This window comes from Ascaphus truei, chromosome 1, assembly GCF_040206685.1.
Source record: "Ascaphus truei isolate aAscTru1 chromosome 1, aAscTru1.hap1, whole genome shotgun sequence".
NCBI classification, from domain to species: domain Eukaryota; kingdom Metazoa; phylum Chordata; class Amphibia; order Anura; family Ascaphidae; genus Ascaphus; species Ascaphus truei.
Window position 1 is genome coordinate 250,201,489 of NC_134483.1, and position 288,358 is coordinate 250,489,846.

A 288,358-nucleotide genomic window follows, 5' to 3' on the forward strand; every position below is an offset into this window, starting at 1 on the left:
ATGACTGTAACTCCCCAGTGTGACCTCTGCCTTTGGCCTTTTTCTTTGCTTTAGTTACATGCTCCCCTCCCTCCCCTTTTGGCCACTGTTCCCCTCCTGCTGCTGCTGGCCCCTGCTCCCCGCCTGCTGCTGCTGGCCCCTGCTCCCCGCCCGCCGCTACTGGCCCCTGCTCCCCGCCCGCCGCTACTGGCCCCTGCTCCCCGCCCGCTGCTACTGGCCCCTGCTCCCCTCCTGCCTCCATTCTTGCTGGCTCCTGCTCCTCCTCCTGCTCCTGCTCCTGCTCAAAGGATAACTCCATGGCACCAAACTCATTTATCTGGGTCTCCTCTACTAGGGCTGTCTCAGTGTCCTGGGGAGCATTATTATGCGCCGCCTCAGGACACTCCCTAAAAGAGTAACCCTGTCTCCCACACAAATTACACAGCACAGTATTAGGACATACAGATCGGTTATGCCCCAGAACCCCACACTGGCTGCACCTGATCTTATCACAGCTTGCACTCAAATGCCTGTTGGACCCACATTTGAAGCAAAGCCTGGGCTGGCCACTGTAAAAACAGACCCCTCTGTCTCCCCCAATGAAGAGGGAATTTGGGAGGTGGTGAGACACACCATGTCTTTCCCACAGCTTAACCTTACACCTCCAACCCACACCCACGCTCCTTCCCAGATCTCCTCCTCTATTTTCTCCAGATCAGACAGCATAGTACATTGTCTCTTCAACCAATAAAGAATGTCTTGTTTAGCAACAGCCTCGTTGCGAAATATTACAGTCACCAGTTTGGTTGTAGGACGACTTACAGGGATGGCAACAAAGTCTTTCCACAGAAGTGTGAATTTCAAGTCCTCAAACCTGTGCCAGAAAGCTTCTAGCAAATCCCCCCTTTTGAAGCTTATGTCATATTCCCTGTTACCTGGGGTGTGTATGAAAGCAAAAATGTCTGAGGCCTGAAACCCCATAGATTCCTTCAAAAGGACTTTATCAATAAAGCATTTATCAGGAATATCCCAATACCTTTGTATCGCAGTCTCACCACATTTATCCGCTTGGCAGTGGGGCTTGGAAACTGGGGGTAACTGCTGGACCCTGGACCGGCACCTCTCCATGCGGACCCTTCTGCTCTCTGGTCTTTCTCCAGGGATGCTCCGCTGTGCTGCACCGTCTGTGGCTGCTGGTGGCCTCTGTGCTGCACCGTCTGTGGCTGCTGGTGGCCTCTGTGCTGCACCGGCTGCTGGTTGCCTCAGTGCTGCATCGTCTGTGGCTGCTGGTGGCCTCTGTGCTGCACCGTCTGTGGCTGCTGGTGGTCTCTGTGCTGCACCATCTGTGGCTAGTGGTTCCTCTGTAATGTTTTTTCCTGAGGCTGCACAGGTAACAGCTGCAGCTCCTCTCTGCATTCCTCCCTCCTCTGCACTGTGCACAGGTTCTGCTTTCTTGAGGCTAATTGGTAGCCCTTGTGCAGGTTCAGTGATTTCATGGCACCCCTCTGATGATGCAACTTCTGCAGTGTTTGCAACACTCTGGCTGCCCTCTGGTAGTGCCAGCTCTGCAGTGTTTTCTGCATTCTGGCTGCTCTGTGATATGACCACTTCTGCATTGTTTGTATCACCCAGATTGCTTTCTGACAGTGAGGTCTCACTAATCACATAGTTTGTGCCTGGGACACCATGCTCAGGGGTGTGAGCTGCTGTTTCTTGCATCTCTGCACTGCTGGTCTCAGGTGGCTGTGTTTGCGAGACCCACCCTTTGCTGCTCCAGGTGCTCACTGGGGAGTAGTATTGGATCTTCCGGACACTAAAGAGGTTAACTGCTGCATCATCTTTCCTCCCCTCACTCAGGTACAGCTTTTGGCTTCTATCCAAACTGCTACTCCGCCCCTGTGTTTGGGAATTGGAACTCTCAGGGGCCCACCTGAAGACAAACTACTCATAGTCTCTTCCATTTTTGCAGCTCTGCTCTCTTTTTCCTTAGTTTCTTCATTCTTTTTCCTTAGTTTCTTCATTTTGCTTAACTCTGTTTTCACTTTCATCTCTGCCTTTTCCGACAAACATTTCTTTCCTTTTGCAGAACTTCTCAGCTGCCTTAATCTTCTCACTCCATCAGAGTCTGCCTCCATGATGGGTCTCAGACCCCCTTCTCCCCCACACACCTCTCACTGCACCTCCATACTTGTGACCACTCTCAGCCTGGATAGCAGCGTTCTCTGATTTTATTTGTTGAAAAACATGCAACATATACAATACAGAAACAGAATGTCAAAACATTACATATTTACATCGGGAGGGAAAAAAATACAAATAAAACAACAGAACACAAATTCAGTGCAATTATTTCAAATATTTACATTTCTCCACAGTTTTTCCCACTGTTTCTGTTCTATTCTGGAAACAGTCAAAACATTACATATTTATCTCGGGAGGGAAAAAGAACACAAATAAAAACAATAGAACACAAATTCAGTGCAATTATTTCAAATATTGACATTTTTTTTACAGTATCTGCTATTCCCTCCTCCCACTCACTTTCGAGGGCTTCTGTTCCACCTTCCTCCATTGCATCCATAGTATCCCCCCAAGACAATGCATCATAGGTATTTGAGGTGGGTATCCCTGATGACTGTAACTCCCCAGTGTGACCCTGCTCCCCGCCTGCCGCTGCTGGCCCCTGCTCCCCGCCTGCCACTGCTGGCCCCTGCTCCCCGCCTGCTGCTACTGGCCCCTGCTGCCCGTCTGCTGCTACTGGCCTCTGCTCCCCTCCTGCCTCTCTTCTTGCTGGCTCCTGCTTCTGCTCCTGCTCAAAGGATAACTCCATGGCACCAAAGTCATTTATCTGGGTCTCCTCTACTAGGGCTATCTCAGTGTCCTGGGGAGCATTATTATGCGCCGCCTCAGGACACTCCCTAAAAGAGTGACCCTGTCCCCCACACAAGTTACACAGTACAGTATTATGACATACAGATTGGTTATGCCCAAGAACCCCACACTGGCTGCACCTGATCTTATCACAGCTTGCACTCAAATGCCTGTTGGACCCACATTTGAAGCAAAGCCTGGGCTGGCCACTGTAAAAACAGACCCCTTTGTCTCCCCCAATGAAGAGGGAATTTGGGAGGTGGTGAAACACATAATGTCTTTCCCACAGCTTAACCTTACACCTCCAACCCCCAGTCCACACCCACGCTCCTTCCCAGATCTCCTCCTCTATTTTCTCCAGATCAGACATCATAGTACATTGTGTCTTCAACCAATAAAGAATGTCTTGTTTGGCAAAGACCTCGTTGCGAAATATTACAGTCACCAGTTTGGTTGTAGGATGACATACAGGGATGGCAACAAAGTCTTTCCACAGAAGTGTGAATTTCAAGTCCTCAAATCTGTGCCATAAAGCTTCTAGAAAATCCCCCCTTTTGAAGCTTATGTCATATTCCCTGTTACCTGGGGTGTGTATGAAAGCAAAAATGTCTGAGGCCTGAAACCCCATAGATTCCTTCAAAAGGACTTTACCAATAAAGCATTTATCAGGAATATCCCAAATACCTTTGTATCGCACTCTCACCACATTTATCCGCTTTTCAGTGGGGCTTGGAAACTGGGGGTAACTGCTGGACCCTGGACCGGCACCTCTCCATGCGGACCCTTCTGCTCTCTCTGGTCTCTCTCCAGCTTCTCCAGGGATGCTCTGCTGTGCTGCACCGTCCGTGGCTGCTGGTGGCCTCAGTGCTGCACCATCTGTGGCTGCTGGTGGCCTCTGTGCTGCACCGTCTGTGGCTGCTGGTGGCCTCTGTGCTGCACCGTCTGTGGCTGCTGGCGGCCTCTGTGCTGCACCGTCTGTGGCTGATGGTGGCCTCTGTGCTGCACCGTCTGTGGCTGCTGGTGGCCTCTGTGCTGCACCGGCTGTTGGTGGCCTCCATGCTGCACCGTCTGTGGCTGCTGGTGGTCTCTGTGCTGCACCGTCTGTGGCTGCTGGTGGCCTCTGTGCTGCACCGGCTGCTGGTGGCCTCTGTGCTGCACCGTCTGTGGCTGCTGGTGTCTCTGTGCTGCACCGTCTGTGGCTACTGGTGGCCTCTGTGCTGCACCATCCGCGGCTGCTGGTGGCCTCTGTGCTGCACCGTCTGTGGCTGCTGGTGGCCTCTGTGCTGCACTGTCTGTGGCTGCTGGTGGCCTCTGTGCTGCACCGTCTGTGGCTGCTGGTGGCCTCTGTGCTGCACCGTCTGTGGCTACTGGTGGCCTCTGTGCTGCACCGTCTGTGGCTGCTGGTGGTCTCTGTGCTGCACCATCTGTGGCTAGTGGTTCCTCTGTAATGTTTTTTCCTGAGGCTGCACAGGTAACAGCTGCAGCTCCTCTCTGCATTCCTCCCTCCCCTGCACTGTGCACAGGTTCTGCTTTCTTGAGGCTAATTGGTAGCCCTTGTGCAGGTTCAGTGATTTCATGGCACCCCTCTGATGATGCAACTTCTGCAGTGTTTGCAACACTCTGGCTGCCCTCTGGTAGTGCCAGCTCTGCAGTGTTTTCTGCACTCTGGCTGCTCTGTGATATGACCACTTCTGCATTGTTTGTATCACCCAGATTGCTTTCTGACAGTGAGGTCTCACTAATCACATAGTTTGTGCCTGGGACACCATGCGCAGGGGTGTGAGCTGCTGTTTCTTGCATCTCTGCACTGCTGGTCTCAGGTGGCTGTGTTTGCGAGACCCACACTTTGCTGCTCCAGGTGCTCACTGGGGAGTAGTATTGGATCTTCCGGACACTAAAGAGGTTAACTGCTGCATCATCTTTCCTCCCCTCACTCAGGTACAGCTTTTGGCTTCCCTCCAAACTGCTACTCCGCCCCTGTGTTTGGGAATTGGAACTCTCAGGGGCCTCATCTGAGGATAAACTACTCATAGTATTTTCTATTTTTGCAGCTCTGCTCTCTGCTTTCTTTTTCCTTAGTTTCTTCATTTTGCTTAACTCTGTTTTCACTTTCATCTCTGCCTTTTCAGACAAACATTTCTTTGCTTTTGCTGAACTTCTCAGCTGCCTTAATGCTCTCACTCCATCAGAGTCTGCCTCCATGATGGGTCTCAGACCCCCTTCTCCCCCACACACCTCTCACTGCACCTCCATACTTGTGACCACTCTCCGCCTGGATAGCAGAGTTCTCTGGTCTAAGGCAGCCAGCTACTGCCAGTAACAACATCCTTTTATACCTTGCTGGTTAGCAGGTGTCAGCTTACCTCCTGATTACCTAGCTTCCTCCTGAGTTAACCTTCTGAGTGCTGGATGAAGAACTCAGACATATGTTTCCCAGGCATAACTGATAGGGGTTAACTTCACCCTGTCACAGGCGACTTACAAATGAAATGGAGATATATTGGGGGAATCCTTGATGGAGAAGGATTTAGGAGTGCTTGTAGACAGCAGGCTTAGCAATAGTGCCCAAAGTCATGCAGTAGCTGCAAAGGCAAACAAGATCTTATCTTGCTTCAAACGGGCAATGGATGGAAGGGAAGTAAACATAATTATGCCCCTGTATAAAGCATTAGTAAGACCAGACCTTGAATATGGAGTACAATTTTGGGCACCAATCCTAAGAAAATACATTATGGAACTAGAGAGAGTGCAGAGAAGAGCCACCAAATTAATAAAGGGGGTGGACAATCTAACTTATGAGGAGAGTCTAGCTAAATTAGATTTATTTACATTAGAAAAGAGGCGTCTAAGAGGGGATATGATAACTATTCAATGAAAGTTCAGTCCGCGCTCTTGCTTCCTAGTGTTGCAGAAATGAATTCTTCTCCCTCCTCTTGCTGCTCATATGGCTTGAAGTGTATCCCCTCACTCCAAAAAATGAACTCAGGTTGAAGACCCTGCCGGCGAACAGAATGACCAAGAAAAGAAGCACAGGAGCGCACCAAGGTAAGGAAAAATTGTAAATGTAATAAACAATAAGGCAATAAAATAACTTACATGCAAGTACTGCTGCGACACACTTTATTCGAGCAAATACCCAGTATGTACCTGGCAGATACCTGGAATGTGCCGCTCCTCACCTCTGACAAGCCCCGTTGCATTTGCCTTCCCAGCCTGGGTTCATGCCTGGCTGATGGGCGGCTGATCTATTAAATGATAATGATTAGGATTTAATAGGCTGCAATGCTTCGCGTGTCTACCAGATGGCATAAATTCATGAATTGTAATGCAGTATATATATATATATACTGTGCAGTATTGCAGCCAGCGGGAATAAAATGCTTCAATCCCTGCCTGGAAAATACCTCAATGCACTCGGGCAGAAAACAGTCACAAACCTCAATACACCCGGGTATACCCGAATTCGTGGTACTAGCCGAGCTCGAATAAAGTGTGTCGCCAGTGTAAGAATAAATGAGTATCCAGGTCAGCGAAATGTTCAACAGATCGGCATCATCATCAGTCACACAGGGGGGCAATTTCAGTTCCGTTTATGTGGAGATCCCGCGCGCTGGAACTCACTCTATGGCACTTGCTGCAGGAATCACCTCCGCATGTATGCAGGTAGTAGTGGTATACAAAGCTAATGCACATGTGTGGAAGGAAAGCCCCCTGTAGGCGTCTGTGGATGCCGGTTACGATGGAAAATCGTGACCGGAAGGGTACACAACGGTGTAAACTGGCCCCCAAAGATGGAATAGGGAAGCTAGTTGCACAGATCACGCGACAGTACAAGGAGCTTTCAAAAGAACTGTTCATCTCACGGGCAGTACAAAGGACTCGGGCCATCCCTTAAGGTTGGAGGAAAGGAGATTTCAACAGCAGCAAAGGAAAGGGTTCTTTACAGTAAGGGCAGTTAAAATGTGGAATTCATTACTGTAACGGGATTTATCCCTGTTCAGGAAATGTGCCTCTAATCCAGTAGTGTGGTGGTTAACTGCTGGTAGTCAATTAACCAACACCACCTGGCTGATTAGGTTTGTTAGAAAAGCCTGCCTTTGAGACAGCAAGGGAGATTTTTCCTGAGTCACAAATTGTGGGACTGACCATAGGAACAGACGTCTTGAGCCTGCCAGAGATTGCACGCTGCCAGCAAGACACAGGGGATAGGACTTCTAAAACCTGGAGAACAAAGAAGCCTTCCCCTACAAGAAACAGATAAGACTTTCCTTTCTAAGACTTTTTGTATATCTGTACATATCAAGATATATGTTTGGGGCTGGGAGACATGCTAATCTAAAGGGAGTTGTTGACTGCATAGGTTTAACTAGAAATACTCCCAAGTGGAACAGAAGCTTTATTTGACCCCTTATTTGCATACGTTTGGATGATTTTCTTGTGTTAAAGAAACGGGCGCAATAAAAGCCTTATTTAATTTCACCTTAAAACAGTCTCCATTGCATACCTCTGCACATGTCCTCTTACATATGGTCATCAGAAGTGGGATGAGAGGTGGCCCTTGAAGTTAAAAGGGGCCCCAGAGATTGCCTGTGAATTTTGTTTTGTGCTTTTTGCCTACAAACAGCCTGAGCAACATAAACAAAGAATCACATGCAGCAGAGACCAGAATTAAAGGGATACACAGCCAGGCAGGAAATCTACACTGCACAGATGGACTCTTTTCCCCAATCCCAAGAGGAGAGAGAGAGAGAGACTGCTGAAGCAGGTAAACCTTACTTGCCTACTGCACCGACACACTTTATTCGAGCAAATACCCAGTATGTACCTGGCAGATACCTGGAATGCGCCGCTCCTCACCTCTGACAAGCCCCGTTGTGTTTGCCTTCCCAGCCTGGGTTCATGCCTGGCTGACGGGTGGCTGATCTGTTAAATGATAATGATTAGGTTTTAATAGGCTGCAATGCTTCGCGTGTCTACCAGATGGCATAAATTCATGAATTGTAATGCAGTATATATATATATATACTGTGCAGTATTGCAGCCAGCGGGAATAAAATGCTTCAATCCCTGCCTGGAAAATAACCCAATGCACTCGGGCAGAAAACAGTCACAAACCTCAATACACCCGGGTATACCCGAATTCGTGGGACTAGCCGAGCTCGAATAAAGTGTGTCGCCAGTGTATCACAATAAAGTGTAATATGGTCATTGAAATAGGGGTTTTGCCTTCCAGTCGTAGTCAGGGTTCAAGAAGTAAATTAGCCCTTAAAAGGGATAGACGTTTGTTGTTTTCAAATGTTTCGCTGAAGCAGTGAATACAGATGGTGACCCACGAGCGGTACTGATTCTGCAAGTAAAGGCTGCCACACCGCATAGGACTACCAGCTGTGAATGGAGTATATGCAGAAAAGTGTGAAAATTGATGCAAGACTGTGCTAAAGCAGGGGAATTTTCAGTAAACAAGTGCTGGGGGTAAAATTGCCCTACCGGGGAAAAAGGAATTGCTGAGCTGTGTAAAAGGTATCCCAAAGCCAATTGCTGAGTGTTGAGTCGCCCTGCCGGGAGTGAAAGAAATATTCCACTGCAAAGAATATATATATTTTTTTTCTGCAAGTAAAGTATATCAATGTATCTTGGGAGTAAAACAGGCACCCAAAGTGTGAAGAGTGAATGCCATAATACCCAAAGTTGAGACTGAAAATTATTGAACTCAAGCAGAAAACCACATTATTGCTGAAGCGGAGGGATTGCACCTAGCAAGTAAATGGTGTAAAGCAAATAGAAGTTTTTACCTAGCAACTGCACATCCAGTATACCTAATGAGAGAGAATGCGTGCACAGTACTGCTGATATTGTAAAACTTACCCAAGGAAAGAAAAAGAAAAAGTCTATAGAGATGCCTGTGAGACCTACGACCTCCAGAAGCAAAATATGCCCACCTGTAGGACTACCACAATTGGGGGTTCTAGCAAATACAGTGGCAACAGCTGCAATAGCGCCTCCTGAGGTCAGGAAGAAAATTACACAAAATGGAGGACAAGATGCAGCGTTCCTGTAATGAACCCTACCCCACAGAAGAGTGGCCCTTCCAGTCCTATAAAGAGGAAGACATCTCTTACGAGGAACCCAAACCGAGTCACACCCACAAAACACCCCAAGAATGGTGGGGATGCCTGAACTCGGTACAAACCGAAAAGACCGCTCTCTATGATGACGAATATGATCGGCAGGAGAAAGAGCGGGAGCAGCAGATCACCAAATATTTCTGTCAGCTAATGCAAATGCAAGAAAAGTCTGGCGTATACAATGAAGCCGCTGAAGTATCAAATAAAGAAGGAGACCACAGTATTCCTGATGGGACGGAGTCATCCAAAACAAAAAGGCGGAAAAAGAAAAGCGGTTCTTCACTTACCGTGGAAGGAACAGATATGTCCGCAGATCCTGTGGAGGAAAAGGGGGACTGAGTTGCCCTGCAGCCTAGAGAAAATGAGAATTCGTCCAGCGGATAACCAAATATCCAGTGGGCCCAAGGCAGAAGTCGTGTACCCCAAAGAAGTGTCTGTCCGGTGCCAACAGTGAGTAACCCTCAACCAACCATCCCAGGGAAGCAGAGCCAGAACCAGTGAGTGTCGATCCCTTGACCAGCCCTGAAGATGCCCTGAAAAATGCCAGGCATGACTGTGATATGCTCCGTGAACAATTGAAACAAAAGAAAGATGATTACACAGAGCTACAGAAAAATAACGTGAAGCTACAGAAAGATGTGCTCACAATTTACTCTTTGGCCAGGACAGAATTGGACGATCTCAAGACTGAGTTTGATACTGCAAGCACTACAAAAGCCACGATGGTGGAAAAGCAGAGCCAATCCGATAAAATGATGGCTAAGCTGAAGCGGAAGTATGAGGAGGCACTGAAGAAGATTACAGTCTTTCAGCAAGAGGTTCACGGTCTTCGCCTAGAATTGAATGACTCACAACAAGAGGTCAACAGTGTCCGGACAGAGGTGGACGTATCCCAGAGGGAGGTTCATACAATCCACACAGCACTGGATGCCTCACACCACGAGATCGGGACCTGCCGCACAAAACTGGAAGTCTCTAAAAAGGAACTTCACAGTCTCACTGAGGAGCTGGACATCTCTCAAAAAACTAACCTCAGTCTTAATATGAATCTCAAAATCTCTCTGAAGGAGCTTCAGACCCTCAACCTAGATATGGAAGTCTCCCGCCAGGAGACTATCATTCTCAAAGCAGATGTGCGTAAATGAAGGAGGGATACATGGAGGCCCTGAAAATTACAGAGACTGCAAAAAGAGAAAACTTAAAACTGAAAGAAGAAAATTCTCATTTGACAGACCTCGTCAAGGAAAAGAATGAAAATCTGCACGAGCTTAAAGAAATAAATAAACTTTTGGAAGATGAGAAGTTTGAAGCAGAGCACCGACTGCAGAACCAACTGCAAGGTCTGCGTACGCACCTCAAGAAGGCCGAGGAGAAGCAGCAAACTCTGCAGGAAGACAATCTGCAGGCTGCTAAAGAAGTACAAGTGCTGCAAGAACGTCTGATTACCCAGTATGTCCCCGCAAAGCAGCATGAGAAGCTGAAAGCTACCCTGAGCATCACCAAAGCATCGCTAGAGGCCAAGCTTAGAGCCCAGGTGACAAGAGGGAGCACAAAAAGGTCCAGAAACTGAGACAAGTAACTGTGGCCCGAGCAAAGAAATTCACAGTGCTTCACAATACAATGAAAATGTGGACGCAAGCTCAGAGAAAGCAGTGTGCAGATAAATTCCCTGAGAAGAGATTTGCAAGAAAAAAACAGGGATCTCTCGTGGATGAGATTACAGTTCTACAAGGACAAGTATTAACCCTGACCAAGCGTCAGTATTCCACAGCCACAAATACCCATGAAGACAAGGGTACAGTGAGAGCTGGGAATACCGCTCGTCTGAAAAACAATTTTGCAAAATTTGAACCACCTAAACAAGCACTAGCAAAACCTTCAGCCACCCAACAGGCAACAAAAAAAGGTAAACGTGCTGAATCAAAACCAGAAGAATCCTTAGCTGATGAAGCTGAAAAGATGGGACATTCTCTGGAAGTGGAAGTGGATGTGGAATTGCAACTCAACTCAATCCCAAAGAAGCTGAACTAGCAACTCCATTGAGTGGAAAAAGTGCAGAGAGACAGCTTCAAGAGCGGAAAACTCAAAGGGCTGTTTTTAAACACTCTGCAACTGTTGCCATACAGTCTGCTTACAATAAGAGGAGCACCCAACGCAAGGGAAATCTCCTGACCGCGCATGCAGTAAAAAGACTATACTTGGAAAAAGTCCTCCTCGAGCGACTGAGGAATGCTGATCTCAAGCACCTTCGGGAGGAGACATGAATAAACTGGTGAAAGGACTCAATCCCAGTGGGACTGAGGGTTCTCTTCCTCCATCCACTCTTATTCAAGTCGCAGAGCTATCTCGAATGAGAGTGGAAGGATGGGCTTTGGCCGTGGCAAGCCCGAGCTTCCCACAAACAGGGGAGATATGTAACAGGTGATTTATCCCTGTTCAGGAGATGTGCCTCTAATCCAGTAGTGTGGTGGTTAACTGCTGGTAGTAAATTAACCAACACCACCTGGCTGATTAGGTTTGTTAGAAAAGCCTGCCTTTGAGACAGGAAGTGAGATTTTTCCTGAGTCTCATAATTTTGTGGGACTGACCATAGGAACAGACGTCTTGAGCCTGCCAGAGATTGCACGCTGCCAGCAAGACACAGGGGATAGGACTTCTAAAACCCGGAGAACAAAGAAGCCTTCCCCTACAAGAAACAGATAAAACTTTCCTTTCTAAGACTTTTTGTATATCTGCACATATCAAGATATATGTTTGGGGCTGGGAGACATGCTAATCTAAAGGGAGTTGTTGACTGCATAGGTTTAACTAGAAATACTCCCAAGTGGAACAGAAGCTTTGTTTGACCCCTTATTTGCATACGTTTGGATGATTTTCTTGTGTTAAAGAAACGGGCGCAATAAAAGCCTTATTTAATTTCACCTTAAAACAGTCTCCATTGCATACCTCTGCACATGTCCTCTTTCAATTACCCATGGAGACTGTGATGGCAGATACAATCGATTTATTCAAAAAAAGGTTGGACATCTTTTTAGATGGGAAAGTATACAGGGATATACCAAATAAGTATACATGGGAAGGATGTTGATCCAGGGATTAATCCGATTGCCAAATCTTGGAGTCAGGAAGGAATTTATTTTCCCCCTTATGAGATATCATTGGATGATATGTCATTGGGGGGGTTTGTTTGCCTTCCTCTGGATCAATGAGTAAGTATAGATATAGGATAAAGTATCTGTTGTCTAAATTTAGCATATGTTGAACTTGATGGACGTTACTATGTAACTATGTAACTTTGTAAAGTTACACAATTCAAGATTAACACACTTACTGGGGATGGGGCTAACAAATAAAAACATTTCCGGAATTAAATTCCTTAAGATCACCTTTTTGAGGACTTTCCAATGTCCGGTAGTTACTCACAAAAGTCCTGGAACTGTTTTCGGTATGCAATGCCTGCTGCGACGCTACATTGGTAAAAGCTGGACTTAGAAACTTTTCTGCTTTTAAAATCCTTGAAGCTGGCTCGCGTCTATTCAGTTCTGAGCATCTAACTAACTGCATTGCCCCTCCTGTTCTAACACCTTGGTATCCCTGAGCCTTTTAAGTGCGGACTCTGGACAGACACAGAGGCACCAAGCTTGGTCACCAGCTGGGTTTTCCAGAATCCATGACTTAGAAAGCCCTCAGTTCATATTCAAGTTATCAATATCTAAACACATTAAACTATACCCATCTAATAAAATATATGGTGTCTTCAAGAGGAACAGGGGGCCTGGGTGTCCCAGATATTTCAAAATACTATTTAGCTGCCCAACTGAGGCAAGTCGCAGTGTGGAACGCAGATCCGGGCCAATACTGCTGGTTAGATATCGAATCCCACTACGTAAAAACGCCTTCTCTGCAGGCCTGTCTTTGGAGTATTGACAGAGGAGATAGATCTCTCCACAGATTTGAGCTCGGTGCGATGAGACACACCTGGGAAGTTTGGTTGAAATGTGAAACTAAGTTTAAACTGTCATCCCCAGGTTCACTGCTTACCCCGATCCACAATAACCCCAGAGTTCCCCCAGGGTGCGAACCCAAACAATTTGATCATTTCAGACTGAAGGGGATCAGGGTGATCGCCGACCTGTTGAGCGATGGAAGGCTGCTGAACTTTCAAGAACTACGCGCAAAGCACGAGGCCCCAGAATTGGGCCCATTCAAATATCTCCAAATTCGTCACTTTCTCCAAAAAATGTCCCCAAAATTTGAGTTTCCTCCTCTCACAAACTTTGAGATGCTGTGCCAGACGGGCACCCATCAAAAAGCCTTGATCTCTAAAATATACGCAGGCATGGAGATAGCAGCGGGCCCCTCCACTGATGACTATATGTCTAAGTGGGCGGTGGAATTGAAAATAGATATAGATAGAGAGGACTGGGAGGATATATCTGACTCGGCTTCAGGAACTTCCATTTGTACCACAACAAAAGAAAATATTTACAAAATCATGTTCCACTGGTATCTTATCCCAGTTAGATTGAAGCAAATCTACCCCCTGGCCTCAGATCTATGCTGGAGAGGCTGTGGGCAGAGAGGTGACATGGCCCACATTTGGTGGTCATGCCCAAAAATTCAGAACTTTTGGCTTACAATCCAAACTCTAATCCAGGAGGTAACTGGCCTCACAATACCACCTGACCCACTGACCTACCTACTAGGCAGGCCAATAGAGGAAATTGACCGCCCAGTTAGGAAATTAATCTCTTTCATCCTTACTGCGGCTAGGTGTGCTGTGGCGTTCTCCTGGAAAAAGATTTCACCCCTCTCCAATCAGGCGGTTAAGAGAAGAGCAGACGAAGTGATGCTAATGGAGAGGTTGACAGCTTTCCTTAAGCGTAAGACTGAGAATCACTATAAAGTCTGGGAACCTTGGATGGACCATTGACTCCCAAAGGGTCCGTATACCGGATCTGCGGACAGTAAGACCAATGTATGGATTAAAGGCGGGTCAGTCGCAGTTGGGGAGGGAACCCCCCCTACCTCCCCCTTGGTCCCCTTTCTTTTTCAGACCTCTCTCTCCCCAGGTCACTATGGGATCCAGAGGTCACACCTCTCTTGGCGGCACTCTCCCCTATCCTTAGAGATGGAAATAAAGGAAAACCAATGTGTATTAGGATGATGCGATGTGTTATATGCCTGTAATCTTGCTTATTTCCTAATAAAAATGTTTTTAAAAAAAAAGATATGGTGTCCTGTTTCTGTGTGCTAAAAGTTATGGGTTCCTATTCTGGTGTCATGAATGGAGTGAGTGTATATATTTCCTATAATCACGAGCCTCATTTCTGGCACACATGAGAAAATAACTTTCAAAACTTTTAGACAATTTCAAAACCTGCTCAGTTTTATAACCTAGCTGGAGCAACCCCTGAACCCCTAAACTAGGTTCAGTATACCTGGCCATGTATCTGGGTATCTTTGCTATATTGTGGAACCCATACTACACTAGGGATTCTGTAAATAGCTGCAGATATAGTTTAACCCCTTGTCTGGATGATGCTGAAGCAGGGATCCTGGCAGTGAGTCGAAAGAACGCTTTCAGAGTCAGAGTTTGGCGGAGTAATGTGCTTGGCTGTATCCGAGAATCTCACTCAATCCCCGGATATAACTTTTGGGGTATCCCATACCTTTGGAACCCCGATATATAGCCACATTCTGTAAAGACTTTCTCTGACAAACCCACCCTGAAATTTACAGCTTAGAAATCTCCCGATCCCAGCACCCCAGTAAAGACAAAAATCACATAATTCTTTACTGTCGCAAAATTAGTATACAGTTGCAGTAATAAATTTTCGACAACTGAGTCCCAGAGCTGACCACACGGGTCAGGGTTAACCAAGTGGGATTGACCTTTATTATAAAGCCTGGTTAACCCCATTCACCGTCACAGTAACCCTTTAGGAGGGAGGCTACAAGTAAGATATATGTTTAAAGCACAAAGACTTGGAAGATATCATTATTTTTTTTAAACTGGTGAAAGGTACAGAAATGCGCCAGGGGCAGAACAATATATATCCCATTGCAAATGTGTATTTGTGAGCCTCAGGGAGCCATGCTGCCGTCAGCGTGCTCCCCACTCACCTCCTCCGGCAGCCGGTGTCCCCTCGAGGCCCGTTCCTGCCTCCAGCGGCCATCTTGCCACAGGCATGCGCGCACCTGCTCCAGCCTTTTGTGGCCTTCTCCTCACTCCAACGTGGGGCACGCGCAACGCTCGCAAGGACACGCACGCAGCACACACCTCTCACCGAACTCACCTGAGCCTTGCTGATTATTCCTCCTATCGCAGCCGTCGCTCCACACTTACCTCCATGCTGCAGCTTTCTCATTGGACGCTCTCACCTACATATGCTCAGCTGTGCCACTGGCACTTTGGCTGAGCATAGTACCAGTTGCTTTGTGTTTACCTATCCTTGCCTCCACAGTCTTGCCTTGCTGACCCTTGCTCTATGTACCGACGCAGCTTTCCTCGACCACCGTTCTTCTCCAACCCTGACCTCAGCAACCAGACCACGACGACTCTCCTCTCTCCAAACCGACCTCGGCTAAATACCCGCAACGATACGTATCTCTCCTGCACGACCCCTGGCACGTATACCAACTCTCCGTACCACTTCAATCCCGACCCGGCTACCTTGATGAAACCTACAATACAGACGCGCCTTCGTGGCTGTGGGTGGCATTATATCCATTTCCTACCTCAGCACCGCAGGTCTGCCTTGTTTGTGGTGAACACACCGTGACAGTATTATGTCATGTGACTCCAGATAATGATTTCCCAAACCACTCACTTATGCAGGAAGGACAAGTCTTAACACAGATCTTAAAACACTGATGCTGAGATGTGTTTTCAAAAACGAAGGTGACAAGAAGAACCAAAATCTCATACGCATTACAATATCCATTATTTCACATTGCAGAACTTATTTATCAACTCTGATGAATTGCTGAGTACACTGTTTGCTCTCACCCACAACAATGAAAGCCCTACATTTGAATTGTACATTGTGCATGGGCTGTGGGAATCTGCTAGCTAATCCAAGTAGCACAATGGAAAACTCTACAAGCACTGTGAATGTAAAGCCATCTACTGTTGTAACAAAGAATAGTGTGTGGTATGAGTTATTCCTGCACGAGAGCTAGAGTCCAGTAATATGCTAAAAGCTCTCCTCAGGTTACACATGATAATGCATGAAAATCTTTACTTGCAAGGTTTCCCTTGGGTGCATTCTATGGCTGCATTTTTATGCTGCATTTTAGGTTTGATAAAATGCAGCAAAAAAATCTACTGTTTAATATTAATTATAGAAATGGAAAAAAAAACAGACACTATTTAAAGCAATCCTGTCAGTTTGCTATACAATTTTTATTTAAGTTCCTGGGTACAGATGTGAACCAATGCATTGTTTGCTATCAGGCATGTTCCTAACCTTTTCCCATTTTGCCCATGAAACCGAATTATTATTTGCCTGGCTTTTCTTTCATGAAGATAACTGTCTTGCGTCTGTTCTAGAATAGTATGCTGTCTTACCCATCTCTCCCATATCGCACACACATTACAGCATGGAGCAAAGTACATCAATAAACAAGAGATCAGTTGCTACTTTTCAAAACCTAGTTAATTTATTATAAATAACTATTTTGGCATTTACCCAGGGGCGTAGCTACTGCACCGACACACTTTATTCAAGCAAATACCCAGTATGTACCTGGCAGATACCTGGAATGCGCCGCTCCTCACCTCTGACAAGCCCCGTTGCGTTTGCCTTCCCAGCCTGGGTTCATGCCTGGCTGACGGGCGGCTGATCTGTTAAATGATAATGATTAGGATTTAATAGGCTGCAATGCTTCGCGTGTCTACCAGATGGCATAAATTCATGAATTGTAATGCATTATATATATATATACTGTGCAGTTTTGCAGCCAGCGGGAATAAAATGCTTCAATCCCTGCTTGGAAAATACCTCAATGCACTCGGGCAGAAAACAGTCACAAACCTCAATACACCCGAGTATACCCGAATTCGTGGGACTAGCCGAGCTCGAATAAAGTGTGTCGCCAGTGTATAGCCCGGGCAAAGCCTGGGGGCCCGCGCTCTTGGGGCCGCTCTCTCCCCCCCCCCCCCTTTGTCAGCGGCCCATCAGTCTCTTCAGATAGAGACAGGCTTGGGTGTGTAGGAGGAGAGTGGAGGATGGCGGCTGCGGAGTGTGGAGCTGATCACTGAACAGCTGGAGGGAGGAGGGGAGTAGGGCTTTCTTCCTGCTTAACCACTTCCCGGTAGCAGGTGGCGCTGCAGAGCACTCCATAGCTGCTCCTCTCTGCAACTCCAGGTTCCGTGTTCTTTTGGTAAGTGTGTGTGTGTGTGTCTCTTTTGGTAAGTGTGTGTGTCTGTGTTGGTAAGTATGTGTATGTCTGTGTTGGTGTGTGTCTGTGTAGGTAAGTGTGTGTGTGTGTGTGTGTGTGTGTGTGTCTGTTGGTAAGTGTGTGTGTCTCTGTTGGTAATTGTGTGTGTGTCTTTGTTGGTAAGTGTGTGTATGTTTGTGTTGGTAAGTGTGTGTGTGCCTGTGTTGGTAAGTGTGTGTTGGTGTGTGTATTTGTATTTGTAATGCCTATGTGTGTGTTTCATGCATTATGTACATGTATATGTTATATATTTAGTGTTTTTTTATATGTTGAATATAAATGTGTATATGTGTATATGGTGTAGTGCAGGCCTGCACAACTCGTAAAGTGAGAAGGGCCGAACTGCTCCAAGGAAAAAAGATTTGGGCCGCACGGGTAAAATCACCATCATCATCATCATCATCATCATCATCATCATCATCATCATCATCATCATCATCATCATCATCATCATCATCATCATCATCATCATCATCATCATCATCATCATCATCATCCTCATATATCTCATCATCATCCTCATATATCTCATCATCATCCTCATATATCTCATCATCATCCTCATATATCTCATCATCATCCTCATATATCTCATCATCATCCTCATATATCTCATCATCATACTCATATCTCCCCCAAAACCCATCATCATCATCATCATCATCCTCATATCTCCCCCAAAACCCATCATCATCATCATCATCATCATCCTCATATCTCCCCCAAAACCCATCATCATCATCATCATCATCATCATCATCCTCATATCTCCCCCAAAACCCATCATCATCATCCTCATATCTCCCCCAAAACCCATCATCAACCTTTGCGAGACTCCCCTTCAATCTCTCATACCCCTATCTCTCCCCCTCACCCATACACATAATACTCCCCCTCCACATCAAACACACAATACCCCCTGCACACCACACACATCCCAACCCCCTGTACCTCACATCACTCTCCCCCCTGCACCTCACATCACTCTCCCCCCTGCACCTCACATAACTCCCCCCTGCACCTCAAATCACTCTGCCCCCCCTGCACATCACATCACTCCCCCCTGCACCTCACATCACTCTCCCCTCCTTCAGCTCACATCACTCCCCCCCTGCACCTCACATCACTCTCCCCTCCTTCACCTCACATCACTCTCCCCCCCTGCACCTCACATCACTCTCCCCCCTGCACCTCAAATCACTCTCCCCATCACCTCAAATCACTCTGCCCCCCCTGCACCTCACATCACTCCCTCCCTGCACCTCACATCACTCTCCCCTCCTTCACCTCACATCACTCTCCCCCCCTGTACCTCACATCACTCTCCCCCTGCACCTCACATCACTCTCCCCCTGCACCTCACATCACTCTCCCCCCTGCACCTCAAATCACTCCCCCCATCACCTCAAATCACTCTGCCCCCCCTGCACCTCACATCACTCCCCCCTGCACCTCACATCACTCTTCTCCCCTGCACCTCAAATCACTCTTCCCTCCTTCACCTCACATCACTCTCCCCCCCTGCACCTCACATCACTCTCCCCCCTGCACCTCACATCACTCTCCCCCCTGCACCTCACATCACTCTCCCCCCTGCACCTCACATCACTCTCCTCTCCCTGCACCTCAAATCACTCTGCCCCCTGCACCTCAAATCACTCTGCCCCCCTGCACCTCACATCACTCTCCCTCCGCACCTCACACCACTCCCCCCTGCACCTCACATCACTCTCCCCCCTGCAACTCCCCCCACTCTCCCCCCGTAAACCTCACACCACTCTCCCCCCTAAACCTCACACCATTCTCCCCCCTGCACCTCACACCACTCTCCCCCCCTGCACCTCAAATCACTCCCCCTTCACCTCACAAACTCCCCCCTGCACCTCACATCACTCTCCCCCCTGTACGTCACATCACTCTCCCCTAATGCACCTCACATCACTCTCCCCTAATGCACCTCACATCACTCTCCCCCCTGCACCTTACATCACTCTCCCCCCTGCACCGCACATCACTCTCCCCCTGCACCTCACATCACTCTCCCCCCCTGCACCTCACATCACTCTACCCCTGCACCTCACATCACTCTCCCCCTGCAACTCCCACCACTCTCCCCTCTAAACCTCACACCACTCCACCCCCCCTGCACCTCACACCACTCTTGCCACTTGCACCTCACATCACTCTCCCCCCCTGCACCTCACACCACTCTCCCCCCTCACAAGGAAAACAGAGTCAGGCCCCACAGCCCATATCAGCAGCCCCCCAGCCTATTTCAGCAGCCCCCCACAATGTCAGCAGCCCCTCCCATATGTCAGCAGCCCCACCCCCATATGTCAGCAGCCCCCCACATATGTCAGCAGCCCCCCCCATGTCAGCATCCCCCCCATTCCATTTCAGCAGCCCCCCATGTCAGCAGCCCCCCCATTCCATTTCAGCAGCCCCCCCATTCCATTTCAGCAGCCCCCCATATGTCAGCAGCCCCCCATTCCATTTCAGCAGCCCCCCATATGTCAGCAGCCCCCCATATGTCAACAGCCTCCCCCCCATTCCATTTCAGCAGTCCCCCCATGTCAGCAACACCCCCCATTCCATTTCAGCTGCCCCCCCATATGTCAGCAGCCCCCCCATTTCATTTCAGCAGCAACCCCCAATCCATTTCAGCAGCCCCCCATATGTCAGCAGCCCCCCCCCATGCCATTTCAGCAGCCCCCCCAATGTCAGCAGCCCCCCCCATTACATTTCAGCAGCCCTCCCAATATGTCAGCAGCCCCCCCATTCCATTTCAGCAGCCCCCCCATTCCATTTCAGCAGTCCCCCCATATGTCAGCAGCCCCCCAGCCCATTCCAGCAGCCCCCCCCCCATGCTTACCTGATGGTGGTGGTGGTGGCGGCAACAGAGGTGGCGGTGGCGGCACCAGAGATGGCGGCAGGCAGAAGCGCAAGGGAAGCGTGCTCTAGCAGCAGACCCGGAAGTTCCGGGTTGCGCTACACCGCTAGAGCGCATCACCCTGCTGGAGCAGGCTGAGGGGGGAGGAGGGGAGAGGAGGGTTAGGAGGGGGGAGGAGGGTTAGCAGGGGAGAGCGCGCAGTCACACAGACACTGCTGGAGCACGCTCCTACTTAGTGCTAGAGCGCGCTCCTTCTGTCCTTACCAGGGAAGGGGGGTGAAGTGGGGGTTGAAGGGGGTCCATCGCAGGCCGCACGGGGTGCCCAGGTGGGCCGCATGTGGCCCGCGGGCCGTATGTTGTGCAGGCCTGGTGTAGTGTTTGTATATATATGGAGTGTGGGGAGAAGGGAGTAGAGAAGATGAGGGAGGGAGAAATGAGCAGGAATAGGGGGGTGAGGAGATGATGATGATGAGGAGGAGGGAAGAGATGAGGAGGGGGAGAGATGATGAGGTATAATGACGAGAAGGGGAAGAGATGATGAGTGATGGTGACGAGGAGGGATGGGGAGAGATGAGAGATGATGAGATAGAGCGGGAGCGCAATATTTTTCTCCTGTGCCCCCTTCCTGCTATCCCCCTCTCCGCGTGCACCCCCCCCTTACCTTGGTTCTGGGCATCATGATGTCACATTGCCATGGCGACGCGTCTCCAGAAGCCGTCTGAACCAAGGTAAGTGAAGTTTACAGAGGCCTTCACCGCTTCCCTGGTATTTTATTTAAGTGCCTTCGGGAAGCATGTGGGGCCTCTGTAAACCCCCCACCCCCCGCAGATAATCTCTCGCGCCCCCTAGTTTGCGCACCCCTGAGATGGAGGATCGGGGAGAGGATGGGAGGGAGAAAAAATTCTAGTTCGTGTTAATATTTATGAGGAAACAAAAACACTGGATGGCGCTCAAACACTTATCTAGTGAGGTGAATAATTTAAGTGAAAACAAATGTGAATACAAAATCTAATATAAAAGGTGAAAAACACAGTGAATAGAAACAAAAATCTTGCTACTACCCTTGAAAGCTTGTTCCCTAAGCTTGACAGAACATTTTCTCAAATAGTAGGGGAGCCAGACAAGTGCCATGAAATAAAGAAAAATAACATAGTGCAAATATGACAAGTAAAAGTGATAAAGTTATGTGATTTGTAGGTATTCTACTCACAAGTGGAGCAGATTAATATGCAAGATCCCACACAGTGGTAAGTTGTTCCGGTGGTAGTGAACAGGAACCTTCAGGAGCTCAAACAGAAGAAAAGAACCAATAGTGCAAACTATAAACAAACTTTATCGGCACAGAAATAAAGTGGAGGCTTACATCACGTCAGCATAAATCGGACATTAAGACAAACAGTCCATCTCAGTCTGTAGTGGTCGCGACCTCACTGCAGCTTCTCCCTGCGTCCGCGGCCTCGATCGACGTCACTTCCCCTTCTCCTGGGTTAGACGTCCACGCTGACAAGCACGCACGTTTATAGTCTGCACTATTGGTTCTTTTCTTCTGCTTGAGCTCCTGAAGGTTCCTGTTCACTACCAACGGAAGAACTTACCACAGTGTGGGATCTTGCATATTAATCTGCTCCACTTGTGAGTAGAATACCTACAAATCACATAACTTTATCACTTTTACTTGTCAGATTTGCACTGTTATTTTTCTTTATTTCATGGCACTTGTCTGGCTCCCCTACTATTTGAGAAAATTAATATTAATGAGGCCTTGAAATATTTTTTTTGCCCGGGGGCCTGTGAATGTCTAGCTACGCCACTGTATTTACCATTAGAAATGTTCTGTGTTTAAACTTAAGTTCATCCATACATCCTCATTTTCGATATTGTGCCTATTTAAAAGGGCCACCTACTTGGCAGGTGAAGAGCTTACATTATCAGTGCTATTGAACCTTAAAAACATTATTCTCATTTTGACAAATGATGGCTTCACAATTATGATAGAAACATAGACAAAACAAAATCTACAATTCACATCCAGTTTTGAGGACTAATTACCAAACAACATTTTAAAAAAATGGTAAAAAAACAAAAAAACACTTTCGTCTACTATGGAAAGTTAAAGGCCGAAAAATATTTTTATAAATATATATATTTTAAATGTTTTGATAAACTGCATGTAACCTACTGTATGATCATAAACTTTGTTTATGTACGTAGTGCTTGCCTCAAGCATCCTGCTGCCCTGCTGTTGTTCTGTGCATTCTGTCTTGCTCTCTTGTACCTTTTGACCTCAGCTTGTACCCGGACCTTTGCCTTCTCTGACCCCTGGATCCCGGCTACGCACAACGACCATCCGTCTTCTCCAATCCTAGACCAGCAGCTCAGCCTCCCTGCTCTATGGCACCATGGCCATCAGCAATCTTGAAATGAAGGCCTCTGGCTCCAATTCCAACAGGCCTCTTATTCTTAGATTATTCTGCTGCTCGCTGTTCTCGCTATCTTCTTATTGGTTGGTCAGGTCATCCACTTGGTTTCTGAGTTCTTCAGTCCCTTTGACCCAGTCTTGCTGGTTCCTGATCGTTTCATCCAGCTTCCTCTCAACCGTTTAATAGCACATTTAAGTCCCTGTTGGAGCGGCCACCATCACCTCCAGGACCCGCGCATGCGCCTCTATTAGTTTATTTTACAGGGGACTTATCCCTGTTCAAAAATGTGCCTCTAATCCAGCAGTGTGGTGGTTAACTGCTGGTAGACAATTAACCAACACCACCTGGCTGATTACAGGTGTCAGAAAAAGCCTGCATCTGAGACAGGAAGGGAATATTCTTCCTTAGCTCACACGTGTACTGAGCTGACCCAGGAAGCAGAAAGAGCAGAATTCCTTAGTCTCACAATTGGGGGGGCTGAACCAAGGAAGGACAGATGTCGTGAGCTGCAAGCTGACAACAAGACAAAGAGGACAAGATTGTAAACCTGGATCCTGACATTGCCTTAGCACACAAGGGTGCGGACCCAAGAGAGCAGAGAAACCTCCCCTACAGCTACAAGAGACAGAGAAGACTTTTCTTATAAGACTGCTATCTATCTATCTATCTATCTATCTATCTATCTATCTATCTATCTATCTATCTATCTATCTATCTATCTATCTATCTATATATATATATATATATATATATATTAACCCTGGCTGTGCTCAAAGCTGTGACCATGCAGCAAGCTTAAGCCTATAGGGAACCATGTTAAAAATGGTTATTGAGGCAAAAAGTGACACTGTGTGCTCATTTGCATGTCATTTCCCAGAATCCCTTGCTGCAGTGGAAGTGCTGTATGCTGGGTGATGATGGGGAAAGGCGGGGTTGCAGACCTGCCTAAGACATGCAGATGAGCATACAGTTATATTTGCATATTTGCTTTCCTGTGGAGGGTTTTTGTCACTTTTGTTACTCACCATAACTTAACTCAGTATTATGGTTTAGCCTATCCCATAGCCTCTCTTGCATTCCCAGTAAAATCAACCCCACACTGATGAGACCCATCAAGGTCGAAACGGCTGTCTGTGGGTGGTTTTCTGGGTATGCACCTTAACCCTGGCTGTGCTCAAAGCTGTGACCATGCAGCAAGCTTAAGCCTATAGGGAACCATGTTAAAAATGGTTATTGAGGCAAAAAGTGACACTGTGTGCTCATTTGCATGTCATTTCCCAGAATCCCTTGCTGCAGTGGAAGTGCTGTATGCTGGGTGATGATGGGGAAAGGCGGGGTTGCAGACCTGCCTAAGACATGCAGATGAGCATACAGTTATATTTGCATATATATATATATATATATATATATATATATATATATATATATATATATATATATATATATATATATATATATATATATATATATATATATATATGTCTCCATGATTTGGGCTGGTGAATCAATGGGCTAACCATGCAGTTAAAGAGGGCTGGACTACAAGTGTAAATATACTCTAAAGTGGAGCAGATTTTGTTTGCGGATTTTCACATGTTTGCTGTGTTTAAAGCGACAGGCGCAATAAAGCCTTATTTTACTTTCACCTTAAAACAGTATCCATTGCGTACCTCTGCACATGTCCTCTTACATATGGTGTAAGAAGTGGGATGAGAGGTGGCCCTTGAAGTTAAAAGGGGCCCAGGAGATTTCCTGTGAATTTTTTAGTGCTTTTTCCCCGCATGCAGTCTTGCAAACAGCCTGAGCAATAAAAACAAAGATTCATCTGCAACAGAGACCAGAATTAAAGGGCTACACTGCACTGAACAAAGCCACAAAACCACAGATGGACTCTTTCCCACGATCCCAAGAGGAGAGAGAGAGAGACTGTGCTGAAGCAGGTAAACCTTACTTGTCTATCACAATAATGTGTAATATGGTTGTTGAAAAACGGGCTTTGCCTTCCAGCCGTAGTCAGGGTTCAAGAAGTGAGTTAGCACTCCAGAGGAGCTAGGCTTTGTTTATTGTTTTCTTTAAAAAGAAAAAAAAGGTGTGATGCTAATGCCTCTGCTGAAGCAAGGAAATGGGCAGCTAGCAAGCATTGTATATAAAGAAATAGTGCCCCAATAAGTCAAGGTGAAGAATACACCTGTGTGGAAAAACAAACAAAAAAAAACCTGTTAATTTAAAATGGCTGCCCAGCTGAAGTCAAATACAGACTCTGCAAAAATGGGGAAGAAAATGTGTTCCTGGTGTAAAGAACCCCACCACACAGAGCAGTGTGCCTTCAGGCCGTATTCAGATGATGAGAGTGAATGCATGCACAGTACTGCTAATATTGTAAAACTTACCAAAGGAAAGAAAAAGTCTACAGAGATGCCTGTGAGAGCTGCGACCTCTACAAGCAAAATATGCCCACCTGTAGGACTACCACAATTTGGGGTTCTAGAAAAAACAGTGGCAACAGCTGCAATAGCACCTCCTGAGGTCAGGAAGAAAAATACACCTGGTAGCCCCAAAATGGAGGACAAGATGCAGCGTTCCTGTAATGAACCCTACCCCATGGAAGAGTGGCCCTTCCAGTCCAATAAGGAGGAAGACATCTCTTATGGGGAACCCGAACCGAGTCACACCCAGAAAACACTGCAAGAATGGTGAGGGTGCCTGAACTCGGTACGGACCGAAAAGACCGCTCTCTATGATGACGAATGCGATCGGCAAGAGTGGGAGCAGCAGAGCATTGAATATCTACGCTAGCTAACGCAGCTGCAAGGAAAACATGGCAGATACAGTGAAGCTGCTGAAGTATTAAATAAAGACGGAGACCCCTGTATTCCCGATGGGATGGAGTCATCCAAAACAAAAATGCGGAAAAAGAAAAGCGGGCTTTCCCGCAGAGAAAAAGGGGGACCAAGATGTCCCTGCAGCCTATAGAAAATGGAGGATTCGTCATGCGGATGACAGAATATCCAGAGAACCCAAGGCAGAAGTCGGGTAACCCAAAGAAGTGTCTGTACGGTGCCAACAGTGAGGAACCCTCAACCAACCATCCCAGGGAAGTGAAGCTGGAACCAGTGAGTGACGATCCCTTGACCAGCCCTGAAGATGCACTGCCAGGCATAATTGTGATCTGCTCCATGAAGAATTGGAAAGGGAGAGAGAAAATAATGCTGAGCTACAGAAGACTGCGGCCAAGACCGAATTGGAGGATCTCAAGACTGAGGTAGCCACTGCAAACACTTCTAATGCCACCATATTGGAAAAGCAGAGCCAATCCGATAAAATAATGGCTAAGCTGAAGCAGAAGTATGAGGAGGCACTGAAGGAGATGACAGTCTTTCAGCAAGAGGTTCACAGTCTTCGCCAGAATTGAATGCCTGTCCGGACGGAGGTGGACGTATCCCAGAAGGAGGTACATACACTCCGCACTGCACTGGATGCCTCACACCACGAGATCGGCAGCTGCCGCACAAAACTGGAAGTCTCCAAAAAGGAACTTCACAGTCTCGTTGAGGAGCTGGACAATTCTAAAAAAAACTATTGTCAATCTTAATATAGATCTCAAAGTCTCTCAGAAGGAGCTTCAGACCCTCAACCTAGAGAAGGAAATCTCACGCCAGGAGACAGTCAGTCTCCAAGTAGAGGTGCGAAAATGGAAGGCGGACTACAAGGAGGCCCTGAATATTACAGAGACTGGAAAAAGAGAAAATGTAACACTAGAAAAAGAAAATTCTGAGTTGACAGACCACGTCAATGGAAAGAATGAAAAGCTCCATGAGCTGGAAAAAAATAAAGAAACTACTGGAAGGTGAAAAGGTTGAAGCAGAGCACCGACTGCAGAACTAACTACAAGGTCTGCATACACACCTCCAGAATGCTGAGGAGAAGCAGCGAACTCTGCAGGAAGAAAATCTGCAGGCTGCTAAAGAGGTACTAGCTCTGCAGTGTGTTCCCACAGAGCAGTATGAGGAGCTAAAGGCCACGCTGCATGTCACCAGAGCATCGTTGGAGGCGGAGCTTCGATACCAGGTGACCCTGTATGAGAGGGAGTGGGAGAAGGCCCAGAAACTGGAGCAAGAGCGGAGAGACAGAGAGTCTGTTCCATCCCCTTGAGTCAGTACACAAAGGAGAAAAAAGACGCAGCGGCAACCTTGACGACAAAAATTACAGAGCTCCAGAATATGAAGGAGACACTGATACAAACTCAGAGAAAGCAAAGTGCGCAGATAAATTCCATGAGAAGAGACTTGCAAGACGCACTCAAAAACCAGGGATCTCTTGCTGGTGAGATTACAGTATGACAAGGACAAGTATTCATCCTGACCAAGCGTCAGTATCCCACAGCCACAAAAATCCAAAGAAAAAAGGGTACAGTGAGAGCTGGGAACACCGCTCATCTAAAAAACAAGGTTGCAAAGTCTAAACCACCTAAGCAAGCACTAGCTAAACCTTCAGCGACCCAGCAGGCAACACAAAAAGGTATATGTGCTGAATCAAAACCAGAAAAATCCTTAGCTAGTGAAGCTGAGAAGATAGGACATTCTCTGGAAAGGGAGGTGGAAGTGCAACTCAATCCAAAAGAAGCTGAACTGGCAACTCTGTTGAGTGGAGGAGTGCAGAAAGAAAGCTTCAAGGGCGGAAAACTCAAAGGGCTAGTCCTAACTGCTCTACAACTATCGCCACACAGTTTATCTACAAAAAGAGGAGCGCCCGATGCAAGGGAAATCTCATGACCACGCACTCAGAAAGAAGACGATACTTGGGACAAGTCCTCCTCGAGCGACTGAGGAGTGCTGAGCTCAAGCACCTTGGGGAGGAGACACAAATAAACTGGAGAAAGGGCTCCAAACCCAGCGGGACTGAGGGTTCTCTTACTCCATCCACTCTCATTTAAGTCACAGAAAGATCTCGAATGAGAGTGGAAGGATGGGCTTTGGCCGTGACAAGCCCGAGCTTCTCACAAACAGGGGAGGTATGTAACAGGGGACTTATCCCTGTTCAAAAATGTGCCTCTAATCCAGCAGTGTGGTGGTTAACTGCTGGTAGACAATTAACCAACACCACCTGGCTGATTACAGGTATCAGAAAAAGCCTGCATCTGAGACAGGAAGGGAAGATTCTTCCTGAGCTCACACGTGAGCTGAGCTTACCCAGGAAGCAGAAAGAGCAGAATTCCTTAGTCTCACAATTGGGGGGCTGAACCAAGGAAGGACAGATGTCTTGAGCTGCAAGCTGAGAGCAAGACAAAGGGGACAAGATTGTAAACCTGGATCCTGACATTGCCTTAGCACACAAGGGTGCAGACCCAAGAGAGCAGAGAAACCTCCCCTACAGCTACAAGAGACAGATAAGACTTTTCTTATAAGACTGCTATCTATATCTATATCTATATATATATATATATATATATATATATATATATATATATATATATATCTATCTATCTATCTATCTATATATATATATATATATATATATATATATATATATATATATGTCTCTATGATTTGGGCTGGTGAATCAGTGGGCTAACGACGCAGTTAAAGAGGGCTGCACTACAAGTGTAAATATACTCCAAAGTGGAGCAGATTTTGTTTGCAGATTTTCACATGTTTGCTGTGTTTAAAGTGACAGGCGCAATAAAGCCTTATTTTACTTTCACCTTAAAACAGTCTCAATTGCATACCTCTGCACATGTCCTCTTACAATGCTGATTAGGCAATTAATCAATACATTGTGTTTCTTCGGCAAAGGGTTTATAGAAAGCATGTTACTAAGCTTCGGTATACATTTTCACTTCAAAGCACTCTCCAACGGGGTGAAGAATGCTTCACAGTATATTGAAAAAGGGTTTAGCCTTAGAGTTGCCAACAATTAATTTCTAAGTAATATTACGCACACCGTTCCAGTATTAAAGTATATAAGGAATAAGAACATTTACTTTTTAAATGTACTATTTAGTCTTTTAGGTAAGACAGCATTTGTTTTCTTCCATTTGATCCGCCACCCAATTTATTCTGTACTGTATAGTAAATAAATGGTTATATTACACTGGGTCAGTTCTTTAGGAGCTGCCCGGAGGCACACAGTCAGTCCTCAGTTTCAAAATGATTACCCTAATTTATACACATGAGGCAGAGAACGTTTTCCATTGTCTGGCTTTGACCAACATTTCCCTTAATTTGGCTTGCTGCATTTATTATTAGCACTGTCATTAGATAGAACTCTTTCTTTTAGTCAGTAAAGTTTTTTTTTTCTTTATCAGAAACAAATGACAAAGTTGTAATGATCAGGTAAATCAGGGACAGTTCCTTTGATGAAGCACAAAGCTTGAGAGATGTGGTTCTTCGTTCTTGTGTCCTAAGGCTTCAGTCACATGTGGTGACTGGTTTATATCAAAAGGAGACAAATGCCACAGTCTCCGAGGACCAAATCAGCATATTTTAAATTGTTTTCTTATATGCTTTGATGTGCCTTTGTGTTTTACTGCCAGCAGAAGGCATGACACAAATTAGTTATGAGGGTAAAGTAAAAAATTAAATGTATTTTTTTAATATCTCAACTAGAAAACTATGCTCAAAGATAAGTATATCAAACATTTATTTAATATCTACATTATATACACATATCTTACATTTAGAGACAATGTGCTTTTAAAGTTTTGCTTCATGCAACCCTCTCTGGGTAGATTCCTCACGGTAGAATTCAGATAACTTCCAAAGAAGAAAGAGTGGAGAAAGGAATAATGATATTGTTATACCCCAATTATACTCAGGAAAGCTGGACACACAGATTTTCCCAAGATCACATATGAATTGTAAGTACAAGTTAAGTTTTCAAAACCAACCTGTTAAAAAGCTTACCTTAGCAGCTTAGTCTGTTCCTGAATCCTATTTCTACTTTTCTATGGATACACCATTATGAATACTTCTTTGCTGTATATGCGGTGATATGACATTTACAGATTACCCTTTGTCCTGCTAAAAGTCATATGTTTGTTTTTGTTGTTGCAAAAACATATTTTTTTAACTTACTGCATCATCCTGGAAATATCAATAAAGAGAAGTTAAATCAAATATCCTTTTTAAGTATGAGTATATGTTTGTGTGTAATCAAATGTCACTGTTGTATATACAAAATTGTCACTGTACAAATAGTTATAATGTGAAGATTGGCCATATACTTGCTGAGCAGAAGTGCATTTTTTCTGCATTTTTCTTTGTGTTCTATTGTCTGTGCTCTACTCATTCATTGAAACCAGTTTCCCAGGAAGTATTTTCTCACACGAGATCCAAGGGGAAGCCTTAAATCCACTTAGTTACAGGACAAGTAAGATAGTATTAGCACACACACAGTCATTATAACCAGGGTTACTTTTATTGAATTTAAATGGACATGTACTTGGCACCTCCCTTGTCACATGCATCACAGCCCTTTGTGTTTTCGCCCCTCATATACAAAGCCACAGTGTATATGTGTGCCATCTGAATGGGAGATGTAAAGAGCTGTCCTTCTTCCAAAGTTCTTTGGCACTTGTCTATGGGGAGGTGTGGTCACCAGGAGGCAGCTGTCCATGTCTCTGCTGTCAGAGAGCATTAACACCCACAGTGTCTTTGGGTGGAGAGCCACAGCTAGTCACTGCTGACGAGTAACTGAGTTCAAACTCAGCAAGCAAAGGAGCCAAGAAAATGCAGCCTTTCCTATTCCTGCTACCCTTGTGTGTGTGTGTGCTGCAGATCCCAGGAGTCGGTACTGCTGCTGCTGCAACTTCTGCATGTGATCCTTGCAATAAAGATACCTGCCGCCCTGTCACCTGTGCAGCCCCTGAGCTGCTGACCAAGGATGAGTGTGACTGCTGTGAGCGATGCCTCAGCTTGGAAGCGGAGGAGTGCGGTGGTCAGGGTGAGAGGCGGGCTCGCTGTGCCCCAGGCATGGTCTGCGTGAGCCGGTCCAGCTCAGGGAGCGGCTCATCCTCCTCGGATGGGACAGGGTTCTGCCTGTGTGAAGAGGACGGTGCTGTGTGCGGCTCCGATGGGAGGTCCCACTCCAGTGTGTGTGCCCTGCGTTTGCACAGCTGGATGTCGCTGCACCAAGGCAAGGACAACATCCACAAGGTGCATGATGGGGAGTGCAAGTTTGGTGAGTGCTATGGACTTATTTTTTTAAGTGACAGCAAGACATATATAATGATCAATACTTTTATATCTCGCATTCTTTAAAAGTTTATGAACAGTATACATCAGAGAATAGTGATTAATACATAACCCAAAGTGTGCTACTATATACCAGGATTCTGATATTTGTGCTTTTACACTGTGTAGTCACTTTCTCTCTTGTCAACTGTAAGGAAGATGTTAATGGTGTTTTTTTTTCTACAGCGGAAGCAGCTGTTATCAATGCAAAAATAAAGAAAAAACTTTTTTTTTTGTCAAACTAATTTGCTGCGATCATGCTGTTTCTTTTCACAACGTTTGAATTTTGGCAAATTCTTTACATTTTGAAAAAAATGACACTCGTTTATTTATTTTAATAGTCGTAAATGTGTCAAACTAAATTTAAACCACGACGAGAATATTCTATAATAACCAAAACGTTGCAAATTCGCAAAGATAAAAAAAAATTAACGATAGTACGCAACAAACCTTGTGAATTGAATTTGAACAAATGCACCAATCTCGAAAAGAGAGGAGCTTTATTAATAAAGCTGCAATAGGGACCATCGCAGCGAGATTGCAGGAGAAGTCATAAAACAATATGTTATCAATATGCTATCGCACTGATATCAGCACTATCACAGTTTAATGAATAAGGCCGCCACATTCATAACTTGAAACTTTTAACGCCTTCTTTGCAGCATAGCAGCCTATTTTTGACACATCCCTCCAAAATAAGACTATGTAACAGCAACAAACTTTTAAAAACTAATTAAAAAAGAAAATTGTGATATCTTTTGTTCTTTCAAACAGTACACATGATGACAACTCACATAGTGTATCACATCTGAATATTGTCTGTCTGTCTATTATATCTTTAAAATATCTTGAAACAGACGCAATGCAGGATTAAGGTTTAAATATTTAATAGTGAGCAAACTTTGTATATCATCTTTAACCCCTCCACTGCATGAAGAGCCTGTCACATATGGTAAAACTGTTCACGAAGAGTTATATCAGCCATGGTATAAGTGACATCTTAATGCATCAAACGCCTCGGAAATGCATTTACAGGGGTTGAAATCATGATGCAGCCTTATTCCATAAAATTATTCAAGGTGACGGAATGATTAATATTGTCCTTTTATTTGAATATATGGTTCCAATGGAAATCCCTCTTGGCCATGTTATCCCATCCCGGAGACCGTTTTCCTCAAAGATTTGTATCTCAGGAAAGAAAATTGACACGGAAATAAAGAAAAGTGTGATCGAAAGGAATAGTTTAAAGCAGCATGGATTGCATCTTTTAAATATGTGCCACTTATCTACTGTGAAATAGTACTATGTACTAAGTTAATTTTTAAAATGTTTGCACGTCAAAACGTCAGTGCTAAAATATGATACAATGTTAAAAAAAAATGTGTCCCATATATGAAGAGTTCATACATACAGTAGGACACTTAATTTGTTATTTGAAATTATTTTTGACACATCCCTCATTGATACAATTTAAATGAATATAGAATTATGTGTATTTTTTTATTAGTTATTCATAAATGCCAATTATTAGTATAATGTTACTTATGATAGCCATACAATGAAAATAATCACTAATCACTATCCTACTGTATACTGTACAATGAAACATTCGTGCTCTCAGATACATTTTTGGGTTGATACAGAGTAACTTAATTCTGTGCTAACACTATTACGAGTCTTTAACATTTACGCCATGTTGAACATGGCTGACAATTTTTTATTTTATTTTTAAACTTAATTTTTATAAAAATTTTTTAGGGAGAGGGGAGGAATGAAGAAAATAAAAAATGGGGGGTGGGGGGGGGGAGGGAAGGGTACAGAAAATAGAGATGGGAGAAAGTTCACATTCATTTACAATTTTACCTAACAAGATTTCATCAAATATTCTATCACGCAGTTAATATAAATATCCTTTTTTTTTCCCCCCCCTTTTTTTTTGTGACAACAAAATTAAGTGGGTATTAATTTCTTGTTGATTTTCACTCAGAATCCAAGGTAACCACACCTTCTGAAAATCTGTGTTGGTGTCGTTATTAAGACTAACCATTTTTTCCATGTAGCAAATCTGCCAGACTTTATTTTTAACTTTGGAAATTGAGGGAATAATTGTTTGTTTCCATACTGTCGCTAATTCGCGTCTTGCGGCTGAAGATATATGGCACAGTAATTTATTTTCAGAAATGGCTGACAATTTTGATGTACTTTCAGTTACTTTTGTGGCTTACAGAAATAGAACTTTGTACGCCAAGCACAGTCCATTTCTATGCACCAAACCAAATAAAACAAATCATTTTTTACACAGCTAGAGCAAGTGGAGAAATGTGAGCTATTAAGCTACATTGGGTACACACACACGCTCAATACAAAATAAGTTTGGCATGTGCCATTTTGCTTCGAAAAAGCCATTTGCCATGCTTAGTACATGGACCCCATTTTCTCCCAAAATGTACAGATGCAGCAGCCGTTATTCGAATACTTCATGCGTTTTATACCTCGGAATACCCATGTCATGGCGCGTGATTTCTTCATACCTTCCCGCCCCTTCCCGCCTTAAGACGTGAGTGCAGGAAATGGCATTTTGGTGTTAAACAGTGTTAAACACTGAAATTGACACAGTAGCACAGTATTGTACACATTACAATTCATTCATTTTTGCCACGGATACGAAACAGAATCCATGAAATTCAAACAAAGCAACTACGATAAACATGAGTGCCTGGGGTGATTGGCCACGTAAATGCTGCATGGAGTACAGCAGCGCACACGAAAACGGCTCCATGCTTTATTCGAATAATGGCCGCTGCATCTGTAGGAAGTCTGATGGTGATTTTCACGCCCTGTCATCTCATGGTAGATAATAGTCTGAATACCAATCCAACAAAGGGCCATATTTACAAAAAAAAGTGCTTAGTATTAATATATTTTACATCCCATTATTCTGAAAGGGTCATAAGGTGTCCTACAGCTTAGGATCCTTTAGTACACAAAGGCCAAAGTATTCCTAAGAAAGGGGACTGAAAGTAAATGTTGAAACTTGCTTGATCTTGAATAATTTGCATATTTTTCAGCCACAAAAATCTGGCACCTTACAATTATCTTTCTTCCTCTTCCAGAAGAAGAGAGAAGGAGAAAAAGATGATAGTGTTTGTGTTTGTATCTCTTCATTAAACACATGTTCTGTAACACGAAATAGAGGCAAGGAGGTTCTAATTTATTATAATTTAAAGCTGCAGTTCAGTCAATATCCTGCATGTGTGTTTCTTTTTAATAAATCAGTTCTGTAGTAAGAAAAAATACTTTTAGCATTTTCTGTTTAAAAAACAACAACTTTGAAAGACTAATTTTCTTGTATTCTATTTTAACAACCATTTACTAAGGCACTGCCCCTTCATGTCCTGTCACAAGCCCTGGCACACCCCTTTGTGAGCCCTGCCCTCCCTTTTGAACATGTCAGTGCAGGAGTGCTCATGAATATTCATGAGCTTCCACTCAGTGACAGAAACAGAGGAAATACATTCCCCATATTTAAAGATGTCGCCAAACTTTGCTGATCAATAAACGGAGAACGAATTGACCAGCAGCTATGCAGTTCTTTAGGTAAGTAGAAATTGCCCACATGAAACTATAATTTTTTTTTAAAAAAAAGCCTCAACTGCAGCTTTAATGAGTGTAGTAATTTCAGCAGCTCCCATGGGGGAGATATAGTAAATACACAGTGTGCATGGGGTTATCCAGTATGCCATATGCTACCCTATTAGGACTTGCAATAGCAATGACCTCCTCACCTGCGACTCCCATGTCGATCTGATTTATGATTAATAAGTGTCTTCAAAACCTTGGTGAAGGTTTGTCTTTAATTGTCTGGTTTTGTTCCTATTCAGGTCTGTACTCGTTATTTTGTGAATAAACGTAACGTCTGTTATAGTGAACTAAATACTGAGCAGTGTTTCTTTTTTCCCCATTGATTGATTCTCATAGATTTTCTAGTAGGCAATAAAGCAGAATAAAAAAATGCATCATAGCAGACCTGCAGGTACATTATTGCACCAGAAATGAAACGGTTTGCTTTTAATGAAATGTATAATAAATAATTTTACTCTTTACACTGACTTTACAGCCAGTGAAATATTGTCATTACAATTTTAAAAGAAATTATTTGGTTGAATATGGATGAAAAGGACTGACAAATCTATTTGCTTACCCATTAGTGAAATAATAATTAATCTTATTCACATGTGGTCTGATACACTCAAGTTACACACCTTGTCCTTATATTCAATACAAGTCTGAGTCAAGTCAATACAGGTCAAGAAGAGAAGCCATTGAGCATCAGCGAGATGTCTCCTTACCTAAGCAGGTATCTCAGGAAGCAGGAAGTCGTAATTATTAGGGAAGTTTTTTTGGGTGGGTATTGGATATCTTTAGAAAGAAAGCAGCATGGGTATTATGCTGGTAATATGAAATCGGTGAGTAAGCATAGAGGAATAGTGGAGGAAAAAGTAATAAAGAAAGTTTATTTTGGAAGGATGGCGGGGCCGTTAGATGATACTTGTAGCTCCTTTAATAATTTGAGAGTTTCCCCTTTGGGCTTTGTGCCTAAGAAGGAGCAGGGAAAATGTAGGCTTGATGATGATATTGAAAAAAGAGAATTACAAAGTATCCTACTGTATACATCTTTTGTTCAGGATCTAGTGTTGATAAGAGAGGCAGACCAAGATGCACTATTGGCTAACACAGACATTGAGTCAGTTTCTCGATTGCTGCCTGTCCACCTTTTATGCCCTCATATGTAAGGTTGTCAGTTGATAGGATTTTCTATCTCCATGTTATTATTTCAAAATGTTCAGCACTTTTTAGAATGGCTAGCGAAGCAGGTTATGAATGAATTCTACATTATTTGGATGATTTCTTATTTGTTCGTTCATCATATAGTGAGTTATGTTTTTACCTGCTTTGTACTTTTGAGGCTATAACTAAGCATTTTGGGGTTCCATCAGTGAAAGTAAAGACAGAAGCTCTGACCAAGGTTTTGTCATTCTTGGGTATTGAGACTGATACAGATTAAATGTTTTTCAGATTACCTCAAGAGAACTTGCAATGGTTGATGAAGTTGGTGGATGAATTGAGAAAAGATAGAAAGGTAGCATTAAAACTAGAGATGGGCCGCCCAAATCCGTTTTCCAGATTTTCTCGCATTTTCCCCCAAAATCCATTTTTCGGTGTAAAATTCGCGACTGGATTTGGTCGGTTTTTATCCGTGTGGATTCTTCAAAACCCGCCACTGGATACAATCCGTTGACCGATTTGCAGAATCCAATCCAAGGTATTCAGTAATCCGTTGGTAGATTCTTAAAAATCCACCAACGGATTGCTGAATCCGCAGATTGGATTCCACAAATCTGTGCACGGGTTGCAAAACCATGGACTGTATTAACAATAATAATAAAAATCCGCAAAAACGAGAATCGTTCTTTGTGAGATTGAACCGTGGAAATCCATGCGGACCAAAGGAACGAGCTGATCCGATGCAGATCCAAATCCGCCCCCAAAATTTGCCCATCTCTAATTACAACAAATTCAGTCTTATGGTTGGTGATTTGGCTTTTGCCAGTCATGCCTATGTAGGGTCATGCCTATGGGTCATATTTTTTGTAGGAGGTTGGCTATGGCAACCAAAGGCATTGTGTGTCAGCATAATTTTGTAAGGATTACTAGGCCAATGAAGGATGATTTGTATGTTAGGCAAACATTCCTATCTGGTTACAACACGCAATTCTGCTGGCAGCAGGAGTCAAGAATTAACTGTTCTCACATGTAGCAGGTTCAGTTGGTTTTGGGGATTTCATGGCAGGGAGTGCTGTGCAGGGCATTGGCCTGTTTGGTGGGGGGGGTGGAAGGATTAACAATGAATTTGGTGTTGTTGGAATTGTTCCCAATTGTGGTGGCAGTCGAGATATGGGAGGAAAGGTTGAAGAACAAAAGGTTAATTTTCTGGTCAGACAACTTGGGTGTAGTTCAGGTGATAAATGAGCAGTCAGCAGATCTGGAAGGAGATAACAGGGACCTGTTAAGACGAGATGGTGTACATCCAATGGATATTGCTTTGGATATTCTTAATTTAGGGATGCAGAATGGGATTAAGAGGGTGCTGGCTTTGGGTGGATGTCAGTCCATTTGAGTTTTAAAATGGCCTCTATCATGGCGGGGTTCCTTGCCAGCTGGATCACAATTTATTTGCAGTGGGGGTTCTGAACTAAGGTTTGGTGACTAATGGTGGGCGTGTCCACTTGTCATTGGTGTCAATGGCTAGCATAAAATGTAAATATGGTTAAAATGTTGTTGGCTGACAAGAATTTAAGTTATTTTACTTGTTAACAAAGCTGTTACCGTTTACATCCAAAGTCATAGTCTGTCGTTATTGGGTTTTGGGGAACAGCTACAGGTTTTTGGATAATGAAGGAATACGATATTCAATATTAGTAGAATTCATACATATGTCGCTGTTGCAAATTGTGTTTTGGAGCATAGTGCACAGTTTTCATGCATACTCCCCATTCTGTTTATTATGTATTACTATGTTCCTTTCAAATAGGAGATTCAATCGGGAAATCTAACTTTCTCATACAGTGGTCGAAGTGTGATGATTCGGGGGAGGTGGCTTGAGGAGGGTTCTGATGACCACTAATTTTTAATTTACTGACCTATAATACTATTTTTTAATTACAGACCACTTTACAGTACCACTACATTTGTTATTTACAAAGCAGACTGGTGCCACTATTTTTGATTGATTTACATACCCACAATACCATATTTTTTTTATATTACACTTACTGTACCATGCCTCTTTTTATTGAAATAATAATACATTTATTTTAGGAAGTCTTTCTTGCTGATTTCAAAGCACAAATACTGTAAAAAAATGTTGTAACTATATCATCCAAATTGATTTTCTTCCAATGTTTAATAAAGTCAGATTTTTTTTTAAATCTGACACACTACTATTACTTTTTAAGCCCTTTTTCTTTTCAGATATGCCTTTAACGCAAGGCAGCATAGGGATTAAGCCAATTGAATCACTGAACCCAAATAACAGATTTAACAGAATTGGGAGTAAGTTTTCCACATTATGTGTATTCTTTCAACAATATGTAACTGTTGGGCTCTTCTGTATGTTCTGTCTTTACACTACTTCTTTGAACGAAACCATGGTATTATTAAGTTATGCACACATGGAATTGAACTTTTTCGGAATATATCTACTGGGAGGAGGAATGTTGGTGATCTGTAGTGTTATTAGACAGAGAAGACCCATTCCCATTGTCTGACTCATTTTTAACACATATGTCCTTCCAACCGTACCAGTATTTTTCAAACCTGTTTTATCCATAAAGCTGACTCAGATCATGAGAGGATTAAGATGAGCTTTGACCAGTCTGTGCTACTGTGCAAACATCTAGTTCTATTATTCGGAGACGATCCCCTTTTGAATGGCAAGCGTCTGTGTCTTTGATATGCAATTGACCATAATAGTGCTGGGCTCTGCTATTTTGCAAACACATCCTAGTTTCTCTTTGTACCTGGTCTTGTCTTACTTGTCCTCATTGTCACTGCTATCTCCAGTGGAAATATGTGCATTCATTTTCTCATAGAGCCTCACAAATTATTGAGTAGGCATAATATAATTAATTGCAAACTGGTGCTAAAATGCAAGATCTCAGGACCAAACACATGTCCAAATTATTTTCTGGATAGGAGTTCAAGTAAAACCTTTTTACTCACCAATGGGTTGTAGGCCACTCTCTGACAAAAAAGGCTGAAGGAAAATTTGGCGTCACTGGGGAGTATGGAAACTATAAAAAATCAAAAAAGTATAGCTATCAACACCAAATTCAAATGTATCCATTTTTTTTTTAAATCAATCTTTTTTTATTGGTAGCAAACATATTTAGACATGGGTACAGAAAAAAAAAGTCATGAGCACATGACAACATAACAAGATTCGACAAGGTATTGACCAATGGGTTTTTCGTTTATAAGAAGCAGAGAGAAAGAAGGGGAAAAAAAGGGGGGGAGGGGGGTAGACGAACAGACCAGGGGGGATAGGAAGGGCGTGGGAGGGGGGTCCTGGAGGTGTCTGGTCCCTCCCCCCCACCGGTGCACGCGCAGCCTAAGCCTGGTACAATCCCAGGTTTTGCTAGTCTAACCAGGGTTCTCAAGTCTTCCAAAACCGCAGCATTTTTTTGTGTAGCATAGCTGTGAGTTTTTCCATGGACATTACCGTGTCTATCCTTCTGGTTACCGTGCTTCTCGACGGGGCGTTAGTCTGTTTCCAGGCCGCCGCGACTGAGCATCTAGCTGCAGTCAGAATGGAGGAGACCAATCTGGATAGTGGGGGGGGGGGGGGTTATCAATGGGTTTGCTCAGCACAAAGGTCATGGGGTCCAGGGGGAGTAGGAGGCCCGAGATCTCTTGAAGGAGCATCGGGATCATAGTCCAGAACCTCTGGATCGCTGGACATGATCACCAAATATGGGACATATCCACCTTTTGACCACATCCTCTCCAGCACAGGTCAGGCGTGCCGGGGAAGATCTGGCTCAGCCTAGTCGGGGTTAGGTACCACTGGAATAGAATTTTGTAGATGTTCTCTTTTGTTATTGTACAAATTGATGTTTTAGCGGCAGACTCCCAGATATCCTCCCAGTCTTCCGTATCTATTGTTAGATTAAGATCCTCTGACCATTTTTGCATGTAGCGGTGGGTCGGGGGTTAGATGCCGACTCCATCCCCCTATAGATCTCCAAATTAGGACCCTCTGGTTGGCGCCTTTGATGCACAAGGACTCAAATCTAGTTGGTGTGGGAAATTTGGCATTTTGGGAGAGTGATAGTAGGAAATGTTTAATTTGCAGGAACTTAAACAGATGGAGGTCTTGAGACTGATATTTGTCTCGGAGTTCCTGGAAGGACAGGATCTCTCCTTTCTTCAGCAGATCGGCAACCAGCCTAATATTTAGACCTTGAAACTGGTCAAATTGTCTATGAGAACACCCAGGCGGGAAGTTTGGCTTTCCAAAGATAGGGGTGAGTTGAGAGGGGGACGCTACCAGGCCATACTTTCCTTTGCTTTTGAGCCAGATGTCCCACGTGCATCCCATTGCACCCAGGCTGAACCTTCGCGGTCCTCCCTTCTTGCCTCCCGAGGACCATAGGGACACCCGGAGGGGGAGGGAGCCGCGTAATGTGACTCTATTTCGAGCCAGCATGCAGAGGCCAGGTCATAATTCCAAACTACAGCCTGCTTTAGTTGCGCCCACATGAGGGACCCCCAGCCCTCCCCCCCCTCATTTTTGGGGATAGCATACTGATCTTGGGACCCTCGTCTCCTATCATTCCAGATAAATTGGAACATGAGGAACTGGATATGTTTCAGAGCCGATAGTGGGACAGTTATGGGGAGGGTTTGGAAGTTATAGAGTAGTCTCGGAAGAACTTTCATTTTGATTGAGACTATTCTTCCGAACCAGGGGATTTGGAGCTTTTTCCAAGAGTCCAGGTCTTTTTTGATCTGGTCGAATAAAGGGGAGTAATTATGCTGGTATAGGGATCTGTATGAGTTTGAGATTTTCACTCCAAGGTATTTGATATGGGTGGAACTCCACTTATATTTATAATTAGATTGTAGGAGTTTCCACGTCGGGTCTGGGAGGGATATATTGAGGGCTTCTGACTTATCCATGTTAACTTTATAATCAGATACCACACCAAATTGGTCCAGTAATCTTTGAAGGTTAGGAAGGGAGACATGGGGGTCAGCGAGGGTCAAGATCACATCATCGGCGAACAGAGAGATTTTATATTCTTTTTTGGCAATCCGAATCCCCTTAATACTGTTTTCTTCTCTAATTTTGTCCGTTAGGGGCTCAATTATTAGAGCGAGTAGCAACGGGGAGAGTGGGCAGCCCTGTCTTGTCCCGTTTCTAATAGTGATTGGGTCTGAGAAACCGCCCGAGAGTTTGACATACGCTGTAGGGTTTTGGTAGAGAGCCCTGACACCCTGCAGGAAGGGACCACAGAAGCCAAACCTCAGCATCGTTTGGTCTAAAAAGGACTATTTGATTCTGTCGAATGCTTTTTCTGTGTCGAGACTCAGAATCAATGCTTTAAATCCAGTGAGATGCAGGTGGTCGATGATATCCACAATTTTGCGGGTATTGTCAGAGGCCTGTCTGCCTGACACAAATCCTACCTGATCCACATGAATGAGTTGGGGGAGAATTGGGTTAAGCCTGTTTGCCATAATCTTGCTGTAGATTTTAAGATCTGTGTTTAGTAGGGGGATTGGCCTATAATTACCACACAGAAGTGGGTCTCTACCTTCCTTGTGTATAATAGCTAAATTTGCGGCGGTGATTGTGGAGGGGATCGGTTCACCCTGCAGGAAGGAGTTGAACATATCGAGCAAATAGGGGGACAGAGTCGGCATGAATGTTTGGTAATAGGCGTTGGAAAATCCATCAGGGCCGGTGTTTTGGCTAACTTTAAAGAGCTAACAGCTCTGGACAATTCTTCCTGGGAATTTTTTTTGTTTAAGTTTTCTATTTCCTCGGTGGAGAGGGATGGGAGATTACACTGCGCCAGGTATTGTGAAATTGTTTCGGTGTTTACTGGCTCTTGGTCCGGGGGGTGGATTTTGTACAGCTCAGAGTAGAAATTCGTGAATTCCTGTGCTATCTCTTTCTCTATGTATGAGATTTGCCCATTTTTAGTACGAATTCTGGTAATCTGAGATTTAACTCGTATGCCTCTGAGTTTTGCGGCCAGGAGTCTGTCTGCCTTATTGCCCCTGTCGTAAAACTTTTGTTTGGTCCACCTCAGTGCTCTCTCTACTTCCTTGAGCTGTGTTTGTTTTATGTCTGTTCTAACTTGGGTTAGTAGTTTTAGTGTTTTTTTGGACGAATTGCTTTTGTGCTGGTGTTCCAGCTGCGAGATTTTGTCTGTAAGATCTTTTTGCAATTTAAGTTTAAGTTTTTTTGTTATAAGAGGCGATTGAAATGAAATCTCCTCTGATCGAGGCCTTGTGGGCCTCCCACAACATTGCTGGAGATGAAACGGAACCCGCATTGCTTTGAAAAAAGGTTGAGAGTTTTCGTCTGATTGCGATCTCTGTTTCTGGGCAGTTAAGCAGAGACAAAAAATGAACCAATTGGTCCCCAAAGGGATCAACAGAAAAGACCCTCTAATAACATGCACTCTATGATAATATATGGTTAATAATGGTGAATATTAGGAGTAAATATGGCTCCCTCAAAATAGATAGGGTCTTAATAAAAACAAAAATAATAAAATTTTATTACATCCAAATTTCATGTATGTGACACTTTGAAAAAATATCTATAACACTAAAACTTTGTTAAAATCCCCGTAGAGGAGTAGCAGTAAAGGTGGGTAAGTACTTTTCACCTAATGGGTTATTTTCTAATACTGCTGCGACATCAGCATAAAGATTAAATTCTGTTGGAATCTAGGATATCCATAGTTGTAATGCATAGAAGAAAAAAGCTGCATGGTGCTCAAACAAAGATCAGTAGCTTATATAAGCATATACTGGATGCACTGAATCTTCACTGTGCAGATCCTTGGAGTATCACATATAAATGTATAGACCTATGGTCAAGTAATGACTACACCACTATCCACCGTTAGTCGAATAGCTGGATGGAGTTCCACTTCTGAATTAGTAACAACTCCCACTGGCTTGTGTCCAGACATATATGCATCGATGTGGACAAATAAAAGGGTGTACAAGAGTAATGTTACTCACATCTGTATGGTCTTCTGTGTGATATTCCTCCACAGGTGTGTGCTTCTGTTTTTCCACGAAATCCAAACAGGCAGGCAAAGGAAAGTTGGAGCACCACTATGAACAGTGAAAAGAAAAAACTGCAAGAGAGTGTGTCCCACAAAATAAAAATATTTAATGAATCATAGCATCAGCTACAAAAAACGAGCCCACAGGCCCCCACCAACGCGTTTCAAGCGATACGCTCTTTATCAAGGTGCATACTGATCCTACCTTACCAGGTATCTGATATACTTGCATTTTCCCGCCATCTGTCCCCCTCCGTCCGCTGCCTGAGCATGTCACCAATGATGCGTCATGCACGACACGGAGTGGTGACGTCAGCGCGTCAATGCGTGTGTTCAGACAAGCAAAAACTTTATTGACAAAAAAAGAAAAAATATATAATGCCTACACAAAAACCTTACCTAACACAAAGACCTGGCAATATGAATGCCTTTATCTCAACAGCAATAAAAACAAAACAATACATAAACCCAACATATACAATAAATGAAAAAATGTATAAGGAAAAAAGATAAAATCATACAAATGAATTATAAATTGAGAAGCATCTTGTAATGAACAATTGGACCCCAATCTTCTCAACATGAAAAACAGACATAAACATATATTTATTTTTCTATTATGTGTTCAACTATATGTATATATGTATGTTATAATCATAAATGATAATAGAGAATATGGGGTCAAAAACTGTTCAGATCATATCTAAGTAGCTGATGCCTAAGAGAAATCGAGAATGAAACACCGGATATAATCATAAAAAAATTATAATTAAATAACTTCATAACCATATAGTTATATAAATATTTTATCCATACCATTCATATAAGTCTATATAGAAAATATTAATAACATGAATGGCATTAAAAATCCATGTTACTTAACATTGAAAGAGAATTAAACCAACAAGAACTACATATATTTTTATACTACTTAGTATTCAGAACAGTAGATACATAGCCTTTATTAACTTATCTGATATACAGTCAGTTTAGTGTAAAAATGGGCTCAGATCCCAATCCGAGTTTAAACCATTTGGTATTCTGGTATTTAGAGTGAATATCCAATAAAGTTCCCTTTTGTCTAATGATTCCATTCTATTGTCTCCTCTAATAGGTTTTGGGACATGTTCTATGCCTGTATACTTATGTTTATTAACATTTCCAAATTTGCAGTTAGTAAAATGTTGGGCAACCGGGTGAGTAAGATCTCCCAATTTAATTAGTCTGATGTGTTCCCTCATTTTAGCCTTTAAGGCTCGAGTGGTGCGTCCCACGTATTGCCTACCACATCCACAGTCCAAAAGATAGACTGTGAATGTGGTATTGCAGTTAATAAATGATGTAATAGGAAATTGTTGTCCTGTATTGAATGATACAAAACTAGAAAATGACTCCATATGAGCACATGAAACACAATTCAAGCACTTGAAACATCCTTTAGGGAGATTCCTGTGCAGGTCTGGAAGAAGAGAAAAGACTCATAGAAACATGATTAGCTATGGTCTTAGCTTTTTTTAAAACAAATCAGCGTAACAGTATATATAATTACATCGAGACACACCTCCCCATCTGAAGAAGCGAGTAGATCTCACGAAACGTGCGTCGATTGAGTAGAGCGCCACGAACTGTGACGTCATCGGAGTGCGACACAGCAACGGGGAATACGGCCTGTATACCTGCATTGTTTGTATCTGACCTGCCGTGGCAGACTGGTTACCCTTATACACATATATGGGCTAAATCGCAACTAGCTACTATATACTATATAATTTGTTTAGACCTGGAAACGCCACTTAGTAATGAGTTGTAGACATACCATCTTATGTGTCTCGATGTAATTATATATACTGTTATGCTGATAAAAATGGTGCAACCAGAAACTATATAGATATACAAGGCATGCTTTGTATTGGATACTTAAAAAGCAACACTATATTGCTTATGAGTATGTGTATATATATATATATATATATATATATATATATATATATATATATATATATATAACTACTATAGTAGTATCTATTTGTTCCATACAGCCAAATGGCTACAACTTAACAATAGAATTATACTGCTATTGTAGTTTTACAATCGTATTTCAGTACATATACAGTGCCAAGACATTTATGTATTACAACTAAGCATACTCCTTGATTCCAACAGAATTTAATCTTTTTGCTGATGTCGCAGCAGTAATAGAAAATAACCCATTAGGTGAAAAGTACTTACCCACCTTTACTGCTACTCCTCTTCGGGGATTTTAACAAAGTTTTAGTGTTATAGATATTTTTTCACAGTGTCACATACATGAAATTTGGATGTAATAAAATTTAATTATTTTTGTTTTTATTAAGACCTTATCTATTTTGAGGGAGCCATATTTACTCCTAATATTCACCATTATTAACCATATATTATCATAGAGTGCATGTTATTAGAGGGTCTTTTCTGTTGATCCCTTTGGGGACCAATTGGTTATTTTTTTGCATTTGTAATTTCCTCTTTTGCACCTTGATTTGTATCCTACTTATGTAATAGGGGAGCAGAATAGTATATATTTTATGTTGTCAGTTAAGCAGAGAGTCGTTCAACTTCCATTTGTATGGGTTATTTTTCACGAAGGGCAGAGAGAGAGAGAGTGAGCTCGACATGGGCATGGTCAGACCAGATAATTGGTCCTATTTTTGAGTGGGGGGGATGACCAGAAGATTTTCTGGTACCTAGAAAATAATCGATCCTCGAGTAGGACTGATGAGGGGTAGAGAAAAATGTATAGTCTCTTTGACCTTGGTGCTGAGCCCTCCATATATCTGTGAGGGAAAATTCTCCTAAGATATCCCTGAATTTTTTGGCCTTTTTTTGGGATTGTATGGAGTGGGGAGGTTGTTGAGCAAGATGGCGGACGTAGATTTGTCTTGCTCATGGGAAGCAACCATGTTGAAGTCCCCTCCCATGATCAAGGAGGTGAGAGATTGCTGCTCTAGAGATTCAAGTAGCTTTCTCAGAAACGGGATTTGGTTTTCGTTGGGAGCGTATACGTTGACAAGCGTAACAGGGGTACCCGAGAGGGCATTTTTTTTTTCATTTTTAACATTGAAGAACACACATTTTTAAAAAAAATGAAAACACTGGAAAAACAACATCCCTATGTATAATTTAGTTTTTTGTGCATTTTTTGCTCATAGTTTATTAATCCAAAGTTAACTGATTACTTTAAGTTCTTCAGGTATCTTCAATGCATTGCTGACAAGGCAGATTTAGTAAGAATCTGCAGTTTTTAGATCTAAGCAGCATACTTCAATATACTGTATAATGAGGAGGATTTGTGAAAATATAATAATGGCAGTGCAAAAGTGGAGGAAATTCTTTGTAGGATTATTCGTTGTAATGTTAAAAATAATCACCATTTTGCTGTTGATGACTTGGGAATATACGAAAACATTAATATTTTGAATATGATAAAGAAGCACCAGAGTAATATCTTACATTTATGGAATTTTTTAAAATGTTATTTCCACTTTTGATGATAAATGGCCAAAATGATCTAGCGTAATATATATATTTTCTGTCACATAAAATGCATAATCATCTAATTCATAAAATATTATGCAATAATGTGTGCATACAGATTTTTCAGAACCTCTTATTTGGGTGATACAGTATGTGTTCTTGTTGCTGTTTCCTCCATTAGCGAAGGGGGTAATGTATTTATTTTATTAAACCACCATAGTCATTGTTTAATGGATCAGGTGTCCTGAACTTCTAATAATGTTGGGCTGTAATCAATGCAGCTCGAATAAAAGCTAACAATTCCAGTCAAAAGTTATTTAAATATGATTTGGGGAGTTAAAGATATGCAACAAATCCACAGCGGTATGTTCTAAATGTAGTTGTAACATTTGGCCACTTGAAAAGGTCTTGTTTCCAAGAATAGCAATACTGTATGCATGAAACCTTAAGCATTTCATAGTGTATAACTGGAAATCATTGCTCACAAATATTGGCAGCTACGTGCTATAGTTTCCATTAACAAAAAAAAACTGCTTCTGGTTTTACAATTAGCAACTTACTACATGCAGGGCATAATCTGAGCAGCACAATGAAATGTTAGTGGAAAGATAACTTATGTCAATCAATCTCTCAGTGGAAAGGTCTACACCTTTCCACTTATCACGAGGATTGAGAGAGCAATCCTACACTGGGTTACAGCGGCATTCGTCAAATGTGTTTGTATGAGTATCATTATTACTTTTAAACAAGTTTAAACCTCACTGTTGTTTAATCCTTTCACGCAAGATTTTATACACATTGGTATATATAGAGCGCCACTATTTATACGTTTTTTTCCCAATCAATCTCTCAGTGCATGGCTCAAGGACCATTTTCCATGAGTAATTGAACGAAGTGTTGACTGACGTTAAAAGGATAAAAATATAAAGAGCCCTCTTCATCCGAGTGTCACATCTTCCATGCAGGGGCATATCTAGTACAAAAAAAACTACACTAGATTTATCAAAGAAAAAACTCCAATTGCTTCAACAAGACATCCTTTCTTTGGTAAATCTACTACTAACAGGTCTCGCTGCCCTAACCAAATGCTGCAGCAAGAATCATTTCCCTTTCTCAAAGAACATTGTCAGCTTATCCCCTATTTGGACCCCCCTTCTCTCCTCCCATTACATTTTATATCACCTACAAAGTTCTTCTCATCATCCCCCTATAGGCTAGATTCACTAAAGGTCGATATTGGAATAGTTGACCATATCAGTGAGTATGGATTTTTTGATTAACTACCTATATACTAATTCCATATCACCAGAGTAAAGCAGTGATGCTGGGCTTTTTACCCAAGTCTGCAATATTTTTAGCACATTGTATGCAAATGAGTATATAATGCCTAATTATGTATTCACATGCTATTCACTAAAGTTTGATACTTGAGAATATTGGACTACCACCAAAAACTAACAGATTTGTATCACCTGCCCCAGGCTGGCATCAGGCCTATCTTGCCTATGTACATAAAGGTCACTTTATACATAGGCAAGTTGACAAAGGCCGACTAAGAAAAGGTTATAAAAAATACATGAATAAATATTTAACAACTTTTTGATCCATTAATACCCTAGACTCTCAAGTGGCTAGCTGGTCATGGGAAATTAAGTGTAGCCAGGTCTCCCCAGCCTGTCAGCACCCCCCTCACCTGGTTGCCGATCGCGGGGGCCGCCGAGTCCAATGGCGGCTCCACCCGGCGATCGCAGAGGTGAGGGCGGTCAGGTCCCGGCTCAGGGTTTGCCAGGGACGCGTGCGGCCGGTTGCCAAGGCCGCACGCGTGTCACATGTATCCTGGTGCTCCCGGAGCCGGGCTGCGAGGGCGCCGCCATTGCCCCTTAGTTCGCGCAATGCGCAGTGATCGCGCATGCGCAGGAAGGACCCCAGAGCCAAGGAAAAGTCGCGCGAGCGTGAGACAAGCCAGGGAGACAGTGAGGCAGCCCCAGATAGATCGCGCATGCGCAGAAGAGAGCCAGAAAAGCCCGCGAAGCCCTAGCCTATTAGGGAAGGATCTGAGCAGGGACTACAGATCCCAGGAGCTACTGTGCGCCCCACGTGATGCCAGGGAGCCAATAGGGCTTAGGAGCTTCCTAAAGGCAAGTGGATACAATTCGCGCGCTGAGCCCACGTTGATGAGTCAGAGCCAGGAGCAGCCCAGGGAGGGAGGTAGGGTACAGGAGTCAGGGACTCCCTGTACTAGGCCATCACCCTCAGGGCCCGAGATAGCTTTGAGTACCCCATTACAGTGAGTGTTGCCAGGGATAGCCCTATGTTAGGGACCCTGTCACTTACGTTAGGCAGTTGGAGTCAGGGAGCTGTGAGGGAAGGAAGGGTGCGGGGAGCGAGTGCAGCTCCTGCACCCATATAGGTACCCACACCCCAGGTAGGCCCCAACTCCCCACTAGGTTAGTGGGTAAGTGCTGAGGGAGGCCCAAGATAGGGACGCTGCCCTTACTGCGAGAGTGTGCTGTCTTGTCAGGATCACGGCTGACAGTGCTGTGAGGCCTGACAAGAAGGCATAGGGTTAGCGTGCAGCTAAGTTGCTGTACACCACCAGTAGATTTCAACGCGTTACTGCTAGTGCTGCGAGTGCTAGTGATTAGTTATTCAGTACTGCGAAGGTTAGTTGTAGGGGTAGAGTAGAACCGGGAAGAGTAAGGGGAAAGGAGTAGGTTATTAACCCCTTAGGCCCCAGATAGTTTCTCACCCCCAGTTTGTAGTGATACAGGGACAGGCCCTATGTTAGGGATCCTGTCACAGTAGGGTAGATTAGATAGGGACACAGCGGACGCTGTGGTTCCTGCTAAGAGGTTCGGACCCAAGTTGGGGTCCACAGAGACTATTTCCAGGGTGGGACCGCCCCTGGCAGTCCTCGTGCAAGGAGTCTGGTTGGGGATCAGATGGAGTCATCCTACGACTGATCCTTTGCGAAGTGTTGCTGATCCGAGCATCGGAGTGCTCGGCAGGTACTATACGGTCATAAGTGCACCAACGGGCCCTTAGTGTAATAGTGACTGCACAGTCACCCATTGCCTCTCTCTGCAAGAGTGCGGGACATTGGGTGGGATTCTTTGGACACTGGGTGAGATCACCTGGTGTTGGGGAAGCCTCCTGCGCGACGTTGTAGTAAGTGTCCCCTCGATAAAGGGACACCTGTCATGATATGTTGCATGGTATTGTGTTATATGCTGTTTCCAGTAAATGGTATTAGTTATTATATATATCACTGTGTGTGAGTATTGGTTATTTGTATGAGTCCTGCGAGGAACCACTCCCCATATGGTGGGAGCCATCGCAGGTGGAGGCGCTGTATCGAGTAAGTGGTTACCCCTAGTATATATTGCCCCAGGTTCCCCGTGGCGGAAGCTCAGCCCTCCTGTGAGCCAACAGGTAACGCACCACACCCATGGTAACACTATATGTTTCTCCGCACCCACAGTATAATCTGCGATTTGGGGGGGGGGGGGGAAACCTGTTACATAAGCCACTAATGTTTACTAATGTCTAATGTCTACTAAAGGCTTAATATATTTCTAAACACTATATTACCTATTCCCCCCTCCCCCCCTCTGTATTCCAAAGAAGCTTGTAAAGCATCGCTTGGTAATAGCTTACCAGCCCCCGTGGCAAACAAGGGAATAACCTGTAAAATTGTCCTATACTCCAACTCAGCATGGACCTTCCCCTTCACTCGGATAGACCCTCTTGAGAGGCCATTAACCCTCTAAAGTGCTGAATCAGGAAAAGAACGAGCGCTCAGAGGATTAAGTAAACAGGCCAGAATACAAGCTCTTTACTTTCTCCCGTTTATTTCATGTATACAGACAGATTATATAGTCAAGCAAGCAAAACAAGCTGACGTGCAGAACTTGCTTCTGGCATTATCTCCTTGTCTACAGAATTCAGAGAAACTGAAAGGCTAAAATACTGAGACAGGATAATGAGAAATAACGTATGTGTTCAGACTTTCTGTTCAAACTTTCTGTTCAGACTTCAAGGACTGTCATCTGACCACATTCCAGGCCCTTAGCCAACATAGATAGGGCATATGTGGGGCAAAGCTGACCAGCAGAATAGCTATGTGACTATTACAATATAACTTGACTTTATTAATCAATATGGAGTACCCCCTATAAAATACACATTATCATAACCCCACCTTCATTCCTCTGGTGGGACTACTCACCTTCCCCAGGCATCCACCCCTACTACTCCCACCCCTACACACCTAACAACCATCCATCTATATGAATGACATATAGCCCTAATAGCCAACCCTGACTAATATAACTCTAGGCCAGGGGTGCACAAACCTACGCTGTGCCCCCCACCTGCTCTCCTTATCGGTCGCACCCCCCTTACCTATAATGAAGCATCAAATGATGCTGCGGGGTCATGTGATGTCACGTCACGTGACCTGCGGCGTCATTTGACATCATGTCTCCTTGGTAACAGGCGTCATTTGATGCCACGTTTCCATGGAGATGTGTGGAATGAAGCCAGCAAGTAAATTTACAGAGGCCTCGCGCTCTCAGCTTATGTCCTCTGTAGCCGCGGTGCACCCCCAATAAAGTCTCGTGCCCACTGTTTGCTCACCGCTGGTCTAGGCCATATAAACAAAACTAAAACATTGAATTAAAATTATGAAAATATAAATTACAATATACTTTAAATCAGGCCTGCACAACTCCAGTCCTCGAGGGCCGCAAACAGGCAAGATTTTCAGGATATCCCTTCTTCAGCACAGCTGGCTCAATTAGTGGCTCAGTCATTCTGAGCCACTTATTGAGGCAGCTGTGCTGAAGTAGGGATATCCTAAAAACCTGGCCTGTTTGCGGCCCTCGAGGACTGGAGTTGTGCAGGCCTGCTTTAAATGGTCATTAAACCCTTGAGTGCCTCTGAGGCTACTTACATCCTCTCCTGAAAACCTAGCAGCCTCATTGGAACTAAAGGGGTTAATGAAAAAAGACCATTTACCCATCCACGTTATGGTTCTCCACAGTCTTCAGAGTTGAAGATCCCATGAAACTACCTACATTTTGTAATCCAATTAATACAAATAATTAAAATGATCCATTAATGTATAACCAGAATTCCTTGTTAAAACAGCAAACAAATGTGCAGCAATAATGTTGCCAGAGTTTTATGTAACCCATATCCCACCCCCCCAATCGCAGATAGGGTGTATATGAGGGGATCTATATGCATTACCCAGTGTGGTGGTTTACCTGTTAGGCTCACAGGAGGCCTAAGCCTCCGCCACGGAGAGCCTGGGGCACGTATGACACAATATGAATAACCTCGTACTTGGTGCAGCGCCTCCACCTGCGATGGCTCCCACCAGAGGGGGAGTGGTTCCTCGCAGGACACTATATGTATCAGTCCACACACAGTATGTAAAACAACCAATGACTTTACTTGTGAGCATAGGGAACGTACTTTTGCATATAGAGGAGACACTAACTACTGCGTCTCGCAGGACGCTACCTCCACCTCCACCGGATGATCCCACCCAGTGTCCAGTAACCCCACACAGTATTACCCCACCCTCAAGTGAGAGAGATATGTGTGACTGCGCAGCCACTATGTCCCTTGTGAATGTGATATGACTCGTTGGTGCACTTGTAGATTACCTGCCGGGCCCTCTGGTGCCTGGGCCCACCAAGGAACTTCACAAAGGATCCTGATGTCGACTTTACACAGGAACTACCGTCCGGGGCGATCCCACCCGGATGGCTGATGCAGCAACAGCGAAGGTCTGAGCCCAAACCTCTGGACGGGCGCGCAGCGTCTGCTGGGCCCCTAACTGACTCTAGATAATAAGTGGCAGGGTCCCTAACCTGGGGGCTGTCCCTGACACAACTCACACAACTGGGTGACTCAGGGCTAGCTGGGGCCTTGGGGGCTGCTGGCCTAGTGCAGGGAGTCACTGACTCCTGCACCCTACCTCCTTCCCCTAGCTTCTCCTGACGCCAACTCTCCATGAGCTCCAAGCCCGCTAAATGTATCTATCGCGTCTCCAGGGCAATCCTTCAGCCCTATTGGCTCCCTGGTGTCACATGGGGCACTGCTGAGGCTCATGGGACTTGTAGTCCCTTCCAAGAGCCTTCCCTGGTAGGCTAGCATTCGCACGCTTATCCCTGCGCATGCGTGACTACTCAGGGCCGCCGGCAACTCCACTGCGCATGCGCAACCCCCCAATGGCCGCCGCAACTCCCTGGCCTCTTCTGCGCATTCGCGACCCCGGCGCATGCGCGCGCAACTGCAATGGCGGCCCCCGCTTGCTGGGTGCACTGCCGAGCCTCCTATGGCTCCAACCGCTCCCTGCTCCGGCCCCAACCTTTGGAAGCAGCCGGCGGGTCCGTCGCTGGCTCCGGCGGCACCCGTCACCACGCTGCTCCAAAGGAGGGGGGTCTCTAAGAGCCGCCGGGGACCGGGGCTACACTTATAATGCAGAAATCATCATCATCCTGTCGACAACGGACCATCCTCATCATTGATTAAAGCCTTGGTGTGCTTAGTTGTTGGAAGACTCATATTCTTTCTTAATTTCTTTGAAATATGAATCTTTTGTTCTTTTCTTCTTAACAGAAGCCATTCTCATATGTCCTCTCACCTCTGACGACTTAGATAGTATGTCAGGCATGGCCTGCCGCTGTCGCATACCATGTGTTTTTGCATCACCTCGTAAAGCGTCCAATGTTATCGCTTCCTTTACTACATGTTTCCTGCCCATAAGAATTACATCAGACGTCTTGGGAGATGAAAAGTTCCCTTGAAAGTTCCTTCTTTTGATCTTAAATGTATTTGTAAATAGTAATCATCATTAATCATAGTAATTTGGATATTTTTTTTTCTAGAGTCAAACCTTCCATGCTTACATTTCTCTGTACTTTCATGTACTTCCATGATGTCTGTTTTATGGTGAGATGCCAAAACTGTATTCCATATTCAAGGTTGTGGTCTGTGACGGAGCAACCTTGTCGGTATGGTCAGAGAAGAGCCTACACACCACTTTCTTGAAATGAAAAGTGTTTTATTTCCCTTACCAGGGAAGCAGGTTGTAGTTGCACAGAGAATAAAACAATGAAAGTAAATGGCATAAGTCTGCAACCAAAACAATAGTCCTTAGTTCCAGACACAACAGGAAGTTCAGGCTCTCCCCTCAGCCAGGCTCTCTGCAACCTGTTCCCTCACAGGTTGAGAGGCAAAATGACAGCCTGGAAGAAATCTGCTGTCTTCCTTTTAAACCTCCCCTTTCCAATCAGATAGCAAACCTGCCAGCTAGGGTGTAGTTCTTTTGGTCTGCTAAAGTGAGAGAGTTTAACCTCTTGTATACCCCCTCAAATACCTCCCCCCTCAGAATGTTGCTCCTTGCACACTTGCTTGTTTAAACAATCCCCCCCCCTGCCTTCCTGGGACAAAAAATTCTGCATTAGCGTGTAACTTCCCAGTCCTATGTTGAACCCGTTAGGAGAAGGGTTGATGGGAGAGGTACTAGCGCATGACTTTGGGGTTTGTGTCCTTCATTGTATGTAGCCATTTTAGGGGAGCATGGTCTGTGACCAGAGTGAATGTGGTACCCAGAAGATAATACCTGAGTGCTAATACTGCCCTCTTCACAGCTAAACACTCTCTCTATTACAGAGTAGTGAAAAAACAGGGAAAATCCCCACGTGGAAGCTACAAATATGGCAAGTGCTGTGAAAACCGGTATAAAAATATATAAATGCAGAGAGTGTCCCAAACAAATGTCCGATGTTATGTGTGGGTCTATGTGACTCCCACCTCACCTGTAGGACCTCTGGATATCCTCCGATCAGGTCAATGGCACCAGTCCCCCGTGCAGATGGAAATGTGACCCTCCTCACTCTGACAAGCGGTTCTGGCTCCCCGGTATAACAGGACTGGCTGTTGGTAGTAGAGATCTGCAAGCAGAATCTCCCGCCGCCTTACCGGGTGCCTGATGATATGCCGCGATGTTTCAGCCAGACGGGATCTGGGGGGCGCTGGTAAGCGTGGGTGGACCGGCGCGCAATCCAAAGCTGCAGCCGCTTGTCCCCGCAAGCCGTGATCCTACCCGGAACAGGTGAGGCGCTGGGCGTGTAGACTGCACACTTGTCCAAAGATCCGGATCCACTCTGCAGCTCCTGGAGGAAATCCCCCGATGATAACAGCTGCTCTGCAACGATGAAACCGGAGCGTGCTGCTACACTGATGAGACAAAAATAGAAAAGAAAGAAAAAAGCGGAGCACTGCTTTGATAAAGCGCCTCCACGACGGGAAACGCGTCAGAGTTTTTTTATCACCTTGTGTGTTTGTTTTTTTGGCCATTATGCCCAATAAATAATCTTTATTTCAATTTTTGCCCCAGCCTTTTTTCAATTCCTGACAGTGCTCCGCTTTTTTCTTTCTTTTCTATTACAGAGTAGGCCTGTTCTCTTTTTAAGAGCTTCCTACTCAGGTATAGGACAGGACACTCTTCCCCGTCTACCTCCTGAGACAAGACAGCACCTTAACCTACTTCTGAGGCATCTGTCTGAAGAACGAAGGGCTTCTCAAAGTCTGGACTCTGTAAAACTGGCTCTGAACAGAGTATCCTTTTCACTCAATGAAACGCCTCCTCACATTGTACTGTCCACTAGACTTTATTGGGTGCCACGTTTCTTATTAGATTGGTGAAGGGGTAAGGACTGTGGAAGAATTTGGTACAAATTTCCTATAATACCCTGCTAAGCCCAGGAAAGCTCTCACCTGCTTTTTTTTCGTTGGTACTGGACAATCCATCAATGCCTGCACCTTGCTGCAGACAGGCTTTATTTGTCCATTACCAAGTATGTAGCCTAAGTACTTTGTTTCACTTCTCCCTATTGAGCATTTTGCTGCCTGCCTTTCTAAGGGACCTTAGTACTGCCGACATTTTAGCCAAATGTGTTTCCCAATCTGTGGAATAAATTACTACATCATCAAGGTAGGCTGCTGCATATTTGTTATAGGGTAACAATATTTGATCTATTAACCTCTGGAAGGTAGCGGGAGCCCCATGCAATCCAAATGGCATGGGCCAAAAGGGAAACAGACCACAGGGAGTGGCAAGAACAGTCATTTCCTGTGACTTTTCTGTTAAAGGGATCTGCCAATATCCCTTAGTCAGATCTAACGTCGTAATATACTTGGCTTTCCCCAGCCACTCTAACAATTCATCAACTCTGGGCATGGGGTATGCATCGAATTTAGAAACCGCATTTACTTTTCTAAAATCTATATAGAACTGTGTAGACCCATCCGGCTTAGGGACTACACGATGGGGCTACACCACTCACTCCGTGTCCTTTCTATCACCCCCAATTTAAGCATGTTTTCTAGTTCTGTTTCTACTACTCCCCTTAATTTTTCAGGAATTCAGTAAGGTCTCTATTTCACTTTCTTACCTGGTTTCGTTTCGACATGGTGTGCAATCAGATGTGTTTTCCCTGGCAATGGACAAAACACATCAAAAAAAATTGTTCCACAATCTTTCGTGCCTGTACTTTCTGTTTCAAGGGCAGATTTTCCCCCAATTGGACACTCTCCTTTTCCCTGCCAGGGTCTACTTGTGGTCCCAAGTCTAACTCCTTCTCTCCTATTGAGACAAACAAACTCTCTTGCGCTTTCCAGGGCTTCAAAAGATTTATATGATAAATTTGTTTTTCTTTTCCCCGTCTGCAATATTTCATAGTCTACGGGTCCTACTTTTCGTGCTACCTCAAAAGGTCCTTGCCATTTTGCCAACAACTTTGTAGTCGTGTCATGGGAATGTCTCGGGTGCTCACCACAAACCGGACTGAACCGCGAGGCCGAGGTGGGGATACGGGTAAACCACCACCCTACAGCCGCATGGGCGGGTCCGGTAAGCAGAGTAGTAGTGGATAGCCTGGGTCGGGGCAGGAGAGTATAGAATCGTAGAGGTACTTGCCGGAATCAGGGTCGGAGAGGTCAAGAGTAGTCGACATCCAATGCCAGGGTCGAGGAGAAGGTAGAAGTCCGATGAGCGAGCCAGGGTCAAGGGTGCCAGAAGTCGGGGGTCCGGAAACAAGCGAGGGTCTGTAACAGAAGGACAAGAGCAGACTGCGAGGTAGCTTGTAGCAAGCACAAAGAGAGACTGACGATGCTCAGCAATCAGCTCTGGGCTGGTAGCACTATATACTGAGAGGAGCCAATGGGAACTACCAGCAGTGACGTCAGACGTAGGTAGAGAGCTGACAGGCTGAGGCTGGATGCAGGGCAGGTGTGGAAGAAACAAGATCCTTGGCAACACCCACGGAGGAAGGGGGAGTGGAGGTACGCCGCAAAGACAGCCGGAAGACGTCGACACGCGTGGGGGTCTGCTCCGGCGGCGCGCACTTCCGGCAGCAGATAGAGGAATGGAGAAGGCGACGCGGGGCCGGATGCTGTGCGCCCCGGCTGCAGAGGGGGCGAGCGCCGGAACCGAGGAGTGGGGCGCCGCGGGAGGTAGGAAAGGCGCGACGTCCTTACAAGTCGGAAACAGAAGCAAAACCCTATCCTCTGGCTGAAATTCTCTTGCGCGAGCTCCTCTATTATAATTCCTTTCTTGTGTTATTTGTGCCTCTCGCAAATTTTCCTGTGCAAACACCCCTAGACTTTCTAACCTTTCTCTTAGTTTTAATACATACTGTACTACATTATTTACCCTTGGTATTTGTTCTTCCCATATTTCTTTTACCAAATCCAGGATTCCTCTTGGTTGTCTTCCATAAAGTAACTCAAAAGGTGAAAACCCTGTGGAAGACTGGGGAACTTCCCGAATGGCAAAGAAAAGAGGTGGAAGCAGTTCATCCCAATGCCGTGTCTCAGTGGATATACATTTCCTTAACATATTTTTAAGCCGTTCGACTAGTCCATCTGTTTGTAGGGATGATAAGCCGAGGTCCGTACCGACTTCAATTTTAACAGACCACAGACCTCCTTCATGAGCCTGGTGTAAGGGTTGGAGAGCCGTGCCGCTCGCGGCGCGCTCTCCGCACAGTTCAAGGGGCCGCGCCTCCCTCACAGCCATCCCTTACCAACCAGAGCTCCCGCGCTGGTTCCCAGCCGCCGGCGGGATCGGATAGACGCCGCTCCACTGGGCAAATGCACGCACCCTAAAATGGACTCCCACACGCAGACGCCCATGCATGCATTCATGCACGCCCCTGCATGCAGACAATCCTACTGCTCTAGGACGGCCCTTCGCTTGCTGAGCACTTCCTACACCTGCAGCCTGCCCTCCGGTGGGTCCCACATGCACACACCTTCATCTCCCTGCATGTTCATTGGATCCTGTTCCCTATTTTACCCTGTTGTCTCACTTGCTATTCGGCTGAGCATAGAACCAGTTGCTGTTCTTATCACTCTCTGCCTCCCTACTCCTGTCTTGTCTTGCAGTTCTTCCTCTGTGTACCAACCCAGCTTCCTCCTCGACTACTCCGAACTCTTGGCTTCAGACCTCGGCTACGGCAAATGACCATCCTGCTCTCTCCGCACCGGACCTTGACTAATGGCAAACGATCACCCCGCTCTCTCCGCACCTGACCCTGGCTTACGGTAATACGACTACGTTCCCCTCTCCAACCATGGACTCGGCTAACAGTACCCTTAACTATCCGTACCTCTCCAATCCCAACCCAGCTATCCAGACCAACCTACACTCAAGACGTGCCCTCGTGGCTGCAGATGGCGTCATATCTATTCCCACCTCAGCACCGTGGTCCTGCCTAGTTTGTGGTGAGCGCCGCGTGACATTATGCTCAGCCCAACAAACATGGACCCCGCTGAGGTGGAGCGAACCTTGACCTCCCATACCAACATGTTCGCTAGGCTAGAGACTTAACTTGAGCAAAATGACAGGCGGATGGATTTGCTTCAGAAGAGCCTTCACACCATTACTGTCCAGGCCCGGGCTTCTATGCTGGAACCCCCGCCACCAGTCCCTGCCGCTTCGGCGACTGTCTTCGCACCCTCTCTGTCTATGGTCGAACCCCGTCTCCCGACTCCCAATCACTTTTCCGGGGATCCCCTAGGGTGTAGGGGCTTCCTTAATCAGTGCTTTATTCAATTCGAACTCTCTCCTTCTTGGTTTGTCTCCTCGAGGTCCAGGGTCGCCTACATCATTTCCCTCCTCACTGACGAAGCGCTGGCATGGGCCTTCCCCATTTGGTAACAAAGATCTGACCTCACGCAGGACATCAATTTGTTCTCCCGTTAGTTTCGTAGGGTCTTTGATATGCCCGGACGTCAGATGACGACAGCCTCTTCCCTCTTCTACATCTCCCTGGGAGATCGTCCAGTCTTCAGGTACGACTTGGAGTTCCGCACCATCGAGGCTGAAGCAAGATGGAATAACGAGGCATTGTCCTCTGCATTTTGGCAGGGTCTGTCTGAGTCCCTAAAGGATGAGCTTGTGGCGCAAGAACATCCTACAGACTTAGAGGAACTGATTGCCCTGTGCATCCGGGTGGACCAACGCCTACAGGAGCGGAGGGTACAGCATTCTTGCCACCGTCAACGGGTCTCAAGGTTCCCTATTCCACCATTCGTTATTCTGTCTTCCCCTTCCTCGGATGCTCCTGAACCTATGCAGTTGGGAGGAAATAGCTGTCTTGCGCAGAGAAGCAATGCTGGCGCAGCGCGGGTCTCTGCCTGTATTGCAGCAATTCCGGTGCTCCAGTGTCCCCACGCCAGGAAATGCCAAATCCCAATGAGATCCCGGGAAGTCTCATTGGGAACACTGCTCCTCTTCCCCATCACCAAGGATGCCCTTCCCACTAGGATTCTGCTGCCATTGATGCTTACTAGAGAGGGGTTTCACACCGAAGCACTGGCATTTGTGGAATCCGGCGGCAACTTTATTGACCAGGCAGAACGGAGTAAGATTCCACTTACCCGCAAGAGGATCCCGGTCAGTCTGGAAACCATTGATGGTAGACCATTACAACCGGCCTTCATATCACTGCAGACCATCCCGCTCCAACTGCAGATCGGCGGGGACCATAAGGAGAGGATTAGCCTTGACATGATTCACACTCGCTCTGTGGAGCTGATCCTGGGTCTTCCCTGGCTCCCCACATCGACTGGACCAACCGGGAACCTGTCCAGTGGAGTGCCCAATGTGCCGAGACCTGTATCATCCCGGTCCAGAAGGTGGGAGGTTAGCGCACGATGCCCGAGGAGGCAAACTCTCTGCCCGAAGTGTATCAGGAATACCGCAATGTATTCGACAAGGTACATTCGGAGTGTTGCAGAGTACATGCAACCACACATGCGGGTTCTCTTGATAAGGCTTATTTATTGAGCCTTAAAAACATACAGTACACAAAAACAAAATAGCTTCTCTTCAGCATACAAAAACAAAATAGCTTCTCTTCAGCAGGCAAAAACAAAATAGCTTCTCTTCAGCATAGAAAACAAGGCAGCTTCTCTTCAGCATGCAGGACACAGACAGTTCAACACGTATACTTTGAAAACAGACCTTAGTGTTTACTATAAATGACAATGTCATCTAGGTAGGATGCGGCATAAGCCCTATGGGGTCTCAGCACTTTATCCATGAGTCTCTGAAATGTGGCTGGGGCTCCATGCAGTCCAAATGGCACTGTCACAAACTGGTATAAACCCATGGGAGTGGCAAAGGCTGTTTTGCACTTGGACTTTTCCTCTAAAGGTATTTGCCAGTATCCTTTTGTTAAGTCAAGCGTGGATATATATTCCGCGTTACCAAGGGCGTCAATTAACTCTTCCACCCTTGGCATCGGATATGCGTCAAACTTGGATACCGTATTGACCTTTTGGAGGTCCACACAAAATCTTACCTTCCGATCGGGTTTAGGGACCATAACTAGTGGACTACACCACTCACTGCATGATTCCTCAATCACTCCTAAGTGTAAAATTTCTTGTACCTCCTTCTCTACCAGGGCCCTACAACTTTCAGGCAACCTATAAGGACGGGAACGCACTTTTATCCCAGGTGCTGTCTCGATCACATATGAAATTAAATTAGTTTGCCCAGGCAAATCAGAAAAAACATAATGGAATTGTGTAATTATGTCTACCCATTGGGATTTTATCGTCACCCACGATGTTCTCCCGTGGGGGCTGAGGACCCAAGTCCGTTTCCTCCTCCACCGGGTGGATGAATAGAGACCGCTGCATCTTCCAGGGTTTCAGCAAGTTCACATGGTAAATTTGTTTACCCTTCCTTTTCCCTGGTTGAGCGATCTCGTAATCCACATCACCCGTGCGGCGGAGTACTTCGAATGGGCCCTGCCATTTGGCTAGGAGTTTGCTCTCACAACTGGGTAACAACAACATCACCAGATCTCCTGGGTGAAACACTCTCATATGAGCATTTTGATTGTAATGTCTCTCCTGACTGTCCTGGGCTGATCTAAGATTCTCCCTAGCAAAATGCCCGACCACATCTAGGCGCTTCCTAAGGTCCAATACATATTGCAGGGTATTCTTAGAAGGGGACCGCTGTTCCTCCCAGGACTCCTTTAGGAGGTCTAGGATACCCCGGGGTTGGCGGCCATACAGCAGTTTAAATGGAGAGAATCCCGTGGAGGCCTGGGGAACTTCCCGCACTGCAAACAGCAGAAAAGGGAGAAGTTCATCCCAGGCTCTCTTCTCTGAATCTACAAATTTCCTCAGCATCCCTTTTAGAGTAAATCTTTCCACCAATCCGTCAGTCTGTGGATGGTAGCCCGATGTCCAAACAGACTTGACCTCTAGTAATTTTAAGACATCCTGCATCAGTTTAGCCATAACATTTATACCTGGGTCTGTCAACATGACCTGGGGAATTCCAACCCGTGAGAACAGCTCCAACAACTTGTTGGCTACTTGCTTGGCCGTTGCTGTTCTCAGGGGGAACGCCTCAGGATATCTTGTTGCATAGTCAACTATTACAAGAATAAATCTGTGTCCTTTTGCAGAAGGTTCTAGAGGTCCTACCAAGTCTACCCCAATCCTCTCAAAGGGAACTGACACCAAGGGTAGAGGAACCAAAGGGGCTGGTTTTTGTCCCTTCGGACTAGTTAGCTGGCACTCCAGACATGCCGCACATAACTTAGCAATATCACTATGCATCCCTGGCCAATAGAATCGGGATGAAATACGGTCCAATGTTATATCCCTACCAAGGTGACCACCCCAAGGGACAGTATGGGCTAAAGTGAACACAGATTAAACAAACGCCTTGGGAACCAATATTTGTCTGGTGACCTCCCCTGTTTGTGTCTGCCTATTCACCCTATACAGGATATCATTTGATAATTCAAAATGGGGGAATACTATCACCCCCTGTGCATTCAATATCTGCTCATCAATTTTTACCACTTTATCATACTGTCTAGCAAGGACTGGGTCTTCCCTTTGCCTCTGGCGAAAATCAGGGAGGTATAGGTCTGGTAAATCTCCAGGGCCCATATCCCCCTCCCTCTGGCCATCCCCAGCCATCACTTGTTACTTCTGGCTACTAGAATGGTCACCTTGAGACCCAGATTTCTGCAACCAGTCCTGTTTGTCAGAGCGTCTTTGCTTCCGAGTCTTTTGAACCCGGTGTCTACTGGGAAAAAGGTCTGCCGAGAAGGGGAACAGTTTGCCAGGGTTCTCCTGAGCCATAGAATAAGGCTCCTCGTGAGAGACTGGAGCCATTAGGTCCGAAAAGAAAGACCAGTCCCGGCCGAGCACAACGGGGCAGGGAGCCAAGGAGCGACTCCTACTTCGAGGTAGGCCTCCTGAACTTTTACCTGTAGCCGTATTTTGGCCGTCGGATACCGTTTTACAGAGCTGTGTATACATTCTATACTCCATGGAGAGTCAAAAGAACACACGTTAGGCGGTAACAGTTCCTGGAAAACTAGAGTTTTTCCAGAGCCCAAATCTACAAGGGCCTGGACGTTTTTTCCCCCAACCTGGGCTGGAAGTAGCCAGGGCTTGTAATTTTCTCCAGTGAAGGCTGAGGCGATGGTCCTGCTGAAGGAACAATCCATCTGAGGACAGTCCACATGCCTGTGGCCTTGTTCTCCGCAGGTGGAACATGGAAAGGGTTCCCTCGCAGGAGGGTGCCGCGGATAGCACTCCGCTGGGCCAGATACTGGAGATCAGGCATCTGGTGGGTCCTGTGGGCGACGTCCTCGTAAGTTCCTGTCATTTGGCAACAAGCCAACCTCAGGAAGGGGATGAGGGTCTCGGTGGTGCCCGGCGTTTTGACTTCTTCCTTGTTGGAAGGACTGCTCCTTTCGTGGCACATGGCGGTTGCGTGTGGAGGGGCCGTAGTTTCCCCGTTGGTCCGGTCTCCCTTTTTAGGTGTCCGCAAGTGCCGGTAAAGCTGGATCCGTCGGGTCCAAGACACTCGCCTGGTCCTCGGCCCCAAGGAAGTACTCAACGAGTCGGACCGCCAAAACTAGGGTATCAGCAGCATGGCGTTTTATCCAAGAATGTGCGGAAGGGGTTATTACTTGTAGGAATTGTTCCAACACAACTTGTTCAAGAACAGTTTCCTTAGTGTGTTGCTCAGGTTGTATCCAGCAGTTACACAAGTCCAATAACCGCTGAGCTAGGACCCGGGGTCTCATCTTAGAGGTGTACTTCAGGTTCCGGAACTGCTGCCGGTAGGTCTCTGGGGTCAGACCTAAGCGATCCAATATAGTGGCTTTTACTTGTTTGTAATCTATTGCCTGGTCCGGTGGGAGGCCCTGATATGAGGCCTGGGCTTCTCCTATGAGGAGCGGGGTCAAAGCGATTGCCCAGCGGTCTGCAGACCAGCCCTGGGCTTCGGCAACCCTTTCAAACATCAGTAGAAAAACCTCTGGATCCTCGTTCAGAGCCATTTTCCTCAGGAGGACCGGGGATTTGTTCGCAAGTTCTGGACTGGCACAACCCTGGAATTGGGTCAGCAGCTTGGCCATCCGCTCATCCTGTGCTGCCTGCTGCTGGGTTAGGAGCTGGATTTACTGCTGCATAGTCTTTCATCTCTCTCTGCTTGTAGTTGTACCTGTTGTTTGGTCTGCTCCTGCATTAACAGCCCTGCTGTCTGGTCTGCTTGCACAGAAACTCTTTTAAAAATTCTTCAATTTCTCTCATTTTTGTGTGCGTGTGGCCCTTCAACTGCAGGGGCCTCTCAAAATCCCGGCACTTCTGACACCATATGTTGCAAAGTACATACAACCACACACGCGGGTTCTCTTGATAAAGCTTATTTATTAAGCCTTAAAAACATACAGCACACAAAAACAAAATAGCTTCTCTTCAGCATACAAAAACAAAATAGCTTCTCTTCAGCAGGCAAAAACAAAATAGCTTCTCTTCAGCATAGAAAACTAGGCGGCTTCTCTTCAGCATGCAGGACACAGACAGTTCATCACATGTGTACTCTGAAAACAGACCTTATAGCAGTAATCTCTTCAGTATTTCAGTCCTGTCGCCTGACCAGCTAGCTTGCATGTGTGTACAGCCTGGGAGTTTTAAAACACCTTGATTATGCAGCTGGGGTCAGACTAATTAAGCAGCCCTTCTCAACTGAAACTTAACCTCGTCACTGCTACACTGCAAGCCTAAACATAGGTTTGCCAGGTATATGGCTGGTGACGTTCATTCACCCTGTCACACGGAGGCTCTACCCTCGCACCATCCTTTTGACTGTCCCATCGACCTGCTGCCTGGGTCAGCTCTTTCCAGGGGACGATCCTATCCACTTTCACTCCCTGGGACTAAAGCCATGAACCACTATATTCGGGAGAATTTGGAGAGGGGCTTCATCCCGAAATCTTCCTCCCCAGTCGGAGCTGGCTTCTTCTTCGTAAAGAAGGACGGGTCACTTTGTCCATGCATTGAGTACAGGACAGAAATAATGCTGTATGGTGCTCTAAAATACAAAAGCAGTAAAGATGAGTGCCAATATGTATAAGCAAAGTCTTATATGGAATACCCCTCTAATAACCAATGATGAGGCTGGATAAAGCTGTCCCTAAAAGATATATAGCTGGTATAGTGAAATCCCACGTAGCAATGAGGTAAGGATAACAAAACACCCGCCGGTGTCCAGCACTAATAAAACATCTGTGTATACAGGGGAGAGATAAGCAATGTATGTCCTTATAGCCAAATCACAAAGGTGGGGAAGAATGGAATGGACTCACATGAGATACGATTCCTCTGGATGATTGAGAGCCATATGCATCCACCGGTCCTGGGGTAAGGTGTGCCTCCATCTGTAAGGATCAATGAGCAAGGAGGGAGAGAAGACGAAGCACTAAATTTAGTGCTTGCTTTCAAAAATTACAAGGGTGCCATCCCACGATAAAAAAATAAAGTTTATTAGATCATAGAAACAAACAGCACGAAATGCGTAGGTGTGCTGTTTGTTTCTATGATCCAATAAACTTTATTTTTTTATCGTGGGACCGCACACTTTTAATTTTTGCAAGCAAACACTGGACGCAGTGCTCCGTCTTCTCTCCCTTCTTGCTCATTGAGTACAGGAGTCTGAACAAAATTACGCTGAAAAAACGTTACCCATTGCCTTTGATTACCGAGCTCTTCGACCGCCTTCAGGGGGCAACTATTTTCTCTAAACTGGACATACGGAGTGCTTACAATTTGGTGAGGATACACAAGGGTGACGAGTGGAAGACTGCGTTTAACACCTGTGATGGCCATTATGAATATCTGGTCATGCCGTTCGGCCTGTGCAACGCACCTGCGGTCTTCCAGGATTTTGTCAACTAGATCTTCTGCGACATCCTTAACAAATTGCCTCATCGTCTACCTCGATGATATCTTGATTTTTTCCAAGTCTGTCCAGGAGCACGTTAGCCATGTTAAGCAGGTACTGTTACGCCTCCAGGAGAACCATCTGTTTGCAAAATTGGAGAAATGTCAATTCCACCAAACATCCGTGGCATTTCTGGGATACATTAACTCTGACTCTTGTTTCACTATGGACCCAGCGAAACTTAAGGCTGGTCTAGATTGGCCCTGGCCAATCACCCTCACGGCAATTGCTTGCGGAGGATAGATCTGAGGAGTGGCTAGAGACGGTAATCCCATCCAAATATATTGTATCTGCAAATACCTTTGACGTCATGGACAATATCCGACTAGATCAGTCACAGCAGGTTCCTCGGGGTCTCAAGGTCCCGGAGGGGCGTTTCTTCACTGCACAGGCGTTTCTTCACCGCACCGCAATATCGAAAAAACATCCTTGAGTGGTGTCACTCCTTTAAATTGGAGGGTCACCATGGGACGCGGAGAACCAATGACCTCATCCAACGAACTTTCTGGTGGCCAGAGATGCTTAAGGATGTGGAGGAATTCATCAAGGCATGTGGCACATGTGCTCGCAACAAGGTTTCCTGGGACAAACCAGCGGGTCTTCTTCATCCACTGCCAATTCCTGATAGGCCTTGGAATCACTTATCAATGGATTTTATAGTGGACCTTCCTACTTCCAAGGGGATGAATACTATCCTCGTCATTGTTGACCACTTTTTAAAGCAGACTCATTTTGTCCCCTTGAAGGGTCTCCCGAATTCCTCCAGGCTTGCGGATGTCTTTGTCCAAGAAATCTTCCGTATCCATGGGGTGCCGCTAACTATCTTCTCTGACAGGGGGTCGCAATTTGTATCCAAATTTTGGCGTGCCTTTTCACTAAGGTTGGGCATTTCCTGGCGGTTCTCTTCGGGATACCACCAACAAACTAACGGGCAGAAGGAGAGAGCTAATCAAACCCTGGAGCAATACCTATGGTGCTTCATAGCCGATACACAGGATGACTGGGTGGACCTTTTGCCATGGGCCGAGTTTGCTCTAAATTCTCTACGTAACGACTCCATCCAAGAATCACCTTTCTTCATAAATTATGGGTTCCATCTGTCCCATTTACCTTTGGCTTCCCAACCCTCGGGAGTACCAGCAGTAGACAATCGTATCGTCCTTTTGCAAAATTCTTGGGAAAAGATCCAGGAGAACCTGGGAATTGCTACTGGAAGGTAGAAACTCCAGGCAGATCGACATCGACGCCAGGTCCAGGAATTCTCCCCAGGAGACAGGGTGTGGCTGTCCCCGAGAAACATACGGCTCAAGGTTCCTACACTGAAGCTGGCACCCAGGTTCCCCGGCCCCTTTTTTGTGTTTAGGAACATCATTCTGGTGGCGTATCACCTGTGTCTTCAGGCCTCGATGAGGATCCCTCCGGTTTTATATGTGTCCCTGTTAAAGCCAGCATTTCAGGGTCCTCGCTTTCCCGAGACCACCACACCTCCACCTCCCATTCTTGTTCAAGGACAACTGGAGTACAAGGTCCAGTCGATCCTGGACTCAAAGATCTCCAGAGGAGACAAGACAAGACTCAATGACAATACCTGGTCCACTGGAGGGGGTTTGGACCAGAGGAACGTTGTTGGGTTCCCCACTGGCACCTTCACGCCCCTCGACTTGTTCAAGCATTCCATCGAAGGAATCCCTCCAAGCCGTTTCTTGGATTCCCAGAGGTCGCCCCTGAAGGGGGGGGGGAGTACTGTAAGGGTTGGAGATCGCGCTGCTTGAGGCGTGCTCTCCGCACAGTTCAAGGGGTCGTGCGTACATCAGATTGAATAAAAACAGACACTTCATGTACTAGGTCATGTGTTACCAGACACCGCACGCCGAGGACAGCAGGAACAGTCTCACTGACAACACCCTTTGATGGTATACGGCTGGCACCTCGAGGTAGATCCATTTTAGTTAGGTAACTGCTCTCAAGTCGTCATCAAGGAGCTTCCCTCTGATGTTAGACGGCTTCCATCTGGTGACTGGCTTGTGTATGGAATGATTCCGATGTAGGAGGAGTGTAGAGCTACAGTCCCACTAGCAGTCCGGTTGCTCCACACGATTTGCAAGCCGCCAAGTGATGACGGTCGTCAACTGTTTCAGCGCCGGTCGTGGTTAATTGGAGCCTGCTATCCCTCGAGGGTTGATTAAATTGACTGTGGATACCCTTGGCTTCAGACCTCGGCTACGGCAAATGACCACCCGCTCTCTCCACACCTGACCTTGACTTACGGTAAAACGACTACATTCCCCTCTCCAACCATGGACTCGGCTAACAGTACCCTTAACTATCCGTACCTCTCCAATCCCGACCTGGCTATCCAGACCAACGTACACTCAAGACATGCCCTCATGGCTGCGGGTGGCGTCATATCCATTCCCACCTCAGCACCGTAGTCCCGCCTAGTTTGTGGTGAGCACAGCTTGACACCTGGACATAAAATTTGTTCCCTGGTCTGTTAAAATTTCAGTAGGAAACCCCACTCGGGAGAAGACCTTAAGTAGTTTTGTCGCTACAACCTTAGCATAGGTCATTCTCAATGGAATAGCTTCTGGGTACCTTGTAGCATAATCTACTATGACGAGTATATACTGGTACCATGCAGCACTTTTTTTCCAGGAGACCCACAATATCCACACCTATCCTTTCGAAAGGAGTTTCTACTAATGGGATAGGCACCAAAGGGACCTTGGTGTTTCCCTTTGGAGCAACCATCCGACACTCAGGGCACGAATCACAGAAGTCCCTTACCGCTCTATAAATGCCTGGCCAATAGAACCGGGGAATGCCGCACTTCTCGGAAGCGTTGTCGATAGGTATCCTCTGTTATCCCCATGCGATCCTGGATTGCCGCTTTGACTTGGGCGTAGTCTAGTGCTACGTTATTGTCAAGGGCGTCATATGCTGTCTGTGCTTCTACCGTTAACTGCGGGGCCAGGTGGGTAGTCCAGTCCTCCTTGGGCCACTGTGAAAAAAACGCAAGTCGCTCAAACTGCTGCTGTGTGGCCTGGTTTTCAGCCTTTTGCTGCTGTTGGGTGGCCTGTTACCGCAGTATCTGGAACTGCTGTTGCTGTGCAGCCCGGTTTTCAGCCTCTCGCTGCTGTTGGGCGGCCTGTTGTTGCTGTTGCTGTGCAGCCTGTTGTAGTATAAGCTGTAATTGTTGCTGTTGTTTAGCCCGTTGTGCGGCCTGGTTTTCCTCCAGATACTGTATCAATTTTTCCATCTCCATTTTGATAACTTCAGGTGTGTTCCATATACTGACCATAGGTGGCGCTCATCCAACTTCTGACACCATATGTGATGGAGTGGCCTTGTCGGTATGGTCAGAGAAGAGCTTATGCACCACTTTCTTGAAATGAAAAGTGCTTTATTTCCCTTACCAGGGAAGCAGGTTGTAGTTGCACAGAGAATAAAACAATGAAAGTAAATGGCATAAGTCTGCAACAAAAACAATTGTCCTTAGTTCCAGGCACACAACAGGGAGTTCAGGCTCTCCCCTTAGCAGGCTCTCTGCAACTTGTTCCCTCACAGGTTGAGAGCAAAATGACAGCCTGGAAGAAATCTTCTGTCTTCCTTTTAAACCTCCCCTTTCCAATCAGCTAACCTGCCAGCTAGAGTGTGGTTCTTTTGGTCTGCTAATGTGATAGAGTTTAACCTCTTGTATACTCCCTCACATGGTCTTACTAAGAAAAAACAATGTTCTGTTCCTCTCCATCCATTCTGGTTTGTATACATGATAATAGCATTTGCAAACTATTGATACACATTCACATTGAGATCTATTACCAAGCCTGCAGTCTACAATGTATTAAGATTGGTCCATCAAAAGGTATCACAACCTACTGTACAGCATATTTACATCTCTTTAGGACCAGTACGGCAATTATAGCTTAGTAATACATAATGTTAACAACACAGTTTAAATTATTTTTACTTGACAGTTTAGGCCTTCATTTGGTGAACTCTGTGGTTAATTATATAATTAACCATCACTTTTGTTTATACTGTATAATGTGGATACAAATATGGACATGCAGAATGACAATACAACTAGATATCAGTTGTGAAAATATAACTATTTTAATTCTTATGGGAGGCTACCTCCCACTTGCAGATACCTGACAATATCACACAACAGGAACATAAAATGTAACACCTAAGATTGTGCACAACTGTTTCTAATTATCACAGCTGCTTGGATTTGGTAAATTATTTAGTATCTGAAAAACAGAAAAATACCTAAAAACAGCAGTGTTGGTGGTCAACTTTGTTAGCCATAAATACATGCAAAGTTGTCCAATTTTGGTTCACAAATGTTTGCACAAATGAAAAACGACAAAATATTTTAAACATTTTGACGAACTATGGTCCCTAAGGGACTTATTGGAAAGCCGAAAACTGTCATTCATGTGAAATCACCACACTTGGCTGGTTCAAATCTTATTGAATAAGGTCCCAAGTAAGTTATTGGCTTTTATTGACTTTTGCCAAACCTTGATATTTTAGAAGCTTCAAATGCCATAAATGAGTTAAAAATCAGAAATATCCGTGAAGATTTCACCCACCTCTTGTTAAACAGATTGTCATGCATTTAAATGATTCAATTGAGGAGTTTTTTTTAGATGTAGTTGTGCACAAGCTTCTAAGGCCTCTGATACTGTAGGATCGAGAATGGGAGTTTTGCCTGAAAGATCTGGTTATCAACTTTCTATAAAAAATAAGTCAATGTGATTTCTCAGCTCATTTGCAACTCTGAATTTTAATCTACATTTGTCATCTTGCTCACCTTTGGAATTTTATATGTGGGGTTGTTGTACATATGTAAGCATTTAAGCAGGTATAATTAAACATATTATAATTATTATTACTATAAATACTTTAGAGTTTAGAGTTAGCTATTATTGTGCCATTAATCCCATATTCTTCTGACTTTGAGTTTTTGTGGCCCAAGTGCATGATTTTGCACGTTTGTAGTTCTAGTTGCCACACTCTTGACCATTTTGTGTTTTCAAAAAGGCATACTTTCCCTTCCACACCATTTGTAATGTCACTAATAAAGATATTATAGACCACCAGTCAAATTACAGAACATGGAAGTACTTCACTGGCTACCTTACCCTCCTCTAAATGAAATGAATTTATCACAACTATCCTTCAACCAATGACTTACAACCATAAACTCTTTTATTGGAGCTTATCTAAATTCAACTGTAGCAACATATGTGAACAAAATAGCATAAGAAGCACCAAATCCTAGTTTTAAGCTCTATTGCTCCATTTAGCGGTAACCTATGTACTTGGCTAATATTATCTTTAGGGCCGTAGTTTAAATCCACCAAACCATCGGACGAAAATCCCCATTTAAGTCAATGGCCCAAACTGCTGCTTTCGTGGATATAGAATTATCCCATGAAGTTTCCAAGTAAGTGAAAGAAATGCTTTAGGTTTATGCCATTCGAGTCATGTACCATGTTCCTCAGAATTAGGACAAAAACATAACGGTCACGGGAGACCAGCACTTTTAACACCTTAATACCCGGATCCTTTGATTGAGCAAAGCAAGAGATAAAATACATTTACAGAATGAACATACACACGTTAGTTTACAAAAAACACTTGAAATACACTTACTGGGACGGGGTAAAATTAAATCTTCTATTCCCGGAATGAAATCTTTAGAAATAGAGTCTCTAGTCACAATTTCCCAGGAGTGGGAGTTGTGCGCAAACAGAGCCGAAAACAGTCTTTGGACAGTGGCACCGCTCGCAACCACTGTTTCTCCTCCAAAGCTGCTTCCTTCATTCTACCGCTGTAGAATCGGTTCTGGATTCCATAGTTCTTACGAACTCTTGACTTGAGTTACGATGTTATAAAGTTTAAAATCCAGCTTAGATGAATCTGACTCCTGATCGGCTGCAGGGATTCTTATGCAGTAAAAATCCCTATCTAACCTCGGCAGCCAATCTCTTTTGTGGGAATAATATTCCCACTTATCCCAGAGTTACCCATACTTGGCAAAACCTGGCAGAGGGTTTCTTAGTTTGCTAAGGGCATGCGCGAACCTCGCACATTTGCTGCTTAGCATACCAGACCCAGCCCCCTTACCTGGCAACATTTTGTCTAAGCTGGCCGGACATCTCGGCCATTTGCCCGGACATTACTAAGATGGGGATACTTGCATTACCCCTCCCCACTTAACACCTTAGTCGGCCGAAGCCTTTTAACTCTGGACTTTTACAGACATCTTGGCTCTGAGCCAGCTGGGTGTCTTAGAAGTCCGGGCTAAATATGCATTGCTTACCTCGCAGGAATTTCCTGCTACGCATTTTTAAAGTACAGTGATTACAAATGAAGTGTTTCCTCTGTTCCGGCCGCCTGAATGAAAATCCCCTTATGCCTATACTGTTGGAACAATTAAAATAGGGGGACTTCCTTTCAACAATTTTTATATAACTTTATAAAAATTGCGCTCTAAACTTTTCCATGATTTTACCCAACCGGAGCTCACAGCAAATCTCAGCGCGGCTGCTGAGTTTTAAAACCATTTTCCTTTGCGCGGTTACAGGGAAACACTGCTACAGTAATACATTTCATAGTTAGACATAACATTATTCTCGCCACCCCACCTTATACCTGGTGAGAGACACACAGACATTTTTATTACAATCACAGGGTTACTGCCATTACTGGGTTGCAGAGCTGACAATCTACAATTCCCCAATAAGGCTCAGGGGCACCGAGCTGGGCATAATACCTTTATTTACTGGCCTGGGTACCCCTTCACCGTCACAATAACATCTTTTTTGGTTGAAATGATAGCTCTGTTGGTTCAAATGTTCAAATTATGTGTACCAGAGAATGTTTTCAGCATTCATAACTGTCCATGCTGCTGTAACAGGGTATGTCATTCTGCCTATCTTTCCTCGCCCTGTTATGTACAGCTACAGCCACCAGTATTAAAACACTTACCTGGGAAATTCTAGGAGATTCTGGGGGCAGTCTCACAGTAAATGCCTCAACATTGCTTCAACATTGCCTCAACATTTCTGTGAGATACTTAGTGGCCCATAGGATTAACACAGTGGGGGGTCCCTACAGTCCCATTCAAATTGAATGATACTGCAGGGACCCCTGCTGTAGTAATGCAATGGGCCATTAAGAATCTCACAGAAATGTTGAGGCAATGTTGAGGCATTTACTGTGAGACTGCTCCAGAATTTCCCAGGCAAGAGTTCAAATACTCGTGGCTGCATCTGTATGTATGTCTTTATTTATATAGCGCCATTAATGTACATAGCGCTTCACAGCAGTAATACACGTGACAATCACATAAATAACAAATAGTACAAATAACACATAATGGGAATAAGTGCTTCAGACATAAAAGTAACATTGTAGAAGAGCAGTCCCTGTTCCGAAGACAGTAGGAGGGCATTCAGGTAAGTGCATCTGCAGGGGGCCAAGCTTTATGTATCGTGTATAGTATTCGCTATGGTGCTACTTATATGCTTCTTTAAGCAAGTGTGTCTTAAGGTGGGTCTTAAAGGTGGATAGAGAGGGTGCTTGTCGGGTATTGAGGGGAAGAGCATTCCAGAGGTGCAGGGCAGTCAGAGAGAAAGGTTTAAGGCGGGAGACGGCTTTAGATACAAAGGGGGTAGAGAGAAGACAACCTTGAGCAGAAAGCAAGAGTCAGGATGGTGCATAGCAAGAAATTAGGGCTGAGATGTAAGTAGGAGCAGAAATGTGTAAAGCTTTAAAAGTGAGGTGGAGAATTGAGTGCGAGATGCGAGATGCGAGATTTGATAGGAAGGCAGGAGAGTGATTTCAGCAGGGGAAATGCGGAGACAGATTTAGGAAAGAGCAGAGTGATTCTGGCAGCAGCGTTTAGGATAGATTGTAGGGGAGACAGGTGAGAGGCAGGAAGGCCAGATAGCAGGAGGTACAGTAATCGAGACGGGAGAGAATGAGGGCTTGAGTCAAAGTTTTAGAAGACAAGTAACAGAGGAAAGGGCGTATCTTTGTTATATTCTGGAGGAAAAAGCGACAGGTTTTAGATATGTTTTGAATGTGAGAGGCGAATGTGAGAGAGGAGTCGAGTGTGACCCCTAGGCAGCGTGCTTGGGCTACTGTGTGAATGATGGTACTTCCAACAGTAATGTTGAAGGAGGTAGTAGGGCCAAGTTTGGGAGGAAGAATACGGAGCTCTGTTTTTGCCATCTTGAGTTTAAGTCGGCGGATGGCCATCCAGGATGATATTCCAGAGAGACATTCAGAAACTGGTCTGTACAGCAGGTGTAAGGTCAGGGGTTGAAAGGTAAATTTGGGTGTCATAAGCAAAGAGATGATATTTAAACCCAAGAGATGTGATTAGGTTACCTAGAGAAAGTGTGTACATAGAAAAGAGGCACCAGGACAGAGCCCTGGGGTACCTCCACAGATAGATTGATAGAGGAGGAGGTGTTAGCAAAAGAGACACGGAAAGTACGATGGGAGAGGTAAGAGGAGATCCAGGATAGAGCTTTGTTATGAATACCAAGAGTATGGAGAATGTGAAGGAGAAGATGTTGGTCCACGTGTCAAATGCTGCAGAGTGGTCGAGTAATATGAGCAGAGTGTAATGACCTCTGTGTTTGGCAGCATGGAGGTCATTAGTTATTTTAGTGAGGGCTATTTCCGTGGAGTGAGCAGTGCAGGAGCCAGATTGTAGAGGGTCTAGGAGAGAATTGGTGTTGAGAAAATGTAGCAATCGAGAGAATACAAGACGTTCAAGGAGTTTGGAGGCAAAAGGCAGGAGGGAGACAGGTCGATAGTTAGAAAGATAGGTAGGGTTTTTGAGTAATGGTATGACTGTTGCATGTTTGAAGGAGGATTGAAAGATACCAGAGTAGAGGGAAGAGTTAAAAATCTGTGTGAGCAAAGGGCTTATAGAAGGAGCAAGAGGTTTTAGGAGATGGGAGGGAATGGGATCAAGAGGGCAGATGGTAGAGGGAGAAGAGGAGATCAGCAGTGACACATCCTACTCCGAGACAGTGGAAAAAGAGTCAAGGAAGGCAGGAGGAGAGTTAGGAAGTGGTGTGGGATGGGAGGAGGCAACAGAGGGGATGTTGTGATGTATTGATTCCACCTTTTCCTTAAAAAAAAGTCCTGAGGGAAGATGGAGGAAGAAGAGGAGGTAGCTGAGGGTGTCTGAGTAGAGAGTCAAAGACAGAGAAGAGTCAGCGTGGATTAGACTTGTGCGTGTTGATTAGTGATGAAAAGTAGGTTTGTTTAGCCTGAGAGAGCAGAGTTGAAAAGGGACAGCATAAATTTGTAGTGAAGGAAGTCTGCGAGTGTATGAGATTTCCTCCAGAGGCATTCAGAAAAACGAGTGGAGGAACGCAGCATGAGCATGTAGGAATTTAGCCGGGGTCTGGGGTTAGAAGGGCGAGGATGGCAGAGAGAAAGCAGGGCATGTAGATCAAGAGAGGAGGATAAGGCAGAGTTGTAGTTCCTGCCCATGCTGTCAGGGTCTGAAGCAGGGCTGAGAGAGGAGAGGGAGGAGCATAAAGTCGAATCAAAAGCTGGTAGGTTAATAGAGTGCAGGTTTCTGCAGAAACAAGGGGGAGATGGAGTGGGGGAGAAGCGAGAGAGAGAAAATGAGATGAGGTGATGGTCAGAGAGAGGAAAGGGGGAAATGGAGAAATCAGTGAGTGAAAAGTTTTTAGTGAAAACCAGGTCTAGGTAGTTGCCATCCTTGTGGGTGCTGGCTGTAGTCCACTGTTGAAGGCCAAAAGAAGAGGTTAGAGAAAGAAAGCGGGAAGCCCAAAGGAGAGAGGGCTCATCAATGTGGCAATTGAAGTCCCCAAGGAGAAGAACAGGGGAGTCTGAAGAGAGAAAGAAAGAGAGCCAGGATTCAAAGTGAGAGAAAGGCAGAAGGGGGATAAGAAGAGGTAGGTGGGCGATAGATGACCACCACGTGGACAGGGATAGGAGAGAATATCTGGACAGTGTGAGCCTCAAAGTAGGGAAAAGTAAGAGAGAGGGGAATAGGAAGGGTTCAGTAATGGTAGAGAGAGGAGAGCCGGAGTCCCAGGCCTCCACCCCTGCCATCAGGGCACGGAGTGTGGGAGAAAGAGAGGCCGCCATAAGAGAGGGCGGCTTCCAGAGCACAGTCAGACTGAGGGAGCCAGGTCTCAGTTATAGCAAATAGGAGCAGAGTGTGAGAGAGAAAGAAGTCATGCACAGAGAGGCACTTGTTAGAAAGGGAGCGAGCATTCCAAAGGGCACAGGAGAAAAGGAGAGAGGAGGGAGGGTGACAGGGGATGGGTATGAGGTTAGAAGGGTTGACACTAGAAAAAGTAGAAGTTGCATGTGGGAGGCGAGGATGAGAACATACAGAAATAAAGCAGGCACCAGGATTGGGAGAGATATCCCCAAAAGCAAGGAGGAGAAGCATGGATAGAAAGAGGATGTGTGAGGATGATTTGTAGGGGTGTGTTTTAGTGCAGGGGGTATATCTGTGTGGTGTCAGAGGGCACAGGTAAGAAAGGAGTTAATGTGAACTGAGAAGCGGTGAAGAAAAAAGAGATGGATATATATGAATAGAGTAAGAGACAATATGAGGCTGGTGGAAGGAAGTGGAATGTAATGTAAGTCCTGCTAGCTGCAGGCTGTAAGGGGTTAATCTGTGGGCTTTTTGACCCCACCTCATGCCCCTCTTATGAGTGACAAAAGTAAGGTGGTGACTCATGGCCTGTGTAAGCCTCTCTGGTATAGGTATAGACCATTAGCCCGCGCATTCTTGTTCCTCCTAGGAGGGAATGCAAATTTAGCTCAGTCCTGTTCCTGCTATGGAGGAGAGAGGAAGCAGAGAGCTGTGAGTCTCTCCCATAGCGGGATGAGCGTGCTAACCCTCAGCTTATGACTGAGCGAACATCTGACCAAGGAAGATGACCACATTCTACCTGGGTCAAGCACCATCTAGAGGTGGGAACACTCTGAACCAGCCTGGATTGAGTCAGTGCATGTGGTGTATGGAAGATATGCTTCAGAGAGGACTGTCTCTGGTACTACCAGAGCCCCCTGAAGCTGGAGGCGCTGAACACCAAAGAAAAAGACTACAGATGACATCCAAAAGCCTATCCGGATCTCCATATCATCGCAGATCAGCTCAGCTCTCCTGAACTTACAGATATGCCTCAGCACCACACGGTAGCAATAGAGTGGATCTCCCAGAGGGAGATAAAGGACCCCCAGGTCCGAAACGCGTAGGAGGTTCCTGTTTGTTCCCCAAGGGGGTTGCCTGTCCTCCTGCATGCACGAATAAAGAATAGCAGTTTTATCCTACACCTGGCTCCCTGGCTGTGCGCCATTCGTCTTTCTTTTGCCTTCACCTGGACTGTGGATTCCTTCATGGCTGGCACGCCTGTTCTACACCCCTGGAGATGACGTGAGTGGGTTTCTTTATGGGTTTAGACTGTCATGGTTAAGTTGGACAACTGTCATTATGCTTACAAAAGTCTATATTGTACCCACCCACTCCCACTGGTATCTCCAGGGTTTTCATTTGTAGTCCACCGAGTTGGATGGATTTCATCTGGGTTGAGCACCCTATTTTTTCTACCCAGCTCTCCTGAACTTACAGATATGCCTCAGCACCACACGGTAGCAATAGAGTGGATCTCCCAGAGGGTGGGGGAAACAATGCTACATTTGGAGGACATGCTGAGATCAGGACAGGCTTTCAGGACTGCAGCAATGCAGCATGTAAAAAGGGATTTTAAAAACAGCAGCAGCGGGAGGCGCATGCGCGACAGGAACGGGTATGGCGGTTTAGTATCCTAGGTCCGCTGATGCCCGTCGCATATTTGAAATAAAACATAAAAAACACGTGCAGTCAAAACACCCGAATAGTATCCCCAGATAGGTGAATAGCCAAAGATGACCACCGATCGCAAAAAAAGAAGAAATCTCTGGATTTCAGAGCCTATTTTGCAAACGCTGAAGCAGCGCGTGAAGAGCAGGACATGTCACCCGGCGGCGGCTCCGACACTGACTCCACGCAGGACAGGGGAGATGACCCTGAGACGCTGCCAATGGTGAGGAGAGATATTACCAATCTTTTGGTGGATCTAAAATCTTTCCTCCATGGGGAAATTGAGAGTCTCAGGAAGAATATTAAAGGCATAGGGATCACACAGACGCATTGGAGCGGAAGATGTCATAAAGACACTGAACGAGAACTGGCCCCACTTAAAAAACATGTAGAGGAGATTTCAGAAAGACAAGAGGACGGTGAAAACAGGGATCGCCAAAATAATATCTGGATTAGAGGAATCCCTGGGGATGTCACAGATGTGGCGGACATGATAAACAGGTGGCTGAGCTCCATGATGCCAGGGAAATCTGAAGCTGATCTGAGAATGGATCGGTGCCACAGGGCATTACGTTCCAGACCCCTACCGAACAAGCCCCCAAGGGATGTGATCCTCAGGATGCATTATTTTAAAGTAAAAGAGGAGCTGTGTGACATTACACGATCTGTCCCTAAGGTCATATTTGAGGGGGTCCACATGACTATATTCCAAGATATCTCCCCACTTACATTAAATAAATGAAGGCCCCTGCAACCCTAAGGGATAGAGGGGTCAGGTACAGGTGGGCCTTCCCCTTCGGGCTACTTGTAATTAAGAATGGAAGATCTCACACAATTAAAAATATCACGGAGGGAGGAGAGTTCCTAAAGAAATTGGACATTCATGAAGAATTCACTCACCAAGCAGAGAGGCGACCGACCTTGGGAGAGAGCTGGAATACAATGAGTGGCTCCGCGGGAAAACAGAAAGTTAAAGCTGTTAATTGAGCTCAGTCAATCATCCAATTAATCAATTAAGGATTTAAAGGAGCCCCACCGTTTTACGCTTCCACAAAGTTGTACCTCTTAAAAGGGCAGCACAAGTCTGCCTATTTGGTTGGCAAGATATGTTATCTGGATCCAATGTTTACTCCGGTTCTGGATTTTCCCCGTAGATACTTTCACCCATGTTTTTGGAGCCTAGAGCTACTTTTTGAGACTTTTAGAGTTAGTTTGGACAGTTCTAAATAAAGGGCAAAGCTCTTTCAGGAAGATGGCGGACGCATGTGGTGAGAGACTGAGAAGCCTAGGAGGAAGGTGAGAAGAAGGGTAAAAAATTGCGGGGGCGGCAGGAAGGAAAGGCGCTATATCTGTGTTGGACGCCATGTCTCCCCAGACGGAACAAGCAGCAGAGATGAAGGGGCTGGGCAACAGAAGAGGTTCATCTCAGACCTAAATACAAGCTACAGGAGGGAGGGAGGATCGGAGATCGGACACTGACTGAGTCTGATACATGACCCTGGCGGCGGTGTGCGAAGTCTACTACCGGGGAAAGGAGAGGACTGGACAGAGGGAAGAGGGGGGTTGAGGCGGGCAGAGGAGGAGGAGTATTGATAATGGACCTCAGGTTGGAGAGGGGATACTGAGAAAGGAGATAGGAGGTCAACCCAAAGAAGAGGGGAGTTGAGTGAGGGGGAGGAAGGGGGGGGGGGTGGTGAAAAGGTACTGGGCACAGAGAGGTGAAAGCAAAAGAGAGCAAAGGGGTTAAGGGAAATATGGAGAGGGATTGAGGGAATTATAAGGGCATGACATTAATGGAGAGGTAGGGAGGCAGAGTTAGTTCCAGTCAAAGGATCAGCATACTCAATTAAAGACTGTCAGCATCCAAGCAGGGTGAGAGAGGCCACACAGATGGATCAGTATGCAGAGATAAGGGCAAGTGCTGAGCCCTATAGCTAGAAAGTTAAGTATATAGTGTATATTAGAAAAGGATCTGCAGTAAGCTAGGATATTGTAGCAAGGCATCATATATGCAGTGTTAATAGTAGCTATAAAAGTAACAGTATACTAAGCAGGTAAAAGGGGGTTAACCTGTAAAAAGGAGATACTAACGTATAGATAGCTATTGTGGATTTTAGCTGTGGTCTGCATAAGGTAATATTTTAGAGTTAGTTGACAAGACAAGGAGCGTGGGCTGGTTGAGAGGCTGTAGTAAGCAGGGGCCTACTGCTGATAGTTAAAAGGGTTAGGGCTCAGATGGATTAGGGGGTGCAGGATACAAGAGATCAGGGGCTCTGGAAAGGGGAATATCAAAAGACGGGTCAACAAGAGGCTAGAAGGAGTTAGTAGAGTTTGGGTGGAAAGAGAGTTGTTAGAAATAGATGTTTGTATGTTTGTTTTGCAAGTAACAGAAAACAATGGAAAGTAATGGAAACAAAAAAAAAGGAGGTGCGCCAGGTTTTAGGCAGTGGCACCGCCATCCTAACGGTCGTCATGTGCTGGCATTCCAGAGAGCTGGACATAATCCGGCTCGATGGTAAAGACCTATGGGATCGTGAGCTCATCTGTAGCCCAAGTCCTTGACCCAAGATGGTAGGGGTCCAGGGAAGTGCTGTTTCCCTAAGTCAAGGGAGCCAAGGTCACTCGAGACCGAAAGAGGCTTGTTACGTTTGGTTTATTTCCTTTATGTCTTTTCTTCCTTGTTTGTGTTTCACAACATTAAAAGGGATGGCAGAAGGTAACATAATCTTGGCAGGGCACTTTAATAAGACCATAGACCCGACGCTGGACAGAACATGACAGAATAAGAGGGGTAGAAATGAAGGTACAGTAGCACTGCTCTTGGGAGTGAAAGACAAACAACTTGTGGATATATGGAGGAAACAACACCCTGGTGAGAGAGGCTTTAAGTTCTATTCACACCCACATGACAGTTACAGTAGGATTTATTACTTCATTGTATTCAATAGACTGGTCTCACAGATCTCCTATACTGGGATCCATGATATTTCATGGTCAGATCATGCACCCATAGAGCGACGGTGCCCCCAAATTAGACTGGACAGCCCAGGAGCAAACTGGAAACTTAACAAATCAATAATTAAGATCCCTGAGATAGCAAAATCTGTTGGCGAAGAGTTATTACAATTCTTCAGAATTAATAAAGATACCGTGCGCTCCCACACTACACTGTGGGAGGCTCACAAGGCCACCCTCAAGGAGACCCTAATAAATATAGCGGCCAGCAGGAAAAAGAAGAGATACGCAAAAATAAATCAGTTAGAAGCAAAGCTTCACGAGTTCTCTATTCAGCATAGCAGAACAGGTAAAGAGGAGACTTTGCGGGAGTTAAAAGACGTAAGAATTGAACTTAACTTGCTCCTCACCTCCTAGGCTGAGAAATCACTGAGTTGGACAAAGAGGACATTTTTTGAAAAGGCAAACAAGCAAGCTACTATGCTAGCCAACAAGATCCGTAATAGGCAGCCAAATTATAATATACACTCGATTAGGACTCATAAAGGAGAAATGACATTTAACCCCAAACTCATAGTGGAAGAGTTTAAAACATACTATGAAACTTGTATAACGTGGAGAAAGTAAAACATAGTGTAATGACGAGTAAAGCGTTAGAGAGTTTTCTGACAGACTCGGCTTTACCGAAGTTGAGTGGGTTGGAGAGCGAGTCACTACAAAAAGATTTTACAGCTGAAGAGTTAATGGAGGTAGTGACAAATCTAAAACCCTCTAAAGCTCCAGGCCCTGACGGGTTCTCTAATCTATATTACAAAAAATGTATTGGGATTCTGGCTCTATACATGCTTAGGATGTTCAACGCAGTCCTAGCAGGGGTACCTTCCTGGATCAGATGCTCCAGGCGTCAATCTCATTAATTCATAAAAAGGGCAAAGACCCCACAAATTCTCAGAGTTACAGGCCGATTTCATTAATAAATTCGGATATTAAAATATATTCCAAATTATTGGCCAATAGATTGATCTCTATGCTGCAGCGTATGTAGAGTTTGGGCACCTGGCAGCATCCTGGCATTCTGAGAGGGTAAAACAGGATGGTTCTACAAATGGCATGAATGTACTGTGCCACGGGGGAGTCGTGCCGGAAGGAGACGCTCGCCGGTAGCGTGACCCCCAATTTTCTTTTTCTGTTCAAGATGTTTCATATTGGGGGCTCCAAGTAGGAAAATTATCCTGGGAGAGTGGTTACCTCACTTGAAAATTTGCTGCAAGGGCCACGCTGTGCAGTGTATATGGAGATTGGGCACCTGGCATACTCAGGACCTTCCATAGAGGGTCCTAAAGGAAATCTAAAATGGCGGCCACCGTGTGGTGGTTGTGCTGTACTACAAAATGGCACTCACGCCAAGAAGCAGCAGACCGCATGGGATTCTGTTCTAGATTTTGTAAAAGTGTGCAAACAAAGTTGCATCCTTTCGGCGGCAAAAGCATGGCACCGCCCCTCAAAGTGACCGGCCCAGTCGGAGTCAGGTCACACTTCTGTTTACACCCTCTGCCTCTAATTCCACCCAGGAGAGAGGCCAACAGTGATTCAACCAGCCAACCAGAGACTGCCTCTGTTCTGGGAGGAGCCAAATGCAGGTTGAACCAGCTCAATTTTGTGAGCTGAGCCAGTGAGAACAGATACAGTGTTGCACTGCGGGGCCTTCTATCTGATGCCGGTCAGCTCTGTGCCTACCAATGCTGTGTTCCAGCCATCAACCGGGCCTCCACATCAGACGGTGCAGCCCTATGGTATATCCTAATGCAGCCCCAGCTACTCCGGTCTACCTGGAGCTGTACACTGCGGAGGATGTCATGGGCCTGCGCGCCCTACTACTGTTCCAGCCTGCTGTGCCGGTGCCGATGGTTCCAGGACTAGGATCCATATCTACCGACGTGTCAGAGGGTGAGTGGACTGTCCCAGGGTTGTCGGGTGGGAGTCCCCAGGTGACCGCGGAACAAGGTAGCTCCATAAGCAAGGTCGCCTGGGCAAGGTCGCCTGGGCAAGTGGCTCGCCCCGACATCGTGTCCTGGTGGAGGTGTCCCCACCTGTGGCTGTCCCTGATGACTTCAACCGGGTGGAAACTGTGGAGAAGAGCCACTTTTTATCTGCCATCCGGAGTGGCATTCCAGCTCACCTGTGTCCATCCCAGAGGCTACGGAGCTTCCGGAACGTCTGAGGAGCTCCGTGACCCGAGATGTCACCATTGTTGCTTCCGACCTGCCTGTGGAGGAATCCGGGGATCTCGCCTACCTGCAGTCTGGTGAGGTTCCTGCTCCTTCTGCTTTCCAGGGTCTAGTTGCGGCCTACCTTGATGAGGCACCGGGTGCGGCCTTGTCTGGTGCGCAGCTCGGTGACGAACTTCCGATTTCACCGAAAGTGACGTCATCACTGCCGCCAGGCTCGAGTCTGTCCGCTGGTCTCGCGAGATTGGCGATCCCCACGGACATCACCAAGATGGCGCCCGTGGAGCTGGTTACACCTCCGCTGGCTCCTGAAGTGGTGAGTGTGATCCTGCTTCCACCCATGGCTCCCTGCTTCTTGGCCCAATGTGAGGGAGAGGGTCACTGTGTCCCTACCACCAGACCCTTGTTTTCTCTCTGGAGCAACAGAAATCCTCGCTATGCTGGACAGGCCATGGACTGTGCTATGCCCCTGACACCGGCTCTAGCATCACATGTTCCACCATTCCATTTCACCCCGTGCAGGACATTTTGGACTTTGCTCTGACCCATTCTGCCCCTGTTCAGGCTTCATCCTCCACCATTAGCTCTATGGGGGGTTGTTTAGGAAGGTTGCAAGTACTATAAGTTATTTCCCCTGCTCTTATGTTAAAGAGTTATTCATTCTCATCACTGTAGACAGTGCATGACTTGGGTCTTGGGGACTGTAAGGATAATATGATTGTGTGTCATTGATATGTTATCTGGATAAAGGATAGTATCTGGTGGCGCCTATGATAACAATTACTACAAAAAGGATATATGAAAACCAAGCCTGTTGGCTGATGGAACGTGGCTCCTCACGGTGTGCTTTAAATAAAAGAAAAAGCACAACACATAGCGTAATACTGTGGATGATCGAACAAACAACACTTAAGTCAACATATAACAGCTGAGAAGTAGATTGGTGAATTTACACAATAAAAACATTTAATAACAATTAATAATAATTCATAGTACACATGGACATGTAATATATGGACAAGTTAAATGAAATATTGATTTAAGTGCTCCGCAGCACCAATTGTGACAGTTGCAATGCCTACTCACCAGATGGAATAGGTAAGCAGGCGGTGGATATTTAAGAGAGTATCCCCTCTCGTTTCGGTAAGCTGCTCTCTGCTGGCTGGCGTCTCCGTCAACGCGTGTGTGTTGATCTTCATGCAGGATCTCCCGCGGCATGCTGGGAAGGACGCCCAGATGGTTAGGAACGGCAGCAGCTGATTCGGCTCGCCGTCAGCAACAGCAGACTAGCTGGTTAGCAGCGAACGCAGATTCGACAATGCGTGGGGATAAAACCACCAAGGGTCAAGGTGCAGAGTACTGGAATCGCTAAATATCCACCGCCTGCTTACCTATTCCATCTGGTGAGTAGGCATTGCAACTGTCACCATCGGTGCTGCGGAGCACTTAAATCAATATTTCATTTTAACTTGTCCATATATTACATGTCCATGTGCACTATGAATTACTATTAATTGTTATTAAATGTTTTTATTGTGTAATTTCACCAATCTACTTCTCAGCTTTTATATGTTGTCTTAAGTGTTGTTTGTTCGATCATCCACAGTATTACGCTATGTGTTGTGCCTTTTCTTTTCTTTAAAGCACACTGTGAGGAGCCACGTTCCATCAGCCAACAGGCTTGGTTTTCATATATCCTTTTTGTAGTAATTGTTATCATAGGCGCTTCCAGATACTATCCTTTATCCATACTCCAGTTCTGACCAGGGGGTCAGTTTTTTGTATCCTAGGCAGCCCCTTATGTATGATTGACCATTTAAACATAGGGCATTATATACTACGTCACATCTTTTTGGTTAGTGCTACCTGTTTTGTTGTTTTTATATTGATATGTTATCTGTTATCTTGCAGGTTCCAGGCTGACGATGGTGCACCAAATTTGGTCCCAAGCGAGGTCTTTGGGGATTTCACCCAAGGGAGAATGTAACAGGGTATGTCATTCTGCCTATCTTTCCCCGCCCTGTTATGTAAGTCCTGCTAGCTGCAGGCTGTAAGGGGTTAATCTGGGGGATTTTTGACCCCCTTCATGCCCCTCTTATGAGTGACAGAAGTAAGGTGGTGACTCATGGCCTGTGTAAGCCTATCTGGTATAGGTATAGATCATTAGCCCGCCCCTTCTTGTTCCTCCTAGGACGGAATGCAAATTTATCTCAGTCGTGTTCCTGCTCTGGAGAAGAGAGGAAGCAGAGAGCTGTGAGTCTCTCCCATAGCGGGATGAGCATGCTCATCATCAGCCTTATGGCTGAGGGAAAATCTGACCAAGTAAGATGACCCCATACTATCTGTGTCAGCACCATCTAGCGGTGGGAACCCTCTGAACCCTTGTACGCTGTAATATCATCATGCAGTGGCTGCTAAAAATAAAGCCCTTTGTTAATTATACACCAGCCAGGATTGAGTCAGTGCATGCGATGTATGGAAGATGTGCTTCAGAGAGGAGTGTCTCTGGTACTACCAGAGCCCCCTGAAGCTGGAGGCGCTGAACACCAAAGGAAAGAACTACAGATGACATCCAAAATCCTGTCCTGATCTCCATATCATTGCAGATCAGCTCAGCTCTCCTGAACCTACAGGTATGCCTCAGCACCACACGGTAGCAATAGAGTTGATCTCCCAGTGGGTGGGAGAAACAGTGCTTCACTGCATTTCTTTATCTCATCATGACAATGTTTCCACTGTGATATATATTCTGTAGTGTAGCTGTGAGAAAATGGATATATTTTTACTGCCACATTCACTTTCTTCTTTTGCTTCAGCACTTTTGAACATTTTTCATTTCACATGTGGATGCATTCAGGGTCTACATGAAGAATGATTCAGTAAACCATGAGACAACCTTGTTTTGACAATTAAATATAATTCTATTAATTGCTCTCGCTAGAAATATGTCCTGCTGAATTGTTGATGAAGTTGGCCTGTGTCTAATACATTTATTGCTTTTAGTGTACTCCATCCTGAAGCATACATCATCCCACAATGAGCAGCAACTTTACCTTTAGTTTCAACATTGCTAGAGTGACCATACTTGTCCTGGGAAAGAAAACAGGCCAAATTTTGCGCATGTGAGCATGGAGAGCGCAGACCACACATGCGTGATGGGGGCTTGCTGGCCGTGCATGCGCGGTTGGTTCTTGCCGGCCGCTTGTACGCATGCACGATCAGTGCTTGCCGGTCGCGCATGTGCAGCCAGCATGTGCCAATCTCACATGCTCAGTCAGCAAGTGTTGATTGTGCATGTGCGGCCAGCGGCAATAAAAAATGGGACAGTGGCCAAAAAAGTTGAGACAAAGGCCTAAAAACTGGGACTGTCCCGGCTAAACTGGGACGCCTGGTCACCCTCAACATTTCCCCTTACTCCCTCTAGATGGTAAATTCTCATTAGCAGAGCCCTCATTACCTTCTGTATCTGTTTGCGCTTATTTGTCCTTATATTTGTATGTCATTCTGTTGAGGTAATTGATGTCACTCTGTACCTCCACTATACCACACTGCGGAATATGTTGGAGCTTTACAAATAAATGATAATAATAATAAGTGTTTATTATTTTAGTTTGGTACAATCGAATATGGTCACAAAAGAAAAAAAGAACCAGATGTTGTATATTGTCTTTGTGAATGGTAGAAAACGCTGTGCATAACTTGCCATCCAGAAATCTTTTCTCACTTCTATGGATGATTAATTTGTTACAAAAGATTAAACGCATGCTGATTCCTTGATAAATGGTGCTTTGCACTTGTCCATTCGGAATGGCCTATTCATCTGCAAAGCTTGAATACCATGAGTTTAAAAAGGCTGCTTACAAAAGACAAGATAAGGATTTTTTTGCATTCCAAACAAACAAAAAAGTAGATGCATGAGAATCAGACTTTACCAAGTCAAACCCGTCACAAGAGATTACAGCTCGTGGTTGTTTTCTTTGTCAAATTAAGGTGGCGTAAATTGTGGTTAAGGCATGGGATGTTAGCGCAACAGTACTTTATGCCCCAAATTTTACAGCGGAAGAAATGCTCTTAATAAATATGTTGCATTTGACAAAAATAAATGCACAACTACCCCTTGGTACATACATAGCCCCCAATATTGACAATGTTGAATATCACAAAGATGCAATCTATGATATCCCCATTTTGATGAGCTTTGATTTGGTTTTTAAAGTACTTGTTTTTTATGCTAACGTACTAAAGTACTTTAGAGATATTCATGTGTGTTTCATGGTGTTTTATTGATTTCTGGATGAATAATTGCCATCTCTCACAGAGCATTAATTACAACACAGCAGTAGCATTTGCCATTCAGTTGAATACCATATAGCACACAGACTAAACACTGATAGCTTGATATTTAAATGCATGCTTTGTTTTTTTGTTCCCTAAATTGTTTTGATTGATTGCGCAGAAAATGCCATATTTACTAAGCAGTTCTACTGGAGACTTAGTTTTGTAAGTTGAAATAGTAGTTTATTCTTTTGTGTGTAATAATAAATACATTAATATACAGGTATGCTGCACATTTTTTTATTTTCAAAACAAAAACTTTGCACCCCCCAACATGTTTCTGGTTGTGCCCCTGCTTTGAATAGTAAATGACTACCCTTCTCTCACTTCCCTTTTCAGACATAGGATATTAACTTGACTTTATATAACCAGGAATATTTTTATGTTTATGTACATAAGGAAATACGTCCGTACTGAGCATCTATAAAAATATATATTTTTATAATGAATCAGAAATACTTAATTTCATGAGGCAGGTACATAGTTGAACAAAGAGCTGGTCTTTCCTGCCATGGGTGTGGGTGACCGCTGACTGTTTACATGTAATTTAAGCACAGCACCACTGAGAATTAGATGAAGAAATTAGCTTAATAAAAATGCTGATTTAAATCCAATTCCCAATGTACATGAGGTAAAGCCACAATTAACTGGACATCATTATTCTGTGGTGAATTAATGAAACATCCCACAAATTAGCATTCACACAAAGCTACAGCTGACTAAAATTAAGACTAGTGAAACACTATGCCAAATAAATTGCAATACCACATTTTAATGATAATCCATCAATCATCCATCATCTCCTTTATCCACACACCTACACACTGTGAATCTTCTTGACTTTCTTTCATGTACCACATCATTGTGGTGCCTTTTATGGGATAAGACTAATGATTATTTGAAGTAGTTGTATCATTTCTAGTTGCCTAAAATACATGCAGACCTATCAATTTTGATATTTATGATTTGGTTCTTGCAATCATCATTGAGAAAATATTTAAACCTGATGGGGGCCTGTGTGTGTGTGTTTGTGTTTGTGTGTGTGTGTGTGTGTGTGTGTGTGTGTGTGTGTGTGTGTGTGTGTGTGTGTGTGTGTGTGTGTATATATATATATATATATATAATGGAAATATTACTGTATGTTCATTTGCATGTCTTAGACAGGTCTGTAACCCTGCCTTTCACCACTATCACCCAGCACTTCCACTGCAGCAAGGGATTCTGGGAAATGACATGCAAATGAGCACAGAGTGCCACCTTTTGCTTCAAAACCATAAACATGGTTCCCTATAGACCATGCAGCAAGCTTAAACCTATAGGGAACAATGTTTATGGTTTTGAAGCAAAAGGTGGCACTGTGTGCTCATTTGCATGTCATTTCTCAGAATCCCTTGCTGTAGTGGAAGTGCTGTGTGCTGGGTGATAATGGTGAAAGGCGGGGATGCAGACCTGTCTAAGACATGCAAATGAGCATACAGTAATATTTAGATTTGTTATATGCTGTGAAACGCTATGTACATTAATGGCGCTATATAAATAAAGACATACAATACAATATGCTTTGCTATGGAGGTTTTTTTTCCACTTTTTTTACCCACCATAACTTAACTAAGTATATATATATATATATATATATATATATATATATATATATATATATATATATATATATATATATAATCAAAGGCTCCTTACCAGGCAGACCAGAGAATCCAGGGAATCCAAAGCAGGCACAGCAAGGAAGAGACAGCACACTTGTTAGCAAAAAGAATTGTATTAGTGAAGCAGGCACAAAACACCAACGTTTCGGTCCTAAAAACAGGACCTTTATCAAGGGAGTGTATATATATATATATATATATATATTGTGACAGAAACCAGGGGTTGGTAATAAACTCCATATACAGGGCTCCCAGGATACTGAACAGTTTCTGTCCTGTCTAAGCTGAACAGGGCAGCCTCGTGGTACAGGCACTCCATTCCACAGTTTGTCTGCTGCCTGTTTTCTGTCACCTGTCATGCTGATTAGAGTTCAGGTATATAAGACCTGTTTCCTGTTTCCTCTGAGCCCCGCCCAAGAGCCTGGAAGGCTGCTGAACTGCAGAGGGGTGAGAAAGCCTCTTTCCCAAATCGCTTCATTCATTCTGTTAGTTTGTCTAAAGACTGCAAAGGTACTTATTTTGTTGGTGGAAGTGGACAAGCCACTTCCAACTCTGAGTCAGGGACATCTAAGTTTAAGTTATCGCTCAGACGAGCAGCTTTTGTTTGGCTTTGTTTTCTGTTTAAACTGTGGCAGTCTCAGTGCCTGGGACTGAATAAACCAGGCATAGCCTGTTTAAAGGAACAGTACGTGACGTCTCATCATTTAACCTACCCTAAAAGACCGTGTTCTAACAGTCCCGGACAGACGGCGGAGCCCCGGAGTAAGCCGTTTGTCACATATGGTGGAGAATGTGGGCAGAACACTGAAAGGTCTGGGGGTTAAAGAACTTTAAAAAAAGAAGGTTTTTTTTTCTCTCTCTCCAAACAAGATGGAAGACGTGGTGAGTGCGCTGGTACGCAATGTCGCTGTCCAGAAAGACGCGAATGAAGCCCAGCAACAGGCGAGTGAAACCCAGCGACAGCTGTTAATAGCCCAGCAAGAGACTAATGCAAACCAGCAAGAGACAAACCGCCTGCTGAGAGAGGAGCAAAAGCGGTTCGCTCAGGGCTTACAGCAGGAACTCGAGATCCTGAGGGGGACTATCAGTAACCTTCCACTGGCAGAGGCAGCCCCAGTTCCGAAAATGACCAGGGCAAGCCACTACCTTCAGAAGATGGGACCCTCGGATGATGTGGAAGCCTATCTTCTCACGTTTGAACGCACGGCACAGAGAGAGGGATGGCCAGAAGCTGAGTGGGCTGGTCTAATCGCACCCTTCCTAAGCGGCGAACCCCAGAAGGCTTACTTTGATCTAGAGCCAGCCGAAGCTAACGTCTATGCAAAATTGAAGTTCGAGATCCTCGCCCGCCTCGGCGTAACCACGGCTGTTCGTGCCCAAAGGTTTCACGCATGGTCCTTCACGATGGATAAAGCCACCCGAAGCCAGATGTATGACCTCATCCACCTCGCCCGGAAGTGGCTACAACCCGAGATCAACTCAGCAAGCCACATCGTGGAACGGTTGGTCATGGACCAGTTCTTGAGGAAACTTCCCTCTGCCTTACGCCGTTGGGTCAGTCGGAGTGACCCCCACAATGCGGATGAGCTTGTGGCCCTTGTAGAAAGGTACAGTGCAGCAGAAGAGCACCCGCAACCCACAGTCATGGAGCAACCCCACTATCCGAGGTTCCAGGACTCTTCCAGAGACGGTAAAAGGGTACCGGGGTTAAGGGGCGCTGAAGAGCGGCGACCACCTTCACGCCGCTCCAGCAACAGTGGTTCGCACACTAAGGGCAATAGCCAACATGGGGAGCCGGGAAAAGGCTCTAAGTGGGACACAGACTATGTACCTAAATGTGTAAATTGTCATGAGAGGGGCCACACAGCAAAAATCTGCCCACTAAATGATGAGCCCATGCAATGCAACAGCGTGGAACCTTATTCGCTGTTGTCCCAATGTATGGGCCCTAGCCCAGAGGACCCCTTGAATAACCATCTGTGGGCATTTGTAAAGGTTAATGGTAAGAGGGTTCGGGCACTTCTTGACTCTGGGAGTATGGTCACACTAGTGTCCGAATACCTATTGCCCATTAAGAAGAAACAGGTAAACAGTTCACAAAGAGTGGCAATTTGTTGTATACATGGGGATAATCATGAATATTCCACTGTTGATGTTTTTTTTGAAACAGAGTTTGGTTCTTTAGAGTTCAAGGTGGGTATTGTACCCAAACTGGCACATGATGTGTTAATAGGGACCGACTTTCCCCATTTTCTAAAAATGTGGTCCCCAGCTCAGAATAGCGCCCAGAGTTCAATAGCAGACCATAACGAAGTGTTAGAAGAAACAAATCCTTTCCCTTTTTCAGAAATGGAGGTTGACGAGGGCCCAAATAAGAAGGGGGAAAAGGAGGAGTGCTGTGAAATTCCCTTCCCCATCACTACTTTGGTAGGGAATACCCCAAATCAAGATGTTGATCAGGCACTTACCACCCCAGTACAGGATAAGACCCTCGCTGACCTAGAGGTCAGTCCTGGGAGTTTTAAGAAGGCCCAGTGGGAGGACCCCACATTAGCGGTAGCAAGGGGAAATATACGGGACCAGAATAGTACTCATGGCCAACCAGATAGGTCACTTGCTTACCCCTACTTCGAGGTAGAGAACGACCTAGTATATCGGGTTGATAAAAGAAAATCAGTTACAACTAAACAATTGTTGGTACCACGGACATTCCGTAACGTAGTATTACACCTCGCACATAGTCATCCATTGGGGGGACACCTAGGGGTGGAAAAGACAAAAGAAAAGGTTCTCCGAAGCTTTTATTGGCCTGGGGTTCTGGCAGAAATTACAAACTATTGTTCCTCATGCCCAGAATGTCAGATCACCGCCCCGTTCAAAGCATACCGCAGCCCATTGGTACCCCTTCCCATAATAGAGGTACCATTTGACCGGATTGCTATGGATCTAGTAGGACCCCTAATAAAGTCTGCTAGGGGACATCAGCATATATTGGTAATATTAGATTATGCTACCCGATATCCGGAGGCAGTTCCCCTACGTAGCACCTCTGCTAAAAACATAGCAAAAGAGTTAGTACTTCTGTTTTCCCGGGTCGGAATTCCTAAAGAGATCTTATCTGACCAGGGAACACCATTTATGTCCCAAGTAACAAAAGAGCTATGTAAACTCCTAAAAATCAAGCATCTCAGAACCTCAGTCTATCATCCACAAACAGATGGTTTAGTGGAAAGGTTCAATAAAACCTTAAAGAGCATGTTACGCCGGGCGGTCGATAAGGATGGGAAAAACTGGGACTGTTTGTTACCATACCTGTTATTTGCCATTAGGGAAGTTCCCCAGTCATCCACAGGCTTCTCCCCGTTTGAACTATTGTATGGCCGACATCCAAGGGGCTTACTGGATATAGCCAAAGAAACTTGGGAACACGAGGTTACCCCTTACAGAAGTGTAATAGAGCATGTTGCCCAAATGCAGGACCGCATTGCTGCAGTCCTACCCATAGTGAGGGAACACATGGAGAAAGCTCAAGAAGCACAAAGGAATACGTATAATAAGGGTGCTAGGGTCAGAATTTTTTTTCCAGGTGATAGGGTACTAGTTCTGGTTCCCACCGTGGAGAGTAAATTCCTTGCTAAATGGCATGGGCCATATGAGGTCTTGGAAAGAGTGGGAGAAGTAAATTATAGGGTAAGGCAGCCAGGTAGGAGGAAACCTGAGCAAATTTACCATATAAACCTACTCAAGCCCTGGAAAGATAGAGAGGTCTTGTTAACCCTAGTACCCCCAGGTCCGTCAGAGAATCAAGAAACTGACCCAGAGGTTAGCATAGCTGAAACACTGTCCGTGCATCAGAAACGAGAGGTCCAGAGTTTAGTGAGAAGGAACAAAGAAATCTTCTCTACACAGCCAGGTAAAACTAACGTAATTAAACATGACATAGTCTCTGAACCGGGGGTCCGAGTTAACCTTAAACCGTTCCGAATCCCAGAGGCCAAGAGAGAGGCTATAAGTTTAGAGGTTAAAAAAATGCTAAAACTAGGCGTAATTGAGGAATCCCAAAGTGGGTGGAACAGCCCTATAGTTTTAGTCCCAAAGCCAGACGGTACAACAAGGTTTTGTAATGACTACCGGAAACTAAACGCGGTGTCAAAATTTGATACTTATCCTATGCCCAGGGTGGATGAACTTGTAGAGAGACTGGGCAAAGCCCGATATCTCACAACCCTAGACCTAACAAAAGGGTACTGGCAGGTTCCCCTCACAGAAAGGGCAAAAGAAAAAACAGCCTTCTCAACCCCAGACGGCCTCTTTCAATATAAGGTGCTGCCTTTTGGCTTACATGGAGCTCCCGCCACATTCCAAAGAATGATGGATAAAATTTTAAAACCACATGTTCGGTACGCTGCCGCCTACCTGGATGATGTGGTAATCCATAGTGAAGATTGGCAGTCCCACCTTCCAAAGGTCCAAGCTGTGCTCGACGCAGTTCGGTCTGCTGGACTAACTGCTAACCCCGCTAAATGCACTATTGGTCTGGAGGAGGCCAAGTATCTGGGGTATTCTATTGGTAGAGGGTTACTCAAACCACAAACACTCAAAGTAGAGGCGATACAAAATTGGCCAAGGCCAGTCACAAAAAAACAAGTAAGGACCTTTTTGGGGTTAATTGGCTACTATAGGAGGTTTATTCCCAATTTTGCAACTAAGGCAACCCCACTAACCGACCTCACAAAAGCAAGAGGACCGCTAATGGTAAAGTGGTCCCCCGAAGCCGAACAGGCCTTTAGAAGCCTGAAAGAAGCTCTCTGTGCCCAACCAGTGTTGGTCACACCTGACTTCTCCAAAGAGTTCGTAGTCCAAACCGACGCATCTGAGGTAGGGCTGGGGGCGGTAATCTCCCAGGAGTCTCAAGGGGAGGAGCACCCCATCCTTTATTTAAGTAGGAAACTAAATCCCCAGGAGAAAAATTACTCCATAGTCGAGAAAGAGTGTCTCGCAATAAAGTGGGCTGTAGAGACACTCAAGTATTATCTGTTGGGGAGAAAGTTCCGATTGGTCACAGATCATGCACCCCTTACCTGGATGTGTCAAAATAGGGAGAAGAACGCTAGGGTGACCAGGTGGTTCCTAAGCCTACAGCCCTTTAAATTTTCTGTGGAACACAGGTCGGGGCACAAACATGGCAATGCCGACGGGTTGTCAAGGATGCACTCCCTAATATCCATGGTCGCTCACCCCTCGAGGTCTGAGCTGGGGGGGAGGATATGTGACAGAAACCAGGGGTTGGTAATAAACTCCATATACAGGGCTCCCAGGATACTGAACAGTTTCTGTCCTGTCTAAGCTGAACAGGGCAGCCTCGTGGTACAGGCACTCCATTCCACAGTTTGTCTGCTGCCTGTTTTCTGTCACCTGTCATGCTGATTAGAGTTCAGGTATATAAGACCTGTTTCCTGTTTCCTCTGAGCCCCGCCCAAGAGCCTGGAAGGCTGCTGAACTGCAGAGGGGTGAGAAAGCCTCTTTCCCAAATCGCTTCATTCATTCTGTTAGTTTGTCTAAAGACTGCAAAGGTACTTATTTTGTTGGTGGAAGTGGACAAGCCACTTCCAACTCTGAGTCAGGGACATCTAAGTTTAAGTTATCGCTCAGACGAGCAGCTTTTGTTTGGCTTTGTTTTCTGTTTAAACTGTGGCAGTCCCAGTGCCTGGGACTGAATAAACCAGGCATAGCCTGTTTAAAGGAACAGTACGTGACGTCTCATCATTTAACCTACCCTAAAAGACCGTGTTCTAACAGTCCCGGACAGACGGCGGAGCCCCGGAGTAAGCCGTTTGTCACAATATATATATATATATATATATATATATATATATATATATATATATATATAATGTGGACGCAAAATTCATGCAAGGAAAGTCATTTTTATCTTGCATTGTTGTACTAAGGTACGGTGCTCCTATTCTGCACTGTCTGCATCATTTAGATCCTACATCATTCTCTAGGATTCATTACATTCGGTGCCTTTTTAGATGAAATAATTATCGCGCCTTACAGTGTGCATCAAATTTATTGACAAGTTTTTTACGTCATGCTACCGGAAGCAAAAATTGGTACAGTGGATCATTCAAAATACACCTTTATGTTGATACATACACGTGTTGTATAGAATTTCATACTAGAAACAATATAACCCTTTACAGCCCATTCAAGGGAATAGGCTACACAGTGTATTCCAGCATAGAAGGTGTACTTCTTAGTAATATGGACAATAACATGAACATCACCACAGTGTTCTCAAATTCAGGTTAATAGCTCTCAAACTAGGAACGTTATTGCCAGCTGCAAAAATTATTAATACAATTGTTGCCATTATGATGTGGACATAATTTAAAATGTAAAAATACATTTTTTTCTTTTAAAATGTGCCAAAAATTGGACACAGTGCTGCTACAAGGTTCAATTTACAGCAGTGTTCAGGAAGTGTGAATGATGTTTTGCTAGAGGTGTGGTTTTAAACAAATTACAGAGTTCTTTGATCATTACAACAGTGGGACGCAGAAGGCACTTGGCAGGTATTAATAGTCTGGCCCAAAGAGAATAATTTGGGGATTTTGTGTGAGATGCATTATCTTCGAACACAGTCAATTAAGTACTTACAGATGCAGATATACATGTTTAAATGGTAAATTTACAAAAGGCTTGCCTTATAGCAGATGGTCCTTGTTTCCTCCTGCTGTATTTCAAACAGTTGATGTGACCTCTGCCAGCTGCCAACGTGTCTACAGGAGTCCTGGCTCCCACGTGGACTGTTCATTATTCCATGTGCATACAGTACAGTGACAGAATAAACCATAGTATTCCGTTATCTTGCTCTAGCAGCAATGGATGAGCACCACGGGTTACCAAAGTGCACATTTTTGTGATGTTTATTTTGCTCTGTTTAGCAAGGAAAATTAAACTGGAATCCAAGGGAGAAGAGTACATGATAAAATGTACAATCCACAATTTTTAACACTTGTTTACCTCTTTGAATCACCACAGGACATCATTACTCTTTGTCTCATTTGCTGGATTCTGGGTTCACCAATCCCTCCTCTTCTGTTTGCGCTATCAGTGTCATGGCAAAGTGATCAATACACAAGCTACAGTCGCAATTGTCAAAATGCATGCGGTACTCAGATGCTGCGGTCCTTCAGGCATAGTTAGTGTGAAAGGTTTTATTAACCATACTACAGTTGTTTTTCATATCTATTAGGCATCCTTCTATATTTCTATAGGCCCCTTAACTTTGTTGGACCGAGAAGTCCTCTCTGAAAATAATTTTATTTCCCTTGATAAAACAACAAGGTAGAACAGAATCAGATGAGGCTTCGAGTTTATTGTTTTCACTGCCTTAAAATTGGACTGGCAACAGAAAGCATATACAGTAGTGTAGGGGCTTATTCTAGTAGCTCAAAAATTGTTAGGTGGTTTGGCATGTGCGCAAGAAGTGGAATGAAATGTGAAAAAAAAACAGTATTCTCTATTGCAAATCGCATGTTCTTATTCTCTTTAGCAAAAAGTTAAAAAATTGCACATTTTAACATGCAAATCAGACGGATTGTACATGCTTTAGCAGCAGAACGACCATGGTGCTAACTTCCTCCAGAGCCTGATTTAGAGGAGGATGAGGAGGAGGAGGACGACGAGGACTTCCTAACTTAATATTCCTTTTGTTTGCTTTGAGATAATGAGAAAAAATGTGAGTTGTTTCGAAGCAATTTAGCCTTTTGCAGTTTTTGGAGCTACTATACTACAATACAGCGAGTTTGCCAAAATTACGATTTGGTCATTCCGCCCAGGTTAGCACTGCCAGAATGAAAACGCTTCTAAAACCCCATAGCGTTTTATTCTAGTAGTTCCGAAATTGTAATTGCCAAACCGCACAGTTTGGCATGTTCACAAGAAGTGGACTGAAGTGTGAGAAAAAAATAGTATTCTCTATTGCAAATCAATACTTTTAAACCACTTCTCAAAAAAAGTGACAAACTGCATGGTGTAACAGCCAATCCACCCAGTTTGTATTTGCTTTAGAAGCGGAATGACCAGAGGTGGTGCTAACTCCATTCCCAGTCTGATTTATGGGTTTTTCTCTCTCAGCCAAACCCATATTTCAGGCTCTGGATGAAACTTGCAATACCAATATCTCTACTATTTACTGTAGGTGTAAAAAAAACGCATTAAACAAAATGCGAGTTTTTTGAAGCAGTTTGCATAACGGAGCAACTAAAATAGCATTTGTGGGCAAAAAATGCGAGTTTGAGGTGTAGCCCCGGCGGGTGGGTGTGGGACCATGGGGAGGCTGCAGACGGATGTCGGGTGCCGGCGAGCTCCGCGGCGAACCGGCAACGCAAGGCGCCGCCATGTTAGGTGCCTCGCGCATGCTCAGTAAAGAATGACGCATGCTCAGTAGAACAGCTTGCGGTGGACATCTTAAGAGAGGCTCCGCACTGGGCAACGTGTCCCAGCAGCCCCAGGGGTTGCTTACCAGGTGGGGGAGCTCAGCCAATAGGGCTTGAGCATTCACGGCATGAAGGATATATGTTTGGCGCGAAGGAGCTACCACACCAGTCGGAGCCAAGAGACCAACGGGGAAGGTAGCGCCAGTGGCTCCCGGACTATGCCAGGTATTCCCCGAAGGCCCCAGATAGGCCCCTAGCAAGTTTGTGGCTGCTATATGGAAGGCCCCAGATAGTGACGCTCCCCTCATTATCGGCATAATGAGGTGTGGTGCTACACTGGTGAAAGGAGTCACACGCCGATCCGTGGCCAACGCTCTGGGACCAGACTACAGGCGCACTATAAGGCATTAAGGGAAACCCTCCAGCGGGAGCACCCTCAAGTGGTGGATTGGACGCACAAGGAGCAAAGGGATTCTTGAGGCCTCATGTCGTGGGATCAGATGGATCCTTCTGCTTCATACTGTACAGCGGTACCTGGGTACAGGAGTGCCCAGGGAGGTAAAATGCACAAATGCTCCACAGGGGTAGCACTACTCCCTACACTTGGGTGGGACTAATACTGGGGAAGGACACCAGGGATATTGGTGCCACCGCACCCTAAATACTTTGTGGATATATACCCTGTATTATTATTGTGTTATATTGTGTGTACTGCTATATAGTAGTGTTGTGTGTGTTCAGTAAATACTCCTGATATATACCCTGTCTGTAATTACTGATTGTTAGTTCCTGAGAGGGGTTATCCTGCTGCGCTAGGATTCTTCCCAGGTGGAGACGCTGCAACCTGAGAAACGAGATAACTCCAGGCTCCCAGCGGCGGAGGCTTAGGCCTTCTGTGAGCCACAGTTAACAGCAGCACGTGTAGTTACCAATAGTCACGGGGAAAGGGGGCTACAGAGGCTTTTTTGATCAACCAAACGGATTGTCAGAGCAAGAGTGAAGCTGCTTCTAAAAAACGCCTTTTAGACGATGTCACATTTTTACCTCTAGATTCTATCAGTTCTATACACCCCCTGGTCACGGGTTAAACAGGCCATAAAATCTATTTCTTCATATGTGTAGCCATGTTTTAAAAATGGTATACAGTTCTCTCTCATGCTGGCAGTAAGCCTGGTAAATATGCAGGATTGCCAGCATCAATCATGGAGGTTTGCCCTCACACCCTGGTGAGGTGTCATATGTATTCAATGGGAGTGGTAACATGCTCTGAGTCCACTGTTAATGACATCAGAGATGTGGCTATCTCCTGAGGTATATAAGACACAGAACTGCCCAAAGTTAGTGTGTAAGTAAGAGTTGAAGAAAGAGGTCAAGTGTGTTAACTAATAGTTCAGAGAGTGGTTCTACAGCAAGGAGTCAGACCTGCAGCAACAAGGCTGGCAAGGCCTACACTGTGTCCAGGGACCTGGCAAAGGTGGTGATCTCCCTGAGGGGAGAGGTGATCCAACTCCATTGGGAGGGCAGATCTTCTGAAAGGAGAGTGCTGTACAAGATGAGCGGCTGAGCCGTCTGCTGCGAGGGCCAGTCTGCCGCTACCATCAATAAAGATGCCCTTGTTCACAAGAACCCCCATGTGTGAGTGTGAAGTTACTCCACAGAGGAAGGCACCACAGAGGAGTTCCTCATCAGAACCATCTCCTTGCGGACGCAGAGATCCTGATGAGGTGGAGGCGCTGCACTGCATGTAGGTAGGACTCACGCACACTACCTCAGCTGCCTGTCTGGGTTGACATTCCCCATACCAACATCATGCGGGAGACTCAGGAGTCCTGTTGCCAACAGGTGCACCACCCGACACTACCATGTAATGGGGACCGGTTAGACCACAGGGGCCAATGTGAGATTGGGTGGGTCAGGAGGGTCCAGAAAAACTGTTACATTTGGAGGCGCTGCTGAGATCTGTGTCAACAGGACAGGCTTTTGCTAGGAACACTGGGGAACAGGGAGAGTGTATGCTGCCAGTCAGTGCTGTGTTGGGACGGAACCTAAGGGTAGTCAGGGGGCCTGGTGGAATTGTCAGCTCGCAGGGACGACCTAGGATCCTGGAAGGAGTTAATGGGTCTGGAGACAGGGCTATAGCTGTTCTAGTTGCCTTGAGGCAGCTAATTGGTAGGATGCCTGTTAGGTCCAGTCTACCTGACCAGACCTTAGAGCAGGCAACTTCTTCTACTCGACCCGGGGAGATTCATCACGCAGCTGCTATATGCTTCTGGTCTCAGATATGATAGTCGAGCTCGGAGAAGCAAAGACTCAATGCACACAAGGTAGCCGAGTCATCACCTCTGTTTAATATGTCATCAAGGCAGTTCTTTTATACCCAAGACAAGGACAATACATCGTGTGTCAATTTCATACATCTGTTACAAATTCAGTTCCCATGTATAGATCATACATCTAAAATGACATATATCATCTGGCCTAAATTAGTAGAAATAGGGATCAAAGGTCAATAACTACTAATGGGGTCAGAAACAAGACTAGAGGTCTTGTTTCTTATAATCTTGTTTCTTATGTAATAGATATCCTGGGACAGCTGGTCTAAAGCTGAAATACTTTTACCATCTAGTCTTTTTGCGAAAATAAAGCTTGGCTGTTTTAACCTATTCAGGCCCTGAAAAGAACATAGCTGACAGATACAGTTTTTAACCTTACATCCCCTCCTTTTGTTCTGGAAGAACAATCCAATCGACCAGTCCCATTTATTCTTCTACACACCACTCAGGAGAGGAAAAACTCCAAGGGAGAAACCTCTAAGAGACCATGGGGATGCAGAAACCTATCTCTTTTAGGTACCTCGTTTGATAATCAGAGATGAACATATGGGTGGTTGACGAGTACCAAGACTATTGGTATTTCTCGCTCTCATTGTGGGAAACATATACATAACTGTAGAGCTAGAAGCAGAAGCAGCTTTCTTTTGGCAAAAATAGAGCTGATTACACTTTTAGCCATCTGAATTAACATATACACACAAAGTAATAAACTTGCGATTGCCATGATTCCATAAAGAATTTTCAATCCCAACGCACCTAGCCAATTTCCAAGACCAAATGTCCAATCGAACCCTTTTGGTTCCTCTCGCATTCTAGATTGAATTTCTGGTAGAGTGTCCATGTCATGATGTATACTTTTTGATTGGTCATCAATATAAACACAACATTCTTTACCTACTAACTTACAAACCCCTCCTTGTGCTGCCAACAGATAATCTAGTGCCATACAATTTTGCAATACTGTTGCTCTAATTTGTTGCTATTTGCTACTGAGTCTTAAAATAGCGTCTTTAGTATCGTTAAAAACGGCATCTATATTGACTACTAAAAAATCCCCTTTTGCATATAAATCATACATTCCTAAAAAGGTATTAGACCTCCCGCAACTCTCTTAACTGAGCTACTTTTAATAATTAATGCCTTTCAATTTCGTATCCTTTGCTTAGGTAGGGGGAACATTATTTAAATTCTATTTATGAGCATAAGTGGGGGTTGGTGTGGGTTAATATTTCCTAGGAGCGACTGCCCAACACATACATCTTACATACTACATTTACTCAGAATATCGGAACAGACAAAATGGATGCCATAGTCAAAATGGCTGACTTGTGATCCTTTCCTTGTGGTTGACACACACCCTTCCCACCTTCCTCATATCCAATCTTCTCAGCCCCCTCGTATCCTTTAGAGACAGTCTTTTTAAAGAACGGTTAACCATATCATAGTCCTGCTGGACCAAAAAAATAGTCCCATAGTGCATAACTTGATTCCTATCTGGCCATTGTATCGGCCCAGTTGATTTCTTTTTTGGTCTCTTCTTCTGGGGGACTGCTGACATTTTCATCACCAAAAAGAGACATAGCATCGGTGGGGGGGTTGCAACACACTTCTGGACCAAAGTATTGCTGTTCATAACACAGAGTAATGAGTAGGACAAACATACATACAAAAACATCCACTAGCTTCGCTCCCAGCGAAATAATCTAACCACCAAGTCCCAACAAATCCCAACCCTCATCTGTACCTTTAAACACTAAAATCACTTTCCCAAATAACATAACCTGGTCTAGTTGCAGGATAATACTTTATCTATCCTTCTATCACAGAGTCAATAACTTCCCTAGGGCAAAGTCGTATTTCTACTCCCTTCGTAACCAGTTTCTTTTATATATATATAGTTCTACAAATATCTTATAGCATTCTTGTCTTTTTTCAAGGGGTTAAATATAACTCTCGTGTTCCTGGGGTGCAACTTATTGGGTATGGATAGTACATTGGGTTACATTGCACATAAGATGTGGGCTTTGTTTACCAGGATTCCATTATATAACAAGAAGGTGTGCATATATGCTATACACAGGACAATAAAACAAAAGACATATTATTAAACAAAATATTCCTGTTACTACCCTATCATCTTAATGTGAACACCACTTATATAAACCTAACAGCATAAACATTGTAATTAAAATAATAAAACCTGTAAAAAAGGTTATTAAAAAGTTCAAAGTTCATATATTGAGGTCCGGATTTCTGGTACGAACTTTTCTCCTTCTTTGGTTAGTGCCGGGTTTTATTGTGACCCAAAACACCAACTGAAAATAACTGTGTCTTTAGGCCTTCCCTTCTGTATTGAGGTTTAATTTTGAAGCGACTGTGGGTGCACTTGTGTAACATGGATCCAGGAAAATACTCTGACGGGGTAGCATCTGGAATGGGCCTCTCCACTTTAGATGAAAAGCGCTTTTGCGTCACCTTTATCTTCATCTAATTAGAAGGACTGCACCTGAACATGAGACACTCAAACAATTGCATTAGTTTCACACAATAGACGCTGATTAAAATCGTCTGTTTAGAGCATAATCATACAACATTAAATCTAAAATGTACCTGGGGTGACCATTGGTCTTCCCATGAGAAAAATTCTTTCTGATTGTCACGGTAGGCCAGGCCAAATACACCTTTATATTTAAGGGATCAGTCACAAGGCAAAACAGGCAGAAAAATACATTGCGGTTTATTCGGATAGGACCTTGGAAACACACAGAAACACAAGAAACAGAGAATATACTTTGGGGGACCTTATACTTATTAGGGAAATAACTTGGGGGGATTTGGGCTCAAAATCAAGGAGTTTGGGGGACACAGGGAAGCCCTAGTGTAATTCACCCTGCGCACTGTCAAATCATGCCTGCTTGCTGGGGAAAATTAAGTGACTACCAGCACTTTGGACCCCCCAACTCCTGCAACCAAAATAATTATATTTCCACCCAAATATCCCCCTAAAACTGACACACAAAATTTCACAGTTCAAGGGCTAATGGAACATGACATAGGAAATAACAGGGTCAGTTCACTTTCAAGCACTCCATATCTGAGCTGGGGCATTGGAATGCTTATTCACATGCTAATTCACCAACCTGGGTTTAAATCACAGGACAAGCACAATGCATTGTATGTTTAAAACACATACAACCAACATGTAGACACAAGAGCTTGCACTCCACCATTTGCACCTATCATGTGGGGTTCTAAAACCTTCTCTTCTCTAAGACACCAGCTAAGAATACCTTGCTGACAGGCCAAAATATCCCCTCCGTTTTCTATCATGTGCCAGGAGACTGCTCTGCAGCTATTTCTCATAAGGGGCCACCCATACAAGGCAATCCACTTATAAACTCGCACAGACAGCTGCAGTCCCATGAGGCAAAGGGAATACACAGAGAATGCATTAACTAGCCCACTGGTCTTACACAGTTAATCCCACATACACAGTTCCTAGCTTATACCCCTAAGGGGGACAGTATCAAAGGGAAAAATTATAGGCAACACAGTAAGGTACAATATTAGACCCAAGAGCTGACAATCTCAGCCCTTGCCATTCGGTTTCAGGGGCAGCCAGCAATAATAACAGCAATAACACCCTCCTTTTGTTCACTTTTATTACATGTGAACAATATCACATAAAGGATAACAGCATTTAAAGCATAACCTTAATGGAATTGGCTGATGTATAGCAAAACTAACCTGAAACCTTTGGGTATAAAATTTACATTAAAAATCTCAAAAAAACCCCTACTGAATATAAATATAATCTGCTATAGTCTTCTGACAGAAACTTTTAGAACACCAAATAACATCTGGTTTGCTGAAAGAACAACCTGTAGCATAAAAACCTCATAGACACAGATTTAAAGGTGGGACACATTTGAGAGAAAAAGATGGTTAAAAAATGATAAAATATTAAATATTTGATCAACTTTGCAGAAAAATAATTCCACATAGAACCCTCTAGTATACTGGCAGACCTGGCTAGGGTCCCTTTTCCATGTCTTTTTTTTTTTTTTTTTACTGCTATTTCAGGGTCTGCACACTTATAAGAACCTCAGCACTAGAGTTTTTTTTTTTTTTGTGCTGATTACATTGGACTAGTGGTTACTTTATCCACTTCACTGTTCGCACTGCAAGACACTAGTTTAGTGATTCTATGCAGTTAATCAGTGATCCAGAACATTACATTGTGCTCATACTATAGGTTCTGAGCATTTAATATCTGCTTTAATTCCCATCATTTTACACGGATATTAAAGATTTAAGTTTTAACCACTTTATTACCCACCCACCAGGTGTTTAGAGTGCTCATTCTAGGTTACTGTCCTCTGTTCATTTGAACTCTATATTAATCAATGTACAACTGTTTCCATTTCAAGCCATATAACAAGCTCAAATAACTTCTGGGCTTCCTGCCAAAACCTTGTAACAAAAAAAAGGTTAATTACTGGTTACTGCAATACAATTTAGGACAGCTTGAAATATGCAGCTCGTCACAGAGCCCGATAATGTTACTGGTATTCAAAAATTAAAACTGGATCTTTGTTAAACAGAAAATTATAGGCTTAATATATACTTTAGACAGTTTTAGTTACTGGTTATACACAAAAACAGCACAGAGCGCAGACACAAAACAAACAGAATTTTACGCTTCTTTCACACATTCAACCAGTTTTTACAAAAATAACAGACACATATTTTCTCACCTATTCTAATAAATAGGAAAACAAAACAATTTGATCCTGCAGACTAAATTTATAAAGATATCCTTTTTTTTTTTATATCATAATTAACTTTTTTAACTAATTTTAAAATGCTGAGCTTCTAGTTAGCTTTGTGTCTAGAATATATTTCGCCTGTTATTTCTATATAACATATTCACCTGATTTTATCTGTGGAGATTTAGAGAAAAAGAATTGTAGTTCTGTTTAAGGAAATAAATCGCCTGGCCAGTACGATAAACATCCTTATTATTCCAGTGACAGAACTGTATACAAAAATAATTAATCCTTTCTTTATTCTTTTTTTCTCCACAGATACCCAAAACTTTCCCCTTTCCAGTATTAATTAGTTTATATTATAATGGGGGTGTACTCCTTTTAAAAATTAAATTTCAACATGAGCAATTAATTATATTCTTATTTTAGAAGCACTTGCCCTGAATAGTAATTTTGTATACATACAATAAACCGTTTTTCTTATTATTCAATGCAAATAACACTTTCATATGGATAGAATTCACTCAGATTCTTACAAGCACACACACAGGGATTACATACAATCAACCTTTTTATCATATTCATGCCTGAAAATGTAATAAAAACATTCTAATGGAAAAAGAAACCTATACCTGTTATACTCTTGTTTTCCACTTTTCAATTCAGACGGGAAAATATTATTAATTCAACTTAATATACACTCATACTTGGTTAATGTGGCACAAATAATTTGGGTTTGCATGTCTTAAAATTAAATTGGAAAAATTATGTTTCTGTCTTTCTCTCTCCTAAGAGCTCTGCTGACTTGCTAACAACATTTCAACAAAAAGAAAACCATCTCTGTAACTTGTCCTATAAAACAAAATTCTTATTATTTCAACTTTCTAATTCTTGTCTCTCTCTTTTTTTCTTCTCTGTCTTCAACATTCCTGTTCCTTTCCTGTGTAACAAATCACTGGGGGAAAAAAAGGTGGTGGCTAGAGCGGCTTATACATGCAGGCAACGTGAGAGGGAGACAGACAAAAAAAATCTTTTATCTTCCCAGCTTTGTTGCTGTGCTTGAGAGTTAATTGAGGCACCTATGCCACACTGCATTCATCCATAAGGGTTATTTTAACTCATCCTACAGTACATTTCTTCATACAGTATACCTATAATCCCATAAACAACTTATAAAGGAATTTTATCTTAACAAGCATACAATAAGGTTAGTCTTATCATTCTTAATATCTTAACCTAAACAATTATTAGCTTATCCTAAATTACCATCATATCTGAGACACCATATCAGTACAGCCCGTTTCAATTAAACAAATGGGACTCCAACCCTTTGTTATATAAATCGGGGACTCAAACACTCGATTCTCAATTAAACAATTGGGACTCCAACCCTTTGTTATGTAAATCGGAGACTCAAACTCTCGATTCTTCTGCCCTATAAAATTTAGGTTCTTTAGATTCGCAGAGAAACGATGAGAAACAATAAAATATGTTTTTCTCACCTTTTTTCTGTGCAAATCCCACTTTTTTCTGACACCATTTGTTAGGTCCAGTCTACCTGACCAGACCTTAGAGCAGGCAACTTCTTCTACTCGACCCGGGGAGATTCATCACGCAGCTGCTATATGCTTCTGGTCTCAGATATGATAGTCGAGCTCGGAGAAGCAAAGACTCAATGCACACAAGGTAGCCGAGTCATCACCTCTGTTTAATATGTCATCAAGGCAGTTCTTTTATACCCAAGACAAGGACAATACATCGTGTGTCAATTTCATACATCTGTTACAAATTCAGTTCCCATGTATAGATCATACATCTAAAATGACATATATCATCTGGCCTAAATTAGTAGAAATAGGGATCAAAGGTCAATAACTACTAATGGGGTCAGAAACAAGACTAGAGGTCTTGTTTCTTATAATCTTGTTTCTTATGTAATAGATATCCTGGGACAGCTGGTCTAAAGCTGAAATACTTTTACCATCTAGTCTTTTTGCGAAAATAAAGCTTGGCTGTTTTAACCTATTCAGGCCCTGAAAAGAACATAGCTGACAGATACAGTTTTTAACCTTACAATGCCTAAAGGGATAGCCTGTTAACGTGGTCAGGAATCCTGTAGAGGGTCTGCGCTAGGCTGGCCAACAGTTGGTAGACGCCCCAGTACTGCATGGAGAAGCCAGAGTACTCTAGCCCATTCCAGACCACTTACCACGGTCAGCACAGACTGTAGAGAGGAGAGACACAGCATACACAGAGAGAGTGAGCCTAGCCTGAGGTAGTGCAACACGAGTCAGACCTACATTAGGTACACAGGTGGTGCATCGGGCATTCTTTATTGCATCGGTATGGCAGCTGCCCCGCAGAGAGGAGCTCCATGTGCAATAACAACATATACAGTAACCAAATGACGACCGCAAGAATGGAGGATCCCCGTGGCGCGGAAGGCCCAAGATGGCGGATGGAGGCAGATGGAGAGAGCGCACGTGGCGTGCGTTCAACAGAAGAGCAAGCTACTGAAGTGACTTTGGCTAGCCTGCTGTGGAGTGGTGCTAAGGCTGTGTCCGCGCCGTTTTGGTCCTGTCTAGGACCCCGGGGTGACACCCTGGAGGACAGTATGGAGGACATTGTTATGATGTGTGATGGAAACGAAGGGTCTGCTTGCCAGCCGGCGAGCACTATACAAAAAGCTACCTCAGTTGCTAAAGTGATAGGCAATGTAAACCAAGATGGCGGCTCCCGCTTCCCTGGGAGACCGCGTGGGCCGAGTACAGAAAATGCTGCAAATGCTAAAATTGCAGAAAGTTGGCCGGGAGTTGCACCAAAAGGAAAACCCCACCCTGCTGGGAGGTATGGTGCGAAAGCTGTGGCCCCGCGCTCATGGACAGTGACGAGCTCAGCCCCAGTGCTGGGTCACCCTATAAACTTGTGGGACCCTCCCCTAATCTCAACCAGGGGGAGTGGTTTCCAGTTGTGTCAGATGTAGGTGGAGCTGGCGGAAGGATGAGTCACCAAACCAGCTCCTGCACTTCAATCACGAGGAGCCAGCGAACAGAGCAGACCACAGTGCAAAGTGTCTCCCGTAATCAGTAGTACAGAAAAGGAAATGGACATATCCGCGCACCCCTACTCTGCACCGGGTGGCTTCCTGGTGCTCATGGCGGGTGGTACAGAGACTGTCAAGTGTCTGTGTATGCAGTGCCGGCTACCGGGTAGTATGGTCAGCACAACGGCCAGGTGCCCTCAATGTGGCATCCACTACTTATGGGACGTGCAACCTTTTGTGCCCGGACAGACCGTGGAGGGGGGAGTGGACACAGCTATGCTGACGGCTGAAGCCCCACGTGCGGCCTGGAAAGGACCAGTTGATCCTGGTACCTGAGGATCGCTCCTGATGAATAAGATGGAGCCGGAAGAGAAAAAGACCTACCAGCGAGGTGAGGGCCGAGAACTTCCCCAAGGGTCCCCGGCGGGAGTGCCACTTCCTGAATCGGAGTTCGACTCCTCGGACGAGGAGCAAGCGACCCTGACGATGGTGGTGATCCGCCTACCGGCAGACCACTACAGCGGTGCTGCAGAAGAACCGGCACTTACCTGTGTCGTGGCGGAGCGGAGTCTCGTGTCGCCGGTGCAGAAACAACCTGAGAGGCGGAGTCCTACGGCTGTGGTGACTGGCGGAGCGGACGGCGGAGGAGGAACCATCCGAGCCGACGGAGCGGTAAGCAACATCCTTGCCCTACCCAGGCGCCGGTGGTGGCAACGGCGAGAGAAGGCCTAGCCCAGGCCTGAGCGGAGCGGAGAGCAGAACCATCACTTCCGGCGGCGGACGTCGTTCTGGAGGAAGAGGTTCCGGTGGGGAACCCAACGCAAGATAGCGGCGAGTCCCGCGAGATCCATGACATCATTTCCGATGGGCACGGCAGAGCCTGATGGAAGATGGCCACGTCCTCGTGACCAAGAATCTATACCAGGTCATCTGGATCCAGGAAAAGCTGGCAGGCCCTGCGGAAGCCTGGGAGCAGCGAGACAGGAGAACCGGAAGGCCAGTCCGATGGCACCGGGCAAGGTGCCGATAGCACTTCCCTATGCCAAATCCCCGGCCATAGTTAAATCCCCTGCCCCTGTCACTTTTTCCTACGTGTCCCAGTCGAGCCAAGGGTTGTCTGGGGAGTCCCGAGCCACGTCGGAAGGACGGACTGGGGAGAATCTGGACTTTGGCGAGTGCTTTACGTCTGATGATGGGTCGGGAGGGGGAAGGTACACGCGACAAGTGTCCGTTTCAAGTGAGTGCCCTAATAGTATCAGTGTCAGTGTCACCAGTAGGCCCAAAAGGTTGGGGTCCAACTCCAGATCTACTGGCACCTCGGGGATATCCGCTAGCGGGGAGTTAGAGGAAAGTGAGGGTACCGTAGCGATACCAGAGGAAGTTAGGGAAACCAGGTGGTGGGTGCCCAAATTTGAAGGGTATGAGGCCTGGCTAGACCGCACCAGGTTTATCCTAAGGAGAGAAGGGGTTGTGGATTACTGGTGGGCACCAGGGGAATTCACGGAGGAGGCTCGTCTGGAGGAACTGAGACTGAGGTGGTACGATATCGGTTCGGGGGTAGTGGATCCCAAGGGGTCAAATAGGTTCAGGGACCCCGTAGAGCCAGAGGAACCCTTATCATGGGTGCTGCCAGGCAAGGCAGGCAACGTAAGGCTGATTAGGACTAGCAGGGCCGAAAGGGCTATAGTGACCCGATACAAAAAATCCCACGGGTTGGAGTATCCTTATGTCCCTGAACCCTTAATGCAGGAGATAGAGGACCAGAGGGATGGATGGTTGCGAGAAACCATTGAAGAATATATATTGACCAAGGGTGGCGGATGTACTGGGTGCAGGGCAGAGGAGAGGATTGATCAGCTCATGAGGGTATGGAGTATTGGGCGCAGTGTGTACATGCACCGGGTAGTGTATAGGCCGGAGAGTGGGCTACCCAGGGAGTACAGTGTGACGGTAAAGGACATTGCTGGCCGGGAAATAAAGAAGCCAGACCCCAGGCACTATTATTAGGAAGAGAAGACAATGGGTTCTGCTTTAGGAAAGTGCTGTCTGCTGGCCAGCAAGCATTGTAGCTGTTAATATGTTATCATGAGAACTGTATGATGTAAATTTGTGAGATGATTATGTTGTTATGTTTTGCAGTGCTGCCTGGAGGAAGATCTGACAAATTTCGGTCCCACACGGAACGTTGGGATTCACCAGGGGGAGAATCTGGCCATGTTTTAAAAATGGTATACAGTTCTCTCTCATGCTGGCAGTAAGCCTGGTAAATATGCAGGATTGCCAGCATCAATCATGGAGGTTTGCCCTCACACCCTGGTGAGGTGTCATATGTATTCAATGGGAGTGGTAACATGCTCTGAGTCCACTGTTAATGACATCAGAGATGGGGCTATCTCCTGAGGTATATAAGACACAGAACTGCCCAAAGTTAGTGTGTCAGTAAGAGTTGAAGAAAGAGGTCAAGTGTGTTAACTAATAGTTCAGAGAGTGGTTCTACAGCAAGGAGTCAGACCTGCAGCAACAAGGCTGGCAGGGCCTACACTGTGTCCAGGGACCTGGCACAGGTGGTGATCTCCCTGAGGGGAGAGGTGATCCAACTCCATTGGGAGGGCAGATCTTCTGAAAGGAGAGTGCTGTACAAGATGAGTGGCTGAGCTGTCTGCTGCGAGGGCCAGTCTGCCGCTACCATCAATAAAGATGCCCTTGTTCACAAGAACCCCCATGTGTGAGTGTGAAGTTACTTCACAGAGGAAGGCACCACAGAGTTCCTCAACAGAACCATCTCCTTGCGGACGCAGAGATCCTGATGAGGTGGAGGCGCTGCACTGCCTGTAGGTAGGACTCACGCACACTACCTCAGCTGCCTGTCTGGGTTGACATTCCCCATACCAACATCATGCGGGAGACTCAGGAGTCCTGTTGCCAACAGGTACACCACCCAACACTACCATGTAATGGGGACCGGTTAGACCACAGGGGTCAATGTGAGATTGGGAGAGTCAGGAGGGTCCAGAAAAAACGTTACATATGTTTACGTCAAACTGTAAACACATACACCCCATAAGCATCAGATTGATTAAAATACTTAATATGCCCTGCAATTAACACATGAGGTATAATGACACATGAGGTAAACTAGTGCTGAGCCGTTTTTAGGGATTGCATCAAGTATCAGTGGGTATTTATTTATGTTTTTTTATATTTATCATTTTGCACATTAGGATTGTTAGCAACTGTATTGTCTAATACTCTCATCATCATTATTCAATTGTGATTTATGCACTCTGGATGATCCCTCCTTTGCTGCACCCCCTCCCTGGTATCTATGGTTTGAAGTAGTCTGTGTATTATTAGCGCACCCATCTTGCACTCCAGGTGTTTTCACCTGTGCAATTTCTTTTTCTGTGTTTATTGCGCCTGTCCCTTTTAACACAGCAAAACATATGAAAACAACAAACGCCTATCCCAGTTTAAGGGCTAACTTACTTCCCTAGTCCCTTTCTCCAGGGCTGGAGGGATAATCCCATTACCACCCTATTCCCAAAGTCTCAAGAGATACCTTAAAGCAGGTGGCCCTTCATGTCAGTCTCTGGTAGGTTCCTGGGTCCCCTGTGTCGAGGAATATAGGTCTTTGGGTGTCTGGATCTCAGCAGAGCCTTTCTGCTCAAGACCTCTTTCCTCTTGTCAGCACCCTTGTGTACTGAGGAAAATCTACTTCCTGTTTCTGGGAACAGGCTTTTTCTTACAAACCTCTAATCAGCCAGGTGAAGTTGGTTAACTGCTGGATCCAATTAACCAACACACTGGTGGATTAGTGGCATATTCTGAACAGGGATACATTCCCTGTTACATACCTCCCCTGTTTGTGGGAAGCTCGGCTTGCCACGGCCAAAGCCCATCCTTCCACTTTCATTCAAGATCATTCTGTGACTTAAATGAGAGTGGATGGAGGAAGAGAACCGTCAGTCCTGCTGGGATTGGAGCCCTTTCTCCAGTTTATTTGTGTCTCCTCCCGAAGGTGCATGAGCTCAGCACTCCTAGTTCGCTCGAGGAGGACTTTTTCCAAGTATAGTCTTTTTTCTGAGTGCATGGTTGTAACAGGGAAGTAATTCCTGTTCAAGTAATATGCCTTTAATCTAGCAGTGTGTGGTTTACTGTTGGTAGTCAATTAATAAACACCACCTGCCTGATTTATATTACTTACAAAAGCCTGTCTGTTGAGACAGAAAGGGTGTCTCCTTAGCTCACACCTGAGCTGAACTTGGGAGAGAGAGCAGAGATTGTCTTTGACTCTCACAACAGTCTAGAGCCCTGACAGAAGAAACAACAGAGCTGCTTACAAGACACAGGGAAAACTTCTAAACCTGAATGCTGACACACCCTGAGGGAAGGGAGCTGAACCAGCAACAGAGGAGATTTTCCCTCCAAGGAACAGATAAGACTTTCATTCTTAAGAGACTTCGTATATCTGCTTATTTCATGCTATGTGTTTGGGGCTGGGAGACATGCTTAACTAAGGGAGTTGTGGATTGCATGGTATTTAACTAGAACCACTCCCAGGTGAATAGAAGCTGTGTTTCCCCCTTGTTTGGATGGTTTCCTAATGTTAAGGAAAAAGCACAATAAAGCCTCGTTATAATTTCACCTTATAAAGTCTCCAATTGTGTACCTCTGTGAACGTCCGTCTACAATGGTCATGAGATTTCCCTTGTATCGGGCGCTCATCTTTTTGTAGCTAGACTGTATGGCGACAGTTGCGGAGCGGTTAAGAATAGCCCTTTGAGTTTTCCGCTCTTGAAGCTGTCTTTCTGCACTTTCCCCACTCAACAGAGTTGCCAGTTCTGCCTCTTTGTGTTGCAATTCTACCTCCACTTCCAGAGAACGTCCCATCTTCTCTGCTTCACCAGCTAAGGATTTTTCTGGGTTTGATTCAGCACGTATACCTTTTTGTGTTGCCTGTTGGCCAGTTGAAGGTTTTGCTAGTGCTTGCTTAGGTGGTTTAGACTTTGCAACCTTGTTTTTCAGATGAGCGGTGTTCCCAGCTCTAACTGTACCCTTTTTTCTATGGGTTTTTGTGGCTGTGGGATACTGATGCTTGGTCAGGGTCAATACTTGTCCTTGTAGTACTGTCATCTCATCAGCAAGAGATCCCTGGTTTTTGAGGGCATCTTGCAAGTCTCTTCTCAGGGAATTTATCTCCTCACCGTATTTTCGCTTAACTTGCTTCCACATTTTCATTGTATTGTGAAGCACTGTGATTTTCTTTGCTCGGGCCACAGTTACTTGTCTCAGTTTCTGGGCCTTCTTGTGCTCCCTCTTGTGCCGAGTCACCTGGGCTGTAAGCTTGGCCTCTAGCGATGCTTTGGTGATGCTCAGGGTAGCCTTCAGTTTTTCTTGCTGCTTTGTGGGGACATACTGGGTAATCAGGCGTTCCTGCAGCACTTGTACTTCTTTAGCAGCCTGCAGATTGTCTTCCTGCAGAGTTTGCTCCTTCTCCTCGGCATTCTTGAGGTGCGTACGCAGACCTTGCAGTTGGTTCTGCAGTCTGTGCTCTGCTTCAAAACTTTTCCTCTTCCAAAAGTTTATTTATTTCTTTAAGTTCGTGCAGCTTTTCATTCTTTTCCTTGACGTGGTCTGTCAAATGAGAATTCTCTTCTTTCAGTCTTAAATTTTCTCTTTTTGCAGTCTCTGTAATTTTCAGGGCCTCCATGTAGTCCTCTTTCTATTTACGCATATCTGCTTTGAGAATGACAGTCTCCTAGCGTGAGACTTCCATCTCTAGGTTGAGGGTCTGAAGCTCCTTCTGAGAGACTTTGAGATCCATATTAAGACTGAGGTTAGTTTTTTGAGAGATGTCCAGCTCCTCAGCGAGACTGTTAAGTTCCTTTTTAGAGACTTCCAGTTCTGTGCGGCAACTGCTGATCTCTTGGTGTGAGGCATTCAGTGCTGTGCGGAGAGTGTGAACCTCCTTCTGGGATATTTTCACCTCTGTCCGGACATGGTGACCTCCTGGTGTGTGGCATTCAGTTCTTTGCGGAGAGTGTGAACCTCATTCTGAGAGACTGTAATCTCCTTCAGTGCCAACTCATACTTCTGCTTCAGATTAGCAATCATTCTATCGGATTGACTCTGCTTTTCATCCATGGCGGTAATAGTAGCTTTTGCAGTATCTAACTCAGACTTGAGATCGTCCAATTCTGTCCTGGCCAAAGAGTACATCGTGAGCACATTCTTCTGTAGCTTCACGTTATTTTTCAGTAGCTCTGCATAATCATCTTTCTTCAGTTTCAATTGTTCCCGGAGCAGATCACAATCACGCCTGGCAATTTTCATGGCATCTTCAGGGCTGGTCAAGGGATTGTCACTCATTGGTTCCGGCTCCGCTTCCCTGGTATGGTTGGCTGAGGGTTTCTCACTATTAGCACTGGACAGACACTTCTTTGGGGTACACGACTTCTGCCTTGGGCCCTCTTGATATTCGGTCATCCATGGACGAATTCTCCATTTTCTCTAGGCTGCAGTGCATTTCGGACCCCCTTTTCCTCTGTGGGATCTGCAGATGTGTCTGTTCCTTCCACGGTAAGTGAAAACCTTTTTTATTTTTCCGCCTTTTTGTTTTTGACGACTCCGTCCCATCGGGGATACTGGGGTCTCCGTCTTTATTTGAAACTTCAGCAGCTTCACTGTATCCGCCATGTTTTCCTTGCAGTTGCGCTAGGTGGCGTAAATATTCAGAGATCTGCTGTTCCTGCTCTTCCTCGTCATCATAGAGAGCGGTCTTTTCAGTTCGTACCGAGTTCAGGAACCCCCACCATTCTTGGGATGTTTTGTGGGTGTGATTCGGTTCAGGTACCCCGCAAGAGATGTCTTCCTCCTTATCGGACTGGAAGGGCCACTCTTCCGTGGGGTAGGGTTCATTACAGGAACGCCGCATCTTGTCCTCCATTTTGGGGCTATCAGGTGTATTTTTCTTCCTGACCTCAGGAGGTGCTATTGCAACTGTTATCACTGTATTTGCTAGAACCCCAAATTGTGGTAGTCCTACAGGTGGGCCTATTTTGCTTGTAGAGGTCGCAGCTCTCACAGGCATCTCTGTAGACTTTTTCTTCCCTTGGGTAAGTTTTACAATATTAGCAGTACTGTGCATGAATTCACTCTCATCGTCTGAATAGGGCCTAATAGGGCCTTCGTGTGGTGGGATTCTTTACACCAGGAACACATTTTCTTCCCCATTTTTGCAGAGTCTGTATTTGACTTCAGCTGGGCGGCCATTTTAAATTCTCAGAATCAGTACCTTGCGTCGGTCACCATCTGTAAAAGTTTCCCTGCTTCAGCACAGTCTTGCATCAATATTCACACTTTTATGCATATACTCCATTCACAGCTGGTAGCCTTTACTTCCAGAATCAGTACCGCTCGTGGGTCATTTCTGTATTCACTGCTTCAGCACAATTTTTTTTTTAAGAAAACAATAAACAAAGCCTAGCTCCTTTGGAGCACTAACTCACTTCTTGAACCCTGACTATGGCTGGAAGGCAAAGCCCCTTTTTCAACAACCATATTACACATTATTGTGATAGGCAAGTAAGGTTTACCGGCTTCAGCAGTCTCTCTCTCTCTCCTCTTGGGAGTGGGGAAAAGAGTCCATCTGTGGTTTTGTGGCTTTCTTCAGTGCAGTGTAGCTTTCCTGCCTAGATGCGTATCCCTTTATTTCTGGTCTCTGCTGCATGTAACTCTTTGCTTTGTTGCTCAGGCTGTTTTCAGGAACTATGCAGGCAAAAGCACAAACAATTTCACAGGTAGTCTCCGGGGCCCCTTTTAACTTCAAGGGCCACCTCTCATCCCAACTTTTGACACCATATGTAAGAGGACATGTGCAGAGGTATGCAATGGAGACTGTTTTAAGGTGAAATTAAAATAAGGCTTTATTGTGCCTGTCCCTTTTAACACAGCAAAACATATGAAAACAACAAACGCCTATCCCTGTTTAAGGGCTAACTTACTTCCCCAGTCCTTTTCTCCAGGGCTGGAGGGATAATCCCATTACCACCCTATTCCCAAAGTCTCAAGAGATACCTTAAAGCAGGTGGCCCTTCATGTCAGTCTCTGGTAGGTTCCTGGGTCCCCTGTGTCGAGGAATATAGGTCTTTGGGTGTCTTGATCTCAGCAGAGCCTTTCTGCTCAAGACCTCTTTCCTCTTGTCAGCACCCTTGTGTACTGAGGAAAATCTACTTCCTGTTTCTGGGAACAGGCTTTTTTTCTAACAAACCTCTAATCAGCCAGGTGAAGTTGGTTAACTGCTGGATCCAATTAAGCAACACAACATTAAGATACATTCCCTGATACATTCCCTGCTGTATACAGTATCATCAGTGAACAAATCATAAAGTGGGCCATCACTCTGAGGTACAGCATTCTCATCACCAAGTCAGGCTGGTGCCCACTTTTTTTCTCAAAAACTTCCCCAGTTAGTCTCTTAAATAAAGACGTTTCCACCATTGAGAAAGTAAGGATTCTGCTATCTGGGCTCCCAGTGTGAAATTGTAAAAATTTGCTATGACTTGAGGGAATTGCTGCTTAAACTGTTCAACTGGATATTAAACAAAAGGAAAAAGCTCACTGCACTACTTAGCTTATTTCTAGTATAATGAAATAAAATCTGAAAAACATTCATATCATACAAAAATATATACAGTACAAGGACAAAAAGCAGAATAAAAAAAGCTATTTAAAAAAAATAATAATCCTGAGACATAAGTAACGTAAACAGTAGTTTAACCCACTTTGGTCTGGAGGGTGAGCCTTCTTCAGCATTAAGAGACATGTGTCTATGCAAAAATGGAGCAATGCTGGGGCAAAAACATTGCTCCTATTAAAATACATATTGTATGATGCAGTTTTTGTACCGCTTTTGCCTAAATACATAGACCCCAATGTGTATGTATTAAAAGATAAATCTTAGACTTTTACTGTATTGCAATAAATGATCTTCTAGAAATAAAGCCCCACTTAACTCCATTGACAGTGGGAGTTTCCAACACATTGCAGACTCCTATGGCAGTGATTAAAGCATCTGTGCCACAAAGTGAAACAACTGTACTCCTGATTGCCTTAGCTTTGACCACATGGTCCATTTTGAAATGAAATACCCAGGCCTACTACACAGGCAGCATGGCACTCCCATGTCTTTTTAGATGCAGCATATACACATGCACCCCAAAACTGGAACAATCTACCGGAGACTCTCATCGACCACCAGTTTAAGTTCTTTCAAAACTAAGGCTGTCTCACATTTTAATCTGGTCTGTAACTGTTATATAAGCCTATAATATACATATTCTCTAACTGTGCATGCAATATATTGTATATAATGTATACCCTGTTCATTTATGTAACTGTATTTGTAACCATGTATTATTTGTCATATTAACTATGCCCAGGACATACTTGAAAACGAGAGGTAACTCTCAATGTATTACTTCCTGGTAAAACATTTTATAAATAAATAAATAAATACAACAATGTAGCTGTTTCAGATAACAGTTCCCTTCTATGGCCTAGTGAACTTCCAAACACAAATTAAGTTAGAAATGTACGTTTTGAAATGAAACAAAAAGAGGAAGGGTGCAAGACAAGTATACAATTTTGGTTGAAATCCTCTACGCCATATTTACAAGGCAGTGCTAATCCATAGGACCACATATATCATGGCATAGAACAGTATACGTGGGCCTTTATGACTAGAGATTGTCGAATCCGCCCAAATCCGGTTCCCGGATTTTCTCAAATTTCCCCCCAAAAATCTGTTTCACGGTGTAAAATCTGCTAACGGATTTGTTCGGCTTTAATTCGCACGGATTCATCAAAAACCGCCATTGGATACAACCTGTGGATGGATTTGTAAAATCCAATCTGCAGATTAAGCGGCTGATCCGCTACAGATCCAAATTCTGCAAAAAAATATGCCCATCTCAATTTATGACTCGTTCTAGTAAAATGAGCTGCAAGGTGTCTCCGGTATAGAGGGTGTATTATGGAGAATTATAGGCTAAAGCTGTTACATTCCGGGCATTATTGAAATCCCTGCTCTCTGATTGGTTAAAATTCCGGGCATTATCCAATCAGTAATGGCCTGGAATTTTTGTAACCTTGCCAAGTTTTTCAGCCAATCAGCTTTCAGTTTTCATTCACAAAGAGTGAGATCAGCTCTTAGACAGGGGAAGTGATTGGAAAGGAGGCACCAGCAAGGCGCTGACTCCTCCCCCACCCTGCCTGCAGAGAGCTCCGCACAGGAGAGTGAAGGGAAAGGTTTGTGTCTGTCGGTTGTGTGTTTTGTGTAGTAAAAGGGGGCCATCAGAGTGATTTATTGGTGTGTGTGTGTCTTTTGTAGGTGTGTGTTTTGTGGGTTTAGAGGGGGCTGCAGTCTGTTTTGTTGGTTTGTGTGCGTCTCTGCAGTGTGTTTTGTGGGTGCAGAGGGGGAGCTGCAGTGTGTGTTTTGTGGGTGGAGGAGAGGTGCAGAGTTTTGTGTGTGTGTGTGTGTGTGTCTGCAGTGTGTGGTTTTACAGGGGGGCTGCAGTGGGTGTAGAGGGGGGCTGCTGGTGTGTGTTTTGTGGATGTAGAGTGGGGCTGCAGTCTGTTTTGTTGGTGTTTGTCTGCAGTGTGTTTTGTTGGTGTAGAGGGGAGCTCAGTGTGTGTGTGTGTCAGTGGGTGTAGATGGTGGAGGAGGGCTGCAGAGTGTGTTTTTGTGTGTGTCTCTGCAGGTTTGTGGGTTTACAGGGGGCTGCAGTTTGTTTCTGTGTTTGTGGGTGTAGAGGGGGCTGCTGTGTGTGTTGTGAGTGTAGAGAGTGGAGGAGGGCTGCAGTGTGTTTTGTGGGTGTAGAGGAGGGGGGCTGCACAGTGTGTAGATGGCAATGCAGTGTTTTTGTGTATATAGAGGGGGGTTGCAGAGTGTGTTTGTGTGTATAGAGGGGGGTCTGCAGAGTGTGTGTGTAGAGGGGGCTGTGTGTATGTACAATTTCCTTTTAATAAACTTGCAGTAAAAGCATAAGAATGTAGGCAATCATGCTGATAAAAATCAATGACTACACAAGTGTATCTTTTTTATGAAAATGTAAACAAAGCCTACATTTAGCCTATAATAGTAATAATCCCTGAAGAACAGGGCATTACTGGCGAATAATGCCCTGGCTGGGTTCAAGACCTTTGGCTTCTTCTCGGGCCTTGAACTCTTCCAGCCAGTGTATTTTTGGCCAGTAATGCCCTGTTCTTCGGAGATTATTACTTAGACACTACATAATAAATACTGTATGGCCCTTTATATTCCATTTACTTGAATGGGGCCATAAGGTGTCTTACACAGGTGTACATATGGCCCATAAATTCGTTTTTGATTATCATGTAAAACAATTAGATATTATTTTCTAAGCATCTAATATACTTCATTCAGGACTAATATGTTATGACAACCTCAATTAGTTGTGCTTCTTCAGAATAACTAAAAGCCATACATTTCACTTAATTTGTGGTCAAGTGGCATTGAAATAAAATGATTATTTTGTGAAGTAATTACTGCTCCAACCATTTTAGTAACATTTCTTTATAATGTATTAATGTGTCCGAGTGCTCTTTTCCTGCAGCACCAATCATTGTCGTGGCCCCCAGAAAGATTCACAATGTTACCGGAGCCCAGGTTTACTTGTCCTGTGAGGTGAAAGCAGTTCCAACTCCCAGCATTTCCTGGAGAAAGGTAGGACAATAATTCCCTTCTAGGGAAACAAGACATAAAAGGGTTGATTGAAAAATCAAATATGTGACATAGAACAAGGTAATATTATTCATTGATTGCTAACAGAAGCAGTGTTCTCTACTCAAACATATTAATAAATGACCCCTTTTTTTTTAAATGGTAAAAAAATACTGTAAAGAACTCTTTTTGTTGCTGTTTTAGTAATCACACCCATTTTAAATCAGTTACTTCCCTGGAAGCTCAAAAGGGCCACACTTACTCATAAAGACAGCAGGGTTGTTGCCATGTTATAGAACAAAAAAGTGTTTTGGTCAGCACTCCCAGTGTTAAACAGTGAAACAGTGAAAATTCAAATAATGGTGATTGATAATCTAATCAGACTTAACTGTGCATAGGGAAGTGCCCAATACATTTTATAAAATACAATAAATAAAATAGAAAAACAAAACACCAAATGACTTGTGCAGTAACAAACTGAATATGTGGTAAATGTTGAAGTGACTCAAATACATATAAAAAAAAAACCTCCATTCAAACCCTTTAACAAGGAATTGTTTCACACGTTCCTAGATGTAAGTAGTTGTCTTCCAAGAGATCAGGGGAGTGTAGGACAGCACCATAAAAAAAAAGAGAAAAAGGGCAAAAATAGCACAACAACACTGAAATATGTTAACTGTAGAAACTAGCAGGATCTGTAGAGTGACTACTCACATTGCAAAAGATATATTCAGGCATACAGAATAACAAATATGGAGGTTATCGTCATTGATCCAGGTGGATAGGGAGGATCTCATAAGAGATGAAAAGGAGAAACACAATAGTGCAGATTGCATGACTTTTATATATAGATCCCACAAAGGATCCCTGCAGTTGAAAATGTTAAAAAAAGATCTGAGCACAAAAATGGAAAAAGAAAAAGCAACAATGTGCAGATAGTCTTAATGTGAGTTTAAATAAATAAAATCAAGTGTACTGATAATACATATGCTTATTTTTCTCTTTTTTGTATATACAGTATGTACAGTGTGTGTGTGTGTGTGTGTGTGTTTATATATATATATATATATATATTTATATATACACACATATATACACACATATACATATACATATACACACATACATTGACCTGAGGAAGGCCCATTGTTGGGACTGATACGTTAGAATTTCTTGCTTTGTTTAATACAATAATTTATTTACTTTATTTACCTGAGTGCTGTGTATATGCTGGGCTCAACAATTTAGAAAGAATGTCACTCTCCCCCCCCCCAAAAAAACGCACTCGCGCTTTATCATGAGTATATACCCGTTGCACGAAACACGTCAGAGTACGTCTTTTGCCACCATCCATGATGTTACTCATTCAAATAAATTGTTTTTAACATTATCTCATGTGCTCAGCCCTACATCATTTGCAGTGCACCGCTTTTTCAACCATTTTTGGAACTTCGCCATAAAAACTTAATTGATTTCTGCTTGAGTATATTGGTCACCTATAGATGTCGCCTTACAATTACAATTAATAAAATCTGAAATCTCATAAATTTCCCCAGTTTTTTTACACATAAAGTTTTTATTGTCAGGGTGCAAATGCTTGCACACTGAACATTTTCCACATTTGAAGTTACCAAGAGGTTTACTACTCAACCACCTTTTTTCTCCCACAGAGACATCTTTAATATTAATGTCACTAGGGGACAGGGTGTTTTTCAAGTTTTTTGCTTTTCTGTAAGTAAACTTAGGAAACTTAGGAAACTTTGAAATGTGGACCCCCAAAATTGGATCGTTTCAATTTGTCGGCCGGTCTAATAATGAGATTGTTATTCTCTTTTAAAAATTTTAACGCCAATGTTTCGTTTTTTTGTGAGGTTATGTTTTATGTAAATGGGTTTAGTATTACTAATTAGTGAATTAAAATTGTTGTTGACCATGTTAAAAAAGATCTCAATATGATGACCTTTTGAGTGGTCTTAAAGCAACCTCAGGTGGATCAGTTATTGCTACTGTTTCTCCTTGCCCTTCATTACCTTCCAGATCTAATTTAATGAAGTGTCTTTTAAGAGTGAGGTTGCGCATGAATTTTTGAAGGTCCGTATATTATTGAAATGAGTTTGGCACACAGGAGCGAGAAAATGTCAAGCCCCTGTCCAAAACCCTTTTTTGGTCAGTGGTTAAGATTACTGAAGATAAATTAAAAATCCCTCGTGAGGGAGATGTCACAGATCTTTCTCGTAGCCTCTTTTCTTTTGTTCTGCCCCCCCCCCCCCTCTAATTCCTCTTCTGGTAGGGTTCTTTTCTTTTTTTTCCCTGACCGGGGTTTTTGAGAAGATTCCACAATCTCCTCCCTTTTCTGTGGTTCTAAGTGTCTTTGCTTGACTGAATCTAAAAAAGAAGATGGGGAGTGTTGAGCTGGTGATTGATATCTAGGGCTAGGTTTAAAAGGTCTAAAGCTCTTATTAGTATCAAATTTTTCATATTCTCTTTGACCATACCTAAAATTGGGAATATAATTTCTCCCTTTATAATTAGGGTTTCTAAAATGCCCTTCATATCTAGTGGGAGGGAAGTGCTCATCATATCTGGGAGGACCCCTTCTCTCCCCATAGGTCTGGTTTTCCCATCACTCATCATTAGGGTGAATATGAGACTTGGGATATCTCTGAGGATTATTGGATCTATTTAAGGAATAAGAGGAGTCCCTCCCTCCCCTTCCTTGAGATTGAGCTTTTGAGGGTCTACCCCTATCCACATCCTTCGCCCAATTTCTCTGTCTGTTATTGTCATAATCAGACTTGTCCCTATAAAATTTCTCATGCTTCTTTTTCAAGATCTCATACTCCGCATGCTCGAGGGGGTGTCGTTCTACAGAATCGCAAGGATTATGAAGGAGAGTCACTTCGACTCCTGAACGATACCACCTCCTACACCAGGCTTAAAAAAGATCCAACCAGTGAGTTTTTGAATAAACTAAAAGGCCTACTTGACCAAGCCCTAGCTTCCTGTGTTATTACTAAAAATGAATATGAATTTTTATTCACCAGCTCCCCTAAGATCCCAATATTCTATCATCTCCCCAAAACCCACAAGTCAATAACAAACCCCCCTGGTAGACCGATAATATCGGGAATACAAAGCTTAACAGCCAATTTGTCACAGTATGTTGACCACTTCTTGCAATCCTATGTGGAAAAACTCCCTTCCCATTTAAGGGATTCCACTTCAGTGCTCAACTTGTTGCAGGATCTGGAGTGGAAAGATTCGTATAGATGGCTGACATGTGATGTGCAGGCCCTCTATACGAATATACCACACATGAAGGGCCTAGCATCTGTGTATTTTTTTCTATCAGGTGATGAGGAACTACACCATTTAAATAGAAGTTTTATTTTGGATTCAATCCACTTCATTTTGAAACACAACTATTTTATGTTTTTGGATGAATTCTTCCTGCAGGTTTGCAGAACTGCTATGGGCACTAGATTTGCCCCCAGTTTCGCAAACCTGTACATGGGAGAATGGGAATTTAAGTTTATTCTGAACAATAACCCTTTTAAAGACAATATTATTATTTGGCGTCGTTTCATAGACGACATTATATGTTTATGGGAGGTTGATCAATGTTCTGTAAATCACTTCTTAAACTACATTAAAAGTAATGATAGAAATCTATCCTTTACCCACGTGGATAATGTTAGGGATATTAACTTTTTGGACTTGAGTTTGACAGTATCCGATGAAGGGAAGCTTGGATACTGACTTTGAGAAACAGGCTAGTGACCTAACTTCCAGATTTCTGGAGAGAGGTTATCCATTGAAAAAACTAACTGATGATCTGGATAGGGTAAGTAAACTGGATAGAAGACAAATGTTAGTTCCAAAAATTAAAGAACGAAATAAACAGGAAAACAGTGAGGGCAAATGTAATGTTGCTTTTATTACAAATTTTAATTCTATGACTCTGCAAATTGAAAAGATTGTAAAAAAACACTGGGCAATTCTGTCAAATGATTCAATTTTGGGGGTCCACATTTCAAAGTTTCCAAAGTTTACTTACAGAAAAGCAAAAAACTTGAAAAACACCCTGTCCCCTAGTGACATTAATATTAAAGATGTCTCTGTGGGAGAAAAAAGGTGGTTGAGTAGTAAACCTCTTGGTAACTTCAAATGTGGAAAATGTTCAATGTGCAAGCATTTGCACCCTGACAATAAAATCTTTGTGTAAAAAAACTGGGGAAATTTATGAGATTTCAGATTTTATTAATTGTAATTCTGACCATATAGTTTATTTAATTGAGTGCCCTTGTGGCTTGCATTATGTGGGGCGCACTAAGCGTCCACTTAAGGTACGTATCCAAGAACATATACGAAATATCAAAAATGGTCTTTTTAAACATAGTCTTTCTAAGCACTACACTCTGCACCATAACAAAGACCCCTCGTCTCTGCGTTTTAAGGGCATTAAATATGTCCCTCACAATAGAAGGGGCGGTGATAGGGTGAAGGATCTGTCATTCCAGGAGACCTTCTGGATACACAAACTGGGAACTTTGCATCCAGGAGGTCTCAATGAGGATATTGATTTATGGTCCCTCTATTGATCCCCATTAAGATAGGGGTTTATTAAATATTACCCTCTCTATAGGTTTTATTACGTAAGCTTTTTTCTTTATTACTGGGTGATCCTTTGCTTTTTTATATATTTTATATTTTTTATATATTTCATATAATTTAAAAAAAAAAATAATTCCATGCTTCTTTTTCAATGTAATACCTTGCCATGTGTACCATAAAGAAATATATATATGTGTATTTCTTGGTATAGGTGCAGCTGTTCAATCTTTCTTGTATCAACGCCTTTTCTCTTTATTTTAGAGCCATCACTTGATGTTTGTATTTTTGCGCGCTATTGTATGTTTAATAAAGTTTATTTTGTTGTCTTAGGTTGCCAAGGGCAACGTGTTTGCATTTGTGATCCATGGAGCTATTTGACTCCTCCCCGCTTTCCTGGTATTGGCCGCAACTCCTAATTGAGGGGCCTATCAGTGACAAGCGTGGGGTATTTAGATGCTACATCGATTTAGAGTCAATAATCCCTGATGAAGGGACCCCTGTGGTTTCGAAACGAGGTGGAATAGAACATTTTGTGAACCCTGGACTTTGCACCACTCCTTGAGAACCAGCTCTGTGCTTAGAAAGATCGCGACGTGCTGTCGCCGCTGTGTGACGTCACGAACCCAGAAGCGCCGGATCAGAGAGTTGAACAGCGTGTGTCCTGCTGCCGCAGAGATTTCTATACCTGCAGACATCACTTATCTGCACTGCGAGTTGGCTGAACCGTTTGTTACCTTACTGGAGATCTTCCAGGCTTCATCCTGAGACTGAGTGATCGTGACGGGGAGAGCTACGTGCCTAAACCGATGACATCTTCACTGGCGTCCTGTTTGGTGCTTGGGTAACAATAACCCTGAAATGCCTGTTTAAATTGTTTTAATGTACGCCTAATACTTACCTCACTTGTTTGGTTACCAATATAATTTTTAATGTACTATGAGCATTGTGCGCTGTGTTTTTTGTATTTTTTGCCTTGCGTTATGCGCTGGAGTTACTGTTAACAACTACCATAGGCTACTTCTCTCTATTACGCAGCCACCTCCTCTTCATATGCAGTGTTCGTCCATGTGCTATGTTTATCTGACAAGGGTGCCTACTACCACTATTAACAGCACAGTGTTTTAAGAGCATTATCTGTGACATTGCCACTGAGGTTACTATAGGCCATTACACCCCTATACCGTGGACCTCAGGAGGTTACCTGAGGTCAGCTCTATACAGCACCGAGCACATAGCCAATTATACAGAGGAGGATTAAGCTGACTACATACTGAGATCTACTGTTGCACATTACATTTGTTTTACATGTGCGTCAGTTACTACCAGTCACACCACCTTTTATTAATGGTTTATGCAAACATTGCCTTATGTGATCTGTAGCTATAGTACTTAAGCGAGCACACCCTACTATATTCATTTTTAACAGAGGTCCATACTAGGATCTCTGTTCCGTTTCCTGTGTGATACTTGACACATATAGGACACACAAATTTCCTTGATCCTGAGCCTATACGGCTGTCAGTATCATGATCTATTGACCTCTAGTACGTCGTTTTAATACCCATTATTTTATATATGTGTTGTATTTAATAAAGTTTATGTTTTAATCATTCACTTATCACCAGAGGGTGAACTCGAGTGCTACACTGGGTTCTTCTCTACCTTCTCTACCTATTCAGTGTATACCCAGAGCACCGTTCACCGTTCATTTTCATTGAGGCAGCAGCAGGGGCTCCCCTATCACCTTATTCTTCCTCTTGTGCTCAGAGTCTCCCTACCCTGTAGAAGAGCCTTGACCTCAGCTCATTGTGTTCACTCGCCAGTGACTATTTGGCCTAAATATGCATACACACACACACACACACACACACACAGTTAGGTCCGGAAATAATTGGACACTGACACAATTTTCATAATTTTGGCTCTGTACGCCACCACAATGGATTTGAAATGAAACAACCAAGGTGCAATAGAAGTGCAGACTTTCAGCTTTAATTCAAGGGGTTGAACAAAAATATCGTATGAAATGTTTAGGAATTGCAACCATTTTCATACACAGTCCCCTTATTTCAGGGGCTCAAATGTAATTTGACAAATTAACACAATCATAAATAAAATGTTCATTTGTAATACTTTGTCGAGAATCCTTTGCAGGCAATGACTGCTTGAAGTCTGTAACGCATGAACATCACCAAACGCGGGGTTTCCTCCTTTGTGATGCTTTTCCAGGCCTTTACTACAGCTGTCTTCAGTTGTTGTTTGTTCGTGGGTCTTTCTGCCTTAAGTTTTGTCTTCAGCAAGTGAAATGCATGCTCAATCGGGTTAAGATCAGGTGATTGACTCAGCCATTGCAGAATATTCCACTTCTTTGCCTTAAAAAACTCCTGGGTTGCTTTCGCAGTATGTTTTGGGTCATTGTCCATCTGTAAAGTGAAGCGCCGTCCAATTAACTTCGCTGAATCTGAGCAGACAATATATCCCTGCTGCTTCTGTGTTCTGTCACATCATCAATAAACACTAGTGACCCAATGCAATTGTAAGCCATGCATGCCCATGCCTTCACACTGCCTCCACTGTGTTTTACAGATGATGTGGTATGCATTGGATCATGAGCCGTTCCAAGCCTTCTCCATACTTTTTTTCTTCCCATCATTCTGGTACAGGTTGATCTTAGTTTCATCTGTCCAAAGAATGCTGTTCCAGAACTGGGCTGGCTTTTTTAGATATTGTTTGGCAATGTCTAATTTGGCCTTTCTATTCTTGAGGCTTATGAATGGTTTGCACCTTGTGGTGAACGCTCTGTATTTGCTCTCGTGAAGTCTTCTCTTTATGGTAGACTTGGATAATGATATGCCTACCTCTTGGAGAGTGTTGTTCACTTGGCTGGATGTTGTGAAGGTGTTTTTCTTTACCATGGAAAGGATCCTACGATCATCCACCACTATTATCTTCCTTTGGACGTCCAGGCCTTTTTGTGTTGCAGAGCTCACCAGTGCATTCTTTTTTTCTCCGAATGTACCAAACTGTTGATTTGGCCACTAATGTTTCTGCTATCTCTCCGATGGATTTTTTATTTTTTTTGCAGCCTAAGGAAGCCCTGTTTCACTTGCATTGAGAGCTCCTTTGATCGCATGTTGTGGGTTCACAGCAACAACTTCCAAATGCGAATGCGACATCTGAAATCAACTCCAGTGTAAGGATCCGCGCTGCGGGTACACCCGCTTCCAGCGCCTCCTTACCTTTGCTCCGTGCCGCCCAGGCTCCGCGGCGGCGTGCCTCACTCCTTGCAGCCCCCTCTACGGCTGCTCCCAGACTCTCGGGTCGCACGCGGACCCAGGCTTCAGTTTGCTGGCGCCAGGCGCCTGACACGCGCCTCCTCAGATGAGGCGCGTGTATCACGTGCTTCCCTGCCCCTGCTCTGTCAGGTCCGCCCCCAGGCCCTTCCCCGGGCCGCTCCTCCACTCCTCCCCTTGCTCTCACAGGCCCCAGCTCCCTAGGCACGTCTCCCCTATCAGGTCCTCCCTGGGGCCACTCCTCCATTCCTCCCCTTCCTCTGATAGGTCCCAGCCCCCTATTTAGTCTCCCCTCACCATTTCCTCTTTGCTCTGCATAGCTTCTGTACCTTGGTGCTGTCTGCTGTTGCCTGCCCCCTTTTGTCTTTCAGTTCCTATTCCTGTCCCTGGATATACTGCTGACCTCCCTGGATCTCGACCTTTGGCTTTGGACTTCAACTACGCCGCTCTCTGGAACCCTTGGATTTGGCTTTGGACATTACTACTCTGCAGACTTCTATATCCCTTGGACACGGCTTACGGACACTCTACTACGCTGCTCTCTCCACTCCACGACCCAGGCTTACGGACACTCTACTATGCTGCTCTATCCATCCCACGACCATTGGCTTACGGACTTTACCTTTCTACGCTGGAGTTGGCAAGTACGGTACCCATTCTATTTTTGTTACCAGGACCACCTATGCTACTTCCACACTCAGGCCGTGCCCCCGTTTACTGCTAGGTGTGTGGTATTACTCCTTTCCACCTCAGTCCCGAGGTCTCGTCTGGCTTGTGGGCAGGCCGAGCATTACATCCAGACCTTTTACCTGCTTAATTGATGATGAAATAACGAAGGAATAGCCCACACCTGTCCATAAAACAGCTTTTGAGTCAATTGTCCAATTACTTTTGGTCCCTTGAAAAAGAGTGGGCTACATATTAAAGAGATGTAATTCCTAAACCCTTCCTCCAATTTGGATGTGAATACCTTCAAATTAAAGCGGATAGACTGCACTTTAAGCCCATATTCATTATTCAACTGTATCTTGAATTTATTTTGGTACACAGCCGAAATAACAAAACTTGTATCAGTGTCCAATTATTTCCGGACCTAACTGTGTGTGTATATATATATATAAAGAAATAAATTGGTATAGTTATATTTAGGAACTCAACAGTTGTTGAGACAATATATTAGTATTGATATTGTTAGACAATATATTAGTATTAAAAAGAAATATAACAAATTAAGTTTTTAGACGCCCCACGTCAGTAGTTTCTAAAGTACTTAGGATTGCAAATTAAGGATCCACTGAAAGTTCTGAAAAAGGATGAAAACCACTGATATATTCCATGATTTTGTGTTCTACTTCTCAGACAGACTTTGCCTATATTTGAAAAGCTATTAAACATATTTTAGCTTGAATATTGAAATATTGGAGAACGTTACTTTGCTCTGTCCTTTCCCCTTTATTACAACTTATTAACAAAAAGGTCGAAAGAGTCAACCCAAAAGCCACATAGCTGAACTCACAATTTAAAATAAATGGGCCGAAATATTCAATCCGTGGGCGCTAATGTCCCAATAGGCTACTCACAATAGATCGTGAATAAATATTAAAACAATTTATTAGGTAAACTACTGTACAGTAAGGTAAGTAACAAACAGTAATAAAATAGCTAAAAATAGGGGGGAGTTTGCTAGGGTGAAACAGAGTTAATATCTTCAAACAGACAGCGTAAATCCTATATGTATCCATATGTATCAGTATAGGGTTACGTACAGTATAGCAAGAGGATACTATTACCAAGACAGAGATGTACACTACCGACACACTTTATCACACTGCGGCCAGATCCGCAAGCCGGGAGATTTCCCGGCTTGCTAGTGGCCGCCCCTCGGCGTGCCGCGCGTCATAGACGCGCGGTCACGCGTCTTCGGGAGCGTGCGCCCCCTGCACGCGCGTCCAGGGCTCCCCGAGGGAGCCCTGGTGTCCCGCGATCGCGGGACGGCGGCAGAGGGTTCCGGGGGACCCGGCGGACCCGGCAGCGGTAGGGAGAGCGCCCCGATCGGAGGGCGCTCTTCCGCTGCTTCGGCGCGCGCCCGTCACTCTCGGGCGTGCGCCAGGCTACTGCTGCGGCCAAGAACGGGCAAATGCTCGAATAAACTTGGCCGCAGCAGTATCAGTGATATTAAGCCTGTATCCAAGTAAGGTAGGTAAGTGGTTGAGGTATTAGCATGTACAGTTGCATGAACACGCATACAATCAACGTGTGGTCATGATGCCCGGGACACACAAGAAGAGGATCAGCTATTGTATCAAGTAAGGCTAAGTCTCTGCTGGCGCTGACTGCGCTCATGCATAAGAGTGGTGACGTCACCAACTTTTCAAGCATGAGCGTTCTGCTGTCCTGCAATAATTTTGGAGCTGGAGCGGGGTGCGTGGCTATGAAGGGAGGGGGCGTGTCATTGGCTGGATCGGGGCTGTGTGTGTGTCTGTCTCTGTGTCTCTCTCTGTGTGCATCTCTCTGTGTGTGTGTCCATTCTCTCCCTCCCCCTTCCCTCCTCTCTCTCCCCCCTCCCCTTCCCGGCACCCTTCTCCCCCCATCCCCCTTTGCATCTCTCCACCCCCCCAACCCATTCGCATCTCTCAGGTGACCTCTCCCCAAGCATCAACAAAATCCTTCCCTATAACAGAGATTCATATATAGGCATTTTAACGGGCTCTAAAGAACTTGGGGTCAAACAGTCAAATCAGAGGCTGTGATTATTGGTCTTTTATCTCTCTGCTCTCCCCCCCCTTCCACCTCTCAGCTCAGCACTGTCTCTCTCTCCCCATTGGTCAGAGCAGGGTCATGTGACCCTGCTCTGAGCTCCGAAGGCAAACTCCCTTGTTACCCCAAGCACCAAACTTGGGAGAGCTTACATGCCCGTAAATTAATGCTGGCGTGCCGTGTGAGCCTGGACGGGGAGGTAAGCATGCTCAGCGCCAGCAGGGAAACAGCATAAGATAAACTGTATCTAGTAAGTGTCCAAAGCTCAGCCGCACCTCAATTGTCATTAATTACTCTCAGCGGTATATGGCAGTATTATAGCTGGTTGTCTTCACCCTATATCCAAATTAGGTAGATGAATAGTTAAAACGCTTCAGCTTAAAGTTACATAAGCATACAGGCAGTCATTATGTGACCATGATAACCGAAACAAACAAGCAGAGGATCACAAATAAGGCCAAATTATCCAGTCAGATTCACAGAGATTCTCTAAGACTTTGAGCACCAAGACAGCAGTATCCTGTTTAAGACCCAAATCAACTTTTATAAAATTTTCTTATAGGAAGGTCTAGGAGAGCTGAAACTGAACGTGTGCGTCATTTCAGTCAAACCTACTGCTGCGGCCGAGTTTATTCGAGCATTTGCCCGTTCTCGGCCGCAGCAGTAGCCTGGCGCGCGCCGGAGGGTGACGGGCGCGCGCCGAAGCAGCGGAAGAGCGCCCTCCGATCGGGGCGCTCTCCCTCCCGCTGCCGGGTCCGCCGGGTCCCCCGGAACCCCCTGCCGCCGTCCCCCACATCGCGGGACACCAGGGCTCCCTCGGGGAGCCCTGGACGCGCGTGCAGGGGGCGCACGCTCCCGATGACGCGTGACCGCGCGTCTGTGACGAGCGGCACGCCGAGGGGCGGCCACTAGCAAGCCGGGAAATCTCCCGGCTTGCGGATCTGGCCGCAGTGCAATAAACTGTGTCGCCAGTGTAGTAAGCGAGGGACTTTGTGAAATTGTGAAATATTTTTATTTGACATTGTGTATAATGGTAAATGCTTTTGCACTGTATATGAGCTGGGGATTTCCAAGTCCGTGGTTCCAAGAGACCATTTGGCTACCAAACTGGTGCCACCAAGTCTGCTCGGGTCCCAGAGTTGAAAACATCAGAGATTGCCAAGGTGTGGAAGCCATTTGGGCAGAGGAGTTAGCCTCAAGTACCCCTGTCCTGGCCTGAATGGAAGTCATCGGACCATTTGCCCAGCCCAGACCTTGAGGCACCTAACTCCACGGGTGGCTTCTGACTGACAGGTGGCAGAGGTGCCAGAGTAGCGCATGCCCCTGTCAGATTCCGAATCCTTCCTTGTCCACCTTCAGGAGTATGGCAAGTCTCTGCTAGGCTGGTAGGAATTCTCCCACGCTCAGGATTGGCTGTAGTATTTTGTGAATGGAGGCAAAATACTATAAGAAACTCAACAGCTAATCCAGTCGTCAGATTCACAGAGATTCTCTAAGACTTTGAGCGCCAAGACAACAGTGGGAAATTCGAATCTGCAAAACGATGCTCCAAGAGAAATAGATGCGAGCCGGCTTCAGAAATTTCAGGCTGATTTATTTTCTAAGTCCCGATTTTTGCAGTCAAGTTCTAAAATACGAACGTAGCGGTCGCAGCTAGGGATTGAAGCCGATTTGAGTTCCAGGACATTTGGGACTTGTGGTAACGTTATTTCAAGGCTCCGGACCTTTTATAGCGGTGGCTTGTGGAACTCCATCCGATTTGGGTTCCAAGACATCTAAGCTAAGTACCGGTCAACTACAAACTTTGTATTATGACTGTAGAAGCTAGAAAAGTCTCGTTTTTTCACCCAGACCCCCAGTAAGTGTGTCTTTTCTCTTGTATATTGTAATCCACTGTGTGTATGTCTGCTTTAATGGAATAAATGCTAATTTGTTTTACCTCCTTGTTTTGCTCAATGTTATGATCCCGGTTAAAAAGGTGTAAATACCTTGTCTCCCGTGACAACGTGGAAGGTCTTTATAATAGTATCCCCCATGAAGTGGGGATGAGATCTGTGGAGTACTTCCTTCAGTAACAGATGCAGCGGACATTATTTTAAGAAATCACGGCGCCGTTTTCGTGTGTGCTGCTTTACTCCACGCAGCATGAATTCGGCAAATGGTGTTTACATTCCTCTCCAGTGTTTGTGCTCTGTGTTTTGCGTTTTGCCGCCATGGTATAAATCTTCAAAAATTATTGTTAAAATAGACTAAGTTAAATTTAGTGACTATATTGTTACATGTTACATGTTTGGACTATGTTAACATCTTGTCCAGTGTAACTATAATATGCATGTATGATTTAATAATACACAAGTACGATTAAGTGTAATTTTACTACATGCATTTATTTATGAATATTCATTAACATTGACATTATTGCGTTTTAGAATACTGACAGGAAGCAAATAATATATATAAATGTAAATTTACTTCCCGTTTGGATAATGATGAAAGGTGATTTTATTGGTACAATTACCTCTGTGGCTGATTCAGTTCTGCAAGGACATCAACCTAGTATCAATGCATCAAAGCATCAATGATGGAGGATGTTAAACAGTCTATCTCTTTTTACATGCACGTTGCTCTGTATAGTAGGTGTTAGTGAATCTATCTTCTCACGTCTATGTACTGACACTACGTTTAGTGAGGAGTTGGTCACCACAGGCAAGCGCAGTCACATGATGTACTGAGCAAGGCGTATATTTCCCTGCACATGCGCATCACTGACATATGGGTGAGAGGATGTCTATCTCCCGATACATGCCATTGGCATTTTGCGCGATTATGTATATCTTTTTGCACATGTGCAACCACATTATATGCTGGGGAATGTCCTTCTACAGCAGAGAGGCGCACTTACGTGACAACTGCAAGATGAAGTGTGCATTCAGTTACTCTGGGCAAGCGCAGATGTGAGGAACGCTGAACAATGCGTCTATCACTTTCAGCATGCGCATTAAATTAATGTATTTGGGTGCCTAAGTTTCCATCTTTTTGCGCCATTACAGGCTTAGGTAGGACTTTATCTTTTTGGGCAGCTCTTCTTTTGTGTGATTATGGCTTTGCGCATGCATATTGTCTCCAATGGCGACGTACTGAGTATATTATCTCACGCAGGCGCTGTTTGAGCTATCAATCCTGTTTCTATAGCTGTGCTTACATGCATTTGCAAAAATGTCTCTGACAAAGCTCCGTAGCTGGAGGGAAACGTGCATAGGGCACGTAATGATGTCACCAGCTTCCGTTTGAGCTGTTTTAGCCTCTAGTATAATGAGTACTTGAGTGTTTGGAGCATTATGAGTTATCACACTATACTATACTACAATATCTAGATATTAAAGACAGAAGATTTTTTGAGGCTATTAGAGTTATTCAATGGTGGTATATAAGGTTCGTGTATGCTACAGCAAGTACATTTGTCATATTTGGGCTGTGGCAGTCTTGATTTATTTTAGACTGTCAGTTTGGACTCACTATACTGAGCCATCCTTTATAGCTCTGGCTATCTCTGCCGTACAGGGTTTTGTGCTTTGGTTCAAATTTGGGGGTTATTATATACACTTATACCTCACCTACACCCTTTATATATAGTAAGGCAGCATATTGCTCCTACTATCTTTTTCTCCCACTTCGGTTCTACAAAAGGGGAGATATTGTATATGTAATGTTTTTTCCAGACCCACCCAATCTCCCATTGGCCCCTGTGGTCTAACTGGTCCCCATTACGTGTATTTATGTTGTGGTGCACCTGCTGGCTTACAGGACTCCTGAGTCTCCCGCTGGGTTGGTATGGGGATATCAGCATGACAGGCATCTGAGGTAGTGGGGATTGAGTCCTACTCACATCTGATGCAGCACCTCCACCTTATCAGGATCTCTGCGGCCGCAGGGGGATGTATCTGATGAGGACCTCCTCTGTGGTGTCTCCTTCTGTGTAATGACTCCACACATACACAGCAAGGGTCTGGTGAAACTGGGCATCTTTATTGACATCTTTAGCAGCCTGCCCCTCACAGCGGTCATACTCAGCCGCTCATTCCTTTGCTGCACTCCATCTGGAAGGTTCCTCCTTCTCCTAATGGAGATGTTTCCACCTCTCCCCCTAAGGGAGATTCACCAGCTTGTCTCTCTGCCACTTGAGCTGCACAGACTCACAGCTATTGCATCAGACACTGCAACACTGTTGCAGACCTCCACATGACTCTCCTGAACAGAGTCAGAACACCAACAGAACACTTGATTAACACATTAACTTTAGGCAGTCCTGTGTCTTATATAGGCTCTAGAAATGACTCACCCCTGTGTCACTTATAGTGGACACAAAGCATGTTGTCACTTCCTTTGTATACATATGACACTTCACCAGGGTGTGAGGGCAAACCTCCATGATTGTTACTGGCAAACCTGCATACTTACCAGGATTACTGCCAGTATGAAGGAGATATGTACACCAATTTTACACATGGCTACATTCTCCACCTGGTGGAACCCAACTCCCGGCTGGGATCTAAATTTGCAGAACCTTCTTTCAGGTAGCACTGCAAAACACAACAATACATTATTACAGTACATATCTTTTCATCATAAACATAATAACAGATACATCCTAACTTAGATGGTGTAACAACCAGGATTACTCCCTGATGGAGTATCCATTACTGGTACTACCATACCCTCTTAAGGTGGCCTGCGCACAGCATGGTCCACTGGGTTTAGAGCAGCAATGCTATAACACTCTGGGTGACATACGGTACACCCACAATCAGCCCATAATTCCTGCCTGGATGCTAGTGGACTGAGAGGATCATGCCCATACACTTCCTTAAGGCATCTCCTGGAGATGTAAGCTATCTTTTCTGCTGTCTCAGTATACCAATTTTCATCTGATACTTCACGATCCCAATTTTCTATGGAACTATCAATATTCCAATTCTCCTCGTCTGATCCTTCCTCATCCTCAGAACTATATACAATATCCTCATCAGTGGAACCCTTCTCAAACTCAATTTCTCCCTCCCATGGATGGTGGAAATAAAGCAAAGCTTTTAGGCGATTCCTGGCAACTCTTGCTGACACTGAAGGTCAGGGTTTGACCCGGGCAACAGGCACAATAGGAGCAACATTACCCAAATCCCCAGACTTTTCACTGGAATGAGTACGCATACCATAATGCTTCAATTTCCCTTTAGCCACATGCTTAACTGCAGTAGGGTTCACCACCGGAGACTTCACATATGTTATCACTTCCCTCCCCGATCCCTCATCAGAGGTCACACAATCACCCCAGCCCAGGTTTTCCCCAGTCCGTTCTTCGGAAGTAGCCCGTGACTCCCCAGACAACCCTTGGCTAGACTGGGACCCAGATGAGGAAGTGACAGGGGCAGGGGTCTTAACTATGGCCGGGGGTTGGGCATAGGGAAACGCTATCGGCCGACACGGGGCAATGACCCGCAGCGTCTCACTACCTTGACCGGTACCAGCGGACTGGCATTCCGGTTCACCCGTCTCCTTGTTCCCAAGCTTCCGCAGGGCCTGCCAGCTCTTTCCGGACCCAGGTGACCTGGAGCAGCACGGCGGTCGCAAGGACACGGCCATCTTCCATCCCGCTCCGCTGTGTCCGCCAGATATGACGTCATCTATCTCGCGGGACTCACCGCCGCCATCTTGGGTTGGGCTCCCCACCGGAACCTCTTCCTCCAGAATGACATCCGCCGCCGGAAGTGAAGGTTCAACTCTCCGCGCCGCTCGGGCCTGGGCTAGGCCTGCCTCCGCCGTTGCTACCACCGGCGCTTGTGGAGGGTAAGGGTGTGTCTCACCGCTCCGTCGGCTTGGGATGGGATCTTCTCCTCCCTCCGCGCTGGAAGTCACCACGGCCGTGGGACTCCACCGCTCCAGTTGTCTCCGCACAGGCGACTTTGGCACCTCGAGACTCCACTCCGCTACCATGCAGGTAAGTGCTGGCTCTTTTTCAGCACCGCTGTAGTGGTCCTCCGGTAGGCGCATCACCACCGATGTCGGGCTGGCCTGTCCTTCGTCCGAAGAGGCAGACTCCGATGCAGGTAGTGGCACTTCCGCAGCGGTCCGCCAGCGATGTTCCGGGTTCTCGCTGCGGTTGCGGGCCCCAGTGTCCTTCTGCTCTGTAGCAATCATCAGCAACGATCCCCATTCTCCGGGATCAGCTTTCTCTGTCTTGATTCTGGGTGAAGCTCCAGCCGTCAGCTTGGCTGTCTCACCTCCCGCCTCCACGGTCTGCCCAGGCACAAAAGGCAGTACGGCCCACAGATAGTATATGCCACATTGGGGACACCTTGCCGTGGTACTGGCTTCTCCACCGGGCAACCTGCACTGCATGCACAGGCACCGCAATGTCTCTTTGTCCCCGGCCTTGACTACCAGGAAGCCTCCTGGCAATGAATAGGGATATACCCCAATGTCCATCTCTTTCTCACTTGTACTGGCTAAGGGAGACACTTTGCACAGTGGTCTCTCCAGTTCACCAGCTCCTCGCAACTGAGGGACAGGAAGTTCACATCCAGCTCCTCCCTCAGACAACTCGGGTCTCACTTGGCAGAGATAGAGACCCCTCCCCATGGTGAATATTTGGGGAGTGTCCCACAGATTCACGTTATGGCCCATAATTGGCTCTGAGCCTGTCACAGTCCAGGAGGGCGCGGCCACAGCTTTCACGCCATACCCCCCAGCAGAGTGGGGTTCTCTTTTTGGCGCCAATCCCGGCCAACTTTCTGCACTCTTAGCATTTGCAGAATTCTCTTCACTCGGCCCACGCGGTCTCCCAGGGAAGCGGGAACCGCCATCTTGGTTTACACAGCCATTCATAAAAGCAACTGAGGTAGACTTTTGGTTGTAGCTCACCGTCTGGCAAGCAGATTCTCCATTTTCACTGCACATAACCACAATGTCCTCAACACTGTCCTCCAGGGTAACACCCCGAGGTTCTAAGCAGGACCAAAACGGTGCGGCCACTGCCTTAGCACCATTCCACAACATGCTGGCAAAAGTTCCTTCTGCAGCTTGTTCTTCCTTGGTACGCACACCACGTGCGCTCCCTCCATCAGCCGCGGTCCGCCATCTTTGATTCTCCACACCGCGCGGATCTTCCCTTCTTGCGGTCGCCATCTTTACTTTGTAGTTACTGTTATCGCACATGGAGCTCCTCTCTGTGGGGCAGCTGCCATTCCGATGCAATAAAGAATGCCACGATGCACCACCTACGTGTATCTAATGTACGTCTGACTCATGTTGCACTACCTCAGGCTAGGCTCACACTCTCTGTGTATGCTGTGTCCACCTTCCTCCAGTCTGTGCTCTGTGGTAAGTGTCCTGGCTCCTGGCTAGAGTACTCTGGCTTCTCCCATGCAGTACTAAGGCGTCTACCTACTGTTGGCCAGCCTAGCGCAGACCCTCCCCAGAATTCCTGACCAAGTTAACAGGCTATTCCTTTAGGCATCCTACCAACTCGCTGCCTCAAGGTGACTAGAACAGCTATAGACCCATCTCCAGAACCACTTTACCCCACTCAGGATCCTAGGTTGTCCTTTGCGAGCTGACAAATCCATCAGGCCCCTGACAACCCCTAGGCTCCGTCTCCATCCACAGCACTGACTGGCAGCATACACTCTCCCGGTTTCCTTGTGTGCCTAGCAAAAGCCTGTCCTGTTGATAGATATCTCAGCAGCGCCTCCAATTGTAACGTTTTTTCCAGACCCACCCAATCTCACATTGGCCCCTGTGGTCTAACTGGTCCCCATTACGTGTATGTATGTTGTGGTGCACCTGCTGGCTTACAGGACTCCTGAGTCTCCCGCTGGGTTGGTATGGGGATATCAGCATGACAGGCATCTGAGGTAGTGGGGATTGAGTCCTACTCACATCTGATGCAGCACCTCCACCTCATCAGGATCTCTGCGGCCGCAGGGGGATGTATCTGATGAGGACCTCCTCTGTGGTGTCTCCTTCTGTGTAATGACTCCACACATACACAGCAAGGGTCTGGTGAAACTGGGCATCTTTATTGACATTTTTAGCAGCCTGCCCCTCACAGCGGTCGTACTCAGCCGCTCATTCCTTTGCTGCACTCCATCTGGAAGGTTCCTCCTAAGGGAGATTCACCAGCTTGTCTCTCTGCCACTTGAGCTGCACAGACTCACAGCTATTGCATCAGACACTGCAACACTGTTGCAGACCTCCACATGACTCTCCTGAACAGAGTCAGAACACCAACAGAACACTTGATTAACACATTAACTTTAGGCAGTCCTGTGTCTTATATAGGCTCTAGAAATGACTCACCCCTGTGTCACTAATAGTGGACACAAAGCATGTTGTCACTTCCTTTGTATACATATGACACTTCACCAGGGTGTGAGGGCAAACCTCCATGATTGTTACGGGCAAACCGGCATACGTACAAGGATTACTGCCAGTATGAAGGAGATATGTACACCAATTTTACACATGGCTACATATAATTTACTTATTAATCAGCTACACCTACTGTTACTAAAGTTAGCATTGATTTAAGCTCTTTAGTTTATTTACATCTCTATACCTACTAGGTCTATCACTGTGATTTTGCTCTTGCTCCTTGATGGTATTTCCATCACACTGAATTTACACCATTTATTCCTCATCTCAGTAAACAATATTATTAATCTGAGTGTATTAAAAGAAATGTATTGGTATATCATTTCACTATTGGTTGATTCACTTTTAATTTACTGTTACACTCACAATCGGTAATATATATTTTAAATAAATATTATTAAAAGTTATATTTAAAAATTGTTAGTGGTGTGCATTTAAATTAATTCCTTTTTGAGCACACTGTCTAGTGTACTCACCATTTTACTTTTAGAAGATCAACATCTGGCACAGGTCCTGAGAGGGACACCTACTATGACATGTAGAAGGGCCAAGAACTTAAAAGACAGGTTAGTACATGGCCACTTTAAACAGAAACAAACAAGAACACAGTTACATGATAGAAAACCTACCGGTTCTTACCCATGTGGCAGATGTCGTGCCTGTCCCTTTATGAGACAAACAAAGGAATTCACGGACCCCAAAACAACTAATGTTACCACATCAAAGACTTAATTTTGCTTAACAACAGGAGTCATATACCTTATTTCTTGTAGATGCTGTAAATATTATGTTGGTAAAACTCACAGGGCACTGAAAGTGCGAGTCTTGGAGCATATAGGGTTGGTCAGGAACAGCCTTGACACTCCTTTTGCCCGACATGTCAACAATTTTGCATAATGGAGACACTAATTATCTAAGACTCAATGGTATAGAACACGTACCTAGCAAGGGAAACTGGGACAAGAGACTGCTGCAAAGGGAATGCAAATGGATTTTCACACTACAAATACTCTACCCCGGTGGACTAAATGAGGTTTTTATTTACTCATCATACCTATAGTGTTCATCCCCTCTTTCATGCCCCTAAATTGGTCCATACAAAGGAGAATAACTCTATTGTAATTTCCTGGTAACAGCACCTGTCCATTCCTGTATGACGAGTTATATGAACCTGCACTAAGTGGAGTTATACACCCTTATTGCATCTGTATTGACCATGAGAGGAGGTCCCGCTCTTTATTCATCTATATGGGGATCCAGGGATACAGTTAAGTGCTAAACTCAAAGGACCCGTTATGACATTTAGAGGCGGGTTCACTTAAAATGTATCATTCCTACACTGCAGACATTAAGTGAGGTTCACTTAGACCTAATTGACAACTATATATCTCAGGTAATCATCTTTCTAGGGAGATGTGGTTATACTCTGTCTCAATTAGTCTGTGCACCTGTATGCCATTGGGATAATGTACTCTCCCTACGGTATTATCTATCACCATCTTTGAGCACATCCATTATTCCCATGCCTGGCCCACCCCCCGAACCCCCCCTCGTGCAACATCATTGTGTTCATACACTTTGTCCATTTTTTGCATATACCCAATCGCTACCTCTTTGGAATCCATGCCCTTCTGATATCATCATTTCTACTGCCTCATGGTGTCCAAAATACCCTCCCACTCCATACCCTATTTTGCCATTGGAAGTGGAGGGGTTAATTCACCCCGATCGTGAATGTATACTATCCACATAGGGCATATGTACACAGGATAATAAATCTCTATGTGCAGGGCCGCCAACAGGGTGGGTCTGCCGGGGTTGGCGTCCTGAGCCCGGTGAGTCAGGGGGGCCCGGCCAGCCAGCACTGCAAGTTGGGCTCGACCTATAGCCAGACCCGTCTGCCGGTCCTCTCATGGCTGGGCCCCGGCTCTTTTTAGCAGCAGCCTGCATGACTCTATCGATCTGTCCCACGCTGAAGGGCCTCTCTGATGTCAGCGCGCCGGAAGCACTCTTCTTCAAAAACGATCTTAAATTAAAATCTATATTAAGCCCTAATGGAGTAAGTGTCTTAAGGGTATAGATCCAGTGCTTTCGCGCCTGAATATTAAATTGATCTTATCACCCCCTCTCCAATTGTATTTCGGTACCGCATCATGTATTTTATTATTACATTTTATGGTATTGCGATTGGGGAACCGTGGAAAAGATAGAGATGCAGAGGGACCTGTGACCATCGGTTATCCAGACCTGCGCCCTGCAGACAAGATAAAGATACCTTTCAGTGTCCATTACCACTTATGAATGTGTAATTCATTATCCTTTGAAGAGGATAATGCGCAATGGTCTTTTCTGTTTGTTTTTCTGTCTCCGCAGAATTTATCTGTAATTAAGGAATTACAGCAAGCTTCCTATGCCAAACGGACCTACATTACCATCCTAATTCTAGAACTGTTTTGCATCTAGAGACTGGCATTATTTCACCAGTTAGTGCGCCCAGGACTGTTAGCTCTTTTGTATTCCTATCATGGTCACATGCTGACTGCCTGCAAACTTTAAGCTGAAGCGTTCTAACTATTCATCTACCTAATTTCGATATAGGGTGAAAACAACTAGCTATAATACTGCCATATACCGCTGAGAGTAATTAATGACAACTGAGGTATGGCTGAGCTTTGGACTCTTACTAGATACAGCCTATCATACTTGCTACAATTGCTGATCCTCTGCTTGTGTGTCACGGGCATCATGACCACACGTTGATTGTATGCGTGTTCATGCAACTGTATGTGCTAATACCTCAACCACTTACCTACAGTACCTTACTTGGATACAGGGATAATATCGCTGATACATCTCTGTCTTGGTAATAGTGTAGTATCTTCTTGCTATACATATCTTCGTAACTCTATACGGATACATTCAGGATTTACACTGTCTGTTTGAAGATATTAACTCCATTTCACCCTAGCGACCTCCCCCCTATTTTTAACTATTTTATTACTGTTTTTTACTTACCTTATTGTAGTTTACCTAATAAATAGTTTTAATATTTGTTCACGATCTATTGTGAGTGGTCTATTGGGACATTAGCGCCCACGGATTGAATATTTCCAGACCATTTTTGAAAATAGTGAGTGCAGCTAGGTGGCTTTTGGGTTGACACTATCGACCTTTTTGTTAATAAACTGTTATTAACCATCTATGCACCCTATTTTTGTTAGTATTGTATTGTTCTTTAATAGGTGTGCGGTAGGTTATATCTTGCCTGTGCCCTTTATTACAACTCAATAGACATAGATACATGAAGCTGTAACTTTGACTTCCATTGTGCAATACCTGTTATAATTTTAAGAGAACAGCAACCAACACTTAATAATAATAACTTTATTTCAGATAGTGATAAAAAAGGTGAACATATAAACCGCGCTCTAGATAGTGATGTGAAATTACATAGATTAGTATAGATACCAATTCCTATTCATATCATGAAAAACAACTAAAGTAAATTATTACATAACATAGATTGTGCTGTGTATAAATACCAACAAGTATAAAATAAACCTGTTTCTTTCAAGTGAAATAGTAAGAGGCTGCTGCTGCTTTCATGGGATGCCTCCGCAAACAATAACACTAATAACAAAAACAAAAGAAAAAACAGCGCAAAACCTCATAGTGTAATATGTAAATATATATTGCGATATAATAATCAGCAGGTGAGTATCGCACGTACATGAATTAGAATATATATAGAAATAACACACAAAAAGACTGAGACAATCCCCAAAATAGCATTCTAAATATACCACAGAATAAGTAATCTAATCCTCTGGCATCCTTCCTGATATTTTCAGTGACCATGCAATAGTGTACTGTGTAAGGAAAATTAAACCGCCCCATTCAAGCCCTAAAGTTCTCCTCACTAGAACATTTAAAAACTTTAACCCACAACAGTTTCTGGATGACCTTACCAACTGCCCATGGCACAGAATCGATTTAATTCCCGACCCTGATTCTGCGCTCGACTATTTCCAATCCGAGTTCTTAAAACTCTGCGATACCCATGCTCCACTACGCAAAATAAGGGTACGGGGGGCCCACCTTCCATGGGTTACACCTGACCTTATAGCACTCTACCAGTTCAGGGATGCCTTGTGGAAAAGCTACAAAGTAACTGGCACTACCAAGGATCTCAATCACTACAGATGCCTGCGGAACGAGTGCACAAGGCAAACAAGGTATGCAAAAGCACAATATTACTCTGACAATCTCCACCAAAATACATCAAACCCAGCTAACTTCTGGAAGGTTATCAACAATATATTCCAGCCTCCTAACCATCAACAACCAAGTAATATCACTAAGGGGGATATTACTCGGACAAACCCCACTGACATTGCAAATGCATTCAATGATTACTTTGTGGGGTGTGCCACTAACTTATTAGCGAAACGCAGCACAAACCCCAAACATGAATCTCATCCTGGGAGTATCCCTACAGTCCCACCCCCTCCCAACACTGCCCACAATTTTCAATTTAGCCCAGTATCTGAAGAGGAGATTACACAAGCGCTCCTCAAACTAAAACTAAGCAGCCAATGTGGACCCGACTTACTACAATCTAGGTTCCTACGACTTGGTGCCCCAGCCATTGCCAAACCAATTGCGTCCATAGTCAACTCTATCCTGTCTGCAGGCCATATCCCTAAGACCTGGAAAACTGCCAGAGTTGTCCCAATCTTCAAAAGTGGGGACAAAACACTGTCTCAAACTACAGGCCAATCTCACTTCTCCCAATTCTATCCAAAGTTATGGAAAAATGTGTCCACTCCCAATTAAGCGATTTCTACACCAAGACAAATTTCCCTAGCCAATTCCAGTCTGGGTTTCGTCCCAAACACTCCACCGTAACTACCCTGCTAAAAGTTTGCAATGAAATCCAGTGTGGAATGGAACGGGGACAACTCACTGGTGCAGTATTCCTAGATTTTGCAAAGGCTTTTGACACAGTTGATCATGTTATCCTGCTTAACAAACTCCAGAGCTCTGGAATAGGGAAACATGCTTTAAACTGGTTTCAGTCCTACAGTACCTATCAGGAAGATCCCAACATGTGTCCATCTCAGGCTCTAACTCCAACCCCCTGGATATCACCTGTGGTGTACCGCAAGGCTCTGTTCTGGGGCCCCTACTCTTCTCAGTGTTCATTAATGATCTTCCCACAGCTTGTAAGGAAGCCTCAATACACATGTATGCAGATGACACAATCCTGTATGCACACAGCCATAGCCTCTCTGACCTTCAACACATACTTCAGTCTGACTTTTTGAGACTCGAAAACTGGATTTCCCAAAACAAACTGTTTTTAAACACTGACAAGACTGTAACAATGGTATTTGGGACCAAGACTAAATTTGTAAAGCTTCCAGTGACTGAGCTCCTGATTAGAACCAACGCTACCACCACCCTAACACCTGTCACTAGTTTTAAATACCTGGGCTTATGGTTTGACTCCCACTTAACATTCGGGATGCACATTGATACCCTGACAACCAAGACCTATGCCAAACTAGGGGTACTTTACAGGAACAAATCCTCCCTAAGTCTCCTGGTCAGAAAGCGTATTGCACAGCAGATGCTAATGCCAATTATTGACTATGGAGACATAGTATATGGCTCGGCTCCTCAAACCCACCTTAGCAAACTTGACACCCTCTACAATTCAATTTGTCGTTTTGTTCTCCAATGCAACTACAACACACATCACTGCGAAATGCTCAAAGAACTAGATTGGTCATCACTAGAGGTTAGGCGCAAAGTTCACCTTTCCTGTCTCACCCTCAAATACTTTCTGGGCAAGCTACCCAGCTACCTGAACAAGCTCCTCACCCCTACCACATGCAGTACCTATCACCTGAGATCAGACTCCAAAAGACTATTCATGGTCCCAAGACTCAACAAAGTATCCGGACGTTCCTCCTTCTCCTTCCGTGCACCCCAAAACTGGAACAACCTACCAGAGACTCTCATATCCACCACCAGCTTAAGTTCTTTCAAATCTAAGGCTGTCTCACACTTTAATCTGGTCTGTAACTGTTTCATACGCTCATAATATATATTTTCTTTAACTGTGCATGCAATGTCTTGTATATAATGTATACCTTGTTCATTTATGTAACTGTATTTGTAACCATGTATTATTTTGTTTTACTCTGTGCCCAGGACATACTTGAAAACGAGAGGTAACTCTCAATGTATTACTTCCTGGTAAAATATTTTATAAATAAATAATAAAGAAAAAAGACTGGGATTCTAAGTCAAAATAGAAAAAGGAAATTATTTAAATAGCGAGCAATAAGACACACTAACATTAAAAACATAAACACACTGTAGGCAGCAAAACAAAAATAAAAAAGCTGTGACTAGAAAAATAATACATATAATATCGCTGAAAGTAAAACCAAGAGCTTAAATGTATCAAAAATGTAATAATATACCTCTCAAAAATATGAGGTGATACAAATGAGCTAAAGGATTACAACACCCCCTAAGGATCCTAGCTACAAATAATATAACTAAGAGCAAAAGAAAAAATAATTAAGTATATACAATGAATAAACTTATATACACAATAGTGAACATAAGAAAACATTAATATATCTTAAACCAAGGAGAAGACACAGGGGAAAATAAGATGAAAAATACTCAAACCCTGTGCAGCAATAACCAAAAAATAATGAAAATATCAAAAAACATGAGTGCAAAACATTCCTGTGGATTCTTACAATAGGGCAAAACACATGGCTATATAGAATGAAAAATAAAGCCAGTACTGGATGCTCAATCAAACCAGCGTTTGCCTACATCCCAAAAAGGGGAAAAGACTCAAAGCAGCAGAGAAAGTGATACTCAGCTGTCCATAATTGTATATGAGTCAGTCCAAGGGAGAATGATTCCAACATAGATTGCAGTCTTTCATATCGTCCACAGGAGTTGCATCATGAAGCAAAGGTCACGCTGTAAAAAATCATGTATACTGCCGTCAGTGAACACTCAACGCGTTTCAGCCAAGGGGGCCTTCTTCCCGGAGTGGTAAAAGAAAAGTGGAGGATTACTAGGTTAAATACTGTGGCCAATCAAAATCGGGGTCATCATCTCCTCCCCACAGCCAATTGCAGTAAGGTAAACAGAGGGCGGCATCATCTGCACAGGTGCCCGAGGTAAAGCAATAAATGCCGGTGCGTCAAGGGGAGGAAACATCTCCTAAGGTAGTATTGTAACTCCATTGAGCATGCGCAGAGACTTCCAATTGCAGCGTCTCAATTCAGGAGGGGAAGTGACGTCATCATAGCATAATAAACAGACAGGAGCAGCATATAAAAAGTTCTAATCTACATAAAAAAAGAAGCACAAAAAAATAGACAACTATGAGGTGATGTGCCCTGTTAAATATAGGGCACAGATAATAAGAAAGCAGGCACAGAATAGATAATATTTAGAGCATAAAGAAAATAATAAATGATAATTTTTTTTTTTTAAATAAATAGTAGAACAGAAGAGGGAAATTAAAGTGTATTATAAGAGCGCAGAGAGATAGAGTAATAACCATAAAATAAGGGTATACAAAAAAGCTCAGACAGCCTCATATACAGAAATGAAGCTATAGGAACATACAGTAGCAAAACCAAGGGAGTCATTCATTCCCCTAGGATGCATAGTATTAAGAAGGACTATCCATCTACATTCTTTTTTGATGAGGGCTTTTTCCAAGTCATCTCCTCTAATGCCCAAGGACACTTTGTCAAATGCAGAAGCAGAAATCTGCGTGCTGTCTGCTGCATGACACTGTAAAAAGTGTAGTGCTACAAATGTAATTTTTTTTAAAGCGTCCAAATCCTGTTGTGCTGATCTAATGTTTCTTGAGTGTTCTAGGATTCTAAATCTCAATTCTCGGGTTGTCATGCCTATATATTTTAATTTACAGGGACAACTGAGACAATAAATGATACCTTTACACTTGCAATTCAAGGTATAACCAATATTGTATGTTTTAGTGTGGTCGCTAGTAGAAAAAGTGTCAGTCTGTATCATAAATTTGCAGGCTGAGCAGTTGCTGCATTTTGAAAAGCCTTTGCGCCTGATAGTCAAAAATGTCTCACTGGTATGGGAAGTGTAATGGCTGTGTACCAAACGATCTTGTAAGTTTGGTGAACGTCGACTTGTCAGGTTAACGCTATCCCCCAATGCGTCCCTAAGTTCTCCATCGGTACATAGAATTGGCCAATGTTTTTGGAGAATGGATTTAAGTTCTCGCCACCTGTCATTGTAAGTTCCAATAAATCGAATTTTGGAATCAGTGTTTTTCTTTTTTGGTGGTCAGATGGGTGTTAGCCTCACAAAACACAACATCCCTCTCCCACCAACCCAAAAATAAATTAGCATACGAGGGGGCACATGTGGCCCCCATCGCAGTCCCTCTATTCTGTAGATAAAATCTATTCTTAAAAACAAAAAAATTATGGTGTAAAATAAAAGACAGGAGTTGTAAAAGTAAATCAATCAGATTGGAACTAATTTGTGACATTTTAAGGAAGAACTCTGTAGTGAGTAAACCGTCTTGGTGACTTATAAACGTGTACAGAGCTTCTACGTCACATGTGGCAATGATTGTATTAGCATCAACCGTGACACCATCGAGTCTAGAGAGGACATCCATGGTGTCACGGAGATACGAAGGTAATGTTTCAACCGCTGGACGTAAGAAGGGGTCCAGGAATTTACAAATGGGCTCACTCAGGCTGCTAATCCCAGCAACAATCGGCTTGCCTGGTGGATTGGTTAGGCTTTTGTGTATCTTTGGTAATAAATAGAAAGTAGCAGTCATCGGATATCTCGTAATCAGACTGTCTCTATTTTTAGTTGTTATGGTGCCCAAGGCACATGCCTCACTGAGAATAGTGTCCAATTCCTTTTTGAATTTGTCAGTGGGATCGGGCGCCAGTTCCACGTAACAGGTACGGTCTCTTAATTGTTTGAAGGCTTCACGTTCGTACTGCAGTTTTGGCCAGACCACCACATTACCTCCCTTATCCGCTGGCTTAAATTCGACTGTTAATAAAAAACATATAAAGCAATAATTGTGCAGTATTGTGATTATTCTTTGGCTTGTTTAAGAATCTTGGCTCTTGGGGAGAACCTACTTACAGCAACAGTGAAGCAAATTTGCATTTGTCTGACTCTGTCAGATAGTAGAGAAATGATGAGGTTTCTTTAAGGTGTACTTATATCCCCACTCGGTCTTGACACATGTGGATTAGCTCAGAGATGGTGAGACTCAAAATCCCATATGGTATATGTGGACAAAGAGCAGAAAAACAGACCGATGGTGTAGGTTGCAGAACAGGATTTATAAATAGCAAGGTTAAAGGACATGTACTCACACTCTGTACATATGTGTAATGCACATAAAGGTATCTTTAGCGCTAGATGCGCCCGCTATCGCGTCTCCCCGTCCTCCTCTATCCCCAGTCTTGCCGCCGGCAATGGCGTCTGACGTCACTTCCCTCTAAGCGTCTGTTCGCATCCAATGGAGGTAGGCTGTGACGCGCTGGGAGAGGAACCGCGGGTGTATTCAAACGGCTGGAGTCTGGAGTCTTCTCTTCAAAGCAGCTGCAGCTTGATGAGTTGGCACTACGCGTTTCGCTGTGGCATACAGCTTCGTCAGGAGCGTCATGACGTGTTGTGTGGGCGTCACATATTTATATAGTTGGAGTCTAATTGGCTATTCATTGTCAGTCTTATTAAGCTCATTACTATTTGATTTAACCCACAGGGTTGCCTTTACATAGGCACAATCATCTCTGTGGTTCAAAACATGAAATCACTGTTGTATTAATACATTATAAATTACATAAAAATACGTGATACAATCTTTAATAATATTAGGACCAAAGAAAAAAAGAAAAAAATATATATACAATTAATACAATTAGAAACTATTTTTAATAAATAACTTCAAATTTAGCATATATTTCATTTAAAAAATGCTATGTAGATCATATTTAAAAACTCATAGAACAGGAGAGAGAAAAAAAAAAAAAGAGAGACATGGAAAAACATATGTTAGTATATCAAGTATTATCTCCAGAAAATCATACTTAAGAAGTTCCTAGAGTAATATATACTGCATACCAATAGAGGTCGATTTAAATAATAACATCAATCAAGTGGGGAGCACTGGATTATAGTTAATTAGCAAAAAGCAGGATGAGATTTAGAAAAATTCTCAATAAAAACATTATAAAAATAATTGCAAATATATTTGGGTAAACAAAAATATAGTGAGATATGGGATAAATTAATTCTGAAAAATTTAATATTAGTTAAGAATATAAATATATAATGTAAAAATATATAATATAAGAACATCTAAGTTAAAAAACTGTAAAAATTTGCACAGATAAAAGGGCACATTAAAAGAGACACAGTTTTATAATAGCTATTAATCATGTAAAAAGGGTAAAATTTCAAAATCTGAATTCAAGCCATGAGGAATTAATGTATCAAGCTTATGAATCCAGTACATTTCCCTTTTACTTAAATCCACCTCTCTGGAACGGCCCCTCCAGTGTTGTTTAACCTGTTCGATAGCCGTAAATTTTAGACTATCTGGATTTGATTGATGATACTTAGCGTAATGCTTGGAAACGCTGTGAGTTAAAATACCCCTTCTGATATTGCTTAGATGTTCGAAGATGCGGGTACGAATGGGTCTTGATGTCTTCCCTACATATTGTAACCCGCAGGGGCACGGGAGGATATATATTACATAATCAGTTGAACAGTTAATATATTGCATAATTTTAAAAGATTCTTTATTTCTATGGCATATAAAACTAGTTTTGTCTTTCAATTTATGCTGACAGGCCTTGCATGTTGCACAACCATAAAATCCTGTCAGGTTTTTCAGCCACCCTTGGTTGGTCTCTCTTGTGTTTCTTAAAGCGCTTGGTGCAATAATATTTTTTATGTTCTGTGCCTTCTTAAAAATTATTTTTGGGTTATCAGGTAAAATTTCCCTTAATATATTATCCGATTTTAGAACATGCCAGTGTTTCCGCAAGATCCTTTCTATATTTTTAGATTCTTTATTAAAAGTTGTCAGAAATGCTGTATCATAAGGATTCAATGAATTGTGAGATTCTGTCTTCTTTTGAGGCTGTAAGGTTTCCTTTCTGTCTAAATTCTTAGCATTTGTTAATGCCTTATCTAAGATATCTTTGCTATAATTTTTCTCCACAAATCTTGTTTCCAAAATTTTGCACTGGTCGTTAAAAATGTTATCTTCAGTACAGTTCCTACGGAGCCTTCTATATTGACTATAGGGGACTCCGTCCATCCAATGATGGTGATGGCAACTTGATCTCAAAATAAAATTATTACAATCAACATTTTTAAAATGTGTCTTAGTTTTTATAGTGCCTCCCTCTATGTATATATTCAAATCTAGATATTCAATAAAAGTCTCACTTATAGTATATGTAAATTTAAGATTAAAATTGTTTTTATTAAGATCCAAAATAAATTGCTCTAAACCTCCTTTGTCTCCCTGCCAAATTATAATAATGTCATCAATGTAGCGCCGCCATAGGATGAGGTTCTCCCCCAGCTCGCCCTCAGACCAGATGGTGCGGTCCTCCCAATATCCCATGAAGAGATTAGCGTAGCTGGGGGCAAACCTCGTTCCCATGGCGGTGCCACATTTCTGAACATAAAATGTGTTATTAAACAAAAAGAAATTCTTTTGTAGAATAAATGAGATGCTATCTAAAAGGAACTTTATCTGTGATTCATGTAGCTCTGGATCATTTATAAGGAAGTGCTCCACAGCTTGTAATCCTAAGTGGTGTGCAATGGATGTATATAGTGAGCTAACATCTATAGTAGCTAATAGGTAATTTTCTTTCCATACAAATTTGTCCAGTGTTTTAATAATATCAGAGGTATCCTTTAAGTATGATTGCATATCTTTAACATAGCCCTGGAGGAAGCTATCAATATAGGCCGACAGATTGGACGTGAGCGAATTAATGCCTGAAATTATTGGCCTACCAGGCGGGTTTTGAAGACACTTATGAATTTTAGGCAAGATGTAAAAAATCGGGATTTGAGGTGTTTTATTGCATAGGAATTTGTATTCAGATTCTGTTAGGATACCTATGTTTCTACCCCCTTCTAATAAGATATTGAGTTCTCTATTAAATTCTTCGGTAGGGTTTTTCTTTAGAATGCCATAGGTAGTGTCATCGCCTAAAAGGCGGTAAACTTCCTTCAAATAGTCCTCTTTGTTCATTATGACTGTCCCTCCGCCTTTGTCGGCCTGTTTGATGACAATATTCTCATTTTTTGTAATTTCTTCTAATGCTTTCCTTTCCTCTAACGTCAGGTTGTTTCTAATTGAAGATTTTGTATTTTTGGTAAGAATCTCAAAATCTTTTACAATCAAATCATAAAATACCTCCAGGTGTTTCCCTTTGTAATATGTTGGGTAAAATAAAGACTTCTGCTTTAATGCTGTATGTTTAAATTTTTCTTTAGAATGCCATAGGTAGTGTCATCGCCTAAAAGGCGAGTTTTTTATTTACATGTTGTATTCCTGACGGGGTCGCTCACTTTCCACAACAAACCACGACTGTACCTGTGGGAAATCAAAGCATATTTCCCTGGAAGGTTTGAGAAGTATCCTGTTGGGTAACACCATTTATTTTATTGTATTTTATTGTTTGAATTTTATCACAATACTGTGTATTTAATAGGGAACTGTGGCGCCTAGGCAAGTCATTTAAGTACGTTAAATTCGACTGTTGTCATTTTGCCTAGTTCTTTAACGGCAAGCCATTCCTGATATGTAAGATTTCTTACCCCTGGACATTCCGATAATTTGAGAATATCACTGGTCACAAGGGATGCAAAAACCTCAATTGGCGGACATGTCTGAAAGGGTGGACAAAATCATGATTTTGGACGGAATTGTGAAAGGAGCTTGGATTCGCTCTGGACAGGTTCATCTTCCAATGAAAATTCTGTAGTCATATCACAGATGAGTTGACGTTCCATATCGTTCCAACCCTCTGGGTCCCCTGACGATGTGATTCTGACCCTTGCTGACCCCCACACCTCCCTCCCCAACCTTCAAAGGCTACTGACCCAATTTGGGTCAGTCTCTGATTATAAAGTGAATATGGACAAGTCAGAAGCCTTAAATATATCCCTCCCAGCCCAGACGTGGAAACTCATTCAAGCTAACTATAAATACAAGTGGAGCTCCACCTACATTAAATATCTTGGGGTTAAAATCTCCAACTCCTATAATACCCTCTTCAAATATAACTACCCCCCCCCCCCTATTCGATCATATTAAAAAAGACCTGGAAGCGTGGAAAAAATACCAAATTTCATGGTTCGGGAGAATGGTTTCCGTAAAAATGAATGTTCTTCCAAGGTTATTGTATAACTTCCAAACCCTACCAATTGCGGTGCCACAAGTGGCGCTAAAGAACATTCAATCACTACTGCTCCAATTCATTTGGAACGATAAAAGGCCAAGGGTCCCAAGATCAGTGATGCTCTCTTCAAGAGCAAGAGGAGGTGTGGGGGTTCCCGACATAGGGCTCTATGCAGTAAGCGCCGAAAAAGTCCTCTCGCCAAGTGTTCCTTATCGGCAGAATCATTCTGCCGATTTTCCCTCGCCATATGCAATAAGTGCCGAATCCCTTCCGAATCAAGCCGAAAACATTTGTTCCCACTCTGCCGATGATTTGCCGATCACACACAGGTGTATCGGCGTGCATGGCGGGGTGGTGTTAGGTTCGCCAATGAAACTTCTTGCTGAATCTGCCGAAGCAAGCATGTTTTTGATTTAGTGGCCCATTTAAAGGCAGCGTGTATTTTTATTCATTCTCTGTGTTGTTGGGAGAGAGAGAGAGAGAGACACACACAGACCTGGGCGATTTACATATTTCATATTGACTGAGAGAGTTGTTGTGTATTGTGAGAGGTTTGCACTGTGTTGTTTTGTTAACATCTTTGTCTTGTTTTCACTTTGTAAGTGTTCAGTGCGATTGTCTTTAAATTTATTTTCTGTTCTTTGTGAGTGCTATAGGTATGGTTGAAAGACGTGGGAAGAGTGACGCTGTTGTGAGTGGTACTGGTAGTCGTGTGAGTACGCGTCTGAGTGAACGTAGGATTCAGGGGAGTGCTGTTGCTGCGAGTGCGACTGGTGTTGCTGGGAGTGCGAGTGGTGTTGCTGTGAGTGCGAGTGCTGCTGGGGTGTCTGTTGCTGGTGCTGCTGGGGTGCCTGTTGCTGGTGCTGCTGGGGTGTCTGGTGGTGGTGCTGCTGGGGTGTCTGGTGGTGGGGTGGTTGGTGGTGGGCCGCTTTTGGAGTCTCTTCCATTGGAAGAAGGAGATCCAGTCAGCAGTAGCCAAGCTCTGGGGCTGCACGTGTTCAGAGGAAACATGTGGAGCTGCCACGTAATCCTCGTTTCAATGAAGAGGAAAACAGAGTTCTTGTCACACGGATTTAGGAGCACTATGACTCTCTGTATGGGCATTTACTAGGTAAGTCTATCTTTGCATTGATTGTTCAAAGACATGTTATCCTAGGTCATGTGAGATGTCTTAATATCAAGCTATAATTCTCTAATATCTATCAATTAAAGTTAATTGTTACACACATAATCCTTCATGATTTATAACGACCATATCAATCAGTCTAAAAAGTTTGCCAAAGTTCATACAATATTCATGCAAGCTTCCTTAGATTTGTATGTTTCCATGTAAATGCTCATGTGGTACACATATTCAACCTAAAACAGCATGTTTGGTATCTCTTGAAACAGGTAGCAGTTTAGGAAACTGCTCGTTTTTCTAATAATAATTAACGTCATATATTTTGTATGTATTTCAAGGGCGGACCAGTTCAGCATCAAAAAAAGAAATGTGGGATCAAATAACATTGGCTGTGTCTGCATGTGGGAATCATGTCAGGGACCGGGCGAATTGTCGGAAGAGATTCGATGATATCAGGGCAAACTTAAAGAAAAAATCCAAGCACAACGGATACGTGCTTCTGCCACTGGAGGTGGCCCGCCAGCACAAGCTCTAATGTTAACTCAATTGGAGGAGCAGATGCGGGAAAAAATTCTTCCTGACGTCGTGGAGGGTTTGGCAGGGGACAGAGATATCGGAATTTATTCGGCTCAATTTCCACCAGGTGACAAATGTTACTGTACTATGCGTGTCGTATGTTACAGTTCTTATCTATATTTCTACTGAAACTTATAGTTTTTCCCAATATAAGCATACCTACACTACCGACACACTTTATTAAAGTGTGGCCGGTACCGCAAGCCGGGAGATTTCCAGGCTTGCTAGTGGCCGCCCCTCGGCGTGCCGCGCGTCATAGACGCGCGGTCATGCGTCTTCGGGAGCGTGCGCCCCCTGCACACGCGTCCAGGGGCTCCCCGAGGGAGCCCTGGTGTCCCGCGATCGCGGGACAGCGGCAGGGGGTTCCGGGGGACCCGGCGGACCCGGCAGCGGCAGGGAGAGCGCCCCGATTGGAGGGCGCTCTTCCGCTGCTTCGGCGCGCGCCCATCACTCTCGGGCGCGCGCCAGGCTACTGCTGCGGCCAAGAACGGGCAAATGCTCGAATAAACTTGGCCGCAGCAGTACATATATATCTGTATATATGTCTCTCTCTCTCTATCTATCTATATATATATTTATATAAAGTTGTCCTAAAAAAAACAAAAATAATTTTATTTATATATATATCTATGTGTGTTTGGAAACATGTATTGGCTTAGCTATCGTGGATGACATCATTATGAGTAAACATACACAACTTGACCTGCATGAAGGGATTATGTGTAATGATCTTCCAAATAACACACACTGCAACCTTCTAGCTTACAAAGCATTCAACATCTTTGCCCTATAGTTGAAAGCTGAATGAATGTGTGAATCTTTGTACAAACAATGGGTTAACATGCATAACTACAAAGCATACCCGCACTCATTCTTTGTCACAGTAATGTATAACTTCGTTATACTGTGTCTGTGCATACAAATGCATAATTCACTATTTCATGTATGTGTCGATACATATATACATATAAAATAGAAGAAAAAAGTGCCCAATCCTAGTGCATTACTGTGCAAAAAAAGCACATTTTCCCTTATATTTTATATATATTTTTTTTATATAATTTTCTTTTAATTTTTATATAGATTATAGATCTAGTATTATTATCAAGTCCATTCTCCTCAAGCTAATTATTGATAACATTACAATGGTTCTTTTCACTGTTCACTCAGTTGATTTCAGATATTTATTATATATAGATATTTTATGGTCTGTTTACCTCAGAAATATTTTGACAATTGCAAGCGTAGTAATTTTATGTATTATACATTATTTACAAGTTTATTCTGTATAAGATTAAGATTGTTATGGTTTAAATCTATAGCTACATATGTTTTTCTTATGTGGGGGTATCAGATTCATTCTCACAAAGCACACCCGCACTCATTCTTTGTCACTGTAATGTATAACTTCGTTATACTGTGTCTGTGCACACAAATGCATAAGTCACTATTTCATGTATGTGTCAATACATATATACATATATACATATACAGGCATACCCCGCTTTAAGTACACTCACTTTAAGTACACTCGCGAGTAAGTACATATCGCCCAATAAGCAAACGGCAGCTCACGCATGCGCCTGTCATCACGTCCTGAACAGCAACACCGGCTCCCTACCTGTACCGAAGCTGTGCGCAAGCGGGGAGACTATAGAGCCTGTTACAAATGCGTTATTTACATCAGTTATGCACGTATATAACGATTGCAGTACAGTACATGCATTGATAAGTGGGAAAAGGTAGTGCTTCACTTTAAGTACATTTTCGCTTTACATACATGCTCCGGTCCCATTGCGTACGTTAATGCGGGGTATGCCTGTAATATATATATATATATATATATATATATATATATATTAGTTATAATCTATGTTACACCTATAAACAGGCCATTACTGCCTAATCAAGTCTTGCATGGAATATTGTGCATTCAAAGGCGAACATAAATAATTTGCAAAAACAAATTTCGCTATGTTTTATTAAAGCTCTTTTTTCGCTTCATGCAGTATAATGTGAGCATAAATAGGAACATGTACCATATGGTATTTAATTGTGTTCATATGTAGCTCACTTCATATTTTTATTTCGCTCATGTACTGGTGTGTGAAACCAGCTGCAATTAATATGTAATCACAGCATAGAGGTGAACAGAGGGGGTGGGGTCGGGCACAGAGCCAGATCACAGGGTCTTGGTAGGGTCAAGTCTTGTGGGACGGCTTACAGGTGGTAGAACCAAATAAAAGGTCAGGGTGGTCACGTCTTGGGGGAGGGACTACAGTTGTTAGAAGCTGACAAGGTGAACAGAAGTTCATCACATTAATTTGAAATGGTAATTATCTGAATACTTTCCCCCACCAGTCCACTATATATGAAAATGTACGTTAGTCATTCGTTCACTCATATATTCTTTTAACGTTCTAGATACGCCACCTTATCACACCAGCACCAGTACCATAGCGACACACTGCATGTGTTGCTGAGTGTCAGCCACATTGAGCGCTACACCTGCTTCTCTTAAATGTTCAGACAGATCTCTAAACACATTCATACACATTTCCACAATTAGGTGCTGAATTGTAAGCACAGTCAACTTTGCTTTCATGGTAGTGATGTACATCATTATAGTTAGATTAGTACACAACATATGCAGTGTATGTACAACAGAACACTTCATTTTACAACGCATTCCTGCATGAACATTGTATGTTGTATGGTGTTGAAAATAAATTTGCCGATTAGGTTCACATGTACATTTATGTTAAGATGGATAATATACAGATTGCCCGAACCATATCATTGTCATTTCGTTATGTGATGCTGATATTTAGCCATAACTACTCCCACTACAGATACTTCATGTTAATTATGTACACATGACAATTAAACTCTGATGTTATTCTTCTATATAGTTGCTCCTGCAGCTCCTGTGTCACCTGACACTGAACATGTCTCATCACCTGTCTCATCAAGGTCATCATCAAGAATGAGAGAGATAGGGTATTCAGGCGGTTCACTGCAGTCGCAGGGGCATAAAAATAGAAATCCTCACGCAATAAATAAAAGGTTGTTTATTGAGTGCATTGGCACAGAAAAATACTCTGCTACATAGATACTCTGACGCGTTTCGTCCGCAGGGACGCGTCAGAGTATCTATGTAGCAGAGTATTTTTCTGTGCCAATGCACTCAATAAACAACCTTTTATTTATTGCGTGAGGATTTCTATTTTTATGCCCCTGCGACTGCAGTGAACCGCCTGAATACCCTATCTCTGTTGATCTTACCTTGGCTGGAGCACTCATCAAAGCACTTCCGGATCAGTGGAGCCTGACGTCAGCTGGTGAGTCAGCTTTGGAGCTCTGAAGTCTGGACGCGGCGTGTCAAGACTGTGAGTACTCTTTCCCCCCGCTGTGGGATTCGTTGCTGTGTGTGACGCCGGTTATGTGAGGGCAGTGGCGGAGGATCAGGGTGTCTTAAGACCGCTTATAGTTCCCTTGCAGGGGACACGGCTGCACCGAGTTTCCATTTCCCCCATACCACACTCTAGCCCCGTTCCGGAGGTGAGTCACTGACACACAGTATTACTGTTTTCATTTACTCTATGTACCATACATTGGGAGACTGAACGGGAGTGCATTTACTGAACTGCTTTCATGGATCTACTGTAGATTATTTATATGTGCACAATTTTGGCAGCAACAGTCATATCTTGGAGCTACTCTGGGACATTTCCATCATCAAGAATGGAAGGTGAGTGTATGAGGTGCAGCCAATATAATGTGTACATTTGAAGAATTTCATTTGCCATGCAAAATAAATGCCTTTCACATGTAATGAACTTCACATCAGTTATTGTCACAGAAGATGTAGTGTTTCCTGACAACATGTATTGTGTGTGTTTTAAAGTATTAGCTAGGAGTTGTGATGTTACAACAAACTTTCATTCATTTTTCTTTCACACTGAGTCGAAACATCATTGTTACTTCAAGCATCATCTTTTAATTGGACATAAATAAAAAATTATGGAAACATGTTATGTGTTACACTATGAGAACAACTATCAATATAGTGAAAACAAAGTGAAAGTTCCATGGCAGTTAATAATGTCTTTCTTTATTTGTAGAACCAGATGTTGCCGCTCAAGGACAAATTCACTCAAGTGACCATGAAGATGATGACACTCCTGGATTAACCCAGCATTCAAGTCCTCCTGCTCGTGACACCTACTCAGCTATTGCAGCTTCTGAAGAACGAATCTTGGGTGAAGAAAATCGTCGTCATTCAGAAATGATGTCAGTGCTTGAAAGGATGATGTCACTGCATGAAAGGATGCATGAAAGGTCAATATCAGAAATGTCACAAATGCAAAAAGTCATCATCCAAGTTCCTAAAGAAATCCAAAATGTAAACAGGACATTACAAGCACTAGTTCTGAATGTGAGCCAAGCAAATCAGTTTCGGAGTACAGCAAGAGAACAACAATTCCACTTTACCCCATCAGAGGATGGATCTTTACATGCTGCTACTTTTTCTCCTGAGTTATCAGTTCTTCATTCCCCAGTTCTAGATGATACCGGTACAGTAGGTGCAAGTTCTGTGCAGGTCCCTGTCAACATCCAACCACTTACATCTGTTCAAAATATGGAACCGACACCTACAAATGAGACACACAAAAGAAAGTTAGAGCAACAATTACTAATAACCAGCTTTTGGAAAAAGATTAAAATACAAAAACAAGAAAGTGCTCCACCATCACTCTTGAAATGTTTATCAACTGTTTCACAACTGCCAAAGCCCACACCCAGTGCCCCTGAACTGCCACAGCCCACAATTAGTGCCGCTGAAGTGCAACAGCCCACACTTAGTGCCACTGAAGTGCCACAGCCCACACCCAGTGCCACTGAACTGCCACTGCCCACACCCAGTGCCCCTGAAGTGCAACAGCCCACACTTAGTGCCACCGAAGTGCCACTGCCCACATCCAGTGCCACAGAACTGCCACTGCCCACACCCAGTGCCACATAACTGCCACAGGCCAGTACAAGTGGTACAGTTAAGGCCAGAGTACTTGGCAGAGTGAAAAGGCAAACACAACAGCCAACAAGCAGGCCTGTGACTCGCTCTCAAAAGGATAAACAAAAATAAATAATCACATTCACTAAATTTTTTGGTGTACTGGTGTTGTTTACTGCAGACTATTTCATGCATAGTGTATGTCTGATCATGTACAGATGCTTGATAACAATCAAGTATGTCCTTGTACACATGAATGTTTATAAATGCTCACTGACTGAATGAAGGCATATTTTATAACATATGAATATCTATTAATCATCAGTTGATTCATGGTACAACATTATTACACACTTGGCATGTTAATGGAAGATGACATTCACTTAGGTCTTGTTCAAGATGAGATGTATGTGGGTTATTTTGGTAATGTAGATAGTAATTTCATGCTAATATTATTGACATACAACTTTAAGTAAGTACCCATATAACAGCATACATTTTAATGTTATGTTTTCTGGTGTCTTAACTCTGTAAGACATTACTTACCTTAATCTTCTTTCATAGTTCATAATGTTGGCATGTGATCATGTATGATTTTTGGTTACAATAACAGATCTGTAAACCTGTATGAATATATCTGTAGTCTCTCTGTATCTTTATCTATATATGTATACACACACACACACACACACACACACACACACACACACACACACACACACACACACACACACACACACACACACACACACACACACACACACACACACACACACACACACACACACTGTGTGTATGTATGTATATATATATATGTTAACTGATAAATAGAGAGATATATATCTCTGCCACTGTTGTCAGCAAACAGGCCTTGTGTTAATGAGATATAAATGTTAGGACACTTGCTACAATTATGGTATCAGTATGTGTGAGCCCCTAATTCACTCAGCTGTATTTAACTTTGAATATGACTACAACAAGGCCTGGTTACACATATCAATGCCTTTAGTTTAGCACTCTATATATAATATATATATATAATCAGAATGAACAGTACAGGCCTTCATGGCTGCAAAGAGGCCTTGTTTGCTGTTAAATACAACTTCTACACAGCTGACTCAATTAGGTCCTCAAACATACTCACCCAGTGATGTTATAAACTGTAATGAACTGTTAAGATTATTAGAACAAGGCCTGTTTGCACACAACAAGGCCTTCAATGTAGCAAGAACTATATATATATATATATATATATATATATATATATATGTATATATATATATATATATATATATATATATATATATATATAGCAACTGTAAATATTACTGTATGTTCATTTGCATGTCTTATATATATATATATACACACACACACACACTATATATATACACACACAATATATAGTTAAATATATATATATATATATATATAAATATATATCAACATATATATTTATCTAATTATATATATATTTTTATATATATATCTATATCTATGTATATATCAAGAGAGACAAACAGAGAGAGAGTCAAAGAGAGAGAGAGAAACAGAGAGAGAAAGAGAGAGAAACAGAAAGAGAAACAGAGAGAGAAAAAAAAAGAAAAACAGACAAAGAGAGATGTGTGTGTATGGTTAATTTTAGCTAAGTGTAAGCAGAAATCTGTTCATCATAGCACTGTAGATGATTTCACACACATTGTTATTGTAATTAAAAGAGTAAACTTGTTTTGCACATGTTGATTGCCTAAGCCGAAAGTAAAGTTTCGATTCCTGTGAAAAGAGGGTATCTTAGACAAAGAATTTCAGCCAATTATTGTAACAAAATTCATGTGGGAGAAAACCTAGGCGTATAACAGTTAGGTTGTATTATAACCTTGGAACAAACCGCGAAGATAACATGTAAATATTCACACATTCAGCAGTCATCCGTATGCGTTCAACTTAGACACTGTACACTTGAAGAGAGAAGAAATGGCAGAAGCTTCCACATTGCACAGCCATCCACGTAAATCATACAAATTTTTGATTTATGAAGCAATCGAGTCAACGCCAGAGAAAAGGGCAACCGTGGGGCAAATCTATGACATGATCCAAAAGAATATCCATACTACCAAGAACCTGACAAACAACGAAATTTTAAAACTTCTGTACAATTCACTTTATCCGCAAATGAATGTTTTGAGCGTGTCCATGATCGGCAAGATCAACGATATGGATGCTGGCATGTTGCGCCATCATTTAAACTTACCATGGAACATGGAACATATCTTCTGTTAAATAGCATATTTTTGCCCAATACCAGTTACATTGAAGCCGCACAGACTGTCGCGTCTGCTGATATACCGGCACCCTCCATTCATCAAGACCAGATGCAAGATGGACATAACTACTATGATATGTATCAAAACTTATATAGCAAAAACCAATGTGGATGTGAAAACAACCAACAACTGTACGTACCTCCGGACGTCTTGTTTGAAGAAGCCACTGCAGATCCATATCATGGCCTCATGGAGATGTGTGTGATGCAGGATTCAACGGTTGCCTCAACCATGGATGATACTGTTGTGCCTTCCTGGAGCGAGCTGTTGCAGCCAAATCAGTTTTGACTTCTACAAGAATGGTAAATACAAATTTCGTTATGCCTTTACTCAAATTATATATGTGTACATTAATAATATACAGCATTTGTTAGCCAAATGAGTGGATACAGCTTAACATTGCAGACAGCCTTACATGTAGCGTGCACAAAGACATTATTTCCTATAACAATATACTACATGACGAACCATTACTACACATTGGTGACGGAGTCCTAAATCATAGATTATTATCGCTTTTAAAGTATCATTTCAACATGTTACACTAACTGTAACACACACACACTTCATTGTTTAGCATTCAACAAATAAAAACAAAGTGTCGCCAACATATGACGTGGGAATGTGGTCAAGTCCCAAGGCGTCCTTAAAAAGGTTACCATTGCAAGCCCCACCCCCAACCGACGTGCTCGCGTGAAACAGTATTGGCTGTGCCCGTAGCTTATTGTTACAGTCAGTGCAGTGTGTCATGCGCGCGCGACGGTTGGGCGGTGCGTGCACAGCGCTGGAGGCCAATGTTCATTCAGTGGGAGGGGTCTTTGCGTGCATTTCACGGTGCCTTAACATGACGTCACATGTATTTTGTTCGCTCATTGGCTGATCGTCGTTTTGGCCGTGGGCACACGTCCGTTGAAAAAGTTTAGATATGTACGTGTGTAGAAGTGAATTTGTTTCGCTTCCATATCATAACTTTCAGCCATGATATGCATACTGCTAGCAGCACCATGGAGGGACATTTATTGAACGCACAGCGTATACATCGTTTTGCGCATGCGCTAAGACTTAGTCCACACATTCGTGACGTGCGCGCGCAACAGACGTTGTGAGCGCACATTATTATGTATACAGGCACCAGAACAAACATATCAGTAGTAATGCCAGCAACGCCATTTGAAAAATGAGATAGTTCTGTATCTGTAGTTTTATCCTTGCAGTTTAAACATATACGTAACTTATGCGTGAATATCCACAATCATATAGAGATGTGTTAAGCGTTGTCATGCTGAAACATAGATAAATGTGCCATCTTTGAACATCATGTGTTTGCTGTATTTCACAGATGTCGAGGATGAATACATGGGACCAATGTGTGATTTCAGATGGGCCAATCGTTATATTAGATGATTGTGACGACTAGCGAACAACTATTATAATAAATATGTAACAATGCTTTCAATGATTGCTGCACAGATTAACAATCACTACATAATGTTATCTATTGTGCAACTATTTACTATGCACTTAATTATCATAATGATGTTGCTAAGCATTGAAGTTAGAACTTATATTGATATTTTTTCTTTTCTACTAACATTATATGTATTGCCATGTGATATATGCAACCAACATTATCACTCAGCAAACACATTAATCTACTATATATTCTAATCTCACGTGTTACTTGTGAAAGAATGTAAATGCTACATAACAACTCATAGACATTGTATCTGAACGTACACAATAACAATAGTGAGGTGATAGAAACTGTTTAGTCATGTGAATGTTATATTATCACCTAAGTTGTAGTGGTAACCTAACATGCATGAGCTAATGAATGTTAGGTACAGATCATTAAACCATGAACATTTGCGTGTATATTTAATTCACACGAGTAACTATAGTTTAGTGTTATTAGTAAACGTTCAACACATACATAGCTAAGTGACGCCGATGATAAAAGCAACATTATGATGTTGGTTTATATTATTTCTGGTAGAAATACATGCATTACACAAAAACTAAAACACACACACACACACACACTATGTTGCTGAAATGTGTGCGTATGCAAATGTCTACTTCATTTATGTTCATATGTTGACAGTAGTTATAAAGGATCATGATCATTATGACTAACTAACGTGAATGAAATAAAATTGTTATTAACTACACTGGCAACACACTTTATTCGAGCTCGGCTAGTCCCACGAATTCGGGTATACCCGGGTGTATTGAGGTTTGTGACTGTTTTCTGCCCGAGTGCATTGGGTTATTTTCCAGGCAGGGATTGAAGCATTTTATTCCCGCTGGCTGCAATACTGCACAGTATATATATATATACTGCATTACAATTCATGAATTTATGCCATCTGGTAGACACGCGAAGCATTGCAGCCTATTAAATCCTAATCATTATCATTTAACAGATCAGCCGCCCGTCAGCCAGGCATGAACCCAGGCTGGGATGGCAAACGCAACGGGGCTTGTCAGAGGTGAGGAGCGGCGCATTCCAGGTATCTGCCAGGTACATACTGGGTATTTGCTCGAATAAAGTGTGTCGGTGCAGTACATTGTCATTGTGTTGAATGATTTAGGGAAAGTTGAGAATCCAAAGAACTATACTTTGGAATGGTGTTAACATTTTGACAAATTTTATATGAACGTCAAATCAACACACATCTTTCACTTATACATACACATGTGACAATGTAGTAATCAACATGAAGATGAAGTGAGAGAAGAAATAATCACATACATTGCAATGTTAATGATGTTTAACACATTTGAGTCTTTTCATACAAACATGCATTGTGTGTTAACATCGCTCATTTGCATGAATGGATGTTGTTACGTTGCCAAAATTACATGTTATGTAATGTACGTAATGATTTGAAAACACACTGCACAATAACCACCAAGTGTAGATAAACGCACGGACACAATACAGAAACGCCATCTTTCAATTGTCACATCTTTTTCATTACGTTCTCTTTATACATCCTGTAACTATACCTGTATCGAGATTTGCACATCTTATGACAGATGTGAATTCAAATACATACCATGAGCAGTCCTTGGAGTGATATACCTTGAAAAAGAAAACATGAATGAATATAAATCATTGTCATGACATGTTCATTAAGATAAGCAACACACAGAAGTGACAATTTTGTATGTGATATGAAACAAAATCTAGAATACGTCAAATATGATCTTAAATACACAATAGTCTACACATCATTGTGACACATATGTCACACTCCAAAAGTCAAATTGTATGTAACCATACTGCACTAGCTTTTGGCTCTCGACATAGTAGGTTTATTGTGTATGCATAACCAAAAAGAGCATGTACTGAAAATATGGATTTAGTACACATTATTTCCTCACGTACACACAACACCTTTTAGTGGTAAGAAGTATAATACAACCTGTTGATGAATGACATACTGGTGCCACATGCAATTGTCCACACAGCAGAGAAGAGAAAGGTGTGAGAACCATATTCATCTGTTTCCTAAGTGAATGGTATTTGGACACATGTATTTATCATTACAATGAATTAATACATCTACTGTTGCGGCAGACTTTATTCTAACAAATCACCGTTTTGTCCCTGGCTTGTTCCTGGAATGCGACGCTGTTCACCCGGAGCATGCCGCGTTCCCAGCCAGGGGTCATGCCCGGCTGACGCGCGGTTGATGTGTTAATTGATAATGGTTCAGGATTTAATAGGCTGCAATGCTTCGCGTGTCCACCAGATGGCATAAATTCATGAATTGTAATACAGTATATATATATATATATCTATATATATATATAGATATATATATATATATATATATATATATATATATATATATATATATATATATATATATATATATATACTGTATAACAACAACCCCTATAACCCCTAACATACAGTACTATACACATACAGTACTGTATATGCACATCAATGATACTATAGGCCGGCAGGGGCGAGATGTGTTTGCAGCAGAGAGAGATCCACTGCTCTCTCTGCGCAAACATCGGCACATTAAAAATTATTTAAAATACATTTTTATTCATAGTGTAGATGTGCAGGGGGTCACCGGAGCTGAACCGCGTTGGTTTCAGGTCCGGGGACCCCCTGCTTCCGAAATACAGGACCCTTTATGAGGTGCCGGTATCCCTCTGCATTTCAAGGTCCCGATCACGTGACCGCGGCATGTGAACCAAGCAGAGGGATACTGGCACCCCATAAAGGGGCCTGTATCTCGGGAAGCAGGGGGTCCCCGGACCTAAAACCACAACGGTTCAGCTCCGGAGACCCCCTGCACATCTACAGTATGAATAAAACACATATATAAATAAACACTCATTCCTTACCTTTGCGGCTATGTGCTACGGTAACGAAGCAGCATGACTGTATTTTTAATAATATTGTACAGTGAGCAGGGGGTTCCCTGAGCCACAAATCAAAGCTGCTGCACAATATTATTAAAATACAGAAATGCTGCTTCATTACCATAGCTGATAGCCGCTAAGGCAATGAAGGGGTTAACCCACCGTGCCCGCTTTATTGTGGGTAGCGGGGGTGAGTGAAGGGGGTATTTGGTCCTTGGTGTGAGTTTAGGACTTGCGGGGGGGTTGCGGGTGCACTTAACCCCTTCACGACCGTAGCAGTAAATACCGCTACGGTCATGAAGGGGTTAACCCCTCCCGCTACCCCCCCCGCAAGCCCTAAACAACCACCGTTGTGGCTAATACCCCCTTCACCCACCCCCGCTACCCACAATAAAAAAAATTCACACACAGCAGCCGCCCCAAAAAATAAATAAATAAATCTAAATAAATAAATAAATACATGAATATAAATAAATTTAAAATACATTTTTATTCATAGTGTAGATGTGCAGGGGGTCTCCGGAGCTGAACTGCTGTGGTTTTAGGTCCGGGGACCCCCTGCTCCCCAAGATACAGGCCCCTACAGGTATTAACTGCTCTGCTTGGTTTACAGGCCGCGATCACGTGATCGGGACCTTTAAACCAAGCAGAGGGATACCGGCACCTCATAAAGGGGGCTGTATCTCGGGGAGCAGGGGGTCCCCTGACCTGAAACCAGTGCGGTTCAGCTCCGGAAACCCCCTGCACATCTACACTATCAATAAAAATGTATTTAAAATAATTTTTAATGTGCCGATGTTTGCGCAGAGAGAGAGCAGCGGATCTCTCTTTGCTGCAAACACATCTCGCCCCCGCCGCCCATACAGTAGTATCATTTATGTATGTGCATATACAGTACTGTATGTGTACAGTACTGTATGTTATGGGTTATAGGGGTTGTTGTTATACAGTATATATATATATATACAGTATATATACTGCATTACAATTCATTATAGGGGACGGCTTCAAAGAGAACAGCTCGCAAGCGCCCCCATGTGTTTTTACACGGCATTGCAGTATTGCAGCCAGCCGGAATAAAATGCTTAAATCTCTGCCGGGAAAATAACGCAATGCACTCTGGCAGAAAACGATCACAAACCTGAATACACCCGGGTATACCCGAATTCGCGGGACTAGCCGAGCGAGAATAAAGTGTGTCACCACTGTATGTAGTACTATTAACATATATGTATTTGCTTACATGAAAAATATGTGTTTTTGACATTCAGACGTGTCTCCACACCACTGGCTGTTTGCTCAGTGTCAGCTGGTAAATGTACGGGATGCTCCTCCTCCAAGCCCTGACGTATGTCGGTTTCTAAATTATTGCGGAGTGCCAGATTGTGCAAAATGCAACATGCAATTATAATATCTAACACTTTAGCAGGCTTATATTGAAGTGCCCCACCAGTTCTATCTAAACAGCTGAATCGTGTCTTCAGAAGCCCAAATGTCCTCTCTATGACATATCGTGTAGATATATGTGCCACTTTATACCTCTCCTCTGCTTCACATTGAGGGTTTGCTACCGGGGTCAACAGCCATGGCCTAATTCCGTATCCTGAGTCACCTATAATCCATCGTGCACAAATATGGTACAATTTGTGTTAACATTATTATATTCAACAGTTCATCGAAAAACTAGAGTTGTTTCTTAACACATCATAATATGTACTCACCCACCAGCCAACCAGGTCCAAAAAAGCCTTCTTCGAAAGCATGGAAGACTGATGAGTTTCTCAGGATAGAGGAATCGTGACTGGAATCAGGGAATTTGGCTACCACATGCATAATCTTCATCATGGCATCGCATACCACCTGTACATTCAAGGAATGGTAGTGCTTACAGTTGCGGTAAGCATGCTCACTCTGACTAGGCGGGATCAAAGCAACATGGGTGCAATCTATTGCACCCATCACACATGGTATCCCGGCTATGGCATAAAAGCCATTCCTCACTTCCAGCCACTCTGTGTGCTCTGTTGGAAAATGAATATAATTCCTAGCGCGTCAATTCAGTGCACATAGAAACTGGGTAAAGGCACGCGAGAATGTAGATTGTGAGACCCCGCCCACTATGCCCACAGTTGTCTGGAATGATGCAGAAGCAAGATAATGTAATGAGCACAGCATTTTAACAAGCCCAGGGACTGCACGACCTCTGGCTGTCACAAAATCTAAATCTCCCCGTATCTCTTCATAAAGAGCTAAGATTGCTGCTGAACTGAAACGATAGCGACTTATAATCTCCTCCTCACTCATCCCATCTAACATGGTTTTCTCCCTGTACAAACGAGGACGAGGCACAACTTCTCTCCTCTCTCTTCTCCTCTCATCTCCTTGTCCTCTCCCTCGCCCTCTCCCTCTCCTCTCTGCGTCCCTGTCCCTGTCCCTGTCTCTGTCCCTGTCCCTGTCCCTTCCTTGGCCTGTGATATCCTGACCCTCAGCTAGCCTCTCCTCCAATAGAATCTTCCTCCGTCTCATAAACATTCGCATCATTTTCAGGTCTGTAGCTGTCAATGCGCAGGTAATTAACCTCCTTTAAATACCTATGTGATGATGTCAGGTGACTTGATGAAGTGCAAGGTGTTACATTAACATATCCAAGTAGTTAACTCCAAACGGGTATCCAGTACGAATTAAAAGGATTATTTATTTGTGTTTACCAGGCAATCATGATATTTGACAATGATGTAACGTTAAGCTTTGTACAACCATTTATTTGCAAGTATTTATGGAATGTGTAATGCATGTACCACTTCTGAACGCAACACTCAGTCATCTCATTAGGATACAACCATGACATTGACGTTGAAAAACTACGTTGCAACATGTCTAATTTGGCATGTTATTGTCACATGTTCACATGAACTAATTGTATGTGCATGTGCATTATTTAATGCCATCAGTATACTTGCTATTGATTATGTTTCAATCGTGTAAAAATGAGTAACTATTATAGATCTGTGTATAACTTAGCATGAAGTGATTATAATGCATCGTGTACAATGTAAACATGCAATGTTATTGAGTGTCCAATTGTGGACGTCATCAAAAGAGGGAGGTCACAAAGTACATGTAAACATGAAAACAAACAGCTACATTTACATTTGATCATACGTTACACATTAAAAGCATTCTCTAATGTATACCAACATTACTATACGCTGGATCTTTTAGATGTGTGAAATCTGTTACATCATATAATAATTTGAAGCTTAAGTAACATGTTTCATATTATTTGACCTGTTCCTTTAAGAGTTTACTATAGGAGTTTATCTTGACACATCATAACATTAAGACTAATGTGACACGCATATCATCATAACATAGAAAAGTACAATGTTCTGCCAATAATAAACGTAAGCGGTGACACGATGAAGTGAATGACATCGACACTGTAATGCCAAGCACATTTGTATTATGAGCAATAGAACGTAAACACTCCTATAAAGTTATACGTCCCCGCTCCATTGACTCCATTGATGTAGAGATGAGCTATTTTTTCTAAGTGCCGTCCCGGCAACCTTGCCGATCCTTCTCCCCTCCAACTTGCCAACTTTAGTTGGCGGGACAAATTGCCGTACAAATCTCCATTTTTGAGTGCCGATCAGCACCGATAAGCTGATCGGGGCTACTAGAATACAGCTGATTTCAAAAAGTGCCGATAAGTGGGTTATCGGCAGCCGCATGCCGATAATTTTTTATCGGGAAGAAAAAATGCCGATTTGACCACTTATCGGCGCTTACTGAATCTCAAATCCAATTTTGGCGGGAAAATGCCGATAAAAGCCTTATCGGCGCTTACTGCATGAGGCCCATAGTCAGGTATTATCTCGCAGCACAACTGAAGCAGGCTGTAGTCTGGAATTGCGACCCGGCCTCAGCCTGTTGGCTCGAAATAGAGTCACATTACGCGCGCCCGCACTCCCTCCAAGTGGCATTATGGACCACAGGCGGTAGCGGGGCTGAGCCTCTCTGCGTCCCCTGTCCTCTCTGCGTCCCTGTCCCTGTCCCTGTCTCTGTCCCTGTCCCTGTCCCTTCCTTGGCCTGTGATATCCTGACCCTCAGCTAGCCTCTCCTCCAATAGAATCTTCCTCCGTCTCATAAACATTCGCATCATTTTCAGGTCTGTAGCTGTCAATGCGCAGGTAATTAACCTCCTTTAAATACCTATGTGATGATGTCAGGTGACTTGATGAAGTGCAAGGTGTTACATTAACATATCCAAGTAGTTAACTCCAAACGGGTATCCAGTACGAATTAAAAGGATTATTTATTTGTGTTTACCAGGCAATCATGATATTTGACAATGATGTAACGTTAAGCTTTGTACAACCATTTATTTGCAAGTATTTATGGAATGTGTAATGCATGTACCACTTCTGAACGCAACACTCAGTCATCTCATTAGGATACAACCATGACATTGACGTTGAAAAACTACGTTGCAACATGTCTAATTTGGCATGTTATTGTCACATGTTCACATGAACTAATTGTATGTGCATGTGCATTATTTAATGCCATCAGTATACTTGCTATTGATTATGTTTCAATCGTGTAAAAATGAGTAACTATTATAGATCTGTGTATAACTTAGCATGAAGTGATTATAATGCATCGTGTACAATGTAAACATGCAATGTTATTGAGTGTCCAATTGTGGACGTCATCAAAAGAGGGAGGTCACAAAGTACATGTAAACATGAAAACAAACAGCTACATTTACATTTGATCATACGTTACACATTAAAAGCATTCTCTAATGTATACCAACATTACTATACGCTGGATCTTTTAGATGTGTGAAATCTGTTACATCATATAATAATTTGAAGCTTAAGTAACATGTTTCATATTATTTGACCTGTTCCTTTAAGAGTTTACTATAGGAGTTTATCTTGACACATCATAACATTAAGACTAATGTGACACGCATATCATCATAACATAGAAAAGTACAATGTTCTGCCAATAATAAACGTAAGCGGTGACACGATGAAGTGAATGACATCGACACTGTAATGCCAAGCACATTTGTATTATGAGCAATAGAACGTAAACACTCCTATAAAGTTATACGTCCCCGCTCCATTGACTCCATTGATGTAGAGATGAGCTATTTTTTCTAAGTGCCGTCCCGGCAACCTTGCCGATCCTTCTCCCCTCCAACTTGCCAACTTTAGTTGGCGGGACAAATTGCCGTACAAATCTCCATTTTTGAGTGCCGATCAGCACCGATAAGCTGATCGGGGCTACTAGAATACAGCTGATTTCAAAAAGTGCCGATAAGTGGGTTATCGGCAGCCGCATGCCGATAATTTTTTATCGGGAAGAAAAAATGCCGATTTGACCACTTATCGGCGCTTACTGAATCTCAAATCCAATTTTGGCGGGAAAATGCCGATAAAAGCCTTATCGGCGCTTACTGCATGAGGCCCATAGTCAGGTATTATCTCGCAGCACAACTGAAGCAGGCTGTAGTCTGGAATTGCGACCCGGCCTCAGCCTGTTGGCTCGAAATAGAGTCACATTACGCGCGCCCGCACTCCCTCCAAGTGGCATTATGGACCACAGGCGGTAGCGGGGCTGAGCCACAGAGGTTCGACCTTGGAGCAATTAGATGCACGTGGGATGTATGGCTTAAAAGCAAAGGGAAGTATGGTCTGTTAGCTTCCCCTTCCCAGCTCAATCCAATCTTTGGGAACCCCAATTTCCCACCAGGGTGTTCCCCAAGACAATTTGACCAATTCCAGAGTCACAATATTAGGATGGTTGCCGATCTGCTGCAGAAGGAGGAGATCTTAACTTACCAGGCGCTAAAGGATAAATTCTTGATCCAGGGTCTCCACATGTTCAAGTATTTACAAGTTCGTCACTTCCTATTATCATTATCCCCAACCTCCAAATTCCCCCTGCTAACCAGATTTGAATCCTTATGCATTAAAAACACCTACCAAAGAGGTCTGATTTCCGAGATATATAAGGGAATGGAGCCGACATCTAGCCCACCGAATCACCGTTACATGCAAAAATGGTCGGAGGAATTGGGCTTCCTAATAGATCTGGAAGACTGGGAGGAGATTTGGGAGCAAGTCGCTAAAACATCAATTTGCACAACAATAAAAGAAAATATCTATAAAATTATATTTCAGTGGTACCTGACCCCAGATAGGCTGAGCCAGGTCTACCCTGGCACACTGGACCTGTGCTGGCGGGGATGTGGTCAAAAGGGGGACATGGCCCATATTTGGTGGTCATCTCTGGAGATTCAAAGGTACTGGACCATGATCCAGACGCTTATCTACGAGGTCACGGGGCTTCCCCTCCCCCTGGATACTCTGACCCTGGTGCTGAGCAAACCCATTGAGGACCTTCCTCCGCCAATGTCTAGGCTGATCACGTCCATGCTGACAGCGGCCAGATGCTCTATAGCGGCCGCCTGGAAACAGATTAAGGCTCCCTCAAGAACTACAGTAGTTAGAAGAATAAATGAGGTCATGACTCTGGAGAAGCTGATGGCTATGCTCCAAAAGAAGATGCCTCAGTTTTGGAACACCTGGGACCCCTGGTTAGAGAGATAAGGCCCAAAAAGGTCAACTGCCTAGATCTTTAGCTCCCCCTGACTGCAGGAGAGAGTAGCAGAGAAGCCTCTGGGCGACCCCCCACCCACCCCCCTCCCCCTCCTTTCCACCCATTTCCCACCCCCCCTACTTGTTTTTCTCCCCCCCCCACCTCTTCCCCCCCCCCTCTTTCTCTTTCCCCCTATAGAAAATGGGAAAATGTTATTGGTCACTATCTGTTTGTATTAAGTTGAAATGTTATGGGCTCATTACATTTCTGTATGTACATTAATATGTGAATGTGTCCAATAAAAAAAATTGTTACAAAAAAAAAAAAAGAATGTAGATGGATAGTCCTTCTTAATACTATGCATCCTAGGGGAATTAATGACTCCCTTGGTTTTGCTATGTTCCTATAGCTTCATTTCTGTATATGAGGCTGTATGAGCTTTTTTGTATACCCTCCTTTTATGGTTATTACTCTATCTCTCTGCGCTCTTATAATACACTTTAATTTCCCTCTTCTGTTCTACTATTTATTTAAAAATTTTTTTTTTATCATTTATTATTTTCTTTATGCTCTAAATATTATCTATTCTGTGCCTGCTTTCTTATTATCTGTGCCCTATATTTAACAGGGCACATCACCTCATAGTTGTCTATTTTTTTTGTGCTTTTTTATTAGATTAGAACTTTTTATATGCTGCTCCTGTCTGTTTATTATGCTATGATGATGTCACCTCACCTCCTGAATTGAGACGCCGCAATTGGGAGTCTCTGCGCATGCTCAATGGAGTTACAACACTACCTTAGGGGATGTTTCCTCCCCTTGACGCACCGGCATTGATTGCTTTACCTCGGGCACCTGTGCAGATGATACCGCCCTCTGTTTACCTTACTGCAATTGGCTGTGGGGAGGAGATGATGACGCCGATTTTGATTGCCACAGTATTTAGCCTAGTAATCCTCCACTTTTCTCTTACCACTCCGGGAAGAAGGCCCCCTTGGCTGAAACGCATTGAGTGTTCACTGACGGCAGTATACATGATTTTTACAGCGTGACCTTTGCTTCATGATGCAACTCCTGTGGACGATATGAAAGACTGCAATCTATGTTGGAATCATTCTCCCTTGGACTGACTCATATACAATTATGGACAGCTGAGTATCACTTTCTCTGCTGCTTTGAGTCTTTTCCCCTTTTTGGGATGTAGGCAAACGCTGGTTTGATTGAGCATCCAGTACTGGCTTTATTTTTCATTCTATATAGCCATGTGTTTTGCCCTTTTGTTAGAATCCACAGGAATGTTTTGCACTCATGTTTTTTGATATTTTCATTATTTTTTGGTTATTGCTGCACAGGGTTTGAGTATTTTTCATCTTATTTTCCCCTGTGTCTCCCCCTTGGTTTAAGATATACTAATTTTTTCTTATGTTCACTATTGTGTATATAAGTTTATTCATTGTATATACTTAATTATTTTTTCTTTTGGGTTTAGTTATATTATTTGTAGCTAGGATCCTTAGGGGGTGTTGTAATCCTTTAGCTCATTTGTATCACCTCATATTTTTGAGAGGTATATTATTACATTGTTGATACATTTAAGCTCTTGGTTTTACTTTCAGCCAACCATTGCAATGTTGTTGCAGCTGAATACAATGTAATCTACATCACATTAAAATCTAAACCCTAGAAGGGGAAATAGGCTACACACAAATTTATTTATCAGAACAACACAGCAAATATATTAAAAAACACATAAAGGATTCTCTACAAAATAAAGAGAAAAATAAAATTAATACTCAATGGTTAAAATATTCCTAAAACCTTTATACATAAAGTGCAAGCAGATAATGACAATTGGGGCAGTTGGTCATATTAGAATATATGGTATTGAAACAAAAAATTAGGGAAAAGGATAGGGAAATAAACGGAAAAGATAATTTATCACTATAAACGGAATTTGAAGCTTCGAATTTGAGGACTGATGACCTAGAATCAAATTCTAAATATATAAATATATTCTATTTATAATGTAATATTATTTTATAAAAAATAAATATTTATAATAAAATCATTTGAACAACGGGGGAAATTGAGCACATTTATAGGATATAACTATAAAAATGTAAAAAAATTAAATTAAACATGTATATGGAAATTAGTACTGGGGTAGAGAAAAAAACAGACACATATATCAATACAAATACCAGACATCAATCTCCTCATTCAGACCTAATGGTGCTAGAGTCTGCATTTTATAGATCCGTAGGATTTCTTGTTTAGATAACATGTTATCTCTATCACCTCCTCATCTCCCTAAGGGGACGATTTGAGTGCCTATATATTAAAGGAGTGTACAATCACAATTATGTTTGATCTCAAAGTGTCTGGACACACTGTGTTTCTCTAATCCAAGTCTAATATTCCTGGCATGTTCAAGGATTCCAATCTTAAGATATTTCTTTGGGTGGCGAATGTATTGGTACCCACACGGACACTGTAAAAGATATACTACATGAGTTGTCTTATACAATCCTTATACAATCCTTAACCATAAATTTCTCTTTAGTTGTATTAGATTTATTTCAGATAGTCCTTTTCTACCAATAGGACTCAAAGCACGTCACAATTACAGTGCACGGTACGCAGTACAGGATTTTTTTTTTTTTATAGATACAGCCCTTGCCCAGAGTTTACAATCTGTGTTTCAGGTGGCTGAGGCACAGGGAGATAAAATGACATGACCAAGGTCACAAGGAGCTGATAACAGGAATTGAACCAGGTTTCCCTGATTCAAACTCAGTGTCGTTGTTTACAGTGTCAATCTTAACTCACTGAGCCGCTACTTCTCCATTTGTCTCTTCTGAAGGTCACAGAGTCTCCCAAAGGGATAAAGCTCTTTGAGGATTTGCCTGGAGACCGAGTGAACGTGGCAGTTCAAGTCCGTGGTGGTCCCTCCCGTCATGAAAGCACTGGCTGGGTACTGGTGAGTTAAACATTTCACAAATACTAAAACCATTTTGGATCATATACCTTTAACCCCTTTGCTGTTGGAAGCCTGGGATCGCAAATACGTGATCACGTGGTTGCGACGTGCCCACCTTGACACAAACACTCATATCAGGTTCATTGTTTGTTTTATTTGCATGTCCTCGACAGGCCTGCAACCCAGTCTTTCCCCATTATCCCTTAGGAAACAGTGCTTTTTGTTAAGCAATAATGGGGAAAGACAGGGTTGTACACCTGTAGGAGACATGAAAATGCACCTCAAGTGGTATTTTTTCATTTACTACGCACTGATGTGAAATTTTAGAAAGTTGCCAATTGTGTTTTTTTGCATTTGACTCAATAGTGTTAGGTGCTTTTCAATTGAGTAAAAATTGAAAAGATTATTAATTATAGATGGAAACTTAATTTTATATAATTGTAGATCTCCTCCCATCATCCCTTTTACAGTGCAACCAAATCAATGGAGCTAACTTGACGCAATGTATCTCCAAACACATAAGTTAAAATTCACAAAATGCTTCCACACTCACAGTTGCAACTCACTTTTTAAAAGTGATGGTGCACATACAAGTACTTTCGCTTTTCCGTAAATGTGGTGTCACACAAATGAGGACTTGCAATGATTAATATTGTATCAAGCCCAATTTAAGCGTCCACTGGAAATATTATGTACTAATTTCCATTCAGCTCCCTACTCATTATGTGGGACAAGAGCAGACCGCCACAGTAAAAGCAAAGGTGCTACTTTTATGTGGTTGACTGTACTGTCGGTAGGATTTCTGTTTTACTGTATGATGACACATTCACCTCTGAGTGCTACAAATATTATGAAATATCTAAAAAAAAAAAAAAAAAAAAAAAAAAATGCTGGCAGACACAGTGTCTTTAAGTGAAAAAAATAGCAGGACCAGGGAGGTTGCCAGGCGGTTCCCCCTTCCGCCCGCTTTGGCCCCCGAAATACCCCAAATAACGACAGGAGACAAGACTGGAGGTAAAATGGCCGCGGCTATTTATTTAAATTAAGAGGGGTAAATGCTACTCCCCGCCAGAGTGTACCTTTGACAGGAGGGGAGGGTCAGCCGGCCCTCGTGCCGTTGCCGTCTGCACGAGCAGGTTATCGACATCATGAATATCTGACCTCGCCCACTCGTGCTCCCCCCGGGCTCAAACGGCCCAGCTCCCAGTCTGGCAGGAACAAGCACCTACCCCCCACGAGCTGCCACCGACGGCCCTATTTAACCCCCCTTAAACTAGGGCCGTACCGCCAACAACTCCAAGACCCTCTCCAATCCCTCCTGTAACCCGATATTGAACAGGTCTATCCCCACCTCTGTCTGACATGTGTACCCCATCCGCCCTCAACAACCCCCCTGCACTAGCATGGAAATCCGGGTGTCTGATCCCCCAACCCCCGCACTGCGCCACGAACTTGCCTACTGCCCTATTCACTTTTTTCCGCTCCCAATCCACCGTGCACGTTGACCTGGTGCCCCGCTGGCCTTCCTGTAGGCAATATCGGACCAAACAAATTGCACGGCCGGCCAGCGAGCGAACATCTGCGCCACGTCCCTTTTAAAGGTCTCTATTAGATCGACCGACCGCACCGCCGCCACGTCATTCCCTCCCGCGTGAATGAGAAGGATCTGCGGTGGCCTCCTGTCCCTAGCTAGAACCAAGAGCCGCGGTAGCAGCTGGCCCCATCGCAACCCCCTCCCGCCCCACCATAAAACCCTAGCCTGTTCGCCCAAACCGAGGTCCGCTCCGTAAGGCCGTCATGCCGCACGCTTCTCGGCCCAGTGTATCAATGAGTCACCGATGATCCAGACATCCGTTGCCTCCGGATCTGCAGGGGGAGGGGGGTGGGGTGGAGAGAGAGAGAGAGAATCATACCAGCGAAACACGTTCTGCGCCTGCCCTGGGCCTGACATAGGACCGGTACCTGTTGGACTCCCAACGCCCAATCCTCTGTATCACCTCCCCTGCCAGCCCAGCCCGTGCCGCCTCAGTTGCGGCCCCGATCCTGAACGAGTGAGTCCCGAATTGGGCCGCTTTCAACCCCAAGTGCTCAAGGCATACCCGGAATACTCGTGAGAACTGGTACCTGGATAATGGGACACCATCACTGTGAACGAGTAATGGCCCATCGTTGGCGGGCCGCAATTGTAAATATGCCCTAAGTGCCCCCACCGTGCAAATCCTCTTCCCTGGCATGCTTAGCAGCGGTACCACCGCACCTCTGCCCGCTTGATTCGTCTTGGACCGCCGAACGAAAAGCTGCAAATAATCTGCCCCGAGCGCCACGTCCCTGGCTTGCAAGCCCCCGCCCTCTTTCTTAGAAGCGCAGACTAGTTCCCCTATTTGCAATGCTCCAAAGAACGCTAAGGTGTATGCCGCATTAAAAAGTCCCGCCACGAATGTTGAAAATCAGACTAGCCTTGTTATCTTAACCAGTTCCTCCAATAATGCCGGAGTTACCGGCCTCCTGGCATCGCTGGGCGGTGCCCCCCTCAAAAGCCCTGCCAGGGCCCTCTTGACTACAAACGCCTTGGTGACTTCCGTCTCTCCGCCCAGCCTCAAGAAGAATGACACCCCGCTCAGTTTCCTGCTTATTGACCTCCAAGTTAACCCCCTGCTTCCCAATGCAATAACGAATCGCGTCATGGTCTCGACCCCCCCTCCCCCGCATCTCCCCCACTTTCCCTTGAGAAGCACAAGTACTCCCGCCATGCGGCCGCATAAGCCTCCCACGTACCCGGAGCCACCGATGCTCACACTAGATTGATCACCGCGGGATACCCAGTGCCCATAACTCTGTCGGGCAAGGTAAGCCATCCCTGTCCGCTTCTGGCGCCCACTTCCGAAACCCCCCCATCTGCAAACGGGATAAAGAGTCGGCAATGTTATTTGAGACCCCCGGCACATGGCGCGCCTGGAACGATATGTTCAATTGCAAGCATGAGAGGATGAAGCTGCGCAACAGATTCACGACCGGTGGAGAACATGAACCAAAGTTATTCGCAGCCACGACCATTCCCATGTTGTCAGTCCAGAATACCACTTCCCTGTTTGCGAAAGACTGCCCCACAATCGCAACGCGACCAGCAACGGAAACAGCTCTAGGAATGTTAAGTTTCTAACCCACCATGAACGTGTACAGCTGCAGCACTGCATTCCTCGAAGGACGCCCCCACCATAAGGTTCTCCTATTGTATGCCCCCAAGAAATCCGACCAGACCCGCAGGTCCTCGCGGATCTCTCGGGTGACCCGGATGAAGTGGTTAGGACGCCTGATCCCAGCGGTTGCCGCCGCCAGACGCCTCCAAAAAACCCTTCCTACCGGCATGATTCGAGCCGCAAAAACCAGGTGGCTCAACAATGCTTGGAATTGACGTAGCGAGGTTTCCTCAGACCCCCGAACTCTCGTAGGAGCTCTTTCAGGGTCGCCAGTTTATCCGGCGGGAGCCTGTATTCCATCCTCGCTGAGTCAATTTCGATCCCGAGGAAGCTGATTACTGTTGTTGGGCTAACCGTTTTTTCGTCGGCTAACGGGACCCCGAACTCGCGAGCCATGGCTGAAAATTCAAACAGCCATCTTGCGCACAGGTCCGATCCCGCCGGCCCTACAAACAAGAAGTCGTCCAGGTAATACATACACCCTGTGGCCTGCACCCATTCGAGAAACGTTCTAGACGTTTCAAAGTAGAAACATGATAGTGCGCAGCCCATGGGCAGGCACAATCAACAAAGTACTGACCATCGAGCATGCAACCTAGCAAGTGGAAACAGTCGGGGTGCACTGGCAGCAGCTGGAAGGCGGACTTGATATCCGCCTTTGCCAGCAATGCACCCCGATCCATCCCACTCACCAGTGCCGCTGCTTGGTCAAAGCTCGCGTAACTGACTGAGCACAACTCGCGATCGATGCCGTCGTTCACCGATGAGCCTTCAGGATAGGAAAGGTGTTGGATGAGCCTGAATACCCCCGGGTTCTTTTTGGGAACCACCCCCAGTGGGGAGATCCTCAAGTCGGGGAGGGGGGGGGGTAGGCGAATGGACCCGCCATCCTCCCCAACTCCAGCTCCTTACCCACCTTTTCCCTCGCCACATCGCTGTAAACCCTTGCCGATTTCAAATTCCGTTCAAACCTTGATCCCGTTTGGTGCACAAACGGGATTCTGAACCCCTTGGAAAACCCGTCGAGGAGCAGCCGGGCTGCATCCCTATTTGGGTAGCTTTCCAGCGAAGGGCTCAGACTTTGGACGATTATAGGAGAAGGCGCCTTGCTGCCCAGCCCTCCACCCACCCCTCCTGGAACCGTGTCCCTCGCTCCTAAAGCATTTTGCCTGCGGATGAGCCCCTCCGCAAGTGGCGCATTGGTGCTTGAAGCGGCACACAACATACACTGGCGACACGTTTTATTGAAGCACGGCTAGCACCGCAAGCCGGGGGATGCCCCGGCGTGCTAGCCGCACTCCCTCAGCGTGCCGCGCATCACCGATGCGCGGTCACGCGTCATCGGGTGCCTGCGCCCCCTGCACGCGCGTCCAGGGCTCCCCGAGGGAGCCCTGGTGTCCCGCGATGTGGGGGACGGCGGCAGGGGGTTCCGGGGGACCCGGCGGACCTGGCAGCGGGAGGGAGAGCGCCCCGATCGGAGGGCGCTCCTCCGCTGCTTCGGCGCGCGCCCGGCACCCTCCGGCGCGCGCCAGGTTACTGCTGCGGCTGAGAACGGGCAAATGCTCGAATAAACTCGGCCGCAGCAGTATGTGCACCGCTCGTAATTGAAGGCCCAGCACACCCACGGCCGGCTATCCCCCTGTTTGTCCATGTTTGCGGTAGCGCGTCCCCCCTCCCCCCTCACTGAAAGGGCGCTGGCTTGTCCGATAAGCCAATCAAGTCAATCCAGAGGTCAGTCTCCTTCATGACCCACGTTACTTTATCTTTGTGCGCCGCCATCTTCTGTCTAAATCTCAAATCGTAAAACCACCAACCCATACCCCATGCCTCTGATGGGCCTCCCCAATCATATCCTCATTTTTAAACAGAGCCGCACTGTGACAGGGTAAATAAAAGCCACCAGCTATATGCCTGGCAGACATATGTTTAATCTGCAGTGCAGCAGTGATGAGGTTAACTTCAGCTGGGAAGCTCATGGCAATTACTTGAATCCCAGCTGCCTAATCAATGTGTGTTAAAAACCCCCAGGATGTGCACACATGCCTGGCTGGTCAGCAGACAGAAGTGAGTTACAGGAGAGATTACTGAATCAAGGTCTGTCTTCTTGTATGCTGTCTGAAAACTCTGGAGAGAGAACAGCTTGATTTAAGGTCTGTTTGCAAAGTACATTTTGATGAACTGTTGTGTCCTGCACGCTGAAGAAAACCTGTTTTGTTTACATGCTGAAGATAAGCTATCTTTCTTTTGTTTGCTGAAGAAAAGCTATTTTTGTTTTCTGTGCTGTATAATTTAAGGCTAAATAAATAAGCCTTATCAAGAAACCCCCCACGTGTGTAGTTGCATGTACCCTGCAACATATGGTGTCAGAGGTGCTGGAATTTTCAAAAGGCTCCTGCAGTTAAAAGGCCACACACACACACACACACACACACACACACACAAGAATGGAAGAATTTTTTAAAGAGTTTCTGTGCGAGCAGACCAGACAGCAGGGACAGTTAATGCAGGAGCAGACCAAACAGCAGGGACTGTTAATGCAGGAGCAGGCCCGGCTGCAATCGGAGAGAGATGAATGACTACAGGCAGCACAGGATGAGTGGATTGCCAAGCTGCTGACCCATTTCCAAGGGTCTGCCAGTCCAGAACTTGCAAGCAGACCCCCGATACTCCTGAGGAAAATGGCTCCGAACTTTCTCCGGGCAACTGCTTTGGCCCTGCTCCTCATAGGAGAAGCCCAGGCCTCATATCAGGGCCTCCCAGCAGATCAGGCAATGGACTACCGACAAGTAAAAGCCGCCATACTGGATTGCTTAGGTCTGACCCCAGAGACCTACCGGCAGCAGTTCCGGAACATGAAGTACACCGCTAACATGAGACCCCGGGTCCTCGCTCAGCGGTTATTGGACTTGTGTGTGCGCTGGATACAACCCTAGGAGTACACTAAGGAGGCAATTCTTAAGCAGGTGGTGTTGGAACAATTTCTACAAATAATACCCCCTTCTGCACGCTCGTGGGTAAAACGCCACGCTGCTGAAACCCTAGCTTTGGCGGCCCGACTCGTAGAGAACTTCCTTGGGGCTGAGCAGCAGGCGAGTGTCCTGGACCCGGCTCTACCGGCACTTGCGGACGCCCAAAGAGGGAGGTCGGATCAACGGGGAACCTACGGCCCGTCCCTATGCAACCGCCAAGTCCAACGGAAGGAGCAGTCGTTCCAGCAAGGACGGAGTCAAAATGCTGGTCCCCGCCGAGACCCTCATTTCCTTCCTGATGTCGTCTCATCGCAAAATGAGAGGAACTTCCGAGGACGTCGCCCACAGGACCCCCCAGATGCCTGGTCTCCAGTATCTGGTCCAGCGGAGTGCTATCCACAGCCCCCTCCTGAGAGGGAACCCTCTCCATGTTCCACCTGTGGAGAACAAGGCCACAGGCAGGTGGACTGTCCACAGATGGATTGTTCCTTCAGCAGGACCGTCGTCTCGGCCTTCACTGGAGAAAAATACAAGCCCAGGCTACTTCCAACCTTGATTGGGGGAAAAACCGTCCAGGCCCTTGTAGATTCGGGCTCTGGGAAAACTCTGGTCCTCCAGGAACTGTTACCGCCTAACGTGTGTTCTTTTGACTCCCCATGGAGTATAGAATGTATACACGGCGATGTAAAGCGGTATTGGACGGCCAAAATCCGGCTACAGGTAAAAGGTCAGGAGGCTTACCTCGAAGTAGGAGTCGCTCCTTGGCTCCCTGCCCCCATTGTGCTCGGACGGGACTGGCCTTTCTTTTCAGACCTAATGGCTCCAGTCTCTCACGAGGAGCCTTATTATATTGCTCAGGAGAACCCTGGCAAACTGTTCTCCTTCTCGGCAGACCTGTTTCCCAGTAGGCACCGGGTTCAAAAGACTCGGAAGCAAAGACGCTCTGACAAACAGGACTGGTTGCAGAAATCTGGGTCTCAAGGTGACCATTCTAATAGCCAGAAGGCACAAGTGATGACTGGGGATGGCCAGAGGGAGGGGGATATGAGCCCTGGAGACTTACCAGACCTATACCTCCCTGATTTTCGCCAGAGGCAAAGGGAAGACCCAGTCATTGCTAGACAGTATGACAAGGTGGTAAAAATTGATGAGCAAATTTTGAATGTACACGGGGTGATAGTATTCCCCCATTTTGAGTTATCAAATGATATCCTGTATAGGGTGAATAGGCAGACACAAACAGGGGAGTTCACCAGACAGATATTGGATCCCAAGGCGTTTGTTAAATCTGTGTTCACTCTAGCCCATACTTTTCCTTGGGGTGGTCACCTGCGCAGGGATAAAACATTGGACCGTATTTCGTCCCGATTCTATTGGCCAGGGATACATAGTGATATTGCTAAGTTATGTGCGGCATGTCCGGAGTGCCAGCTAACTAGTCCAAAGGGACAAAAACCAGCCCCTTTGGTTCCTCTACCCTTAGTGTCAGTTCCCTTTGAAAGGATTGGGGTAGACTTGGTAGGACCTCTAGAACCTTCTTCGAAAGGGCACAGGTTTATTCTGGTAATTGTTGATTATGCAACAAGATATCCTGAGGCGTTCCCCCTGAGAACAGCAACGGCGAAGCAAGTAGCCAACAAGTTGTTGGAGCTGTTCTCATGGGCTGGATCTCCCCAGGTTATGTTGACAGACCAAGGTACAAATTTTATGGCTAAGTTGATGCAAGATGTCTTAAAATTACTAGAGGTCAAGTCTGTTCGGACGTCGGTCTACCATCCACAGACTGACGGATTGGTGGAAAGATTTAACCGAAATCTAAAAGGGATGCTGAGGAAATTTGTGGATTCAGAGAAGAGAGCCTGGGATGAGCTTCTCCCTTTTCTGCTGTTTGCAGTGCGGGCAGTTCCCCAGGCCTCCACGGGATTCTCTCCATTTGAACTGCTGTATGGCCGCCAACCCCGGGGTATCCTAGACCTGTTAAAGGAGTCCTGGGAGAAACAGCGGTCCCCTTCTAAGAATACCCTGCAATATGTACTAGACCTTAGGAAGCGCCTAGATGTGGTCGGCCATTTTGCTAGGGAGAATCTTGGATCAGCCCAGGACAGTCAGGAGAGACATTACAATCAGAATGCTCGCATGAGAGTGTTTCTCCCGGGAGACCAGGTGATGTTATTATTACCCAGTTGGAGATTAAACTCCTGGCCAAATGGCAGGGCCCATTCGAAGTACTCCGCCACACAGGTGATGCGAATTACGAGTTCGCTCAACCAAGGTCCAGGAAGGGTAAACAAATTTACCATGTGAACTTGCTGAAACCCTGGAAGATGCAGCAGGCTCTATTCATCCACCTGGTGGAGGAGGAAACGGACTTGGGTCCTCAGCCCCCACGGGAGAACATCGTGGGTGATGATAAAATCCCAATGGGTAAACAGTTGTCCTCTGAACAAAAAGGGGACTTGTTAGCAATAATTACACAATTCCATGATGTTTTTTCTGATTTACCAGGACAAACTAACTTAATTTCACATGCGATCAAGACAGCACCTGGGGTAAAAGTACGTTCCCGTCCTTATAGGTTGCCTGAAAGTCATAGGGCCCTGGTAGAGAAGGAGGTACAAGAAATGTTACACTTAGGAGTGATTGAGGAATCATGCAGTGAGTGGTGTAGTCCACTAATTATGGTCCCTAAACCCGATGGGAAGGTAAGATTTTGTGTGGACCTCCGAAAGGTCAATGCGGTATCCAAGTTTGACGCATATCCGATGCAACGGTGGACGAATTAATTGACGCCCTTGGTAACGCGGAATATATATCCACGTTGGACTTAACAAAAGGATACTGGCAAATACCCTTAGAGGAAAAGTCCAAGTGCAAAACAGCCTTTGCCACTCCCATGGGTTTATACCAGTTTGTGACAATGCCATTTGGACTGCATGGAGCCCCAGCCACATTTCAGAGACTCATGGATAAAGTGCTGAGACCCCATAGGACTTATGCCGCAGCCTACCTAGATGACATTGTCATTTATAGTAAACACTGGCGGGCCCATCTAAATAGGCTGAAAGCGGTCCTCAAATCTCTAAGAGAGGCAGGGCTCACAGCCAACCCTAAGAAATGTGCCTTGGGTAAGGCAGAAACCAAATACTTAGGGTATGCAGTGGGAGGTGGAAAAGTAAGGCCACTAGCCGACAAGGTAGTTGCCCTGAAAGAAGTTCCGACCCCCCAAACAAAAACACAGGGCCGCTCTCTGCTGGGTTTAGCAGGATACTATCGACGCTTCATCCCCAACTACTCGGAAGTGGCAGCCCCTTTAACGGACCTCACAAAAAAGTGTGCCCCTACACAAGTGGTATGGTCAAGTGAGTGTCTGTCAGAGAGCCTTTGTGGACATAAAAAGGTGTCTATCAGAGGGTCCCGTCCTTAGAAGCCGAGACTTCAACAGGCCTTTTGTAGTGCAAACGGATGCATCCGAGATAGGGCTAGGGGCAGTGTTGTCACAACAGTTTGAGGGAATTGAACACCCTATCCTTTTCCTGAGTAGGAAATTGTTCCCGTGGGAAAAAAATTACTCAGTGATTGAGAAGGAGTGCCTCGCAGTAAAGTGGGCAATCGAGGCTTTAAGGCATTACCTGGCAGGAGTCCATTTTACTCTGGTGACAGACCATGCTCCACTGAAGTGGTTAAATAGCATGAAAGATTCCAATGCTAGGTTAACTAGGTGGTATATGGCCCTCCAACCCTTCTCATTTGAGATTCAGCACAGGCCGGGAAAAGAGAACGCAAATGCGGATTTCTTTTCTAGAGAAGGGGTGGATGGTCGGGCTTCAGCCGTGCGTAGCCCCAGCCACACACTAACAGGGGAGGAATGTGACAGGGTAAATTAAAGCCACCAGCTATATGCCTGGCAGACATATGTTTAGTCTGCAGTGCAGCAGTGATGAGGTTAACTTCAGCTGGGAAGCTCATGGCAATTACTTGAATCCCAGCTGCCTAATCAAGGTGTGTTAAAAAACCCAGGATGTGCACACATGCCTGGCTGGTCAGCAGACAGAAGTGAGTTACTGGAGAGATTACTGAATCAAGGTCTGTCTTCTTGTATGCTGTCTGAAAACTCTGGAGAGAGAACACCTTGATTTAAGGTCTGTTTGCAAAGTACATTTTGATGAACTGTTGTGTCCTGCACGCTGAAGAAAACCTGTTTTGTTTACATGCTGAAGATAAGCTATCTTTCTTTTGTTTGCTGAAGAAAAGCTATTTTTCTTTTGTGTGCTGTGTAATTTAAGGCTAAATAAATAAGCCTTATCAAGAAAACCCTGCATGTGTAGTTGCATGTACCTTGCAACATGCACATAAGTGGGGGGATTTTCCCCGATTGCTGCAGCTAAGATTCTGAAGGCGCGGGTCCAATTGGCGTACGTGTGCGGGAAGAGCCGCTTCTCGACGTCCTCCTTCCTAGCCTCCCCTTTCTTATAAGATCGCGCCGAAGCCTCCCTGTAATCGGGTAATAGGGATAAGATTTCCACGAAATCCCCTGCCCAAATACTCTCCTTCTCCTCTTTTGTCAAATGCGTGCCTAATTCGTTAACGACGCACACCTGTGGAGTCAAATAGGCCCCAGCAGGGATCGCTCCGTTGGTGTCAACGCGGTGTCCATGACCCCGGCCGTGTGAAGAGACACCGGAGTCGCGGCTGGGAGAGCTACTACGCCCATGACACCAACCGTAGAAGAGAAGGAACCCTCGGTGCCAATGACCCCGGCCGGAGGTGGATTAGGAGACACTAGGGTCAAGTTCGTGGCTGCCGGGGATTGGCGCCACAGTCCCCTTGCCGATGTGCGCCCCCCACGCTGCTGCAACTCCTAATGCTGCGCCAGCGTCCCTTGTTCCCGCTGATGTCCCTATACCAAAGGAGACTGACGCTTGCGGCTCTAAGGCCTTCAACATGCCTACCATTGCTGCTGTGAAGTTTGCCCTCCCTGCTGCGCCATAGGCTGCTGTATCTGGCGCGTGGGTTAGCCCTGCCGCTGCCTGCTCTACGCATGCTGCGCCACCCGGTATATCCCCCCCTGTCGCATCGCCTGTGCTTCCCTGGTCTGTGGGACTACCTGGGATGCCATCCAAATCCTAAGCGCTCTTGCCCTTTCGCGCCGCCGTCCCCCCTTTACCGCCACGGGTACCTTACCCATTATTGGCATCCTGGTGGGAAGTGACCGGGCCAGCGACCTTGGTTGCTCCTTGCCCGTTGCCGGTTCAATGTTAGTCGAACCACGCCGGGTTTTTCGCCATCCTTCGCACGTTGGTGCCACCCACGGATGCAGGTGGCCGTCCTGGTCTCCATGACCCTGCCGATCCTGCAGACGATATCCTTGTAGCTACACCGCCTGCATCAGCCGCGGGCGGCCATATGGCGTGCCGTGACGCCCTGTCCCGCTTTGCAGTGGCCGAAGGTCGCCGCTCCTTCCTTGCGGGCCGACCTGCGCGCCGATCCATCTTGTCCTGCATCCCAGAAGCCGAGGATATCCCCACCACCGCTGGGGCACGACCTGGCTGCCATGACGCCCTGCCTCACGGCACCGTGGCCGAAAGGTGCCGCCCTGCGCGCGACTGTTAATTCTCACCTAGTGCGTCGTGCTGTGGCGCCCTCCGCGACTCTTTCCTGCGGGGAGCGACTCTAGTGTGTTGCCTGACTAGCGCGCGACGTTGAAGGGATGCCATGACCCTGTCCGCTACAACTCCCTGGCTTCCTTGCGAACAATGCAGGCAGCTGCCTGTTCAACCTTGTCATGGTCTTCCGCCTGTGCTTGAAGAAGGCGGAACTGCTTGGCCATCGATGCCATGCTGCTGCGGGAGGATGCTTGTTTAACTGCGTGTGCTGAGGCCCTGGACTATGTAGAAGCTGCGATTTGCGCTTGCCAAAACTGGTCTAGGCTAGCGCAACTACGCACAGCTGCCACGGATCCAAGCGGGGGGAACGAAGATCACCACTGCAATAAATGAGTGGGTGGCAAAGAGGACGTGCCCCCTGCTAGCTTGGCCTTAAATTAGGTCCTCTTGACCCCTCCCCTGAGATGGGGAGAGCGGTGTGGGGGGCAGGCCAGTGGGGAGGAAGGCCAGCTCCCACTGGTCATGAAACCCCCCCGCCCATGGCTGGGGGGGGGTCGCTATTTATTTAATAAAAAAAATCAATGTTTCGATCCACTCTTGGAGTTTTGCTACAAATATTATAAAGCAGGTGCTAAAAGTTTATTTCATAATAATGTCATTGTGATAGGAGTGTTATTGAAAATCCCGCATTCACTAATCAGAACTTGAACTGAGCAACAGAGCAAGCTACAGATGCAGCGGCATATTCGAACATTTCACACATTGTATACCTTGGAATACCCATGTCATGGCGCGTGATTTCTTCCAACCTTACCGCCTTAAGACGCGAGTGCAGAAAATGGCATTTTAGTGTTCTGGTTTTTAAACACCTGAAATTGACACAGTAGCACAGTACTGTAAACATTACAATTCATTCATTTCTGCCATGGATACGCGAAGAATTGCACCCAAAGAAATCATAATCCATTAAATTCAAACAAAGCAACCGTGATAAACACGTGTGCCTGGTTTGATTGGCCGCGTGAATGACGCGTGGAATGTACCAGAGCACACGAAAACGGCTCCGTGAAATGTTCGAATAACGGCCGCTGCATCTGTACAGTATATGCTTGATTGTCTGTATGCAATACAAATTAATTGAGCAGGCTTGTAGTAGAAGGGTTTTCTCCAACAAAATATTAACTATCATTCAGACCTGTCACTATTTTAATCACAAAGAAACTTGCACTAGCCATAAAAATACAGTATTGCATACAATGGACCATTACAAAATATACAATTGTGTGAAAAAGAAAGTACAACCTCTTTGAATTCTATGGTTTTACATATCAGGACATAATAACAATCATCTTTCCTTAGCAGGTCTTAAAATTAGGTAAATACAACCTCAGATGAACAACAACACATAACATATTACACCGTGTCATGATTTATTTCACAAAAATAAAGCCAAAATGGAGTAGCTAATGTGTGAAAAACTAAGTACACCCTTACTGCTTCCTGCTTAAGATGCTAAGTAGCAGACATGTGCTACTAATCAAGTGCCCTTGATTAATTGATCATCAGCAAGTGTGACCACCTCTATAAAAGCCGAAGTTTTACCAAGGAGGAAAGACATCAGCAATGATCTTAGAGAAGCAATTGTTGCTGCCCATCAATCTGGGAAGGGTTAAAAGGCCATTTCCAAACAATTTAAAGTCCATCATTCTACAGTGAGAAAGACTATTCAAAAGTGGAAAACTTTCAAGACAGTTGCCAATCTTCCCAGGAGTGGACGTCCCAGCAAATTCACCCCAAGGTCAGACCGTGCAATGCTCAGAGAAATTGCAAAAAAAACAAGAGTTACATCTCAGACTCTACAGGCCTCAGTTAGCATGTTAAATGTTAAAGTTCATGACAGTACAACTAGAAAAAGACTGAACAAGTATGGTTTGTTTGGAAGGGTTGCCAGGAGAAAGCCTCTTCTCTCTAAAAAGAACATGGCAGCAGGGCATAGGTTTGCAAAGTTGCATCTGAACAAACCACAAGACTTCTGGAACAATGTCCTTTGGACAGACGAGATCAAAGTGGTGATGTTTGGCCATAATGCACAGCGCCACGTTGGCGAAAACCAAACATAGCATGTCAGCACAAACACCTCATCCAACTGTCAAGCACGGTGATGGAGGGGTGATGATTTGGGCTTGTTTTGCAGCCACAGGACTTGGGAACCTTGCAGTCATTGAGTCGACCATAAACTCCTCTGTATACCAAAGTATTCTAGAGTCAAATGTGAGGCCATCTGTCCGACAGCTAAAGCTTGGCCGAAATTAGGTCATGCAACAGGACAATGATCCCAAGCACACCAGCAAATCTACAACAGAATGGCTGAAAAAGAAAAGAATCAAGGTGTTGCAATGGCCCAGTCAAAGTCCAGACCTCAACCCGATTGAAATGCTGTGACTGGACCTGCTAAGGATGATTGTTATTATGTCCTGATATGTAAAACCATAGCATTCAAATAGTGTGTACTGGAGGCGCATGCGCGACGGCAGAGAGTATGGTTATCTAATCTGAGAGCTCTGTGCCCCGCTTATAGAAAATAAAGCAAAAAAACCTTTAAAAACCGACAAAAAACTTAGAAACATCTCTAAGAAGGGCAGCAGAAACTAGGGATGTTGAAAAAAGTAGCAGAAACCCAGAGGAAGAAGGGGCTCCCTGAGTATTTCGGCAGCTCCAGGAGAAGCAAAGCGGATCCCACAATGGCGCCGATTTCAAACCAGGGCTCAAATACTGAGCATGAAGGAGAGGAGGAAGAGAGTGAAAACCCTGAATTGTTACCGGTTCGGATCTGTGATTTCAACCGCCTTTATAAAGACCTGAAAACACTCTTACAAGTAGAAATCAAGGAGCTAAGAAAAGAAGTCGGCACTTTGGGGGAGCGGACCGGACACATTGAAACACAGCTGGACCTAACTACCAAAGCAACGAAGAAAAATGAAAAGAAAACAACTGATCTTCAACTACAAATGAATGAGCTGAGGGAAAGACAAGAGGACGCTGAAAACCGGGATCGATGAAATAATGTTCGGATCAGGGGAGTCCCAGAGTCGGTAGGGGACTGCGAGGACTTTGTGCTCAGATGGCTATGGAACCTGCTCCCAGAGACGCCCAAAGAGAGGCTAGAGATGGACCGCTGCCATAGGGCTCTACGATCCAGGCCCCTGCAGACTGAACAGCCCCGAGATATAATAATGTGGCTGCATTATTAGAGTACCAGGGAGGCAGTGCTCCTCAAAACTACATCCAACCCAGCAATAGACTTTGAGGGGGCCAGATTGCTCATATTTCATATTGCTGCGACAAAATCTAATCCCCATCACTAAAATACTCAGGGAGAAAGCCATCAGGTACCGTTGGACCTTCCCATTTGGGTTATTGGTGATCCGGAATGGGAGGCCTATCACCATGAGAGACCCTGAGGAAGGAGAGGCATTCTTGCAGAAGTTGGGCCTTAAGGGGACCCCCACCGCCACCGACGAAGCAGTGGAAGCCCTGGACCCTACCTGGCCGACAGCGGGAAATGCACCTATGTCCAGGATGGACAAAAGTTGAAGAAAGGGTAACGGACTAGCCCACAATCCAAGATCACAGTTTTAGGGTGGATAAGTTTTCTTAGTTTTAAGATCCCCCAAAAGTTGAATAAAGTTGACGCCAAACAGCTATTGAAGAGACTCTATAGTGGAGCGAGAAGAAGGATGGCAGTTTCCCCGACAAAAGCTGTAAATAACAGACTACTAACCTGGTATCCTTGCTTCAGGATCCGAAGATGGCGGCAGCCACGAGGAGACCATGGTTCCAGGCTGAAATGCAGAACCAGGAAATCCAAGCCAAGCGGAGGAGAGCGCGCGCCTACCTCTGGTTTGGCGCAAAGCTGGATCCAAGATGGCGGAGACCGGATATTCCACGCCTTCAAGAGGAAGAGCACCGGCGGCCATCTTGGATGGGGCAGAAGTGACGTCGAGCGGCAGACGAAAATGGCGGTCCGGGGAGCGGCGACGTCATCAAAAACTGCGGCGAGGAAGACCATCAGCAGAGCAGTTGCCAAGCCAGCGGAGAATCCGGGAGAGCAGCACGCTGGATACATCACTCCCGCAGCGACATTAGCAAGAGGGGAAATGGTAGAACGAAGGAGTAGGGGGTTACAAATAGAATCGAGGTCATACCGGGGCCGAGGAGAGATTGTAGGGCAATAGTAAAAATTAATTATATGGAGAATGGAGAGTGGAGAGGAGGGTTATGAGTAAGTTAGCGGTAACGAAAGGATACACGGTAGGTAGTTAGAACGGAAGGGGAAGTGAAGGAGGTGGGCTGGTGCAGAAGTATGGAATATGAGACATAGGAGGGACAAGGGATGTAGAACTGGCAGCTGAGGAGCAATGAGGGGAGTAAGTTGAGGAGGGAAAAGAGGGAGGACCGAGAGAGAGGATATAAATGAGCAGGAGTCAGCGGAGGAAAAGGGGATGTGGAAGGTGGAGAGATTGAAGGGGGGAGGTAGGAGATAGGCTGGGAAGTGATAGGAAGAAGGGAACAGCAAGTGTTAGAGAGTAGAAAGACCGCAGAGGCAAGTGATGAGACCGGCAGACGAGTTTGAAAGAAAGTGAGTAAGAGGACAGGCTAAACGGCAGGTAAAGACACAGGGGGAGTAGATAGGATAGGGGGAAGGGGGATGAAGGAGAAGAGAGGAAGGAAGCAACAAACTTAGCTAAGTAAGTCGCATATGGGAAGGCATTCGGAGTATGAGAGTTAAGAGGAGCGGAGAAATAATATAGCGTAATAAAGCATAATAAAAGGTGGCAACAGGATCAAGGGGGAAAAGGGGAGCATTAGGGGGGGGAATTAAGCAACGTTAGGCACCCTATAGATTCGGTTGAGAGAGAGGGGAATAGTCGGAATAGCTAAAGTTAAATTGGCGCAGTTATGTCAGACTAAGAGTTATCAGACAGGGGGGCTTATGCAGAGAGGATCGGAAAGGAAATTGCACCATCTTCTGGCCAAAAAACTTGCCAGAAAACCTTTTAGTCAGGAGAAAATGGCGCGATTTTTAAAATCCGCCAGAACAGTTTTGTAAAGTGTAAAAGTCGCCACACTCGTGGCGAGAACCTGGAACTCGCCATGCTATTTTAGCATGCAATGCCAGAAGGACCGAAGCGCTGGAAAGCGCCATTCTGCCCTTTACTATGGCGTGTTCCAGGTAGCCAGGAAAACTTGGCTATTTTACTAACATCTGCTAAAAGAAGGTAAAGGCGCTTTCTGCATACGGCCATAATTTATCCCAAATTTGTGGATATTTCATTGCCGTTTTCCCTGTTAATCTCTATCCTCTCTGCATAAGCCCCATAGTTAGAGTTGCAGTTAGCAAAGGTTTTTGTTTACAAAAAGAAGTGTAAGAAGCGGGGCAGGGGTGACGGAGGAAGAGCCTGCTCCGCAGTTCATATGGGCCTACAGCTTGAGCCTGGACAAGATCGACTCCAGGGCTCCGGCGAAGTCCTTTGGGAGGAAAAGGGGGGGGGGAGGTAGGGAAGGAGGAGGTCGGTACCCCACATTGGCCCCCCAGAGCCCAAAGGTGATGGACTCGGCATCAAGATGGCTGGGCCAGGGTTCCGAGGACTTTCCATGTATGTTCTTTGTGTGGTTGTTTGTCCCCTCCCAATTCCCCTCTTGTATTTCCCTAGTCCCCATCCTACCCAGGCCAAAGCTGCCCGTAGAGGGAGAGGCGTGAAGGAGTTGCCTCAAAGGTGGACAATAGCAGACACGAAATCAAGACATAACAAAGGAGCGGTTCAATAATACAGCACAGATGAGTAAAGAAATAACCCTAATATCACATAATGTAAAGGGCTTCAACAGCCCCATTAAATGAAAAATTGCATTTAGAGACTACACCCGCAAAAAGGCTGATATTGTTTTCCTGCAAGAAACTCATTTTTCCCAGAACAACCACCCAAAATACTTAAACAAGCACTTTAGGTCATATTATCTGGCTTCGGCCCCTCTAAAAAAAAGAGGGGTGGCCATCCTGATACACAACAGATTACCACTACAAGTAGCTAAGACTTACTTAGATGCAGACGGACGATACATCATATAACAGTAATAGGGACATTACAAGGTCAAACGATCACATTAGCCTCATTGTATGCCTATTGTGAGCAATGCCCGGAGTTTTTTACCCAATTCTTCAACAAACTGCATACTGTAAAACGGCACAAGGCAGTATTCTTTTAGCGGGAGACTTCAATAGAACGTTAGACCCTGACTTAGACAGATGCACGGGGACTAACCAATCACAGAAACAGGACGTACTAACAATAACCCAGGGACTAAGAGATTGCCAGTTAATAGACATTTGGAGGGGGCAACACCCTACAATGAGAGAATACACCTTTTTCTCTCATCCCCACAACAGATACAGTAGGATAGATTACTTCCTGATATCAAATAGGGTGGTTCCGGTGGTCTCCCGCACAGGGATTCATGACATTTCTTGGTCAGACCACGCACCAATAGAGCTGCGGTGCACATTAAGCTCTCTGGACAGACCCGGAGCGAACTGGAAGCTGAATGAGCTCCTACTTAAAAACTCGATTTCAGAGGGGGAAATAGGGGACAAAATTAAGGAATACTTTGCGATCAATGATGGAAGTGTTTCCTCACACTCCACGCTTTGGGATGCCCATAAGGCGACCCTGAGAGGAATTTTAATGAATTTGGCCGCCAAAAAAAAGAGGGAAAAAGAGAGTCAGATAAAGAAACTGTGTGAGAGACTGGCACACCTCTCAGCACTTCACATAGACAATAAACAGGATGGCACCCTGAAGGAGCTTTCTGACACTAAAATCAAACTTAATCTGCTGCTAACCTCCCAGGCCGAAAGGGAGTTGGCCTGGTCTACGCGTAAGTTTTATGACAAAGCCAACAAGCCAGATACATTACTTGCCAACAAGCTACGTAACAAGCTTCCAAATTATTGTATCTCTTCAATTCGAACTCAGGGGGGGGACCTTACCTCCAATCCTAGACGAATCGTAGAGGAATTTAAACAGTACTACTGTACAAGACTCTCTACGATGGAGATAAGGTCAGCCACACACAAAAAAACAGGAGAGAAATTAAAAAAATTCCTAAAAGAGGCACAACTACCCAAATTGAGCAGAGGGGAGAGAGTAGCGTTACAGGGGGACTTTACACTAGAGGAGCTAGCCGAGGTAATAAACTCACTTAAGACAGCTAAGGCCCCAGGCCCAGATGGCTTCTCAAATTTATATTATAAAAAATATCTTAAAATCCTAGCTCCGCACTTACTGAAATTATTCAATGAAATACTCGCAGGGGCCTCCTTCCCAGCTCAAATGCTCCAAGCATCAATCTCACTGATCCACAAACCTGGCAAGGACCCGGCAGACTGTAAGAGCTACCGGCCCATCTCCCTGATTATTTCAGACATAAAAATCTTTTCTAAAGTGTTAACCAACAGGGTGGGTATCATTCTTCCCAGATTAATATATCCGGATCAGGTAGGGTTTATCGGAGGCAGGCAAGCAGCAGCAGACAATACCAGACGGATAATAGATTTGATCGATCTGGCCAAAAAACGAATCATCCCGTCAATGGTATTGTCTGGATGCGGAGAAAGACTTCGATAGAATAGACTGGCCCTATTTAAGAGAAACATTGAGAGAGTTTGGCTTTGAAGGACGCATACTGGAGGCCATATTAGCTTTATACAACGGCCCTATGGCAAGGGTACGACAACAGGGTTTCCCCTCAGAGCAATTTAATATTTGTAGCGTGACAAGACAAGGGTGCCCCCTGTCCCCGCTGTTATTCGCCCTATGTATAGAACCTCTGGCGACACACATCCGCTTAAGCCCAGATATTTCAGGGATAGGTGTAAAGGACCAATACCACAAAGTGGCACTGTACGCTGACGACGTGATCCTGACGCTGTCAAAACCACTTACCTCTCTGCCCAATGTCTTCGAGATTCTGGGAAAATTCAATCAAATTTCGGGGTTTAAAATTAATCAGACCAAATCAGAAGCCCTCAACATAAATCTACCGAGACCGGTAGAAAAATTAATTGAAACAAACTTTAATTTCAAATGGCAAGCCTCCTCAATTAAATGTTTAGGAGTATACATTACTAAAGATTACAAATCTCTATACAAAGCCAATTACCCCAAGCTGTTCAAGACTCTAGGAGAAGATCTCAGGGTATGGGCAGGGAACGGCATTTCCTGGTTTGGGAGAATTCATAGCATAAAAATGAATCTCCTGCCAAAGGTGCTCTACCTGTTCCAGACCCTGCTGGTACCTATAGTTCACGCTGACATCCTCTCACTACAGTCTCGAATACTGAAGTTTATTTGGAACAACAAAAGCCCGCGAATTGCAAAAGGCATCCTAAAAAGGCCAACTACGAAAGGGGGATTAGCGGTACCTTGCATGTTGGCATATTACAAAGCAGCCCAATTGAGCCAAATTGTCCAGTGGCACTCAGACCCGTCTTTGCGGAGATGGGTGGCACTGGAGAGAGACTGCTGTGCACCAGTAGAGTTGCACAATTTAATCTGGCTACCCCAAAAATGTGGAGACACAGCAGGGACGCTGCTTCAGGCCATGGCGAACTCTTTGGCGGTATGGGGGAAGGCTAAATTTAGACATAAGCTAACAACTAAACAATCCTTGATGACCCCGTTATTAAAAAACCCAGATTTCGCTCCGGGGATGCTCAGCAATAATTTTCTAATTTGGACACAGTCGGGATACAAACGACTAAAAGATCTGGAGGGGAGGAAATTTATTAAAACATTCACACAATTTAAATCAGAAAAAGAGTTACCAAACACGGAACTATTTCGATACCTCCAGATCAGAGCTTTTTACAATAAATTCCCAATTCGGCTAGCAAGAACCAATTTTGAGCAGCTGTGTTTTAGAGGAACGGACACATGGGGACTTACCTCTAGGATGTACAGGGAAGTGATCTGTCCTGAGAGGACTGAGGAACCACGACTTAACTACATGACGAAATGGGAGACTGATTTAGGGGAGACACTAGAGGACGAAGACTGGGATCACATCCTGCAAGCTGCAGCCAAAAGCTCAATCTGTTCAACGTTAAAGGAGAACGCATATAAGTTCCTGATGCGCTGGTATCACACCCCACTAAAACTCTCTAAATTTGTCAAAGGATACTCCCCGCACTGCCCAAAGCAGTGTGGGGAGACAGCTGACTTAAAACATATGCTGTGGTCTTGCCCGAAGGTGGTACCGATTTGGGAATACATTAGAGAGTGGACACAAAGGTTACTCAATTTGGAGATCCCCCTGGATCCGTGGCTGTTCCTCTTGGGCAGGCGGACCCAGGGATTGTCAAAGGCGGCACACAAACTGGTTGCGCATTTTGCAACCGCCACTAGATGTGAGATCGCAGCAGTATAGAAACAAAAGGAATTACCAGCAATCCCCAGAATCAGGAACAGAATTTGGCACGTTTGCCAGATGGAACAGTTGACTAGTTGGGTCAACGACACTGGCTTAAATTTTCTAAAAGTCTGGACGCCGTGGCTTGCCCAGACAGATATCTTCGGGGTAGATGTCGGCACAATTTTGCATTAATAACTATAAATGCTTTCTCAGGTAACATAGCAGGACCCACGACTACTTAGCTACGAGACAGGTAGGACCCACCCCCGACCAGGTGACGGGGGAGCAAAGAAAAGAAAGCGATGGCCAGATCATCGCGGCAGAAGAGGCAACAGTCATCAGACCTAGGGCCTTTCCGTCCTGTCCCTCCCTTCACTTCTCGTGTGTACCCTCTGTTGTCTTGTCCTGGTCATGTAGGTCACGTTTGTCCCGTCCTGTGAGTAAATATAGTATGTCCAGTGAAGAACATGTCCGAACACTATCCCAGGGTATACGGGAATGGTTTTGAATATCTGTATTTGTATTTTGGTGCGAAACAGTGGTCTGTGTCATATTGTACAAACGGTATAACCAAATAAAAATTTCAAGTATGCATATCATCAATTTTTGCATCAGCACATCATGCTGAATGATGAAAGGGTTCTGAGTGATATTGTATTTTATCCAATTACTACAGCCTTTTGGAAATTGTTTGTTCTTCTTGATTTATTCTTCAGATAAATCCATTGGTGAAGGAAGATGAAGGCACTTACCAATGTCATGCGACTAATATGGTTGGAGAGACATATGCTGACGGAATAATAAAAGTCACAGAGCATGGCAAGATAAGGAAGACTAACCACGGTGGTTCTGAAAGCAAGGTCTAATCAGGTAGCACAAGAACGACAATGGATTTGAATTAAATAGCATGCATAATACGTGCAGTAACTTAACTGAGACTGCAATAAAAATGTATATTCAAGAAAACATACTGTATAAATGATAATATTGAGAGAAGAAGCGAAAAGCCGGCGTCTTCTTCTTATACCTACTAATGCCAGAAGAAGAATATGACAGTAGTGTAGGAGTCTGGTGATACAGATGTCCTGTTCTGCACTCTCCATCTCCATAAAATCTCAGGCTTATTGGTGACTTGAGACTGAGGTTTGTGTATCATCTACTTCGACTCAATACTAGCCATTGTTATGTTCTTAGATTATATTAAGTTAAATGCAAACTGTGTGAAGATCAACAAAGCAAGGTCAGAGTAGAAGGTTATTTTCTGGATGTATACTTACCAGGGTAGGTATAAGAGAGAGCGGTCTGTTTCATCTGTTTTAATAGGTAAAAGAACAGTAAAATGTGTCATATTTATTTCCTTTATTTTATAGGCATCATGATACTGTATGTGGTACATGGGACTTACACCACTTAATAATTATAATAGTTATTATATTATATACCCCTTTAGGCTCTTTCGGGACACATTGCCAAACCTACAGGTTAAGATATTAAAATCTTGTCAACCTGCTGTTTTAAGAGTGACATCCCTAGCCCTAAAAAAAATAATATTTTTTTCTTAGATAGCACTGATATTGTACACATTGCTTTACGTAGAATTTTGCAGACATACAGAAATGGCCCATATTTACTAAGCAGTCTCGTGGTAGAAGACTGCTTCGTAAATATATCAGAGTCAGTATAGAATGGTGCTCAGATTGTAAAGGACTCATATGCATAAAGAGCAATTTAAATAGCATGCAATCCGGAATGCCTTCAATAATATATAACCTGCATACGCTTTAATGTATAAAGAGGAGGAATAAACTCCTAGTGAGATCTAGCACAGACCCCACACATTGCAGCATAATGAACATGCTCCATTTGATAGAAAACATCAATCTTTTCTTCTGGGCAACTCACATATAGGCCAATGCCTGTTGCATGCTCTCCATAAAATCCAGGCAAATCCAAGGTAGTCAGGTCTGTGGGAGTAGAGATCCAAGTAAGTGTAGGTAGAAAAGCACGATCACTAGATGACCCCAATAAAGTAAATCTCATTTATTGCTGTCACATGGATACAGGTAAGAAAATGCACCAAACAACGCCTTTCGCGCTAACGTGCTTTATCAAGGTGTAAAACATATGAAGTTTAAAAGGAAGGACCCCTTACCCTAACAAAAATCATCTTCTCTCCTCAGGTAATATCCCATATCTGAATCCTGTCTGCTTCAACTCTTTGCTATGTGTATGTCAGTATATGCAACTGAATCAATCTTAGGTAATATCCCATATCTGAATCCTGTCTGCTTCAACTCTTTGCTGTGTGTATGTCAGTATATGCAACTGAAACAATCTTAGGTAATATCCCATATCTGAATCCTGTCTGCTTCAACTCTTTGCTGTGTGTATGTCAGTATATGCAACTGAAACAATCTTAGGTAATATCCCATATCTGAATCCTGTCTGCTTCAACTCTTAATTGAATTAAGATTTGACACCTAGGCAGGGAACACCCTGTGTAGAAAACCATCTGTTTGAATGTGCCTCAGATGTGCTAATTAAGCAGAAAGAACCACACTGTCAGGTGACTTTTTAAGGCCCATATAAACTGTATCAGAACAGCTAGTCTTCCTGCAGCACATATCCAAGTGGCACATTATAAGTGGCAGGACTACTGAACAACTCAAGTTTAAAAGAAGTGAGGAAGTGGACACACCCATCTGGCCCTGATTCCTGTATTTGAACTACGCTGGAAAGGAGGGTATCATCTATACCAGACTGCATCATTACTGCTGTGATGCTGCCTCTACCATTTATATTTGCTGTGATTTCACTTCTTCTCAAATTATACACATCTTTTTACCAGCCTCAGTATGTCTCTAACTCTATTCATATATCTCCATCTCTCCTTCCTTCACCACTTCTCTGTTCACATGAACTCCTTTCTTACCTGCGTCCTCTGACACCACGCAGCTATATCCCCTGCACTAAAACACACCCCTACAAATCATTCTCACACATCCTCTTTCTATCCATGCTTCTCCTCCTTGCTTCTGGGGATATCTCTCCCAATCCTGGTCCCTGCCTTATTTCCACATGCGCTCGTCCTCGCCTGCCAATTGCAACCTCTTTTTTCACTGTTTCAGAGGAGGATGTGTCGCTGTTGATCACCTCTTCTCCCTCTACCACTTGCCCTCTTGACCCCATTCCCTCCCATCTCCTAAAACCTCTTGCTCCTACTATAATCCCTACGCTCACACACATTTTTAACTCCTCCCTCTGCTCTGGAACCTTTCCATCCTCTTTCAAACATGCAACAGTCATGCCATTACTCAAAAACAGCAAGCTTGACCCTAACTGTCTTTCTAACTTGACCTGTCTCCCTCCTGCCTTTTGCCTCTAAACTCCTTTAACATCTTGTATTCTCTCGCTTGCTCCATTTTCTCAACACCTATTCTCTCCTAGACCCTCTACAATCTGGCTTCCGCACTGCTCACTCCACGGAAACAGCCCTCACTAAAATAACTGATGACCTCCATGCTGCCAAAGACAGAGGTCATTACACTCTGCTCATATTACTCGACCTCTCTGCAGCATTTGACACCGTGGACCACCCTCTTCTCCTTCACATTCTCCATACTCTTGGTATTCGGAACAAAGCTCTATCCTGGATCTCATCCTACTTCTCCCATCGTACTTTCAGTGTCTCTTCTGCTAACACCTCCTCCTCTTCTATTGATCTCTCTGTGGGGGTAGCCCAGGGCTTTTTCCTGGGACCTCTTCTCTTTTCTCTGTACACACTCTCTCTAGGTGACCTAATAACATCTTTTGGGTTTAATTATCACCTCTATGCTGACGACACACAAATATACTTTTCAACACCCGACCTTACACCTGCTGTACAAACCAAAGTTTCTGAATGTCTCTCTGCTATATCATCCTGGATGGTCTTCCACCGCCTTAAACTCAACAGGGCTAAAACAGAGCTCCTCATACTTCCACCCAAACCTGACCCTACTACCTCCTTCCACATTACTGTTGGAACTACGATCATTCACCCAGTAGCCCAAGGGGTCACACTCGACTCCTCTCTCACATTCGCCCCTCATATTCAAAACATTTCTAAAACTTGTTGCTTTTTCCTCCGCAATATCACAAAGATACGCCCTTTCCTCTGTTGCTCGACTGCTAAAACTCTGACTCAGGCCCTCATTCTCTCCCGTCTTGATTACTGCAACCTCCTGCTGTCCGGCCTTCCTGCCTCTCACCGGTCTCCCCTACAATCTATCCTAAATGCTGCTGCCAGAATCACTCTACTCTTTCCTAGATCTGTCTCAGCATCTCCCCTCATGAAATCCCTCTCCTGGCTTCCGATCAAATCCCGCATCTCACACTCCATTCTTCTTCTCACTTTTAAAGCTTTACACTCTTCTGCCCCTCCTTACACCTCAGCCCTAATTTCTCGTTTTGCACCATCCAGACTCTTGCGTTCTTCTCAAGGATGTCTTCTTTCTACCCCCTTTGTATCTTAAGCCCTCTCCCGCCTTAAACCATTTTCACTGACTGCTCTGGAATGCCCTTCCCCTCAGTACCCGACTAGCACCCTCTCTATCCACCTTTAAGACCCACCTTAAGACACACTTGCTTAAAGAAGCATATGAATAGCACTGTGGATATTCTGAACACATGATACATAAAGCTTGGCCCCCTGCAGACGCACTTACCAGAACTCCCTCCTACTGTCTCTGTACGTTCTCCCTACCTACCAATTAGACTGTAAGCTCCTCGGGACAGGGACTCCACTTCCCTAATGTTACTTTTATGTCTAAAGCATTTATTCCCATGATCTGTTATTTATATTATCTGTTATTTATTTGATTACCACATGTATTACTACTGTGAATCGCTATGTACATCAATGGTGCTATATAAATAAAGACATACAATACAATACAATACTATATATGAACACAGTACCTTTATAAACCCTCTGTGGTGTTAACAACGTGAGTTAGCGATCCGCAGGTGAGGCATCTCACAAGAGTGTGCTAAAAACGGTATTGGCTACCAGCTCTGCAGAGCCACAGAGGATAAATAAACTTTATTAAGCAAAACCATAACACACAGTCACAGTCTGTGTAAACATGGACACACATAACACTGGACAGGACATCTTTCTACATACCAGCTCTAACTATGCTTTTAATTGCTTTGGTAACTCCACCCGTGCCAAAAGACAGAAAGGGTGTTTGATAATTCATGTGATGGCTATTTTTGGGTCATAACATCCTTATACCTATCTGGCTAAGGTTCTTTGAAGGATATATATAATTTTTTCCTTACCGATATCTAACAAAAGTTTTTATACGGATAGTGTGGCGAGAGGTAATTTCTAGTAATATGATAGACATTAAACAAACCTTTTTCCAGTGCCCGTTCTGCTCTCTAATCACGCTATGGTAGTATCATGACAGTTAATGGATGAATGTCATCGTTCCCGGGTTTCATATGGAAGTATAATCAGTGCTCCAATCATCAATCTTCCATTTATTTTTTTACATACTGTAGGGGCTTATTTTAGTTGTGCGATCAATATGTTTTCTCCAACATACAAATGTATTAACCCATTGGTATTTAGTGGGTTAATGCTATGCTAATGTTTTCTAGTTTATATGATGCTGGTATTTTAGTCTATCTCACATTCTACCCCTTATTACATGGGATTTTTTTATGATCAATATTCTTTTTGATTAATATGTGTATATGTTCTCGTTATGCCACTCTCCTCCCAGGGGAGTGGATTATATTTATAGGGTAAGAAAAAGGTTTTTTCTTTTAATGCTCATGTGTCTTCTGGTGATCTAGTTTGTTTATTACAATTTTTAAAAAAAATTATATACTTTTTCTGTCTTGTTTTTTGTACGCATAATTGTATTGAATGTGCAGTACCATTTAGTTATATCTTGACACAAGAGTAACACTTGTTTACAATTTATCTTGGTGATTTTGTTGTTACTCCGTTATTTATTTACTTTTTGTGTTTCGTTTTTCCTTTTTTTCATTCTTCCTTTTTTATGTTACTGTTTGACTGTGTTATGTTTTTGCTTAATAAAATTTATTTATCCTCTGGGGCTCTGCAAAGCTGGTAGCCTATAGCGTTTCAGCACACTCTTGGGAGACGGCTCACCTGCGGGTCGCTGACTCATGATGTCAACACCACAGAGGGTTTCTACAGGTACTGTGTTCATATATGTTTTACACCTTGATAAAGCGCATGTAAGCACAAAACGCGTAGGTGGTGCGCTTTCTTACCTGTGTCCACGTGACAGCAATAAATTAGATTTTTTTTGTTGGGGCCATCTCGTGATCGCGCTTTTTTGAATTTGCGTTTGTGCTCTATTTTCTATCTACACTTGCTTAGTAAATATAGCCCAATGTGTCTGTCCCAATGAACTTACCATCTATGGGTCTTGCCCAAGGTCATAAGGAGCTGACACATGGGTTTCAACCAGGTTCATGCACTTTACAAGCAGTTACATTACCACTGAGCTACTTTTTTAAGTTATAATGTTTTTGCATATTTTATTCTTGTTGAATATTTTTCATTTATGGGAAGAACGTGCATTGATCATTGTTTAATTAATAGGCCACAGACATGGTACTAGCCCACATTGGGTAAATTTAGGGATTTCATTTGGGGATCATCTGTGATCCATCCGATGACAAAATATACTTGTAATTGTATAAATGAGATTTATAGAAATAATTTCCTTACAAATCAGATGATCTATCTGGGATGCTAATTCATTATTCAGCCTCTGTTAATGGTCAGGGGGAAAGCAGAGGTAGAGATTGTGCTCGCCAAAAACAGGGCACGGCGTCGGGGCCGAGGTGGGGATTGTGAAGACACCAACATCAAGCCGCGAGGACGCCTCCAGAGTGTAGATTGGTAGTGGGTAGCCGGGTTGGGGTTATAAAGGTCAGAGTTGTAGAAGGTACTTGCCGTGATCAGAGTTGGAGAGGTGCGGATTGTCGTTGGTAAAACCGGGGCCAGGATTGGAGAGGTGCAGATTGTCGTTGGTAAACCTGGGGTCAGGAGCAGAGAGGTTCGGAGTCCAGGTACTAGACAAGGTCAGCCACGGAGAAACACGGTGTGACAGGGTGAATAAACGTCACCAGCCCTATGTTTAGGTCTGCAGTCCAGCAGTGACAGGGTTAACATTCAGCTGGGAGGTTTTGTTAATCAATCTGATCCCAGCTGCTTGATTAATGGGCTTTAAAAACCCCAGGCTGCACACACATGCAGCCTGTCTGAACCAGGGAGAGATACTGAGTTGCTGAAGGAGGATTAATGCAATAAGGTCTGTCTTCAATATCCTATTTTGTTGAACTGTTTGCTATACTGTTGTTCTGGAATCTAAACAGCCGTTGTTGGGAAAGGGCAAGCCACGCCCAGGACTTATTTTCTGTTTTGTTCTACCTGCTGAAAAGAAGCGGTTTTGTTTTTTGTGTGCCATATTTTGACGGCTCAAATAAATAAGCCTTCTCAAGAAAACCCACGTGTGGTTTCATGTACCCTGCAACACACGGGAACTTAGATGCAGGGTACAAGACAGGGAGGCAAAGATGCAGTAAGCACTTCGTACTGAATGAAGTCTTATGCTCAGCAATCTTGCCAAGGGGCTGGCTGAGCATATATACTAGCAGGAACCAATGGGATGCCTTTAGGGAAGAGAAGTAAGCAATAGATGTTCCTGTGATAGGCTGAGGGAAAATCGACAGCAGCTGGAGTCTGATGCAGAGAAGCCAGTCTCTGCTTTGCTGTGTGTGCACGCTGCCCGTGTGCAGGCCAACCGCGCTGCACATCCCCGACTCTCTGATGGGGTGGAGAGAGGAGGCGGGACCAGCAGCGCTGGTTTCTCCAGCGATGCCGACGTGCACACACGGGATGAGCCGGGCGGAGAACCGCCGTGGCACTACGGGAGGTACCAGGAGAGCGCAGCTCGGTAAGGGTGCCTGTGCTGTGGGGTGTGCGGGCTGGTCTATCACGGATCCTCACAGTAACCCCCCTTCAGGAGCGACCTCCCGGCATCTCAGGGATGGCTTGTGAGGGTACTTATAATGGAAGGCCCGGACAAGCCTGGGAGCATATAGACAAGATACTGTATGGCCCCCCTACACATCCTGGAGTCCAGCACCGATTGTACCTTGAATTCTTGGTGCCCTTGTACGAGGAGTGGTGCAGGAGGTGAAACCAGGACAGAAGAGTGAGGAGCCTGAATGTGGGGTTTTAGTAGAGAAGTATGGAACACTGAAGGGATTCTCATGGAGGAAGGTAGGTGTAACCGATAAGCTACTGGATTGACTCTTTCTACGATGGTAAAAGGATTTTTGGTGTAGGAACCTTAAGACAAATATTTTTGGTGGATAGCCACACCTTGTCTCCTGGATTGTACACTAGGGTTTTCCAACTATGCCGGTCCGCTTTAGTTTTTTGCCTGGAAGTTGCCCTCCTGAGATTTCCTTGAATCCTCTCCCAAGAATTTTTCAACAGTAGTACCCTGTTGTCTGCTGCCGGTACGCCAGATCTCGGTGCTGAAATGGGAAGTGTGGATGGGTGAAAGCCATAGTTAACAAAGAAGGGTGATTCCATTGTAGATTCACTGCGTAGATTATTATGTGTGAACTCGGCCCAGGGTATAAGATCGGTCCAGTCATCCTGGGTGTCCGAGACAAAGCATCAAATGAACTGCTCCAAAGATTGGTTGGTTCGTTCCGTCTGACCGTTGGTCTGCGGATGATAACCTGAAAAAAAACTGCAAAGAGATCCCAAATTGCTGACAAAATAACCGACAAAACTTTGATATAAATTACGACCCCCGATCTGAAACAATTGTCTGTGGTACTCCGTGGAGGTGAAACATTTCTTTAATGAACACCTCTGACAGTTTTGAAGCGTTGGGAAGACCCTTCAGTGGATTAAAGTGTGTTTGCTTGGAGAAGCGATCCACTACTACCAGGATGGTGTTCATTCCTTTGGATTTGGGTATCTCTACAATGAAATCCATGGATAGTTGGGTCCATTGGCGGTCTGGAATGGGATGAGGTTGAAGAAGTCCCGTAGGTTTGATACGGGGAGTCTTGTTTCGAGCACATGTAGAGCATGCTGTGACGAATTCCCTGATATCTCTCTGCATACCCGGCCACCAAAAGGTCCGTTCCAAGAGGTTGATAGTTATTTTCGTACCTGGGTGTCCTGGGACTTCGAGATCTTCAGGAATGTGGGATTGGGTCTGCACAATCCTCTCCAGGGAATCAAACGAGTTGGCTGAGATTACGCATGCTGGGGGAAGTTGCTGTTGATCCTCCGTCTTGTCCTCCACCAGGAACTGACGCGAGAGGGCGTCCGCTTTTACATTCTTTGATTCGGGGAGGTATGAAATTATAAAGTTAAAACGGGGGGAAAAAAAAACCATTCGGCTTGTCAGGCCCCTAAGCGTCAACCGCTTTCAATGTACAGTACATAAGATTTTTGTGGTACATTAATATGGTAACTAGGTTCTCCATATGTGAAAAACGGGTAAACAGCCAGTTAACCCACCAGGCGCTCAGAAAATGTAGCTGCAGCTGTGAAATGGTGTTTTAACAATAAATCTGATTGAAGGGTGCCACTATCCCCCAGTGTGTGTTGGAATATGTGTAATTCTCTACAACTGGCTAGCTGTAAGCACAATGAAGTTGGAGAAAGACTTGAAGGGAAATAACTTACAGTTGCACTGGGGGACGTGATGAAGTGGCCCGTCTGTCTTCCTGCATGAACAATGCTGTGTGTCCCTCTGTCTGCGATGTCTCTTGCTGGAATAATGGGAAGATTTTCTCATATGTTTATCACATTTATCATATGTTTCCTTTTCTTTCCCTTCCCCCCTTCCCCCCCCCCCTTTTTCCCCCCTTCCCCTTTTTCCCCCCTTCCCCTCCCCCCTCCACCCCCCCCCCCTCCACCCCCCCCACCTTTCTCCTCCCCCCCCCACTCACCCCCCACCCCCCCACACCCCCCCCCATACCCTTCCCCTCCCTTCTTACCCCTTCCTCACCTCACCCCCACCCACCCTTTCCCTATACCCCTCCCCTCCCTTCCTACCCCTTTACCCCCCCCCCCTTCCCTTTTCATCTGGTTTCACAATTATTCCTTTATTAATATATTTCATTGTATTTTATTGTTCCATTGTCAAGACAATTATTATTTAAATAGCAATACCAACAAGTTATTCGTGAACGACAGTTCTCTTAATTTTCTCTTGCAAAGAATATATAATTAGGAGTCCGGGTGATTTCATAATATTATTGTTGTATTTCATCAAAAAACTTTATTTACATTTGTGCTTTTTGCTTTTTTCTTTTAATGTACATGGTTTTAGTTCTCATGACCAATATACCAGTGATTTTGGTTAAACATGCATTGTATTGTATATGTTTTTTTCTTGCCACGCATATAGATTGGTCATTTTTAACCCCAGTTAGGTTTTTAACTCTACATGCCATTATTAGCAATGTCAGGATGTACACCTGTTACCCATTTGTTTGGGGCTTGACCACAGGTGTTGTAACTTGCATTTGCTATATATGCCTCATGTTTTTACAAACGGATCACTCTTTTGACAAAGGCCTGACGGGCCGAAACGCGTCAAGAGGATCCGTTTGCACTTTGTTCTATTAAAGCTTCATGTTTCACTGATCAGCCTTCTCTGAAGCTTTGTTCCACGGCTGTGCGGCGTACTGACCTCTCTAGGGAGGATTTCTAGGTTCTCCATACCTTCGAGGAGGTGTCTCCACTCCTCTAATGCCATCTTGATGGCTAGAAGTTTCCGGTTACCTACGTCATAGTTCCGTTCGACCAAAGAATTTGTTTTTAGAACAAAATGCGCATGGATGAAGGCTGGCTTGCGGAGTTTTCCTCTGTGTCAAGATAGCTCCGTCCCCGACGTCAGATGCGTCCACTTCTAGCGTGAAAGGCAATTTGGGGTCTGAAGGAAATCTAATTTCCTTGCCTATGCTTCAGAACCGAGAGGAACCTTTCCTCTGCCAGGTACACTGAAGCCTTGTGACTGGATACTACACCATCTGCACCGTTTGCAGCAGACTTTCCCGGAGAAGCTTTCAAGCCCTGCCACTGTTATCTCCGGTCTTTGGTGAACTTCAGGCCTGGAAGACGAACGAAATGAAACATAACGCAAGCCAGGTTTCAAATCCTTTGTCTCAATTTATTACTGATAAGGTAATGACTTTATAAAGAAAAAAGAAGATATTGGTTAGAGGCGTAACATAGGCGTAACATAGGTGTATCCTAGGTGTAACATAGGCATATCCTAGGTGTGTCGTGGGCGTAGCTTTGATTAGAGGCGTGATTTAGGGGCAGGAGATATTATTGGCGTGACTTTTGGGACGTGTCTTTTCCCAATACAAGCAATTGTCTGAATACATAGCTTATTCATTGTCTGTTATCAAAAGAGACCTTGAATCTTTAGCAACTATATTACACTATTTTGCTTCTTGCAGAGAACCATTCTGTTATATTCTAACTAAAACATCAGGAAATTGACAACACAAAAGTATCTTAGCAATATCCTTACCAGGAAGAAAAGAAATATAATTTAGCAGACACTGAGTGCGTTAGGAATTATATTTCAGCAAAAGGCTGACTACAGAATCTTAACTAGTTATGACCAGACAAAATGGAAGCTTAACATGAGTGCAGATTCTGGCCTGACATATTGGTCCTAACAGGGTCCAGGTGTATGAGGATGGGTGCAGAAACAAGGCGGTCTTTAGGCTGTCGAATGCTTGAGTAGCAGCCGAGGGCCATGAGGCGGGATCCGCACCTTTTTGAGTCAGGGCCATAATGGGTGCTACTACCAAGAATGAATCTGCGGTAGTAATTCGCGAATCCTAGGAAGTGTTGTACGGCTCTTAAGGTTGTGGGACGAGGTCAATCTAGAACCGCTTTTACTTCAGCTGGATCTATAGCAAAGAAAAAAACCTGGGGTACTATATATATATATATATATATATATATATATATATATATATATATATATATATATATATATATATGAGAGAAAAAGAGAAAAAAAAAGAAAAAAAGAGAAAAAAAACAGGCGCACACCTAGTGCATTAAAGTAAAACAAACATTTTATGGAACATTAAAAAGACAAATGCCCACTCACAAATCAGAAGATAATAAAGAGCATTTATGAGATTGGCCCTCATAAGCCACTGGCAGCGTCTCAATCAGCAATGGAGTCTTCTCCTACACACGTGTTGCGCAGTCTCCTTCGCCGGAAATGACGTCCTCCCGGCGTGTGTCCCGCAACAGGAAATCCCTCCAGGAAACAAGGACTGTGTCTGCTTCGTTCTTGCTGTTGTACCACCAGAGATAGTGGAAATCTGCCAGCTCCTTCTTGTATGGCTTGCCGCTCTCAATGCTGCATCCACAATATACTGTGTTCAGTGGGAAAGTGCCTCCTCCGTCTCAGCCACGCCCTACGCGTTTCGTCATCAAGGATGACTTCATCAGGGGATACCCATTGGTTGTGACCCCACAGTATTTATAGACAGGTTAATTTGCATACATAATTGAAAGATAACTATTGCATCACTAATTACATGATTTCAAACCTTCCATAGATATGGTGTTTCCTTATTACATTGATTGCTATGGAAAGGTTTATGAGAGCACCACTGTTTTTGCAAAAGATGAAACATAGCTCATTAATATAGCAGTATTATTTTATTTCAATAAATGATCAAATGATATTAAGAGGATATTTTAAAATCAAAATAATAAATGATTTAAAATAACAATTATGATGTCCAGAGGGGGTTAATAATATATATTTTAAAGAAATTTTAAATAAACTTTTAAAATTTTAGAGTTCTACAAATAAAGAAAAATATATATTTTGGAGAATATATATTTATTTAATTAGTGATATTAAATTCAAAAATCAAGAAATTCTAAAAAACTCAAGAGTTGGAGAATATAGGTGACAGTGAATACAAAGCCACCCCGTATCCCACTTGATAATTAACATATGAATCATTTTAGGTTTAAATACGATTATTTACCTGTTTTTATTCATTGCAGAAATAATGAATACCAAGGATTGTTGTAGAAGTCAGAGGAACAGCAATAGTTGTTGTTGACAAGGACAGAAGAAATAACAAAACGATATGTAGTATATATGTGTATTATGTATATAGTGGAGTGAATGTGAAAGATGAAATATGTGTGATGGTTGGACTATGTATGTGAATAAAGTGTAGTATAGTAAAAATAAAAATGTAAGTGTAATGAGTGAAATATAATATGTTAAAGGTGATCCCTAAACATATACTATGTGAATTAAATGTGATAATCATAATATTAAAAATAAATTGTACAAATGTAAATGTTGTGGGATACATATAAAGTGATGATGACATATAATGAATATTAAGGCAGAACCAGTCCCTGGACTTGAACAGACACATCACAGCAAGATGTAATAAAATGTATGTTACACCAGGATAGATACTTATAACATACAGTATATTAAGAGACCTGACATGTAACTATAGTTCAGAGGGAGTGCTGCCTGAGCACTCAAACCAGACCTCCGAAGGATCACCCATTTGAGTGATCACACTATAGTACTAATGTCGATGTGGTCATTGTGTCCCTTTGGGTGTAATGTATCCAAAATGTATATCCAATAAGTCTCCCTCATACATAATCTTTTGAAGCGATCCCCACCCATGAAGGTAGGAGGGATGTACTCGATGCCCATAACTCGTAGGGACTTAGGGTCTTTTGAGTGTTCATTACAATAATGGCGGGAGAGGTTGTGTGTTTGACACCCATTTATTATGTTTCTTCGATGTTCAAGAAACCTCGTGCTTAGGGCTCTTGGTGTGCGGCCTACGTATTGTAGACCGCACTCACATGATATAAGGTATATGACATATTCACTGAGACAATTAATGTACTCTACTATATCATGTGAGGTGCCGTTGGAAAAAGATTTAAATTTATTTGTTTTAATCAAATGTTTGCACGTTAGGCATCTGCTTCTCCCGCACCCAAAGTTCCCCTTAACCCTAGTGGGAATGGATCCATTTATTCTGGAACTATTGATTACCTTTGATGTTTTTAGTTTGCTAGGAGCAATCATGGTTTTGATACTCCTAGCTTTCCTAAAAGTAACAGGAGCGTATTTTGGCAATAGATGACCAATTTCTGGATCGCTGACCAGGATGTTCCAATGGTCATTCATTATTTTTTTAATTTGTTTGGCAGATTGATTAAATTGTGTGATAAATTTAGGCACCGATCCATAGGATGTAACCTCATTTTTAGTTATTGTTTTTCTTTTGGATTTTTCCAACAGAGATGTACGATCCAGTAAACTAGCATCTAAAAAAGATTTATTGACAATTGCCATATCATACCCTTTCTCCTGAAACTTAAATGAAAGATCTGTGCCCTGGGTTAAAAAATCCTTGTCCATTGAACAGTTGCGTCTTAATCTGTGGAACTGACTCTTTGGTACATTATCTAACCATTTTTTGTAATGATTGCTACCATACTGTAGGTAGCTGTTTGCAGCCACAGTTTTAAAATGTGTTTTGGTGTGAATATCATTCTGAGGACCCACAAATAGCTCTAGATCTAGAAATACTATAGTGTCTGGGTGAATATTGTATGTAAATTTCAATCCCATCTTGTTGTTATTGAAGGATTCCAAAATTGTCTCCAGGGTGCCCCTCTCACCATCCCAAATGATAAGAATATCATCTATGAAGCGACCATAGAAGACCAAACCCGCCCCCAGCACAGCATTCCCCCACACATGGGTACTCTCCCACAGTCCCATGTATAAGTTGTATAAGTTGGCATCCGTTTGGATGAAACAGTACATAAAAGGGTTCTATCATTTGAGAAAGAAATCATAGATAGGAAAACAAACAAGCTTAAACGTGATAAGGATGACTACGCTAATGATAGAGTTAGAAATTGGAGAAGGAAGGGCGACTCTTTCCAACATCGTAGGTATGGGAGATCCAGTTCAGGTTACAGACAAGAGAACAGAGATTCCAAAACAAATAAAAAACCTATATCTAATGAGAAAGAAAAAAATGAAATTATTACATTAATTAAAGAAGCTAGGATGGATAGGAAAGAAAAGGAACATCACAAAGTCCCTTCCACTACCTCCTCTGCAAGTTGTTCAACCTCCAATCGTTACTCTGTGTTGGGGGACGGTTGTGAGGATAATGGGGAGTCCCAGGAACAAGTTGCAGTGGAACATAGGGAGGGGGCAAGATCTAAATCTAGCACTAAGGGTTCTAATTCAATAAATTATACCTCTCCTAAATCTAACAAATCCACCTCTTTTTTAGAACAGAGAGAAACGGAAAAGAGATATCCATTGTGGGAGAAACAGAACCAATCACTACCCCGGAGAAAAAGAGATTCAGGGGAGTCAGAGGAGGAGCAAAGAAGCAAGGACAGAAGAAAATAAGGATGATGGTAGACACACCACACAAATATGGTATTTATAACCTTTCATCACATACTCTCACTTCACATCACATATCTCTGCTAGCCAAGGGTCTATCATATGCACCCAGTAGTACACCCAATCGGTTTGACCTGTTCGTGGACTTGAACAGATACATCCGTAAGTTAACCTTGATGCGACACTTCACCCAAAAGGGGGATGAGAATTTGGAATCTATATTTAATACACAAGAAAGAGAATGTATAGATGCTCTAACTTCGTTTTTGATAGAATCAGATCAAGCAGGGAGTGGACAAAAAAACATACAACAGTTTGATACACTTATGGGTCCATCCATAAAGAGATCAATGGTTGATAATCAGGATTCAGTCAAACACTCACTTCTGGATATTACTATTCATGAGGAAGATACGAACCCTTTGTTGGAATATAATTCTTGCCCTATTGAAACAGATCAAAGTAGTCTATTGAGATGTAAATCGTCGCCATTTGTCCCCAAATCAACATACTTCCCTTATCAATCAAAGGGTAACTTCATCGAAACTTTTTATACAGTAGTCCTGAGAGACCTAGAACAGTTGTGTCTTGATAACGTGGAACTGAAATTTAATAATCTCACAAAAGAGGAAAATCAAGCTTTATTGAATATAAAAAATAATAACGATCTAATTGTTCGGCAAGCAGACAAGGGGGGGGCGATTGTCCTGCAGGATCGGGCGGATTATCTCTGTGAGGCCCATCGCCTCCTCCTTGATACCACATCTTATCAAATTCTTACTGAGGACCCTGCTGAGTGTTATCAGTTGGAGTTCCGGAATCTTCTCCAGGGTGCATTCTCTGAAGGGATTATTTCCAAATTAGAGCACAGGTTTTTATATATTAAACACCCTAGAACCCCTATTTTTTATCACATTCCCAAATTACACAAAGATATAGTTAAACCACCAGGGAGGCCCATTGTGTCGGGTATTGGCTCGATGACGTCCAACGTGTCTCAATATGTAGATTACTATTTACAGCCTCATGTCATCAAATTGCGCTCATACATACGGGACACGTTGCATGTCATTGACTCCATCTCTGACATTAAGTGGAAGGATACCTATCACTGGGTCACTTGCGATGTATCTTCACTTTACACCTGTATTGAGCACTTAAAAGGTATCCAGGCAATTAGTCACTTTTTACAATTAGATTCCAGTTTACATTCTTCACAAAGGTCTTTTCTTTTAGCATGTATTAAGTTTATGTTAAATCACAATTATTTTCTATTTGGGAACACATATTATTTGCAAATCTGTGGAACGGCCATGGGAGCCAAATTTGCTCCTAGCTATGCCAACTTATACATGGGACTGTGGGAGAGTACCCATGTGTGGGGGAATGCTGTGCTGGGGGCGGGTTTGGTCTTCTATGGTCGCTTCATAGATGATATTCTTATCATTTGGGATGGTGAGAGGGGCACCCTGGAGACAATTTTGGAATCCTTCAATAACAACAAGATGGGATTGAAATTTACATACAATATTCACCCAGACACTATAGTATTTCTAGATCTAGAGCTATTTGTGGGTCCTCAGAATGATATTCACACCAAAACACATTTTAAAACTGTGGCTGCAAACAGCTACCTACAGTATGGTAGCAATCATTACAAAAAATGGTTAGATAATGTACCAAAGAGTCAGTTCCACAGATTAAGACGCAACTGTTCAATGGACAAGGATTTTTTAACCCAGGGCACAGATCTTTCATTTAAGTTTCAGGAGAAAGGGTATGATATGGCAATTGTCAATAAATCTTTTTTAGATGCTAGTTTACTGGATCGTACATCTCTGTTGGAAAAATCCAAAAGAAAAACAATAACTAAAAATGAGGTTACATCCTATGGATCGGTGCCTAAATTTATCACACAATTTAATCAATCTGCCAAACAAATTAAAAAAATAATGAATGACCATTGGAACATCCTGGTCAGCGATCCAGAAATTGGTCATCTATTGCCAAAATACGCTCCTGTTACTTTTAGGAAAGCTAGGAGTATCAAAACCATGATTGCTCCTAGCAAACTAAAAACATCAAAGGTAATCAATAGTTCCAGAATAAATGGATCCATTCCCACTAGGGTTAAGGGGAACTTTGGGTGCGGGAGAAGCAGATGCCTAACGTGCAAACATTTGATTAAAACAAATAAATTTAAATCTTTTTCCAACGGCACCTCACATGATATAGTAGAGTACATTAATTGTCTCAGTGAATATGTCATATACCTTATATCATGTGAGTGCGGTCTACAATACGTAGGCCGCACATCAAGAGCCCTAAGCACGAGGTTTCTTGAACATCGAAGAAACATAATAAATGGGTGTCAAACACACAACCTCTCCCGCCATTATTGTAATGAACACTCAAAAGACCCTAAGTCCCTACGAGTTATGGGCATCGAGTACATCCCTCCTACCTTCATGGGTGGGGATCGCTTCAAAAGATTATGTATGAGGGAGACTTATTGGATATACATTTTGGATACATTACACCCAAAGGGACACAATGACCACATCGACATTAGTACTATAGTGTGATCACTCAAATGGGTGATCCTTCGGAGGTCTGGTTTGAGTGCTCAGGCAGCACTCCCTCTGAACTATAGTTACATGTCAGGTCTCTTAATATACTGTATGTTATAAGTATCTATCCTGGTGTAACATACATTTTATTACATCTTGCTGTGATGTGTCTGTTCAAGTCCAGGGACTGGTTCTGCCTTAATATTCATTATATGTCATCATCACTTTATATGTATCCCACAACATTTACATTTGTACAATTTATTTTTAATATTATGATTATCACATTTAATTCACATAGTATATGTTTAGGGATCACCTTTAACATATTATATTTCACTCATTACACTTACATTTTTATTTTTACTATACTACACTTTATTCACATACATAGTCCAACCATCACACATATTTCATCTTTCACATTCACTCCACTATATACATAATACACATATATACTACATATCGTTTTGTTATTTCTTCTGTCCTTGTCAACAACAACTATTGCTGTTCCTCTGACTTCTACAACAATCCTTGGTATTCATTATTTCTGCAATGAATAAAAACAGGTAAATAATCGTATTTAAACCTAAAATGATTCATATGTTAATTATCAAGTGGGATACGGGGTGGCTTTGTATTCACTGTCACCTATATTCTCCAACTCTTGAGTTTTTTAGAATTTCTTGATTTTTGAATTTAATATCACTAATTAAATAAATATATATTCTCCAAAATATATATTTTTCTTTATTTGTAGAACTCTAAAATTTTAAAAGTTTATTTAAAATTTAAAATTTCTTTAAAATATATATTATTAACCCCCTCTGGACATCATAATTGTTATTTTAAATCATTTATTATTTTGATTTTAAAATATCCTCTTAATATCATTTGATCATTTATTGAAATAAAATAATACTGCTATATTAATGAGCTATGTTTCATCTTTTGCAAAAACAGTGGTGCTCTCATAAACCTTTCCATAGCAATCAATGTAATAAGGAAACACCATATCTATGGAAGGTTTGAAATCATGTAATTAGTGATGCAATAGTTATCTTTCAATTATGTATGCAAATTAACCTGTCTATAAATACTGTGGGGTCACAACCAATGGGTATCCCCTGATGAAGTCATCCTTGATGATGAAACGCGTAGGGCGTGGCTGAGACGGAGGAGGCACTTTCCCACTGAACACAGTATATTGTGGATGCAGCATTGAGAGCGGCAAGCCATACAAGAAGGAGCTGGCAGATTTCCACTATCTCTGGTGGTACAACAGCAAGAACGAAGCAGACACAGTCCTTGTTTCCTGGAGGGATTTCCTGTTGCGGGACACACGCCGGGAGGACGTTTCCGGCGAAGGAGACTGCGCAACACGTGTGTAGGAGAAGACTCCATTGCTGATTGAGACGCTGCCAGTGGCTTATGAGGGCCAATCTCATAAATGCTCTTTATTATCTTCTGATTTGTGAGTGGGCATTTGTCTTTTTAATGTTCCATAAAATGTTTGTTTTACTTTAATGCACTAGGTGTGCGCCTGTTTTTTTTCTCTTTTTCTCTCATAGGTATTTTCAAGGGAGTTGTGATCCCTTTCAAACGGGCTGCCATTACCTGGATGCACTTCATTGGAACGGGACTCTATGTTTTTTAAGGTTCTTTTTTTGGTATTCACCTAAGTTGTTAATATCATTCTACATCTTTTATTTTTATATTTTTAGTATTTTTCAATTTTTTATATAGCATTTTTATTAAAGTTTTTTATTATATGCATCATCTTTATAACATAGGATCCTTTTTTTATATTACCACCCCTGGCCACCCCATTGGTTGTATCAACACAGTAGCATACATACTCACAGTTAGGCAGGTTGTTTATAGTAGGCGCTCCTTTGTATTTTTGTTTTGTTCTGTTATTTATCACTTTAAAAGGTAGCAGCCATATTACAACCTTGAATTGTTATAATTTAATTATTATTTATTTTAAGTATAATTTTCATTCACATTTTTTTTTTAGAGGTTATATATTGAGAACTAATCTGTTGTATTAGAATTTAAACAGTATATAAACAAAAATGATGCAGAATTGTGAGGAACGTTTAGCTAGAAGGAATAAACTTGCAAACATTGTAAATGAGGACACCACTAATATTGTAGAGAGTAATATAGATCTCAAAAATAATTTTCAAGAGTTGGAAAATTACACGAAGGATGAAACAAGAAACTGGTTAGACCTACTTTCTCTGCAGAACTACATAGACATCAAGTTAGTTCCAAGGGGTTTGCGAATTACAAAAAAACCTACGTTTGAGGCACCTGAAACATTTACCCAAGAATGGAATTCAATTCTGGAAAAATGCTCAGTGTCTCTCATTAACCTCTTAATCTCTTATAGAAAAGAAAGACTAGAGAAAGTAGGGAAAGAGATAGCTCGAGTACAAGAAACCATTAAATCGTTTGAAGGTACAGAGGAATTCATCCGTTTGGATGAAACAGTACATAAAAGGGTTCTATCATTTGAGAAAGAAATCATAGATAGGAAAACAAACAAGCTTAAACGTGATAAGGATGACTACGCTAATGATAGAGTTAGAAATTGGAGAAGGAAGGGCGACTCTTTCCAACATCGTAGGTATGGGAGATCCAGTTCAGGTTACAGACAAGAGAACAGAGATTCCAAAACAAATAAAAAACCTATATCTAATGAGAAAGAAAAAAATGAAATTATTACATTAATTAAAGAAGCTAGGATGGATAGGAAAGAAAAGGAACATCATAAAGTCCCTTCCACTACCTCCTCTGCAAGTTGTTCAACCTCCAATCGTTACTCTGTGTTGGGGGACGGTTGTGAGGATAATGGGGAGTCCCAGGAACAAGTTGCAGTGGAACATAGGGAGGGGGCAAGATCTAAATCTAGCACTAAGGGTTCTAATTCAATAAATTATACCTCTCCTAAATCTAACAAATCCACCTCTTTTTTAGAACAGAGAGAAACGGAAAAGAGATATCCATTGTGGGAGAAACAGAACCAATCACTACCCCGGAGAAAAAGAGATTCAGGGGAGTCAGAGGAGGAGCAAAGAAGCAAGGACAGAAGAAAATAAGGATGATGGTAGACACACCACACAAATATGGTATTTATAACCTTTCATCACATACTCTCACTTCACATCACATATCTCTGCTAGCCAAGGGTCTATCATATGCACCCAGTAGTACACCCAATCGGTTTGACCTGTTCGTGGACTTGAACAGATACATCCGTAAGTTAACCTTGATGCGACACTTCACCCAAAAGGGGGATGAGAATTTGGAATCTATATTTAATACACAAGAAAGAGAATGTATAGATGCTCTAACTTCGTTTTTGATAGAATCAGATCAAGCAGGGAGTGGACAAAAAAACATACAACAGTTTGATACACTTATGGGTCCATCCATAAAGAGATCAATGGTTGATAATCAGGATTCAGTCAAACACTCACTTCTGGATATTACTATTCATGAGGAAGATACGAACCCTTTGTTGGAATATAATTCTTGCCCTATTGAAACAGATCAAAGTAGTCTATTGAGATGTAAATCGTCGCCATTTGTCCCCAAATCAACATACTTCCCTTATCAATCAAAGGGTAACTTCATCGAAACTTTTTATACAGTAGTCCTGAGAGACCTAGAACAGTTGTGTCTTGATAACGTGGAACTGAAATTTAATAATCTCACAAAAGAGGAAAATCAAGCTTTATTGAATATAAAAAATAATAACGATCTAATTGTTCGGCAAGCAGACAAGGGGGGGGCGATTGTCCTGCAGGATCGGGCGGATTATCTCTGTGAGGCCCATCGCCTCCTCCTTGATACCACATCTTATCAAATTCTTACTGAGGACCCTGCTGAGTGTTATCAGTTGGAGTTCCGGAATCTTCTCCAGGGTGCATTCTCTGAAGGGATTATTTCCAAATTAGAGCACAGGTTTTTATATATTAAACACCCTAGAACCCCTATTTTTTATCACATTCCCAAATTACACAAAGATATAGTTAAACCACCAGGGAGGCCCATTGTGTCGGGTATTGGCTCGATGACGTCCAACGTGTCTCAATATGTAGATTACTATTTACAGCCTCATGTCATCAAATTGCGCTCATACATACGGGACACGTTGCATGTCATTGACTCCATCTCTGACATTAAGTGGAAGGATACCTATCACTGGGTCACTTGCGATGTATCTTCACTTTACACCTGTATTGAGCACTTAAAAGGTATCCAGGCAATTAGTCACTTTTTACAATTAGATTCCAGTTTACATTCTTCACAAAGGTCTTTTCTTTTAGCATGTATTAAGTTTATGTTAAATCACAATTATTTTCTATTTGGGAACACATATTATTTGCAAATCTGTGGAACGGCCATGGGAGCCAAATTTGCTCCTAGCTATGCCAACTTATACATGGGACTGTGGGAGAGTACCCATGTGTGGGGGAATGCTGTGCTGGGGGCGGGTTTGGTCTTCTATGGTCGCTTCATAGATGATATTCTTATCATTTGGGATGGTGAGAGGGGCACCCTGGAGACAATTTTGGAATCCTTCAATAACAACAAGATGGGATTGAAATTTACATACAATATTCACCCAGACACTATAGTATTTCTAGATCTAGAGCTATTTGTGGGTCCTCAGAATGATATTCACACCAAAACACATTTTAAAACTGTGGCTGCAAACAGCTACCTACAGTATGGTAGCAATCATTACAAAAAATGGTTAGATAATGTACCAAAGAGTCAGTTCCACAGATTAAGATGCAACTGTTCAATGGACAAGGATTTTTTAACCCAGGGCACAGATCTTTCATTTAAGTTTCAGGAGAAAGGGTATGATATGGCAATTGTCAATAAATCTTTTTTAGATGCTAGTTTACTGGATCGTACATCTCTGTTGGAAAAATCCAAAAGAAAAACAATAACTAAAAATGAGGTTACATCCTATGGATCGGTGCCTAAATTTATCACACAATTTAATCAATCTGCCAAACAAATTAAAAAAATAATGAATGACCATTGGAACATCCTGGTCAGCGATCCAGAAATTGGTCATCTATTGCCAAAATACGCTCCTGTTACTTTTAGGAAAGCTAGGAGTATCAAAACCATGATTGCTCCTAGCAAACTAAAAACATCAAAGGTAATCAATAGTTCCAGAATAAATGGATCCATTCCCACTAGGGTTAAGGGGAACTTTGGGTGCGGGAGAAGCAGATGCCTAACGTGCAAACATTTGATTAAAACAAATAAATTTAAATCTTTTTCCAACGGCACCTCACATGATATAGTAGAGTACATTAATTGTCTCAGTGAATATGTCATATACCTTATATCATGTGAGTGCGGTCTACAATACGTAGGCCGCACATCAAGAGCCCTAAGCACGAGGTTTCTTGAACATCGAAGAAACATAATAAATGGGTGTCAAACACACAACCTCTCCCGCCATTATTGTAATGAACACTCAAAAGACCCTAAGTCCCTACGAGTTATGGGCATCGAGTACATCCCTCCTACCTTCATGGGTGGGGATCGCTTCAAAAGATTATGTATGAGGGAGACTTATTGGATATACATTTTGGATACATTACACCCAAAGGGACACAATGACCACATCGACATTAGTACTATAGTGTGATCACTCAAATGGGTGATCCTTCGGAGGTCTGGTTTGAGTGCTCAGGCAGCACTCCCTCTGAACTATAGTTACATGTCAGGTCTCTTAATATACTGTATGTTATAAGTATCTATCCTGGTGTAACATACATTTTATTACATCTTGCTGTGATGTGTCTGTTCAAGTCCAGGGACTGGTTCTGCCTTAATATTCATTATATGTCATCATCACTTTATATGTATCCCACAACATTTACATTTGTACAATTTATTTTTAATATTATGATTATCACATTTAATTCACATAGTATATGTTTAGGGATCACCTTTAACATATTATATTTCACTCATTACACTTACATTTTTATTTTTACTATACTACACTTTATTCACATACATAGTCCAACCATCACACATATTTCATCTTTCACATTCACTCCACTATATACATAATACACATATATACTACATATCGTTTTGTTATTTCTTCTGTCCTTGTCAACAACAACTATTGCTGTTCCTCTGACTTCTACAACAATCCTTGGTATTCATTATTTCTGCAATGAATAAAAACAGGTACAGTAAATAATCGTATTTAAACCTAAAATGATTCATATGTTAATTATCAAGTGGGATACGGGGTGGCTTTGTATTCACTGTCACCTATATTCTCCAACTCTTGAGTTTTTTAGAATTTCTTGATTTTTGAATTTAATATCACTAATTAAATAAATATATATTCTCCAAAATATATATTTTTCTTTATTTGTAGAACTCTAAAATTTTAAAAGTTTATTTAAAATTTAAAATTTCTTTAAAATATATATTATTAACCCCCTCTGGACATCATAATTGTTATTTTAAATCATTTATTATTTTGATTTTAAAATATCCTCTTAATATCATTTGATCATTTATTGAAATAAAATAATACTGCTATATTAATGAGCTATGTTTCATCTTTTGCAAAAACAGTGGTGCTCTCATAAACCTTTCCATAGCAATCAATGTAATAAGGAAACACCATATCTATGGAAGGTTTGAAATCATGTAATTAGTGATGCAATAGTTATCTTTCAATTATGTATGCAAATTAACCTGTCTATAAATACTGTGGGGTCACAACCAATGGGTATCCCCTGATGAAGTCATCCTTGATGACGAAACGCGTAGGGCGTGGCTGAGACGGAGGAGGCACTTTCCCACTGAACACAGTATATTGTGGATGCAGCATTGAGAGCGGCAAGCCATACAAGAAGGAGCTGGCAGATTTCCACTATCTCTGGTGGTACAACAGCAAGAACGAAGCAGACACAGTCCTTGTTTCCTGGAGGGATTTCCTGTTGCGGGACACACGCCGGGAGGACGTCATTTCCGGCGAAGGAGACTGCGCAACACGTGTGTAGGAGAAGACTCCATTGCTGATTGAGACGCTGCCAGTGGCTTATGAGGGCCAATCTCATAAATGCTCTTTATTATCTTCTGATTTGTGAGTGGGCATTTGTCTTTTTAATGTTCCATAAAATGTTTGTTTTACTTTAATGCACTAGGTGTGCGCCTGTTTTTTTTCTCTTTTTCTCTCATAGGTATTTTCAAGGGAGTTGTGATCCCTTTCAAACGGGCTGCCATTACCTGGATGCACTTCATTGGAACGGGACTCTATGTTTTTTAAGGTTCTTTTTTTGGTATTCACCTAAGTTGTTAATATCATTCTACATCTTTTATTTTTATATTTTTAGTATTTTTCAATTTTTTATATAGCATTTTTATTAAAGTTTTTTATTATATGCATCATCTTTATAACATAGGATCCTTTTTTTATATTACCACCCCTGGCCACCCCATTGGTTGTATCAACACAGTAGCATACATACTCACAGTTAGGCAGGTTGTTTATAGTAGGCGCTCCTTTGTATTTTTGTTTTGTTCATATATATATATATATATATATATATATATATATATTCACATACTTTTCTATCTCTGTATTTTGAACATATATTTATTCAGAATTTATATATGTTTTCCACTTGAGTTATTATCTTTTTGATCTCTTGTGGCATGGCATATTGGATATTATATTTGACATTAATATGACCCATATGGATAATATAGATATTTATGGATATGATACATCATGTTATTTATGCAATAGCTTATCATTGCGATATACAGTATATATGAATGCTTATATTTAGCCCTTTTTGGGCTCTGCTTGTGCTCATGTACATTTGTTGATCCTGAGATTCCCCTTAATCACAGGATAGCAGTCCTATATGGATAGACAACAGTCATTATATATATATATAAATAAGTTTATGTATTTTATTTAAACAATTGTGCATTATTACATTTATGCTTTGTATAGTTATATGTTTACTTTGGAGAGTCGGCTTGGTTTCACTACGGCTGTTGCATGAGGCTCTGCATGCAATATGTCGGTTGTGTCCATGCAGAGTTTTTCATTTTATATGCAGCATTTATTATCAATATACAATTAGGTAGTTATCACGCAACCTTTCACATTTTGTGATCTAGTTTAGTCTATTCTTTCAATTGTTTAAGTATTTGTTGGTTCTATATGTATTACACTATGGTTATGGTGGTTATTTTATATTACTATTCACATATTGTTCACTCTCAATTGATTATACACACTATTATGTTATTGTTTATACACTATATAGGTGTTTTAATTTATTATTATCATGGTTACATTTATATCAAAGAAGCGTCAAATCCATTATTCAGATTCTTAGTTGGTGTTTATTTCACTTTTTATTATTTTTTATCACTATTTATTGTTTTTTATTCATGAGTTGTGTGTATATCACTATGTTTTATGTTGTTTTTCTTAGTTGTTATATTAGCTTTATTGGCTCCCCCCATCATCCCTTTTTCCATCTAGTACTCGGTTCATGTATGCAGCCAATCACCTTTGGTGGGGGCTAGCAATCATGTGCTTGATTACACCTGGACGATGGGAGGAACTATATATATTGCTTGCCTCACCAAGCCTAATCACCCTTTGAAAAAGCGCCCTGAGAGGCGGGAAACGCGTCAGGGGATGTGTGCTGTTTTTATCTTTCTTGGCTATTAAGCCCAATAAAATGACCTAATTTTACCTACTACCAGCCTCCATCTCTAATTCAGCAGTGCCCCAGGTTTTTTCTTTTTCTCTACTATACATCTCTACCTTGGGAGCACGCCACGGAACGAGGACTCTTTCTATATGCTTATATTTTTATTCATGGACGCCCTTCGCAGTCGTGAGTGATACCGGAGCACTAGCTGTTCTGCTAGGGGCTGGACTACACCATACAGATACCTCCCACCAAGGAGAGTCGCATCTAGTGACGTCACAGCCAGTTCGACAACCTGATGGGAGTGTGCCAGGGCAACAGGCTACATCGCCACGGATCGTGCAGAGTGTCTAATAGAGTCAACCCCGGAGCACTTTGGATCAGGTGAGCCCGCCTCTGTATACAACACTAGATCTAGCATTACGGGGAGGCAAGATAGGCTCTCATACCTCCACGGACAGGGGCACTCATAGACGGACCTCTGTTACTACCTATTCTATTCTAGATGCATGCTGACCTGTTTTACTTCATTATCATCATTACCCAGCTATGGTATCACTTGTCTTTATGACTTATTTTGCACCTCGTTTCCCCACTTTACACCAAGCTTACTACCATCCACGTTGACCAGCATTGCAATTTGATCTTGAAGCACATACATGGGACTTGTCCTCTTTTCACCGGATCTATAGCAAGGCCTGTGCCAAAGATGATGTATCCCAAGAATGCCGTAGAGGTTTGGTGGAACCGACACTTCTCCAGTTTAGTGAGAAGGTGGTTCTCTCATAGGCGCAGAAGTACCTGCTTGACATGAGTCGAATGTTCCTGTATGGATTTAGAGAAGATCAGAATATCGTCCAGATAGACATCGACATATTGGTTCAGGAGGTCTCTGAAAATGCCATTGCCGAAATCTTGGAATACGTCTGGAGCATTGCAAAGGCCAAATGGCATAATGAGGTACTCGTAATGCCCATCCCGGGTGTTGAAGACCATCTTCCATTCGTCACCTTGACGTATTCTTACCAAGTTATAGGCTCCTCGTAGGTCCAATTTGGTGAAGATGGTAGCCCCCTGATCAAGGAGGTCGGAGATCAGAGATAGGGGGTACCGATTTTTGATGGTGATCTTGTTGAGACCTTGGTAGTCGATGCAGGGATGAAGGGATCCGTCTTTCTTCTTTACGAAGAAGAACCCTGCTCCTGCGGGGGAAGAGGATTTACGGATGAATCTCTTCTGTAGGTTCTCCTGTATATACTCCCTCATGGCTTTGGTTTCTGGAAGAGAGCGTGGGTAGGAGCATCCCCTTGGGGGTTAACACAGATTCCCAGCAAGCTCAAACTCCCACACCCACCACAAAGTGAATATATATTTATGTCAACCAGAGCGCTATTGAGCGTGGCAATTGTATATAACAAGAGACAGGGGGTGCCCAACGCTGCATCCAATTGAAAAAACACATAGAGTAAAATACTTCAATAATAATAAAATACTTGGTTATTTAGTTAACCCTTTGGCCAAAGGCGTCATAAGCCTGCATACCAACGTCAAGGTATAACCAAGATAATGCAGGTCCTACACTACACTGTGAACCCTTCCCCTTACCTCTGTGAGAGGGGAACCATAATGGGTCTTGTTCCTGCAGCAAGTGAAATGACCTTCCAACTTAAAGGGTGAAGGGGGAGGAGTGAGCTCTGGGAGGAGGTGCCACAGCCTCCAAAAGAGACATAGGTTAACACAGATTCCCAGCAAGCTCAAACTCCCACACCCACCACAAAGTGAATATATATTTATGTCAACCAGAGCGCTATTGAGCGTGGCAATTGTATATAACAAGAGACAGGGGGTGCCCAACGCTGCATCCAATTGACAAAACACATAGAGTAAAATACTTCAATAATAATAAAATACTTGGTTATTTAGTTATATATTTAGTTTAGGTTATAAATAATTTAGGTTATTTAGTTTAGGAACCATAATGGGTCTTGTGGAGGCTGTGGCACCTCCTCCCAGAGCTCACTCCTCCCCCTTCACCCTTAAAGTTGGAAGGTCATTTCACTTGCTGCAGGAACAAGACCCATTATGGTTCCCCTCTCACAGAGGTAAGGGGAAGGGTTCACAGTGTAGTGTAGGACCTGCATTATCTTGGTTATACCTTGACGTTGGTATGCAGGCTTATGACGCCTTTGGCCAAAGGGTTAACTAAATAACCAAGTATTTTATTATTATTGAAGTATTTTACTCTATGTGTTTTGTCAATTGGATGCAGCGTTGGGCACCCCCTGTCTCTTGTTATATACAATTGCCACTCTCAATAGCGCTCTGGTTGACATAAATATATATTCACTTTGTGGTGGGTGTGGGAGTTTGAGCTTGCTGGGAATCTGTGTTAACCTATGTCTTTTGGAGGCTGTGGCACCTCCTCCCAGAGCTCACTCCTTCCCCTTCACCCTTTAAGTTGGAAGGTCATTTCACTTGCTGCAGGAACAAGACCCATTATGGTTCCCCTCTCACAGAGGTAAGGGGAAGGGTTCACAGTGTAGTGTAGGACCTGCATTATCTTGGTTATACCTTGACGTTAGTATGCAGGCTTATGACGCCTTTGGCCAAAGGGTTAACTAAATAACCAAGTATTTTATTATTATTGAAGTATTTTACTCTATGTGTTTTGTCAATTGGATGCAGCGTTGGGCACCCCCTGTCTCTTGCATCCCCTTGGGGGAACTGAGCTAGGCAACAGATCGATGGGGCAAACAAATGACCGATGGGGCGGTAGTGCCTCAGATTGTGCCTTATCAAAGACGTCCCAAAATTCTGTATAGAGCTCAGGTAGCTTTATCTTCCCCGCTTCTGTACAGAAACCCCACAATCTTTTGGCGGAAATGACGCATGCTGTTAGAACAATGATGACTCCATTGGAAAGATTCTGTGTCAGTCCAATTAATCCGTGGGTTGTGTAGCTGTAGCCAAGGAAGACCACGGATCACATCGACCGAAGGGGTTTGGATGGAATCCAGCTGAATCCTCTCCGTGTGATCCTCTCCTGTCTGTAATTGGAAAAGAACAGTCTGAAGAGAGATAAATGCTGGTTGTAGAGGCCGACCGTCAATGGCTTCCAGACCAATAGGGTGCTTCTTACGAACGTCAAACGCCTGATCAATTAAATTACCCCCTGACCCAGAATCCAGAAAGTCCCATGCAGTGGTGTGGAAATTATCGCCGGTTAACGTAACGGGGATTAGGATCCTAGTTGGCATTATTTTGGTAGGGGAAGTTGTAACGAAATTGTGGGTAATCAGCGCATTAATAAAGGCAGTATGCTCGGCTGGTTACCCCTATTTCATATTGGGGATGAAGGAGTTAATTTTATATGCACCATACATGTATTATTTTTCCCTCTGTCCCTTTTTGTCCCCATTTTGCAGGATTGTATGTGCCTGCCATAGTATATAACATGGTACACTGACATTACTGGCTTTGGACACCAGATGCTGCTGCGAGCACTAAACCACAAGTTAAGTGGATAAGTGTGGTGCGGTCTCTTTGTTCCATTGCAAGGTATAGGTATCCATTACTGAGACTGGAAGGCGTAACCACAGAGTCAATTGAATCAAAGGGCTGCGGTTTCCTGTCTCAAGTTGTTCTCGGATACAATGTATCTCCATCCCGGTTAATGGCGTAACTTGAAAGGCAACTAGCAATTGGCGTGGGAACTCAGTCAATTGACGTGGGAACTCCGTAACCGCAATTCAATTGACGTGAGAACCCCATAGCCCAGCATTGCCCGCTCAAGAAGAAGCCATTCAGTAACTCGGGAAGGAAAAGGGCCAGCAACCTGAAATTTGGTGTGCAGCCCCGGTGTAACACCCCAAGCACACTCATATAAAATATATAATTGTAGGACAAGGGAAACATGTATTTTTAATAAAGTTTATTTTTGAGCAGTTTTAAATGTACAGGCAGGATGAGGTTTTTTTCTGCTGTCATTGTAATGCACCCAGGGACCAAATGTTTTAACACCTATGAGCTGGTACACTTTCCTATGCAGGCTTCATAGACCCCACACTGAGGCAGTGCCTGTGAGTCTAGGGAAGTCCTGCATATGAAAGCCCCAGAGTCAGGATGTGTGAATTAGCCGGGATGGTCGCTGAATAGGAGATCCTGTTAGCCATCTGGGATAGTTTACACCCTGAGTCCCCCTCCCAGCCTGGGAGACGCCAGGTAGAAAAGGGAGTACACATATGCTAAGCTGTCAAGGTAGCAATGTCGCACAGGCGCTGTATTAGCCGGAAATCCCTATAGTGCCCACTCTGCAAACTGTTCCCACGAGAGGGATTGGGGTGGGTATGTTGGAGATAGGTTCTCAAACCCTATATACATGCTTCCCGAGCTATCCCCGTGTTCTTTCGTTTTTCATTCAACAATGTGAGCGGACTTCCACCACGCTTCTAACAGCAGATAAGAGCAGCAGCAACGATCCTGGAATGCAAAGAGTATTATCACATCGGAACCAAGGACATAACTCTGCGTCAGGACTCCATTAGTGCTGGGGGTTATCTATCAGACCCCAACGGACCGGAAATAACTTTGCACTATCCACAGAAGTATTGGGCTGGCAATTTGCACCCTTGCAAAAGGACTGCACTTTAAAGGACAATATTCTGGTGCTTTGCACCTTGCTGGACATTCTATCCTGTTTCACTCTTCAGTAAGTGTTTTTGTCAAGTATATTCTAAGGTTGTTGTGTGTCGTCTGTCTAGTAAGGAAATAAATATCAGTTTATTTTGCTCAACTTGTGTGCTCAATCTCATACCCCAAAATATAAAATTGTTCTACAGGTCAGTCCCCTGTGACAGGCTTTGTAATAACTGGTGGCAGCGTGTGGGATACTGATTTAGCCTATATTGCAGTTTCCTGTGGGGCTCTGTAATATAGTGAGGACCTCGTAGCTTGCGAGCTCCTCAGACAAGTGGCAACTTACACACACTTCCAAAGAAGCACGAGACAATTCACTGGTCTCTTGACCCATACCCTGGGGGCACCATGAGTCTACACTCAGGAAGGTTTCGTTCCTGGAACCGAGAGCAAGTCGTGGAGAGATGTACGGGATATGGCTTACCGACAGATGGTCGTTCCAATAGTCAGTTGGAGGAGGATTTAGAAGAATATGAGGGCAGAGCGGCCCTATTCACTGCTGTAGCAGCGGACGGTACTCAGCCTGAAGTGCAGGAGGTCCCTCCAACTCCGGGGCTGCAAGGACAGGGGGAGGATGTTGCCGACCACCCGGTCATGGGTGGCTTGGTGCCAGGGGTTGCGGATGGTTTACGGCTGTGGCCGCTGGACTACGGGACAATGGACTCGGCGCACTGCTCGCCACCTGGGGAGAGGGGATCAGCTACGAACAGAGGTTAAAGCTCCTCTCGATCGCAGTTGGAAAGGGTTCCCAATCCCACCTTGTAAATGGGGAACAAGAGCTTTCCCGTCCAGATCACCACAGTTTTAGCAAGTTCATTGATGGCACGGATGACCTGGACTCATTTCTAAATGATTTTAAGAATCAGTGTGGCCGGTTCCGAATACCGAAGAGGGACTGGGTGATCAATCTATGACCACTACTATCCGGCAAAGCCAAAAGAACCTTGAATGAGCTTTCCAGTGTGGATGCCGATGATTATGGGCATGTCAAGCGTAAGCTGATGGTCCAGTATGCCCTGACTCCCGAGGGGTATAGGAGCAAGTTCCGGACGGGGGATGTGAACCCAGGGGAATCATTTGCGGACTATGCCAACAGAATGTAGATATAGTGGAGAAGTGGTGCTCTAGTACTAGGATCTGTATCCTTATATTGAGAGGAAAAGAGCAAAACACTGGGTAATGATTACTAAAATAATCAAACACTGAACCTATAAGAGGGCTCTAAAGTACCCTGAAGGTAGGGGTAGGTGCACGGAGACACTTCCCCTGCCTCATTGGGTAGGCCCCAGGTAAACATACTCACAAGACTACCAGTTTCTCTATCCAAAGCATGCAGCTGTATTCAGGTAAGTAGAATTCAAATGCAGTGTGTGTGCAGCGCACAGCAAAGAGTTGAGAGAGAGCAGGTCTGGCAAAATAAACTCTTTAATGACAAGCCATAAAATAGAGGGTTGTAAGCCTTCAGAATGGTCAGGCACGGGACCCAGTGGGTCACGGGGGTATGAGGCTACCAAGTACCATACCTTGCTGGACTTAATATTTCAAGAGCAGCTGATGCAACACTTTCCCCCCTACATACGGGCTTGGATCTTTGACCATAAGCCCAAGACCTGGGAGGACGCTGCCCGGATGGCCGACGAGTATGTGGCCAGCAGGATTGTGCTGGATGAGCCAACAGTTCCCAGAACAGGGGCCCAAGCAGCCCCGGGAGCTAAAACGACCCCTCAGTGGACCGTTAAACCTGCAGCCGCAAGCAAGGCGCCAAAAGCTGCAGAATTAAAACATGAGAGGTGTTTTACCTGCAACAAGGTCAGGCATCTTAGACCCGATTACCCGGACTGGGACCGGTCCGCAGGACCCCATCAAGGGCACCGCTTCCAAGCAGCAAAACCAGTCGCCCGTGTGCGACTGGCACTATCGGAGAGGGCAAGCGCAGCCGTGACGCCAGCCAACAGAGGGATGACCACGGAGGAACCAACCCTTTCCACCTCAAGACCTGCAGTGGAGGACAGATGACATCAGGTTGCGCCAGTCGGGCTGCAACTCAACGTTGCCCGGAAGAAGCATCTGCGGAAGTTGACCATCGGAGACCGGCAAGCAGACGGGCTGCTGGACTCCGGTGCCACCGTGACTCTGGTTCGCCCTGATATGGCGCGGCCAGAGGATTTGTTCCCGGGCACAAGGATGCAAGTGACCATGCCAGACGGAGGAACGCGGTCAGTACAGGTTGCCCAGGTCTTTTTGGACTGGAGGGCAGGTCGTGGCATGAGGGAGGTGGGGGTATTGCCTGGGTTGGATGCTGAGGTGCTCCTTTGCAATGATATAGGGCATGTTACCAGTGTTTTTACTACGGAGCTGACACCTGCTGCACCGGTTGCAGCGATTACCAGGAGCCAGTCTGCAAAGATCACAGCAGCAGCCCCTGTCCCCCTGCATTTGGAACCTACAGTTCCAGCAGTCTCTGAGGAGACCAGACAGGTAAGCCAGACTCAGTCCACTTCTGACACTGACTTACTGTACCCTGTCCCTGTTCCCTGTCCCCCTAACTCAGGTATGACCATGGGGTGGCCAGAATTAGGTACTCAGTTTAGGGAAGCGGTGCAATCTGATCCCACCTTGGAGGGCATGAGACTTCGGGCGTCCGAGTCTAAACCAAGTGAGGGGTCTGATTACTACCTGTGGCACCGTGGGCTTCTGTATAGAGATCAGGGGGCTACAGGGTTAGATAAGGTTTGGACTGGCAAGCGAGAGTTAGTGGTACCCACGGGGTATAGGCAACAGTTATTACGGGTTGTCCACTCCATCCCGTTGGCGGGGCATCAGGGGGTCACACGCATGAGAGCCCGGCTCTTGCAGCGTTACTACTGGCCGGGGGCATCCAGCGAGGTGGCATTCTGTTGCTTCTGTGACGCCTGCCAGCGAGTAGGTAAGGCGGGTGATTGTGTAAAGGCACCCCTGAGACCATTACCGTTGTTAGGGGAACCCTTCCAGCGGGTGGCAATGGACCTTGTGGGGCCCCTTATGATCCCTAGCTGGACAGGGAAGCGCTACATCCTCACGGTGGTGGATTTTGCCACCCTGTACCCTGAGGCTGTAGCGCTGGCTACTATTGACGCGAAGGCAGTGGCTAAGGCTAAGAAATTATTGTTTTGGAAAGGCTTGTTTTCATGTATTTTAAATGTATTTTTCAGCTATGCTTGCAATGTGTGTCATGTAATTTTTATTTAGATAGATGTAATTTTTGGTGCTGTTTGCAGTACTTTATTTCAGGGTGAGGTTTGCTTTTTAATAGTGGATTATTTGTGGTCATTATATTTTGACTGATGGTTACTTTTTTAATGAATGGTTTGGTTTAACGATTTGAATAGTTAATTGTGTAATTGATTTGGATTTGATTGTAATAGATTTTTGATTTTATTCATTGATGGTAATTTATTTCTGTTTGATGGAATTCTATCTGGTTTACAATAGTTTATTTTATTTGTAACATTGATTGACATACAGTAGTGTACATGATGTATTGATGGTGAGCTGAGAATTTTCTTTTGTTGATATGTTCTTTTGTTTTAATGTGGCTATATAATATTGAATGTTTGATATGCAATGTGATGTATTGATTTGGAGAGTTGCTATTTTTTTGGGGTGCATATTTTTGTTAATCCTTAAACATGTCTTTGTATATTGGTTAATCATGAGTATATATGTATATAATATTATAAATATTAATGAGAGAGAGAGAGAGAGAGAGAGAGAGAGAGAGAGAGAGAGATAGAGAGAGAGAGAGAGAGAGAGAGAGACATAGACATGATGAAGCCACTGTACAAATGAATGGGTGAAGGATGGGTATCGGGGCAGGGTGGCTTAACCCAGCAGTGTACAAATTGGGGGATGGGGGCGCAAGATTGTTTAGGGTGGTGCAGGAAACAGCTTCGATTTTGCCAGGAGCAGAGAAAAAAAGCCGTCTGTAGCAGCAATTTTTCTTTTGGCCATTAGGTGGCGCTGTGCTACACAGCTACACAGCAGCATCTCCTTCTTGCATCAGCGTGTGTGGCATGGGGAGAGGGGGTGAGTGAGACTGGGACATGGGGGGCGATACTGGAACATGGGGGGGGGCGAGACTGGAACATGGGGGGGCAAGACTGGGACATGGGGAAAGGGTGTGAGTGAGACTGGGACATGGGGAGAGGGGGTGAGTGAGACTGGGACATGGGGGGGTGACTGGGACTGGGACATGGGGAGGGGGGTGAGACTGGGACATGGGGAGGGGGTGAGACTGGGACATGGGGAGGGGGGTGAGACTGGGACATGGGGAGGGAGTGTGAGACTGGGACATGGGGGGTAGTGAGACTGGGACATGGGGGGGAGTGAGACTGGGACATGGGGGGTGAGTGAGACTGGGACATGGGGGGGGAGTGAGACTGGGACATGGGGGGGGTAGTGAGACTGGGACATGGGGGAGGAGTTTGACTGGGACATGGTGGGGAGTGAGACTGGGACATGGGGGGGAGTGAGACTGGGACATATGGGGGGGAGACTGGGACATATGGGGGGGAGACTGGGACATATGGGGGGGAGACTGAGACATATGGGGTGGTGAGACTGGGACATGGCGGGGGTGAGACTGGGACATATGGGGGGGTGAGACTGGGACATTTGGGGAGGGTGAGACTGGGACATATGGGGGGTGAGACTGGGACATATGGGGGGGGGGGTGAGACGGGGACATGGGGGGTGAGACTGGGACATGGGCCGGTGAGACTGGGACATGGGGGGGGGTGAGACTGGGACATGGGGGGTGAGACTGGGACATGGGGGGGTGAGACTGGGATATATGGGGGGTGAGACTGGGACATGGGGGGGTGAGACTGGGACATGGGGGGGTGAGACTGGGACATGTGGGGGGGTGAGACTGGGACATGGGGGGGTGAGACTGGGACATGTGGGGGGGGTGAGACTGGGACATGGGGAGGGAGTGTGAGACTGGGACATGAGGAGGGAGTGTGAGACTGGGACATGGGGGGTGAGTGTGAGACTGGGACATGTGGGGGTGAGACTGGGACATGGGGGAGTGAGTGTGAGACTGGGACATGGGGAGGGGTGTGCGTGACATGAGGGGGGGTGAGAGTGTGAGATGGGGAGGGGGGTGAGAGTGAGTGTGACATGGGGAGGGGGGGTGAAAGAGCTACATGGGGAGGGGGGTAAGAGAGAGACATGGGGAGGGGGTGAGAGAGAGACATGGGGAGGGGGGTGAGAGAAAGACATGGGGATGAGAGAGACACTGGAGGGAAGGACACTGGCAGGAGGGAGGGAGACACAATAGCTGGAGGGAGAGTGTGAGAGAGACACTGGGGGAGGGAGAGACAATGGCTGGGAGGAGAGTGAGACAATGGGGCGAGGGAGAGAGACATTAGGGGGAGGGAGAAAGAGAGAGAGACACACAGGGGGAGGGAAAGAGTGGGGGGAGGGAGGGGGAGACACTGAGGGGACGGATAGAGAGGGACTGGAGGGGGAGTGAGAAATACAGGGAGAGGGAGAGACTGGAAGAGGGGAGAGAGGTTCTAATGTGGCGGGAAGAGAGTTATTAGTAATACAGCAGAAATGGGAACGCTATTAGACAAATATCATAATATTTATTTTTAAGTGATGTAATTTGTGTTATAAATACTTTTTTTGAAGACGTGTGGGGTGGGCGTTACAAAGCTGGTTCACCCTCATTGGCTGAACCAGCTCACGTGCGCTGACGTCTTGTGATTTTGATTACATCAGGCAGGGGGGGCCCGAGAAATTTCCTGGATGAAAAGGGGGGCTCGGCATAAAAAGTTTGCTCACCCCTGGCTTAACCCCTTAATTACCTTTGCGGCTATTAACCGATAAGGTGATTAAGGGGTTAACTGATATTAGAATAAATTTGCTATGTATTTTTTTGGCAACGGAGGACAGAAAGCTCTTGCTGGCGAAGGGGCTTCATATTGATGAGGTAAGTAGAACTGTATTTATTTTATTATCCGAGTTAATGTGTTTAATAATGGACAAAAAAGCTATTATCCATATCTGGATAATAGTTATTTTGCACATTACTATATGTGTTTGGGGTGAGGGGTGGGGGGGTGGGGGGGTGGGGGGGTGGGGGGGTGGTATTTATTTAAATGTATAGGACAGGTTTATTTTTTTTACATACAGGGTTGGTTCCTTAGGTCTGCGGGGACCTCTGGAGACCACCTGAGGGCTCCCCGGACGCTCACGGGTACCAGGCTGCGGGCTCACGGGGGACACCTGCGGGGAAGAACCGGGGGCCCCACACCTGTGGGGGCCCTGTGGACCTGTAGGGACCACCTGAGGACCCTCAGACCCTCGTGGGAACCACCTGAGGACCCTCAGATACCTGTGGGGCTGACCCGGGGCCCCCCAGACACCCGCGGTCCAACCTGTGGAGACCCCATTTGGGGCCCATGGTGACCCGTGGAGACCACCTGGAGGACCATGGCGCCTGACTGGGACACCCATAGGCCTCCAGACCCTGTGTGCACCCCTTTGCTGGGCCACTGTGGGGCCTGCGGACACCCGTCAGGACCACCGGGGACTCCCGTGGGCCTGGGCTATTAACCCGTATGTAAAAGAATAAACCATGTATTTATGGGGGGGCACAGGGCGTGGGTGGGTATTGTATTGTTTATTAAATATAGTTATGATTATTGTGGGTAGCAGGGGTGGGGGAAGGGGGTATTGTCCCCTTGCCAGGGTGGGTAGGCCTCCCGGTGGGTAGTGGTTGAGTTTGGTTAGGCCTCACGGTGTGGGTAGTGGGGGAGGGTATATAGGCCTCCCGAGTGGTGCGTGAGGGTGGGTTAACCCCTTAATGACTATAGCGGTTAATGACCGCTAAGGTGATTGAGGGGTTAGGGTACATTACATTGGCTTTTGTTATTCTTGTTTATGTTTTGCAGCAGCGGAGGGGGCATAGATGGGGATGAAGATGAGAATGGCCTTCATCATGGCAGCCGGACGTGGGTGAGTGCAATATGTATTTATTGTGCTTTATGTATTTGAAATGGCAAATGCACTACTATCCATATGTGGATAATAGTAATTTTGCCCATTACTATTCGTGTTGGGGGGGGGTGTATTTATTTAAAAGTATTTTATGTGTTATTTTATTATTTTTGGGGGGCACAGAATTGGTACTGCAGGCCCGCGGGGACACATGCGGGGAACACCCGAGGGCCTCAGCCGGCCTATAGTATCATTGCTGTGCATATATGTACTGTATGTTATTTATATTTATATTTATTTATTGTGGGGCTGTAGTGTGTATTGTTTTTATTGTGGGAAGCGGGGATGGGTGAAGTGGGTATTAGCCCCAACGGTGGGTGTTTAGGCCTTGCGGGTGGGTAGCGGGAGTGCTTAACCCCTTTATGACCATAGCGGTATTAACCGCTAACCCCCAACCCCCCCGCAAGCCCTAAACAGCAACCAAGGGCCAAATACCCCCTTCACCCACCCCCGCTTCCCACAATAAACCTGGCACGGGTGGTTAATCCCTTCATTGCCTTAGCGGTTATCCGCTAAGGTAATGAAGTGGGCTTTAAATGCATTTTTCCTGCCTCGGACGCATGCTGGGGCCTCTGGTGCTGGTATTAATGGGTATCAGCGCCGGAGACCCCCGACATCAATCCCATGTAGGAAAAAGGCCTGATTTTTTCTAAGTGTCGCCCTTGCCGATGCTTCTCCACCACCAACTTGTCAACTTGAGTTGCCGTAACAGATTTGCGTGAAAATCTCCATTCTTTTTTTTTTAACGTATATATTTTTATTTTTTCAGAAAACATAATAACATATAAAGGGGGGAAGGGAGTGGGGGGGAGGGGGGTACAGAAAATAAAAGGGTTATGGGGTGGGGGGGTAGGGCAGTGGGGTAGCATCCATCACTGGCTTCATGCAGGAAGCAAACATTCTATGATACTTGTCACATCCTATGCTAGGTCTAGATCTACCTAACCTTTAGTAGTTATTACTGGTTTCCTTACTATTTTATGGTTCCTATTGGGTTCTTCCATATGTAGGTCTCCCAGGGGTCCCATATTGTCAGGAAGGAGTTGTGTCTGTCGTGTATTAGGCTTGTAAGTCTCTCCATCGTCATTATGTAGTTTATTTTGTGCAATACCTCATTGATCGGGGGTGGGTCGTTCTTTTTCCAATGTCTTGCTATTACATTTTTGGCTGCGGAGAGGATCTGCGTTATCAAAAAGTCTATTTTTCTCTCAAGTCCGTCTGTCGGTTTTAGTAAGAGCACTGTTTCTATGTCCCATGTTAGCTCTACCCCTGTTGTTTCTTCTATTAGGCGTCTAACTCTTCCCCAGAATAGGATGATTTTGGGGCAGGTCCACCATATATGTTTAAATGTGCCTATTTGGCCGCAGTTACGCCAGCACATTCTTGAGTGGCGAGTAGCGGCAAAAAGCTGCTCAGGGCTACTAGAATTGAGCGGGTTTGAAAACATGGCTAGTAGCAGCGAAAAGTGCCTTTTCGCCGTGCCTCTGCTGAAAAAAACCCCGCCAAAACGCAAAACGGGCAAAAAGTGACTTTTCGCCGCTTAGTGGATGACCCCCAATGTATCTCCGTCCCGGTTAATGGCGTAATTTGAAAGACTAATTGGCTAGTCAAAACTTACAACACTGTCCTTACCTGCTCACTTTATAAGTATGCTCCTCCTGTACACTGATGCTTATGGCACTTCAGCTGACAACACTGGCTAAATACATAGACACATTTTCTGTACTTATGCATTTTTTCCGCTGAATGCCTCTGGAAGAAGTCACACTCTCCAGCTGATTTCCTTCACTACAAATGTATTCTGTCCTGCTTTCAGTCTGCTGTTTTTCATGCCAAACTGTATTACTTCACAAACAGGCATAATTACAACCCGTCACACCTATTCTCTGTCTTTGACACCCTTCTTTGACCTCCTGCCTCACCGCTCTATTCCTTCCATTACACCCCAAGATTTTACCGATTTAGTTCAAGTGCATGGGGGAAGCTCTTCACAAAGAAATTCCCTTTTTTCCATCCACACCCCTCCTACCTAATCCTCCTCCATCTGCCGTTGTCTCTTCTTTCCAGGTACAGAGAAAGAAGTATCTCTCCTGCTGCTCTCCTGTACCTCCACCACATGCAGCCTCGACCCCATTCCATCTCTTGAAATCTCTCGTTTCTACCATGGTTCCCATCCTCACTAACATTTTTAACTCATCTCTGTGCTCTGGTACTTTTCCGTCTCTTTTTAAACAAGATATTGTTAGAATAACACCCTAAGCCTAACCTACTATGCTTTCTAACTATCACCCTTTCTTCCTCTTGCCTTTTGCTTCTAAACTTCTTGAACGTAATGCCTCTTTACATATACCTCACTTAACTCCCATAACCTACTGTACCTGATCTTCTCCTCATCCGCACAGCATATTCTAAAGAAACTACACTCACCAAAGTAGCTAATGACCTCCATATTGACAAATCTCAAGGAAACTAGTCCATTTAGGTTCCTGTTGACCTCAGCTTTCGATACTGCTGACCACCCTCTTCTCCTACATATTCTTCTCCTACATATTCTTCACTGTTGGCATCCGTGACACTGCCCTCTCCTGGTTTTCTTCCTACTTTTCTGTAACGCTTGCGCTACCCACAAACAAGACAAGACCCCGGTACTGAGGTGGGAAGGTATGAAATCACGCACCCACAGCAGCGGAGGCGTGCCTGGAAGATGGATTGTTTAGCGTTGCCGGATCACGGCTGGAGAGAGTGGGTTAATCCGTATACTTGCCGGATCCTTGGGTTGGAGAGAGCAGAATCGTATAAGTCCGTTAAGCCATGGTCTGGGATTGTAGATATCAGAATGGTCATGAAGCTGTGATCGTGGGTTGGAGAGGTCGCCGTAGTTGAGGGTAAGCCAAGGTCAATATCTAGAGAGGGTTCACTTACAAGCCGGGTTGGTACACAAAAGGTTAATCTGCAAAACAAGACTGGAACAAGGCAAGGCACAACTGACGTGGAAGCAACAAGGCTACAAGTGGTTATACTAAGCAAAGACTGAATGACAGAACCAGGTTTATAAAGGGAACAGGAACCAGTAGGAAGGAAGGCAGAGCAGAGGCGAGGCCTCCACGGAGGTTCTATAGGCTGCAGGAGACAAGGGGCACTTAGCAGTGTTGACTCGTAGCTGGGGATCGGGGCACGTCGTCACGTGTGCGCGCCGTGCGCGAGGGAGGCACGGCGAGTCCGGGGGGCGGAGTCAAGCTCCGTGGTGCGGCCTGAAGAGCTGCGGTGCGCGTGCACTCTGTAATCAGAGTGGGGTGCATGCATGACCAGGAGCCGGGACGGAGGCAGCAGCAGTGGCAGGTAAGAAGGGAACACGTCGCAAGGGACATGTTCCTCGATTCCTTACAGTTTCTCACTGGTCCTTCATTGTCTCTAATGCCAACTCCTCCTCAACCTCTATGGAACACTCTGTAGGTGTACCTCAAGGCTCAGTTTTAGGCCCCTTACTCTTTTCTCTATATACCCTCTTGCTGGGTGACCTCAATGACTCCTTTCGATTCACCCATCATCTCTACGCCGATGATACATAACTATATTTATCTACACTGTACATTACATCTGCAATCCTGTCAAAAATTACAGAGTGCCTATCAGCTATCTCGGCCTGGATGGTCCTTTGTCGCCTCAGGCTTAACATGGCTAAGGCAGAACTTTTCATAGTCCATCTCAAACCAAGTCCCATTGTTCCCTTATCCATTACATTCAATAACACTACTATCAACGCCTAGGGGTTACATTTGACTCCTCCCTTTCCTTGTCTCTGCATATAAACACTGTTACTAAATCTTGGCACTTTTTCCTTTGCAACATTGCCAAGATACGCCCCTTCCTATGTTCCACTACCCCTCAAATACTAATGCATGCCTTGTTCTCTCCTGTATTGATTACTGTAACATTATTTTATCTGACTTCCCTGCCTCACATTTCTCTCCGTTACAGTCAATTAAAAATGCTGCTGCCTGAATCATCTCCTGCTCTTCTCTGCTTCTCACCTCCTGAACTCTCTCTGCTGGCTCTCTAGTAATTTCCGTATAAACTACAATATTCTCCTCCTTACTTAGTTTAGCCTTACCCTAACGCTCTACACTCCTCTACACCTCCATATATCCCTACTCATCTCTTACGCTATAACTACGTTTGTCTCATCTTTGCACCTTTTACCTCTACAGCCATCTCCCTTCTTAAATCTTTTTCACTAATCTCTCCTTACCTATGGAACGCTCTTCCTCTCAATATTTGTCAAGCACTTGTACTTTCCACATTCTAAGCCCATTTTATAATCCCCCTCTTACAAGAAGCAGCTCATCCACCTCTGCTATGAACCCCAGATGCACATTATCTCCCCTGTCTGCACTTCTAATAATGCACTTTTTACTCCTGTGTCTGTTAGCCTCCCCACATAGCATTAGATTGTAAGCTCTTTGCGGCAGGGTCTCCTTTAACCTTATGTTGCCATTTACCTGTTCCACTTATTCCCATTGTTTGTAATGCATATTATTTTCCTCCTATTGTAATGTTGTAAAGCGGTGTGTACATAGTTGGTGCTTCATAAATAAAATCATACATACATATAGACGCAACATGGCCCAGAAACAGAGTAGAAGTTGACTAGTTAATGTGTAAGTCTGAGAAAAAATGGTTTATAGATTGTTATGGATTTTCAAGGTATCCAGTAAATGGTTCAGTATTACTGTAATGTACAAAATGTGCCGCTTGCCGAGGCAGGCGGAGGAGACCCCTTCTAAGGAACCTTCCTCCACCCCATCTACCTAAGTGGTGGTATATATTAATTTATTATTTGGATTTAATACTTTTTTTTAACCATTAAACTTTAGTGCGTGTGTTTTTGTGAGCACTTTCACCTGTGTACACCCGTTAGGAATTTTGTTTATTTATTTATTCCTTGAGTGCTAGTTGTATAGGGGTCTCCTCCGCCTGCCTCGGCAAGCGGCACATTTTGTCCAGTTTCTCTCACCCCTGGCACCTATCTATATAGACTGTAGCAAGAGCTTTTCCCTTCCCCTTTCCCCTTCATTTTACTGTAATGTAGTCTAAATAACTGACCGACTGTCAACTTGTCAAGTGTATTATGTAATGTAGGAGAAAGTTTACTTATTTAATTTTTCTTGTATATTTACACCGTGTGGCAATGATTATTGTACAAAAGAATGTAAGATTATTTCTCCAACCACTTTTTTTCTTTTGTTGTATACAGGAAAAAATCCCACTTTAACTGTAGCGAAAAGAAAGGAGTGGAGAAGAAGCCTGAAAATGGACTAACTTTATTTACTTACTTCTCCCAACTATAAATATAAAGAATTGTAGAGAATAGTTTTATACTGTTATTATGATGTTTTTCTACATGAGCAAACCAGATAAATCATAGTGGTCCATTTACTGTAGTCTCCCAGAAGCAAAACAGAGAGAAATCAGTGCGAGAAACCAATGCAATGGAGTCAATTGAATTTTGTCTTTTGATAAATCAAGTACAATTTTGTGTGCTGGTTTGCCCCATATTTGGCCCTAGGGAACTTTAGTAAATAATCTCCACATAATTTTTTAAGTGAAACTTCTTTGCAGGCACTAAATCCGTTTTCCAGGAGATGGAAGTAGGTTATGGAAATTACATCAGGCTGACGTCAGTGCTGGTAGATGAGGCCAACACTTACCTCCATGCCCACAGTCGCCCGCCGCCATCAGTAGAAGCGCTGAGGCGTCCAGCACTGAACGAGGCCATTAGTACAAGCTCTGGGGCGTCCATCTACGCACATACATCACCGGCGCTGTCTGCCATCACATACACTTTCACACCGGCAGCCATTCCCCTCAACGCATGCGCAGAGGCTCTGACCAAAGCCAGCGAGAGCCGTCCCCCTCCATGCATGCGCAGAGGCTCTAACCACAGCCAGCGACAGCTGTCCCCCTCCACGCATGCACAGAGGCTCTGATTTGCGCTTGCGCAGAAGAATACTAAGGCTGGTCTCTGGCACACATGCGCAGAGGCCTCTGGAGCTTGGCAGCCATCATCAACACACACAAACACACACTGATACACACATACACACTGACACATGCAGTTCCACACACGCAGTCACATGCACTGTCTCCCACAAGCGCTCACACACATGTGCTGACACACACACTGTCACACACACACTGTCACACACACAGTCAGTCACACACAGTCAGTCACACTGTCACACATACACACACTGGGAATTCAGTTAGTGCAAATAGCTAAGATGGGGTGAGTACCGAGCACACATGTTCTAAGTCAAATTTCTTTGCGTTTTGTCAATTAAATAGTATTTTGATTTTTAATTAAAAACATTACCAACACAAATACAATTTCTGTGACAAAACAGTGACGAAAGACAAAGAAGTTACACTTAAAATGTGCGTCCTCGAGACACACAATTTTTTTAGCAGGTTATTCTAACCAAAACAGTTACTGATTAAGACTTCAAAAGTGCTTTTTGGTTCTAATTTGTTACTTACAAAAAAAAATAAGATTGTGCTTAATATCTCTGCCTTTTAGGTGCACATTGTAAAGAGAGGTTGATTAGGGGAGCCTGGGCATCTGAAAAGTAGAATTTGGATCACGATGGATGAATAATTCTGATCATTCACAAAACATTCTAATGCCACCTTCAGTACCACAACATTTTGTTAGTGTAATTATCAGTGTCAAAGCGTTGTGGTATCATTGCTTTAACATCATGATCAAGGCAAAATTGTTGCAATTCTGGGACAGAAAAATCTACACCATACCACCATATGTATCAAGGAAAAATATCCACTTGAAACCAATAAGATTTTCTCTTTGATACATCTGATGCAGGTTCTCGCACTTGAATTACTCCACTTTTGCATTAATACATAGACCGCTGCATAAATATAAAAAACCCAGTATCATTATCTTCACTCTGTGGGGGAAGGGTAATGGACCATTTTGGCTCTGTCTTTTTTTAGGCTGTAGTATCCAATGTTTGTCTGCAATGCAAAATGTGTGCCCAGATGTTGTTTTGCCTATTCCCCAAACCCCCCTTTCAAATGCTGTCTGGACTACTCAAGTCTTCATTTATAATTAAAAGGTTAAATAAAACTTCTTGTACCCTGAAAATGATTATCCTGTCTCTATTTCTATTTTGTGTGGTCGTTTGTGACAGTGTATGTGTATTGAGATAGAGTAAAGAAGTAACCTTTGAAAATGAAGAACCCGGTACTTGCTTATCACTGATAAAGATGACAGGTGCTAAGTTTAGAAGCAGAATTAAAGTATATAAATAGAATTCAAGTACTTGCATAGTCCCTCATTGACATCACCAGTCCAAAATGACTGCCTGCTAACTCCTAGGAAGATCACAATTTTAGATTTTAAGGTCTGTAGCTGCTTAGGTGTGCTTACACACTTATATTAGTAAACTTTTTTTGTTTTAGGCACAGGTCCATGCTCTGTAGAACTTACAATCAATTTTGTATGCCTGGGGCACAGAGATAAAGTGACTTGCCCAAAGTCACAAGGAGCAGAAACAGATTTGAATCAGGTCATCCCCTTCTAAGGCAACGACATTACCATTGCATTACTCCTTCCTTTATTTTATAATACATTTGCCAGGATTCATTAAGCTCTGATGTGGGCTATAACGCCCAATCTGCTGTTAACGGTCATTCAAGCCAATAGCGGTTAGAGCCTGATCGGGTGCGATACCTTGCATTGGAGCTTGATGAAACTGCTCTTTTGATGCTACATTTTATAAATGAGGAGGCTGACTTTATGAATTGTTTATTCTTGTAATAAATGCATTAGGAAACACTGACAATTGGAAGCCTATAGCCTGTATTTGTCACATGGGAGTAGGAATTCCTGCCTAGACTTTCAATCTGCCATACTGAAACTAATCTATCACAGAGGATCTCGGCTTTTATATCAAACACTTCCCAGACTCTTTTGCTAGTTGGAAAAATCAGAATCCACCACGCACCCCTCCTCCAGCGTATTTTATCCTCTCTTCTCCTTAGTAGAATATGCACCATCATACAGTATGCACTGCCCTACGTACAGTATACTATGAGGGGACATTTCTAATTCAATAAAATGCTAACAAGACCTTCATATTCTCTTCTACAGTATATACTGTACACACACAACCATTTAAACCATCTAATAAGGAAGATGTGGCAGATTCAGTAGTAGAAATATTGCTGTTAGGAATATTAAATATTTTTGACTAGAAATATACTTTGCAGCCAATTAAAGCAGCACAACATGTACCACTGCGCAATGTTACATTTTAAATTTTTTTTATTACAGGATTGAAGCAGGGGCCCTCCGGGTCTGAACTGTATGAATTTCTGCTCCAGGGACCTCTTTCTTCCAGAGATACTTACCTCTGTACGGATGCTATTATCTGCAGGCAGAGAACTTGTGTACCTAATGAAATTGCGACGTTTAAATGTCTCGCATCACGCAGGCCAATAGGAAGCCATGACATCATCCAATGCGGCTTCCTAATGGCCTGAGTGATCTGGACATTTAAACTCCACAGAAATACCGGTAGCACCTATGGAGGTAAGTATCTCTGGAAGAAAGGGATCCCGGGAGCTGAAATGAAAAATTTTCAGCTCCAAAAAAACCCTGTTCAATGCTGTAATGAAAAAAAAAAAAAAAGCAGTTGTGCAGTGCTACATATTTTGCTGCTTTAATTCCCAGCTGATTAGAGATGAGGAAACATCACATGCATTAGTCTTAGTTCTGCACTGGCAGGATAGAACTGCAGCACAGAAGCACCTATTGCAGTGGAAGAAGGGGGCGGGGAGGAGGTAGGTATATAAAATGGGATCCTAGAGAAGGAGGTAACAGGTAGTGGGAGTAGGTAGTAAGGGAAACTTTAGTTAAGGTGTCAACCTGGAGTTGCAGTTCAGAGGAGAGGAGGCACATTCTGTGAATTGTTAACCCAGCCAGACACAAGTCTGTTTAGTTTTAAATATCTGGGCATATGGCTTACATAGTTACATAGTAGATAAGGTTGAAAAAAGACGTACGCCCATCATGTTCAACCTATGCTATATTTAGACAACAGATACTTTATCCTATATCTATACTTACTTATTGATCCACGGGATGACAAACAAAAAACCCCATTAAGGGGAAAAATAAATTCCTTCCTGACTCCAAGAATTGGCAATTGGATTAATCCCTGGATCAACATTCTTACCGTGTTTACTTATTTGGTATTTCCCTGTATACCTTTCCTTTCTAAAAAGATGTCAACCTTTTTTTGAACAAATTTATTGTATCTGCCATCACAGTCTCCATGGGTAAAGAATTCTACATTTTAACTGCCCGTACTGTAAGGAACCCTTTCATTTGTTGCTGGTGAAATCTCCTTTCCTCCAACCTAAAGGTATGCCCCCGAGTTCTTTGTACTGCCCTTGGGATTTACTGTCCCCGAATATATTTGTATATAGTTATCATATCCCCTCTTAGACGCCTCTTTTCTAATGTAAATAACTCTAATTTAGCTAGCCTCTCCTCATAAAATAGATTGTCCATCCCCTTTATTAATTTGGTGGCTCTTCTCTGCACTCTCTCTAGTTCCAGAATGTCTTTTCTAAGGAGTGGTGCCCAAAATTGTACTCCATACTCAAGGTGTGGTCTTACTAATGCTTTGTAAAGGGGCATAATTATCTTTACTTCCCTTCCATCCATTGCCCGTTTGATGCAAGATAAGATCTTGTTTGCCTTTGCAGCTACTGCATGACTTTGGGCACTATTGCTAAGCCTCCTGTCTACAAGCACTCCTAAATCCTTCTCCATCAAGGATTCCCCCAATTTTTCCCCATTTAATGTGTGTCACCAGTTTATTGTGCATCCCAAATGCATAAACAACAATACAAACCGGCGCCTACAGAGTCCCATATAGGAAAAAAGTAAAGTCCAATGATAATGAAGTGTCCAGAAATGTCCAATCTTGCACTTCACGCTGCACAGCAGGATGTTACAAGATGCATGTGATGCAAAGAGAGAGAAAAAAAGAGAAAAATCATAGTGCAACAGTGCTACAATACAGACACATAAGACAAACAGGACAAGACAAATACTAGACAAACATAAGCAAGGCTGACAAATAATACAAGAGTTAATTTAATAAACATAAATAAAAATGGACAAGGCAGATGATGGATCCGGTGGTAAAACCGGAACCCTACTTACAGGACATTCGATTAATACACGCAGAGGTATATGGTGAGTAATGCACGACCGCGACTAGTACAATTCAACAAAAAAATTTTAAACAAAAAATCTACTTTTTATCCAAAATTCGTACAAGGCCATTTGGTAAATTCATTTGTTGAAATAGTGACTAGAGAATTGGAGGAATTTAGTAGATCGTATAAAATTCATAAAGACAATCTCAACATACAAGAAAAGACAGCATTTCGACAGCTGGAAGACAATAAATTGATTGTTATAAAACCTGCTGATAAAGGGGTAGGTATAGTGGTGATGGATACTCAATATTATATACAAGAATCAATGAGATTACTTGGAGACACTGCCACTTACCTCCCCTTGCTGCCAATCCTTTGGGTCAGTTTGAAGTAGAATTTAAAACTTTATTAAATAAAGGCCTGGAGGAAGGGGCTATATCACAGGATGAATCAGATTTTTTATATTCACAGTTTTCATGTACACCAATTTTTTATTTCATCCCTAAAATACATAAAAATATAACACAACCTCCTGGTAGACCTATTATTTCTGGTATAGCATCACTTACTTCTAATTTGTCACAATTTATACTGTAGACTATCATCTTCAGCCCTTGGTTAATCAGGTCAAATCCTACATGCGTGATACAACACATATTCTTCAGATATTGAGAGATTTAGAATGGCAGCCTGAATATACATGGGTTACTGCAGATGTTACATCCCTGTACATAACCATTAACCATAGAAAGGGCTGTCAGGCTATATCACGCAAGTTAGAATCAGATTCTACTATTTCTACAGCACGTAAATCATTTTTGTTAGATAGTATCCGGTATATTTTAACTCATAATTATTTTCAATTTAATGCACAATTTTTTTTTGCAGATATGTGGCACGGCAATGGGCACCAGGTTTGCCCCGAGTTATGCTAACCCTTTTATGGACAGTTGGGAAGAAGATTATGTTTGGAACAACTGTCCACTCGGGGCACACCTGGTGCTCTGGTGCCAGTTCATAGATGATGTTATCTTTGTTTGGTCTGGTAGCCAGGAACAGTTAGATTTGTTTTTTGATTATCTTAATAATAATGATAGGGATCTTTCTTTTACTTTCAATCACAACAAACAACACATAGAATTCTTGGATTTAAGTATATATATATAAGCAATAATAAGATACAGACTAAGACTTATTTTAAATCGGTTCAGGCAAATAATTACCTTAGGGCGGACAGCCAGCATAATCCTGGCTGGATACGCAATATTCCAAAGGGACAGCTCATCCGCCTTAAGCGCAACTGCTCCAATCAGGAGGAGTTCGCAATTCAGGCAGATGAACTAAAGGAAAAATTTCAGGCTAGAAAATACCCTGAGAATTTACTCACAGAGGCATCTCTGCAGGTAGATAAAATAGAGAGGAATTCCCTGTTGGAATATAAGAGTTAAAATCCATTAAAAAACAAAGAGCTGAATGGTGGTCTGGCCTTTGTTACACAATATAATGAAATGGCACCAAAAATCCGCCAGATTTTAAATAAGCATTGGCCAATTCTTCTATGTGATAACACATTAGCACAATGTCTTCCGGCTAGACCTAATATCATCTTCACTAAAGCCTCAAATATCAAATCACGATTGGCCCCGAGCTGTCCTCTTGATCACTCTAAATCTAAATCAATGAATACCAACAAGGGCTTTTTTAAATGCACAAAATGTATAGCCTGTTCATTTAGCTTTAACACTAAAATTTTTAGATCTAACGTGACCTCAAAAATCTATACCATTAAATCTTTTATTAATTGTCATTCTACCTTTGTGATATATTTACTCCAGTGCCCCTGTGGCCTACAATATGTGGACAGAACAGGGAGGTGCTACCAAAGAAGGGTATATGAACATGTTTATAACATCAAGAGAGGTCTAACGACACATAGTGTTTCTCACCATTTTCGCATCCATCATAATCAAAATCCAGTTGGATTAAGATGCCAAGCTATTGAGACAGTGCCAGCCAGTTGGAGAGGGGGTAATCAGCTCAATCAGATCAGTAGGCGTGAAGCATATTGGATCTATGAGTTGAAGACCCTCTCTCCTAATGGCCTTAATATTGATTTTGAACTAGGAGTCTTTTTAAAATAATTAATTTTTTAACATATATTTATTTTTTACAGGATAGTTGTGTTTTAACAAATATATACATATTTTTATAGGCATATTTTTAGGTAGACTGCAATGGATATGTCATTTCATCTCCACCCATCTGATTTGCGTGCATCTATATGAGACCATATGTATACATGTATAGAATGTATTTATTCATTGGCAGGATATACATTGTTTATTGTTACTGACAATGGACAACCATATGTTGGTATATCATTCTAATTACTTTATTGAGAGTTTATATGAATTTTTGTAAGTGTGTTAATGTTATTGTATTGTGATCGTGTGTTATTTGTATTGTTAGTGAGGCTGTGTTTTCACACAGGACATGACTAACAAGTGATTAGACCAATCCCATTTGATCTTTGGCTTTGTGGGTGGTACAACCCTTATCCAATGGTTTTCATCCTGTCAGTTTTTAAAGATCTCATGTCCTATGTTCATTAGCCCCTGAAGAAGTGCGCATGCGCACGAAACGCGTTGGGCAGTTTGAGAGTTTAATTGGACTTAGGCAGAGCACCCACAGGAGCTTGATCGAGGTACAACAGTAGGAGAAGGGATTTCGGCATTTTGAACCGCCTCCGGTGACGTATTTCCGGCCACGGAGTGGCAGGCAGCGTTTGGAGAGCCTGAGACCCACCCCCGGTGACGCACATCCGGTTGCGGAGCTAGGGACAGTGTTTGGAGCAACTCCTGGACGCCACGCATCCATCAGATACCGCGATCATGCATTACTCACCATATACCTCTGCATGTATTAATCGAACGTCCTGTAAGTAGGATTCCGGTTCTACCACCGGATCCGTCATCTGCCTTGTCCATTTTTATTTGTTTATTAAATTAATTCTTGTATTATTTGTCAGCCTTGCTTGTGTTTGTCTAGTATTTCTCTTGTCCTGTTTGTCTTATGTGTCTGTATTGTAGCATTGTTGCACTATGATTTTTCTCTTTTTTTCTCTCTCTTTGCATCACATGCATTTTGTAACATCCTGCTGTGCAGCGTGAAGTGCAAGATTGGACATTTCTGGACACTTCATTACCATTGGACTGTACTTTTTTCCTATATGGGACTCTGTAGGCGCCGGTTTGTATTGTTGTTTTTGCTTTGTACTAACTGTGTTTTGGGTTAGCATCACTCGGCAGCCTAGTCTTATATTATTAGGGTATAGTGTGTAAGGTCACACATTCTTTATCACTTTATAAGTTTATATACACTGTTTATTTTATATTCACAGCCTTTTAGCGCTATATACACCACCCTTTTTTTCCCATCCCAAATGCATAACTTTACATTTATCTGTATTAAACCTCATCTGCCATTTACCTGCCCACGTTTCCAGTCTCTCCAAGTCCTTCTGGAGAGAAATGACATCCTGCTCTGATTCTACTACCTTACACAATTTAGTATCATCAGCAAAGGGGGAGACTATGCTCTCGATGACAACCTCAAGGTCATTAATAACCAAGTTAAAAAGGCTTTACTCCTATTTAACATTTGGGTTGTATACAGTATTAATACTCTGACATCCAAAACCTGTCAAACTAGATATACTTTATAGGAACTAATCCCCCTACGCCAGGTGGTCAGAAGGTGCATTGAACAACAAATGCTAATGTCAATTTAGACTATGGGGACATAGTATAAGACAGCACTCCAAACTCACTTTAGCAAACATGACACCCTGTACAACTAAATAGGCTGCTTTGTCCAACAATGTAACTACAACACACATCATTGTGAAATGCTCAAAGAACTAGATTGGCTATCCCTTGGCTCAAGGCACAAAGTACATTTTTCCTGTCTTGCCTTCAAATAATTTCTGGGCAATCTACCCGCCTGAGGAACAAAAGAGAAGAGATAGGGAGTCATCACAAAACCATACTAATTGAGATTAATTAATAAACAAATTTGGGTAATCATAAGGTGGGTGCAAACTGTGAACTGAAAAGTGAATCAGAAAAACAAGGGAACACAAAGTGATTGTGCCCCAAAAAGAATTCACTAAACTGCACACCACTGGAATAAAATGTAACTTTTAATAAATTTACTTAAAACATATATTACCAAAGAAATGTGAAACGTGATTAAAAATAAATTAAATCAACAGTACCTAGCATCTATGTCGTCAAATAATTATAATAGAAATACCCCTGTTAACCAGCTACTGATGGTGGGGTATAGAGGGCATAGAATGCTATGAGTCAGGGTGTAACCCCCTCTGGGTCAGCTAACCGACCAGATGATAAAGGATGTGAAAGTCAGCAAGGAGAGGTTTGTAATAGTGGATGAATACACAGTCCACCTAGTATAGTAATGTGTTATTCAGGCACCTCAGTCATATATATGGTTAAATGCAAGTTAGAATGTGCAGGCACCATGAGTGTAGATTGAATAACTAACACTCATGGAGCAGCTAAGAGGCAGTGTAATAAATTCACAGCACATAAGCTGTAAAAACACATATATAACTAGGTGGAAAAATGACATCAAACCTCACTGACTAGCGACACTAGACCTCAATAGAAAGGTGTCATGATCTGTATAAACTGAACCAGGAGACTACTGACACTACATTAAAACAACTCCAAGCAGGAGACTGACAACATTGCACGTCCAACGCGCGTTTCCCTCCAGCTATGGAGCTTCATCAGTGACAAATTTGTCCACCTAGTTATATATGTGTTTTTACCACTTATGTGCTGTGAATTTATTACATTGCCTCTTAGCTGCTCCATGAGTGTTAGTTATTCAATCTACACTCATGGTGCCTGCACCTTCTAACTTGCATTTAACCATATATATGACTGAGGTGCCTGAATAACACATTACTATACTAGGTGGACTGTGTATTCATCCACTATTACAAACCTTTCCTCGCTGACTTTCACATCCTTTATCATCTGGTCTGTTAGCTGACCCAGAGGGGGTTACACCCTGACTCATAGCATTCTATGCCCTCTATACCCCACCATCAGTAGCTGGTTAACAGGGGTATTTCTATTATAATTATTTGATGACATAGATGCTAGGTACTGTTGATTTAATTTATTTTTAATCACGTTACACATTTCTTTATTAATATATGTTTTAAGTAAATTTATTAAAAGTTACATTTTATTCCAGTGGTGTGCAGTTTAGTGAATTCTTTTGGGGCACAATATCTTTTTGTTCACTTGTTTTTTCCCAATTTACCCGCCTGAACAAACTGCTCACCCCTAACAAACACAGCACGTACCACCAGAAATGTGACTCCAAATGAATATTCATGGTATCAAGGTTCAACAAGGAATCAAGTCGCTGCTCTTTCTCTTACCGTGCACCTCACATCTGGAACAACCTACCAGAGACTATATTCTTTCAAGACTTCAGCTGTCTAACATTTTACTCTTGTCTCTAACTGTTGCATACGCCCATAGCATATATTATCTCTAACTGTCCAAGAAATGTCTGTAAATAGAATGTATAACATCTGTTCATTTAATGTAACCATGTATTGTCATCATAACGCTGTGCCCAGGACATACTTGAAAACAAGAGGTAACTCACTGTATTATTTATTTCCGGGTAAAACATTTTATAAATAAATAAAATGCTGCAAGCCAAACCAAGGTCTTATATCATCCACAGAGGCCAGTGGTTATATTTTAGAGACATTGAAGTGACCTAAGTGTAATACATGAATGTCCAGACCAGATACATTGAAAACCAGTGGGGACCCTTCCATTATAATACCTGAAACAGATAACGAGGAGAAAGGCAGGCAACCAGATGACAACTCAGATTTAGCTGAAGGGCCAACATGAAGAAGATCAGCAAAGGACATCAAATGCTCTTAGATTCAGTGAGACTTGTTAAGTTATCAAAAGATAAGGCAGTTTCAAAATGAAATAGGAAACAGAGGTCAAATACTGTATAGTTGTACTGCAGAATAGCTTGTAATTCACATGCTTAGATATTTGTTTGGGACTTGTTTTCACGAGAGGAAAGATGTGGAGATAAAATAATTTATAGGCAGTTCCTTAGACTGAACAGTGTTATTAATAAGGGAATTTAAAGAGGATCCTTATCAGGGGGTCTTGTCATGTAATGCAACCAGGAAGAAGCTGTGCTCCACAACATGGCTGTTGCTGTTATTAAAAGATTATCTTATTAAAATGCTGTACTGCTTTATAAACCAACACAGATCATTACAAAAAAAAAGTGTAAGGACAACTGAAACCTTAGAAAACTTGGATATCTTAAAGGGAGGGAAGCCAGCCAATCAGGAAAGATATGCTTCTCTCCATTTTAAGATGACATCACCAGAAAAAAATGGAGGCCATAACATTGTACTCCAACAAATCGGATTGGTAGATATACCATGCGAGGCATCACATGGTACACCCCCATCCGATAGGTTGGTTTACCATGTGACAGCTCCCATTTCTTTAAAGGATGTGACGTCATCTTAACGGGAGGGAAGCATATCCTTTCTGATTGGCTGGCTTTCCTCCCTTTAAGATGAGATCACATCCTTTAAAAAAAAAAAAATAGAAGAGTGTGGCCAAGACACCAAATGAGAAGGTTGTGTTGCAGGAGATCTCTGTCCCAAAGAATTAGATAAGAGGGAATTAGAGCCAAAAATAAACAAACATATATCCCTACAAATATAGATTCGACTGGGGGAAGACCCTATCTGTTAATAGAGGGACCCGATCTGGCATAAAACAAAGGCTAAAACACGCAAACGGGGATTAAAAAATCAGGGACCCTGTACACGAGGAGGTTGGGATGGCCGCGGAGGCCTCACAGCGGGTCTAGGCCAAAGATCTTCTACCAGGCTGGTCCTGGTGGGAGCGATCACTTGAAGATAGTAGTGGCACCTGCGGAGACGGCCGAACAGTGCACCCGGAGAGAGCGGAGGGTGCTGGCCCAGGAGGGGGATCAGACTGAGGTGCCGGTGAGGTGTGGTGACCTGCTACCCAAACAAATTGCGGTTATCAACGGAGTTGCGGAAAAGACTTGGGGGACAAGCGGGACACTCGTTTGAGCTGCTAGGTGTAAGGATTATGGAGACACGCCGTTCACGGCGTGTCTCCCACTTACCTGCTGCCTCGTCTGACACCCTCGTGGCTCGCAGGGACGCCGGAGAGAGGCGCGCGAGTTCCTGCACAGTGCGCGCGCGCGCATGTTCTTCTGTCTCTTCTGCCCTCGGGTCAGGGCGCGGGGCCGCGCACGCAGCCGCAGGCGCTGCTACACGGAGGCGCGGCCACACGGAGGCGCAACCGCCTCTTAAAGGTACAGACAACAAAACTGTTGCTGCTATTGAATGCAGCCAGATTGCTGCCCTTTATGCCTCATCTCCTGGGACTCATAAGGGACCTATCCCTGCTGCAGCTGGCTCCTTCTATACACCCCTTTATGGCTGCAATCCTATTGGACCCTCTCTCCTTTATATACCTGCCAAAATCACTGGTTCTTTGGCTGAGCATAGTTCCAGTTGTCTTTACCATTCTCTGCCTCCCTAGTTCTATTTTTACAGACCTCCTCGTGTACCAATCCGGCTTCCGCTACGTCTTCCTGTACCTCTGGCATCCCGAACTCAGCACACGGCTACTCGACTCTCCGCATCTCTGGCATCCCGATCCTGGCTTACGGTAAACAACAACGTCCCTCTCTCTAACCTTGGATTTGGCTAACGGCACTCTCTACCAACCGTACCTCTCCTGCCCCGATCCGGAATCCCCGACCAATCTACTTTCAAGACGTGTCCTCGTGGCTGTGGGTGGTGTTCCTACCTTCCCACCTCAGCACCGTGGTCCCGTCTCGTTTGTGGTGAGCACATCCTAACATTATGCTCAGCCCAACAAACATGGACCAAGCTGAGGTGGAGCGGACTTTAAATGCCCATTCTGCTCTGTTTACCAGATTAGAGACTTATTTGGAGCAATCCGATAGACGGATGGATACCATACAGCAAAGCCTCCACTCTCTTACTCTTCAGGTCCGAACCCTCACTCGGCAATCTCCACTCGTGGCACCCCCTGAACAGCCTAATCCTTTTTCGTTCTCTCCGTTCACTCCGGAACCACGTATTCCGCCACCAAGACATTATGCGGGGGATCCTCAAGGATGTCGGGGATTCATTAACCAATGTCTTGTACAGTTTCGTCTCTCTCCCTCTCGCTTTGTGTCTTCTGTCTCGAGGGTTGGCTACATCTACTCCCTTCTCACCGACCAGGCACTGGCATGGGCCTCTCCCATCTGGGAGCAACAAGGGGCGCTCACACAGGACATCGATCTCTTCGTTGAGGAATTCCGAAGAGTTTTTGATACACCAGCACGGAAGTTAACGGCAGCTTCTGCTCTTCACCACATTAACCAGGGAGACCGTTCGGTTGCTGTATATGCGGTGGAGTTTCGCACTCTTGCTGCTGAGACGGGTTGGAACGATGACGCCCTATCTTCTGCGTTCTGGCAAGGATTATCGGAGACCCTAAAGGACGAGCTCGCCGCACGAGATCGTCCTACTAACCTAGAGGACTTAATCGCTCTGGCTATTCGGGTGGATCAACGCCTGCTAGAACGTAAATACGAACATTCTCATTATCGTTTATGGGTTCCAAGAACTCTTGCACCCTCCTTCGTGTCTCCGTCACCTTCTTCCGGGGACATTCCTGAACCCATGCAGTTGGGGGGCAACAGACTATCTCCGGCTGAGAAGTTACGTAGGCGCACGGCCGGTCTTTGCATGTACTGTGGCAATTCCACTCACGCCGTGTCCCAGTGTCCCCATAGACCGGGAAACGCCAGCTCCCACTGAGATCCGGGAGAGTTTCATTGGGAATACTGACCCCTTCTTCCATCATCCAAAACATCCTTCCCACCAGGATAGTCTTACCTATAATGCTGTCTGGAGAGGGGTTCCACACCCGGGCACGGGCGTTCATTGATTCTGGTTCTGCAGGTAATTTCATTGATGAAACTTTTGCTAGACAGAATAATATCCCTTTTGTCAACAAGGAGACGCCTGTAGGTCTGGAGGCCATCGATGGTCGACCTCTAAAGCCAGCATTTATCACGCTTCAGACGGTACCTCTCCTACTGCAGTTCGTGGACGTCCATACAGAGATCATTACTCTCGATGTCATCCACACGCCCTCTGCTGAGTTGATTTTGGGTCTTCCCTGGCTTCAACTTCATAATCCTCGCATCGACTGGACGGATCGGGAACCGGTTCAGTGGGCTCCTTCTTGTGCCAAGACATGTACCAGGGTTTTCCAGAGGATTGGAGGAGTGTCTACCATATCCGAGAAGATCAACTCCTTACCTTCTGTGTACTTGGATTTCCGTGACGTATTTGACAAAGCACGTTCTGAGGTACTACCGCCGCACCGTCCGTTTGATTGTCCCATTGACTTACTTCCTGGCGCACCTCTTCCCAGGGGAAGATCCTATCCTCTCTCTCTCCCAGAGACAAAGGCTATGAACACCTACATTGCCGAGAACTTGGAGAGGGGTTTCATCAGAAAGTCTTCCTCCCTGGTCGGAGCAGGTTTCTTTTTTGTCAAGAAGAAGGACGGATCTCTCCGTCCATGCATAGACTATCGGGGTTTGAATAATATCACCCGCAAAAATCGCTACCCCCTGCCTTTGATTCCAGAATTATTCGACCGCTTCCAGGGAGCAACCATCTTTTCTAAATTGGATCTGAGAGGTGACTACAATTTAGTAAGGATACGAGAGGGGGACGAGTGGAAGACTGCTTTCAACACCCATGACGGCCACTACGAGTATCTTGTTATGCCTTTCGGGTTGTGCAATGCACCAGCAGTTTTCCAGGATTTTGTCAACGAGATCTTTCGGGACATTCTCAACACTTTTCTTATTGTTTATTTAGATGACATCCTCATCTTTTCTAAGACCGCTCAAGATCATATTAAACACTTTCAACAAGTACTATTACGTTTGCGGGAGAACCATCTTTTTGCGAAATTGGAGAAGTGTCAGTTCCACCTTAAATCCGTGGCGTTCTTGGGTTACGTTATCTCGGATTCTGGTTTCAAAATGGATCCGGAGAAACTTAAAGCTATCTTGGAGTGGCCTCTTCCGACTACTCTCAAAGCCGTGCAACGCTTTTTAGGTTTTGCGAATTATTATCGACGGTTCATCCGCAATTTTTCTGATACCGTATCCTCCATAACCGCCCTCACTAAGAAAGGGGCAGTCCTCATGGTCATCATGGTCAGTGACCGCTAAAGAAGTGTTTGAGAGTCTCAAGAAGGCTTTTGTGTCTGCTCCCATCCTCACCCACCCAGATCCTGGACTCCCGTTCACCTTGGAGGTAGATGCTTCGGACATTGGGGCTGGGGCTGTTCTGTCCCAGAGAACTTCTCCGTTAGCCAGACTGCATCCCTGTGCTTTTTTTTCTAAGAAATTCTCTTCCGCCGAACAGAATTATGATGTCGGAAATAGGGAGCTTTTGGCGATCAAATTGGCGTTGGAAGAGTGGAGACATTTCTTAGAGGGTACTGAGACACCCATTACCATCCTTACGGACCATAAGAACCTCCTTTACCTGGAGGGGGCACGTCGGTTGAATGCTCGACAAGCCCGCTGGGCTTTGTTTTTTTCACGATTTAATTTTCTTATTTCTTTTATTCCTGGCTCCAAGAACCTAAAGGCGGACGCTCTATCTCGACAATTTCTTGCGGATGACAGGTCCGAGGAACAGCTTGAGTCTATTATCCCCTCTAGTTGTATCCTGTCTGCCAACTCCTTTGAGGTCATGAGCAAAATTCAGTCGGAACAGTCACAGACTCCGAGGGGACTCAAGGTTCCGGAGGGAAGACTCTACACGGCACCTCAACACCGCAAGAAGGTCCTGGAGTGGTGTCATTCGTCTAAATCGGCAGGACACCCAGGGATACGGAAGACCAACGATCTGGTTCAACGTACCTTCTGGTGGCCAGAGAGGGCTAAAGACGTAGAGGAGTTTGTCAAAGCATGTAGCATTTGCGCTCGTAACAAGGTACCTCGTGTCAGACCCTCTGGGCTACTCCTTCCATTACCCATTCCAGATCGTCCCTGGAGTCATATCTCTATGGATTTCATTGTGGAACTTCCAGAGTCCAAAGGGAAGAATACTATTTTAGTGGTCATCGATCGTTTTTCCAAACAGACGCACCTTGTTCCTTTGAGGGGTCTTCCAAATTCTCCCAGGCTGGCAGATGTGTTTATTCAGGAGATTTTTCGCCTTCACGGAGTCCCTTCTACCATTGTCTCTGACCGGGGCTCGCAATTCGTGTCAAGATTTTGGCGTGCCTTTTCCAAAAGGTTGGGGATCGCTCTTCAGTTCTCCTCAGGATACCATGCACAGACCAATGGGCAAACGGAGAGAATCAATCAAAGTTTAGAACAATATCTCTGATGTTTCATCACGGATACACAGGAGGACTGGGTGGATCTACTTCCTTGGGCCGAGTTTGCCTTGAACTCTCTCCGCAGCGACTCTACCCAAGAATCTCCGTTTTTTATAAATTATGGATTCCATCCTTCCCGGTTACCCTTCTCTTCACTACCATCAGGGGTGCCAGCAGTGGACAAACACGTCAACACGTCTCTCACCTGAAGGTTTTGTGGTCTAAGATACAGGAGAACTTGAAGGTAGCTACAGGGAGACAGAAACTCCAAGCAGATCGCCTTCGACGACAAGTGCCGGAGTTCGTTCCAGGGGACACGGTGTGGCTTTCATCTAGGAATATCCGGTTGAAGGTTCCTACCATGAAGCTTGCTCCCAAGTTCCTCGGTCCCTTTCCCGTGGTTAGGAGGATTAACCCTGTGGCTTACGAACTACGCCTTCCACCTTCTATGAAGATTCCACCAGTTTTTCATGTATCTTTACTCAAACCAGTGTTTCGCAGCCCTCGCTTTTCCAAGAAAACTTCTTCTCCACCTCCGATTATGATTTCGGGTCAACAGGAGTACGAGGTCCAGTTTGTCCTGGATTCAAGAATTTCCAGAGGAGGAGTACAATACCTGGTTCACTGGAGGGGGTTCGGTCCAGAGGAACGTTCATGGATTCCTCACCGGGATCTTCACGCACCTCAGCTTCTACGGGCTTTTCATCGCAAAAACCCTTCCAAGCCTTATCATGGTCGCCCGGAGGTCGCCCCTGAAGGGGGGGGGTACTGTAAGGATTATGGAGACACGCCGTTCACGGCGTGTCTCCCACTTACCTGCTGCCTCGCCTGACACCCTCGTGGCTCGAGGGACGCCGGAGAGAGGCGCGCGAGTTCCTGCACAGTGCGCGCGCGCGCACGTTCTTCTGTCTCTTCTGCCCTCGGGTCAGGGCGTGGGGCCGCGCACGCAGCCGCAGGCGCTGCTACACGGAGGCGCGGCCACACGGAGGCGCAACCGCCTCTTAAAGGTACAGACAACAAAACTGTTGCTGCTATTGAATACAGCCAGATTGCTGCCCTTTATGCCTCATCTCCTGGGACTCATAAGGGACCTATCCCTGCTGCAGCTGGCTCCTTCTACACACCCCTTTATGGCTGCAATCCTATTGGACCCTCTCTCCTTTATATACCTGCCAAAATCACTGGTTCTTTGGCTGAGCATAGTTCCAGTTGTCTTTACCATTCTCTGCCTCCCTAGTTCTATTTTTACAGACCTCCTCGTGTACCAATCCGGCTTCCGCTACGTCTTCCTGTACCTCTGGAATCCCGAACTCGGCACACGGCTACTCGACTCTCCGCATCTCTGGCATCCCGATCCTGGCTTACGGTACACGACAACGTCCCTCTCTCTAACCTTGGATTTGGCTAACGGCACTCTCTACCAACCGTACCTCTCCTGCCCCGATCCGGAATCCCTGACCAATCTACTTTCAAGACGTGTCCTCGTGGCTGTGGGTGGTGTTCCTACCTTCCCACCTCAGCACCGTGGTCCCGTCTCGTTTGTGGTGAGCACATCCTAACACTAGGGCAGAGTTAGACACCGATCCTATGCCCACGGCTTTCTGTACTTTCCCCCCTCTCCGGAGCATTAAATAAATAAAGATCTTACCCCCGTCGTCCCGCTGGTTGCGGAAGCGACACGGAGGACAGCGCTCCTTCCCTGTGCAAGCTCGGCGGAGCGCCCCCAGGCAAACGAAATCTCCACCGGAGAGCTTGACGAGTGAGAGAACCATTCAGTGTGCTTTCCTGGTCTGCCTCAATTACAAGATGGTCACCATTATCTAAGGGAAAGAAGGCAGGGGGAAAGAGAGAAACAGCTGCTGCTCTGGAGAGGAGGTGAGTGCAAGCAATAGAGAGCCAACAGCAACAACAGTCCAGTCTAGTCATTGGTGGGAAGTAGCGCAGCAGAACATACTAAGCAATACAAAACAGCCCCTAGAGACACTCTCCTTACCTGATCAGGCTCCTGCTTGCCACGAGTTCAACCCAAGATGGCCGTCAGGCTCACCAGAAGTAGTCTCCATTGTTAATCTTCATCTCCAATCAGCAGCTCAGGTGCAGACGGAAACAGAGAAAGCTCAAAATGAAACTGACAAAAAAAAAAAAAGCAAAACATCCCATTTTCTGCATTTAAAGGAGACTTGTACAATTAAAGGGGAATTGCACAATTAATGGAAAAAAATCTCTTGTTTCAAATTTATCTCATTTAAAAAAAATTATTGATCTTGGACTCTCTGAAACAAATATCCCACAACCACTAATATTGTCACTGGAGGTGACCCGCTGGGGACGCAGGGGGGGGGGGGGAGTGGACTCGCTCCGCTTTTGCTCTGCTGAACAGACCTAAAAGAAACTGCATAAGTTAAAGAACTACAAGTACAAAAAGCACAAAAAGCAAGGTAGGTTAAGGAATTAAAGGCGCAACAAGAAGATCAGGACAACAGGTCACGCAGAAATAACCTATGTTTGTGAGGAATACCAGAAACAGTCACAGATCTCGCAGACTATGTGACCCGATTCTTCCACATATTGTACCCTCACACCCCTCAGCCGCAGCAGCTCCTTCATAGGGTGCACAGGGCCATACGTCCAAGACAGCTAAACCCTGATTTCCCGCGAGATATAATCCTTAAACTACATTATTTTTATGTCAAAGAAGTCATCATGACGGTAGCCAGAAGCAGAGAAGCAAAAGAAATGGAGGGAAGCAGAATCCAAATCTTTGCAGATCTATCGCCAGCAACACTACAGAGACGCAGGAACCTTGAGGCAGTCACGGAAACCTTGCGCGAACACAAGGTGAAGTACAAAAGGGGTTTTCCTTTCTGTCTTATTGTGCTCAAAAATGGTCAACAACATGCCATAAAATAAATGGCAGAGGCACACGAGCTGATGAAGAAACTATATATCCAAACTACAATATTTCAGTGACCCTCCGATGAATCTGCGGAAGAGGGAACGAAGCAAGTGCCCTGGTCAACAATAGGCCCAAGAAATAAAACCGCAAGATAGGACGCTTGTCCAAAACAAGTAGGACTTTGAGGTTGCCGAGATGAATATGATCATCTTGCTGGATGTATGTAACAACCGGGGAGTCACGCCGCCCTCGGCGTGCTCCCCACTCATCTGCAACTTTGCTGGGTCCTCCCGTGTCACGCAACAACTAGCCTCCCTCCAGGACGCCAATCGCCGCCACACCAAGGCGTGCGCGCATGCCGGCGTTCCCCATATAGTGCCAGCTCTGGGCGCGCACCCGGTCACGTGCTCGCCGGTGCGGCCACACGGAGGTGCGGCCACACGGAGACACTCCAGCCTCTTAAAGGCACACTACCCCGACGAAATGCTGCAATCAAATACAGGCTTACTACTGGACTCTCTAGCTCCTCCCCAGGGAGCCCTTCTGCTCCTATCCCTGTCGCAGCCAGGCTCATCCACACACCCCCACCTTGCTACCCTGCCATTAGTTCTTCTCACCTATATATGCTCCACGGTTTCACTGGCTCGTCGGCTGAGCATAGAACCAGTTGTTTTCATTACTCTCTGCCTCCCTAGTCCTGTCTTGTCTTGCAGTCTCATCCTTGTGTACCGAAACGGCTTCCTCTACGACTTCTCCACACCTCTGGCATCCCGACCTGGGCATACGGCAATCGACTTCTCCGCACCTCTGGCATCCCGACCTTGGCATACGGCAATACGACTACTCCGCTCTCTCCTCTCCCGATCTTGGCTCACGGTAATCTGACTATGTCTCTCTCTCTAACCCCGTACTTGGCTAACAGTACCCACTACTATCCGTACCTCTCCTGCCCCGGCCCGGACACCCAGACCATTCTACACCCAAGACGTGCCCTCATAGCTGTGGGTGGTGTTATATCCTTTCCCACCTCAGCACCGTGGTCCCGCCTCATTTGTGGTGAGCACTACCTGACATTATGCTCAGCCCAATAAACATGGACCCCGCTGAGGTGGAGCGTACTTTGACCTCGCACACCAATCTCTTCGCCAGGCTTGAAACTTATCTGGAGCAAAATGATAGGCGGATGGATTTGCTTCAGCAGAGCCTTCATTCCCTTACCGTCCAAGCCCGGGCTTCCACCCCAGAACCTTCACCAATGGCCTCAGCTCCCTCCGCAGCTGTCTTCACATCCCCTCTGTCTACAATGGAACACCGACTTCCGACCCCCAACCGCTACGCTGGGGACCCCCAAGGATGTAGGGGCTTCCTTAATCAGTGTTTTATCCAATTCGAACTCTCACCCTCTCGTTTTTTCTCCTCTAGGTCGAAGGTCGCTTATATCGTTGCTCTTCTCACTGACGAGGCGCTGGCCTTGGCCTCCCCCATTTGGGAACAACAGTCTCCCATCACAGGACATCGACCTCTTCGCCCGAGAGCTCCGAAGGGTATTTGATACGCCTGGATGGCAGCTTCCTCCTTCTTCCACATAACCGAGGCAGATCGTCCAGTCGGCAGGTACGCTGTGGAGTTCCGCACCATTGCAGCTAGATGGGGTGGAACAACGAAGCACTATCTTTGGCATTTTGGCAGGGCCTGTCGGAGTCCCTAAAGGATGAGCTTGCGGCGCAGGAACGTCCTACAGACCTAGAGGATCTGATCACCCTATGTATCCGGGTGGACCAGCGTCTGCAGGAGCGGAAGACAGAGCGTTCTCATCACCGTCTATGGGTTTCAAGGTCTCTCGTTCCACCGTTCGTTCCCCCAACACCTCCTTCCTTGGACGCCCCTGAACCAATGCAATTAGGATGGAATAAGCTGTCCTTTGCCGAGAAACAACGCCGGCGCAGTGCAGGTCTCTGTATGTACTGCTGCAATTCCGGTCACTTGGTGCTCCAGTGTCCCCACAAGCCGGGAAACGCCAAATCCCAATGAGATCCCTGGGAGTCTCATTGGGAACACTGACCCTGTCCCCCATCATCAAGAATGCCCTTCCCACCAGGATCCTGCTGCCAGTGACGCTGTCCGGAGAGGGGTTTCATACTCAGGCACTGGCATTCGTGGACTCCGGCTCCGCAGGCAACTTCATTGATCAAGCCTTCTTAGAACGGAGTAATATTCCACTTACCTGCAAGAGGAGTCCAGTCGGCCTGGAGGCCATTGATGGTCGACCAGTACAGCCAGCCTTCATCACATTGCAGACAGTGCCGCTTCAACTGCAGTCCGCCGGGGCTCATATGGAGACGATTACCCTTGATGTGATTCACACTCCTTCAGTCGAGTTGATCTTGGGCCTTACCTGGCTCCAACTCCATAATCCTCACCTCGACTGGACTAATTGGGAACCCATCCAGTGGAGTGCTCAAGTGCCAAGACCTGTACCAGGCTGCCCCAGAGGGTAGGAGGTTTGCGCACCATGCTGGAGGAGGTCAACTCCTTGCCCGTAGTGTATCTGGAATTCCGCGATGTTTTTGACAAGGCACGATCCGAGGTCCTACCTCCGCACCGACCTTTTGATTGTCCTATCGACCTACTGCCCAGAGCAGTCCTTCCCAGGGGACGATCCTACCCACTTTATCTTCCAGAGACTAAGGCCATGAACAATTACATTGCGGAGAACTTGGAGAGGGGTTTCATCCGAAAATCTTCTTTCCAAGTCGGAGCGGGCTTCTTTTTTGTAAAGAAGAAGGATGGGTCTCTTCGCCCATGTATCGACTATCGGGCTTGAACAAGATCACGCGAAAAAAACGCTACCCGTTGCCTTTGATTTCTGAGCTCTTCGACCGCCTTCAAGGAGCAACCGTTTTTTCTAAATTGGACTTACGGGGCACATACAATTTGGTGAGGATACGCGAGGGGGATGAGTGGAAGACTGCGTTCAACACCCATGATGGCCATTACGAATACCTGGTCATGCCGTTTGGCCTGTGCAATGCGCCAGCAGTCTTTCAGGACTTCGTCAATGAAATCTTCCTGGACATTCTTAACAAATTTCTCATCGTCGACTTAGACGACATCCTAATCTTTTCTAAGTCCCCCAAGAACACGTTAAACACGTTCAGAAGGTACTGTTACGCTTCTGGGAGAACCATCTCTTTGCGAAATTGGAGAAATGCCAATTCCATCTGTCGTCCGTGGTGTTCCTGGGATACATTATCTCTGACTCCGGGTTCACTATGGATCCAGCGAAACTGAAGGCTATTCTGGACTGGCCCCGGCCGACCACCCTTAAAGCCGTGCAACTCTTTCTAGGTTTCGCAAACTACTACCGTCGCTTCATTCGCAATTTTTCCACCACCATATCTCCCATCACAGCACTAACCAAAAAAGGTGCAGATCCCTCATTAGAGGTCCGGAACCGCGATTCAAGCATTCGATCTTCTCAAGAAGGCTTTCATGTCCGGCCCTATCCTCATCCACCCAGATCCTAAACTGCTATTTACCCTGGAAGTGGATGCCTCAGACGTCAGGGCCGGTGCCATCGTGTCATAAAGGAGATCGCCTTTAGCCAGTTTACACCCACGTGCCTTCTTTTAAAAAAAAAAATCTTCCGCAGAATGGATTTATGATGTAGGGAACCGGGAACTCTTGGCAATCAAGTTGGCATTAGAAGAATGGAGACACCTCTTAGAAGGTACGGAAACCCCCATAATCATTATCACAGACCGTAAAAACCTGCTCTACTTAGAAGGGGCACGTCGATTGAGCACCCGACAAGCCCGCTGGGCACTATTCTTCTCCCGGTTCAATTATTTCATCTCCGTCGTTCCAGGCTCCAAAAACCTGAAGGCAGATGCCCTGTCACGGCAGTTCCTTGCAGAGGATAGGTCTGAAGAGCAGCTAGAAACGATAATTCCATCTAAATTTATCGTATCCGCCAACTCCTTTGACGTCATGGACAAGATCCGATCCGAACAATCACAGGCTCCTATGGGGCTCAAGGTTCCAGAGGGAAGGCTTTAAACCACACCGCAACATCGCAAGAGAGTCCTCCAGTGGTGCCATTCCTCTAAATCGGCAGGACACCCAGGGATGCGGAAAACCAACGACCTTATCCAACAAACATTCTGGTGGCCAGGGATGTCTAAAGATATGGAGGAATTTGTTAAGGCGTGTGGCATATGTGCTCGCAACATGGTGCCCCGGGTCAAACCAACGGGTCTTCTTCCGTTACCCATCCCAGATCGGCCTTGGAACCATATTTCTATGGATTTTATAGTGGATCTTCCAACTTCCAAGGGGATGAATACTATCCTTGTCGTCATTGATCTCTTTTCCAAGCAGACTCACCTTGTTCCCTTGAGGGGTCTTCCGAATTCCCCCAGGCTCGCGGATGTTTTCATCCAGGAAATCTTCCGTCTCCATGGAGTGTCGTCGACCATCTTCTCGGACAGGGGCTCCCAATTCGTTTCAAAATGTTGGCGAGCCTTTTCACTAAAGTTGGGCATTTCGTTTCAATTCTCTTCAGGATACCACCCACAAACCAATGGCCAGATGGAGAGAGCCAACCAAAACCTGGAACAATACCTACGATGTTTCATAACCGATACACAGGACGATTGCGTGGATCTGCTGCCTTGGGCCGAGTTTGCTCTCAATTCCCTACGTAATGACTTCACTCAAGAATCATCCATTTTTGTAAATTTTGGGTTTCACCCATCCCGGTTACCCTCCTCCCCCCTATCCTCAGGGGTACCAGCGGTTGACAAACACGGCTGAAAGACTTATGGCAGAACATTCAGGAGAACCTAAGAGTGGCCACTGGAAGACAGAAACTCCAGGCAGATCACCATCGACACCAGGTTCCGGAATCCTCTCCAGGAGGCAGGGTGTGGCTATCATCATGGAAAAATGTGTCCACTCCCAATTAAGCGATTTCTATACCAAGACAAATTTTCCTAGCCAATCAATCTGGCTTTCGTCCCAAACACTCCACCGTAACTACCCTGCTAAAAGTTTGCAATGAAATCCAGTGTGGAATGGAACGGGGACAACTCACTGGTGCAGTATTCCTAGATTTTGCAAAGGCTTTTGACACAGTTGATCATGCTATCCTGCTTAACAAACTCCAGAGCTCTGGAATAGGGAATGAATACAAAAAGGATGGGGGAGCACAATAGTTGGAAACAGGCAGTGTTATAGAACTTGTAATTGCTCTTTAAGATGAAGAAGTTATATCCTGAGCAAGTGTGGTATCTCAGGTATCTAATGTCTAATTGGAAGGATAGGCACACATGGGTGTATGTGTGTTGGTGAGAAGATGAAATAAAATAAAGGTATATATAACTTACACGGCCTTGTGTAAGCCCAGTCGCATCAGAGTTTCTTTGGGAGTCCCGTGTGCTTCTGACGAGGCTTTTCTTCTTGCGATGCGAGTTCTTCTTCTTGATATGTGGGCCGCTTGCTTCGTTGGTTCACAGTGCCGCTCCAGGGGGATTTCCTCTCGTATAAACAGAAAGGAGGATAGGGTTAACACATATACATATATATACGTCAATGAGGGGGGGGATGGTGTGTTTATGGACCACCAAAAAAATTATATATATTATAATCTGGCACTCACACGGGCTAGTGTGAGTGTAGTCTTATCTTGGTATCTTGTTCATTTATGGGTATTGCCCAATCAATACCAGGTGATAGAAGGGTGGGGTATAGGGGTATTAGTGGTAAATATATCACAATACTCACACGGGCCAGTGTGAGTACACACTCCTAGCAGTATCTTGCTCTTCTGTTCCAGATGTAACTGATGATGAAGATGGGGTTAACATACTGCACCGACACACTTTATTCGAGCAAATACCCGGTATGTACCTGGCAGATACCTGGAATGCGCCGCTCCTCACCTCTGACAAGCCCCGTTGCATTTGCCTTCCCAGCCTGGGTTCATGCCTGGCTGATGGGCGGCTGATCTGTTAAATGATAATGATTAGGATTTAATAGGCTGCAATGCTTCGCGTGTCTACCAGATGGCATAAATTCATGAATTGTAATGCAGTATATATATATGTACTGTGCAGTATTGCAGCCAACGGGAATAAAATGCTTCAATCCCTGCCGGAAAATACCTCAATGCACTCGGGCAGAAAACAGTCACAAACCTCAATACACCCGGGTATACCCGAATTCGTGGGACTAGCCGAGCTCGAATAAAGTGTGTCGCCAGTGTATATAAAAGACACTAATGTCTGGAGGGTGAAAAACTAACTTTAATAAAAAACATAAGAAATAAAAACAAACACAGAAAGCAAAACGATTCTGTGGGAGGTAAAAGCAAGGGGTAGACAGTGTGGTGTATAGTTGTAGGGGGTCTCTCTCTTCCGCGTCCGGATGGGGAGCTGCAACTACACCTCTGTCACCTCTGTAATGTGCTGTAAAATGTTCCAGATAAAAGAGCAACGCGTTTCGTCCAAGTACTGGACTTCCTCAGGCTCTGTAGATGTGGTCCTGCTATTCCCAGTCTCTTTTATGCTGGGTTAAGCCAATCCAGATCATTGTATTGATCCGATTCCGTTTCTCTAATGCGACGGGACGTCGCCATCTTGTAAGGTGCGCGCGCATCCCATCGTTTATTGGGTCGCGTTTGTGTAGTGGACTGATCACTAATAAAGTTTTTCATAGTTGAAGAGTTGCGTGTGCTTTCTAGCTTAGGCAATGCAATTGTATGCCATTGTGAATGTCAATTTTGTTTCAATAAAATTCCGTGTTGTAAAAAAAGGGAAAAAAAAAAAAGGGAGAAAAAAAAAAAATTGGGGAAAAAAAATGCGCGCGCATTTTTACTGCGAGATTGTATGTTCTATTGAAAGTCTCTGGGTACTCGCATATGCCTGAGGGGTTGAAAAATGCTTAAAAAATATATTTTAAAAATATAAATATCATGGAAGGTATTGAATATACCTAAGGTTGCTGCTGACTAAGGTATAATTACTATACTGTGCCATAATTCACTCAGTGTGTAACCAAATAAAATTGTCTATATGTGCTAAGTTATGTGTCTTTTTTGTGTGCTTGTGGTGTTTAAAAAAGTGATCTAAATTCTAAATTGTGTTACTTTAGAAAAGAGATGAAGAATATAATTCAATCTTGTGTTTATTGGAGGTTAATTTATAAATAGTGTATGTTCTAATGTGAGTTACTTTAAGGAGTGGTAGATATAATCTAGTCTTGTGTTATAAAAAAGTGTTTAAATATTTAAAGTGCAAAGTGATTGAGCTTAATTTAATTAAATTAGATTAATTTGCCTGTTACAAATTAATGGAGGTAGTTTGTAATTGATGCATATCTTATTATGAGTTACTTCAAAGAGTAGTGTATATAAACTGGTGTTATTTTGCTAAAAGGGGGTGTTTAAATATTTAAAGTGCAGAGTGATTTTAGTTTAAATACCTGTTGTAAATTAGTGAAGGTAATATTAGTAGGGGTAATAAAATGATGATATTCAAATAATAGTGGTGAACATCATGCTAAATTAATATCCTATGTGGGTAAGTATGACAGGTGGATCACCATGTTCTAAGTGTATATTAACCGAGTTTAAATCACACTGCTGAGGGAGGCAGGTGGGTTGAATGATACCTGAAGCAAAAGTAAAAAATCAAATGTAAATGTAAAAATACAATATCTAAAAAAAAAAAAAAAAAAAAAAAAAACAATATCTAAAAAATCCCTGCGTAAATGCAAACGAACTGGAGAAAGGTCTCTATCCCTGATAAATCGGAACAAAATGGTATTTCATAAGATAAAAAATGAGATAAAAAATGAGGTTCTGCGGTTTAAAAGGCGGTCGTAAATAATACAGTCCAATCCTAAATAGCGGAGGGAGTTTCAAAGCCTTGAGCGGATGTATCTGTTAGTTGGAGGAGAAGAGGCAGGTTAGTGATTGCCTTGGATTAAGCATAAATGATGTCCAATGGATGTAGCATGCGGGCCGCAGCCTAGGACTGAGAGATTTCATCACACACATTAATCAAAACAACATTAATCTAGAGTTCACATCCGAGCAAAGTAAGGTAAATATCAACTTCCTGGACCTCAACATATACATAGAAAATTCAGAAATAAAGACAAAAACATTCTTCAAACCAAATAATTTTTTAATGCCGAGCAGCTGCCACCACCCAAAGTGGTTAGATAACATACCGTTTGGTCAGTTTCGGAGAGTCCGGAGAAACTGCACTGATGATAGCACCTTCAGGGATCAAGCCGATATTCTGAAAGGCAGATTTCTTGAAAGAGGCGACCCTCAAGAACTCATAGAATCAGCAGTAGCTAAAACTAATACACTACCACGTAACCTCTCTGGAATAGGGAAGCATGCTTTAAACTGGTTTCAGTCCTACCTATCAGGAAGATCCCAACATGTGTCCATCTCAGGCTCTAACTCCAACCCCCTGGATATCACCTGTGGTGTCCTGCAAGGCTCTGTTCTGTGGCCCCTACTCTTCTCAGTGTTCATTAATGATCTTCCCACAGCTTGTAAGGAAGCCTCAATACACATGTATGCAGATGACACAATCCTATATGCACACAGTCATAGCCTCTCTGACCTTCAACACATACTTCAGTCTGACTTTTTGAGACTCGAAAACTGGATTTCCCAAAACAAACTGTTTTTAAACACTGACAAGACTGTAGCAATGGTATTTGGGACCAAGACTAAATTTGTAAAGCTTCCAGTGACTGAGCTCCTGATTAGAACCAACGCTAACACCACCCTAACCCCTGTCACTAGTTTTAAATACCTGGGCTTATGGTTTGACTCCCACTTAGCATTCGGGATGCACATTGATACCCTGACAACCAAGACCTATGCCAAACTAGGGGTACTTTACAGGAACAAATCCTCCCTGAGTCTCCTGGTCAGAAAGCGTATCGCACAGCAGATGCTAATGCCAATTATTGACTATGGAGACATAGTATATGGCTCGGCACCTCAAACCCACCTTAGCAAACTTGACACCCTCTACAATTCAATTCATTTTGTTCTCCAATGCAACTACAACACACATCACTGCGAAATGCTCAAAGAACTAGATTGGTCAACACTAGAGTCTAGGCGCAAAGTTCACCTTTCCTGTCTTGCCTTTAAATTCTTCATGGGCAAGCTACCCAGCTACCTGAACAAGCTCCTCTCCCCTACCACATGCAGCACCTATCACCTGAGATCAGACTCCAAAAGACTGTTATTGGTCCCAAGGCTCAACAAAGTATCCGGACGTTCCTCCTTCTCCTACCGTGCACCCCAAAACTGGAACAACCTACCGGAGACTCTCACATCCACCATCAGTTTAAGTTCTTTCAAATCTAAGGCTGTCTCACATTTTAATCTGGTCTGTAACTGTTTCATACGCCCATAATATATATTTTCTTTAACTGTGCAAGCAATGTCTTGTATATAATTTATACCCTGTTCATTATGTAACTGTACTTGTAACCATGTATTATTTGTTTTACTCTGTGCCGAGGACATACTTGAAAACGAGAGGTAACTCTCAATGTATTACTTCCTGGTAAAATATTTTTATAAATAAATAAAAATAAATAAATCATCCAGGAATATACGGCTAAGAGTCTCCACAATGAAGCTGGCACCCAAGTTCCTCTGTCCCTTTCCCGTGGTTAGGAAGATAAATCCGGTGGCGTATCGCCGGCATCTTCCACCCTCAATGAGGATTCCTCCGGTCTTTCACGTGTCCTTGCTAAAACCAGCATTTCAGAGTCCTCGTTTTTCTCCTCCACTCCCCCTTCTGATCCAAGGTCAACAGGAGTACGAGGTCCAGTCTATCCTGGATTCAAGGATCTCCAGAGGAGGAGTACAGTACCTGGTCAACAGGAGGGGGTTCGGACTAGAGGAACGCTCGTGGGTTCCCCATGACACCTCCACACTCCCCGACTTGTCCAAACATTCCATCGTAGGAATCCCTCCAAACCGTGCCATGGACGCCCGGAGGTCACCCCTGAAGGGGGGGGGGTACTGTAACAACCGGGGAGACACGCCGCCCTCGGCGTGCTCCCCACTCACCTGCAACTTCACCGGGTCCTCGTGCGTCACGCAACCAGCCTCCCACCAGGACGCCGATCGCCGCCACACGAAGGCTCGCGCGCGCACGCCGGCATTTCTGAGGGTCCCCTGGGTGGCTAATGTTTGTTATTTTTCTTGTTATATGTTCTGTTTTTCCCCATGTGTTCCCTCACCCTATCCACTTTGAAGTATATCTCAGCATCTGCTCTGATTGCTGCTTGGGCTCCAGGGATCCTCTCCTCTCTAACACTAGGGCAAGGTACCAGGGTTCGGCTATCTCCAATACCAATGACACTTTCAGGAAAAAATGTATTCATATCTCTAAAACACATGTTATGGCAGCGTTAAAACTCATCTCCCATAGACGCACTTCACAAACCAGGACCCGTCCAAAATATTTCAAAATTACTTCCCGATGGGGTTCTATTCCTCATTTAGTAGTAAAAAAAGAGGAGGGGCCATATTGATCCGGCAAGGAACCCCATTCAATCTGATTAAAACAGTTACGGACCCAGATGGTGGATTTCTAGTGGTATATGGCTCCCTAGCGAGGTCAGCAATCGCCCTGGTCAACCTATATGCGCCTAATGAGAATCAATTGGATTTTATAAAATCGGTCATGGAGGAAATTGAACCCACATATTTATCCTCACTAATAATAGGTGGGGACCTAAATATGGTCTTCAACCCTGCTGAAGACAAATCGCTTCCTTTAGGGCGCCTTCACTCTGACTCCTCCCTACGCACGGGGAAAAGACTAAATGAGGACGTTTGGAGAGCCCAATATCAGGGTCAAAAAGATTTCACTTTCTACTCCACCCCTCACCAGTCCTATTCTCGTATAGACTATTTCCTGGTGACCAAGAATGTTCTGGAGGCCTCTTTAGATTCAGATATTGGCCCAATCACCTGGTCGGATTATGCACCTATTAATTTAACCCTTTCAGTGCCATTTGTAAAAACCAAATCATATACCTGGAGGTTAAACGATTCATTATTGAATCATCAAGAAATAGAAAGAAAGGTTAAAAAAAGCGTTTAGCAGAGTGTTTCTCTTTTAACGTGGGTTCAGTCGTGTCTCCAGCGATTCTGTGGGAAGCTCATAAAGCTGCAATTAGAGGCAACCTCATCTCGATTGCATCTCACAGGAAAAAGACCAAAGTAAAATTAGTTAAAGATCTGACAGATAAAATTATTCAATTGGAGTCACAACATAAAGCAAACCCCTCAAATTTTTTTTATAAAACCTTATCCGAGGCTAGAAATTAGCTGAAACAAGCTCAGATGGAAGATGTAGAAAAGGCCCTTAGATGGACAAACCAGAAATATTATGATAAGGGAAATAAGGCAGACAGACTTCTTGCGAGCAAGTTAAGAGGAATACAAACAAGATCCCAGATTACAGCGATCAAAAATAGGACAGCTGCCCTCTCTTATGGTGGCCTTTCCTTCTCCCACACTCCGCGCCCTGATGGCAGGGGTGGAGGCGTGGGGCTCCTGCTCTCCTCTCTCTGCCGCTACCGAATCGTTCCTACTCCTCCCTCTCTTGCCTTTCCCTCCTTTGAGGTTCACACAGTCCAGATCTTCTCTCCTCTCCCTGTCCATGTGGCGGTCATCTATCGCCCACCTTCCTCTACTCATCCCCCTTCTGCCTTTCTCTCTCCCTTTGAATCCCGGCTCTCTTTCTTTCTCTCCTCAGACTCCCCTGTTCTTCTCCTTGGGGACTTCAATTGCCACATTGATGACCCCTCTCTCCCTTGGGATTCCCACTTTCTCTCTCTAACCTCTTCTTTTGGCCTTCAACAGTGGACTGAAGCCAGCACCCACAAGGATGGACACTACCTAGACTTGGTTTTCACTAAAAACTTCTCTCTCTCCGATTTCTCCATTTCCCCTTTTCCTCTCTCTTCCCATCACCTCATCTCATTTTCTCTCTCTCGCTTCTCTCCATCTCCATCTCCATCTCGCCCTCGTTTTTGCAGAAACCTTTGCTCTATTAACCTACCAGCTCTTGATTCCACTTTACGCTTCTCCCTCTCCTCTCTCAGTTCTGCTTCAGACCCTGAGAACCTGGTCAGGAACTACAACTCTGCCTTATCTTCCTCTCTTGATCTTCATGCCCTGCTTTCTCTCTGCCGTCCTCGCCCTTCTAACCCCAGACCCTAGCTAAACTCCCACAAACGCATGCTGCGTTCCTCCACTCGTTCCTCTGAATGCCTTTGGAGGAAATCTCATACGCTCGCAGACTTCATTCACTACAAATTTATGCTGTCCTGTTTCAACTCTGCCTCTCTCAGGCTAAACAAACCTACTTTTCATCACTAATAAACACACACAAGTCTAACCCACGCCGACTCTTTTCTGTCTTTGACTCTCTACTCAGACCACCCTCGGCTGCCTCATCTTCTTCCTCCATCTCACCTCAGGACTTTGCTGACTTTTTTAAGGAAAAGGTGGCATCCATACTTCAGAACATCCCATCTGTTGCCTCCTCCTATCCCACACTGCTTCCCAACTCTCCTCCTGCCTTTCTTGACTCTTCTCGGATCTCGGAGGAGGATGTGTCACTGCTGATCTCCTCTTCTCCCTCTACCACTTGCCCTCTTGACCCCATTCCCTCCCATCTCCTAAAACCTCTTGGTCCTACTATAATCCCTACACTCAAACACATTTTAACTCCTCCCTCTACTCTGGTACCTTTCCCTCCTCCTTCAAACATGCAACAGTTATACCATTACTCAAAAACAGCAAGCTTGACCCTACCTGTCTTTCTAACTATCGACCTGTCTCCCTCCTGCCTTTTGCCTCTAAACTTCTTGAACGTCTTGTATTCTCTCGCTTGCTTCATTTTCTCAACACATATTCTCTCCTAGGCCCTCTACAATCTGGCTTCCGCACTGCTCACTCCACGGAAACAGCCCTCACTAAAATAACTGATGACCTCCATGCTGCCAAAGACAGAGGTCATTACACTTTGCTCATATTACTCAACCTCTCCGCAGCATTTGACACCGTGGACCACCCTCTTCTCCTTCACATTCTCCATACTCTTGGTATTCGGAACAAAGCTGTATCCTGGATCTCCTCTTACACTGGCGACACACTTTATTCGAGCTCGGCTAGTCCCACGAATTCGGGTATACCTGGGTGTATTGAGGTTTGTGACTGTTTTCTGCCCGAGTGCATTGAGATATTTTCCAAGCAGGGATTGAAGCATTTTATTCCCGCTGGCTGCAATACTGCACAGTATATATATATATACTGCATTACAATTCATGAATTTATGCCATCTGGTAGACACGCGAAGCATTGCAGCCTATTAAATCCTAATCATTATCATTTAACAGATTAGCCGCCCGTCAGCCAGGCATGAACCCAGGCTGGGAAGGCAAACACAACGGGGCTTGTCAGAGGTGAGGAGCGGCGCATTCCAGGTATCTGCCAGGTACATACTGGGTATTTGCTCGAATAAAGTGTGTCGGTGCAGTACCTCTCCCATCGTACTTTCAGTGTCTCTTTTGCTAACACCTCCTCCTCCTCTATTGATCTCTCTGTTGGGGTACCCCAGGGCTCTGTACTGGGACCCCTTCTCTTTTCTCTTTACACACTCTCTCTAGGTGACCTAATCACATCTTTTGGGTATCATATCACCTCTATGCTGACGACACACAAATTTACCTTTCAACCCCTGACCTTACACCTGCTATACAGACAAAGTTTCTGAATGCCTCTCTGGAATATCATCCTGGATGGCCACCCACTGACTGAAACTTAACATGGCAAAAACAGAGCTCCTTATACTTTCTCCCAAACCTGGCCCTACTACCTCCTTCCACATTACTATTGTAAATACAATCATTCACCCAGTAGCCCAAGCACGCTGCCTAGGGTTACACTTGATTCCTCTCTCTTATTCTCCTCTCATATTCAAAACATTTCTAAAACTTGTTGCTTTTTCCTCCGCAATATCACAAATATACGCCCTTTCCTCTGTTACTCGACTGCTAAAACTCTGACTCAGGCCCTCATTCTCTCACGTCTCGATTACTGTAACCTCCTGCTGTCCGGCCTTCCTGCCTCTCACCTGTCTCCCCTATAATCTATCCTAAACGCTGCTGCCAGAATCACTCTACTCTTTCCTAAATCTGTCTCCTCATCTCCCCTCCTGAAATCCCTCTCATGGCTTCCAATCAAATCCTGTATCTCACACTCAATTCTCCTCCTCACTTTTAAAGCTTTACATTCTTCTGCCCCTTGAAAGCACAAGACAAAAGCTTTCAAGACAAAGAACTATTTCCAGATACAATTTTATTGGACTTTGGACTATGGGTTTTTTTTCTCCCTTGGACTTTCAGCTGCATAGATAAGACTGCATTATCAATTTTCTTATATTTTATATATATTTTTATGATTATTATTATTATTATTTGTTTTAAAATGTTTTATGTTTCTTGTATGGGAGCTTTCTATTTTGGGACTTCATTAGAGTGTTTACCAATTTGGGACTATTATCTATTAAGTTGAAATTCATTGATTCCATATTAATATGGCGGAGTTATCAAACTTTACCACTTCACTTTTATCTAGTCTTAATAATAGAAATAATTGAAGTGCTTTATTGGGTCAAATGTTTTGCGATTACATTAATTTGGAGGATAATGCTGTTGATTTACCAACGCAAATTCTTGCACTTACTAAACTATTAGAGCAAGAAACTAGAGCATTTTGGGAGCTTGTATCCTTTGAGGAATACCTGAAACATAAAAGGGTTCCTAGAGGCCTTAGACTGTTACTCAAACCCACGTATGGGAATGATAACCCAGCTTTTCTAGCCATTTGGGAAAAGATACTTGAGATTAGTTCCATTAACCTCATTAAACTCCTTATGGGGGAGAGGAAAAAGGAATTACAACATCTATCTGGAAAAATTGACAAAGTCAAAATGGACATTATCAGTTTGCCAACACTAGATGGGTTGCCCAAATTGGTTGAGGATATGGTGGGAAAATTGAAAAAACATGAGAAAGGCATTATGATAAGGAAAAATAAGACATTTTTAAGAGATAAGGTTGATTACCTGGAGAATAGGCAAAAAGATTGGAAAGATATGAAAGTGAAAAGTGCTAACAAAGATATTATCTCACATGATCAGATTTCACAGAAGTTAGCAAGTACAGAACTATCAAAGAAAGAATTATCTAAAAAAGAGCAAAAGTTCATTCCATCTGGCGCCATTCCCCAAACCCCTAAAATCCCCCAAAAAACCTCAAAAAACCCCTCAAAACAATGAAAAAGCTCAAAAATCTCAAAAAGCCACAAATACACCAAAATATGAAAACCATAAAGATCACTCTAAAGGAAGGCCTCACTATCAATACAATCATAGAGAGAGGAGCCATAGTGATAATTGGTCAATGGTGGGCAAAAATGGGAAAACAACAGAAATTAAACACACATATAAACATCAAAGAAGAGATCAATATGCCACTAAAGAGGATAAACATATTGTATTTGAAATACCAGTTGCCAACAAATTCCAAAAACTTAAAAACAATGGTAGTGAAAGTGAGAATAATGATGACAATACTGATTGTTTTTTTCAGAAGTCAACCAAAACAAGGCTCAAAAGACCAAGTTGGGATTTAGACAACCCTCCCTCGAAACCTCTGACAAAACTGAATCGCAAAAGGGGATATTCAGATGAGGTAAGAGAGGAGGGAGAAAGTTCACCCACAAAGAGGGGATCCCTGAGCCAATAACATTATCTACTAATGGGATATTTAATTAATCTTCCCTCACTATAGACCAACATCTGTTTCAAGTGCTAAAGAAAGGTCTCACATTTGCTCCCACAAGAGAACCGAATGAATTTGATCTGTTCATAGATCTTCAAAAATATTTGAGGAAAATGACGTTACAGCGTCATTTTAGTAATACAAAAACTACACTACCAATATCAAATAATACCCATCTAAATGATTTGGCACAGAACAATATTGAGCAGATGGCTGTCATTGAAGAGCTTGAAGCTCTGTTAAGACATAGTGATCCAGACTTTGTCAATTTTGGAAGTTATTTGCATTCAGGATTTAAACCACATTCTGTTTTCTTTCCTTATGCCTCTGAAGGACACAATATTGAATTGTTTGGCAAATTGGTCGAACACGATTTTAAAGAAATGTGTAAGAAAAAATCCACTGGATCATACTCTAATCTCACTTGGGAGGAGCATAAAAGTATTAAAAAATTAAAGTCCAATCCAGATATTGTCTTAAGGTCAGCCGACAAAGGGGGTGGAATAGTTCTCTTGGATAAAGAGGACTATTTCCTCAAGGCCCATCGCCTTCTAAAGGATCAGACTTCATATGTCTCACTAAAAAAGGATCCTACGAAGGAGTATTTGGGTCTAATTAAAACACATCTCAATAAGGCACTTGATATTGGAATTTTATCCAAACCAGAATATGATTATTTGTTTATTGAGACTCCCACTGTCCCCATTTTTTACTATATCCCCAAGATACACAAATCACTCACTTCCCCACCTGGACGTCCCATTATTTCTGGGATCAATTCCCTCACTTCCAATTTATCCACATATATTGATTTTTATTTACAACCACTTGTCACATCACTTCCATCTCACCTAAAAGACACGACCATGGTTTTACAGGTTTTGGATAGTTTTGTTTGGAAGGAAAATTATAGACTGGCCACTCTTGATGTCCAGGCCCTATACACTAGTATCCCTCACCAAAAAAAGAATAGAGGCTATTAGGCACTTTTTGATGACACCGCAAGCACTTCCCATCACACAGATTGAGTTTATTCTTACATCCATTAACTTTATCCTTGGTCACAATTATTTTTTGTTTGATTCCCTTTATTTTTTACAAATCTTGGGGACGGTGATGGGGACTACTTTTGCCCCATCGTTCGCCAATTTGTATATGGGACAGTGGGAGTCACTTGTGGTTCTTCGGTGTCCTCCTCCGCAGCTCAAACTGTGGAGGAGATATATCGATGATATTATCATTGTGTGGGAGGGAAGTGAGGAGTCATATCTTGATTTTGTTGCCCTCCTGATTGTTAATGATTTTAACTTGAAATTTAGTGGTGAGAATAGTGCGGTTAGCATTCACTTTCACGACTTAGAGATTTACATTGAAGCTAACATTATCCACACGAAAACACATTTCAAAGTCACTAATGTTAACTCCTATCTGGACCCATTCAGTTGTCATGACAAGAGATGGGTCCAAAACATTCCATTTAATCAATTTGTGAGATTAAAGAGAAACGACTCCAAGGTTGAGGAGTTTGGAGAACAATCCTTGTTTCTCAAAAAAAGATTTCTTGATAAAAAATATGATGAGGATCTGATAGATTCATCGTTGAAAAGAATGGAAAAAATTCCAAGAAAATCCCTGATGAAATATCATCACAAAAAGACTGATAAGAGTAAAAATAACCAAATACCTCCTTTTATAACCCAATTTAGTGACATGCACCATAGTGTTAGAAAAATACTGCGGAAACATTGGGGTATACTAAAAATGGACCCCATTTTAGGTCCCCTACTAAAGTCTCAGCCAGGTATAGTGTTTAAACGTGCACCCAATTTGAAAAACATGTTGGCTCCAAGCCAAGTCATCAGTAACACCACAACATCTGGTGATATTAAGAAACGTTTGGGAATCATGGGCACATATAAATGCGGAAAGTGCAAGGCGTGCAAACATATTAGTAAAGAGAAAACTGTTACGTCTTGTGTCACTAAATCTGTTTATAACATGAAAAGTTTCATCAATTGTCTGACAACGCATGTGGTCTATGTTTTGCAATGTAGCTGTAATTTACAGTACTGTACATTGGTAAGACTAAAAGACCACTTAAGATGCGCATGTTAGAACATTTAAGAAATGTAAAAAACATACCAAAAATAATAGCTAAAGGTATGCCACTTACTCCGCTATTAAAACACTTTAAAGAGGTTCACAATAATGATCCTGGCTGTATTAAATTTAAGGGACTAGAAAGTGTATCATTAAATACCAGACAGGGAAATAGAGAAAACCACTTATTAAAACGGGAACAGCATTGGATTTATGAAATGCAAACTAGATACCCCACTGGTTTCAATGAACTTATTGAATTAACTCCATTTTTAAGGTGATGAATGAAATGTTTAATGAATACTTTTTGGTAATTTTTACTGTAGAAGTCCTTTTTAATAATGATACAGCTAAACCCCGTTATAACTCGGTCCTCGGGGTCCACCCCGAGACCACCGCGTTACTAACGGGGTCGCGCTAATTAAAAAAAAAAAAAAATGGCAGCCGCATCAGTGCATACAGTATTTACCCCGCGGTCCCGGCTTCCCCCTGTCACCGCGTGACAGGAGATGGGAGGGGGGATTCCCCTCCGGCTTCAGCTTCCCCTGTCACCGCGTGACAGGAGATGGGAGGGGGGATTCCCCTCCGGCTTCAGCTTCCCCTGTCACCGCGTGACAGGAGATGGGAGGGGGGATTCCCCTCCGGTTCCGGCTTCCCCTGCCACCGCGGTACAGGAGATGGGAGGGGGGATGTCCCTCCGGCTTCCGCTTCCCCTGTCACCGCGTGACAGGAGATGGGAGGAGGGATTCCCCTCCGGTCCGGCTCCCCCCCGCCGCAGCACAGGGCCCTCGCGCCGCAATACAGGGCCCCCTGGCCCTGCCGTAGCGCAGGGTCATCCTGCCCTCCCCCCCCCTCATGCCCCCCCGCGCTGCACCGGGCCATCCCACCAGCCCCCGCAGCATCGGGGGCCCCCGCAGCAGCCATCATCCCCCTCCACCGCAGCACCACCCCCACCGGCACGCCCCCCCCCCCCCACCCTGCAGCCACATGCCTCAAAAATCATCCCCAAGGTAAGGTAAGGCTGATTTATGTATATGTGTAGTGTGTGTGTGTGTGTGTGTGTGTGTGTGTGTGTGTGTGTGTGTGTGTGTGTGTGTGTGTGTGTGTGTGTGTGTGTCAGTGTGAGCAGTGTGTGTGCAGTGTGCAGTGTTCAGTGTGAGCAATGAGCAGTGTGTCAGTGTGTGCAGTGTGAGCAATGAGCAGTGTGTCAGTGTGTGCAGTGTGAGCAATGAGCAGTGTGTGTGCAGTGTGCAGTATGTGTCAGTGTGTGTGCAGTGTGAGCAGTCTGTCAGTGTGTGCAGTGTGAGCAATGAGCAGTGTGTGTGCAGTGTGCAGTGTGTGTCAGTGTGAGCAGTGTGTGTGCAGTGTGAGCAATGAGCAGTGTGTCAGTGTGTGCAGTGTGAGCAATGAGCAGTGTGTGTGCAGTGTGCAGTGTGTGTCAGTGTGAGCAGTGTGTGTGCAGTGTGATCAATGAGCAGTGTGTCAGTGTGTGCAGTGTGAGCAATGAGCAGTGTGTGTGCAGTGTGCAGTGTGTGTCAGTGTGAGCAGTGTGTGTGCAGTGTGAGCAATGAGCAGTGTGTCAGTGTGTGCAGTGTGAGCAATGAGCAGTGTGTGTGCAGTGTGCAGTGTGTGTCAGTGTAAGCAGTGTGTGTGCAGTGTGAGCAATGAGCAGTGTGTGTGCAGTGTGCAGTGTGTGTGTAGTGTGTCAGTGTGTGCAGTGTGAGCAATGAGCAGTGTGTGTGCAGTGTGCAGTGTGTGTGCAGTGTGTGTGCAGTGTGTGTGCAGTGTGTGTGCAGTGTGTCAGTGTGTGCAATGAGCAGTGTGTGTGCAGTGTGCAGTGTGTGTGCAGTGTGAGCAATGAGCAGTGTGTGTGCAGTGTGTGTGCAGTGAGTGTGTGCAGTGTGTGCAGTGTGTGCAGTGTGTGCAGTGTGTGCAGTGTGTGCAGTGTGCAAAAAAAAAAACATTTTATTTTTTATTTATTTTTAAACGGGAGCCATGGGAAAACCGCGTTATAACCGAATCGCGGTATAGCGAGGCACGTTATAACGGGGTTTAGCTGTATATATTTTATGGTATATGTACTAATATTGTGTGATTTTTCCATTATAATATATATATTTTTTCCTTTTCATGCATGACAGTTCTATGTTCTGTAGCTATTAATGTGCTAAGTATCATCCGCCTTGCTTTGATTACTTCATGATCAATGCATGTAGTTTATGGGTTTTGTGCTTAATGGCTATGGCTCTGAATACGAGCTTACATCACTTTTTCCAGTGTATGGCACTTACAGGGTGTTTGCTTTGGGCCATCCCATTCGATTGGTTGCCGCCCATACTAATACGCGCGGATGACGCTGTGAGTGACCTCCTGACGAAGCACGTAGTGCGAAACGCGTAGAGGTCACGACAGGTCATCCTGCGCGTGTTTGCTGACGGGCTGAGACGGTGCCTGCAGGAGGCACATGCGGGTTTTCCATCTCTGCGGTGCCGTGATCCGGATTTTCATACGGTCACCATGGACCCGCATTTCTGCTTCAGTGTGAGTTACCGTCTCCCCCTGTCAGCTATTGATAGTCCTCTATGGCGGTTTTTCCTTAAACCATCTTGGATTATTGTTTTATATTAACTGATTACTTTTGTTTTTTATTGTATTTTATGTGTTATACTGTTTAGGGATATAGGTATCTCAGGGTTCATATGTATGGTCACTGTAACCTAGCTGTGTAACAATTGTTACTGAGGTGGGGTTGGATCCCCTCAGTATTATTTGTGTATTTTTATTATTAAATGACAATTACTTTATCCCTGGTGCGCATTGTGTGCATTCTCTTTTTTTATTCTTCTGCCCCTCCTTACATCTCAGCCCTAATTTCTCGCTATGTACCATCCCGACTCTTGCGTTCTTCTCAAGGATGTCTTCTTTCTACCCCCTTTGTATCTAAGGCTCCCTCCCGCCTTAAACCTTTCTCACTTTCTGCCCCGCACCTCTGGAATGCCCTTTCCCTCAATACCCGACTAGCACCCTCTCTATCCACCTTTAAGACTCACCTTAAGACACATCTGCTTAAAGAAGCATATGAATAGCCCTGGATAATCCTGCACACATGATACATAAAGCTTGGCCCCCTGCAGACGCACTTACTAGAATTCCCTCCTGCTGTCTCTGTACGTTCTCCCTACCTACCAATTAGATTGTAAGCTCCTCGGAGCAGGGACTCCTCTTCCTTAATGTTACTTTTATGTCTGAAGCACTTATTCCCATGACCTGTTATTTATATTATTTGTTATTTATATGAGATGTATTACTACTGTGAAGAGCTACTGTCGCGGCCCCTTTTAATCTCCAACATCCCCGAAAAAATTCGGGGATGTTTTCCGACTCTCACGGGCCTTCTCCGCGCGGCCCAAAATCAGCTGATAGCGCTAATAGCGCTAGACAATGAAAGCGCTTAGCGCTAAACAATAGATATGCCCGCAGGCGTGCTAAACGGCCGAAAACGGCCCCCATCAGCCCGCATCAGCCCGCGCTTTGCCCGCGATTTTTAAAATCACGGGGAAAATACTGCAGGAGGCTAAAGGCAGCCACCACTGTATGTACATTTATGGTGCTATATAAATAAAGACATTCAATACAATACAATACAGTACAATGAAAAAAAATCTCAGAAGAATTTACTACGTTTTACAACAAACTATATAATCTGAGAACCCAGAATGAAAGTTCAGGCCCCGCTGCAACAGAACTAATCTCTGAATATTTAGACAGCTGCCACCTTCCCTCACTAAGCGAGGATGAAAACCTACTACTAAATGCTAAAATAATGAAGGAAGAACTGTAAGAGGCGGTGAAATCGCTAACATTTTCAAAAACACTGTGTCCGGACGGCTTTACGAATGTTTACTATAAAAGGTTTTTGCCGATCCTGTCTACCTATCTGTTGAGTTTGTTTAACTCTTTCCTTGAGGGAAGTCAGATCCCGGCTTCAATGTACCTAGCAAATCTTGCGATTATTCATAAGGAAGGCAGAGACCCGATGATTTGCGGGAGCTACCGCCCAATTTCCCTCCTAAATAATGACCTCAAATTATACAGCAAAATTTTGGCGAATATGTTGAACCCCATACTCCCCAGGTTAATCAATATTGACCAGGTTGGATTTGTCGCGGGTAGGAAAGCCTCAGACAACACCCGGAAGATAATTAATATTATAGAGCATGTTTCTGTTAAGTTTAGATGCATTCGACCGTATAGATTGGCTGTTCCTTGACCATACTTAGAGGAAATTTGGTTTTAATGGATTATTTCTAGAGGGGGTTATAGCTCTTAACCGTAATCCATCTGCTGTGGTCAGACTTCAAGGTGGACTAGGCGAGAGGTTTAATATTAAAAATGGAACGAGACAAGGATGCCCTTTGTCCTCCCTCCTCTTTGCCTTAACCATTGAACCTTTGGCGTCTAAAATTGTAGGAAATCAAAATATTCGAGGGATAGTAATTGGACCAACAAATTATAAAATGTCCCTATTCGCTGACGATGTTATTCTAACATTATCTCATCCTCAAACTTCCCTTCCTAACCTTCAAAGGGAATTGTTGGACTTTGGGAAAATTTCTGGTTACAAAATCAACACCGACAAATCAGAAGCTCTAAATTTAAATCTCAGTGACTTAGAAGTAAAGTTGCTTAAGCTCAATTTTTTCTATAGGTGGAACTCTTCATACATTAAATATCTGTGAGTGAATGTATCAAGGAGCTACCACTCTCTATATCAGCATAATTACCAAGCCCTTTTTAGGAAAATCAAACAAGATTTAGCTAAATGGGAAGGTTACCAGATCTCATGGATTGGGAGAATGATTTCAGTAAAAATGAATATTCTCCCCTGACTTCTCTACTTTTTCCAAACACTCCTGATCCATATTCCTGGCTTTGAATCGAAAAACATCCAAAATAAAATATTTAAATTTATTTGGCAGGGGAAAAGCCCCCGAATAGCTAGATCGGTTCTAATGGCTTCGAGGAAAAGAGGCGGCCTGGGAGTTCCCGATATATCCAGGTATAACCAAGTTGCCCAATTGCGACAAGCAGTGATATGGAATGCTGACCCGGGAAGCTATTGTTGGAAGGATATAGAGTCCCATCACGCTGGGACGACTTCTCTGCCATTTTGCCTCTGTGGTATGGATAGAGAAGAGATGCAAACACACAAATTTTTCTTAGGGACCATGAGACACACATGGGAGGTATGAAAAAAACAACAAATCCCGATTCAACTTTGCCCCCGCCTGCTCGTAGCTTACCCCAATTATTGATAATCCGAAATTCCCACCGGGCTGCAAGCCTAGACAGTTTAACCAATTCATATCTAAAGGAATTAAAATGATTGCTGACCTCCTATGCTGGGGGAAGTTCCTGAAGTTCCAAGATTTGCGAACAAAATATGACAATGCAGAGTTAGACGTGTTCAAATATCTCCAAATTAGACACTTCTTACAAAAAATCTCCCCGAAATTGGAGTTTCCTCCTCTAACTAATTTTGAAAGGATGTGTAAAGATGGTACTGTATATACCAAAAAGGCCTGATAACCAAATTATACGCTGAGTTGGAGATCTCAGCAGAATTTCCAGCGCATGACTATATGCTCAAATGGGCTACGGAATTAAGTGTGGTTGATTGGGAAGTTATATGGGAATCAGCTTCAGGAACTTCCATATGCACCACGACAAAAGAGAATATTTATAAAATATTATTCCACTGGTATCTTACCTCAGTGAGTCTTCAAAAAATCTATCCTCTGGCCTCCAACCTCTGCTGGAGAGTCTGTGGACAAAAGGGAGACATGGAACATATTTGGTGGTCATGTCCAAAAATTCGGAAATATTGGCTTATGGTTCAAACATTGATAAAAGAGATAACAGATCTCATGATACCTATTGATCAATTGACCTTCCTATTGTCTAAGCCACTGGACCGAATTGTTCATCCAGAACGGAAATTGATCTCCTTTATTCTTTCCGCGGCGAGATGTGCAATTGCGGCCTCCTGGAGGAAAGTGTCCCCCCCCCCTCCAAGCAGAAGTTAAAAAACAGAATAAACTAAACAATGCAGATGGAAAAGTTAACTGTATTTCTGAAACACTCCTCAGAGGCCTTTTACAAAGTATGGGAGCCCTGGTTGATTAAGTAAAAAGAAACAGCAAATACTGTTCTCTGCTGGAGATACGTCAGACAAGATTCGAAGGCTCTTTGATTCCTCGCTAAGAGGTATAGTCTACTTTTAGGTGATGGATGTCAGGAAAGGAGGTCGACTCCATTCCCCCCACTCTCTCTTTCAGCCCCTCTCCTTTCTGGTAGGGTCAAATATAGACCCTGGGGCATCACCCAAGTGTGTGACATTTTTCTGTCTTATTTCTCCAAAAATGTATTGTTTTGGACAAAATGTAACTTACTATGTATATGACTTTTGTGATTGCCCAATAAAAATGTTAAAAAAAAACAAAAAAAAACCTAATCTCTCACAATGTGAAGGGCTTCAACAGCCCGAATAAACGTTAACTTGCCTTCCCTAACTACAAAAAGAGGATGCTGATGTGCTATTCTTTTAGGGGATGCATTTCAGCAGGACCTCATCCACCAAATTTTTCCACAGCACTACACTCAGATATTCCTATCGTCAGCATTCACCAAAAAAGGGGGAGTTGCAATTATATTAAACTCACACATATACTTTCAGCTTGAGACACTTAAGAAGGATAAGGAGGGCAGGTTTATCTGCCTTGTAGGTATGCTGGCGGGAGTACAAGTTACTCTAATTAACATCTACGCCCCAAATGTGTCGCAGTCCTCCTTCTACAAAAATATATTTAACATAATAAGCAAGGTGGTGAAGGGTATGATCATCTTAGGCAGAGACTTTAATACAGTTATGGACAGCGGACGAGATAGATCGGGACCTGCACAATTTGGAACAGGTCAACAAAATTTCACAGAAATTAAAATCATTAGGGAGTTTATGAGGGAATACCAACTAGTCACTTAACCTTTCAAAAATGACTATACTTTCTATTCAGCCCCTCATAATACATATTCACGAATTGACTTTTTCTTATTAGACGAAAGACTGCTATCACAAAAAGTGCAGGCAAACATTGACAGCATTACATGGTCAATATCAATGATCAATGTTATACTGAGGCTTTATCCGGTAGGGGGCCATAGACAATGGAGACTGAACAAGAATGGTGTTAATGGAACGATAGCCAGGAGGAAACAACTGCTCTCTAAAAAGAACATTGCTGTCCATCTGAAGGTCGCCAAAGATAGATGATCTACATAAATGATCTACAAGACTTCTGGAACAATGTTCTCTTGACACAGAAGTAAATCGTAGAACTTTTTGGCCCCAATCCAAATCAACAAGTGTTCCTGGCGCAGATTGAAATGTGCAATACAAAGTGCCAATACATCCAGTGATTAACTAAACACTGATACCACACAGTACTGATCTCCCATAGACCATAGAATCTTCTGGTGTAGGGACTCCTTCCAGACCTCATATGCAGAAGGAAACACAAATGCAAGGACAATAGTGCATTAACACTTTACTTGAATTACATACAACACAGAGGGGCGAGGGAAACACTCACACTCTCCTGGTTAAAAGCATGAAGTGACTCTGGGCACACTTCAACCACTCTCCCACTCTCTCTAGCTCCACTTGTGAGTGTGTTTTTTAAAGACTACTTCATTGTCCAATAAATTGTACCAGAATTACGGAATGTGGCATTCGCCTTTTTTCTTTTTTCATATACACACACACACACACACACACACACACACACACACACACACACACACACACACACACACACACACACACACACACACACACACACACACACACACACACACACACACGTATTCATTTACATATTAACAACAATATAGATATGTGCGCTCACTTTTTTCTGGTTCAATATATATATATATATATATACACTGGCGACACACTTTATTCGAACTCGGCTAGTCCCACGAATTCGGGTATACCCGGGTGTATTGAGGTTTGTGACTGTTTTCTGCCCGAGTGCATTGGGTTATATTCCAGGCAGGGATTGAAGCATTTTATTCCCGCTGGCTGCAATACTGCACAGTATATATATATATACTGCATTACAATTCATGAATTTATGCCATCTGGTAGACACGCGAAGCATTGCAGCCTATTAAATCCTAATCATTATCATTTAACAGATCAGCCGCCCGTCAGCCAGGCATGAACCCAGGCTGGGAAGGCAAATGCAACGGGGCTTGTCAGAGGTGAGGAGCGGCGCATTCCAGGTATCTGCCAGGTACATACCGGGTATTTGCTCGAATAAAGTGTGTCGGTGCAGTATATATATATATATATATATATATATATATATAGCAAAAAAGTAAAGAACAATAGGCACTCCGTCGGGTAAATCAATATGGTGGGTGCAAATCCTGTATGGTACAAATAGGCAATACGATACCGTGTGAGGACGAATATCAGAGGCACCACTCCAAATGATTGTCAAAAGAATATTGTATTAACAAGACATAATTTCCAACATTTTGGTCCTGCATGTGGGACCTTTCTCAAGGTGATGTGCATACAGAGTGAATTAGAACACATATAAATACCCTCAAAACCCCTAACAAGCAGGTGCAGCACATAATTATAATCAAACCATACGTGGTATACATTATGAAAGACTCTCCCATACCTGTGAACCGCCCAGCGTTGTCTGGAACGCAGGGATCCGCCCGTGTGATGAAACGCACTAAGTACGCATGCGCAGGTCAAGGGTGAAAGGTAAAGGCTTCCGGTGCGTGTATCAGAGCCAGAGAGGGCGCCTGCACTGAATGGAACGCATGGCGAGCCAAAGGAGGGCCAACTGAGCATGCGCGAGCCACTGCTAGGTCAAAATAAATAAATAATAGGCGCGTCTGCAGGGAAACTGGTCTCTCATGATCTTGGTGCAACTGCGCATGCGTGATGTTGCTAGTGTGCGATATGGGCTAAGGCAGCACAGTATGAATGGTTAGGCTGTAATGAAAATGGGCAGAGTTAGCAAATAAGCCTCTGGCAGAATTAACACTGACCTGTGAGTGTGCCTATCATTGCCTGCATATAATTAAAGGTGTTTGGAGACATATCAGTGACTAATCACCATGAAAACAGGGCATATCTATCTGAGAGTCATAAAACATATGTATCAAAGAAAAGAGCATGTGGCACTATAATAAAACAAATGAAAAAAAGAGGTTTAACCGGCGCCAAAAAAAGGGTAAATACCAGTCCTGTTATGACAGTCCAAATACAGTCCTTGGAATGATGAATGGTGATGATTCTCACCTCAGCAATGCATATATGAAAAAGAGAGAAAGAAAAAGAATAATGGTGCAGTAAATCAACACAGGAGGGGAAGGGAAGGGGGGGGAAATGCACAGATATTAGCAACAAAAACAGCAAACAGAGCATACAAACATGAAACACAAGCACGGCCTAAAAAATAATACAAAGCTTATTTATTAGCGTGGACATGTGTATTAACCGCATCCGGAGGGGCAAAATTGCAACCCTACTTACGAAATGCTGGAAAGGTACAGGCAGATCTGCTGTAAGCAGCTGGGCTTTCAGGATGGCGACCGGAGCACTTGTGCTGGCGTCTACACGTGACTGGGGAATCAGGCGGATGACTCCGATGCCGAGGCCTCTGGGCGGACGTGACGTCACCCCCGTTGTGTACTCTCCACCGGCTCACAGGACTCCAGTCCTCCAGTCCTCATTTACAGCCGCAATGTCGCCGTACCTCGGTTAAAACACTTGTAGGAGACTGCAGAATTTCTCCTTTGAAACTGCAGACTGTACCACAATAAAAACACTCTAAAACTTGGAACTTCCCGACGCGTTTCGTACACATGCGCGTACTTCTTCAAGGGATGTGCTTGTCTAATAGTCTCTAGGATATATATACCCTTAATCCAAAGTCCTGATTAGTTAATTGGATAAGTGGTATTAACCCCAATTTGGGCTAATAGACAACAGCACATGGACAAAGGCCTATGCTAATCTACATACATAACAAACATACAACATTAATTTGGGATAACAGAAAGGGAGGAAAAACGTTAAAAACATTTAAAAAGACATTAAAAAGACATTAAAAATATATACAGTGGCAGAACAGATAAATGACTTCAAATGATTATAAAAAGGCTTTGAGTTCAAAGTCGATGTTCATTCCTTTAGGGGAGAGAGTTTTAAGTTCATATATCCAGTAAGCCTCACGTATACTGGCCTGCTGGAGTCTACTCCCCCCTCTAGGGTTAACATCAACCTGCTCTATTGCCTGGCAGATAAGACCCTTGGGATTCTTATCATGGTACAGAGAAAAATGGTGTGAGACACTATGTGTCACTAAGCCCCTTCTGATATTGTAAATGTGCTCATAGACACGTCTCTGGAAAGTTCTCCCTGTTCTGCCCACATATTGCAAGCCACAAGGGCATTGCAATAAGTATATAATGTATGTGGAATGGCAGTTGATGAAATTGTATATGGGGTAACTCCTATTAGTAACATTAGATGTAAATTTTTTTGAATTTTTACTAAATGAACATGCTACGCATTTTGCACAGGTGAAGAAACCTTTTAAATTCCCTCCTAGTTTCTGCTTTCTTTGGTTCACTGGACAACTAGGGGCTAGTTTGGATTTTAAGTTATTAGCCTTGGAAAATATAATGTTGGCTTTTTTTGGAAGGATATCTGCCAATACTTCATCTTGTAATAAAATAGGCCAATACTTATTTATAATTTGTTTAATTTTTGGCGCCATCTCATTATATTGAGTGATGAACGCTACCTGATTGTGATGTTTATTTATTATTTCCTTTTTTTTAACCTCATGTTGAAGTAAAGTGTCTCTATTAATCTCATTGACCTGATTGAAAGCCTCATTTAATTCAAACTCATTATATTTTCTATTAATAAATTTATGTTTTAGATCTTCTGCTTGTTTTTTAAAAATCTCGTCTTCTGAACAGTTACGTTTAAGACGTACCAGTTGTCCCTTTGGAATGTTTCGCAGCCATTGTGGATTATGGTGACTATCCGCGCGCACATAGTTATTTGCCTGCACAGGCTTGAAAAAGGTTTTAGTGTGCAATATATCATCTTTGACATATATGTGGAGGTCCAAAAAATCGATGTGTTCAGTACTAAAACTACAAGTGAATTTTAAATTAAGGTGATTGTGATTTAAATAAGTGCAAAAATCATTTAAAAAATCCTGAGTGCCTGACCAAATGAAAATCACATCATCAATGTAGCGCCGCCAGAGCACCAGGTCTGCCCCTAGAGGACAGTTGTTCCAAATAAACTCCTCCTCCCAACTGTCCATGAATAAGTTGGCATAACTAGGGGCAAACCTCGTGCCCATGGCGGTACCACATTTCTGAATATAATAGTGAGAATTAAATGTGAAATAATTGTGTGTTAAAATAAACCAAATACTCTCCATCAAAAAATCCCT

The 288,358-nt window shown here is 44.0% G+C and overlaps 1 protein-coding gene across 3 annotated transcripts; it reads left to right on the forward strand.

Moving 5' to 3' along the window:
• The first annotated feature begins 30,238 nt into the window (after positions 1–30,238).
• On the forward strand, positions 30,239–241,230 carry IGFBPL1 (insulin like growth factor binding protein like 1). 3 transcript variants are annotated; one of them, XR_012801937.1, is made up of 6 exons: positions 30,241–30,908; positions 118,498–118,607; positions 174,108–174,224; positions 196,181–196,334; positions 197,645–197,724; positions 239,320–241,230. XR_012801937.1 is itself a non-coding variant. In XM_075602963.1 (5 exons), exons 1-4 carry the CDS (start codon positions 30,458–30,460, stop codon positions 196,328–196,330), a joined length of 828 nt encoding a protein of 275 aa, XP_075459078.1. In that variant the 5' UTR covers positions 30,242–30,457; the 3' UTR covers positions 196,331–196,334; positions 239,320–241,230. The 3 variants fall into 3 exon arrangements, 2 of the variants coding, with proteins under 2 accessions (XP_075459093.1, XP_075459078.1); XM_075602963.1 differs by lacking the exon at positions 197,645–197,724 and having other exon boundaries at positions 30,242–30,908; XM_075602978.1 differs by lacking the exons at positions 174,108–174,224; positions 197,645–197,724 and having other exon boundaries at positions 30,239–30,908.
• The last annotated feature ends 47,128 nt before the right edge of the window (positions 241,231–288,358 follow it).

What these genes read in the sequence shown, in the direction of transcription:
- IGFBPL1 (XM_075602963.1), top strand. Translation starts at nt 30,458, where the DNA reads ATGCAGCCTTTCCTATTCCTGCTACCCTTGTGTGTGTGTGTGCTGCAG. An exon ending in TGATGGGGAGTGCAAGTTTG is followed by an intron (nt 30,909 to 118,497) that starts GTGAGTGCTATG and finishes CTTTTCCTGCAG; the next exon opens with CACCAATCATTGTCGTGGCC. An exon ending in CCAGCATTTCCTGGAGAAAG is followed by an intron (nt 118,608 to 174,107) that starts GTAGGACAATAA and finishes TCTCTTCTGAAG; the next exon opens with GTCACAGAGTCTCCCAAAGG.